This window comes from Parasteatoda tepidariorum, chromosome 9 (assembly GCF_982258835.1).
Source record: "Parasteatoda tepidariorum strain Cologne lab strain chromosome 9, Ptep-v5.0, whole genome shotgun sequence".
Classification (NCBI taxonomy): Eukaryota; Metazoa; Arthropoda; class Arachnida; order Araneae; family Theridiidae; genus Parasteatoda; species Parasteatoda tepidariorum.
The window spans coordinates 60,356,547-60,636,088 of record NC_141763.1 but is presented as its reverse complement, the minus strand read 5'-3'; the positions used below and the strand labels follow the sequence as shown (position 1 = coordinate 60,636,088).

General features: G+C 29.8%; 7 protein-coding genes across 13 annotated transcripts; 4 read left to right on the top strand and 3 right to left on the bottom strand.

Annotated features, from left to right (window-relative positions):
* Nucleotides 1–5,209: 5,209 nt before the first annotated feature.
* LOC107436763 (uncharacterized) lies at nt 5,210–40,816 on the top strand. Of its 2 annotated transcripts, none has more exons than XM_087151954.1 (11): nt 5,210–5,449; nt 24,982–25,085; nt 27,810–27,963; nt 29,743–29,899; nt 30,003–30,203; nt 32,325–32,580; nt 36,574–36,745; nt 37,391–37,541; nt 38,484–38,654; nt 39,113–39,213; nt 40,483–40,816. In XM_087151954.1, exons 2-11 carry the CDS (start codon nt 24,998–25,000, stop codon nt 40,715–40,717), a joined length of 1,686 nt encoding a protein of 561 aa, XP_087008080.1. In that variant the 5' UTR covers nt 5,210–5,449; nt 24,982–24,997; the 3' UTR covers nt 40,718–40,816. The 2 variants fall into 2 exon arrangements, with proteins under 2 accessions (XP_087008080.1, XP_087008079.1); XM_087151953.1 differs by lacking the exon at nt 5,210–5,449 and adding an exon at nt 20,468–20,566.
* A 24,648-nt stretch (nt 40,817–65,464) lies between these two features.
* Nucleotides 65,465–118,354, bottom strand: LOC107436708 (uncharacterized). Its single transcript, XM_043043330.3, has 11 exons — nt 118,120–118,354; nt 111,208–111,331; nt 106,451–106,604; nt 92,412–92,568; nt 86,603–86,803; nt 82,404–82,659; nt 81,345–81,516; nt 73,945–74,101; nt 70,925–71,095; nt 67,565–67,662; nt 65,465–65,767 (listed from the first exon to the last, which is right to left on the bottom strand). The coding sequence occupies exons 2-11, from the start codon at nt 111,293–111,295 to the stop codon at nt 65,533–65,535; spliced, it is 1,689 nt and encodes a 562-aa protein (XP_042899264.2). The 5' UTR covers nt 111,296–111,331; nt 118,120–118,354; the 3' UTR covers nt 65,465–65,532.
* Nucleotides 118,355–131,492: 13,138 nt separating this feature from the next.
* On the top strand, nt 131,493–193,360 carry LOC107436771 (uncharacterized). The gene is made up of 5 exons (XM_043043329.3): nt 131,493–132,721; nt 154,824–155,142; nt 159,969–160,320; nt 184,829–184,977; nt 192,527–193,360. The coding sequence occupies exons 1-5, from the start codon at nt 132,224–132,226 to the stop codon at nt 192,673–192,675; spliced, it is 1,467 nt and encodes a 488-aa protein (XP_042899263.1). The 5' UTR covers nt 131,493–132,223; the 3' UTR covers nt 192,676–193,360.
* Nucleotides 193,361–201,720: 8,360 nt separating this feature from the next.
* LOC122269574 (zinc finger protein 346) lies at nt 201,721–210,758 on the bottom strand. Of its 5 annotated transcripts, none has more exons than XM_087151955.1 (3): nt 210,359–210,625; nt 209,816–209,906; nt 201,721–204,783 (listed from the first exon to the last, which is right to left on the bottom strand). In XM_087151955.1, exon 3 carries the CDS (start codon nt 204,746–204,748, stop codon nt 203,954–203,956), a length of 795 nt encoding a protein of 264 aa, XP_087008081.1. In that variant the 5' UTR covers nt 204,749–204,783; nt 209,816–209,906; nt 210,359–210,625; the 3' UTR covers nt 201,721–203,953. The 5 variants fall into 5 exon arrangements, with proteins under 5 accessions (XP_087008081.1, XP_087008084.1, XP_087008085.1 ...); XM_087151958.1 differs by having other exon boundaries at nt 209,816–209,947; nt 210,303–210,550; XM_087151959.1 differs by lacking the exon at nt 209,816–209,906 and adding an exon at nt 209,164–209,298 and having other exon boundaries at nt 210,359–210,536.
* A 4,482-nt stretch (nt 210,759–215,240) lies between these two features.
* Nucleotides 215,241–223,279, top strand: LOC107436782 (histone H3.3A). Of its 2 annotated transcripts, none has more exons than XM_087151950.1 (3): nt 215,241–215,444; nt 219,524–219,815; nt 222,979–223,279. In XM_087151950.1, the coding sequence occupies exons 2-3, from the start codon at nt 219,534–219,536 to the stop codon at nt 223,105–223,107; spliced, it is 411 nt and encodes a 136-aa protein (XP_087008076.1). In that variant the 5' UTR covers nt 215,241–215,444; nt 219,524–219,533; the 3' UTR covers nt 223,108–223,279. The 2 variants fall into 2 exon arrangements, with proteins under 2 accessions (XP_087008076.1, XP_042899258.1); XM_043043324.3 differs by having other exon boundaries at nt 215,241–215,732.
* A 13,137-nt stretch (nt 223,280–236,416) lies between these two features.
* Nucleotides 236,417–239,178, bottom strand: LOC107436796 (uncharacterized). Its single transcript, XM_087151948.1, has 2 exons — nt 238,957–239,178; nt 236,417–236,893 (listed from the first exon to the last, which is right to left on the bottom strand). Exons 1-2 carry the CDS (start codon nt 239,013–239,015, stop codon nt 236,497–236,499), a joined length of 456 nt encoding a protein of 151 aa, XP_087008074.1. The 5' UTR covers nt 239,016–239,178; the 3' UTR covers nt 236,417–236,496.
* Nucleotides 239,179–239,358: 180 nt separating this feature from the next.
* Top3alpha (topoisomerase 3-alpha) lies at nt 239,359–275,872 on the top strand. Its single transcript, XM_087151947.1, has 29 exons — nt 239,359–239,898; nt 242,359–242,434; nt 243,545–243,653; nt 245,290–245,433; nt 246,746–246,916; nt 247,661–247,761; nt 247,848–247,922; nt 248,787–248,967; nt 250,148–250,254; nt 251,097–251,207; nt 251,632–251,706; nt 254,880–254,930; nt 255,141–255,219; nt 256,154–256,267; nt 259,585–259,654; nt 260,477–260,505; nt 260,593–260,651; nt 261,908–261,971; nt 263,991–264,084; nt 264,692–264,791; nt 266,412–266,485; nt 267,342–267,418; nt 267,815–268,109; nt 268,285–268,398; nt 268,476–268,643; nt 270,675–270,755; nt 271,391–271,539; nt 273,036–273,137; nt 275,743–275,872. Exons 1-29 carry the CDS (start codon nt 239,561–239,563, stop codon nt 275,775–275,777), a joined length of 3,243 nt encoding a protein of 1,080 aa, XP_087008073.1. The 5' UTR covers nt 239,359–239,560; the 3' UTR covers nt 275,778–275,872.
* The last annotated feature ends 3,670 nt before the right edge of the window (nt 275,873–279,542 follow it).

Sequence of the window (279,542 nt, the reverse complement as noted above, 5' to 3'; positions counted from 1 at the left end):
TATTACAATCTATTATCTGTATAATCTTTATTAAATTTAATGTACTTCTTAAAAATTAAAATTTATAAAGAATAGAAATCATGTTAACTTATAACTTATAATTTTAACTTATAACCTATAATTTGGCTTATTAAACCTTAACAAAATTTTAACTAAGCATTGAACTTTTTGTTTATGAAGAAATTTGTCTTTTAATTGATACATAGCTGCCAATTCTGGGAGTTTTTTTTCTCCAGTTTTCTTGGTTTTCTGATTGCTGGTTTTATGTTTTAGAATATTCTCTAAAATTGGGAAAGGTTTTAGTAGAAAACCTATTATAATAGTTTTTTAAAATCATATGCTTGAGTATTTAAATAAGCATCACTGCTAAATAGTCAGCCTGATTTAACATGTTCCAATTGAGGCTTTTCTCTATACTAATGTGTTCAATTTTTTTTATTATTTAGAACTTCTATTTTTAAGTTAAAGAATATAATGTAATGTCATCTCTCTCTCAAAAAGTATTCATTATCTATAACTATTTAAAATTATGAATTCATTTTAAAATAAACATATTAAAAATATTTTTTATTTCTTTTATAGTTCTTTAAATTTATATAAAGTTATAATTTTAAATCGAAGTTTTTTTAGATTTATAGTTATTTATATAATAGTTTTTTTTTAATGAAAAAATCTCTATGTTAAATCTACTGAATTTTTTCCTTTTCATGTTGGCAGCTGTGTTAATAAATTAAATTTTAATGCATATTGAAAAATTTTGGATTTTAATTTTTAAACCCTTGCAAGATGTTTAAATTTTTAAGAACTCTGTAGCATCAACTGTAATTGTAATGAGAAAAGCAGCCTCTTTTTCAAAAGTCTTTTCAATGTTTTTAACAACCCTTGAAAAATATTTTTGTCTTTTAATCTTCTCAATTAAATATTTCATTTTATATTAAATACAAATATTTAGAAAATTGAAATTCCTATGACCTTTCACAAAAAAGGATAACTGTGTATACATACTATCATGAGCTTATGAAAAGATTATTGAAATTTTATAAATCCCTTCTCCTTTTGTGAATCTTTTACCTAAGTTTAAGACCTTGTTCTATTTGAATTGTTTTATTTATTTCCATTTTGTGTTGCATTATATTGCTATTGTGAAAATTTTTGTTTACTAGTTTTTCATATTATAAAATTTCTCATCTATCGGCATTGCTCATCTATCAGTATTGCGGTAGTTTCCTCTTGTGCACACTGGCAACCTAATTGTATATTGTGACGGGACATTTTTAGGATATGCTATTTTGTTATGAAATGGTGTGGAAGATACTTCTTGATTGAAAAACAAATGTATATATTTCCATATTACACAAAAAATTTCTTTAGTAGATTTTATTTGTATGAGTATTTTAAACATAGAATTAATAAAATATATGTACAGTGAATGTAGTCGTAAATGTTTATAAAAGCACACTTATTAATAGATAGGCAATTTTTAAATGTCTTCTACACAAGAGCATTCTGTTACTTTTAATGTATCTAAAATGTATTTTTTTTCCATAAATATCCAAACTTACCTTTTAATTTTTAATGCAATTTTTCTTACAACTTTTTCCTTTTTATTGTGAGCTGTTATTCTAAAGTATTAAAAAGTTAGGGAAGTCTGTTGGAGCAGTTAAATTTATTTTTTTTTCCTTTTTGTAATTGTGTTTTAGGAAACTATGCAATTGGCTTTAGAATTATTACTAAATAATGAGGTGTACTAATAATTAAAATTTGATTATTAGAAGAAAAAAAATTCAATACATAATTGAATGTTTAAAAATATGAGATTGTTTCAACTCTAAAATTGTTTTCAATTAAAAGTATGTGTAAATAGAAAATCAAAGTAAGTACTAAAATTTTTTTCTCGCATTCTATCTAATAGTAATGACAATAATATTAATAAAAAAAACGCACAAATTTTTATCTGTGTAGATTTTATAAAATTGAACAAAATATTTTAGAAGTGTTTGAAGTCTGATGTTTTAAAGTAACTTCTAAATGTAACTAAATTGAAAATTATTCATTTCTGCTCTTGAGAAAATAAATATTTAAAAATGTTATTTTTTATTTATTTATTATTTAAACAGGAATGAAGTGATTTCGTTAATTTCAATACTAATGAAGAACTTTCATTGCTAGCAGTCTTGGAAATAATTAAACAATTTTATAAAAGTAATCATATTTCTATGTTTGAATTTGAAATAATTGGTCATAAATTTTCAACTACAAAATCATCAGTACTTGATAATATTTAGTTTCTGAAAATACCCTACAAAAGTAGGGGGTCCCCTTACACAACAGGTTGACTTATACACCAGGATATATGGTATTATACTATGTAATTACCTTAATGCTCAATAAGGGTTTCTCTTTTTAAAGCATTCTTAAATGAATAATGTTTGTTATAAAAAAATTAACAGAGTGCTCTTGTATGTGCAAGCTTTAAAGTGATGCTTTATCAAATTTCTACTATTAATTTAAGCTAAATATTCTATATTTTGAATATATATTAAAATTTTGTGCCTATTCAGCATTTTGAGCATTAAAAATTTAATTTTATAGTTTGAGGTATTAGTAATGCTTGCTGCTACTTTTTCTTTAAAAGTTAAATACCTATTAGTGCCAATATGAATTTACACTCTTGAAATTAATTGTAAATGAGTTTTAATTATTCAAATTATCAAGATATTTTTTATTTAATAGTTTCATGTTTACTTTTTAAGTTTATCATTATGACATTCAAACCAGTTTTCTCAATATTAATAATAAAAATAACCTTAGCATACATTTTTTTAAAAATATTCATAATAAATTTTGATTACTTTTTAATTTTCAATTAAACTATTCCTTAAATAAAATTTATTATCTTGATTTTTTTTTACAATGTTAACACTATTTTTTTCTTTCTATTTAAAAGGTGTTTATTAAAAAAAAAAAAAGTATCAAAATTGGTTAAAACAAATATTCAATGCATTATATAGTTAGGGTAATACATTGGATTTCTGATAAAAATTAGGTTGGCAATAATTTGGGTATGAATTGGCATATAAATTTTCTGTCTCGTGGTTATCAATAAATTGTTGTAAGGTTTAAAAGGTGCTATTTAGTTTTTTCAATAATTTTCACAATTTAAAATAAACAGGGTTAATTATTTTTATTGGGTGCTTTATTATAAATGTTAGTAGTGGTGCTTTAATAAGTTGATTTATGTGTTCAATTGAAAATTCAAGCTTGCTAAGTCTGTCTGCATTTTGGCATTTATATAATTTATTTAAAAAAAAAGGTAATTATGATGAATTCTTTTGCATTTGCACTGAACTAATTTAATCACCGACATACTAGGGTTACAGAAAAAAAATATTTTTAAGGACTGCACAGACTAGTTTTTATATTAAATGATAATAATTTAGTATAAGAACTATATATATATATATATATATATGTGTATTAGTGTAAGAACAATATTAATCAGACTTTAATGTTAAAAAACTTAAGTATATGTTTAATATTTTGGAAAGAAAAAATATTTAATGTTTAGTGCACTTTTGCATTGTTAATTAATTTAATTTTCTTTGTTGAAAAAATTAATTTTATCTTTATTTTACCACACATAAATTTAACCATTTAATTAATGAATAAATTCTTGAACTACATTTGTTATGAACTTGATTTAGTTTTAAAAAAAAGTTTTCTGAAATTTCGAAAGATTGATATCTTGTGACACCGTGAATAAGTAAATTTTAATGTTACAATTCGGATGTTTCTTCAAAGCTTATTAAAAATAGTTTAAAAGACAACATAAAATTTCTTTTTAAAGTAAGTAGTTTTTTTAAAAAAAAATTATCTGAGGTTAAAAAGCAGCAAGCTGCACGGTGTGGCATTCATATCTCTTTGTTGTGTTCCTTGGCGCATTTGATCCAAAGTTGTTCATCCCTTCTATCTATCATTCCACATATATTTTATATTGTCAGTATGAAGAAAACTGGTTTAAATTGTCTTAATATTTTGTCATATTTTAAATTATAATTTAAATCCCAGCCGAAACTAGTTAAAAGCTTGTTAGGATGCTTTTTGATTAGTAGTTTACTCATGTGGCTAGTCTTTAGTCTTGAACTGTTGATTCCTTTGCTAAGAATTTTTAAAGTTATTTGGTTTTCTTTTCTTACTGTACAAGTTAAAATATTCTCTTACAAAAATATTTTGGCTTATATAAATTTTTTTAGTGTATTCCGTGTCTAAATGTACAAATTAATTGTTTTCAGTAAAAGTAAGTTTTGTAACAACTAAATTAAAAAAGAATTTGTTACATGACAATAAATTTTTATGTCCCGTTTATAAAAATTGATATTTAAATCAAAAGTTATTAAATTTCATAAAACACTGTCTTTGTTCATTTTCTATTGTTATTTGTAAATAAAAATGTCACATATTTCTGTTATTTATCAATTAAACATCACACATTAGACAAGTCGAGATTATCAATGTATAAACAAAATACTAATTGAATATATAGAACATAAAAATCTTACAAGTTGGCCACTTGTGAAACAACAATTTGATGGTATATTTCGACATGTGGTAAACCTATAAAGGGGAACTTAATGACTTATGTAAGATTAGTATTTGACCATTAAAACCAACTAAGTCAGTAAACCGTTGCCAATTGTGGCTCCTCTTCCACAAAATAGTACTCAATAATAGTTCCGACAAATTTTACTCAAACATAAAAATTTCCTCAAATTTTATTTATAGCATTTTTTTTTGTTGTTGCATTTGATTCGGCATTTTGATAGTACTGTTTAGTTTATTCATCAAATTGTGTTGTAATAATTGTTATATGACAAAATTCTAAACTTGTTAATAATGAAAAACATTCTATTTCATAAAATTGTCTCGATTGCAACAGACTGAGAGAAAAGTATTAACTGTGAAAAATACGTGTTTGTTGCGAATTTTAAATTAAAAATTCATAATAAGATCAAACAATGACTTACCATTTTATCGTTCCTCGCGCGGGCATTAGTTCGCAGAAAATTTCAGAAATTTGCTAAGTGGTAAATTTAATGAGGATTCAAAATTATTCTAAGATTCTTCTGATTTAAATGAATAAAGAAAAAAAAAATCATGACTTTTCTGTTTATAAAATATTAACATATCCTCAAAATTCTACTTTTTTTCCGCAGTAACTTTAAAAGGTTTTCCCTGATAACCTATGTATTGATATTTTATTTTCAAATTAATAAATTGGATTTAATTAGATTTTATATCCCATTAAACGAAGTAGTTTATGTCCAAATGATTAGTAACGTTTTTAAGTGCTTTTGAAATTTAAAAATAACTTACATTTACTTCGATAAATTTCTGGCTTAGTTCACTATCGTTTGGAAAAATATTTCTTACGTAACGTATATGTTGAAAGGTATGTATGAATATGTGATAATTTTTTTATTTTTGAAATTTTCTCCCATTGTTTTTTGTAAGAGCTAACACGTGTAGCCGGCGGTTTTTTTAAAAAATTAGAAAAAAATCTTAATTTTATTTGTACACATGTAAATATTATAATATTTTTTCGTTAAAATTTCAAAAAACCATCTGCTAGTTCTCATGTACTCATATTTATGTGTAATGATGATGAAAATTATTTTAAATTAAATATATAAATCTAAAAAACAAATAGAAAGTTTAACTTTTATTTCCACTTTAAATGCAACAATAAAAGTTTCCGCTAAATGGGTGAAAGTTGGCGTATATTTGCCGTTAGAATTACAAATGTAACCAAAGCAATCGGAAAATTAACTAAAACCGCAATTTGAGTAATACCTCGGTCAATTTTCATTCGATTATCGAAGGACGTCATATTATTTCCTGGTCAATGTGTTAAAGCCCATTTATTTATGACTTTAAAAAGAACTAAACTCAGTGGCGCGACAGCCCATAGAGGGCCAAGGCCTGTGCCCATCTCAGTTTTCTTGACCTTGGATTCTGGGGTGCAGGAGCAGATGTTCCGGTCAGCGAACGCGGAACCCCCAGTGTTTAGTTCCCAAGCATGCTTGGTACTCATTTATCGACCCACTGAAGGGATGAAAGGCTGAGTGAACCTTGCCCGGCCCGAGGATCGAACCAGGGACCTGTGGCACGACAGCGCGAAGCGCTACCGCTCAGCCACCGGGCGTCTTTAAAAAGAACTATTATGAAGAAAAAAACGTGTAATAAAAAATACAAACAATGGGGAACTTGCCACTCCAAGAAATTAATTAATTATGCATAACCATGTGATTTAAATGGATACTTGTAATCGACGTCGCGCGTGTATGTCGAACCGGATTGGGATCTGAATCGAAAAATGCCACGATTCACCTACGATGACGTCACTTGCAGGTATCCAATTGTTTTCTGATGAGAATTTTGTAACACCTATTGATCTTTATACAGGATGTTCAATATAATCTCCACCATTAGCAATTTTTTTTTAAGAATCCTGGTCAAGTGTGAAGTAACAACATAAGTATGCATATTGGGGTTCTCAAATTTATATTTTTGCGATGGTGAAACAAAAGAACTTGCAATCTGTCGAATCACTAGTGCGGAATGTGGGAAGGAAAAGCCAGTTTGGTTACCTGATGAAACTTATGGGTACTTCTAATCGCATTTTAATTCTTTTTTTATTTTTTCGGAAATCATACAGCTTTAGATATTTTCAGTCCCATCTTTCTTAGAGGTTACGCATCAGATTACAAATAGCGTTTTTCCTCTCTGAAATATTAATTTGCAATCCCCTATAGTAAAGTTTCCTAAATTGAATCTCGACTAGCGATAATATCAGAGCACCCTGTGACGCATAATGAGGTATTGCTAGATACTTCTAAACTAATTTAATTTTCATAAATTATAGCAAAAAAAAAAAATATCTGGCTACAAGTGGAGTTTTTTAGGAGATGGAATTTTTTTTCAAAAAACTATCAAAATAGAAAAAATCGACATTGATCTGATACTTTTATTTATATCGCGCTATAGCTGCCCAATATTCTATTGGCGACTGTCTAAGATACATCCCTGAGAGTAATCCGGAGACAGATAGGGCATTCACACACCATCCATCCGCAGATCGTAATTTAGACCTGAACCAGAGCCTCCAGAAGTATTGATTTGTTGTGGGATCGTGGAGAACTTTGCGACCACGACAGATTTAGCGTCACCATTTTGTATACGGATAGTCTTCGGTGATTTGGATCTGAAATCATATAATTGTGTGTTGACAATCATTGTGTTATCTAACAGAAGAGCCCCCTGAAGGAGCATCTTCTTTATCAGGAGGTGAGCACATTAAAGCACTGGACTGTGCAAAGAGCAAGGCTAAATTAACAATTCAAATGAAAGTAAATTAAACTTAAAACAAAAATAACTCATTCAATCACCCCCTCATTTCCTAACACTAACACTTACGTGGGCTTAGTGCGAGGTAATGGGACTCATCAACGTTTAGAGACGGGGGGGGGACAAAAATAATTAATTAAAAACTTTAGACCATAACCCACCTGAAAGTAAAAATGCAGTGCATGAAGAGAATTTAGTATTTTCTTTGATGAGTTGGAAACTACATATTTGGTTGTAGTTACATTTGGTGCACTTGGTGGCTACTCTGAAGAAGCTTTCATTCTGCTTTGCTGATATCATAGATAGTTGGGTCATTGAGAATGATAGATTCTTCTATCAAACTAACGCTCTGCGGTTATGCTTCTCAGTATTATCTTTGCAATCATATCCTTTATCTATTTTAACACTATAGCGTTGAAGTCTGTGTTTTCGTAAATGTATCTCAGACAGGCAGGGGAGGTGTAGCTGAGAATAGGCCATATACATTTGATATATAGATACGTTCCTTTTAGTATGTTCGGCTAATTTTTTTATTTTAATTACAAAATTGGTTAAGTGCTTGAAATGCTTTGTTGGCTTTATTAATAACTTCATCAGATTTCTCAATGCTTCACTACTAAAAAGAGCTCGTATATTCCATGTTCTAATATTCAGTGCCTTTTTCTGTCTAGGTGTGATCTGTCCGGCTTTTACTTCCAGAAATTTCAGAACAGCAGTTTTTTTTCGGGGTGGGATTGTTAGCCTCACTCCCAAACCCAACCTGGAGGGTGAGGGTGTTCCTCTTTTCCTGATGTCTTCCCTTTGACCTGTCCGGCTTGGGCATCCCGATCAGCTCTCAGGATCACACGAACTACACCAACACGATAAGGTGGAAACACCTTCGGTGGGGCCATGATCAGATTGACCATGTTTTAATTGACCAAAGCACAGAAGTAACTTATTTGACGTAAGAAGTTACAGTGAATCAAATGCTGATTTCGATCTTTATTTGGTTCTGTCAAGGGTGAGAAGCAAGATATCGAAACGCTTCTACCTGAGGAAAGACCGAAAGGAAATTAAACGTGATACAGATGCCTTGAAAACACCTAAGATAATGAAAATGTATAAGAATAAAATAAAAGACAGATTTACAATGACTGAAAATGCGATCGATAACGTCCACAGTTAAAAAAAATACTCAAACTCACCATAATAAAATCAGCTGAAGAAACTTTGCCTTCAATAATAAAAACGAAATCAAATGACTGGTTTGACGTGGAATGCGAAATAATTAATGAAAGCGAAAATCGAGTATTTAGGCTGATGTTACAAAAGAATTACACTAAAAAACTGAAAAGAAAAGAATGTTGAAACGAACGATAAGAATGTACTGGAAGAACTGGTATAAATAAAAAAAGCACCATAAAAAGCAGAGAGAAGCATGAAAGTTCTACAACGTAGTGAATAAAAATAGAAGAGAGTTTTCCCCCCAGAACTCGCACATGCCGTGACGAAAACGGAGAACTTATTAATGATAATGCTAAAGTACAAAGGAGATGGAGAGAACATTTTAAAAGGGCTCTTAAAGGAAAAGATACTTTAGACGGAAAAGAGGACAATATAATCAGAACCCCACAAGAAAAGGAACTAGAACCATCTTTCTAGGATGTAGTTCAAAGAGCAGAGCCGTTTTTAAGGATGGGCCAAGTGGGCCCTGGCCCAGGGCCCCGAGTTCCAATGGGGCCCCCAAAAGTCTAAAATCTCATTGCATTAATTGTTTTGTTTTTTTAAAATTCTAACTCAATTATTATTTATAACTTAAGAGGGCCCCCAAACCCCACTTTTTCTTCTTTTTTTTAAAGTTTTATTCAGAGCTGAGGCCCTCTGAAGCCCATAATATACATATTTTTTTCTTTCTTACACTGTTGTATTCTTTTCAAAATCTAATCGCAGTGCTTACAAATATAAAATTGTTACTCTTCACTTTTCTAACTAAAAGAGCAATAAAAAGCTCTTTCCACTAATGAAAATATCCCCACTTTCGTAGCTACCACCCACAGAGTTGTCAAATAGCCTTCTCACCTTACACTGTGGGAAAATGTCTTTAGCTTCTTTATATTGCCTCGGGGCTCTTTTTTCCTAACTTTGAAAATATCAGATATCCACAGAAACACCCCTTTGTCTGATTTCTGCTCATAAATTTCTAGGAAGAAAAATTTCTTGGGGTGTAAATAGGGGGGGGGGGGAGTCTTCTTAGAATTCCATTGGGTCACTCTGTCTTGAGATTTCCATAGTGCCTTTAAATTGGGCCTCGTTCAATTCTAAATTTTCTTACATAGAAAATGTATATATATTTTTTTAATTTTTTATAAAAGCATTTTTTTTTAATCATCTTAAATATTTCAACTAGCCTAATAGTTTTATTTGCTTAACTTTTGTAGTTGATTTTATTTTGTTATTTTTCAAATTAATCGTAAGAGAATCCGTGAATTGGAATTTCTACATCAAATTTTCGTTGGATATTAAGAAGACATAAATCTTTCAGGTTGGAGGTAAGCAAATGTTTTTATTGTATCAATTTTGGTTGTGGTTAGGGAAAACATGAAAGGTTTGCGCAGTTTTTTATATATACGTTGTGATTTTTTTGTTTATTTATTTAAATGGCCGGCCAATATTCAATTCCCTCTTTGACTGGCCCGTCTGCCAAAACTCTTGATTTGTTCTGTTCTGGATGAAATTGAGATAACAAATGTAATTTTATTTTAATTTACTTACTGCTAATAGACAGAAACGACATAGGATTTTGTTTAATCGAGCATTGAAATCAAATGATCATCAACTAAACAAATGTTTAAACACGAGAAAAAAACTTTTTAAAACTCCTGTATGACCAAATTTTCCACGTTTCCCCTAAATATGAAATATGTTTAATTTGTAATATTATATTTCGTACACAAAATTAATTTATTTAGTTTCCTTATGATTTTATTGTTTATTGATCATATTCGTTTCTATTTTTAACTGCCTGATTTTTGTTGTTATTATGTGTCTAAAGTTAATAAGGCTTCTCAAATTTTTAATTAATAAGACTTTTAAATTTCCAAATCAAGGTCGAAACAATTTCTTAAAATTGTAAATCAAAACTATATATGAAATTTTGACAGCTTTGTTTTTATTTTAAACGTGTGCATTAAATTTAATAAAATAAAAATGAAAAAAAAATATAAATAAATGCCTGAATAAAATAAAAAGCTTCGTTATCATATCATCTTTTCAACAATTTGAGTATTAATGAATTATTTAAAAATAAGCAAATTTTTAGTTTAAAAGGTAAATTTTTTTTATATTTGTTTAAAAGGTAATTGTGCTCCATCATTCGATGATGAGACTATTTAATATCTGTTCCTAAGGATCAGAATTCTCTTTTATTTTACTTTATTGTGTAATATATTTAATACTTTCATGTGATATGCTGCAGTTTTAAATGCCTAAAAGAAGACTGAAATTGTCAATTCAAAAAAACAATTAATACTTTTGAACATGAATTTAAATAACTCCATACGTTTTGTTTGGCTATCTCATTTTACATTATCACAGTATTTAGAGCAGACAATTACTTGTCGGTGTGGATGATATAAGTAAAAGAAGCACCCACAAAAAAAATAATAATAATAATATTTCAGTTAATGACCTCAATATTATATTTTTAAGCTTCTCGCAAAAATGTGTTTAAAAAATAATTGTCACAAACAAATTAATATTAAGTAAGAACGAAACAAAAATGATATCAAAATATGCTGAATCACTAATGAGATAGGTGGGATGAAAGACATCGAAACCAATTTGATTGAATAGTAAAACTAGAAGGTGTTTCTAAAATCCGAAAATCAATGAGGTTTCAATATTTTTTAGTCACAAAATTTATCAGGGGCTATTCGTTAGCTTTCAATATGAATTATGTTTTTTCTTTGATTAAATATTAAACATTAACAAATATTTGTCTTTTGAAACCTTTCATTCTATAATAAAAATAATTATTCTATAATTGTAATTCTAAAACTAATTGTTAACTGATATAAAGCTTTAGTGTGTTTCATTGATATATTAAATGTCTTCTATCGGCGGAACCCCGACATTACGATTAAGGTAATTAACATTGTAACCTAAAAACAGACTATTTTTAAAATATTTAATTAGAGGAATGTAGATTTTTCATCTTTTTATCATTATCAATCTTAAATAAGGTTTTATATCCGACAGTTAAATTTGCAGTCCTTGTGTTATATCTAGTCTAGTTTTGAATTTTTTTTTGGTGCATATACATAAGCTGAAAATCAATAAGATAAGCCGAATTATGGTTCACTTCTAAATGAACTGAAGATACTTGTTATAAACGTTAAAAATTGTAATTTGGAAAGCATTTTTCCAGAATGTCAAGTATTCAGATGACTTAATTTATTAAATTAAAAAAAAATTATTAAAAAAATATCCGCAAGGCAGGTGTGTATATTTGGGGCTGATGATTATGAAATCTAACACAAAACTGTGAGATCGTGGGTTCTATTCCATCTGATGACAGTCTTTAATTACAATTTATTAATACTGAAAAATGTTTTTCTTATTTTTTTTTAAGTATGCATGCTAAAAACTAATAATTTAACAATTATTTAAAAAACTAGAAGGCTCCGCTCCCTGTTCATTTTGCTCATTAACCCTCGTGGTTGCTTCTGCATTTATTGCAGAATAAGAAGTTAAGAACAGATGGATGAGAACAGTTTATTTCCATTTTTTTTCCAACAAAAATTACGATTGAATTACCATTTATATTTTGAAGATGACTAAATTTCGGCAAATCAATAAAATTGGTACCAATTAATAAAATTAGAAAATTGTCACCCTCCGCAGAGTTATTACTCAATGAAGATGGACTCAAGGAATAGAGCATTCTCCTCTGAATGAGGTGCACCGAGTTCGAATACCAGTGATGGCTGGTCGATATGAATTTCACACCCAACTTTTACCGACCACAGTGCTGACGTGAAATATTCTCTGTTATAGACGGATCATGGGTTAGAGTCCCTTTACCGTCAGGCTAACCGTGGAAGGCACTCGTGTTCTTCCTCTCTATGTACCGTAAATGCGGGTTAGTTCCATCATAACGTCCTCCATGAAGGCAAAAATTTCTTCCAATACTTTATCCTGGAGTTTTCCTGTATGATGGATTGGGTTCAAAATTACAAAGCTACGGAGCTGAACATTAGTAATCGTAAACTCGAAATTGATTGGGCTGTTATAAAATAAACTAATAACTTGGCCACGATAGCTTGGTTGGTAGGGCTATGGACTCCTGCTCGTGAGAATGGAAGTTCGAATTCAGCCGGTCGAATAATACCCATGTATAAAATGGTGACTGGTGCACGTTAAATCTGTCGGGGTCATAAACTCCTCCAAGTTCTTATGACAATTCAATACCTCTGCGAACTGATCCAGGAGTTTCCTTGTCTTCTGGATTGGTTTTAAAATTTCAAGGCTACGTAGTTAAACATTGGCTCAAAATTCGTTGGCTCAAATTCAGTTTTTCAACGATTATAAAAAAAAAACTAATAATCAAACTGTATTTTCTTGTATTCTTTCTAACTCCTAGCATATTTTCTGCGCACCTTCATAATTTGATGTTTCTAAGTCTTACAGATTTTGAGCTGCAAAGCAAACTGTATGTCTTACAGGAAATTGATTTTGATGATGTGATAGAAGATTCGCCTCTCAAAAAGCGCGAAAAGTATTGTTACCTTAAATTTTCGATAAAAATAATGTATATAAGTTTTTATAATTAATTTATATGTTTTTTACTCTTAAAATAAATAAAAAATTATTCAAAATAAATTTTTTTTCTCTAAATTTACTCAGAAAGGGCCCCCCAGATAATGACAGGCCCAGGGCCCCTATGAACATAAAAACGGCTCTGTCAAAGAGCAATAAAGAAACAAAATAACAACAGTTTTGTATGGCATCACTGCCAAGTTCCAGAAAATAAAGGAGCATAAACTCATCAAAGAAATAGGCTATTATAGTTTGTGTATGGAACGCCCGGTGGCTGAGTGGTAGCACTTCACGCTCCCGTGCCGCAGGTCCTGGGTTCAATCCTCGGGCCCGGCAAGGTTGACTCAGCCTTTCATCCCTTCAGTGGGTCTATAAATGAGTACCAAGCATGCTTGGGAACTAAACACTGGGGGTTCCGCGTATGGCTGACTACCTAAGCGGAACAACTGCTCCTGCACCCCAGAGCCCAAGGTCAAGAAAACTGAGATGGGGACTGGCCTTCTTTAGGCTGTCGTGCCACTGAGTTTAGTTCGTGTATGGACAGTGGAAAAAATACTCATTGAACGGGAAGCTGATTCCATCTGTTTAATTACGAGTAAAGAGACAGGCTGGACTCTAAGAATAGAGGAATTACTCTCTTGAACACATCATACAAGATATTGACTATCATCCCGGCAGAACAAATTGTTACTTATACTAGCAGAGTAATTGGGAAATACCAGTATGATTCTCAAAAAGGCAGATCAACGACAGATCAAATACACAGATTTCAAAAAGGCTTTTAAAGGAAAAGATACTTTAGAGGGAACAGAGGATGATATATATAATCAAGATCCCACGAGCCGAGAAACTAGAACCACTTCCCTTCCCTGGATTGAAGTTGAAAGAGCGATAAATAAGATTAATAACAACAGTTCGGCAGGACCGGATGGCTCCTGAACATAAAAGAGCCTAAACTCATCCAAGAAATACACGCTATAATATGGACGGTGGAAAAAATATCCATTTCATAGGAAGATGGTTCCATTTGTCCAATATTGGAGATTTTGCTCACATCAAATTTTCTGGTTAAAGATCTGTTGTTACCTTTGTAGGTTGCGTTAAAAGAGTTGATGGAGATATGAGTAAGAGCTATCAGTTTTGAGAATAGTGAATCAATCTGCTATATTTATTTAGCTCAAAAAATCATACATAGATTCCAATTACATTTTGTTAAAACTTAAGCAGAGCAAAGTTTTGAACGTTCCTTAGGTTTGGTATTTGATTCTGAAAAATTTTATTTGCCTACAAGAAGTTGAAACTAACAATTCAAAATTTATTAACAAAATTGAAAAATTTAAATTTATTTAATTATACTATTTTTAAAAAATTTCTACTGAACTTTTCTCATCTTTTTAATTGTCCCAAGGTGCCCCACTAAGAGTTACACCTTGGGACAAATAACAGGGTAACTAAACATTTTTTTAAATATTTTCTATGACAGATACAAAATCAAAACCTAGTTAAAAATGGTTTCAAATGTTACAAGAATACCAGGTAAAATTTTGACAATAATTGATCAAAAATGAAAATATAAAGTGTCCCAAAGTGAGCCACTCTCCCCTAAGCTTAATCCTTAACTAGAAAATATTCTTGATTGTTGAATAATTTTACTTCTATGCTTTTTAAGAGAAATGTCTTAGTAAAACAAAGCAAAAATAAATTATGTAAAAGTTTTTTTTCCATAAGAATTTGTAAAATCAACGATCCTGCTCATAAGTCAAACATTTTAAAAAGGTAGACATTTCTTTAAGTTGCAGACAATTTTAGTTACAATAACAAGATATTATAATAATAATTTTTATCCAACTTTTATCTGGGGTAGAAAATTCTTCATGGATGATACCACTACAATTCATCTATCAATAAAAGGAATTATTACAATTTATTACAGGTTTCCAGCCAACATTAGTTTCTATAAGTACTTCTTATTATAAAACAGGAACAGGACCTAGAGTAAAACAACGTAATATATACATAATCACATATATTTGATAAACAGATTAAAACTACACCTACTAATCAATAAACGCTATTTAAATTAATTTGATTTAAATTGTTCGATTTTAAATATCAAATAAATTTTTTTTCAAAAAACTAAGCTTGATGAAAAAACTCTTTTAAAGAATTAGAAAATATATACGTAGTTTTCTTTTTAATTAGGGGTGGAAATTTTTTTTATCATTTATGTACTTCAATATCAAGTTTTTTATCTTCGAAGAGATAGCATAGAACAATTTCAAACTATAGCTATATCAGATAATGGACATGAAGAACATATACCAATACTTAATACCAATTAGTGCAAAGCAACTTGTTAAACCTATATATTAAATAGAAAGATCTAATGAACGTTATCTTTTTCAAAAAAAGAAATCCAATTAAAAAAAGCAAAAAATATGTCAGACAAAATTCCAAACACCAACTCAACATATTTCAAAATGATCAACATGCATTGTAATGTTTTTATAATTATTACAGAATTCCATATCTATTAGTGATTGATCATAACTGCATAAAATCTGTGGCAAAATAAATAAAGAATATTAATTTCTAAAAATATGAAAGAAGATAGCCCGATTCTACGAATAAAAGCATGTTTAGATAAAGCAGACAGTGTTGCAATCGTTCGTAAAATCGCTCTACCGATTAAACTCGACAATTGACGAAGTTTTGGAAGCCCTCACATCTCAGGAATACCTTGGCAACAAGAGGAATACAAGCACACTCGTGACACTCATCGAATGTTCCAGAAATGATAAACATTCAGACAATGAATAACGAAATTATAAATTTCACCATTTTAGATAAAGAATAGTTAAAGTTCACTATTTTAGATAAGGAATAGAGATAACAATTATATAAAAGATGACAACGGGTTTAATTGATCACTTTATTTTTTATTAAAAAATATATTATAAGGATTGTTAAAAATTTAATATGGAACAGGATTGCAGAGCGTATTTTGTGACCGTTTCGACAAAAGAATGTGTATCGCATCCGAAAGCGAATAAAATATTTGGATTAATCGATCAGAAATGTGATGAGGCAGATTATGTTATTGAACCACATAAGAATGGTAAGCCTCATTTACATATGATGGTATTATTGACTAAAGCTCAAGCCAAAAATAATTTTAAACGATTTGTGAGTAACGTGGTTTATAAATTTATATCGAAACCTGGTGTTAATGGCATTAACGTTTTAGTAGTAAATACTTCTAAAAGTCTTAAAGAGTACATGAAAAACACTCGAAGGGTTTTACAGCATAACTTTGATGAAACTAAACAGTATTTGCAAGATAATTTTAAAGTAGCTGATACTACTATAGAGAATAATAAATTGGATAATGAGACCTATATTAAATATGCTTATGATAATTATGACACATGGAGAGAAGTGTTTGATAAATGTGATATTCCTCAAATGTGGAAAAGATATCAATATTTGATTAGATTGAATTGTGGTAAGACACTAGCTTCTTATAAAACGAAGCTTGCATTTGAATCTCATTTATGTAAAATGGGGTTAATGAAGATGATTTTGAAGTGCCCAAGGAATACTATTCATTATATAAGGATAGCACAAAAATCGATATTTTTTCAGATAATGATAGTGAATAGTGCAATGGCTAAATATAGCGTTAAAAGACGATATCGATGACGAGTTACTGGATCAAATTATAGACAAGCTACTAGAAGTAATACCAGATATAGAACTAGACGCTATAGTTACAGAAAAGGACAGCCTTAAAGACGAAGAGCCTTAGCCCATGTTCAGAATAATGTTAAATTTACTTCTAAGGTATAAATTTACTTCTAAGGTAAGGTCAAAGTTATGGATTGAATTGGAATGTTGTTGATCCTGATAAAGGAAGAGTTGATAATTATGGGAAGTTTAAGATTGATTTAACTGTTTCAAATTTTATCAGTTTGGTAGGAATTTATTAGATTATCAATGTATTAAAGTGAATTATTTTGCAGTGAAAATTCACGAGTTAGCATTTGTTGGATTTGATAGCCTAACCAGAATTTTTTTAAAAATAAATTAGCAAATAGTGTATATTTATGTATTTTAACTTGTATTTAATTTTAACTTGTATGTTGTATGTTGTTTTCAACTTGTATGTTGTTTTCAACTTGTATTTTAACAGTGATATTTAATTTACTAGTAGTATTAGAATAATAAATGTGTTACTTGTAAGAAAATATTTTTGTTTTGTTTGCAACTGTTGCCTTTTACACTTCTATAAAGCACTATGCCTACATTCCTAAATATCAAAAAAAATTTATTACATTTATTCATTTTCCGAAAGCAAATTTAGTATAAAAGAATATACATCTATTATAGTTTTAAACAGTTACCTTTGAATTTTATTCATTGTGATTTTATTTGCTTTAAATGATTGTTGTTGTTGATGTTGATGTTTGATGTTGAAATGATTGTTGTTGTTTTCAAAGAAGTTTTATCCTTTTCGAATTTAATTATTTGTGTTTTCTTTCAGTATTGTTGTTGTTGTTGTTACTTTACGTCGCACTAGAGCTGCACAATGGGCTATTGGCGACGGTCTGGGAAACATCTCGGAGGATGATCCGAAGACATGCCATCACAATTTTGATCCTCTGCGGAAGGGATGGCACCCCCGCTTCGGTAGCCCGACGACCTGCGCGTGAAGTCGAGCACTTTACGGTAGCACAGTTTAACGAGGACCGATACCGCACACCCTCGGTCCCTACGCAGACTGATCCAAGTGGTCACCCACCCGCACACTGACCGTAGCCAGTGATGCTTGACTTCGGTGATCTGCTGGGAACCGTGTCTTAACGATCAGTCCACTGCGGGACTGCTTTAAATGAATATCAATATAATTCCCTATGTTTAATTTTGCATTCATTTAACTATCATATTAATTGAGTTAAGACAGTTTTCAGCATTAATTTCTTTGTTTGAACATCTTTCTCTCAAGCAGAAACCTTTTTTCAGCGAACATATTTCTTTGTCCTAAAGGTGTCCGTTTTACCAAGGTTTTCCTGAAATAAAAATCTGCCCAAAAGTAAAATATGTCGCCAAAGGCATATCTATGGAAAGAAGCACCTACGGCAAATCTCTTAAAAATTACTCTGTTGAACACATCATACAAGATGTAAGATATTGACAAACATACTAACAGAACGACTTGTTACTTATTCTAGCAGAGTAGTTGAGAAATATCAGTGTGGATTTCAAAAAGGCAGATCAAATACACAGCTTTAGACAAATACTTGAAAAGACCTGAGAATATAACATAGAATATAACATAGGCGCCTTTCATATCTTTATTGACTCTAGAACAGCTTAGAATAGCATCAATAGAGAGAAATTGTATCAGGCAATGTCAGAGTAGGGAATCTCAAAAAATGGGTTAACCTCATAAGAATGACACTTGATAGAGTGTGGACCAGAAGTATCAGATGAGTTCGTGGGTTCGAACGCCGCCGGCCGAGGACTCCCCGTGTGGTAAAGTGACTGATGCACGTTAAATCTGTCGAGTCGCAAAAATCCTCGATGTTCCCATAACAAATCAATACCTCTGGGGGTACTGGATTGGAGATCGATAGTTCTCTGATTCAGGTCAAAATTACGATCTGTGGATGAATGAATGGGTTCGCCCTATAAACGGGTGCGACGTATGATGTGGCAGAAGTCGAATTCTTGGCCATAGATGGCACCACTGAAAAACAAGAAACGCACACTCTGCCTTAAATTTGCTCGGTTTCATCAAGCAGGCTTGCCCGTGTGGCAAGTGGCACCAACCAACCACTTTCGTCTCCCTGTCATGTCATCTCTTTAATATAGCACTAGAAAAGGCAATTAGAGCCTTCGGTAGAGCCAAATGCAGAACACAATATTTGTTTAATCCTTACAACTGCTAGCATTTGCAGACAATATCGATATCGCAGGAAGAACTAGAGCAGCTATAGTAGCAGCTTTCTGTGCAGTCGAGACATCAGCAGAAAACGTAGAATTTTCAGTCAGCGAAAAAAAAACTGAATTCATGGCAATAACAAACATAATCACAAATCTGGAACCACTGAAAATAAATATGAGTTTGAACAAGTAACTGAATTTAAATATTTAGGCACAATAGTTAATAATGACATAAAAATGGAAATCAAAAATAGATTCAATATGGCTAATAAATGTTATCATTGATTGCGAAATCAGTTCAAATCTAAATACATAAGTTGTGAAATAAAAATACAGTTGTACAAGACACAGTTGTACAGTTGTACATAAAAATACAGTAGTAAGACCAATAGTTTTATATGGCAGCGAATTCTGGGCAATTAACAAAGCAGACGAAGAGAAACTGATGACTTTCGAAAGAAAAATGTGAAGAAAATTTTTTGGTGCAGTAAGAGAAAACGGAACCTGGAGAATTCGTTACAACCATAAATTACAATCAAAATACAAAAAACCTAACATTGTTAAAATGGTAAAAGTGTCTCAAATAAGGTGGCTAGGACATGTATTTCGATATACCGATGTGAGAATCCTGCAGGGAAAAAAAAAAGAAAAAACTTTCAAGCACCGGAAGAAAAATGAAAAAGAGGAAGACCTAGAAAAAGATGGTTAGATAGAGTAGAGAAGTGGTTAAACGATTTAGGTGTTAACAGATGAAAAAAATATAGTTTTAATAATTTATATTTGAAGAAAATATAGTTTTAATAATTTTTTTTTCTGTGTTAACATCCGTCAATTCAGGCATCTACAGGACAATTTTGTTGACCTCTCTTTCAGGGGCACCATCTTAGGTGGGCCAACGTGGCTCCCACAGTAAGGACAGATTGTACAGAGAACAGATTGTACAGGAAGAACATCCATGCCTCGCCCGGGATTCGAAGCCAGAACCTTTCTGATGCAAGGACAGTTCCCTGCCCCCTACACAGGCCGATCGGCTTGATTCAGATGGGGTAAACTGATTGAGACGGACTTGTAAAAGTACACATAAGAAGGCATTGATGAGAACAATGCACATAAATAGGCATTGATTTGGAATAATATATTTATCAATTTTGTCTATATATATTTTATAATTATCAAGCAATTAGGACTTAAATGAAGATAAAAGTTTTATAAAAGGGTATAGTTATGTCTTAAAACTTAAGTTACATGAAAAATGAAAGACTCATTATTAAACTTAATTTACGCTAAACGACTAATATGTTTTTCTGAAGATTTCTATTTATTGATAAGAAATCTGTTATCGCTAGATAGTAAGAAGATTTTTCTAATGCTTTATCTTTTCTGTGCGAGTTTAGAATGTGTTACCAATTGCCGACAGGTAAGATACACTTATTTCGTTCTTCTTCTTATAAGAGAAAAGAAATTATTTTTACAAAATTATGTTTTACCCGTGCAACGCGGTGGCATAATCTAGGTTTAGTAATCGCAGACACAATCTGGCTGGCTTTTGTTAACATAGACCAGTTTTAAACGGTGATTGCGTAAACTCGTCTTCAAATAACAAATTCAGAGTTTGAATGCCGTCCTCCTTCCCTTAGGTGCTTTAGTGCAGTGTTTTTCAACCACTGTGCCGCGGCACTTTTGTGTGCCGCCAAATTCTTAAAATGTGCCGCCAAATTTCTAAAATGTGCCGCCAAATATTAGAAATGATATAATAAAAAATATAATGCTTTTTTTTATTATGAGTAAAGTTTAAATTAAAGAAAAGTGTATATATATATGCATACTTTTTATAATTTTTCCACGTTTTAACAGCGTGAACATCTTTGTCGGCGACTGTATTGTCTCTGACAATCTTAAAATAAGATGGAAGTGTTTAAATTGTATATGACACACAATTTTAAAAAATGTTGTATGAGCTAATCATTAAAGTAAGCTATGCAATTAATAAACAAATTAACAAATGATAACTAAAAAAACAAATATATGAAAAACAAATTAACAAAGGATAACTAACAAAAATTAATCTAACAATTAATAATTAGCAAAAAAACTAGTTAACAAGAAATCACAAAAAATAGCAGTTAATAATTATAGAAAACAAGCTAACAATTAATTACTAGCAAAAAAATAAATAACTGTTACTAACTAATAAAAAATTGGTCGAAAGAAATAATTAATCCCTTTTGTTGGTCGAGAGAAATAATTAATCCCCATTGTGCTTTTGTAGTACATAGTATTATATTTCACATTCAAAATTATTATCACAAACTATTTAACACGGTGTAAAATAGGTAATTAAACAAGTTTTAATCTAAATTTTTTCATTGTGTCCCGTCATTCGAAATCGTTATAAGTTTGCCTCAACAAAAAAAAAAGGTTGAGAATCAGTGCTTAGTGTAAAAAAAAAAATAAAAAAAAAAAAAAAAAAAATGGTTCTGGAAATTTTTTAATTATTTTTTTCGTTTGCATATCATGTTTGAATTTTTTTTTTTAAAAGCATAAATTTTTCTTAAATGTTTAAAATAACAAAACGCTTTGCTACGAAAACATTATTGCTTGCAAAGTATATCGAAAAGTTGAGAAGAAATTTGAACTGGGCATCCACGAGACTTAGAAATATTTGATAGTTGGAGAAATTTTTTCTGCCTCTGTTACCACTTTATATTAACCCTTTCATTACTGACAGGATGCAATTTTAATATAAATTGATTTTATTTACTATGTAAAATATAGCGGTGACTAGAAATATTTTATGTGATCCTCCTTTCCGTTAAAGCAATTAAATTGTTTCTTCGACCCATGGAAATCCTGTTAAATCATTTATTCATTTTTATTATTTAAACCATTTTGTCCCGAATTTATATATTGAAATGATACGAAAAGTGGTTTTATAGAAAAAGTGGTTTTATAGAAAAAGTGGTATTATATATTATCGAAATTAATTGGTTTTCCTACTGTTAGGGCATTCCAAAAGTCTTTGATAAATCAAAAAGTACTTGCTTCTTATTCTAGATCTAATCAGAAATAACTAAATCATAATGGTATCTGAGAATCTTTTAATTTATCCAGATAAATGAAAATACTGAAAAGAGTTTCCCACCACAATGAATGTCTTTGAAAAAAGGAACTGTCCTAAATATATGACGCTGGGCGTTAACCGGTTAAAAAGCATTTTCCTATTTCTGAGCATTGACTTTGGAGATTACTTGTTGTAAAACTTTGATCTACAAAAGTGGTTCCCAGTTTTTTAACGGCTGTGACACCCTAAATGATTGAACATCTTTTGGAGGAACACCCAAGCTAATAATTAAAATTAATAGCTGTGAATATACTAACTAAAAAAATAATAATAACGAATCATTTTGATCATATTTAATGTGAAGTCGTAAATTTATTCAATTATCGTTTTACCAATAATAATCTTAAAATGAGTTATCTATCATCTATAATCAACATATCAATTCGAAAATCTGGAGTGGAATTTAGACTAGTTTTGAATTTGTTTTTGGTATTTGCATACGCAGCTTATAGCTTTCAAATGGTTTACCGAGGAACTTAATTCTTCATTCTAGATTTTGATCATGATTTTATATTTCATTCATTTGATTTTTATATGGAATGGAAAAGTTCAATGAGCAATAATAATGCAATTTTTTTATAAATGCATATTCTCTCCATAATTTATTCAATATATTATTATTGGGAGAAATATTTTTTTTAAAAACTTTTCTAATTCTTTTTTAATTATTTCACTTAAATAATTTCATTAACCAAAATGTCCAATAAATGATGGTGTGTTGTTTGGATATTAATAACATGATAGGACTAATAATAAATGACTCTTGGAACCCGTGTGAGCCGTCCAGTACGGAACCCCTCGGTTCCGAGGAGAATCATCTGGGAACCGCTGGTCTACACAATTACACTCTACGTTGACGTGTGTAAATGTCTAAGTTACCTTGCAATAAGTGTGACTTAAGCTAGCTGCAGGAATCTGTTTTAGGAAGTTTGGATATTAAGTAAAGGTAAAAACCGAACACACCATGACATTTCTTTATAATCTTTGTGATTACAATAGTTTAAGCAACAACTTACACTGTTTTGGCCATTTTGTGTTTAAAAAAAAATCAATAAATAAGCTGGTTTCCTTTAAAGTATTTGATGGGTGATGTAATCCATGGGGCATTTACACCATTCATTACTTCCCAGCAAACACATTAGGTCGTTAACTTTGCGGCCCGTTGTCGGTGATATCGGCAACTGTCGGTCATCGGACCGTCTTATATCGGCATTTTATTGGCATGGTATTGGTTGTATCAGATTCGGATCAATGCAAGACTTCTTATAAAGTGTCGATACCGTATTTCAGATAACAATATTTCAACGGAATTAATATAATTGGGCTGATATCAAATAACGATATCTTATTTGTATCCATGCTAACGGAATCGGTGATTTTACTGTTGACCGATATTTAAAAGCTGGTTGTATGATGGGATACATGAAATCAGAGCAAAAATTTAAAACATTTTAGTATTGAAAATAAATATTATTAAATTAAATATATATTTATGCTAAATTGCCTCGTATTTTTCATTTTTTTATAAAACAAAGTTTTTCTATAAAACTCAGGCAAATTAAGCTAATTTTCTAGCACAAAAGTTATTAACTGTTATGCCTAATAATTTATTGTTTTATGTATTTTCATCACAGAATTTTGTTTTTATGTGATGGTTAGTTTATTTCATTGAATTTAGTAGAAAAATTAGTTTATTTTAGTAAAAAAATTAAATTAAAACTGCCAGTTATTATTACAGAACAAGTTTATAATCTTCAATCGTGCACAAAGAGGCTGCGTGAGTTTCTCTTTCTCATAAACAAAAAATAACGAATTTAATTATAGAAAATCCTGGGTATTTATCCGTATCGAATTTTCAATAATTAATAACAAAAGGAAAGCATGGCGCGGAAAATTTTACTTTGGAGTGAAGCTTTATATAATAGTAGAAAATTTTAAGAATATTAACTCTTAAAATTAATTACGGATGCAAGCCGGACAATTTACGAAAACAATATGCTTGAAAATTCAAGAGCGCTTTATTTTGGTGTTAAATTTAAGCGTACTTGCTGTGCCGTGGCTCAGTGGTAAAGAACCTGAATAACGATAGGTCGTCCCGGGTTCGAATGCAGCAGCTAATTGTTAGGTATTCTAGACATTTTCGAATTATTTATTATTTTTATTCATAAACAGCATTATTTTACGTTTAATTCTAATTTATTAACAATATTTAAATGAGAAATAATAGTTGGCAATAATTTAGAGCAATTTTCTTAACTCTTTTTAATTGAATTCTGCTTTAAAATAATGTTAGTTTAAAAATAAATTAATTCATTTTATTTATTATATTTTTTCACTTATTACATATTACCTGATATTACGTGTAATTGATTCAAAAGTTTATGTGAAACCCACTTTGCCCCAGCTATCTTGTAGTGAGGCTTCAAAAATTCTGAAAGATTTAGTTTTTAAGAGTCTACTACTTTAGAAAATACTTTGAAAAAAAAGTTTGATAAATTATTGATAAAAATAATTAAAATTATTAAGCTGCAAAATAAAATTAAAAGTAATAATGAAAGAAATAGAAATAAAATTGTTTCATATTATTGCTATTGCTTTCGAATCATATACTATAATTTTCGATTCCAAAAGTTAAAGTTACGCTTTTTAAAAATTTTACTATGAATGTAGATAACGTATATATTTTTTTACTTATATTTTGAAATTTATAGAAGTATTGCTTTTAAAATGAGTTTATATGGAAATACGTCATCATTGATTACAAAGAAAGCAGCTGTATGTTCTGAGCAACCAATAGCTACAAAGATTGGACTAGGTATGCTGTTTTATTCGTTAACTATCATGTTTTGTCGTAAATGTCAACCAAGTCTGCTAACTTTCTACGCTTTGCGGAAAAATGTCAGTGCGGCTTTGAGGAGAAGTCTGGGGTTGTCTGCTCCTATGGTAACAAGCTGGAGCACATTTCTAATGGGGGTAAAATGGAGGAAAGAAGGTGTCGATTGGTTTACTCATGACAACCTACGCTAAGATTAAGACAAAACTATTCACCCCTCACCCCTATTCGAAGTGACCTTTCCTCGTAACCTTAGTACCCGCCACGAAGCGAGACGGGTGGGTGTCTGTAGGAGTTCTCCTGAAAGCCACACTATACCTAAGTTTATGTTTTTATGAATTATTCTTTGTTGCATAAATTCGATTTAAAGTTATTATCCACATCACTACATGTAAATTATTCAAAAGTTTAAATGAAACCTACTTTGACACAGCTCATTCATGGTGAGGCTTTTAAAACCTTGGCAAAATTACCAAAAATTCTGAAAGCCTTAGATTTTAATTGTCTATCGCTTTATAAAGCATTTTGAAAAAATCGTAATAATTCGCAACCTTGTTCGTGTTTGTAAATTAGTTCAATGCTTAATAGTCTTATTGCACTTTAAAACTAAAGTTATTGAATTAGGAATGTAACTAACTACATTATTCCGATAAATTACTGACTATAATTTAGATTATTATTATGATTTAAATAAAAAAATTTTTACAAAAAAGCCAGAAATTTATAAGGAAGTTAAAATAAAATACATAAAATCAAAACATGTTTTTATCCTTCTACTCAAACCTTGCATAAAATAACTTGTTGATGTCTAATGGTTGATAAATTTGCGTCTGTTTAAAGTATTTTTACTATAACTTGACCCTTAAGAAATTGCAAATAAAGTCTTGTTCTAAATTCCCGTTTTTTCTTTTAACCCGTTTTGTCCCGAATTTACATATTGAAATGATACAAAAAGTGGTTTTATAGAAAAAGTGGTATAATATATTTTCGAAATTAATTGTTTTTCTACTGTTAGGGCATTCAGAAAGTTTTTGATAGATCAAAAAGTACTTGCTCCTTATAATTCTAGAACTAGTCAGAAATAACTAAATCATTGTGGTATCTGAGAATCTTTTAATTCACCCAGATAAATAAAAATGCTGTGAAAAAAATTTCACACCATAATGAACGTTTTTGAAAAAAGGAACTGTCCTAAATATATGACGCTGGGCGTTAACCGGTTAACCTGATTTAAACCATCCCAATATGGTGTGGAGAAAGCACAATAATTATAAAAAACTATTATATTATTTAGTATTGGCTACCACTAAATTTTAAGATTTCGCAATTTTATAATTTCAAATATTAAAATTTTGTTTTAGATGTGAACACATTTAAAATGTTACTCTAAGACAAATTTTAAGACTAAAATAAGTTATCAGTTAAGTATCTATTTAATGAAAGTTCATGGGATAGACTCTCAAACTCATTTGAGATTAGTGTTCTTTTAAAAAAGGTGGCTTTTAAAACAGTAAAAAATGGTTGAACGTGTGTTTCATTATAACAGAGTTGCCACAGGCGACTAAAAATGTAAAAGATGGTAGAAAGTAAATTCCCTTTTTTTATTTATTATCTCTAATTATTCAACCGTAACTACCACTAATGTCTTGCATTTCAAATAATTCATATTTAAAGAAATTTTCAACATTAAACTAAAAAAAAAATTGCTACAAAAAGTTCTTAATTTTATTTTTTTTTATAATAAAATTTTGAATCTTAATAGTCAGTTCCTTTTGCATTTTTAATCGCCCGTGGCAACCCCCATCATAAAAATTTATTTCCAAAGATATTTTTTTCTATAATAATATGTTATTAATAAAAATACTTATATTTGAAGTCAAAACATAGTGTGTACTTAAAGCTAAAGTGATACTGGTACGTAACAAAAGAAAATATTCACTTAGAACATGTATGTACGAGCACTTTTTTTCGCAATGGCAACTTTTACATCATTTCAAAATATGTGGTTGGTCATTCATAAATTAATAGAGTCAATTTTTTTAAAAAATAGGTTTCTCGACCATATATTTGAGCTTTATATAGCTATAGATTCAAATTCTTTATAGAGCTAAGAGAACAGCTAAAACTTACTCAGCTAACAAGGAGAAAAGAATTTTCAGCACCTTCTTGGCGAACAATTTTAAGTTAAACTAGTTGATTATTATTTTTTTTTAAAAGCCCGGCAAAATTTACGACGAATTTCAATAAGAAGATCATTAAAAATTATAAATGAAATGTATTGTATATAGCATCTTTTATAGCTATACAAAAAACTCCTTCGGCTACCTTAAATACATTTAAAGTTATATAGCTATACAACTCAACAGTTGAAAAATGTTCTTAAGCAATCTCTAAATTAAAGTCTCCCATTTTTCTTTTTTAAATTGAAAACCAAATACTGTTTTCCCCCCATAATATTCCCACCATTTTAATAAAGGATTAACATGTGATTTCCCAACATAATCATTAAATCAGTCGATGCATTTTTATAGATGCTGTGACAGTTTTTGCATGCTTACTTCCTTAATATTCTTTGGAATAGGAAATGATTGCCAGAAGTCCAAGTTTAGAACAGAAGTAAATTCAATCCAAAGTGAATCAACTATCGGATTGAATTTCATATTTAATTTTGAAAATCTTCATATATAACTTTATTTGTGTTTTCAGAGATTTTAGAAAAAGGTGGAAACGCATCCGATGCAGCAATCGCAACATTTGTGGCAGTGTCAATACTAGCCCCGTCCACGAGTGGCATTGGAGGCGATATTCAATGTCTTTTCTACCGGAAGTCAGATAACAGTATACAACAGATCAATGGAAGGTAAGAATATAGCATCTTATATAGCTATACGATTAAAAAAAACTTCAACTACCTGAAACATATTTAAAATTATATAGCTATACAATTCGACAGTTGTGTTGTTATAATCATTCAATCTTTTCGGAACGGAACTTATACACAACATCTGTATCAGTCCCACACCTTAGTTTAGTTTCAAAATTTTGCTATTTTAATATTTAGCTTTCATTGAGTAGGATTGGTTTCCCTCCCTGTTGACGGCTTGAAGGCTACCCGGTTTCAGGTCGTTGAGAAACAATTTGTGTTGGGGTTATAGGCAGTCGCTCTTTACGCTGCCCACATTATCATCATCGTGTTATTGTCCATCCATTTCTGGTATGACTCTTTGTTTAGGGAGTACTTACGTTATTATTACTTAAATATTGTTAAATTACCACTATATAAGAAAAGTTCAGCAATCGTCATAAATACACTTGATTTTAGTCGTGTCATTTTAACGTTTAGTTTTATTTACATAGATATATTTTATAACCCAAGAACTCAAGTTTACATACTCCTATATTTGAGGCATTTGGAAATTAATTTTTCCAGTGGCAGTAAACAACAGAAGAAGTTTTAAAATAAATATAATTATTATAAAACTTTTATCCGAATTTAACCCTTTAACGCACATATTTTTCATATTTTTTTATTATTTTGTATTAATTTAGGATAGAATAATGAAAAAATATTTAGCATTTTAATAATTTATGGTTATGAAATACAGCATGAAACACCTATGTGCTTTTCTGAGTTGAAGACAAAATTTTCCACAAACACGGCTCACTTCCAAACAATAATTCTTTAAATTTGGATTCATTTCCAGTGGATCTAAGAGAAACTGTTATTCATAATTGAAATTTCTTAAATTTACAAAATCAGTTGCTGACAATTTTTTGAATATGAATGAAAAAATGTTTTAATTACTTTTCTTTGAATTTCATGTTCTAGTGCAAATATAAATTCTGATAATCAAACAGATTTTTTTAATAACTTTTAAACTGTTTTTTATTATTAAAAAATATCAATATATATTATAACATGAACATATATATTATAATTTGGATAAGAACGTGAATATTCGCCTGTCTGATCTTTAATTACTCTGTTTTATCTGTTTTTAAGTAGTGGTCTTTGAAATCTAATTTATTATAAATATTGAGGAATAATCTTTGTCACCTCTAAGAAAGAATATTTATGAAACTAAGGAAAATCTATACTAATTGGTGGGCATGCGTAAAGGAAGGGGTCTCAAATATATTAAATGATCGAGGTTTGTCTCCCTTTTTTTCACTGTTAAATTTTTGTAAGATCTGTGTTGCCCTGTAAACGTAGGATTTGTATGGTAAGTGTAAACAGCTAATTGAGATATCTTTCAACTTTTCTTTTCCATCCATTCAAAATGACCTTTCCATGAAATCAGAGTCTTGATGGCTCAGTTGTTGAGGCACTGAGCTGGCAAGAACTAGGGTTAGATCCACCAATGGTGGCTTGTAGCCCTTGCAGTTTCAGATCGATTGGTACCAGCTTGTTTGGGGAGTAAAGGCTGTCTGTGTGCAGTGCTAACAAAGCATTGCCAACATCATGCCCTTGATCACAAAGTTGTAGACCCCTTGGTCCATAACGGAATGTTGCGGGAATGCTTTACTTTACTTTTCCACATAAACAGAGGGGAACTTTAATTCACGAAAGATATGAGTTGAGCGGTTATTAAATAAACTTTTGAGATGCGTTAAATAATTTCATGTATTTCTAATTTAGTGGGAAAACTGGACTCCATACAACTTTAGAGAATGTCCAAAATGCTGGAATCCACCATTCGTCGGAAACAAAGTATTCTCAAGAAGGACTTTGGGTATCTATACCTGGAGCAGTAGAGGGAATGTTCAACGTACTGAGACACTTCGGATCCGGAAAGGTTATTTAACAATATATTACGTTTAGTACTTAGTATGATATAACTATTTATTCAATACCTGTGATGTCTAATAATTTATATGCTCATTTCTTTAATTGTAAAGCTTTCCATGGCAGATATTTTACAACCAGTCATCAAGTTAGCCGAAGAAGGAGTAACCATTGCACCCAAAACTGCTGGTGTTTGGAACAAAGCTTCCAGTGCATTCATCGAATCAAAGAACAAAGATGACTTCCTTATTAATGGCAAACCTCCTCAAGCTGGTGACGTAATTACTGCACCAAAATTGGCTAAATGTCTTAAGGTAAACGGAAAAACAAACCGCCTTAACTGAAGCATCTTCTTTTATTAATCCTAAATTTGTTGTTTAATTATTCTATAAGGTGTTTAATCAAGCTTAATATATGAGTTACGTGTATTTATGAGAATAACATTAATGATTAGGAATGGGTTTATCACAATTTGCTCAGATATGGCTTTGTATTGAGAAGAATAAAAAAATCATCAGTAAATTTTAATGCTATTTTTAATAAATAAACATGAAAAAATTTAGAAACAGTAAGGTTATTTAAATTGGAAGAGAAAAGGTGAAAAGAATTTCTTTAACAAAAACAAAGACTGTATTTGTGTAAAATCCCGCCGACCATTATTCGTAAAACCAATGAAAAGCGCCAAGCAACACGATTTTTTTAAACCATTGATAGGAAGCATTATCCATAACAATAACACTTTTTGGTCTTAATTTAGGTAGTACTTTTTGAAACCAATCTTCAAAATGCTTACCGTCCATTTCTTAGTGGTAATCGCCATTTTTTTCTCCCTACAAGCGTATCTACTGCCTCTGGAATAAACCCTTCTTCTTTGATCTTAATATGTGTCACGATTCTTCCTTTTCCTTTCCTTTTTCTATTTTGCCATGTAAAATTAAATTGTTTAAAATGATGCAAAAATTTGCATATCTTACAATTCAAAGTTTTTTTCGATCACTCTTAAATAAAATAATAAAAAATATTGAATATTTACTAAAAGTTTTTTTTAAATTTTTTTTTTTGGAATTATCTTTGGATAAACGTATTTTGTAATTGTGTGCAAAATTTTTTCAATTCGCTTAAAAAGTTCTCGAAATATGCAAAAAGTAAATTAATATTAAGGGGTCTAAACTTTGGAGCGCTCTCCTGAACGAACTATTGGGATAATATTTTCCAGATTGCGGCTACTCTTTATATTTGGGGGGGGGGGTCAAAAATACGAAACCGTCGAAAAAAATAATTTTTTTTTAGAGAGAGTACGTTTTTGCGTCTGATTTCGTAACTTAAAATATCGTCTTCACTTATTAATTAGCATATTTGAGGCCATCCCCTCAAGCCATTAAGATGGAATCCTGGAACGAACGTGAAAATCCGACCAATAGATCAAAAGTTATTCAGGGTGGTCATTTTTTTGGGCACTCTGTGTACACATGTTTGAATTATTGCTTTATCGTTGTGAGTAAAACAATACTTTAAAATCTACATTTATACTTTCAGACGTAATGTTATGTTATCACACAAACAAAAAATTTTATAAACAGTGAATCAAGTTGCCATCTGTGAGTTTTTGAAGAAACTTGTAGATTTCAAATTAACATGTTGAATGCTATGGGGGTCACTGGTGATCGGCACTGAGTGTGTTCGTAGCACCACGGGGGTGACCGACGAAGCCAAGATTATTAGAAAAGCATAATTCGAGTAAATTTTTAATTTTTTGATATTATTATCGTTACTAATATGGTTTGAAGAAATTAATGCAATATAGAATTCACAGAAATAGTTTTATTTATATACACAGAGATGCCAACTTGCTCCGGACAGTGAATAAATATTTTCAGGTGCTAGTTCATTAATTGTGATTCTTAGTTTAATAAATTCAATTGAGTAGATTTTTATCCACCACTATTTCTAAACAATTCGTAGGTTTATATACTTCACCACTTTTTTTTAAGATATGTCATGCTAAACCTTTTAAAAACTAGCAAAATGTGTCTAATATTTAAAAATTTAGTCTGTAGTTATTTACCGTTATGGCCAGACTGGCAAGCCACGTAAAATTAGCGTGGTATTCAACGTGTTAATGGTGAAAAAAATATACCACATGAATTGTACAAATTTACTGATATAAATAATTCTAAAAGGATATGAGAGCTATATTAAGAAAACATATTTATATTTTCTCTCATATTTGCTGTTACATTTTGACATTTTGTTGCTTATAACGTTTCACAATAAAGTCTCATGTATTTTGTTATTTAACTAGAATAAGAATGCCCCTCCTTATCAGAGAATTTTCGTCTTCTTAAAGTTATTTTTAACCAATTTTACTATTGAAACTTCACAATTCATCACGCTTGTTTATTTTGTTATATACATATCATGTATTTTCTGTATAGGAAATAGCATCTAAAGGTGCTGAAGCATTTTATTGTGGACCTATTGCAGAAAGAATTGTTTCAGAAGTTAAGAATTCAGGAGGAAGCCTCACATTAGATGATTTCAAGGAATATCATGCTAATCCTCCATCGAAAGCTCCCTTCCAACCCATCAGTATCGATTTTCAAGGTTTCACTATTTGGGAAATGAAACCAAATACCACAGGAATAGTTGTTTTAGTTGCCTTAAATGTTTTGAAAAAATTTGACTTAAAAAGTAAGTGCTGGAACCGGTGTCTCAATGAGTAATTTTCATGGGAAAAAATACTTTCCTTATTAATTAAGTAAATTTATCATTCTACTTTCTGTAACTTATGATAGGCATTGTTAATGTCTTAATGAGTAATATGCCCAGAAATGAATGCTATTTAAACTTCTCGTATTGGACGAGTCTCCTTGTCCCTTGTCGCTCAGTAGTGGAATTGGGAATCGTAAGTGTCTTTATAAGAAATATGCTTGGAAACAAAATGCATTTTATATTAGATTGAGTCAAAAGTAAATTCATTACTCGACTTTCTGTAGCTGAAACTAGAGAAAGTTTTAGTGCGCAATATGCCCAGAAACAAATTCATTTTAAAATTTTAACATTAGATTGAGTTAAAAGTAAATCCATTACTTTCGTTAACTTACTTGGAGAATTGTGAGTGTATCAATGAGCTACAGATAAGGGACTGTATAAAGATTAGTACAGGTGTCTCAAGCCGTAAAAATTCGTCACAAAGCTTTCATGATACTACTTACTTTCTGATTTATTTTTACGCCTAATCTTAAAAAACACTCCATACGTATATTTTTATTGCAATTGTACTGTTTTCAATATGATTTTTGCCATTTGCAGTTAAATTTTTAAATCCGATTTACATTTAGCTGATTTTCATAAGAAACTGAGGATAAAATTCGAAATATGGCAATCCTTTCATTGTATTCGTGTCGTGATATGCAACCATGATTAATTTAAATCGATTTATGTCTCAGCATCAGGACATCATTTTGGAACAACAAGTGCGCTTGTATAAGTGTGCCATGTTTTGTACTTATGAAAAACAACATTCGTCCTCACCATGCAAACATCATAAGCGAGAGCCTTCAATCTGAAGATAACACCCCTTTAGAATGATCAGCATTGTCACCTGACTTGAAACCGATTGAACAAATGTGGGACCTGCTTCGATCGATGATTTGCAACCCATCAATCGACTCTAACTACTTGTATACTGGAGCTTCGGAGAGCATGGATTAAACTTTGGAGTAATTTGCTCCAAGATCAGCTCGATTATTTGATACTCAGCTTAGACATTAAACGGGTTGGTTGCAGAGTATGGGAAGCATGCATATTATTAACCGTCCTACCAACTATATACTATTAAGCTTTTGTAAAAGACCGTTCACACTGCATGTGTTTTATGCATCTGCAATCCAGGTTGAGGGAAAACTGAATATGATTGGTGAGTTTTTCCTTGGAAAATATATTTCACCAATCAGACAGCGATAGGAGGTGTGGGAAACATATGCAGTGAGAATGGAAATTAAGGGAGATGTCTTTTTCTCCGATTACTCTAGGTAGGGCATAGAGTTAAGAGTATAAGTAGAGATGACATTTCCCACCCTCCTATGAGTAGAAAGTGAAGTAACTGTCGGCCATCTTGGATTATGCAAAGTATTCATTGTAACCTATGGTTGCATTGCTAATAAATGGAAGGTTTTTAAGTGTTTTTTTTTTTATTGCTTTTAGTTACACGAAAAACATCGTTTATTACAATTTAATATTTATAAAAATAACATAACTAAAGATTAAATGTAATCATTTTTATGCCAAAAAATCTAATATTTTATGTACGTAGATTTATTTTTTTGACACTTAAATGAAAAAAAAATAGTTTAAATTAAAACGCTTTTTATTTTCAACTATTATTTTTGTATTTAATGCTTAAAAAAGAAAAATTAAAAAAAAAAGTCTTTTGTTATTTATTTTTTCAAGCATTTATTAATTTTAGAAGAAGAACTTTCCCTTTCATAAATTATATCCCTCAATTGAAGCAGTCATTTTTTGTTGATTGAATCATCATAGAAAATAATTGAACTTTTATTAAGGTATTACTTAATAAAAGTTGTAAAAAAACATTGATACTTAATAAAAAATTTGAATTAAAAGCTTTATATATTATTATATTTATTTTATATATTTCTTTTATTCAATAGAATAATACTGAACTTTAAATTCTTTCTTCTCAGTTCATGAAAATGAATTTCTTATTTTATTCTTAAAAAATACACAGACATAAAAGAAAAATAAATCATTTTATTTATTTTTACATTATATACCATCAATTTCCTTATTTTTTTTAAAGTAAATACTATCAGAAATTATTAGTCAAGAATAATAATTCTTCACTCACAAATATGAATAATAAATGTTGGTTATTCGACAGTAAAATATTGCATTAAATTGCAAATGAAAAGAGTTTAAAAATATACACATTTAAAAGTACACAAAAAACAAAAATTTAAAAAAACGTAACTTTATTGTTAAAAAAATTTTCATGCATTTATTAATTTTAGAAGAAAAACTTTCCCTTCATAAATTATATCCCTCAATTGAAGTATTGTCATTTTTTGAAAAGAATTGAATTTTAATAAGAGTTGTAAAAAACATTTCATACATTTGTTAAAAAATTTAAATTAATACTTTAATTTGTCACGATCTTGTAAATGGGTTTTGCAATAATATTGAAAATGATAAATAGTTTAATAATTATTAGAGTAAATTAATATTTAAATTATTTAACAACAAGAGTTTTTATTCACTAAATTTTTTTTAAATCAATGAATCTGTAAGACCATCAAGCAAATTTATTTGTTTAAATAAAATCATGATTTTTATCAACCTTGCTTTTTATAATGAAATTAGTTTTACCTCTTTTCCATATGTACTTTTCAAAGCTCAAGTAAAATTTAGGCATTTTTTAAAACCTAGATTATGCAACATATAAAATGAAATATACTTTTGTAAAAATCTGCCAATAATAAAGATGGATCAAATGATTTATAATTTGAGTAATTCTAAATTTAACAATGTAATTACTGACATTTGAATAATATTGCTTTTGTCAAAAGTTGTCTATCTGAAAGAGAATTTTGAAACAAATTTTTACAATAATACTTCATTCGTATACTTAGGTATTGACAGACAATTGCTTTTACGAGATGAACAACATGATTATCAAGCGGAGCATTGTCATATTGATGGTTCTTTTAAATCTATAAATAGATATCTCCAGTTCACACTTTGAAGTACTTCAATTTTAGTCTTTTTTAAATTTAAGCTATTTTCTTTACGTTGCCGAAAAACCATTTCACTTTTTTTACAAATAATAAAAACGTCATCGCTAGGATGAACCAATTTACCATTGGATTTGAAAAAGTTTATTGGATTTAAAAGGTTAAATAAAGAAAATCGTTAAAGAAAAATAAAAAAAACCGATAAAAATAACATTCATATCAGCAAGTTCAACGCGCAGAAGACAGCAGCGTTCGAATGTTTTGCATAAACCAATATGGCCGACCGGTTACAGTGATGGCTTCACTGTTACTTTCTCATGTCAACTCTACCTATACTCTTTACTCTATGAGGTAGGGAGCGTGCGCCGTATTCTTATGAACGTTTCTTGTACCATCTTGTCCTCTTTCTTTTGTTTCCTAAATTGGCTTTGTGTAAACGTCATGCCACATTTTTTTTATATCTTTATGTACACAAACTGGCATTATCCTTAATTTATGAATATGAGTGTATTTCTAAAAATTTTTCAATTTTCAGATTTTGTGTTTTAATATGGATGATAAGAGCTACAAAATGCGCAATGAAATAATGTCGTTTTAAATGCACAGTAAATTGCAATGAAATTAAAATTTTCATAGATGCCAACTCCTCTTACTTTCTGGGGCATTTTTTACCCGATCATTTAAAGTGGTAGCAAAATTTATTCTCTAACATTTTGTTATTAATTTAATAAATTCGATTTCAAATTGTTGTGATCTACGCCCCACATTAATAATTAATTCGGATTATCACGTCCTGTTTTTAATTGCTGACAAAATTTTAAAAAAAAATCTGCTTGCATTAATTGTTTATTTCAGTACCACTTAAAATTTTGTTAGAATTTAGAACTTTCATGTTGCTAATTATAAACTGAAGAAAAATTTCTAATTTTAGGTTTAGGGCACAATACAGCAGAATACATACACATTGTTGCAGAGGTTATAAAAATTTCATACACGGAATGCTGGGATTACATTTGTGATCCAGATCATACTACTAGTTCATTTCAAAATCTTCTTTCTGAAACCACTGCTAATAAGTTGTGCAAGAAAATCGACGAGAGAAGGTAAATTTTTAACATTATCATAATAAATTTTGTGGAGAGATTCATAATTTTTTTTGTTATTCTATTAACTTCTTTAAAAAATAAATAAGAAACACTTGTGCGTATCTGCCAACTCTTCCACCGATGCAGTGAAACCAGTTTGGCAACACTAATTCAACAAATGTCAGACTCACAGTGTTACCACGGGCGACTAAAAAAGAAAGAAGTGTCTGTCTCATAAAATTCTAAATCTTATTAAAAGAAATTAAAATTAACAACTTTTTATAGCATTTTTTTCAGAGATGCCAACTTGAACCAACTTTTGGAGAAAAAAAACTGTATAGAACAATCTTTAAAAATGTCTCGCTACATTCTTCCTGATTTTCTGCTCTCTTGCGATATTATGATTTCATGACTATCGTGGGCCATGAATTAATTTTTTGCTTAGGCTTAACCTCGAAGTATGTTAATGTTGTTGACTATTATTCTGAGAGGGAAAATTCCGGGAACTTGTAAAGTTATTTATTTTATTAGGATATTACAATAAGCAAGAGTTTGGTGTAAAAATGTCTATTGGAATAAATGTGGCTTATTACTATATAGCCCAAGCCCTTTATTTATAGAGTAATATTTAAAATTAATTGGATAAATTTGTTTTGTTTCTAGAGCTTCGAAGCCTGAAGTTTCTTTTGAAGGTGGAAGCACAACTTATCTAGCTGTTGTGGACGAGGAAGGAAATGGCTGTTCTTTCATAGCTAGTATTTGTGGAAGGTTCGGATCTGGATTAATTCCTGATGACTGTGGATTTGCTCTGAATGCAAGTAAAAAGACAAACATAGCCACGAAATGAAAAAAAACCTTGTTTTATATTCATGAGGCAGTAGGAGAGAGAGTTACTATGATCGAGTAACACATCGCCAGTAGAGCACATTCCGAATATTTTTTCCTAAATGAAAAATTCTCCCGGCCCTGGACTATTCGAGCAATCCAGTTAATAGATCCAAGATTTTTTATTTGACTAACTTTTTTAAAAATATTTTTAACAATTCTGAGACAGAAATAAAATTAAAATAGTACATATTAACAAGTAATAATATTCGATTTGCAATTTCCAGAAACTTAATCATTCTCACTGTACCGGATGAATCTAAATTGCACCAAGCAAATTCTGAATTTTCCAATGGATATATGGACAGTGGTAGCCCAGTGATTAGAGAACACCGGTAATACCCTCCGAGTGCTTGCGATGTACGCGCTTGTGAAATTTGTGGAATCATAAGTCTTATGATTGGTCCCTGAGCAGTACCATGAGTACAGGGGTCTAAAGAAAATTTCCTTCCCTTCAGATCTATGTGAAAATTGAGAAAATCGCCTAACGAAGGAGACGCCCTCTACAGAGGATCAAGGGCATGTCTTTGGATCGTCCCCAAGGATGTTTCCTTGATCTTAGCCATTGTGCAGATCTAGTGCGACGTAAATAAAGTACATGCAAACACCTATTTCATATAAATTTATAATTCAACGAAAAAGCTACAATAAGAAATGAAATCTGTGCAGTATTTTGTAATATTTTTTATTAAAAATAAAGAAAAAAATTATTAAAAGGTTTTATTTAGTTATAAATCATTTAGAATTAAATAAATGAGGTAAGAGGGATATTCTGCTCCGCAGTCAAGGAACTCGTCCATTGCTTCAAGACTTTTGTAGAAGCAATGGCTTTATTGATAATACCTCACATTTATCTTCTTTTCTGTTTCAGAACCGATTAAAGTGCATGAGTTTGATTCAAAACAGTCCAAATGTATACGGTCCAAGAAAACTTCCCCTTCATACAATTATTCCAGGTATGGTTACAGATTCTCGAACTGGTGAACTTTTAGCTGTATTCGGAGTGATGGGATTATGGATGCAGCCTCAAGGTCATATACAAGTAAGCATTTATTGTAATTTTTATGCTAATTTTTTCTTTAATTTGAATAAAAACACTTTCCTTTAATTTTACGTATAAAAACTGCATCTATATTAGATTGGTGTTATTAGAATAGGTTTTACAAGCTATAAAATACGTCTATTGGTATTTATTTATTTTTTCTCATCTGACATGTGATTCACGAGATCTTTTAATTTAAAACGATTTTTACCACATTTTAATTTTTAAATTACAGCCCCATCTCTGAATCCGAATGCGATTACCTGTAGATTTAATAAATTCGAGTGTTTATTTCCTGGAAAATTCAAAACTGCAACAAAAAATGAGAATTTGAAGTTGCCTTTTGCCACACTTTTAGGGAGGGAAATTAGGAGATAAAGTTCGTTCTTTTGAAATTTTTTTGGCAATATTTCTCAGACATTCTGTTTTTTTAAGCATCCTCCTAACTCTTATTTCAGGTTTTGCTGAATATGATTATTTTTGGAATGGATCCACAAACTGCTTTGAGCCAACCAAGATTCTTTGTTGGTGATTCAAATAGATTTGCTGCTGACTACAAGTAATGTTTTCCACCTCTTTATTAAGATTTATGATGTATTTTTTATGTAACATTCTTATCTACTTGGGACATATTATTTCCTTTGGACCCCAAGAAAAAGGTAAGAATGTAGTAGAAAAAGAATTTAAAACTAAACGACATGGATAAATAGGATTACTTTTTGACACAATTGCCACAAAATGGTAAAGCTGCCAACTCGGAAGCCCGAACTTCCCAGAATATTTAACCCCTTGCCAGTATCGCGCGAATCCAGTTTAGGCAAACTACTACGTGCATTATTTGTGATGCCCGAGCTGAGTTCGTTTCTACTTTAGGATACTTAATTCACTATTTTTTTAATAGATGGCATTAGTGGTCCTAGTTTTTCACAGATTACGACTTCAGTCGAGGGAGGGAAATGTGGATGGGGGAAATATTTAGCTTTAAAATTTTGTTTAATTTGCTCTAATTGAGTAAGATGTGTTTGTATTTCATTACTTTTTTAATGTGTGTGTAAAAATTATAAATACTGTAGTTATTGCATTTAAAATTTTACTTTTGCAATAAAAAAAACCATTTTCTAACTTTTATAATAATATAAAGAACAAAATTAAACTGTCAAAATTTTTTTCCATTTTTCTGAAATATATTGAGGGGTAGCCAAACAAAGAATCTAAGGTAAACTTAATTTATTAACATTTAAAAACGTATATATAGGTATAATATATATTGTCCCATATATAGATATAATATATTTGTTTCAGTAGTTGATATTTAATGGTTGTGGGAGAGTCATATCAACAACGTAAATTTTCATCTACGAAAGAGTACCCCACCTAAAGTTGAGTTCTGGTCTTGTCGGTTGGAGGTCCGTCCTCTTTCTTGTCGCCCACCGACATCATAAAACTCTAAATTGATAAGACAGTTAAAATACTAAGTGGCCTGCAGAAAAAATAGCACTCAATCAGCCAAGAAAGAAACCACGGGAGGTTGTTTGTTTGTATGGCCTCTTCGGTCTACTCTCCGTTTGCGTTAGCCATCCGAAGGCGTTTCACCCTCGAACAACGGTGAGGTGCAGAAAGGGATTTTTCTCAGCTCAGTAAATGTTAATTGGTAGACTTTTTAATGGTTGACACGGGGAATAGACTCTTGGCTTTTGTTCCACCACGAGTATTTGCCGCGCAAAATACTACTTAGAATACTAGTTCCTTACTCTAAGCTAAGGGACTCGTGAGTTTAATCATATGCTAAATAGTCCACTAAATTCTAACATTTTGGTTATTTTTGCAGGCAAAGTTTTAGCCTCATATGTCTTGAAGATGGTATAAATCCTGCCGCTATTTCCACGTTACAGAGCAAAGGCCATCAATGCAAGATTGTTAAAGATATAGACAGGTTAATGTTTGGAAAAGGAAGTGTTATTGCTAGACCTAAACTTTTTAATAAGGATTTGCATGGTGATGCTCAAAATACTTGGTGGTCGGGAGTTGATCCACGATCTGATAGTTTCCCAGCTGGAATCTAGGATATTGTACTCTGTTTCAATTACTTAAAGAAAAATTGTTATGTATTACATTGTATTGATGTTCCTCTTAAACTTTACATAAATTTTATTTTATTATCGTGTTATGGTTTATGTAAAACTTTAAAATGACACAAACGAAACAAATTTATCAATTGAAATTGAAAAGCATTTGCTATTTTGACGCTTTTAAACACACTGTCACTTAAAACAGCTCGCCATTTGCGACTGAATATTTAGTGCTGGCGAGCATGTTTTGTATTTCAAATCAAGCTTTTTGATTGAATTTGCACATTTTTTCAACAGACCCCATCCCTCACCTACGAGAAGTTATTTTAGCATGAAGTTATTTTAATGATATGTGAATGATTTTCGAACCATGTGATTTATTATCTCATTTTAATTTATTATACTCGTATTTTCAATTATTATGTTGCAATTTTTCTATTTTTAAACTTTTTCAATGTTTTGGTCACTATACCTGTTAACTTTTTAACAATTGTTCATATTTTCGATACAAATAGCAAGCAGAAATTTTAGTTAGGCAACAGAAATTTCATGCCTTGACTTAAACTATTGTAACTCTATGAATTGCTTTAGATTTTAAAAGTTACTCTTCTGTGGATTGAGCTATAGACTTAGTTGAGACCCTCTTCCTCAATACTATACATCTATTGCCGATATTTCATGTTTCGTTTATTATCAGAACAATTAATTTTATTCCTTTGACCATAACAAGAAAGCAGTGTGTACTTTTGGGGAGGGTTTAGGGATTACAAGATTATCGTACTCTCGTTACAAGATTATCGTAGTAAAGTTCTTAGCAAATTCACGAAGATATTTGAAGTAGGCGAACTTTCTTCTGGATTTGACTCGAAGTTCGATGGATAAGAAGGGAGACTAAACAAAATAACTTACTAGGGAAGAGTTTTCTTTGAGTAAATAAAATTAAAGTGACTAAACCGCCTTTTTGCTTAAGAAATTACCATTTTCTATATTACAAACATTTCTTTAAGAAAATGCTATGAAAGCAAAGTATTAGAAAACTTCTACCTCATCTACACTAAAATTTTATTTATTATATCAAGACACGTTCATCGATAAAAGTAACTGTTTCGTTCATGGGTTTTGAACATAACATGATTCATGTTTAGTGCAAAAAATAAAATCAGACGTATAGATGGGTGACCGTGTCCAGCTAAGCGCAGATAGTGTTAGGGGTTAAAATTTGTTGTAAGACTTCCAGGTTACTACTTGCGACTGATTTTTACATCTACGCTTAAAAAAACACACCATCCAATATACCTGTTGAAGTGTTGATTTATAGGTTCCTGATGCTTCAATAAAACAAATGAATTAGCAAACTCCGCAAGCTTGCTATGATGCTGCACAAAAAATAACCGACGGTGCTATTTTACACAATTATAGCAAAATAAAGGATAACCCTCAAAATATGACAAACCTTACACTTTATTCATGCTGTGATCACGACCTCTTTGAATTTATAAATTATATAACAATCTTTTGAATGGTAAAATTATGCGTAAATTCAAACACAAATCACAAATAAAACTTCCTGGAATATTAAGCCTGTTCACACATCAACTCGTAAGCATAACATAAGCGGAGGGATAAACTAGAAGTTTTCTAAATTTCTACCAGTTTTAGAAAGCTTGCAATTGCTTACATTCAATCATCCATATTACAACTCTAGGTAGGTAAGGTAGTTTATTTTTGTCTCACTAGAGCTGCACAATGGGCTATAGGTGACAGTCTGGGAAACATCTCTGAGGATAGTCCGAAGACATGCCATCGCAATTTTGATCCTGTGTAGAGAGCAGGGCCTGATTATTGAAAAGACACAGGAAGCAAGTGCTTCCCCAGTAAAATTCTAGGTGGGGGCCCCAAATGACTGAAATTAAGGGCCCAATTTCTTATTTTTTGCAAAAGAAATAAGTTAGGAAGGATCCGACATGATTGCATAAGGTCTCTGTATTCCTTTCTAAGGTTTTAATAGTTTTCACATGGTTCTTGTCTCTTTAAAATGTATTGTTTATGGGCGAAAAATATCAAAAGTTTCTTTTGCTCAAGTTAGGGGGGCCCCAAAATCCTATTACGTTTCCCCTATTTTCAGAGGTTAATCGGGCCCTGGTAGAGAGGATGGCTCCCGTGCTTTGAGTCTGGCGACCTACAGCGTGAAGTTGAGCACTTTACTGTAGAACAGTTTGACGAAGTCCTATTCAGCTCCCCCTCGGCCCCTAACCAGGCTGATCAAAGTGGTCAATCACCCGTTTACTGTCAGCACCATGTGATGCTTGACTTCGGTGTTCTACTGGAAAGTGTTTATTTACGATCAATCCACTGCGAGACGCTTAAAACTCTTGAGAGGCATTTTACACTGGGAGTAAAAAAATCGCAAAAGCGAATTCGATGGTGCGAGCGAGAATATAATAAACGTATTTTACGAAAAGATATATTTTACTAATAGGTTCTTACACACCTTACACATTTGCATTCATCCTTCAGAATGGTTTTCTTAGATACATGGCGTCATTAAATGCGTCTCTGTAACGTCACGCTCAAACAAAATTTGACTCTGCGCTGATGCGTTTCATTGCTCCATTTGCAATTCGCGATCGTGATGCTCGAATACGCTATCTGGGGAGATGACCGGTTCCATGTCTTGACCGGGCACTGGTGGGCTGCACTCATCAATGGCCTCAATTATTACCTCCACTCCTCACAGTATGCTGATTGCGCTTCTAGGCAAGTCTCTCTTCTCATTGACATTTGATTGGCCTAATTTATGAAAATCATGCGCTTTATTGGCGATAACTTCTACCTAGCCGAGAAATATATCAAAATATAATATGCCAAGTTATGCTGGGATTAAATTTGAGATATTGCAGTCAGGATTAGATTTACAACTAGAAAATAATGCATTTCGAATGTAATCGCGATTTAAATCATTTGATATTTTTTTAAGGAATTACTGATTTAAAGCAGCTGTGATTATTCTTAAAAAACACTATCTTAAACAAACATAATTTTCATAACATTTAATGTGAGGATACTTATTAAAAAAAATTATTAATTTTAGTTTAAAATATTTTCATATGATATAATTAATAAAAACATTCTTAAAGGTGTGATTTTTTAAAAGTCTGATTTCCCTGATAATGAACGCTTTTTAAAGGGAGCTATTTTTTCACTACGAAATGATAAAAGGCGTACGCATTGAAATTACTATATAAACCCTTTCGTTATTTATTAAAAAAATGTATTAATTCAAATCAATAGTGGTTATTTTTTTAAAAAGTAAATCAATAATTTAAACAAATTTTGAAAAAATATTGATTGAAAGAAAATATAATTTAAGCATAAAACATTTTTCTTCAATAAAATTAATAAATACATTCTTTAGACGGGCAAATTTTTAAAATCTGATTTTATTGATAATGAGGATTTTTTGCTAAAAAATATCGAAAAGGATATGCATGTAAATTATTATGTTTCAAAATAGAGTAAATGTAAGTAAGAGTGATATGAAACTTTTAAATTGTAACTGTCCATTAAATGGATTTAAAATAATTTTCTGGCTATAGCATATTTAAATTACACCCATTTAGTTTTCTGCTAATTGAAAAGCAGAGCTTTTATATCTTATTATGTATGAAGTTAGCGTGTATCAAAACTTGCTCAATCAAAAGTGACATAATTGTTTTTCAGTTATGTGTTCTTTTCTAAACTAATTTTCTCTTCATTAGGTATTTAGTTGAAAAATTGTATCCCAATTTTTAACAATCATCAGGAAGTTGAACTTGAAAAATACGACTATGATTTTTCGTATCTCAATGATTAGTATGCAATAATATAGTAATAATTTTCTCCATTTTTAGTAAGAAATAATAACTTTATTAGTTGCATTATTTTTAAACAATATTAAGTCTTATTAAAATCTTTTATCACATGCTTTTGATGCTGATTGATTTAAGAAAATTATTAAGATAATAAAGAGATTTAAAGATATTGATTTAAAAAAATACAAAGAATATGATTTAAATAAAAAAAAATCAGATTTAAATCAAATATATACGATTTTGTGATTTAAAAAAATCATGACTTCTCCCCACCGCGGCTTTTGTTCAGTGTTGCAGTTATGAACTTTTTACAAGATGAACGGTAAAAATTCAAACATTTCCTGTACACATTTTTCAAAAAATAATATGCAGAAATTTGGTTAATATTGATTGCTTAAAATTGGTTTAAAGTTCATTAAATGCAACCACTTTAAAGTAAGGTTTTTGCAGTTTAATCGAAATTTAGTATTTCTCCCAGAACTCATACTTTAGAAAACCATTAGCGCAATCCGATATCACCGGTCTTGACCAACACCTCCTAGAAGTATGAAGGCCTCAGCACATATCAATTTAGTAGTCCGATGTGACGAAGTTAACTGCGCAATAGATGAAAAACAAGGAAGATGTCATTACGTTCGGGGTACTAAGCTGCGCAGTGGTTGAAAATAAGACATATGTCATTACGTTTGGACTACTAAAGGATATTTATGGTAACCCGTGCAGAGGCCTACTCTTTTCTAGGAGGTGTTGTCTTGACCCGACCCCCTTCCCTCTCCTTCTCTTTTCAGTTGTATAGGAATGTACTATAATATTTTCCCCTTTCTTAATATTTTAAGTACAGTAGAACTCCAATTATCCGAATCAATTGGGACCGGATCCCATTCGGATAATCAAAAATTCGAATAATTGGATTTTTTAAAAAAAATGCTTATTTTAAATAATTACCGTATGTATAACGGAAATGAGGGAAAAGAACTATTTTTAAGGAAAGAGATCTTTTTATGAATAATGTGTACGTATCTTGCAGTAAATGAAAGTTATTACATGCTAAACATCTCAGTTAAAGTAAGCTGTTTAACTGTCTTCATCCGTTTTCGGGCAGCTAAGTTGCACATCCGTTTGATAGTGAGAAGTTGCATATGGTCACACTCTGGTTGGTGCTCCATCCACTTCAATGCAGTTTCAAGGCCAGCAAATGCTTCACTAGCTGACGGCCCTGTGTTCCTCAATTTCAGCATTAGGGTCATCTTCTTCATCGACACTTTCCTCCATCACACTTTCAATAAGTTCATCATCATTTAAAATTTGAATCCCACAGTCTGATGAATCACACGTCATCCACTCTCCTTTATCTTCAGCACTGACATCTGAACATCCAGAAATTTTCAAAAATATGTTTCTGAATTCCTCAAGAGATACAGCATCCTCATCTTCTGTCTCTTCCCTTTTTTTTCTCTTTAACTTCTTTTTCCCTTTTCTCTTTTTCCTTCTCTTCTTTAGTTGATATGCCTTTTAACTTGTTCCATGCACGTCTTAATGAGACATCTTTAACCAAATTCCAAGCTTCCGCAACCATGTACACGCAATCATTCAAATTTATCTTTTTGTGGTTATCCAACACACCTTCTTCATCCTTTCCCTCTACTAAAATCTTCCTTAAAAGTTGTCTTCGGTAAAGCGCATGACAAGCGCCAATTGGCACAAGCAAGCTGACAAGGGGGTCTAGCGTTCACATTTCCTTGTCAACAAACATTCCACAACTAACATCCTTATTCATAAGGTCTCCCGTGTGCTCTTTTGTCACTGGATTCCCCCTCCTTTGTTATTCCTTTTATTTATCTTTGTCCTATCCTGTAAACTTTCTCTGTATAAATCTTTCCTTGGCTTTATTAACATTTTATTTTATTCATATAAAAAAGGAAAAAAAAGAGAAACTTATCTTTTTACTATATTTCCATAGGAATTCTGAAATCGATTCGAATAATCAGCGATTCGGATAGTTGGAGTTCGGATAATTGGAGTTCTACTGTATTTAACTATCAAAAATATTTTTTTTAATTATCCACAATGCTTTCTTTCAGAATTATGCTTAATTTGGTAATCAATTCCATATAGTTTCCTAACTTAAAGGTTTTTAATCTATTTGAAAACCAAGACAGAAACTAACGTACTTCATTCTTCTACGACTCTCCACATGCTAATTATGAAAGTATGCAAAGCATTGCCGTAGGTAGAGAGTTACGCCATCTGTAGCTCGTTTCGCTCACCAATATCACTTCCATTTTAATATAGTTTTATCAGAGATTTTTAAATGTTTAATGGCAACGATAAAACTGTGTAGCATATGGAATTTTGACTTGTTGAATTTTGTTTTTAGTGAATGAGCAATATTTTAGTAAGAAAAGTGTTGTTAATTTAATTTTAAAATAAAAAGAAAATGATCCAGAATCGGTGCTTATAAAAATGTGCAACATGTAGGAATTACGGTAAATTGGCAAGAATTAGATGATAGCGAATGTGCTTGCTTATAAAACATGTGAGCAGTATTAAAAGCCATAATATTGAAAAGAAGTCTGATGCACAATCAGTAAAATTTATTCAATATGTTTATCAACTTGGCTATTTACTGGCTTATCACATTACTTGGCTAATCCCAAAAAAGTACTTATTTAAGTTCTAGTTTTCAGAACTAATGCCTGATTACGAAAATCATGTCTGATGGCTGTAAAAGTTAGTGAAAGGCTTGTTGAAAATCTATATAGTCTAAAATTTGTGCATCTTGTGACAGTTTAGTTTTTGTCATTAATTAGAAAATGTGTCCTCTATAATTGTGTACGAGAAAATTGCAGTTCTATGACAAGTTAAAGTTTAGACTTAGACAACAACAGATTCATTTGTACCGGCCTTGCTCTTAAAACTGGCATTGCTCTTAAGTACAAAAGATTCTTAAGAATTTAAACTGTGCAACATGTTGAAATCACGGCTCAGAATTTTAACATGAAAATTATTTTTGCATTGTAAAGAATAATAATTACTCTTGGACAAAATAACATTTATTAAAATTTCATATTCCATGATTATAAACTGTGTAAATATTTCACAATTTTTGTTATTAATTACCAATGTTAAACTGTGTTGAATGTGAAAATCACGGAAAAATCAATATGCATTTGAAAAGTAATATTCTACTTGTATGTTCCATATTAATAGACTTGGTTTAGCCGTTGTTGGATCATGTGGAATGAGACAACTTCAGCATATTATTTAGATAACTTGAAGAAAAAATATTTCAATAAAAGGTTTTGTATATTCTGGGTTTGTTTACCTAATAGCATAGGCCTGAATAAATAATGAGAATGTATGGCTAATTTTTCATTGTTGAGTTGATTTAAAATATTGTATTTCTGTATTTTTTTTTTCAGTTATACATAAAGTATTTTTCACAAGCCGAGTAATATATTTAAAAAAAATGCCTCTTTTCATATTTTTGAGTGAAGGAGAAAGTGAGGTTCTTGTTGATTAATTATTTATAGCTGAATCTGATTATAATGAAAGAAAATAGACTTTAGTAATTGATTCAGAAAATATTCTCCCTAATTTATGTTATATATTTATATTCAAGAATAAATTTTAACTAGGGATGTAGCTAATGTTGATTAAGCCAATTATCAAATGGTGGCCAAATAGCAAAAAAAAAAAAAAAATTAAAATGGAAAAAATAAATAGTTTTATATATGAATAAATTGAATCATTATTGAAAAGTAATGAAATTTGAGGTAGACTATTGTAATGTTAAGGAATGAAATATTTTCGTATTCCACGCCCTGGCCTGTCTCAGAAAATAGATTTTCAAATATAGATCAAAAGTTATTTAATTTAATTAAAAGGAACATTAATATTTAATTCAGTACTGTTTAATTTTCATTTAATCAACTTAAAAATATATATTAGGATGTGTAAATGTAAAAATAAGCAGACAATCGAAAAGTAAAAAACTCCCTTGTAAGATGGTATCTAAGAAATAAACAGATGATTAGAAAACTACTTGCCTTCCCCTTCATGATATCTTTTTAGGCTGTGAAAGTTTAAAAATTGATGCAATATCTAAATTGGTATATAATCTGTCATGAGAGTATAATAAATAAATAAAACTATGATGATAGTATGAGCTTTGAAGAACAAACTGTCATATGAAAAACAGCTTGGTATAAAAATAAACAGAGCATAAAAATAAATATGTAAAACATTAAATTATCTAAAGAATCTTTGGGATAAAAATCCTGTAGTTTGTAATCTTTAACCTAACACTCACCATCAGAAAAAGCTTTTAAAAATTGCTGCTCTCTCATAGAAGCAAAAGATTGTATACAAAAGCGACACAGAAAAAATAAAAATCCTCGAACGAAAATTTTAAAACTGAACATCTAAGCTTTCCAATTATCTTAATTTTAAGAAAAAGTGAACAAAAAAGAAATAAAATAAAATAGAAGTGCTCTTAAAATAAATCTGTCCATAAAATAAAAGCTTTTTAAAAGAAAAAGCTAGGTGGATACAAAAACAAGTATTGTTCTTAATTTTTAAAAGGAAAATTTATTGTTGAAAATTTCAATTTAACTTTTTCACGTTGCCATGTTTCTAGAAAAAAGTGACATGGAAAGAATAAAGTTTCCTTGAAATGCTCTTTAAAAATGCTGTGTCATTATAATGATGATTGAAAGAAAAGTCGTTAAAAAAACAAAAGTGAAACAGGTAAAAAAGTTGTTCTTAGTTCTTGAAACAAAACTGTAATTCAAAAATCACTTTTCTATGCTACTGGTTATCTATCTTATCATGCAAGAAAGTAGTGACCACGAAAGAAATATGTCTAGCAGAAATGCTCCATTAAAATGCTTGCACTATAATAAAAACAGCAGGGGAAAAAAAATTCTCACTGAACAAGTGTCAAAAAATTGACTTGCCTGAATACAATTAATATAATTTAAAAAGAGCAGCTGTGCAGAAGCTGGTGGTCCAGTGTAAAGTAACCTAGTTTCAATTCTTCAAATTTCGTACACCCATTAATCTTCTAGAACAGGGGTTTCCAACTAGCGGCCCGCGAATTAAAATACATTCATGGGTGCAAGTCTTCCGTCCCCAGGACGGATTTCCGTCTTTCGAAAATGTCCGCGGACGGAAACAAGACTGACTCGAAGGCGGAAATCGGAATTTTTTTCTTATGTCCTGTTGTTATTTTATCAAAAGACAGATGAATAAATATTTTTTGTACAGTATTTATAAACTTGATGTATTATGGTAAAGCTTTCTTAGATAGTTTGCATATGTCGAGGTGGTATTGTGTATGTTAGGTATTTCAGTCAAAAAATTTTCAGTCTTGGCCTTTTTTCCAACTTGCACCCATGAATACATTATTTGTCATTTTTTGCGGACGATTTTCGTAAAAATCTATATGGGTTTGAAATACTTTTTTCGTTAATAAAAACCTAATATCTTCGTTTCTGTGAAATTTAACACACTAACGATGCAAAGAAATTTATTTCTCAGGTTTTGCATCCAAGAAAATATTTATTCAAATACAAAAATAATCGTGTATGTTGCTCTTTTTTATTTCATTTTTTTGTATTTTGGGAATATAATTTAGCATGTGCATATTAGTAATTTTCTCGAAGGAATTCTCCGATTTAACTTTTTGAAACCACTCATTTTGGACAAAAATATTTACACACATTTGTAAATTTAAAATGTAAATATCTATTCTCTGGTGGTTGCAGCAGACAAACCTGAATTTTCTCATTGAATATTTTGTGTGCTACTAGGTAAGTTTTAATGCCAACTTTTTAAAAGTTTTACATCATAACAATGAGATATCTGTCGCACATTAATTGTTTAATACATAGGTGCATATTAAAGTTATTGTAGTCTGAATTTTTATTATTTATTTAATATTTTTTAAAATATTATTAATAATGAACTAAATATTTTTAAAAATCTACTTCTTATTGTAATTTGTAATTCAGTACTTTTGTTTTGTTCAGCTTGGTAAAAATCTGACAGTAATATTTAATGTTCATTCCAACATAAAAGAGTCCTACATAAAATTATGATAAAGTTACGGCCCGCGATTTAATTTGTGTTTTTAATTGTGGCCCCCGGCCTTATGTAAGTTGGAAACCCCTGTTCTAGAACATAAATTTACTATAACATGCATTTTAGAACTTAAAAATATATAAAAACTATTTCTTATAATGATCAGTTAAATTTATGATTTTAGATTGGTTGCAATTAAATAGATTCAAATTGAAAAAAAGTCTTCAAAAAAATACTTTGCTCCATATTTGACAAAGGAGTTGAATACCGAATAGTTTTAGGATGTACAGATATTCGTAACATCACTAGTTTTGACTTATTACCTAATGAGGAAAAGTTAATGATTTTTAAATAATGTGAGATTGTTATAATTTCATTTTATCAACAAAACATTAATAAGATCTTCAGTCTATTAGTTTCTATTTTCAACGAGCTGAAAAATTGGTTTTTGTTTTTAAAGTACAAGGAAATGCAATTAATTTTTTTATTTACTTATAAATTCAGTACATTTCATTTAAAAATATTTATTTTTGAGTACTTTTAAAATTTTTTCCTTTGGCGTGATTCTTTTTTTTTTTTTTTTTAAATATCTTTTATCGCTAACTCACTATTTTTCTTAACTATCTAAAAAAGTACAGTTCATACAGTTTCATTAGTTTTGCTTTGTAAAATTATATTTAAAAAATGATATTTTGACAGGATAAAAAATTTTTTTATCAAACAAATTATTGTGTTAATGGGTTGGCTAATTTAAATAATAAGTGTTTTATTAAGCCTGTTAACATTTTGATGATTTAAAAAAGAAAAAAAAAATGAAGGGATTTGTTTGGCAGTGCTAGTAAGCTGTATTTGAATTTAAATTTTTTTTTCTGAGATTCCCTCCCTAGGTTTTTAAATTCAAAATTCTTTTCTGCAAAAAAAAAAAAGAAAAAATATTTTAAACTAAAACAATTTTCAACTTATTTTGTTTCTCTAACATGTTTAACAATGCCATGAACTGTATTATTTCAATTTTGGCAATTTATTCGAGAAAAACTAGATATTTGTATGTTGCTCTAAAATTTGATCAGAAATAAAGCAATTGTGTTATTTTAAAACTAAAGTGATGGCTAATATTAGAAAATATAGAATTAATATAAACCTGCAATTTTTTTCATAAAATTACTTTTCAAATTTCTTCAAAATGCTGTTATATAAGGTGATTACTGGTTACTCAATTAATCACCGAAACAATGTATCACTATTGTGGTGGTTGTGGAACTTATTCTGAAGGTTTGGATTAGCTGTAAACCAGGCCCTTGAAATTGTGCAAACGTTCTATTAACTTTGAGGCAATCATAAATTTTTTTAGGAATGGATACTCCACAGTATTGTTAAAGCTGTCCAGGTTGTGCTCCGGAGATGCTGGGATGTTGCAGCTTTAGCAGAGTGGAAAAGTTTTCATTTCATTTTTAAATCTCATGGCCTTGAGATGACCTGTTTGTTCTAAGCTTACAAAACATTGTTGAGATGCTTTGAGAGACATCGAGCTTCAAAAGTTTACCAGCTGACATACCAATGATAAGGAGCAGGATCTTGACGTTGTTCTAGTTTTATCCTCTAAATGGATAGAATTATTTTCAGAGAGATAGTATGTTCTCTGTAGTTCCAGATAGATCTTTGGCTTTGGAGTTTGCCAATGTGTTAGCCAGGGTTGGGTTTTTGGCGTCAAAAACTGGTTTTTGACATGACAAAGGTAAAAACCGTCAAATACCTACAGTTTTCTTTAATTTATGGCATGTAGCAGACAATATATTATTTTCACATAATTGCCTTTATAAATGAATGTTGTAAATGATTGCTATTGATTTTGCAACTATATGCATGTATTCTTATAGAAGGATATACATTCATACAGTAATATACTTATTGAAAATAGTGATACTTACTTTTATCATTATAGCTTGATTTGCAAATGATTCAAAATTTTGCACTTCTTAATTGTTAGAAATAAACAAACAAACAAAAAAGCTTGGAACTATTAATAAATTCAAGAACTAAAAAGAAGAATTTAAAATTTGGCATTTCTTAAATATTAGAAATAAGCTAAAATAAACTTTCAAAACTTGTAACTACTAACAAACTCTTAAGTCAAGAATTACTGCTACTTTGTGAAGTTAAAAGCTGTTATTCAGTTGAAAAAGCACATAAAGCAAAACTTAATTACAAACAAAATTATATGTTCAGTAGTCGGGGTCACTGTGTCGAAGCATACGATAGCAACTGACTAATTTTGCGCAATTTTCATTGCCCAGTCGATTTCTGAGTTTAGTATGGATGAGTCCAAAATTCGAGAAGATTCTTTCAATGGAAGCCTGTCATTGAGGATAATGGTAACAAAAGGTTATTGCAATGTTGCAAGGAAACTCTAAAAGGATTTCTATGTAAAATATTGAAAACAAAAATGGTACGAAAAGTTTATTTAATGAGGCTTTCTTTTTATGTGTAGTGTTTCTCAAAGCAAGATTTTATGAATGAAAGTAATCAATCTTGACATTCTTCAGTAATGTAATATGCCAAATAAAGTGATGCTTGGAAATGTTGAAAATTTTGTTTAGTATCCTACTATTTTACTTCAAATAGTATGTTTTGATATAAACATGTTGGGAAAATGCAAGAATCTGTTCTTAAATATCTTTTTACTTTTAACAACTTTTTTTCTAATTTTATTACCCAAAAATTAATTAATTTTAAATTATAAGCAGTTAAACTCAAATAAAAATACAGTTTTACCAAAACTATGGGTTTTTGACATGACGGTAAAAACCGTCATGTGTCAAAAACTTTCCAACCCTGGTGTTAGCCTTTTTATTCTTTAGTACTCTAACTAGTGAAGGTAACACAATAAATCACTGAAACATTTGATTTGCTAATGCTAAAAATGCTATTAAAAAATCCAATGTCCCAAAAATGGAGCGCCAAATTCTACTTTTTAGGATTTTCTGTTATCGCTGTGATATATATTTTTAGAATTCTTTGCCAAAATTGGAGTAAATAAAAAGATATTGATTGCTAATTAATATTCAAGTGAAGAAAAATGAAAACATTTATTTAAACATGAAAGGAATGAACAATAAGAATCGCTGGATTAAAAGTATCAAATTCTGTTTGATTTTTTAAAAAAACTGAGCAAGAGACATAAAAACACTTTCTAGTAAACATCTTCACATCGTGCAAACATAGACTTCGACTTATCATTTAATCCTGTCTTTTTATAAAGCAACTCATCAGATTATGATAATATTTTTTGCTTTCTTAAACTTGTACAATTCCTTATTGACTTTTATATTAAATAAGGATTGTAAAACTTTTTATTAAGGGTGGTGGTTACAGAACACCCTACATATGAAACTTAAAATTTATTAGAAAAAATTGTCTCGTTATTTTTAACCATCAAGTTCTAAGAAAAATTAGCCTTTGTTCACACTAGTAGTGCACATAGAATCAAATATCAATCATGGGCATTAATTGCCCTGTCATTATTCATTTTTAAATTTTATCCCAATATTTCTGGTATTTCTAAATGTTCCTTGTTGACTAAAGCGATAGTGCAATTTAAAACAGTTATTTTGATTCTCAATATGTAAGCGTTAAATGATTATTTCCTTGAATGCAATGCATTGTTGCCGAGGTAAAATTAAGCTTGAGTACCATATTAAGATTTACGTATCCCAAAACCAAAATATTTTTCAGAAAAATTAATTTTAGTAAAATATTTGTCTGAGCATGAAATTCATGTTTCTGTAAGATAATTGTTAAGAATGAAATTATACTGTTAAGATCTTTATTTTTCTCCAATATTAATATGTTCCCAGATTACTAGTGTTTAATAGATTAGTTCATTATGGATTAACGTTCCCATTAATGTTCGAACTATAGACATACTGAAAGACTACTAAACTCTCAAATTTTTTTTTCTTTATTGAAATTTCTCTTAGGCAAACAAAGCATTTGTATTCACCTTAATTATATATACTACTATATTGTCTTACTGTCACGAGGAAAACTCTCACAGTGAGCCTTCCAAGGAAATGTTAATAAATTAGTTCATTGTGGATCAATGTTCCCATGAATGTTCGAACTGTAGACATACTGAAAGACTACTAAACTCTCAAATTTTTTTTCTTTATTGAAATTTCACTGAGGCAAACAAAGCATTTGTATTCACCTTAATTATCTATACTATATTGTCTTACTGTCACGAGGAAAACTCTCACAGTGAGCCTTTTAAGGAAATGTTCCAATTTTTTTAAAAGAACGTAAGAAAGGTGTTCTCCAAAACAGGGAAAGAGATTCAACCAATTCTATTACGTAATGAGCTTTGCTTTGTGTATTTAGGAGGAAGGGAAAACCTCTTAACATGCTTCTGAAGTGTTCTTTTTTAAAAAAAAAAAAACAATCTGAGCAAAGTGACTTTTATGAAGAAAATATTTATATTTTGACTTTAAGCTCGGTTAACAGTTATTTTAACTACACCACAAAATGAAAATGTGACTAATTGTTCATTATTTTAAGAAGAAAAAAAATTTGTTAGAGAAGCTCTATCCGGGATTTCTGTTATTGGAATATTAGATAGGGAAGCAAAGCAGTTTTGGTTTTTGAATATTCTTTTAGAAATTTTATTACCTGTTTTTAGGGACTCAGACAACTTAATATTAATCTTTTCTCGATAAGCTAGAAATGAAGCAGTTTTTATTTATTTTTTTAAATTTCTAAATAGGGATGAATACGGCAAGTTTTTCTGGTGATGGTAAGTCATTATTTCAATCTGTACTTGCGATGCTTTTAGACACAATGGGCTAGAAAAAAGTGTGCCAATAAAAGAAGGATCAAATTAGTGTTTCATTATAAAGATACCTTTAACATTTTGTTGCAAAATTGTTGGGTTTTCGTTACAATTATTACATATTCTCAGACTTCATCCTACTGCAATAAAAGGGTAATGAAATACATTTGAATCTCGCTGTAGTGAACCGTCTATGGAACCAGGAATAAATCCACTATAAATAATAGTTCCCTATATTCAAAATCGTCGAGAAAATATTCTTCAGCATATTTTAGTAGATTTGTAGGAAAAAGTGATTACACTAGTATATAATTTGTTTTATAAATTTTAACAAACGAAATCTGTAGAGTTCCTCTGCAAGGAATTTTCCTGACAGTGAATTTCTTCCTCTAGCGAAATTTTTAATCAGAACGTTAAAAAAAATTAAAAAACATTCTCCATATAACAAAATGGTTGTTTCCTTATAAAGAATTTTTTGAACTTCTATCTTTTTATTGCACTTTTTTTATGTTTATCTTTTTTTATTTATTTATGTCATTTTTAGTGAAAGTGTCATTTAAAAGTTGGAATTTCGGTACAACCAAGTCGCTCTCCGATGTGCCACTGTGAGACCACTCGCATTATTCATTCCAGCAGAATGACTTTTTTTTTTCAACACTCCTTAATGATATGCATCACTTCATTTAAGTAATGTTCATAAAATTCATCACATTCGTTATATTAATTTAAATACCTCGAAAATAAAATTTGATTTCACTTAAAACGAAATTTCGATATTTTAGTTCTTCACTGTAGCAAACGTATGAAATAACTACAACCGAGTATTCACTATATCGTGGTTCGACTGTAACAGTAAATGAAGGTAGTATTATTTAGGGCTGTTCTGTTTGTACTCATAAAACGGGTAGTGAAACTATTCATATCTGGAAAAAGTTAAGTATGTTAAGTTGGCTTTTATTACTATTTATAATTACAAACTGAATATAAAAACACGAGCAGCTGTGGCTCAGGGGATGGAGTGTTAGTTAGGTGAAATAGGTTCGAATCTCAGTGATGACTGGTTGATACAAATTCTGCTCCCGGCTTGCACCAACGTCTGACGCAAAGGGTGTCTTGGGATATTCATCCACTTTTAGATGCACCTGGATAATTTTAAAAAAAAAAAATTTCCGCACATGCGCTGTATAAAGCAACTATTTCAATTACTCTTATCTGGCGTAGTTTTTTTTATTATTTTTTTTTTAATTTTAAAGCAATCATTTAATTATCAGTTTAAAATTGATTCAAACGCTTTGTTTAATTTTTTTTTAATATTTAAGCTATAGCAAAAGTGGCACTAGACCTAGTATATATTTCGGACATTTACCAAAGGTCTAGTCATACTAGGTCTGGTTAAGTGCCATTGCTCGGTATATCCTACGCTGATGTTTTTAAAGTCAAGTGCCATTGCCCGGTATACCCTACACTGATGTTTTTTTAAGGTCAAGTGCCACTGACCGGTATGCATTTGCCCGGTATACCCTTCACTGATGTTTTTTTTAGGGTCAAGTGCCCCTGCCCGGTATACCCTATACTGATGTTTTTTTAAAGTCAAGTGCCACTACCCAGTATATATTTGCCCGATACTCCAAACACTGATGTTTGTTCTAATCTATCGTCAGTAAGTATTAAAATATTGAATAAATGTAATTATATCCACGAATATAAATATTTCGGACATTCACCAAAGCGACTAATTTGATTGTCAACATTCACCGGTGAAAGTCAACAACAACCGATTTCGGTCATTCACAGTAACGTGCACATCATTTACATAATAACCTCATCAGAACGATTATTTCATAATTTGCCTAAATAGCATCCGGCATTTCAAAAAGTAAAAATAATTGGTTTTGTTGGCGATGACCTCGTAAGGCGATAAAGAATCATGCATAGTACAGGTAAGGAAGATATTAACCTCGAAGGAAAAGTGGATGAATACCCCAAGGAACCGACGCAAAGTATCCGTAGTTGTATACAGATCATGGGTTAGAATTCCCTCTAGCCGTCGAGTTACCCTTGAGAAATTTTTGTGGTTTTATTCTCCATATGCGGGTTAATTCCATCGCAAAAGTTCTCCGTGAAGACTAAGTTGTCCGAATGCTTGCTCTAGGAGTTATTTGTCTTCTGGGTTGGGTTAAAAATTACAAGGCTACGGAGTTGAACATTGATAGTTGTAAAGTCAGAATTGGTTTGGCTGTTCAATGCCGGTTACATAATATAATACTGTTCACAATTTTTTACTTTTCTTTTTAGATAAGAAACAGTTCTGCATGTACGTTATATCTGTTGAAAATGTATTGGTGGTTGTTTGGTATGGAATATTTTGCACCTTTTTAACCCATTTGTGATTAGCGTCCTATTTTTGGGACTTCCTTTTTTCAAATAAGAAAATAGTGGTATCATTCGTCATTTTAGTACTTATTTTGCAAAAACAAGGTAGTTCTATCTGCCGCAATATATCAATGATGTAATAAATATTTATATTCAAATCAAAAACCAATGCAAAGTGCAACGCCAAAAGTGTTAGTTGCCCTAGGGTCAATTCGTCAGATGAAGAAGGCAGATGCCAGCAGATCTAAAAATATTTTTCTTTCGTTTATCGTGGTGGGAAAATTTTATAACTTACTTTATAAAGCAAAATTGGAATTTCTATTAAATAAAATTTTAAGCAACATTGAAGAAAAAAAAATTAGCTCTTTAATTAAATCCAAGTTGTAAATACCTTGCATTTGGTGGCGTGACCTTAGGTCGACCTTAGAGCTTAAATGAAAAACATCTCTATGTTAATAATATTAGTAAATATTTGTTTATAACAAAGTAGATATTTTTTTCTGTTCCCTTCCAATTTAGCTTTAAAAAAAGCACAGTGTTTATTCTAAAGTGGATGTCTCTTTCTGTGACTGATCACTTAAGCTTTAACACTTTCGTTTACGCGATAGCGTGTGGCGAAATTTTTCCCTACAGTTTGTGTTAGTGAAACAGATCAAGTTGTAGCAAGATGCATATTGTCATCCATCTATTTTTGTAGAAAATATGCCAAAATGATGCAGACCTCTTATGACAATAACATGGTGTTCATTAAAATAAACTTATTGTAAAATTTAAAAACTAAGATGGTCGCTAAATAAGAAAATTTTATTTTTATAGGTTATCGCTCTTCAATTGGGTATACTATAGACTACGTCACAGGTCGTGTTATTCCTACTAAATTTAACTAGTAAAAGGCATTTTCTGCGAACCTGATTTCTAGCAACAAATAAACATGAAACGAAGTGTTTTGTTATAAGTCGCTACTCGCCAGGTTGGAATTGTATTAGTCTAAGTTCCTTTAGAAATAATTTATTTTGCTGCTTTATCTAAGTTTATGAATTTAGTAAACATATTTAAAACTCAGTTTATTAATTAAACTAAAAGGTAAATGTTATTCCTAGTAAAATTTTCGAAGTGGAAGTAGTTGTGTCTTTTTCATATTATACCCAATTATATATTATTACCTCCTGCACTCGGCTGGCAATGAACGTGTTAAAAAAAAGCACTGTGTTTATATTTGTAAGGGAAGGTTTTCTCTCTTCCTACTATGTGCGATTTTGGATAAATAAAAACGAAGTAAATTGGAGACATCACAACATTTAATATACACAGTTATTTACAAGTTAATATAAAATATATAAATCCATTATTACTTTTACATCCCAATGTCTGGAACGTCAATATAGTAATTATTATTATTGAGTTGTCTTAGCAACGTTGTTTTTATTTTTCATAAAACTAAATATAAATGCTTGTTATGTTATTGCTCTTGCGCACCACAGCACTCCCCCCCTAGTGAGGTACTCGAACGATGAAGAACCTCACGTGTAACGTGCTGAAATGCGCACTGTACGTCCAGATCTAGTCACTCGGGGTGGAATAACAAGCTTCACTCTTTTGTTTCCGTTGCCTTGCTCTGTAGCAGCTTTAGAAATTGTAGACGATGAAATAGGTCCACAATTCTTTTCAACCAGTAAAGGTGTTTCTGAAGTCTTTTCAGATTCTGTAGAAATGTCCGAAAAATAGGGCTTTATTCTATCTATAGATACATTAACTTCTTTTTGCTTCATTTTAACAGTGAAAATTTTATCGGTTCTCTTTAAAACTTTATATGGTCCATGATATGGTTGTTGCAAACTATGACGAACACAGTCAGTACGGACAAACACGTGTGAGCAAGTTTTTAAATCTTTGAATATAAATGGTTTCTGCTTCGAGTGATGACGAAATGGGACGGGTTTTAATTTTTCCATGGTGCTTTTTAAATTCTGAATGAATTCTGATTGCGCTTCAATGTTTGAATTTTCAAAAAAGTCATATGGTAGTTTTATATTTTCACCATACAAGAGTTCTGCTGGGGTGGCTTGACAGTCATCTCGCAAGGTTGTGCGTAAACCAAGTAGAATAATCGGAAGTGACTTTGTCCAGCTTGGATTTTCATGACACATTATGCTTGCTTTCAAAGTACGATGCCAACGTTCTACACAGCCATTAGCTTGTGGGTGATATGCAGTAGTTCTATTTCTTTTAAAACCAAGTAATTTCGAAAGTTCTTGGAACAATTGAGACTCAAATTGCGCACCCTGATCAGTTGTAATTACGCTTGGAATACCGTAGCGAGCGATCCAATTTTTCAATAAAGCATCAGAAACTGTCTCTGCTCGAATATCAGGTAAAGGAATGGCTTCTGCCCATCGCGTGTAGCGATCAATTATCGTAAGGCAATAACGAAATCCTTCTGATGATGGCAAAGGTCCAATCAGGTCTAGATTAATGTCTTGAAACCGTTGACCAACTATAGGATATTCTTGTAATGGAGAATGATTATGTTTAGAAATTTTGGATTTCTGGCATTTCAAACAACTTTTGGTCCAATCACGAATGTCTTTGTTTATTGCTGGCCAGATAAATTTTGATGTAACTAATCGAGCAGTCGCTTTAATTCCAGGATGTGAGAGATTATGAACACTTTTGAACACTAATTTTCTAAAGTTAATTGGAATAAATGTACTCCAAATGTCTTTGTTGTCGGGGTGATGCTTTCTCCAAGTTTTGTTGGAAAGCGTATACTAGTGGCTTGTGATCAGTAAATAACGTAAATTCTCGACCCTCCAACAAATATCGGAAATGCTTAATAGACGAATATGCAGCTAGCAGTTCACGATCATAGGTGCTATAATTCTTTTGTGTAGGTGTTAGTCGAACAGAAAAGAAACCTAGCGGTTGCCAATCATTATTGACGAGTTGTTGCACCACTCCACCTATCGCTATATTGGAAGCGTCTACCATAAGGGCAAGTTTAGCAGATGGCACTGGATGAGACAAATTTGCTGCAGATTTTAACAATTCTTTGGATTTCGTAAAAGCATTTGAAGCTTCGTCTGACCATTCGATAGTTCGATTATCATTCTTTTTGCTGTTTTTTAAATAATCATATAAGCATGCTTGGTGTTGAGCCGCTTGAGGAATAAATCTTCTGTAGAAATTTATAATTCCCAAAAATCTTCTTAGTTGTTTGACTGTTTTGGGTTTATTGAAATCTTCAATGACTTTGACTTTTTCTTCTGTTGGACGAATTCCTTTTAGAGAAACATTGTGGCCAACAAAATTCACCTCAGGCTTAGCGAAGTTGCATTTACTGAGATTCAATGTTAATCCAAATTGTTGCAATCTCTCAAAAACTATTCTGAGATGTTGTAGATGTTCCTCTTTAGAGCGCGATGCAATTAATATGTCATCCAGATAGACGAAACAGAATTCTAGACCACGTAGAACGGCGTGCATAAATCTCTGGAATGTCTGCGCTGCGTTACGAAGTCCGAAAGTCATCAAAGGAAATTCGAACAGTCCGAATGGTGTACTAATAGCTGTTTTTTCTATATCTGCTGGTTCCATGGGAATTTGATGATAAGCTCGATGAAGATCTAATGTGGAATATACAGTGCAACCTTCTAATTGGTGTGTAAAATCATGCAGATGTGGTATAGGATATCTATCCGGTAATGTAGCTGCATTTAAAGCACGATAGTCTCCGCACGGTCTCCATTCGCCATTTTTTTTCTTGACCAGATGTAATGGACTAGACCAAGGGCTGCTTGATGGTCGACATATGCCACGCTCCAGCATGTAGTCAAATTCTGCTTTGGCGATTTTTAGTTTCTCTGGAGCCAATCTACGCACTCTAGATATTATGGGTGGGCCTTTTGTAACAATAGCATGAGTGACATTATGGTTTAAGTTAACTTTATTCAGTTCTATTTTTTCTGAAGATAAGTTTTTGAATTCTTGCAGCAGAGAATGAATATCTGGATCTAGATTATTACTATCGAGGGGTGTTAAAAATGAAGATGGCCCTTTGATTATTTTAGTTGAGACTGTCAATGATGTTAAAGGATCAAGCAAACGTTTTTGTTTAATATCTACCAAAAGTCCATGTGCCTTAAGAAAATCTGCGCCAATTATTGGCTTTGAGACGTCTGCTATGATGAAATTCCATTTGAAACGTCTTCTCAAGCCTAAATCTAAACTAATAAGTTGCTTGCCGTAAGTTTTGATTGAACTTGAATTTGCAGCATAAAGTTTAAAATCAGATGGGAACAGTTTATTGGGTTTTGGCGGTGGAATTACAGACACGTCAGCCCCAGTGTCAATAAGATAGTGCCTTTTGCTTGACTTGTCAAAAAGAAAGAGGCGGCAATTTGGATGGCCGTAGTCGTTGGCCTCTTCAATCGACTGGCCCGTTAGTTTTCCGAAGTATTTGTTGGTTTTTGAAATTGGCAAGGTTTAACACAGCGATGTGCCTTGCTTCCAAATTTAAAATGGTACCAACATAACTTATAACGAGAAGATTGGGATCTCGAACGGCTACGGTCTCGAGCTGTTACAGATTTATCTTGAGATCTACTCCTTGTAATGAATGTATCAAATTTCTTAGTTAATTCTGCAATACTAATCTCCAATGAATTAAATTTTTCGTCACAAATGTTTTTATGCTCAAAAGTTTTACTGGATACTTTATCAACTGTACATAACTCTGTTGAGCTAAATATACCAATAATTTTGTCTGCCATCTTTGCCATTTTATCCAAAGAATCAGAGCTAATAGATAATATAGCTTGAACCTGTTGTGGTAGCCTCTGTAGCCAAAGTGATTTTAACAATTCCTCAGAAATGGAATTTTCAGCCAAACCTTTCATTTGTCGCAACAAGTCAGATGGACGCTTATCGCCAAGATTAAGTGTAGTCAGCACCTTTTTTAACCTGGCTTCTTCAGAATCTGTCAATCTACTTAACAATGCATTTTTTAAGGCGTCGTATTTTCCATTCATTGGCGGGTTCAACAAAATATCCTCAACGAAATCTAAGACATTTTCGTCTAACGAGGCAACGACAATGTTATATTTAGTTAAATCACGAGTAATATTGCCGTTAGCAAACTGTGCTTCAAGTTGTAAGAACCATAACTTAGGTTTATGTCGCCAAAAAATTGGTGGTTTAACTGCCACTTTGTTTACTTCTAAATTCACATTATCTTGAGTTGATGAATTTAAATTATCGTTTGTGCTTTCCTCCATGTTTAATATAAAGATAATTATAAAATAATGGTAATGCACAAACCTTTCTTTTATCCAAATAAAATCTTCGCACTGTTAAACTAATCACGTCCTGAGGTCACCAGTTGTAAGGGAAGGTTTTCTCTCTTCCTACTATGTGCGATTTTGGATAAATAAAAACGAAGTAAATTGGAGACATCACAACATTTAATATACACAGTTATTTACAAGTTAATATAAAATATATAAATCCATTATTACTTTTACATCCCAATGTCTGGAACGTCAATATAGTAATTATTATTATTGAGTTGTCTTAGCAACGTTGTTTTTATTTTTCATAAAACTAAATATAAATGCTTGTTATGTTATTGCTCTTGCGCACCACATATTTAAGTGGATATTTTTACTGTTTCCTACCACTTAAGCTTAAAAGAGCACCGTGCCATGAATTCAAGTCTTAGTGTTTTAATTTTATTGGGCACCTGGGTCGCGAAGCGACCCCTATCCCATTCAACTAGAATTTTTACACTGTTTTGGTTGACCATTGAGGTAAGCAGGAAGTGGAGTTGCTTTTGTGAATGTTTCAAGCACTTTGCTTGAATAACTAAAAAGGAATCAAAAAATTAAATGAGCAGCTTGCTGTATAGTTGCGTTTGTTTGATTTTGGAGTTGTTCAGAATTGTATCAGCATGAGGAAACGTTATTTTCAGAAAGGTTGATGAAATTATTTGTTTTGATAGTTATGATATGAGGCGTCGGAGGTGAAATGTGCAGCTATTGGTCTGTAGTTTTTATCCTTGATATAATTTTCAAATTTAAAGATTTCATTAAAATTTGCTGTTTTGCATTCTTTGGCTTTATCGAAAAAATCTGCGTTTAGCTTGTATATATGCTGTGATAAAGTGCCATGAATTAGAATTCAATTATAAATATTTATATTATTATTATTATCATATAATGGTAGAAAAAATTATCTTGTTTTTGTAAAATAAAGTCTTAATAATGAAACATTTGTGCTACCACTATTTTTTTCTTTGAAAAATTTACTGCCCGTTTAAGAGGCTGTAGTCGTAGTACTTTATTTCGTCGCACTAGAACTGCACAATGGGCTATTTTATTTTATAACCGTCGTTGAACAGCCGACCCAATTTTGGGTTTTCGACTACTGATGTTCATTTCCGTAGCCTCGAAATTTTGAACCAATCCAGAAGTCAAGGAAACTCCTGGATCAGTACTCCCAAAGGTATGATTTGTTATGGGAACTTGGAGGATTTGTGACTCGACAGATTTAACGTGCAACTGTCACCATTTACAACACGGGGAGCCTTCGGACAGCGGGGATCGAACACACGAGCAGTGGGCCCGTGCCCTACCAACTAGGCTCTCCAGGCCTACACGGTCTGGAAATATTGGAGACTGTCTCGAAAACATTCCTGAGGATGATATGAAGACATCTCAAATTCGATCCTTTGCAAAAGAGTGGTAGCCCGACGACCTGTGCGTGAAGTCAAGTACTTTAGTGATGCCAACTTGCTCCGGACAGTGGATTAATATTTTTGAGTGTTAGTTTTTTAATGTATGATTTTTGGTTTAGTAAATTCGATTTATAAGGTTGCTGTTCATGACTCAGGGCTGCTTCTGAATAATTCAAAGACTTATGAAATACGTCACTTAGCTACAATTAAGCCATTTTGAATCTTTTTCAAAGTTAGCAAAATTAGCCAGAAATCTGAAAATTTTAGTTGGTACTTCTCTACCGTTTTTAAAAATATTTTGACAAATCTCAGACAAACGTTTCTGACAAAAATCAGTTGGCCTCTCTGGTATTTTACAGTAGAACAGTTTATTGAGGACCGATACTGCGTATCATTAATACCTTAGCAGGCTGATCAAAGTGGGTAACTGACCGCTGCGAATGATGCTTGATGATCTACTGTGGCAGTCGTTTTAATGGACGCTAGACGTAAATGGGTTAATAATGAGATAAATACATATTTATCTTTTTGAAAAAAATTACATTTTCTCTAAAAATGATCTCTAAGTACCCATGTGTAAAAAATGATTTATGCGCATAAAGCAACAATATATATATATATATATATATATATATATATATATATATATATATATATATATATATATATATATATATATATATATATATATATATATATATATATATATATATATATATATATATATATATTCATAATATCAAGTTGAATAAAACATTTGTTTGCTAAAACGTTTAAACTAGCTCTCCTGATGAAGAATAAGCGTAATCCTTTGGTTTAAGTAGTGATTATATGTTCTTGAAACTTGTGAAGGAAAAACAATCGTTATTACATGAATAGTATTGAAGTATTTCTATAAAATTTATTTAATTGTAACATTAATTGCAAAAAAAAACTTGAATCACATTTAAAATCCCATTGCGCTGCTATCCACTCGATAATCTGCACCAGACCACCAACTGTGTCGACTTCTGGCATGAGAATCCTTGTCAAAAATTGTGGAACGTGCTATAACATGTCCTTTACCAAATATTTCTCTTTTGTGCTGTGTGTATTGGCGAACAGTGTGTCCTTTCTTCTGCAGAGATGTGATGACCCCTTCGTCAATACCACCTTCAAGACAGACGACGTTAAAGGAAGTTCTGAAAAATGGAACATTTTGTTTAAAGAGTTTATGGATTTAAAATTGCTTTAACTCGTTTGTGCTTAGCGTTTATTTAAAAGAATGGTTCTTTTTACTGAGCAAAAAGTTCATTTTTAAACGAAGCAAAACTAAATTTCTGTTTGAAAGTTTGTCCCTTTGAAAGTTCCCTTTATTAAATTTTTTTATTTTTACAGACATGCAGTCTTATTACAAGGACGCCTTTTGTATAACATAGAGCACAAATTAGAGAAGGTGATCATGAATATGCAGCAAAGGCTACGACTGGTTTCGAACCAGCTATCTCCTCGCTACAGGGTGTTTGGACGATTGGCGAGACTCGATCGACCAGGGAGGTCCCGACTCTTTAAAGTTCTTTTTTAAAAGAAATTTGATGCAAAGGAGCATAGTTTTTTCTTTTCTTTGTTACGTGCAGTCTTCTGGCAAAATATTTTTGGGAACTTTGAGTTTTATTTACTTTTTTTTTTTTTGCAAAAACAACAAATAAGCGCGCAAATTTTACAGAAATTAAAATTTTATGAGTTATTGATATTATATAACATTGAAAAATTAACACACTTGGTAAAAAGTGTTTGATTCAATGAAGTAAAATGTAAATAATACTGGGAATTTTTTTTCTGTTGCATGAGATTTTTTAAACTGATCTTATGATAATTTCGCGTTGCTGACTTCAAATCTGCAATCGGTTTCACACTACACATTTCAGTTTTTATGCAATTGTATACTTGCAACGGATGATATGGTTCAGTCTAATTACGTGATTGTGTACGTCGTATTAACGGTACAGCTTTAAGGGCTGGGAATCACGCTGAATTAATTTTTTTTTGTACCAGATTTAATTGGACACCTGAACCTGTGTGAGTCGAACCTGATTGATTTATAAAATAACTATGAGATGTTTATTTATCAATTTACGGGACTGCAAACTTCAAACAAAAAATTTAGGAAATAAAAGACAAAAGAATTGTAGCCATGTAATCATATTCAGACTGAAACGACTCCTATTATAATTACATTTTTTAAAATAAAAAAAATGGTTGATTATAAGACTCTCTGTTTAAAAGATAGAGGGCGGTGAACATTGTGGGGCAGTTTTTATGCCACCACCCCTGAAAGAGTAAACCCTTGGACGAAGAATTTTTATTAAACATACTTTTCATTATTTTGTTTTAATTTGGGCTAAAATAAGAGAAAAATATTGCATCAAGCATTTTAATAATTCAGGGTTACGAAATACACCGGTGTCCTTTTCTGCATTAAAGGTAAAATCTTTCCAACACGGCTCACTTCCAAACAATAATTTTTCAAATTTGCAGTTATTCAGATCTAAGGGGAACATCATGATTGAAATTAACTTAATTTACGAAATCAAATATTGATACATTTTTGAATGTAAACAAGCAAAAAAATCTTCAAACTGCTTTTTTTAAATTATTATTTCAGTACAAATATAATTCCAATGCTCTAACAAATTTTTTTTTAGAAAATATTAGACTATTTTTAAAAATACCAAAATATTTTTTTGCTTGTAACTAGAGCGTTACGAAAAATACATCTATAGGAACACCGGTGTTACATCTGCGTTAAAGGGTTAAGTGCTACAAAGAAGCGTGAAATTTGGATGCTATGATTTTTTACCACTCGTTTTAGTTTTATGCATTTGACTCGATTATCACTATGTTGTTTTATGAGGCAGAACAAAATTTTCTTAAAGTTACTTTTATGAAGCAAATATTTTGGATTATAGCAAGTTTGATATAAAAAAAATGTTGCTTACTGATAGGTCACATTTGGTCTAGGATCACCGACAAAAAATCTTGGTTGATTCAACGCCACCTGAGGATCCATTCCAAAGATTACCATGTTCAGTAAAACCTATAAACAAAACAATGGACTAAGCTGTTTAGCTTTTACTTTTACTATCAAAAGTTTATACACTATTCTTAACTGCAAACCTGTCAACTATTAGGAGATTCGTAAAGAGTTTTTTTTTCTTCCCAGTGGTAGTAAAATAACTATTGAAGTGATATTACAGGTAAATACTTGATTCATTTTTTTTGCCTTCACTAAAAGCACTTTCCTTTATTTAGCAAAAATTGGGTGCCTGGGCCGCGCAGCGGCCCCTAACCCATACATCGTGAAATTATATACAATGATTTAAAAACATTTTGATATAAGCAACATTATGGTGGCTTTTAAATCTAAAAGCACTCATACTCATATGTGATAGTTATCTTAGCATCTGCCCCGCTAGGGGCTCTAACTAATTAATCTGAATGGAAATAAATAATAAATCGCCGAAGCGCAACTGAAAGGTGAAAGTTGGGGTTCAGTATCTTTTACTGAGAGAAAATTAAAATGAAGTAGTGAGATTGAACAAACAAGTTTAAGAGAGAGAAGAGGTTTTGTGGCAGACTGCCACGCCTCTGTTCGAGGTATTACCCCGAGCTTCTCAGGTGCACAGTAGCCACATAGCCTTAGAGAAAAGGAGAAATACATAATAATTTACAAGTATTTACAGTTATTTACAAAATTTACGGGACAAAACTTCGTCGGATAGGAAAAAGGCGGTTGCCGTGCTATATTTTATGTTGTCTTTGATGAGCTCAAAAACAAAATTTTTAAAGTAATTGCACGTATGACAAGAGAGTACATCTCTGAAGAAACTTGCATATAGTTCAGCTACGTGCTCATCTATTTTGTTGATTTTTAAATCTCGCCTTAGATCTTTCATTCTCATGGATTTGGGGGCTCCAGTGATATATCTGAGGAATTTATTTTGAGTAATCTCCAGTTTCTTTTTTTGAGTAACAGTGGTTGTGCTCCATGCAAGGGCTGCGTAGCTGATGATCGGTTCCAAAAGCACAATAAGATAACTAGCTTGTCTTCGTTATGTATTTTTAAATGTAGTGGTAGTAAGAAGTATATTAAATTAAATTTATTTAAGCAGGAATTAAGCTTGACTGTAAAAATTTCGCTACCACATTAAATGTGAAAATAAAATGTATTTGAAAATCCAAAATAGTCAATTGATTCATTACTCTTAATTATACAGGGTTGTTCTAAAATGATGGGCAAAATTTTAGGAAGTGATAGTATACACCCAAGCAAACATTTTACTTATCAAAGAATGCATGGTCGAAAACAAACCGCTAGAGGGCGTCAAAGTTTATGTTCTTATATGAGGCAAAAACACACAAAGAACGATGAAGTTAAGTTATAAAAGCAAATTTAATGGCATGTGATTACAATAAGTGTTCAAAACAGTGGCCGGCAGCGGCTATGCACGTAATACAACGTCGAAGAGAAGATAGGCAACATTCTGAAACACACCAGGCATATCACGAACTTTCCCTGCAGCTGCCGAAAGCTTGGCGACAAGTAACGCAGTGCAGTAACTCGCAACAGAAATGGAGCTTTCACGTTTGCATCAAACAACTTTCCAAATGCGCCAGCATCTTTGCGTTTAGTTTTCGAGCATGCATTCTTTGATAAAAATTGTTTGCTTGGGTATGTACTGTCACTTCCTAAAATTTTGCCCATCTTTTTAGAATCACCCTGTATACACAATCCAATTTTTTTTGTTATTAACTATATTGTTTAAAATAGTAGAAAAATAACGAGGGAAAAATTCTATTAATCAATAAAGTAGTAATTTTTAAACATGGTTAAAAGCAAAACGTTATTAAATAAAACGCTACGTTATTGATTAGTTAAGGACAAAAAATAATTTTTCATAAAAAATATTTTTTTAGAACAGGAGAAGAAAAATTGTAAAAATATTTGTTTGTCTTTTTAAAATGTAATTGATAGTTAAAATATTGTTAATTGGTGTAAAACGTAGTCAATTAAAACATTGCGCTAACATGTAGTTAATTAAAACGATGGTGCATATATGAATTAGTATGCTTTTAAATAGTCTTATGGTATAGGAATTATACTGCAAGTATTTGGACTAATTTTCAAGATTTTAATTTTTTAAAAAATCAGAAACTACCTATTCATTACGATTTATTTTATTTACCATTTATTTTATTTTTATTAACAATGTGATAACTTTAAAAAAAAAATCAATTAACAATTAAGAAATCAGAATTTTAAATTTAATTATTTTACCTAATTTTTTTTATCTGGATTATTAAATCTTAAGTTATTTTAAGTTGTATTAAACACTGCAAGCATTCAGAGCTTTAAGGGGGAATATCACTGTAAAACTTTCACAAAAACTGGTTTAATTATTCTTACATAATTCAAAGAATGCACTTGGTAAGAAAACTTATTAAAATATTCAAATTGAAGATCTTATATATGAAAATGAAACAGGTTTTTTTTTACAAGCACACAGAACATGTTGACTCTTAAAACTCAGAATATATTCTGCAACTCCTAAAACTCGCAGAATATATTCTGATGCAAAAATTATACAACTTTCCAAATTCTATTATAAATTAATTAAAACTTTTGAGTTACTTGCGAAAAATATTAAGCATTGAATTTATCAAAGTACGAAAGATGCGGTCATTTTAACCACACCTATTTTAATATGCGAGCGGTGCTACCGTGGCGGGAATACCTCCGATTGTTCGCATTACCCTGCTGTTTATTTTTAAAAAGTACAGTTTTCCGGACTTGGAATAAGATATAAATTCTGAACCATTCATTCTAAATATATTTCGGTACTTGAAAATATGTTATTTAAATGGAGAAAAAATAAGATTAAGAGCTTTGATTTGAACTTTAGCCTCCAAATGAGGTAACCCAGGTTCGAATTCCAGTAGTGGCTAATTTTTACGAATTCTGCTTCCTGCTCGCACAGACCACATAGTTGATGTAAAATAAACTCAGTGGCAGACTGATCATCTTTTAGAATCCTCAAACCGTCTGGCTAACTGTGAAGGATTTCGCGTTATCCTTCTCTATGTAACGCAAATGCTGGTTAATTCCATCAAAAGTCTTCCACGAAGGCTAGTTTGTCACGAAGGCTGCCTTAAATATGCTAATTAACTAGTATCGACGATATTTTAAGATACAAAATAGTGCATTTATGCATTAAGTCATTTTTTAAAATTTATATGAATATGTTTGAACATTTAAATATTGAGCATCGCGAACTACAAAAACATAAGATTTTAAGTACCTGAACATGACCTTGAGGTTGCATCCATCTGCCTATTACACCCATTACTGCTACCAATTCCTTGGTGTTAACATCTGTGACTAGAGCAGGAATAATACTATGAAGTGGAAGTTTGTATGGTCCGTGGGCATTATTACTCTCTCCATCCAAGCTCATATATTTTGCTCTATCCTGGAAAATAAGTTTTTATGCTCAAAAATCATTCAGTAAACTTTTTCATTTGATTAAATGCTTATGTTCCACGATTGGAACATGTCTCTTTTTCAAAGTGCTAACTCAAATCTTTCATTCTTAAAACTTGCAGTTTGTAGAACAGAATATTACAATGCACCAAAATTTATTATTTTAAAAAATTAGATATCATGTGATATGTATATAAGAATGCCACTGGTGACGAAAAATGCACAAAGCGGTGGAAACTCAATTCATACACATATATTTTAATTATTTCATAAGCCACTCATTAGTAATTACCACTATTATTTACATTTAAAATTCTTCTTATTTTTAATCAACTTCATTATTAATCTGAAATTAATATTATTAAATAAACTACCAACTCCCTTCTCTTTCTAAAAAATAGTTTTTAGTGGTTATGGAATTAAATTATTCTTCTTATACTAAGAGAATTCAAAGTTTTATATAAATGATAATTTATTGCAGTCATCTTGTAGTGACACTTTTAAAGAATGGGCGTAATTATCTTTATTTTACAACTTTTACTATTTAATTTGTAATCAATTTATTATTACTTTTTCAGAAAGTGGAGCAGTTTGCCATCTCTGTTTCAATAAACTAAAAAAAAAAGTTGCTAATATTAACCCCATTTAGTATATTTATGAAATTCTCGTCGTCCTAGACAAATCTGTATATATCTCCTTCTGAAATCAAACATCTGTTGCATTTTTTTTAAACAAAATGAGTAGCTCACTGAAGGAAATGTCTATTTAATTTGTATGCAAACCCACAGCCACTGTTATCTTTAAGACGCTTTTTACACTAGTGCAAAATTAGAGAGCAACGGATAAACGTATAAGACTGAGGAAATTAATTTAGTCGAGCACTTTATCACAATAGAATTGGGAAACAGGTTTTTGGGAATGGCTTGGTTTGTTTGAGCGAACAATAGAATAATTTTAGAGTATACTTTCAAAAATCTTTTTAATAATTATGTATTTAAAAACTATTTTAAATACAATTAAAACTTTAGTACTTTTTAGTTACACAATTTTTAATTCGGAAGGAACTATTTGTTTACAGGGTTGCCAACTACTACACTTTTTGCAAAATATTTTACTGAATAAGTAGACAATTACAAATTAAAGCATTCAAAATTTTTGGTAATTTTGCCGATATTTTTAAAAGTTTCACCGCGAGGTAGCTGGATTAAAGTGGGTTTTATGTAAACTCTTGAACCAATCACATCTTGTTGTGTGGAAAATAACTTTGAATCAAAATTACTCGATAAACAATCATCCATTTAAGCAAAATTTACTACTACTAGAAAAAAAATTTCCCACAAAGCGTAAGAAGTTGGCAACCTGGTGTTTATCGTCAAGTTTCGTATGCACCTGGAAAAAATTAAAAAGTGGTAATTCTAATATAAAAAAATTATGTTATATTATAATTGTAAATACCATAATATTTTGATAAATTTTAGCTTAATGTAGATCTATACTCTACGTTTTCATTTTGTAATTCTGAAGTGAAAACTATGATTATCAACTTCTTTATAACAATATATTCATACCGGCGCCCCCATTGCCGAGCCGTTTTGCCTATCCGTCAAACAGTCAGTAGCCTGGAAGTAGGTGGTTTGAATACAATTGTGAACCCGGATGTATCTATCTCGAATTTATGCTATGTATTCAACTTGAGAAAGACCTATAAGCCGCTTTGTAATGAGCACACAAGTCAGCATATCTATGTGTAACAATAAATAAATTGATACAACTTTCTAAGTTTTTCCAGGTGCATACGAACTCTGGTTTATTTTAGGCAAACAAATTCAAGGGTTGCTAAGCAGAGGACAAAGCCTCCTTGTAATAATTTACCATTAAATCTCATTGAGTAAAGGCTCAGAGATTTTTCATAGTCAATGTGGTGGTTAGTAGTCCGAAATATTCACTTCACTCATTGTAAATCGGCTAAGGAATGTTGTTTTGTTAGTGTGGCATATTTTCATCATTTTTGTTTTAGAATTTTTTTTAAATACTTAAAGAATTGGCCAAATTAATGTTTTTATTATTTGATTCTTTGTTTAATACATTTGATTTCAAAAGTTCACGCATATACATGAAACCCCTGAAAATCAAGTGGGGATGTTTTTAAATGATGGCAATTATTATTATGTTTTAAGAACTATCCTCTCACTCGTCAATTTAAAGTTATTTTATTACCCCTCAGAAAAAGGAACCTATAGGAGGATCGTAATATAATGGATCAGTCCTAAAGCATTTATGCTAGATTAATTGTGAAAAAATAGATACTTCAATTTCATAGTTTTTTTTTAATTTTGGCGAAACTATTTCCATGTATATGCTCCAAGCAAACATTTCGCCAAAGTGACGAAATGACTATCGTCACTTTATCTAGAGAACGAATTTCATTAAAAGTTAAGAAATATTTCGTCATTCGATCGTCTAGTCTTCATTCTAGTTTTTTCATTCTAATTAATAATCTCCCACATACACCGTGATGAGGCATAGCCACCATCCACAGCCATTCGGTGGCTATGGATGAGGTTCCGAGTTGAGGAAACATTTTCGTCATAGATTTGAGAGTTCGCAGTATGTCACAAATCACATGATTTTATGACGAAAGGATTCTTAAAATTAACGAAATACTGCACAAGGATCGCCGAATCGTCAAAAATAAAAAAAAATTTTCTGAGAGTGTTGCGGAACTATGTTACTGTTACTCTTTATTACATAATTTCTGCTAAAGGAGAAAGTTTGATAATTTTTTTTAGCTTTATCCAAGATAGATAAGGTTCTTGAAAAATCTAATTGTTTTATTACGTGTAACACAAATCCGCAGTCATCAGGTATGATTCCCGTTCCAAAGTTCGATGACACACTGCAGACGAAAGAGCACCCGTTCCCTTCTGCATCAACAGCTGCCACATATGAAGTATCACAGCCCCCAGACAGCGGCACACTTCCTCGTAATACACTTCTGAAATAAACATTCAAAAGAAAATTGAACGGTTTGCCATAAAAACCATGATAAGCTATGTTTTCAAATTGTCCCAGAGTGTGTTTTTAACACATTGCATGCGGGCAAGTATTGCTGTTATAGTTCAAATTTTTTTCTAAAAATAGTATACAAGATTTCATAAAAGTTGGAACAAATTTGTCTCCATATCTACAACTTCAATTATAAAAAAGAAATTTGCGACGAGCGACTGTTGTACTGATTACTTACAAAATGAATCATTTATGTTTGTGGTAATCACAAATGAATTTTCTTCTTCTTTTTTTTGTGAAACAGAGTGAAAATGAAGTAGTTTTGCTACCACTTTTTAAAGTGGTGAGTTAATGTATTTTTGAGGTTATAAGGTTGATTTTGAGGTTTTAAGGTCGAAGTTAATTTCGAAAATAACTTTGAAAAATGAACCTCCCAAGGTTTAAAATCAAGGTGTATGAGATAATTTTGAGATTGATAGAAATCTACCTTAGAAAGAGATTGTTTTGGAAGTGTACGCATCATTTTTTCTTCACTTCAAACAAATAAATGTATTTGAGATGCAAATAATTTCACCCGATTTCATCCAAAAGTATTGCTGAGTTATATATGAGGTTGAAACTGAAGTTAATTGATGAGATTATTTTTGGTACAAAGCATAACCTCATTAAGTGTATTTCTTTACACCTGTCAACCTCAAGAAACCTCAAAAACACTTTTTTGAAGTAAGGGAAAACCCTATTAAATCGAATTTACTAAATCAAGAATCATATTTTAAAAGTCTACAACTCGAAAATGTTTATCCGCTGCTCAGAGCAAGTTGGCATCTCTTTTTTAACTCTTTCTAGAACAATCAATTTCGACTGTAAATTTTAGTCAGGCAAGACAATAGCGACCTTAGATAATACTTAAATTTTCAGTAAAGTGATATGCTCTCTGTTGTTTATAGAATAGTGGTTGCCAAACGTTTGAAAACAGTTATACAACTTAAGTGGTTCGTAATATTTGTTGCAACAATGATTACAACTCTAGTGGTTCATAACATTGTTGTCAAACTGCACCGGAAAGGGTTAACAGGAATGCATTTTTTTTGTAATTGCTTTGCATTGGAATAAGAAATGCAGTGTTTGAAATCCTTTATCGCAACCATGAATTTTCATCAAATCGCAGAATAGATAAGATGCTAGAAACATAAAATTTTTAATAATTATAAGAAATAAAACTGCTGTTCTCGAAAAATACAATATTTTTTTTTAACATTTCGTAACCGTCGTTGAACAGCCAACTCAATTTTTGGGTTTACGACTACTAATGCTCAACTCCGTAGCCTTGTAATTTTGAACCCAATCCAAAAGACAAGGGAACTTCTGTATCAGGTATTGGGAAAAAATTACCTTTGTGGAGGATTTTTTGATGGAACTAACTCTCATTGGCATTACATGAAGCGGAAAACCTCCACACATGACGGACTCTAACACATGATCCGTCTACCACCGAGGATATTTTACGTCAGTACTGTGATCGGTGCAAGTTCAATCGAAATGCAATCTTAATCGAAATTCGCTGTTCCGTTAAGGATTAAAGAATTTCAATGTATTAGCTTATTTTTATATATGACGTTGCGTTAAGAATGAACCTAATCCAGTCCGTAAACGGAGATGAGAACTACTCCGGATTCTACAAAATATTTTTAAAAATGGTAGGAAACCGTAAAACAACTAAACCGAATTTCGGTGAGCTTAGCCAATTTTTTTAAAAAAACTCTACAGGAAAAGCCTGCAGGAAACTGGCAATTTATATAAGCCTTTGAATTGTTTAGAAGTAGTTGTGATTGTGAAAGCCCTATAAATCATATTTACAAAACAAAGAATTATTGGTTTATTAGCAAAAATTAAACATAAATTTTTGCTACCAATAGAAAATATTAATTTGTAATGCGGATCCAGTTGGTATCCCTCGCGTTTCAAAAAGAGCTAGATTGGTCATAGTTTGTCAAAGATTTGTGACATAGATTTTACTATTGCATTACAGAATAGGAGGTGCTCGAAAATGTTTTTCTTAGAATGTGGGAGCACATTAAGTTCATTTTCTCAAGAATAATACAACGTTAAATTAATATTTTGAACTATATTAATTATAAAAAATTTATAAGTATCTACCACTTTTATTTTACACAATATATAAATAAAATTTCTTTAAGCAATTAAAAATTATGAGCGGCTGAATGTCAAAGTTAAATACATAGCAACCAACTATAATCGGTTGCTGAGACTTGAATAAGAATCATTTTGGAGTTATTAACGCCTGAATGCAGGACGGGAAAGAGAAAATACTAGTAGAAGAACTGTTTCAATATTAGATAATATTCGGGAGGAGCTAATCTATTCTCAACAATAACAATTCACTGTTAGGAAATTTATCACGGCGAAGAAGCAATTCAATATAAAAATTGCATCCGTTAAAAACAATTGGTAGTTATGGATTTTTATCATTCCCGGAAAAAAACTAAAAAATGAAATTTATTGTTACCAGTTTTTACTCCGGTGCGTTGCCAAGATGAGACAATCTAGCGTGAACGTGTTAAAAAAAAGTGTTAGGAATTTCAAACTCAGTTTCCGGAGGTCCCTTAAAATTGATATAGTGATGTTCAGCTTATTGCTAAAACAGTGGCAATCAATTAACACGTTTAATGCCACGCTAATTTCACATGGCTTGCTCGTCTGGCCACACTAAATAACTACAAACTAAATTTGCAAATATAGACAGATTTTGCTAGTTTATAAAAGGTTTAGCATGACATATCTGAAAAAAAAAATGGTGAATTATATATGCATACGAAAAATCTACTAAATTGAATTTAATAAACCAAGAATCACAATAATTAAGTAAATTTTGAATAAATTTTCTGAAATTCCATAAAAGAGTGTAAATTTTATAGTTCTATATCATGTCAGCTGTCAGTCAGCTGTTTTTCGCGGCCTATGTGAAAGGTCAGTGTCAGCAAGCGGTGGTAGACGCAGCCTAAATGTAATTTCAGTGTCACCCACCGGTGGTTGACGCGGCCTAAATGTAATTTCAGTGTCAGCCACCGGTGGTTGATACGGCCTAAATGGAAAGTCCAGTGTCAGCCACCCATGGCTGACGCCGCGCTCAACGTGTTAAATGCTATAAATTTTCACCCCTTCCGTAACATAACTTTTTTTAATTCAGTTATAACATGGTTGCCACGTGCGACCTAAAGTGGTAAAAGTGCTAACTAATAAAATTTAAGATTTTATAAAAATAAATTAAATTTTTGCAAATTTTTAAAGCATTTTCGTTTTTAATTTAATATTGAAAATGGATGCTAACTTTTTTTTTTCGTTTCGCCGAGTCAGTTTGACACGGGTGACTAAAAAAATCAAAATTTTATTAAAGTGATTAAAATTAGCAATTTTTTATAGCATATTTTATTCAGTTTACTTTTGAAAGTGAAAACAGAAAATGTTTTTGTTTTAATGTTTTTGTTTTGTTGTTTATTTGAAATGTTGTTGTGGCTTATCCTCCACCTGTATGCCAGACAAGATCCATTAGACTGTTACCCCTCAGAAAATCGAAAACCAGAAGGGAAGAAGCGTATACGTCCTCCCTAAAAAGACCCAAACAGTCCAGGATGTGTTCTGCAGAGGTCTGCTCAACATGTCATCTAGAACAGAATGCAAAGAATCATCCTGCCCTCAAAGAACGAGAGACTCTTTGCGTGTCCTCTTGCCAATCTTAAAATGCCGTTCGTGAGACTCTGTCACAGTTAAGAACAAACGAAGAGCCATGTTGACAGGGAGAGGTCCTCTACTCCTTTCAAATTTCAGATTTGACTTTAGATTAATTCTCTGAGTAGGTCGGGCGGAAAAGGAAGGTGTAGACTGTAGAGTGACTACAACCCTATTTGGCTAAGCGACCCGCTTGCTCATTTGCCATAGATGTCAACGTGGGATGGAATCCGCTGAAAATGAACATCGTGGAGCTTTGAAATAAGTTTAAGAAGGATGAAAATGATAGTTTTTTTTTTATCTCCAACTGTATTCAGTTGTTAAGGTGTTGAGACTATCCGAAAGAATTCAGCGTTCTCCGAAGTCACGTTCGTTGCGAGCAATTTCGAGGCTTTGTTCGATTGCAATAAGTTCACTTTTAAAGACTAAAGAAGAATCAGAGTTACAAAAACAGACAAATTTAAATAAAAACATGAATTAATTTGAAATTAATTTCATCATTAGAATTAGCAACCTCTTAAAGCTAATTTTTATTAGTTTTTCTACTTTGAAGTCGATGCAAAGAATGTTTTAAATGTGAATAATTCAAAATGAAAGTCACAGTGGTTGCTACGATTGAATAATTAAAGGGAAAATAAATTGAGTTTCTACCACTTTTTAAATTTATAGTCGCCTGCGGTATCCCATTATTCTTACAATATTAAGTTAGAATAACGTCTCTGTTGTAATAACCATTCTCCTTTTTTTGTTACTTCTGTTATAATAACTATTCTCACTATAATTCTGCGTTATTCAATTATAGTGGTTGTCGGGGCCACTAACGATTTTCATTGTTATTCGTTTATAAACTTTGATTATTGATCGTATTACTAAATATTATTTTATGGTTAATTGGAACCATACTTTGAAGTATAGAATATCATGATTCATTCGGAATCATTTAATGGGTTAACTTTTTTCGTTATTATTATTATTGTTTTCAATAAAAACTGTTGTTATTGTTTATGAGCTATTTCCTTCAGTTATTTTATTGTTACCAATGGATAATTACTTATTAAGGTAGGTTGGACCCTCCAGTGGTGATCCGGAATGCTTCATGTTAACTTTTTAAAATCATAAAATACATTTTGTGACAGAAATTTGAAGACCAGAGTGATAATTTTAAGGCACCACTGGGCTGCTTTCACTTCTATGAGGCCCGACTGATAGAGAATGAGGCTTTCAAAAGAATGGAAACGACGTTTTAAGTGTTAACTTTTTCAGTTTTAAAAAGCAGTCTTAAGAATATTGGTTCTAAAAAAAAGACTATCTAAAGGTTCTATTCTTATCAAAATTAATATGATTTCGATTTATTTTGACTACCGTTACATTTAAGTATTTGAATTACATATAAATATAAGCTGACTAGCATATATATGTTAAAATATAAATATATATGTTAAAATTTTTTGAAAATAGTGGTAGTCAAAAAGATTTTAAATTAAGTTAATAAATGCAAGGAATATATAGAAATAAAATTTTACGCCAAGAAAAATAAAATTCCTGCTGACTGTAGGATTGCACCACTAGGACTAGTAATTCTGAAGGGAGTGCTGAATTAAAGCATTTCCCATTAGTCTTGAAAAATCTGGGAATCCTGATAGATTTACTTCGACCGAAAACTAGCTATTACTGAAATGGTTTTACAGCCGACTTTCACCCCTGGTACTGTTGCCTCATGGAAAGTATATTTCAATGTGAACTTAATTTTAATTGAAATGGTATATCCCTACCAATATAACAAAGCTTTTTTGAAAAAAGTAAAAGTTGCCATCTGTGATTGTTAATAAGTTTTTCCTTGCTCTATATAGAGTTGACATGGAACTTTAATATTGTTTTTCACTTCTTCAGCAAATATTTCATTTCGTTCCTAAACATGCTAGAAATGAAAAAGTTTTGCAGTCAGTTTCGCATTTTTTCCCCGGGGAACAAACAGACTTGTTACATGCAATTTTGCGATCATACAAAAGTTTAAAAAGTAGTCGCAAATTTAGCTCGTTTTCACTCTAATTTTCACAGATGAAACTCGTTTGTTGTTATTACAAATACAAATGATTCAGAAGGTATGCAATCAGTATAACAGATTTACATGACGTAAAACTTCGTTTAAACTGAAGTTGTAGCTATAGAGGCAAATTTACCTCAAATCTTTAAAAAATATAGACGACCATTTTTTAAAAATTTTATTATCTAAGAGTTGAATTACATTTTTCCGAAAATTACAGCAAAAGCTTCTCGCATGTTATATGTAAAATGAGGAAAAAAAAAATCCCCTTCAGTTAACATGCTTTGCTCTCCATTTTTTCCTTCTCTAAGGCTTATCACTATCTCATTATAGGGCCCTTTCATTAAAGACCATATTGTGTGAGTGACGTGTTACGAAATAAATAAGAAAATGAGAAAGGGTACTTCTAATTACCAAAAATGTACTGCAACATATAAACGGGGGTACGAGAGCAACTGTAGCCTTGACAAAGGACCATTGTAATGCTTCGTAGTCATAGCTATAATAGTTATTGGCCAGCGCATCAGTTATGAGGAATATTAAATCATAAATACACAGTAATCTGTGAAAAATAAGCTTTTGAACATAGTCACTATCATTTATTTTATTCTTAATTATATTGACTGTGTCCTTTGACAACTACACTTCCTAAGATTTTAAATAATAATCCTGATCACACTGATATTCCCAACATTTCAACACACGGAACCACTGTAGCCTTGATAATGGGCCATTGTATTGCTCTGTTGTCATTGTATATTTTTTGTAATTATTAGCCGGCTCATCACTATATGAAATTAAAAACGCTATTTTTTTTTAAATAAACGTTACGTTATGATTGAAATCGTAAATGTATAGTATTCTTCCCAAAATAAACTCAGAGATGCCAACTGCTCCGGACACGCCACAGTAATTAAAAATACGGTAAATTACTACAAAGTAAATTTTGCTAATATTTGACTAATTTTGTTTGCTTTTCAAAATATATAGCATGGCGTAAGTACCACAAAGTGGTGAATTATATAAACCTACGAATTATTTGGAAATAGTGGTGGATATAAATCTACTCAATTGAATTTATTAAATCAAGAATCACAATTGATAAAGTACCACTTTAAAATATATATTTTCTGTCCGGAGCAAGTTGGCATCTCTGTAAACTGTTGAACATACCAACTGTCCTTTATTTTATTCCGAATTATTTCGACTGTTTCTCTGACTACAAAACTTCGTAAGATTTTGAACAATAATCGGGATCACACAGATAATCCCTTCTCGTCAACGTACAGAGCGACTGTAGCCTTGACAATGGGTCATCGTATTGCGCTGTAGTCACAGTATAGTTATTGGCTGGCTTATTATTGTTTGAAATCAAAGGGCTAATTTTTTATAAAGTTGAGTCGAGCTTAAGTATTCTGACAAAATAAACTTTTGAACTTACCCGTTGTAATTTATTTTATTCCTAATTATTTTGACTGTTTCCTGTGACAGCAACTCATCGCAAGATTTTGAACAATAATCTGGATCACATAGATAATCCCAACACGTCAGGTAGGCGTACTTTAAAGATTCAGTTATTAAATGAATATAGTCTGCAGAGTTATGACCTAAAGCTGAAAGGGAAATATTTATAATTGTTCTAAGAAAGCTGCAAAAGTTTCCTGTCAAGTGAGCAAAAATTAATTAATTAAAGAAAATAGGAAAAATGAATATCCTGTATGATTTTTGATCTAATGATGGGAATTTCAGGTACTAGGACTCAATCATAATTCTTCAAAGGCATAACTTTTAGGACGTTAATTAATTTATGCAATATATATTTTAAGTTAAAAATCAAGCACAATAAAGGATTTCGGAAAGTAGTCCTTGTAGACATAGATTGAGTCCTAGTACGTGAAGATCCGATCATTAGATCAAAAGTTATTCATAATTTCTCTTTGATTTTAGAATAAAAATGATAAGACATAATAACTAGGGAACGCATTTTTTGTTACATTTATACGAGTTCTTGATCTTACCTAATTCGGGTGTGGGGATTTTAAATCTGAAATTAGTTTTATTCAGAAAGCTGCATGTTTTTTTTTCTTCAGAATAATATTTTTAGTCTAGTTCTAGTTTTATTAAATTTTTAGTTTACTTTTTTTTTGTCTGATTGTACAATTTTAAAAAGCCAGGCTCGTGCATCACTGTCATAGCCGCAGATAAGGATTCTTCTCGCTAATCTCAAAACATCAAAGAATGTGAATTCTATTTCCCACAGAGATTTGTAAATTGTCTCTATCCATAAAACATAACCCACCGTATCTTATGGATTAAGTTCTAATTCACCATTTATAAAACGTGTATTTTTCTCCGTCATCTTAATTACAAATCGATATAGTTAAACTAAATTGGTGAAACCGCTCATTTGATGCGATTGGCAACGTATGATTACAATTGAATAATGAAGTGATTGTGCACCAGGTTGTATAATGGAATAACTAAATGCAATAAGTCATACCTTTTAGATCGTACGTTTTAAGAACATTTAATGAAACCAAGGCGATTAGTCCCATGGTATTTGGTCTCATTTCCCAGACTCTAAAACCGTGAAAATCTATACTAAGTGCATCAGAAGGCACAGGTATTGGAGGATGTGTCAGATGATCTTTCATGTCTTCAGCTGTCAGTGTACCTCCGTTTCTTTGAACTTCTTTGGCGATTTGTTGGGCGGTGTTTCCACAGTAAAACGATTCAGCTCCTGATTCAGCTATTCCCTATCAACAAAATAAGGTAAATTCAACTTTGGAAGAATAATCTTTAAAAAAAAATTTTCTTCATATTCATGATTTTATTTTTTTGTTTATTGTATTTTAATGCTTCTGATTTTTACTTAAGTAGTAATGCCAACTTGCTGCACTTTGTAAAAAAAAAAAAAAAAAAAAAAAAAAAAAACATTTTCTGGTTGTGACTACGGAACTATCTCTAGAGGGATGAACTCAGACACAAAGAAATTATCCATTTTTTTATAACTGCTAATTTAATTACATAAATATTAAGGAAAAAATTGCAATCTTAGAAGGTACCCTTTATTTATAAAATACGAGGGGGCTTAAGACTCCTCTGCCCCCTCCCAATTCCGTGATACCTGTTTTCTAGTGGTAGCGAAATTTAAGTTATTTTTAGTTTAGTAATTTTCATTTCAAGTTATTTTCCCCCCACTACATATCGAAAACTCAAATTATGATACAAAATGCTACTTTATTGGCAGACATATAAAGTAGGCGTAATTATAAAAATAATATTATATATTCTACAAGTTATACAAGGTGACCTCAATGGCTAGGTACTCCGTTTCATCTCTTTATATTAGTTTCCGCATATTTCCTGTGTTAAAGTTGAAAGCAATAATAAATAGTTATTTTATTTTTACCACGTTTACTTACCTTCTAACTCTTCCGGATTTTCCGGAAGATTTTATTTTCATATTTAAAGTGGTAGTAAATATATACTATTTTTTCTTTTATAAATTTAATTTTCAAATGATTTTGATCATCACTATTCTTACAAAAATTAAGCACATATATTAATATGGTTGTCAATTTAAGTTTTCTCAAATACAACGCATTTGCTTGCTTAAAATTGAAGTTTTAATTCCATTTTAATACCACTGAGAAAAATGATAATGGAAGGGATTAAAAGTTGGCAGGTATGCGTTTATATAAACTTGCCTTCGTGTATGTCTGTCCGTGTGGAATTTTGTAATCGATTTTAAACGTTTTTCAATTTTTTTCTTAATTATTATTCTCCACTACTAAAACGGAGTTTTTAAAAATATTACTTTTTATTTTGAATTTTTTTAAAAATAAATCTACTCTTCCCGAAAATTGCCTGTTATTGAAATGGTACTACTACAAGTTTTTTGCTTTCATTTTCAGACCTGAATACGTTAACCGAATATAAATGACGAGATATTTTTGAAGTAACTAAACTGCTACCTTTTACGTTATTCAACAAAAGTTTTTACCTAGTGGTAGTTAAATAATTATTGAGTAGACAACCACTTAATTCATCATCAATTAAAATACATTAAAATAACTAGCTGGTCCTTTATATGTATATTTAAACTATTTAAATGTAACGATAGTTAAATGTGTATTAAATTAAATTTATATTTATTATTTATTAAAGCAGGAATCGAGCATGAATGCAAAAATTTTTCTACCACATATATTAAATTAAAATCTTAAGCAAACTCGGAAGTTCGTTGTAGTGGAACTAAGCGTCGACCCTTTTCACATTCATCCTGAAATTAGACTAAGTGACTATACATGACAAAAATAAAGTTTAGGGAGCAAAATGGAGTTCTTGCAAGCCCGGAAGAGTAGTAAGATATATATGATAATATCAACTTGTGGCTATTTGAAGTGGTAGTATAAATTATATTTCCCATTTATTTTTGAGAATTATAAACTGAATTAAAATATAGTTTTGAACACCACATTAAATAAAAAAAAAATAAAAAAAAAGATACAATATATATATAAATGCATGAGAATTAGCCGATGGCGTCTTTTCTCCTTCAACGAAAAAATATTAAAATACTTAAGAAAAATTTATGTAAAGATTATTATAATGTTGCGTATGTTTGACGATTTTTTCTTTTTCACTATTTGAAAAAATCGTTGATCTCATGCGCTAGTTCTTACAGAGAGCCCTCGATCGTTGTTGTTAAAAATTTTGTTAAGTATTAGCTGTGTGCTAAGACTTAACAACATTTTCTATCACAGGAAAAAAAAAATTCTGAAACAATGGAATTTCTAAAGTTGGTGCAAACTATGCATTAAACCAAGAAAAATATTTTTCAACGACCATAATAGTTGGCACCTATTAGAAAAGTAATTCAATAGTCATATTTCCATCCTCAAAAGGAAGTAAAGTTGGCAAGTAACGCAAATGTAATGTTCATACGCACCTGGAAAAATTTTAAAATTATTTTAAATTTTGTAAAAGCAGTTAAAAATTTCTTAGTTTTAGATTTTTTTAGAATTAAAAATTCAATTCCCCCATAATCAGATAAAAATTTATTTGTTTAGGATTATTTAAGTATTATGATACTTACAAGCACAGTAAAATATAATTTTTCATCTTAATATTTCTACTACTATTTAATTTTTCCCAAAAGGTTCATACGAACAGTGTATTATTTTAACATTAGAACTAAAATAATTTTGTTCACCACTACACATAAATCATTTAAATAATGGAAAAATCATCATATTCATGATTGGATTTTGTTACACTGTTTTGCCGTTTAGTGTTAGACTTCGTGTATTAGTCGTCCCCACCACAGAGTATCAAAATTGTGATGGCATGTCATCGGATCATCCTCAAATCTGTTTTCCGGGCCGTCGCCAATAGCCCATTGTGCACTCCTACTGATGAGTGATTTATTAATTTGAGCGATTTAACCAATCCTCCACACGAAAGGGCTCGAAACACCATGTAACACTAGATGCCAACTTGCTCAGCTTTGTAAAAAAAAGTATTTTCAAGTGGTAATGAAATTAAGGTTTATTTTTAGTTTAGTAATTTTCAGTCTAGGTAATTTGTTCACCATTACATGTCAAAAATTCAAAGTTAAATACATTTTTATTGCAGTTATCTTGTGGTGACATTTTTAATGAGTGGGCTAATTGTCTTTTATTCTGCTATAAGTTTTACTATTTAATTCTCTATCAATTTATTAAAACTTGCGCAAAAAGCATAGCAGTTACCTTCCATGGGGATGTATCTTTGTGATGTTTTTTTCTAATTTATGCTATCTGCTCTCTAATTTCTTTGAAATGAGCATACAAGCCAGCGTAAGTATGAATAATAATAAATGAATATGTACAAATTAAAATTTCATAAAAACTCAATTTGTATTAAAAACTTTAGATTTACAAAACTGAAACTATAATATCCCTTGTTTTCGTGCTTTTATTTGTGCTGCGTTTTTCACATTGTTTAGTTTCTTCACGTATGGTATAAAGTGCATACTATCTTCGTTTGGATACATGCTAAGATGTGATAATTTAGTTAATTAATGAATGGATCGGTTGCATGCGGAAAACAAATAAAATTGGATACTTTTATACTATATTATGCGGAGCAACAAAGTTGTATTCATCTGGGATAAATATTAAAAATTAAGTTACTAGTCTTTATATATTTTTTAAAAATAAAATTTATAAAACCGATACTCTATGACGATTAATTTAATTTTTGTGCTGTCCTATGACAACACTAGACTATATGGGTAGCCATGCCAGATCTGAAGAATTAGTGAAGGCTAGAACAAATCTAAGTTTAACGTGATTTGGCTCTGTTTATAAGGGCTCATAATTGTTGCATAATTGCTCTATTCATTTACTTAAGGGGAATATCGACTCTTTCCCTTATTGTAGCGTGGTCTTGTTATTTTCTTGCTACTCAAATCTAGGCTCTTTATAATAAACCCGACACTATCGCAAATCTGGTTAGATGGCATAATTTGTGTTTTTATCACACTTAGTTTAACTTTATTCATACATTGTTAACCCTCCCTTTGTTTGAATACTATGGATGTATTTATATATATATACATGTTTAATAGTGTGTAAATCTGTATATTAATAATAGAAAATATTAAGTAAGAAAATTTCATATATACTAGCATGAATGGATCTTTGTGTTTACTTGAAAACAGTCTGCCAGCTTTGGTGCTGTTATTATATCACCGGGTGAAGGTGGTTTGCCATCTATCAACAGATCTTCTGCATTTTTAGAATGGAGAAACATGTCTTGGTTATTCTTCCACATAGTGGCAGCTTTATAGGGCACAGGTGCACCATCTCTTGCTAGTTTAATAACAGGCTCAAGAATTTGTTTCATTGTTAGCTGTAAAAGTTGAAAAGAAACTCATATGTAATGGCAATATTGGTTGTCAGTTTTTTTTAAAAATTTATTATTTCTTTTATAACGCAAGAAACTTTCCTAGTTAGTACCTAATTCAACCTTATTAAAATTGACCTAAATCATGATGACCTTATCACATGATTTGATTATTCACTATGAAAAGGTAAAAGGTCACTTAACGTACTAAAAGCCTTGAACACAATCTCAGACGTTCACTGTGCCTAATTCCTTAAAAGTGAATACTTTCGTACCTTGGTATACAAATTATGCAAAGTATACAGATTATACAAAGTATACAAAACTTGGTCAGTTTGTTAGAATTTTTTTTTACAGTGGTTGTAAAATCATATTTATTAAGTATAAGTTTTACTTTGGTAAATTCGTTTTGAAGTTATTTTGACCACCATTCATCAATACATATATTGAATCCTCCAGAAAGATCGTGCCAATCTCTATCGTTCTCCCAAAGGACCACGCAAAATATTCAAGTGGTAGCAAATCACACTTGTAATTTGAAGTTTTCCTAAATTCGCAGCCGCTTCACTATAAAGCGAAGGAAGTTGACCGCTTTGTAGTATAAATTTTGTTACCCCTTGAATACTTTTGGCGGACCTTTGGGAGCTCTAATATCGAAAATCGACACGATCTTTTCGAAAGACCCAATATAATATTTTTTTGTACCAGTTATATGATGAGACTTTAAATACAGAAGTACCAACTTGCTCTGGACAGCGGTTGGATATTTTCGATTGACAGTCTTTTAATATGAGATTCTTGGTTTAGTAAATTCAATTTACGGGGTTTTTATTCATCACTACTTAGAAATAATTCAAAGGTTTATATCATAAGCCACTTAGCTACAGTTAAGCCATCCCCTCCAACTAATCCTTATTATTTTAAACATAGATGAATGAGTAGCTAACCCTCTGGGTTAGGAACTGTATTTGTCAGCAATACAGTACTGTATTTGTCAGCAGAGTTAACCTCTTCGAGACGGGCGAGTCATATATGCATTTTCAGGGGGTTGATAATCAGGGTAAAAAAAGATGAAACTGGTAACCAAGCTATTTTTATAGCAGTTTATTTGTGGGCGGGGTAATAATAGTTCACATTAAAAATTGTAATGTTACACTTTTAACGCACAAGGATTGGATGTCTTAGCTTTAAAGTGAAAGCAAAAATGCGTCTGTCATATTAGCTATGCCCAAACTTAAGCTACAGCGATTTATTTTTTACTATTCTGATTCCGCACTAATAGATTTATGACTTGCCCGTCCCCCCAAAAAATAAGTAAATATTAATTAAAAATTTGGCAAAATTATCTGAAAACCTGTGAATTTTAGTTCGCTCCCGTTTTTTAAAATATTTCGTCTTATCCGGAGCAGTTAATGTATTGCAATTTTTTTAGATTTAAGTACATTTGAATTCTTTAGCCCTAAATAAAATGTTTAACAGGCCGTTTAGTTTACTTAAAATAAAGATTTATTTGCGTGATAAAGTCTTTCTTAAATAAAGCAAAAATTTAGAAAATATATATACATATATATTTATTTATTTAGTGGTAGATAAGAAAAAGAGAATCACCAATTTTATTATAAAATGAATGTTTGCAAGTTCTTTTCTATAAAAGTTTTACTAAAGTGCGAATCAGTACACGTTAAGTAGTTTAGAACGGCATACTTTGATAACAATGTGAGTAGGCCTTAAGTAATAGGTGTTGACTTAAGTCATTAGTAGCTGACTAAAATATATTTAAAATGAAGCGTTGTTGAATATAACAGAAGAGCTACAAGGCTGCATTTATAAAGTTCTTCTGTCACATGGTATAACAATTTCATAGTTATCCGATCTCCCAATTTTCTTTTTATATTTTGTGTGGTAACAAAAACTTAATTTTAATTATCTAGTTTGAACAAATTTAATTTATATTTTATTTTATTACCGGCGTTGAACATCTCACCCAGTTGAGTTTACGACTATCAATGCTTAACTCCGTAGACTTGTAATTTTGAACACAATCCAGATGACAAGGGAACTCCTTAAGCAAGCATTCGGCCAAACTAGCTTTTGTTGAGGACTTTTTTTAATGGAAATAACCCGCATTTGCGTTATACGGAGAGGAAAAGCACGATAATCTGCCTCTGTTAGCCGATATTTAGGGGATTCTAACCCATGATCTGTCTACCACTGAGGATATTTTACGTCAGCTCTGTGATTGATCAATGTGAGCCCAGACGAGCAGAATTCGTATCGACTAGCCACCACTGGGATTCGAGCTTGTGTCACCTCGTTGTGAGGCGAACGCTGTATCCCCTAAGTCACCGAGGCTCGAAGTTGATTTATAAGAATTGTGACCACCACTACAAAGAAATAAATATATAGAGTCATTAAAAAAATTCGTAAAAAGGGTTCATACTCACCTGGAAAGAATTAAAAAGTGGTATAAATATTAGTGTAAATATTTTGATATTATAATGTTTGTAGATACCAGAGTATTTTATTTTCTACAATTAAATATATATATAGACATAAAGGTGACAAGTAGGAAATTTTATTTTGATAGTGGAAGCTAATTCTATTTAGAAATTCGTAGCTTCTTTATAACAAAATGGATACATACACATACATATACCTTTTCTTTTCGAATTGGAGCATAGGGCTTCTATCATAGCTTTCCATCTCACTCTATTTGTGGCCAGTTATTTTGCCTCTCACCAAGTCTATCCTATAGTTTTCAATTCATTTACAATCGTCCTGCGCCAAGTACTTTTAGGTCTTCCTCTTTTTCTATTGCCCTGAGGGTTCTAATCAAAAACTTGTTTTACTTTAAATTTTTCAAACGAAATCGATACCAGTTACTAATAATTTTTAGGTGCGTATGGGCCCTGGTAAACGACGTCAGGTTCCCATATTTTTATGTACGATTATTAATTTAGGATAGTGTTGTTGCACCATTGCTCAGAGTTTCCGGTTTGGTGGTAATATCTTCCTACTTGAAGGAAAATGTATCTTTTAATGCAGTAAGTTTAATTTAAAGTTCATTTATCCTCACCACTACGTTTCAACGCCAATTATTCAAACGCCAATTATTTAAAATTATCTTGAATAAATCATACGAACTGCGACCTATACAAAAATATTCTCATCAAGATGACCACCGACTCAATTGACAATGTCAATACTGAAGGCCAAGATAATAAAATTATAGCCTACTCTGAGGCTACTACTATCAAAGAATACAGAGTTAACTTTCTAAGACTCATTCCTGGAATAACCTACCTCATCAAGCAAAGACATTTTGCAGGAAAAAGTATCATATGACCAGAGACCCCCTTACAGCCTTCAAATGATCAACCGCAACAAACAAATTCACAAAGACTGTAGGCGTCTAAAACGATCACAGTGAAATAATAAAATAAAATCTTTGGTGGTAGAGAATAAGTCAATATGGAATATTACAAAAGCTTCCCTCTTGGAGCCACCAAAAAATAAACCTCTTCGTTGCGAAAAAGCTTTGTTTCCTCATATATTGAAAAGGCAGAGGTTTTTGCAAACCATATGGGAGAACAATTCAATCTTAATAACAGATACGACCAAGCTAATCACAAATTGGTTAATCAACGTGTAGTTATTTTTTTATCACGAAATCAAACACCAGTTTCAATTGAACCAACCATCATTGAAGAAGTGAAAAACCTCGTTTGAAAACTAAAACCTTTAAAATCTTCTGGATGTGACAGAATTGAAAATACGATGGTTAAATTTCTCCTTAATTAATATATTGGGAATCTTACATTAATCTTCAATAGCTGTCTTAAATTGAATTACTTTCCCAACATCTGGAAGACGGCAAATATTATTCTTATGTGAAAACCTAATAAAGATCCATACTCACCCTCCAGCTACCATTCAATTAGTCTACTGAACGCTAACGGAAACACTCTTGAACGGTTTATTTATAATAAACTAAAGTCATGCTTTACTTTTCTTCCCGCTGAGCAGTTTGGGTTTAACTAGATCTTCCAAGCAATTATTTCAAATTGTGGACTATATAGCCAGAGATCTTCATCTTAAACAATTTTCAACCCTACTAATGCTGGACATTAGCAAGGCATTCTATAGAGTTTGGCATAATGGTATAACCTATAAATTAATGCAATCAAATTTCCCACGTGGGATTGTCAAAATTATTAACAATTATTTCAGAAATAGAAACTTCTACATCAGTGTCAATAAACATAAATCAACGACTAAGATTATTGACTAAGACTACGCGTTGGTTTCATGCAAAGAAATATCCTGGGCCCGATACTCTATACTATATATACTCATGATTTTCCAATTGATCATAGTGATCACGGTATTTTATGCCGATGACACAGGGATTGTAGTCAAATCTGCTGATCCAAACCTAGCTACTCAGAAACTGTTGTCTAAAATCTATGGCACTGAGGACTGGTGTCTCAATTGGAAATTTGAGACAAATGCTTTCAAATCACAACTTTTAATTATACAAAAGAAGAGAAAAATATTTCAAGATCATAACCAACTTCAACTATTTAATGAAATCATACCAACTGTTAGCAAAGCCACTTATCTTGGTCTTGTTCTAAATAAACATCTTACATGGACGGATCACAAGGCAAATACTGCAGTAATTAAATTACAGAATCTACTCAATCAAGGACACCTCAGCTGAAACACAGAATATTATTACATTACCAATAATGGCATACGCATCGGCTGATTGTTGAAATGCCACTGAAAACCAACTGAAAAAGCTTGCTACATTACAAAACATCATGAGGAGTATTACCAAGGCCACGTGGTTTCAAAGGAATACTGACATATATATTGACCTAAAAATCGATTCATTTGATCAAAATTTCAAGAACCTCATCAGAAATTTCTTTGACAAAGCTTTTGACTGCAATACTTCAAACTTAAACAATATATAAATTTAATAATCTTAAAGACGATGCCAGTCTTAGACCTATTGCACACTTCTTTACGATAGTGATGCGGCATCTACCCTTCAGCATCATATCCAAATGAAGACATCTTCGTAGTAGAATATTAAATAAAGACACCTTCACAGAATAGTTGTCTTCATTTGTATATAGTCATCTTTTGCATAGATTTACTATTTGTCTCTCTTCATCAACTGTTAATCTTCATCTATTGGTTTCTGTCTGCAAACTAATTAATTTCATCTCTATCAACTTAAGGCGAAATGCCGTTTATTCGCTACCCATCATCCTATTTGTGTTCCTGTTACCTTATCGATTCTCCTCTAAGCTCAATATTTCAAGATAAATGGGAAAAGGGCGCATCTGAGGCCTCTGACTCCCAGTTCGAACTTAGTGACTAAAATTATCTCGAAATGAGCCTTTCAAGGTGTCAACTGAATTAACTGAAATTCTTCAATATTTAGTTTTCTATATTCGCCCGCTATTTTATTAAATTCAATAATTTGATACATTATATTAACTAAAATTTAAAAATATAGGATTACTTTCAAATAGTTATATTCATATAAAAATAGATGACGAAAGATCTATTACTAATAAATTTTAAAATATTAAGTTACCTTTTTTGAGCCGAACTTTTCAATTATATTACACATCCCTGCAACCGTTCCTGGAACAGATACCCAGTGTCCATGACTGAACCACTCTCTTTTTTGGGGATCTGTGATACCATCACCTCTAATTTTTTCTAAAGTTGCTCCTTTACCGGTCCTGCCACTGCATTACAAATACAAATACAGCTATAGAAAATGGTACACTGCATTACAATGCTCCTGCCACTGCATTATACTATTATAATTATTAAATAAATTACACTTCTATGCATTTAAAAAGATAGTTCGTTTATATGCATTTGAAAGCCTAACTTGTGTGAAACAAACACATACCCTCCTATTATTACAGAATTTCTGTAGTTTCAGTAAAAAAAAATTCCTAATAATAGCAATGGTTATGTATTATTAGATCTACAGGGAAATTCTGTCCATGAAAGAACACACATTATGTAAAAAGAAGTGGCAGAGCATTTTCCCTGAAATGTAAATATCAAATGTGTCGCTTATTTCAGTCGGATACTTTCGTTACTTTTATTATGTTTGCACATTCTCTTTTGCGCCACATATGCTAGAACAGTATAGTTACCAATTGGAACTAATTTCTTCGTTTCTGTGAAATTCAACATACCAACGGTACAAAAAAATGTATTTCTCAGGTTTTGCATCAAGAAAATATTTATTATTATTAGCTTTAAAAATAATTAGTTAACTACTCCCGGAAACTTGTTATAACTGAAATGGTTTTACTACCAGCCATTCCTCTTTTCCGTCTCGCTTTCACCCCTGCCTATAAATAAGACGCCCAGTTCCACTACAACGAACGAACGTAACAAGCTTAAAGTTCACAAACATAATAACTAAGTAAACAATTCATTTTTTTATAGTTCTATGTTGACGATACAAAGCATGTCTATCTACCGTGAAATCTTAGAATTATAAAGCTTTAAATTTTAATTTATAATCATGGCATCAAGGTTGCCACGTTGGAACAAAACAAAAATTGGTAAATAAAATAAATTTATTGTTTTATTTAACCCCTTGGGGACGGTTGATTCAGAAAAGCATTCGTACAAAATCAGAATCAAGTTGTAATTAAATAAAAAACGGTAACTTAAATGTAGTCGTTGCTAATTTGACAGACTTACTTTGCTTTTACACTAATTATTAGTTTAATCATATATATAATCAATGTTAATTCAAAGTATAACTAAATAGTTTTATTTTGAACAAAGTAATGGTGCATTTATTAAATCAAACAATTATAACCCCGCCCACAAATAAACTGCTGAAGAATTACTTTGATTACCAGTTTTATATTTCTACCCTGATTGATACGGTTTTATGCTGTCACGTATTTGTGACAGTCGGCGCGAAAGGGTTAATATGATTGAAATTAGCAAATTTTTATGGTATATTTTTTTCGCTTTACAATCACAAGTGAATTAAAAGTTTGTGTTGCTTTAAATATTAAGGCACTATACTATACTAGGCTCTAATTCAGGGGCTCTATTAAATATGAATAATTGGAAAAGTAAGTCATAGTGGTAAGTTACGATTAATAATAATTTAATTAAAGAGATAATAAATTTTAAAAAATGTATAAAATTTTTACCTCTTTTATATGTTTAGTCATTAGTCGTCTGTGGCATCCCTGTGGATATGTGATTTATTAAAAAACCTACAATGTAGTTAACGCAAGAATGCTCCCGCTTGATTTAAACATTAAAGAACTACCACTCTTGTTGTAATTTTCATATTTTTGCAAAGCAAAATTCCTGACGTGAATGGGTTAACACATTGCAAGCGGATCACGTAAGAATACGTTTATGAAATTTATGCCATCCCATACTAAAGTTCAAAAAATGGCAGCAAAACTATTTCTTTTCCGCTCTGTTTTTTAAAGAAGTTCGTGATAACCACAAACATAAATGATTCAGTATGCATGCCGTCAGCATAACATTCAAATTTTTTAAAATTAAAGTTGTAGCTATAATGACAAGTTTGCGGGAAAATTTTATACTATCTTGCATATCATTTTCTTAAAATTTTAATCTACGGCAGTAGTAATAAATTTTTTGAAAAAGTTGCCCGTATGCAATGTATTAGTATAATACCGTGTATCACTTCGTGAACATATTCGTTTTTTAAAACTAAGTATCATTACTCATGTTGTTAACATAACGTGGCAGTTAAAATATCTCGCTTCTTTCAAAAAAAAAATGAAAAATACCATAATTTTCTTACCGCCGTTTTAATTTTAATGGGAGATTTTGACCCCAGATGAATGATAATGACCAAGCGTTTTAGTAATAAATTATGCATATTAATCACATTAACCGGTATTATTAACCCTTTCACGCCGACTGTCACAAATACGTGCCAGCATAAAGCCGTATCAATCAGGGTAAAAAGATATAACTGGTAATCAAAGTAATTCTTTAGCAGTTTACTTGTGGGCGGAGTTATAATTGTTTGATTTATTTAATTCACCATTACTTTGTTCAAAATAAAACTAGTTATACTTTGATCTAACATTGATTATATATATGCTTAAACTAACAATAATTAAAGTAAAAGCAAAGTAAGTCTGTCAAATTAGCAACGACTACATTTTAATTACCGTTTTTTATTTCATTACATCCTGATTCTGATTTTGTACGAATGCTTTTCTGAATCACCCGTCCCCAAGGGGTTAATAATTTCCAATGAAATTTGGTTAGCGTCATTAATTAGCCGTATTTCTTGAAACTTCAACTTTAACAACGAATTTTTACATGCCTGTGTGTTAAATCTGTTAGGAAGATTAGGTGTGTTAAATCTGCGAATGAAGATTTTATCAAGTTCATGGAACAAAAATCAAGTACACTGCTCAAAAAAATTAGGGGAGCCATGTGCTCCCCTAATTTTTTTGAGCAGTGTATATATATATGTACACTGCTCAAAAAAATTAGGGGAGCACATGGCTCCCCTAATTGTTTTGAGCAGTGTACATACAAGAATCAACTGCTCCGCTTTCAGCAAAAATTTTAATAAATTGGTAGTGAATAAAAAAGTAAAACGTGTAGAATACGTAGTACGAATAACTACACCTTGTCTTTCAGAGTCCCCTCAAGATAATTACAATAAAATCGCCTTTGATATGTTATTTTCAATTTTCAGTGTATCGAGGTGGAAAAATTGCTAAAAATGAAAAATACCAAATTAAAATTAATTTACCTTTCTATTAACACGTTCACGCCGAGAAAAATGAAAATACTGGTGCGGGAAAAGAGAAAATACTGGTAGAAGAACTATTTCAATATATTAGAGAATATTCGGGAGGAGTTAATCTATTCTCAACATTGTTGAGTCAACAATAATCTGTAAGGAAATTCATCAAGGCGAAGAAGCAATTCAATATAAAAATTGCATCCGTTGAAAACAATTGGTAGTTATGGATTTTTATTATTCACGGAAAAAAACTAAAAAATGAAATTTATTGTTACCAGTTTTTACTCCGGTGCGCTGCCAAGATGAGACAATCTAGCGTGACCCACCGGTGGGTCACCCCGGCGTAAACGTGTTAACCACAAGATTTTTTTTTGTTGCAAAGTGGAGTAAGTTGGCATCTCTGTAAGTAGTATTTGAACGCTTCAATTTTTTAGTTTAATTATGAGACATTTTCGTAATATCGAATGATCTGTCTGGTGACCAAAAAAGAATCAATAAATCTAATTTAAATCAAAATAATCCAATTCAGATCAAATAAGTCCGATTTTTTAAAGAATAATTATGAATTATGTCAAATCTGTTCTTTGGTAATTATTAATATTAACCGGTAAATCTGATAAATTCTGGTGGATAATAGTCTTATTTATTAATAATAATCGGCTATTAAACCGATTAATTACGTTGACCGTAGCATATACATATTTTAGAAAACTTATGTTTGCTTAATCTAGATACATATAGTTAAAGTAAAGCACAAAGAATTAAAAAAAAATGTGTTATTATAATGAATTTTAATTGAAATGCCACGTGAGTAATATTTCGAATATTCATCATACGGATATTTAATACTCCGGTTTAGTAGCACTCTATTAAATGGTAGTGCACGATTTCCAGCTAAATTGGAATTGAAGTTATTGAAATTCCAATAGATGTTGGAATTTAATCTTGAACAAAATTCATTTGTGTTTATGGATATAATTTATTTCTAGAAATTGAAATTGCTGTTAAACTTTATTCTCTGCTCATGGATTTCCGTTTACCCCCAATTAGTTTTATTTTTCAATTTTTTGGATTTAATCTTTTTTTTTCTTCACTAGTTTTACTACTTTTCCTATTACTTATCGCAATGATTAATAGTGCTTTGTACACAGGACAGTTGGCAACTTCCTTAGTTTTTTTATGAAGTGATAAAAAATTTGTTAACTAAAACAAGTGTACTGCACATAACATAAGTTAAACATGAAGTACTCTTATTTAGATTTATAAGTGTCACCCATTTATATATCCCTTGTTGAAAAGTATACATACGGCTCTTGCAAATTTATCTCTCATAGTGGTAACAAACTTACCTAAATACTAATATAAAAATTTTTTTATAAGAAAGGTTTAAACGCTTGTTCGTTCGTTGTTTTAGAAATGGGCATTTGAGGCCCTTATCCCATTCATCAAAAGGTTTAAACGCAGGGATGTCAACTGCTCCACTTTCAACAAAAGCATACCTGCCTTCTTCTTCTTTATTTAAATAAACTGGCCCCTATCCCATTCATCATTAAATTACATACAGTGAGGTAAAATACATTGATTTGGCAAACATTGTGGTAGCCATAAAAAAATCAAGCCGTTTGCTTGTGAAATAATAAAACAATGAAAAAATTCAATATGACAAATTGACGTTTTTACATAACATTAGAAATACGGTGTTTAACATTATAATTAAATTCGCTCAACAGTTCAGTCCATCTCGCTACCTGGGGTTTAATGTTCTTTTGCGTATTCAAGTATGTTATTGCTGAACAATCGGTGACTAATGTAAATTGCAAACCCAACAACAAAGGACGAAGTCTAGTCATTGACCATACCGCAGCTATCAGTTCTAAACGACTTGAATGATACTTTTCTTCTTCAGGAGTTGTTCGGCGACTTACGGAATAAACTAACTGAAAAGCACTAGACTTATTTCGTTGCAAGAGCATTCCAGCTAATCCAACAGAGCTTGCATCAGTGTGTAATTCAGTTTCATCGCGTGGATCAAATAGTTTCAACACTGGTCTCGATACTAATTTAGAACGTAAGCAGGGTTCCCGCGGTCCTTGAAAAATTTAAAAAGTGGTAGCAAATTTAGGGTGGAGCTACAATATACTTTTTTATTTTAATAAACTTTTTTATCGTAGAGTGCTGAAATTTTCGTGCATATATATATTTTTTAGAAAACAATTTTTAGTGGTGGCTACACAGAAATAAAAATGTCAAAATTTCTTTTATTTTTATTACCACTTTTTAAAATTCTCAAGGACCGTGGGAACCCTGGTAAGTTTTCAAAAGCATCATTTTGATCATCAGTCCATGTGAACGATGAATTTTTCTTTAGCATCCTTGTGAGGGGTTCAGCAATTGAAGCATATCGTGTTATAAATCGGCGAAAGAAACTTGTTAAGCCAAGAAAACGACGCAATTCATCTTTGGTCTTAGGAGCGGGGTATTCAGCAATGGCAGCAAGTTTTCTTGGACCTGGTCGTATTCCATTTTTATCAATTACAAATCCCAAATACTCAATATCTGACATTCCGAATTCACATTTAGATAGCTTCAGTGTTACCCCAGCTTTTAGCAACTTTTCAAGTACTTGTCGAAGCTTCACTATCATATCATCAAAGCCGATCGAACCGAAGAATATATCGTCAATATAACATGATACACCGTTCCAAAGCAAATCACCCAAAGCTAATGACATCGCTCGCTGAAAAACAGGTGGTCCATTCGATAAGCCAAAAAACAAACGTGTAGGCTCATAATGTCCATCAGGAGTTGTAAAAGCTGCCTTTCGTGAGGATTCTTCATCCATTGCTATCTGATTAAATCCTTGACATGCATCAAGGATGCAGAATAAACTAAAACCAGACAGTCTTTCAAGCAAATCATCGATGCAGGGTAATGGAAATTTGTCCTTAATAGTTTGTGAATTTAAATGTCTGTAATCAATTACCATACGATGATCACCAGTTTTCTTAGATACAATCAAAACAGGGCTACTGTATTCAGAAGAACTGTTACAAATAACACCCTGATCTTTTAATTCTTGAACGATTTCTCTTAAAACTTGTCTCTTGTAGTTAGAAGCTCGGTAGGGTGAACGAGAAACAGGTTTACTACCTGGTGTCTCAATGATACGCATTATAGTATTAGTAATGCATCCTAGTTCATCTTGTTTTAAAGCAAAACACAGCCTAAATTCATTTAACAAATCGCATAAAATTTGCTGCTGTTCCTTATTTATTGATGGTCCAATTTTAACACATTCTCTATCGATAGGATTTCGCACAATTTCTTTTGCTAATAAAACGGCTGGGGTTGAATCCGCATCTTCTTTAACCATTGAATTGTAACTATTTTCAGATACCAAATTTCCTCGCAAGATAACACGATTTTTCTTTAATTGTAATTTTACGCTACTAGGATTCACGACGGGCACTTGGGATTTACCATCGTGGATAGCAAACGTAACATCCTTGCTTAGACCATCTCGATCACTGCAGGAAATAAATCCGTTTTGAGATTTGCATGCACTGAAGACAGTTACCAATTGAACTGTACGCGGTTCAATCGCGCACTTTTCGAGAGTCTTCAACACAACCCTATCAGGCATTTCATTAATCTGGAAATCATGCAAAAAATCCAGCTCTTCCACGTGAACTAACTTGGACCTGCAAACAGTTTGATTATTAGTTGTACTTCGACTTGGCTCTGTTTGTTTGCCCTTGGCGATATTTTCTTCTTTCAAAAACTTATTGTTACTATATTTATTATTATACTGAATATGATTCTTAAAAACATCTTTGAGTTCAATAAATTCATCTACCTTTTCAGCTAATGTATAGGGTGAAATTATATGGGTCCACTGATCCAAGTAACGTTCTCGTATATCTGGCGGCACCCGAGCTTTCATTCGAACTGTGATGATCAGGTCTTTTGAACTCTCAAAACTACTTATTTTAAGTCCTGCAGTCCACCCATTAAAATACGTTTCAAGCTCGTGGTAATATTCTTTCCATGACTTTCCATCAGTATTCTCATGAGAATAAAAAAGCTGTCTAAATTTTTCAGGACTTAGTCTGTATGGACTGAACTGTTGAGCGAATTTAATTATAATGTTAAACACCGAGATGGTACTAAAATGGCTCATGTAGATGCCCTTAGTCGTTCACCAGTCGAAGAAAGAATTTACACACACCGTTATTCTAAAAACTCAAAATCTAAATCGTACACAAGAACTGCTGTTGCCAAAACATGGAATACTAAATATGCAATAAGAATATAATTAATGTTCACGTGCACACTTTTGCACTTATTGTCGACTTAAATTAAAAATAAAACATGATTTGATATGTATGTACAATATTGATTATTGAAAAATGAAAGACATAATTGATGAATATGGATAAATCATACCTTGATACATGATAAAATAACATATTTGGAGAAAATGCAGTAAATATATTTTATCAAAGAAATATTGCTCATTAAATACAATAGAATTTGCAAAAGAATTTAACGTGCATAAGTTGATAAATATAGATGCATAAATTGGCTATATTATCAGAAAATAAATTGGAATGTAATTTAATTTAACTTAAGTAAAAGTCTGCGGTGAAAAGTTCTGTGAATTTAACTTGAGAGTCTTGAAAATAAAAATAGAACTCACTGGGATTGAGATGTTTCCCCGCAAAAGGCGGAGCACTTCTTCATTTTTGAGCAATTCCTGTAATTCTTTGACTAATGACACTAATCGGTGAGCAAGTTTAGGCGTCGAATTTGATGTTACTCGAGGGCTCCTTCTGCTGGGGCGGCTCTCGCACCCAGTAAAGTTAGCTGTGTGGTTTTTGTAACAATTACAGCATTTTGGAGGCGTTGTTCTGTCTTTGTTGCATTCATGAAACCTGTGGTTTTCAGCGAATTTTACACACCTTGCAGGTGCATTGCAGTGGCTTTGCGTATGTCCATAATTTTGGCAGTTGTAACATTGTATAGGTCCTCGACCTCCTCGTTATCGTTCGATTTTGATCGGGATCTGCTGTATGTTGTTGACTTCGAATACTCTATGGTGATTCGCCGTTGATGTTAAGATTATAAGAAAAAGTGGTAGGAGCCGATAGGCCTCTCCCATTCTCTTCTTAAACTGTACTATTTTAAAGGTGTCAATATTATTTTTCTGTAATTCCGTATTTATGGCATCTGTATCAAAGTCCACAGGCAGCCCCCGAACCAAAACCTTAATTAATCTGGCTTGCAGTGTTATTTCAGATTTGTTGGGCGGATCTCGTACTTTGTCGGTATTCTCCTTAGGTTTTGTTGTCGGCAAGATAGTGGCGTCATCTGTTGAGTTATGTTGGCTAAAAGAAGGACAGCTGTTTGGAGAAATGAGTGTAGAAATATCTTCAATTATTTTGACTGCATTTTTCTTTTTCTTCTTCTTTTTTCTTTTCTTTGCTGGTGGTTCTGTATTATTGTTAATATTGATGACCGTGTCAGTTTCTGTATTCGGTGTTGTTTTCAGGTTTTCATCTTTATTTTCCATGGTTATGTCTTCAGTGTTCGGATTAGTTTCAGTCATTATTGATTCGACTTGAATGGATTTTTTATTCATCTCCTTGTTTTCTTCTGCTTGAAAGTTTCTCCTCTTCCATCTGACGTGATAAGCTGCATTTGTCAGTTTTAGGAAATATGAGTATTCATAGTCTCCAGGATAACTTGATCTTATTTGAATGAGCCGTTTGCTAAGTAATTTATCCAAGCGAATCAGCTCCTCTGTATCAAACTGAGTGTAAAACTCTACAAGATCGTCAATATGTTCATGTTCAACTGATGAAAAATATCTTTTTGAAATCCCACAAGTAGCAATGATTTCTTTTAATGACGTGGATTCTTTACAATGCGACGGTGAATTACGACCAGAGAGTGAGACCTTTCCACTACGAGCTGTTTTATGATACGGCATGACTTGAAAAAACAAAATGGTTGGCTCAAAATCGAGACATCAAAATGGTCAGTAGTCAGTATTGTTTCTCCCGACTCAAGAACTTGACGAGAACAAAATCAGTATCACTCACCTCGTAACGTTCAGGATAATCAGCATCAATTCAGCATGACCGGCATCGCAAGGGTGAAGAGGACATCAGTAGAGCATGATCAGCATCAGTTATATGACCGCAAACGCATCGACTGCAATATCTAATCAAAAGCATTGATTGCTTGATATGTAGGAAATCTCGGCGTTAAGCGCGAAGCACTTCTAACCGATTCATCTATACTGTTTTGGCATTTCGACTAGATGTCATATGCAGTTCAAAGTTCTAAAATATGATCAGATAATAAGCCCATGATGAGGTGAGGCATGAGTGGATTCAGTAGTACATCAGTTGGATGGGGAATTCCCCTGGATTAAATTCGTGAGAAGATGCAGCACATCTTGGTCCTTCAGCAAGTCTTTGAGTTCACTGATGAGGCTAACAAGTCTGTGTGCTGTAGAAGTAGGTGTGTCCTTGGTCGTTTTTCTCTTTCGACTGGGGCGGGCCTCACACCCAGTGAAATTTGAGGTGTGGTTTTGCATGCAGTTGCAACATTTAACTGGGGAATCTCGGCTCTTTCTGCACTGAAATGAATAGTGCCCTTCGGCACATTTCATACATCTTGGGATGGAGGAGCGTTGAGTGTGACCGAAATTCTGACATCGAAAACACTGCAGCGGCCGTCGGCAGCCGTGGTATTTCTCTATGCTGATTGGGATCTGCTTGATGCTCTCAATATGGTAGATCATCTCGTGATTGGCTAGCATTGGCATTACGATGAGGTACAGGGAGAGGGGCCTAAAGGCTCCACCCACTTTCTTCCTAAACTGGACAATTTTCAGGATCTCGATGTTCCGCTTTCCTAGTTCAAGGGAAATTTCATCTGTACTAAAATCATCAGGGAGGCCACGGATGAGGACTTTAGCATTTTTAACTGGCTGAGCTTTTTCTACTGGAGTGGAAGGCTCTGTGGCTTTGTTGGTAGTCTCCTCCGTAGTTTCTGATGCAGTGATGTGGTGGATGGGCTCCAGCATGAAAAGAGATTCCGAAGGAGTGCAGCATTTCTGGGTCATGGGTGGGGATGAGTCATCATTTTCCGTAGCTGCGGTAGACTTTTTCTTCTTCTTTTTTCTCTTTTTAGCTGGTGGCCCTTTGTTATTTCTATTCAGGGTCTCAGGCTCAGAGGCTGAAGTCACTTCTTCTATATCCATATTCAGTTCTTTACTGGAAGGAGTTGTGATAATATTTGGAACACTGAGCTCGGGAACGGGCTCAGTCTCTATTTTATTTGTAACACTACTTTCTGGAATGGTCGCAGGGATTTCCGCAGTCTCAGTGATAGTAGTCTCCATTGTAGTTGAGACAGTTGACTTCTCTTGGCTCGACTCAACAGTTTGAATTGCGGACACCGCTGCGTTAAAGAGTTCGTTGTAATATCTACTTGGTGTTGAGGTAGAAATCTATCCGATGGAATCTCGCAGCTTACGAAGTTCCACGATATCAGTAGTTTGTTCTAGAAGAAATTTTGAGTAAAGTGCGTAATTCATAGATCTGGCCGGTAAAAACCTTCTGTCGATCGAAAATGTCTCATCTAAATCTGATGTTGGCATGCGGCCGGAAGGAAAAACCTTTCCGCCGCGGGCAGTTCGGTGATACGGCAATGTTGCGGAGCAGAGAAGAAACACGTCTTGTCTCTAGCAAGGCTTGAGCTGATCTTTCTCCCCTCCAACGTCTAGTCAAAAGCATACCTGCCAACTCTTCCGGAAGATTTTATTTTCATATTTAAAGTGGTAGCAATACTCAGGTTATTCCAGTTAATTTCTTGAATTATAATGATAATTATAAATGAGTTTGACCACCAATACATATAAATAATTACAATAAATATTTAAAAGCATAATAGTCCTTGCTCAAGCGAATTTCAAGGGGATCAAAATATAAATATATTTTTGAGTCAGATTGTTATTCGTTTATTGTTTTACAACCACTCTGAAAATCCATTCTCGGAAAGATGGCAGGTATGCAAAAGTTTCAAATAAATTGGTAACGAATTAATAAATAAAATTTGTAAAATAAGGATAATTACGTTTTTACGTGGTACACTTTTTTCAAAGTATCACCTAGAGATAACTTCCTTATCTTACTTTTTATCTGGGCACTTCAGCCGCTAAGCGGCCCGGATCCCATTTATCGTGAAGTATTATGTTACTGATATGTTGACATACACCAACAAAACTGAATTTTATATCATGCTTTGAATTTTCGATATATAGTGGTAGTAAAATTATTTAAAATGAAAAATATTAAACTTAAAATAACTAAAATTTTGTTACCACCGGAAAATATTTCATTAGAAAGGGGAGCAAATTCTTATGAAATTTTGGAGATATAATGACCCGTATTTTTTTTTAAATTGTTATCACACATTTGCAGTCCTGTGTGCTCATTTAAAAGTTCGGCTTATAAGAGAATAAAGCACAAGCTAGAAAAAGGGCATTCAAAAATACGAGATTTAAGGCATAATTTGCGCCTGCTACCCAACGCTAAAAAGTATTTCGCGAAACTACAAAAACAGCGTTGCCAGAGGGGGCCCGATTTGAATATTTAGAATTCTAAATATTCATTAAAGATTTCATCGTTTGATTCTCTGACGACTTATCAATATTAATTGTTTGGTCGATTTCCATTGTTTATTTTCATTTAATATTACTTAACGTTTATCCTTGCTTTTTTTCTTCTTCAAAAAAGCTGCCATTTAGCATGATTTTTATGACATTAATAAGGACAACTATTACCCTTCGATCTTAGTTTTAAAGACAGGATTGATTCCGTTAAATGACCACCTGATAAGGGAATTAAGAACGATGTCATTGGTTGCGATAGAAACGGCATGTAATTCTTGTCATTCCATGCAAGGTCTTTTCTAGAAACAATGCTTTTCTGACAGGATAATTAAATGTGCCCTGTTAAAATTTCAAGACTTTTTAAAGAATGCATTCTTTTAGAAGATAAATTCCCAAGCTTTTTTGGATCACCACCCACTTTGCATGACAAAAAAAAAAAAAAAAATTCAAAGTCCTAACGATACAAGAAATAAAATAAATGAGATATAAAAAATTTTGTCCCATGTTAAGTCTTTTAATATTTTTTGTTATGATACCCTTTTATAAACATGCATTTAAGTAAATGAGGTAATGATTAACCCTTTCGCGCCGACTGTCACAAATACGTGCCAGCATAAAGCCGAATCAATCAGGTTATAAAGATAAAACTGGTAATCAAAGTAATTCTTCAGCAGTTTATTTGTGGGAAGAGTTATAATTGTTTGATTTATTTAATTCACCATTACTTTGTTCAAAATAAACTATTTAGTTATACTTAGATCTAACAGTGATTATATATATGATTAAACTAACAATAATTAAAGTAAAAGCAAAGTAAGTCTCTCAAATTAGCAACGACTACATTTAAGTTACCGTTTTTTATTTAATTACATCCTGATTCTGATTTTGTACGAATGCTTTCCTGAATCACCCGTCCCCAAGGGGTTAATTTATGTAAACGTCTTATGGTACCAATTTTAATAAAAGCAACTAAAAGTAAAATTTTTAAGTCTTTTCATAAAATTAAATTTTTAAATTATGTTTATATTTTATAACCGTAGTTAAACAGCAGAGCCAATTTAGTTGGTTTACGACTACTAATTTTCAATTCCGTAGCTGGGTAATTTTGAACCTAATCCAGAAGACAAGGGAACTCCTGGATCAAGTATTTGGAGAAATTTGCCTTCATAGAGGACTTTTTCATAAAACTAACCCGCATTTACTCTACATGGGGAGGAAAAGCAAGAATAGTTATTTAAATATTATTTTTCTTTAATATCATATAATGTGAAATAAGTTATCTTGTTTATGAAAGTGGTCAATTCTCCCTGCAATCGATCTGGATTTTTTTAGTACAATTAATGCTGATTAACTCATATTTCGAAATCAAATCAGAGAGTTATTTTTTATGTGCTAATAAAAGAAAATCCGAAATTAGATATATTATGATAGTATTCATTTGATAGTATTCATAGCAGTGTTGGCTCAGGGTATACAGCACTACCCTTCCAATAAGGTGGGCCGGGTTCAAATCCCAGCGATGGCTGGTGAACACGAAGTCTACCCCCCGGCTCGCACCGGTCACAGTGATGACCACAGTTCTAGTCTGATTTTAAATCTGGGCACCTCAGAAATTCCTCAACACTTTTTTCATAAATTTGCAACTGCAAAATTTTACATTTCCGCAGTTGTTTTTCAGAATGGGTTAACGAAAGCATCTTGTCCATCAATCTTTAGAAAAATGTTAATTTTCTTAACTGGAAATGAATTAATTCCGAAGGAAGGGGATAGAATACCGAGAATAAATATATGGAAAATAAGTTAATTTTCTCGATTGGAAATAAAATAATTCCGAAGGATTCAAAGAAGTTAAAATACCGAGAATAAATATATGGAAAATAAGTTAATTTTCTTGACTGGAAATAAATTAATTCAGAAGGATTCAAAGAAGTTAGAATACCGAGAATAAATATATGGAAAATAAGTTAATTTTCTTGACTGGAAATAAAATAATTCCGATGGATTCAAAGAAGTTAAAATACCGTGAATAAATATATGGAAAATAAGTTAATTTTCTTGACTGGAAATGAATTAATTCCGAAGGATTCAAGGAAGTTAGAATACCGAGAATAAATATATGGAAAATAAAAACAGTTGTTGAGTTAATTACCTCCCATTTATTGAACGTATTGTTTTGTCAGCAGCTTTGTAAAATAAACAGTGACAGTCGCCTCCGATACCACATGAATACGGTTGAAGAAAAGAAACAGCTGCCATTGTTGCTACAGCTGCATCTGCTGCATTTCCTCCTTGCTTCAGAATATCTGGAAAATATTCAGTGTTTCAATTAAACCTTGACATATCTTACACTAAATAATAAAATTTAATTCCAATGATACCGCGCTCTATTTAAATTGAATACCTGCAGAGTTAAGTAAGACTATTTAACCCTTGGACGCTGAATTTTTATTAAACATATTTTTCATACTTTTTACATTTTGTATTAATTTAGGTAAAAATAAGTGGAAAATTTTATTTTTAGCATTTGAATAATTTACGGTTATGAAATACAGTCAGTGTCTTTTTCTAATAGGTGTTAATTCCGAAAAATAATTTTTCAAATTCAGACTTATTTGCAGTTATTTAGTTCAAAGAGAAATAGTTATTGATTTTTGAAATTTCTTTAATTTTCAAAACTAATTTGGGTTACATTTTTGAATACAAATAAAAAAAAATTTAAGCTACTTTTTTGGATTTTATATGTTAATGTAATTATAATTCCGATGGATTTTTCCGACTTATATCTTTAGTAACTACTAAGTTGTTTTTTTATAATTAAAATATACCAAAATATTATTTTCGCTTGTAATTAAAGAGTGAGAAATATATATATCTATATATGAAAGGGACGTAGGCGTTCCATCTGCGACTAAGAGTTATGTTTATTAATATTGTTTATTTTTTAAGAAACGTAAAGAAAGTTACAGTTGATCCAAAATTATAATGATCAAAAATTTGGTGAATCGTAGATTTGTTTTAAACATATGAATTGATATTTTGAACTCTTAATACATTTTGAATTAATTTAGCAGTCGGTGTCTTTCTTTGAAGATAGTTTTTCGTTACTTTTGTTAAGAAGATAAAAAAAAAATATCACAATTATTTTGTTACTAGTTTCGATTTTCGGCGAAACGAAGCACGAGTTTAAAGCGCCTGATTTGGATCTGTAATCCTAGTTACAGTTCTTTTAGATTTTAGAAATATTAATGTCAGCTCCATTTGTACCACTAGGCAAAATATTTGAAGACTACGGCATTCCGTATCTAATCCTAATTCTGAAACCAAAAAATATATAATGTGAGAATATATATTCTTTGCTGAAACTATGATCCTGAAAGAGTTTGCGAACCTTTTCCAATCAATCATCATGGACATCTAGTGGTGTCGTAGCGATTGACATTGTGGAAGTTAAAATGCAAATGGAGTAGAAAAAAGTTGTTTTGCCACGAAGTTATGACTTTCTTTTGTATCATGGAGAGAGATACATCACTTCAGATGTAGGCTGCTGTACGTCGTAATATGATGACTGGCAACATATAAAATTGGAAGAAACCATTTAACATTGCTTAGCTGCACTGTTGGACCTTGTAAAAGAAGTTAGAGTTTAGCTATACGCTGATGAGGATAATCCGTTTTTAGATCGCGATGTATGTCTTTCTGGTGCAAGAAGCATCTGGCTTTAGTCAATTTTGCAGCTGCTATATCACCGGGATGGCGAAGGGTATGTTAGTATTGGTCTTATTATGGAGAGATAAAGAAGCATGTTCCAACCTTAAATTTTATCTAAACTGGATATTTTGACATTTAAATGGTGCAGAAAATACTTTACTTTTAATTTTGGTGTCGTGATTATCTCACGAAAATTTGGAGTTCAAGATGAACTCTAAATTGGTTGCTTTGTTTAGAGAAGGGATGACATCATCATTAAATAGTATTAGCTAATTGCATTTGTGCATTTTTTCTTGTTTTCCGGATGACGAGCAATTGTGATTGCTGAGCATTTACATGAAATTTCCATTTTAAACACCAGTCTTTAAATTTTAATTAAAATTTAAAAGGGCATTAGGAGGGTCTGGGGCTATTACTCTCTGGGCACCGATATTTGGGTGATACTTTGCTTTGAGCACCTGCAAAGCTCAGTGTTAAACCCACTGGAGAGGTGAGGCAGGGAGTTATTGTATGTACCATTTACTCCTTCATTTTTATTTCTTTTCATGATTTGTAATCCCATTTTATGATTTTTGTTTTAAATTATATACCACCACACCCCATTTGTGCTTCAGCGATTTTATCTAATTTTTCACTCAGACGAATGAGCTAAAGCCCCTCGCGGGGCTGGTACTCAGGTAATCTCACCGAGGCATAGGTATGCAGGGGTTTTAGCAATAGTAGCTATTTTATTTACCATCGAAATTCTTGAACATATTTACAAACAAAGAATATTGTACTTTATATAATTGAATTTTTATACCATGAAAGCATATAGTAGTCACTGGAAAAAATTTCTTAGAAAAACTGGATAAGCAATGAAGACTGTTGTAAATATATTTTAAAATTAAAAGAAACTGGCAAGTCAAAGAAGATATAGTTTATTTTTTTAAAATGTTTTATAATTTTGTCGTTTTTTTAATTTTGGTTAAGGGATTAAAAAAGAAATAACTTTTATTTTAGGCTAATTAGAATGATGTATAACTTAAATTGCTTCAATTTGGCTATAAAACTACAAAATGGAGTATTATTCCATAACCATTCAATTATTGATTTTTCAAACTAAATTTTAAGCGGTTTTTTATCATCTCAAATGGCATGAAAAACTAGATTAAAATTTTAAGAAATCTGAAAAATCGAATAATGTAAATATTTTATATCTTACAATTCAAGAATTTATCATCATTATATTAATTTTAAAAAAATGTCTTTTATCTAAATTCCTCATTATATTACAGATTCGTCTTTGAAGAATCGGAGGCTTATAGCTTCCCGTGATTGAATTCTTTAATTTAAAGAATCATTCGAAGGATATGAAGAGAAATCCGACAGATTAAAATATCATAAGAATAAAATTTTGAACCGTTATATCGGTTAAACTATAAAACCCAGATTTTAAAAATTTTTGGAAGGTAAGAAATCCGAATTTAATGGGGGGGGGGGAATATACCAGAAAAAGTGCGTTTTTTGGTCAAAATATGCACATTCTGCCAAGGTTACATTAACTGCTATGCATATGTTAGGAGATTTCTATGAGATATTCCCAAAACACTTTACAGAATGAAAATTCGATCTACCAAACAAAAATTATAGGGTTATTATTATTTATTACTTTTTGCTGACTGTACTAGTCATTGAAACTTTTATCAGTAGTGGCTGATAGTAACGGACAATTTTAAGGAGTAACTTTAAGCAAATTATTCATCGACTTTTAGAAAGAACTTTATATTGGAACGTAATAAAGAAAAGTTCAATATTTGACGTGAATTGGTCAGACTTTTTTTAAAATGCATAAAATGCCAACTTATACGAATTTTTTTCTCTTTATTACTACAGTAAAATTCACTATTTAATCCTTTTCCTTTTTTCCTTGCACTGTAGTCAGTCTACCAACACTAATTTAACACATGTTACAACCACTAGAAATTTGAAACAAATTTTTTTTTAAATGTTTAGGAGCCACTATTTTTAGAACATACTGTGCACCTGAGAAGCTCGGGGGTAATACCTCCAGGGGAGGCGAGGCAGTCTGCCGCAAAAACCTCTTCTCTCTCTTAAATTTGTTTGTTTAATCTCGCTACTTCATTTTAATTTTCACTTAGTAAATGTTACTGAACCCCAACTTTCACCATTCATTTGCGCTTCGGCGATTTATTATTTATTCCCACTCAGATGAATTAGTTAGAGCCCCTGGCGGGGCTGATGCTAAGATAACCACCACATATGAGTATGAGAGTTTTTAGAACAACAAAATGCTAGAGTATATCACTTTACTCAGGGATGCTAACTGCCGCGCAATTGTTTCATTAAATTGGTAGCGAATTAAATTGTATGACTTGTAAAATAAAGATTATTACGCCTACTCTTTTAAAAGTGTTAGTTACTATAAGGTTGCAACTTATATAATACTTTGAATTATTGATATGTAGTAGTTGTAAAATTACTTAAGACGAAAAATACTTAACTAAAAATAACGCAAATTTCGTTACCACAAGAAAATGTTTTTTTTTTTTTTTTTTTTTTTTTTTTTTTTTTTTTTTTGTAAAGCGTAAGAAGTTGGCATCTCTGTTTACTTAGAATGTACTGTCTAAAAGTCGTGTTTGTTCATGTCTTGCCTGACTGAAACTTGCCACCGAAATTTTCTGTTCCGGAAAGTGTTAATGTGTAATTTTCAGTTTAATACATCAGATATAAAATATTTATTACCACTACGATATATAGATAAATAATTCAGGGTTGCCAACTTTCTGCGCTGTTTAAGAAAGTTTTTTCTAGTGGTAGCTAGGTTTACGTTTTAATACTTTGTTCTTGGATTTGTAAATTTGTTTTTAAAACTATTTTCCACACCGCTGTATGCAAATGATTCATAAATTTATACAAAACGCTACTTTGTACAAGTTTCCTCGTAGTATGGTTTTAAAAATGTTGGCAAAATTACTTAAATCTCTGACAGCCTCAGTCTATTTAATAGTTTACCACGCGATAAAATATATAGCAAAAAGCATATTAGTTGGCAGTCCGGATAATTTTAACAAGCGTATAAAAACCAAAAGAAAACGTTATGTTCTAAAGAAATTTTATACGATTTTATTTATAACGGTCAAATGTATTGTTACTTAGATTAGTAAAGAACTTCAGCAAAAAAGGTGTAAGGTATACCAATTCCTATATTCGTTGCAAGAGGTTGGTCTGAACAAACTGCAGCATTTCTAGTGACAAGAGATGACTGTTGAGCCCAAACATCCATTTCGACTAGATCATCAAAATTTCTTAAAGTTAAGTTCTAAAATAAAAATCTTAAATTAATACAGAATTTTCAAAATTTATAAAAATCTATATTAATGCATCGATCTTAATTGAACTTCAAAATTATACAAATTATAGACTGAATAATCTGGCCTGGCAAGGATTATATAAGTACAAAATGTTGATAAGAGCATTAAGCATACTGTTGGAAGTAAATTACTTTTCTTTCTGGTAGAAGATTTTATAATATGAAGTATTTCGTAGGGGTTCAACAATTAGTAAAAGTACATTGATTCATAGCTAATAGATTTATGCGATTACATTCACCTTTAGTTATAATAATTGATTTATATACCTTGATTAATTACATAATTCGATTAATAATAATAAAATAAATTAGTTTTCAGCATTTAACGACTTTTTTCTCAGTGACACATTTACATTAACGACAGTGACGAAAGATGTGGAGAAACGAAGACAGGCGTCGCTGGTTTAATAATTTTGTAATTACCACCACACATCGTTTATCAAAAACAATATACCTGTATTTTATTTTATAACACAGCCTTTCCAATTCTGAATTTACGACTATCAATATTCTACTCCGTAACCTTGTAATTTCGAACCTAACTCAGAAGACAAGGGAACTCCTGAATCAAGCACCGAGACAAACTAGATTTCATGCAACGCTTTTTGATGGGGCAAATCCGCATTTGCGTTGTACGGAGAGGAAAATCACGTAAGCCTCCCATGGTTAGCCTGAGAGCGAGGGGATTTTAATCCATGATCTGCCTACCACTGAAAATATTTTACGTCAGCACTATGGTCGGTGCGAACCAGGAAAAGAATTCGTATCAACATGCCGCCGCTGGGATCCAAACCTGGATCGCATCAATAAGAGGCGAAAGCTCTATCCCCTGAGCCACCGCAGCTCCGACATATCTGTATAAAATTTTTATTAAAGCTTTAAAAGATAAAATAAGATCTTAAGAAAAGAAATTTCTTCCAGTATTTTTTTAAGCTCCACTGGTAACCAATTAATACTTATTTTTGATCTCTAAACTAATGTACTTTATTACAAAAATTCATTACTCGTAATTAAAAGCAATTAACGCTTACATCAAATCAATTTTCATACTCACGAAATTTTCATTTCTCAATTTTCAAAATTACATAATGTAAAGAAATTAAAAATGGTTGTCCAAAACTCAAACACTGGTTCTAAGATTTGATATCTTGTCTTCTGTATTGGGTTCAAAATTACAAGTATGCGGAGTTGTACATAATTTGCCTTAAATCTAATTATATGTATAGACTGTTATAAAATAAAATAAAACGTTTTATTCTATCGTAAAGTGGAAACAAAATAACTTAAAGGCAAACTTTTTATTCAGGCACCTAAAAAACTAATTTAGTGTATATAATATCCTTCAAAAACCGATTAATATACTTCTCCCCGATGTCCAGGGAGAAAAAAAATTTCCGTGTCCCGTTTTTGATCGACTATCTTTTTCCTGTTTTTAGTTCGAATCTTTAGTGCGTGCAGAGAGGAAGACGGTGCATGACCAATTCCGAGCAAAAAAACTATGATTATATACCAAAAATGGAAACAGGTGAAAATAATTATTGTATTGATCGGTTATCGTCTGAGCACGTTCTAGAAAATTTAATATTTAAGCATGTATCGGAAACCTTTTTGTGCATTGTAATATTGTAAATATACCAATAAGATTCAAAAGGTGTGGAATGATAATACATAGCATTTTGCAAAACTTTCAGCTTTTCAATTTGCGTAAGATAAAGTTTAGCATTAATAATAAACTTCATATCTTTCTGATGGAAACAAACATAAACGTTCATCATAATTCATTGTAAAGCAGGATAATGCTAAAAATGCAAAGTTCTAATGTTCAGGAAAAAATTAGCATTAAAATCATGCTATGACAGCTTTTGTATTTTTGTAAGGAGCATTTGCATTTTATGGAATACAAGCTAGCATTAATTCTAACTTTTGTACCGCTTTTAATAATATTCTCGGCTACAGTGTAAGTCGGTAACTGTAGGAATATAGTAGACACAAAATTGTAAGTACTGCAGGCTCCTCGCTTTTTCGGATAAACTGAATAGTTGAGATAATGACTATATTCAAAGCTAGTTGAGGAAATACTTGTGAAATAATAATTAGATCAAGCGGTTCCAAACTTTTTTTGGGGCAGGGAACCCTATTTGATTGAGCGTCTTTTGGCGGAACTCCGCATTTATAAGTAAAATTCATTAGCGCAGCTGTAAACATACAAACAAACAAAAAACTACTAATTATTTTGATACTATTAAACGCTAATAATGAAATTTTTTCACTCATCGTTCTATTAACACGTTCACACTGGGAAAAGTGAAAAAACTGGTACGGGAAAAGAGAAAATACTAGTTAGAAGAACTATTTCAATATTAGAGAATATTCGGGAGGCATCCGTTAAAAACAATTGGTAGTTATGGACTTTTATTATTCCCGAAAAAGAAACTAAAATTTATTGTTACCAGTTAACCCGTATCAGTTATTGTTACGGTGCGCTGCCAAGATGAGACAATCTAGCGTGACACACCGGTGGGTCACCCCGGCGTGAACGTGTTAATGATAGTCTAAAAATTAAGGTTTTATGCAAATAGTTGAATTCGTCGGTTTCGAGCGGCGTCTAGTCTAGTTCTGAATTTATTTTTGATGTAATGCATAGGCTGAAAATGAATAAAGTATGTTGAATCATAATTTTCAAAAAAGTTAGTTTTCAACAATAAACAATGAGAACGGTAAGTTATTAGAGGAATATTATTTTTTGATTCTCAAATTGGATTATTTTATTTGGAATCGAAAAGTTCACTGAGAAATACTAATGCATACCCTCCAACTTATGAGGATTTTGAAAATAATTCTTTCTAGTGGTAGCGAACCAAAGTAGAAATTTTTAAAGCAAATGGATCTCTCATAAAACTTTTATCAGAACTTAAGAATCTAGCCATATGGCCTGCACTTTTATAAGTAATAGTGGACAAGTAACGCTAAAATTAATTTTTTTTAAATATTAAGACATTAATTTTGCTACCGTCTGAAAAGAAGATTTCTGAAACTACGGAAATTCCGTAGCAGTTGGAGGGTATGCTAATGCAATCTTTCATAAATGCATATTCTTTTCATAATTTGTTTGACCCTTTAACGGGCCCTTTATTTCTAGTAAAGGTAAATTAAAGTATTTTTGGAATTGAAATTGTTTTAAGAACAGTAATTGATATTTAAAAAAAACTCATTTAGTTTATAAAAATGCCATTTTTTTTGGTTATAAATATACTTAACATGACCTATTAGGAACTTACTGACTTTTATTTTTCTTTATTTACTAAATAAATTCCTTAAATGATACAAACTTCAAAGAGAATTATGTATTTTATAACTTTTATACGTTTTTTAAAAGTGACAAATGGTTACCAATTTTATTCAAACTCACTTCAAGAAAGCTGAAATTATTGAAAAATGGAAACCTAAATTAAAAGTGGTAAAACGTGGTGGTAAGTAAACTTACCACGGCCTTCAAAAGGGTTAAGATATCGATATTGTAAAATATATATTTTAAAAAGAATTAGGCAATTTCTTTATTGTCATTTTACTTAGAAAATATCACAAAAACAATCAAAATATCAAATAAATTATAGATTATTGTTTGAATTTAAATATAATTACAGGTTTCAAAATTCATTACTGGTTAAAAAAAATTACTTAGAACCTCTGCAACCCTTCTGCGGAACCCTAAGGTTCCGTGGAACACCGTTTGCGAACCACTGCACTAGATAGTCAAAGGATTAATTTATTGATTTAAACTACAATTATTTAATTTTATTTTAAAAACAATAGCTATGTTACAGAACAGTTGACTATGTTAATTCTAAAACTCTAAAATAATTAGTTTCTGAACTATAGCTAGCTTAAAAATAAATAAATATGTTGCGCAGTATTAGTATATACATTATAATTCTAGGCAATTTTATACATTCGAATATTTATTTTTCCCCGTTCATGTTCGTTTTCATTTTACAAAGAAAAAAAGAACGTAGCACCAAACTATTATAGTCCCATACACAGTTTTATAAGTGCTTAGTAAACTATTTAATTCGATTTCACACTTAATTTGGAATTTTCTCAGACAAACATTATTACAGTGAAGAAAATCCTTTGTTAAATATCGATCTTTTCGTTGGAAATTTTCCCCATCTGTGGTCGATCCCTCCAATCATCGACAAGAGGGGGAGGAATGCACCCCCGGCCATGTCGGCGCCCCTTTTGATTAATATCTTCCCTTTCAACGTTACATATTATGATGTCTTTGAGACATAATAAGTCGTTCGATTTGTCTTTGGCGCTTATAAAGAATTTTTCCTTTCCTTGCTTGAGAATCGCTGTGTGACACAGTCAATGTCAGCAAAAATTATTATAAAATCAAAAGCCTCAAAACATTAATTAGTGATTAAACAATATAGGTGACTTAGTTTTGAAGATAATCGTGATGAGATATTATAAAGATGAAAAATAATAAAATAAATAAGTTTTTCAAGTGTTCTGAGGAGGCAAAAACAATTACATTTATGTCACTAGTCTCGCATTTCTTAGGTTATGCTAACACTTTAATTTGTTATAGAGGAATATTAGCAGGGCTGACTGTTACCCGGAAAACAGAACATTCTCGTAGATTAACAGTTTAATCTCTAATTCATTTTCGGGTGCAGTAAAATATTTGTAACTACCAAGGCTTACGAGTATTGACAAATATTTTAAACTGGGCGCCTGAGGCTGTTTTACGTGATCCTTTCCCATCCATCTTAGGTTATAGTAACACTGAGATGGTATGTTCCAGTGGCTGGAATGCAAACTGGAGTAAAAATAAAAATAAAAATGTATTTTGGACAAAGCTGTATTGCAGCTAAAGTGAGCAGCTGTTGGCTGATGTCTTTTTTTCAAACGTAAAGACGTATATTCAGTGCTTCAGGCTGGATGTAGAAATGGATGAATTTAAATAAACAATTTTGTAATGTTGATTACTACACATCATTGAAAAAGAATCTCACAATGTACTTTTCTTCTTGATTCTCATATTAAATGTGATCTACTGTAGTACAATCTGTTAAGCTTTTCGATACTCGGGGAGAAATTTGTATCTTATTACCAATGTTGAACAGAAGATTCATTGAGCGCTTGTGCTGGCCTTAATATTACGATTCAATCTACGTAACCTAGCAATTTTGAATCCCCAAAAGATAAAGTAACTCCTAGATTAAGCAACAAACGAAACCAAACTTATTTTTACGAAAAACTTTAACTAGGAACATAACTCGTATTTGCGTCCTGCGAGAAAAAACAATGTCCAAAAACTTCCTATGGCTAACCGAACGGTAAAGAAGTTAGCGGGGTCCGTATAATGAAAATCTAGCTGGGTAGGCCGGGTACTCGGTACATCTCTATTTTTAGCACGTGAAGATCCGATTATTAGATCAAAAATTAATCACTGTGCACATTTGTAATAGGGTAAAGCATTTTAACCATACTTGCATAAGGAAAACTTTTTCACGTTTTTACGAAAGATTTTTCTTGAATGTCTTTGGTAGTAAATTTGTTCATACTTTAAATTTTTTTCATTAATTGGTGTAATTTTTTTGTTTTTGGTAGAATTTTTAAGACGTCTTTGCCTCTCGTTGTTTATTCTTTAGAATCGTTAATAAGTTTTTGTGTTTAGTTGTTTTCGTTAAAGAATTGTTAATAAGTTTTTCACTCGAATATTGTTAATTTTCATTGTTTCTAGATTAAGTTGAAAACGTGTAAAAATTAATCGAAATTTGTTAACTCTTTTTAACCCGTGACAAAGTAATGACTAAAGTAACACTAATACAATGCATTAAGAAAATTTAAAAACAGAATCATAAGCAAATTTAATGCATGGCAAAGTTATGTCTTAGATAAAGTTTCTTTAACACTATCGAAATGTATTAACAGCATTTAAAATTTGCTCTTTTTTTATAGAATAATAAATTGACTCTAACATACAAAAAAGTTATGTCTAAGATAAAGTTTTATTAACACTAATAAATTGATTAACAACATTTAAAATTTGCACTTTGTAATCGAATCGTACGCTTTCTCTAATATATAATAAATATGTCTAAGATAAAGTTTCTTTAACACTAATAAAATAGAAAAATTTACCCTTTGTAATACAATCGTACGTTTACTCTAATACATAACAAAGTTATGTCTAAGATAAAGTTTCATTAACACTAATAAAATATATTAACAGCATTTAAAATTTGCTCTTTGTAATAATATAATAAGTTGACTCTAACACATGAAAACGTTATGTCTAAGATATAGTTTCATTAACACTAATAAAATAGATTAATTTTTATTGTTTCTAGATTCTGTTGAAAACGTATAAAAATTAGTCGATTATGGTTAACTCTTTTTGACCTATGACAAAAAAGTAATGTCTAAGCTAACACTAAAAAATATATTAACAAAATTTAAAAACAGAATCATAAGCAAATTTAATGCATAACAAAGTTATGTCTAAAAGTTTAATACATATGAAAAAATTATGTTTAAGATAAAGTTTTATTAACACTAATAAAATTGATTAATAACATTTAAAATTTGTTTTTAGAAATAGAATCGTACGTTTACTCTAATACATAAGAAAGTTATGTCTAAAATAAAGTTTTATTAGCACAAATAAAATGTATTAATAACATTCAAAATTTGCTCATTGTAATAGACACATAAGCAATACTTACTCAAAACAGAAAATTTTCACAAATTTCTTAATTAATATCCAATATTTTTAATTTCATTCTCGTTCTCAAATATCCCATAAAACTTCAGAAGAATGTGTATTCTCAGTGTTTCAATTCTTGGATGTTTCAGTACCAACTGAAATAAATGCTACGTGCAAGCGGTTTTTAAATACCAGAGCAGAAATTTCACAACTTCAATAATCTTCGACAACGAATATTAACCCAAAAAACTGTGAAGTTATTTTATCTGTTCTTTAGTGTAATATTACGCAGTCTAGTGTTTATTCAGATAGATATTTAAATGAGTATAAATGTGCGTTCGTCAACTTTTCTTTAAGGTGTATAAATAGTCCACCATGATACCAGTTCAAATGATCTTTATCAAAAGGAAGCTCACCATTCCTATGTCTTTAGGTCATATCTGCTGAATTTTCATTGTCTAATATTTAGTTTGTATAGGGTAAACTAACCAGTGAAGGAACACTTAAGCTTCGCTTGCCTTTTAAAAAATCATATTAATTTCAAAATTCGTAATTTCAGTTAAATGACAGTGTCAACATATTTGTTACTAATTGCAAACTATGCAAAAAAATTGTAGAGAACTTACATAATATTGTTTTAAAGTTTTGGAGGTTCAAATAGCAAGTAGTAAGAAGACCCAGTGAAGGAACAGCTCTTACCAGTGAAGGAACACAAAATTGCCCAGTGAAGGAACACTTAATTTTGGTTATTTTTTAATGCTCTTTATGAATTTTTTAGCTATACAAATACAGTCGGACATCTATTTAACGAACTTCCATTCTACGAATTTCCCTATTTTACGAATTTTTTCTAGGAACCAAGAGCATTTTGGAAATTTTTTGTAAAATAACTTCCATATAGCGAAGGGAATTTTCTATTTAACGAACTTTTCATTGAGATCCATTTTCCCTATTTTCCAAAATATTTCTTAAAATTTTAAACTTGCTAAAGCAATTTATGGGGGAAATGACCTTGAATTAATTTTCGAAGCCACTGCTTTATGAAATGTATTACTGTTTTGTCTAAAAATTATCTTAGAGAAAGCAGTAAATTCCCTTTCCCTTTTTGTTTGCACTTCAAACGAAAAACTCACTTCAAATTAACGGATTTCATCCGTAGCAATTTAGCTTAACGCAAGTGGTAATGTATGTTTAAAATTACTTTTATAATAAATGCAACTATATTTTTATACATAAATTTAGACTTTTTTTAGTTGAAAATGCATGTAGCATAATAGTGTAACACTGGATAATGTTTTGTTCTATTCTTGCTTTCCCAGCAGATTTCTTTTATGGTTAAGATTTATATGATAAATAGTAGATACTAGTTTACAAGATAAAAGTGTATCAATTGCTATTTTAATTATGTCTAGTGTTTAAGAATTTAAAACCTGTTTTGTGTTGTTTAATTATTTTAAGAGGTGATTTTCTATTTAATGAATTTTCCATATAACGAGCTTATTATTGGTATTAAGTGATTTTGTTAAATAGAGGTCCGACTAAAAACAAGACTATTTGTGAAATTATAAGATACAAGTACTTGTAAAATGCTAACTTTTTTCTGTAATCATGAACTAGAAATTAAAGTGATGTTAAATACAAAATAAATAAAAAAAATCATTCTTTCTTATAATTTGACAGTCAAATCTAAATCATTGTGTCATCCGATGCTGTTTATTATCATTATTATTTTACTACCTGTTTGTTTACTCTTTTTCCTCTTATTTCTTGAAGCTTTTTTTCTTTTTTAAGTATTTTTTCTTTCTTTTTTTTTCCATGTTCTCTTGTTTTAATGTTTTTTAGATCTTTCAGCCTCTTGAAATTTTTGCCATTTCTCTGAAGTTAGTGCAAAAGGTAATTTATTCACTTTTCTTCTTATTTGACCTTTCTTTTTATCATCAATATTTGGCCAATGTAAATGGCTCTTCCAAACTTCTTCTGATTTCTAGAATGCCTTTCTCGAAAATAGACGGGGGAAAGGTGCCTTGAAGTTTGAGGCAAATCCATCTCTTGCTGACTTATATCTAGAGGATCTTTAGAAGTACTGATTTTACTTACAGAATCATTTCTTTTTTCAACTAAGAGAATCAGCATGAGGACTCATTTCAAATTCGATATCTAATATGCATTCATTATCAATACTAGCTTCAGTTCCGAAGTTTGACTTAACCAAGTGGTCTTCTTTTAATACGTGCTTCTTCCATATTGAAAAAAGTACAGGCTCTTGGACATTTTCGATATTAGACTCTTCCGTCAATGCTGTGTTAAAAATTTACAACATATCTTGAGGGATTTCCCTCAAAAGCTTCTGAAGAAATTGAGTATCGTTTCTGTTTATCTTTGTTTTTTGTTGAGGAACTTGCTTCTAAATTCTAACATTGTAAAGTAGTTTCTATAAATTATATAATCACATTGCTATCCTATAATGATAGCTTATTAGGAGTTCTTGGTGCAAAAGCCAGCGAAAAAAATCTATTAAAATTTTTATGATTATATTTAATTAGTTTTCGATTTGTAAACATAGTTTATAAAGTTGCCTAACATTTGATGTAACTACACACCCCGTTAATAAATATAAATTATAATTTTATCATAAATTAAGCTATTAAATTAACATTTTGAACTGAAATTATTTCAGGAATTATTCATACAATTTTTAACAAAATTTCGGTTGTCCTCTATATAGCAGAATTACTTATCCTAGAGTCATGTAAAATCATATATCACACATTACTGTTCATTCACTGGAAGTATTCCCAGTGTAGGAATATGCCTGTTTCTCCACTGGTTAGAAGCTGTTTTTTGTCTTTTAAACAGAATTTTGATGTATAATATGACTAAAAGTACAAGAAAATTACAAAATTTCTTTTATTTTCATTAACTGAGAAATGAACCCAGTAAAGAAACACTTGTTCCTTCACTGGTTCTTCATCGTTTAGTGATCCAGTGAAGGAACATGCCTGTTCCTTCACTGGTTGGAAGTTGTTTTTTGTCTTTTAAACAGAATTTTGATGTATAATATGACTAAAAGTACAAGAAAATTAAAAAATTTCTTTTATTTTCATTAACTGGGAGAAAAACCCAGTAAAGGAACACTTGTTCCTTCACTGGTTTTTCATCGTTTGGTGATCCAGTGAATAAACACCCCCTTATCTCAGTACTTGATTATGCTATGGTGCTTTAAAAAAAATAAAACGTAACTTCAATAACTATATTTTGAATTCTCTTTTTCACAGTGAGAAAAATAAGACTACTACATGCAATTAATTCCACTTCAAACATATAAGTACAAACACTCACCTTATAATTTTTTCAACGAAACAAGGTGTTGCAGAGATAATAACAAATTCAAAAATTTTTTCAGGGAAATCTATTTGACCAGGTAATCCAAAATATTGCTAGATGACTTCCTATTGTTTGGCAGTAAGCTATTGTTACCAATCAATCTAAAGAAAAACTTTCAAATTCTTATTTTTAATCAATATATATGAAATGTTCCTTCACTGGGTAGTGTTCCTTCACTGGTTAGTTTACCCTACTATACATATATATATATATATATATATATATATATATAGAATAAAAAAATATAAAAGAATTAATTGTAAATAAATTTACTTAGAAAAATATTTCTTTGTTAATTTATATAATTTTTACCATGTGCAAATCCATTTCTGGAAAATCCGTGGCTGAAACTATGTGCAAAGCAGGCAAATCATGTTTCTTTCTCTTTTTCTCTTTTATTTCTTTCTTAAATAAATGCTAATTTTCTAAAATCATTAATTGTCAACCTCTTTAAATTATCCAATATAGTATTACCTTGCGCACATCCATTTTCGGGCTCATCCTTGGTAACTAACAAATCAAACGCACCTCAGTACTGCAGTAAAAACGCACTTTAATACAAAACCCCTCTATTTACGCTTTTACCCTAGTTTGCCCTTTTGGTTTCATATTTTGCAATCTGGCAATTTTGTTACGAAAATATTTTAAATCATTCTTGAAAAATTGCCCATTCATGTAAGTTCATTTGAATTCGCTACTCGCTTTATAGATTTCATTTCATGTTTTATTCTGTTTTTTCTTTATATTTTATTTCCTGCTTTTACGTGATATTTTTGCTTATAGTGTTCTATTTTATTTGTTGTAATTATTTGTTTTATTGTTGTTATTTTTTTCCTTTTTTCCCGGTTTCTTGTTATTTTTATTATTATTTTTCTTTCTCCCCCTTTTTTCATTGTTCTGTAATTTTTTCCGTGTTTTCTCTACATTTTGAACTTTACAGTTTTTATGCAATTTAATAATGTATTCCTAATCAGAATGTTTTTAAAATACTTACTTGCACTTAAAATACTAATACTTTAAAATACTCGAGTACTTAGTGGCTCCCACTTTTCTGCTGCTTAGGGAATGATAGGAAGAAGGCAATAACACATTTCAGTATAAAATCCGTTAAAATCGTTTTTTTTAATTGGTCTTAAGTGTCATTTTCAAAGAAGAAAAAAGGTGTGTATGTGTGTATATAAATCTATACTTACTTTATAAACCTGTACATTTACACTACATTGATTTTCTTCATTGTATAAGCATTTTATTGTGCACCAAATTTATTCATTTTCCTTTCAAGGAAATAAAGAATTATTCTTATACGTTTTTGCTATTAATTCACCTAAATATCACAAATGCAAGGGTTTCATTTAATTTTTTTTAAAGAAAAACACCAACCATTAAACTGCTCCTATAAAAAAACTCTTGATATACATGAAAAAATTTTAATCATATTTTTATTATTTTAATTATTTAAGAATCGTTATGCATATATAGTTTTGCAAACATTAAAAAAAAACATTAATTTACTTAAATTTACATAGACAAGAGGCAGAAAAGAATATTTTTTTAAAAAATTTATTTCAATACAGAAAAAAAATACTCCTTTTCCTCAAAGCTTAAGTATATGAAGGAAAAATTTTTGACGTTTAGAACTAGACGTTTAGAACTGATTTTCGTACAACCAAATACCATCCATTATACATCTTTTCAAAAATAATTGCACTGGTCTCCTAAAGATTTCTAACACTTATTCCAGATAGAATTTAGAAAAAATAAACAATAAAAAAAGCAAGTTTTCCAGTCTTTTTCGAAAAATACTTTTTATGGTTTTTAACGTTAATATTATGGTTTTTAACGTTTATTTGTTAAAAGTAATTTTTTGAATTAAAAAAACTGATTTAAAAAAAATTATTTTAATTTTCAAAAATGCCTAATTTGTTTGAATCTTACCTAAATTATAGCACATCGGTAAAATTTTTAAATAACTATAACTTTTAAAATATGACATGAAAAATATTTATTTTTTAAATTTTTTTTAAAGAATTTTGAGAATAAAAAATTAATTTGCTTAATCTAGAAACTTCACTCATATGACTTTATAAACTTTACTTATGTAGTCAGAATGTAGATAGTTAGTGAGTTTTTTATAGTTTTGTACTGTGTTCTGTTATAGTATGTTGTTATCCTTTTCATGCTATTTATCAATCCTCTAAATTTGCTGGTCGAATATTTTGGAACATCCAGCATTGGCCAATTTCAGTGACCGAGCATTAATGGGTCAAATAACACAACCAAAATTTTTCGATTATTAAAACTATGAAATTGTACCATTGCTTATAGCATTTTGTCTACAAATAAAATTGCTTATACACTGCTAGAAATTTCTCGGAAAAAATGGTTAAATAACAATTTATTTAACTGTTATTTTACCATGTATAAACAAAACAGACAAATAATCATACATAAGATGGTAATTAGAGAAAAACCGTTTATTAACTGCTTTAACCTAATACGGTTAATTAACCAGAATTTTATTACACCAACTAAGCCCACCTAATAAAGCTATTAATGAAGTTCCTTGCAATTGCACGCATATTATAGCCTAGACGGGCTAATCTGTCAGTCTCCTGACCGAAAAATTTCGAGTCCCAGCACTGACGTCACAAAATTCCCTTCAACATATGAAAACTTTCCAGTGTGTCCAGTACTCTCCAATGTAACTCCTCCTTCTTTCGAGGCGGCCCTGCTCCAATGCCCATTACCTAACCAAAAGCCCAGCTCCTTTGTCCAATTAAATATCTTTTTTTACGGGTTTGAAACCATACTCGTTGTAAATAGTTAAAAAGCTGTATTGTTTTGTATTCCTGGTTTTATAACCATACTAGTTGTAAACTATTAAAACCGTAAAGGTAAGAAACGTTCTTAACCGTAAAGTTTACGGCTAATCGGATGGACAGGCTGCTGCCTGTTATTTTAACATAATTTTAGAATGAAAATTCTAATTGTGTATACTTTTACTTAAGCTTTAAAAATTTCAAAAGTCCATTTCAACGAAAAACAGTCCATTTTCTGATTTTATTAAAATAAACTTGTCATTAATAATCTAAATGCTTACAATATTATGCTGTTGAACTTATAAAGGAATAAAGTGGATAAAAGATAATTCTAGAACAATTTTTCAAATTTAATATACCAAAAACCGATTAAGCTAAAGAGTTTAACTTAATTACTGCGGTTACTATTAATGCGTGTTGGGTTAGAGGTTGTCTTGAAAACACTTATTTAATTAAATATAATGAGTCTTTAACAGTTTTTCGGATATTTTATTAACAGTTACTAGTGCTTAAAACCGAAGAGTAATTTGTCTTGACTGTATCAAACAAATGGCGTGACAAAAATATTAAAAGACAATCAATTTGATGTCTCAGTAATGAAGTTAATAGAAAAGAAAAATTCAAAATAATTTGTACAGTTAATTATTGGAACTATTTATCTTCAATTTTTTTAATTTGTTTTCTCACGATAAATTTCATACGCCAGTGAGTTATATAAACTAAACGTTTAAAGGATAACGTTTGGAGCATTTTGTTTTTAATTATTTAAGGTTAATATCAGTGTTGTTTGTTTCATTTAACATCAGTTTCATTAATTGCACGCACGAAAATAAATTGCATTGAGGAACGAATATTTCGTTGGATTTATACAAGTAATTGGTTCAACCTATTTCAGGTGTGGGGACTGCAAATTTGAAATTAGTTTTGTTCGGAAAACTACAGATTTTTTTTTCTTCAAAAGGTTGTTTTTTGTTAGTTTATTTTTTTGACTGAATGTACGAGGTTTTTTTTTTTTTTTTTTTTTTTTGCTTTTTTAACTGTCGTTGAACAGCCGACCCAATTTTTTATGGGTTTGTAATTTTGAATCTAATCTAGAAGACAAGGGAACTCGTGGATCGAGTATTGGGAGAAATTTGCCTTCGTGGAGGACTTCTTGATGGCACTAACCCACATTTGCGTTACATGGAGAGGAAGACCACGAGAACGTTCACGGTTAGCCTAACCTATGATCCGTCAACCACTGAGTATATTCCGCGTCAGCACTGTGGTCGGTGCAAGCCGGATGCGGAATTCGTATCGACTGGGATTCGAACCTGGTTCGTCTCATTGGAAGGCGAGCGCTCTATGCCCTGAGCCATCGCTGCTCTAATGTACGAGTTTATAATGAACATATAAGTTTGTATACATACATATACAGTTGCCTGCTCATTTGAAAATAACACTTAAGACAAATATATGACCTTAAGAACAAGTAAATAAGAGGAATCGTATAGAAGGGAGAGACAGTACCAAATTAATAAATTAATTTCTCTAATGTAAGCTTTTGAAAAGTGTTTCTATAAACCTAAATAATTTACATAATAAAAAAAAAATTTGAAAAAAAAAAGTTCTTTAGTTTCTTGGGAAAGTTAAGGTAAGCTATATTAACATGAAAGTTCGCAATCAGAAGCATACTTTTCAGAGACTAATTTAGGACTGTTTGGCCCCATTAAGAAGAAGAAGCTGGCAGTAAAACCATTTGACTACCAAGGCTTATAAGGTATAACACAATATACAGGGTGGTCCTAAAATATGTGTCAAAAATGTAAAGGTAGGTAGAGGGTACATATATAGTTATATTTCGGATAGGAATGAGTGTGCGGTAATGGCACATTAAAGCACTAGCTTGTAAAGCAGTATGAATCAGAGGAAACTGAAAAGACAAGTAAAGACAAAAGAAAATAAAAATTTATCAACAGTTTACAAGAGGTGCTCAAAAGAGCAGTCACCAACATCGATACAAGATTCACAGCGACGGCGCATGGAACGGCGTACATTAGAAAAGAAGTTAGGCATGTCGAGCACATGTAAAGCAGTAACAGACAAGCGGGCAACAAGATCTTCTTGATGGGACTCTCGTACACCAGGCTTTTAATATGACCCCAAAAGAAAAAAACCAAGCAGGTTAAATCAGGAGAACACGGTGGCCAGGGAACTGGTCCACCCCGTCCTATCCGATGCTGGCCGTAGACAGCGTCCAGGTGATTTCTAACGCTCCCTGTACATCCTCTGAGCAGCTAATTCGTTTCCTTGTGCAACTCCCGTACATGAAATGCACGTCGGCAAGCTCCACATTCCTGAAACGATGCATGCTGTTTGAGATCCGTGTGGGGAATCCAGCTAGCAAGAGCTTTTATACGCCGCAGTCATCAGCGCTCCCTACCGGCTCAATACTGCACACACAATCCTATACGAAATATGCTTATTTATGTCCCCTCTACCTACCTTTACATTTTTGACGCATATATTTGAGCACCACCCTGTATACACGAAACAGTTTTCTTAGGTAAAAAATAACTATTAACTAATCTTGGTAATCACGGATATTTTTTCCTTGCAAAAACAAGTTAAAAATTTTTCTCTTTTCAGCAACAATCATTAATTCAGTGGTTTGAAATTCTAGAAACGTGTTTTCTTAATCTAATAATGTATTTCGTTAATATATAAATTTTTAGAAGTTTCTATAAACCTAAACAATGTAAGGTTAACTTTAATTGCAATAAAATGGCATGATTGTGGTTAATGTAATCATAACTATCATGCTCAATCCGAGATCGAAAACATAGCTTTTTTGGGACAAATATAGACCGAGAATATCTAGTATAATCTTTATTTCAGTGAACTTAAGATCTGAAAACGTGTTTTTCTCACACTGATAATGTAAAGTCAGAAAAAATTATAAATATTAAAAAAAATTGAAATTATTTTAAATTTTTTAATTATTTTGGTATATGTTTTTCAATTGATTGCGCAGTGTTAAACAACACCAATTTGTTCATTATCTTCGTTTACCCTTTATAAGTAATACAAATAATTTAATAAATAATTAATTATTAGCTTTCAATGATTTAAACCTATTATAAATACATAACATAAAACAAATTTAGAGTAAAGCGAATTTTCAGCATTCAACAGGCGCTAGTCAAAGGAATTTATTGTACGAAATGCGTAGATCGTATGAATAAATTCTATTTATTCATATGATTATTCATACGATAACTTAGGATAACCACTTCCGTGATTATCCTAAGTTATATCGAGCTCATATATTTTGGAGTTAATTATTATCCCGAGAAAATTTCGGGCTTAACAGAAATCGTCATCATTATTTGTTTTTATCTCGTCGTTAAAGGAAATCGTTTGCTTTGATATGCAGATATTGAGGATTTTTTTTATTTCGCGTTCCAATGGTCAAAATTCAATTTACATGGCTGAACAGTAGCATAACCATTTTGGAATAGAAAATTTATGTTTTGGAGCGAGTAAATTTGATTTTTAGAGCAGATCTGAGAGAATAGTTTTAATAATCGGAGCAATAAAGTGCTTGTAAAATTACATTTGCGAGCATACAAAATTGCATTTTATATTATATTTAACAGAACTCGGGAGAAAATTAAATAGATATTAAATAGAAAGGTTGAAACAGAAACACAAAGAATTACCTAAATAAATATGTAACTGAAAAAATTTAATCAAATGAGTGTCTTGCAAAAATGAAATCTACAAAAAAGGCTTAAATAGTATTTAAACATGCATTTAAACGTGTATTTTAAATAATATATTTGAAAAAGAAAAGAAAAACTGTCAGTGCTAGCCGATTTCCTCCTAAATACACGCTTTCTTTTTTGTTTGTTATGTATCGTTTTTCGGTGATTCTTACTTGGTTTCTCAAATACTGATATTTTTAATATGAAGTAATTTATGATACGCTAATTTTGAGTTTCACTTTTTGAAGCACACGATTTGCAGCAATTACAGCGTAAATCCACCTCGTTTGATGATAAATTTTTTTTGGGCAGTTACTTACAGTTTTTTGGAGATTTTCACGTGGTTTTTTAGGTTCCGATATTTTTAATACGATATCATTACAACACATTAATTTTGAATTTCAATTTTTGCTTCTTGACGCACTCGAATTGTAGCAATTTCTTCGTAAATCCACGTATTTTGATGATAATTTTTTTTTCGGTAGTTACTTAGTTTTTTGGACATTTTTACATGGTTTTTCAGGTTCCGATAGTTTTAATACGATGTCATTACTAATTTTGAATTTCAATTTTTACTTTTTGACCCACTCGAATTGCAGCCATTTCTTCATAAATCCACGTCGTTTGATGATGATTATTTTTTCCGCCAGTTATGTACCATTTTTCGGAGATTTCATGTTTTTTTGAAAACCCGATATTTTTAATACGATGTCATTAGGACACGCGAATTTCGAATTTTAGTTTTCACATTTTGACGTTTTCGAATTGCAGAAATTTCAATCGTAAATCCACCTCGTTTGACGATTATTATTTTTTTCGGTAGTTACTTGCAGTTTTTTTTTTTTTTTTTTTTTGTGTGGACATTTTAACATGGTTTTTCAAATCGCCAAATTTTTAATATGATATTGTTAAGACACGCGAATTTTTTTTAGTTTTTTATATCATATTTTAAGATATTCAATTCGTGATGATCCCTTCATAAATCCCTGAGTTCTTCCTTATTTTTTTCAAGTCTTTTCCATGTGGTTTTTCAAATTCTGACATTTTAAATTAATAATATGTAATTACAACACGAGAATTTCGAGTTAGAGAAACGAGTAACGATTTCTTCGAAAAACACTTTTGGGGTGCTTTGATTTTAATATGATTCCACATTGTTTTACGATAGGCCTATTTAACTTCTTTTTTCTAATTTCGATATTTCAAATATAATGTTATCACGTCTTGTATTGCTAATTTTAAGTACTTTTTGATGCTCTCTATTTGCGACGATTCTATAGTAAGCCCAAAGCGTTTATAGATAGTTATTCCGGCCTTTTCTACACAATTTTTTTTCCCTTCAAATTATGGTACATTTAATAAGGCTGGTTCTTTTGCACAAATTTTGTGTCAAGTTGTGCCATTGCACTTTTTGCTTATTTGGAACAACTTGACATAATTTTGGGAAAACCAGCATTTTGGAGCAAGCTGGGGCAGGCATTTTGTTTTTGAGTAGTTTGGTCAATTATATATTCTGTGGTTTGGTTTCCAACAATAATGGTAATTTAATTTTCATGGTTTGATTTTAGACAAAAATTACTTTGCAACTGATTTTATATTATAAATTTGTGTAAAAACATAAAATTTTCTAGACAGCTCCAAATCTTAGATTTTAGTTCTATTTTACGTCACTAATTTTTCTGTCATATTTTTTTATATTTCATTCTTTCATGTGATAAATGCAAACTACAAACAGAGAAAAGAACAATTCTAGATTGATAGTTTTTATAATTTATCATTTTAATTAAAAGGAATAATGGAGAATGTAATCCACATAAATATGTGTTTTATTTACTATTGAAATAAATATAAAAGCCCGAAAAACGGTAAGAAATTAAAGATTTAAAATAAATCCTAATTTACTTTACAAAATGTACTTTAATCTTCATTAACACGAGTCATTATTAAAGAATTAATTTTTAAGCATCTTATAGAACTAAATAAAACAAATAACCAAACGATTACGAAGAATTTCAAAAAATCGATTAAAATTAATAAATTAAAACGATAATCTTACCAATCTAATTAGAAGTTAAGCTTTTCACTGTAACGTGGCGCTAATACCGTTCAGACGAGAATGTTGCCATTTATTTGAAAGGAAAGACGCGTCGTAACTTAATTTTAATCGTTAGAGTAGAAACACTCTATATTTATCGTTTCTTTGTGGCTATAATTATTATCCTTTTTGCAAATGTAATCATGATAAGTCAAATGTTTGTCATTAAGCCGATGTTGTAAACGGATATTTCAATCAAAATATTCAATGAGAATGCGGTAGAACAACATTAGTTTCAAATATTATAATTTTAATGTTATTATTGAGCTTCTTTATTGATGTTATTTTGAACTTGCGTTACAAAATTTTGGCAAAAGATTTAGTTTTGATATAAGTTAAAAGATTAAGCTTTGATTTGAAGATTTGAGTTATCGTTTTAAAATTTTTAAATTGTAAACAAGTTATAGTATAATATATATTTTTTGAGTAATTTTTATGTAAAACTGCATCCTGTCAAAATATGCAATTACTATAATGGATTCAAAATAGCTACTTAAAACTAAATGTTAACAATTGTTTTAAATAGTTATTTTTATTGATTTTTCATACAATCACTTTTGCGAAAAAAATTTATGAGTTTTTAAGAAACCTAATATAAAATGAAATTTAAAAAAAAAATATTTCAATTGTTTTAAATATTTAACCATAATTAACACTCTGCAAATTAATTTTTTGCATAATATATAAATACATTTGTAGTTAATACGTATATAACATTTAAATTAAAAAAAAAAGATATTGTGTCCCTAAAGTAAGTATGTATGCCCTCAATATATATATATATATATATATATATATATATATATATATATATATATATATATATATATATATATATATATATATATATATATATATATATATATATATATAACGAAAAATTTCTTGAAATAACTTCCTTACTTTGAGTATTTAATTCAAATTTGCATAAAAGTCTTAAAGGCAATTATGATTGTGATTCTCTTCTATAATTAATGACATTAACCTTTTCAGCTTTCTGTTATAATTAAACGATGTGATCAATCTTTATGATTAAAGAACAAGATATTTAATATCATGAAATGCAATTAGTGGTTAACTGCATCCATTAAAAAGAGCCTGACCAAGTCCTATTCCAAATTAAAGTGGTCGAGAAATTTGCATTAGGGCACTTTTTATTACATTCTTTCTTTAATGACAATTGTTATAACATTCCATCAACGTTTTGCCCCTTCCGAAAATAGTCACCCACCCTAGCAACCCTTCCAAGAAAGATATGTTTGAATGAATATAAAAACAAAATCGTAATCATTCTTAGGTGGCGCCCCTCCCTCTACACTCGGCTAAACTCCCGCTTATGGAGTGGTGCAGTCCATATCGATCGCCGTAGGGGGGCGCGATTTCGAACACTGCTGCGGTCCGCACCAGAGAGCTGCCTAGAGGAACGTGATGAACGTTCCATGGAATTTGTGCCACAGCCCCAGCGTGAAGCAGAAAAGTTTATTGATTAGCATATCGCCTGCGGGAAAAGTACAGGCTGACCGGTGCGTGCTGGTTGGTAAAGTGCCAGAGATAGAATTTCCCTGTCTCTAGTCGGAGTTTTAACTTCGACAAGACTAATGGAACTGAAGATATGTCACGACACTTTTGGGACTCATAATAATGAACAGTTTCCTGTAAAGGGATGCTTCCTTTAATTTAATTCCTTTAAGTCTCAAAAACAAATTCCACAGAGAAGCCATTGGTATATAAATTGAATGGTCAACATGAGGTATCTTTGACGACATTGTGCTTAGTTTTAAACTCAACTCCGGCAATCACATAGAAGAAATTAAATGTGATAACCTTATCAACATTTGACGTATAAATCATTCTTCACTTGTGATATTATGAAATCTGGAAATTCTGTTTCATACCTAGCGTTGTAAAGATCCTTTTGTTAAGCTTGGAATAAGCAAGATTCGTATTTTGCACACATGAGCAGCAGACTGAGTGCAACGCTCAGTAAATACATTGCAATTGATGGGACTAGAATAGCATGTCTTTTATGGACAATAAAATTTTCATATGGACGATAATTTTTATGTGCCGTCTTGAAATATGACTGCCGAGGTGAGCTTTACGAAGCGAGCAGCGGCCGAGCTCAGCCGCCGCTTCAACGGGCTCACCGTTCGCAGCAGGGGGTCCTCGTCCGCAACTCCCAATAATCCGTCCGCTTCGTCCACCCCTCCCAGCGTCCAGCAGCAGCAGACAACAAATAATACACCCTCCAAGAGTGGTCAGTTGACCAGTTGGATGTTGGAAGGTGTGAAAAGGCAACACCAGAGGAATCAGAACAAACAATGCGAGCGAATTGCAGAACTATTGGCTAATAGGCCTGGCAATTTGGAAGAACTTTGGAAAGATTCGGCTTTTTTGTCCAAATTTTTCTTCTACCTACCATCTATTGACAGAACAGTCCTGGCACAAGTGTGTTGTAAATGGAAAGAGGTACTTTATCAGCCTATGTTCTGGAATGGCATTTTGCCTGTTCTGCATTGTCGAGAACTTAGGGCAACCTCTGGAGATCTTTCTTCTACGTCAGAACTGCGAAAAAGAGTGAGTTTTCTTTTGTTTTCCATATCTTACAACAGACCTGCCAACTTTTTCAGTATTTAGTTAAAAATTTTCCTGTTTATTTAAAATGATTGCAGAAAACATTATTTAATATTTAATTTCGAAAGATTCCATTCGCCATAATATATAAATAATTGAAAGATATACCTAAAATGTTAGAAAAGCAAGCAATATTGTCTTTCGGTGATGGTGAAATTTTAAAAACCTTTATTTACTTAATTGTTATTGAACTACAACTTACACTTAATTATTATTGAACTACCACTTAAAATAATGTGGATGGCTAGAACTTCCGATTTGGCTACTCTGTCTAATCTAAATTAAACTAATTTCTGTATTATATCTTTTACTTGGACATTTCAGGTAGCTTCTGTAACCCTTTTTAGCAAAGTTTGTTTTTGGATTAATGAAACTCATTGAAGAAATTATTTAGACCCAACACACTACATATAAATAATTTAAAAATATTGAACTAAAAATCCTGGTAATCAATTCAATATTGGTTGAATTTAAAAGAATCCTAGTTGGGTAATTTTTTTTTATCTGTATTATTGAGGAATTCTGCTTTTGAGAGATTATTAATTTTTTCATCTAGTTATTTCTGTGAGTAGATTCCGAGTTAGCAGCTCTGAAATAAAAATATGTTTTTAGCTATAATGATGAACATCACGAAAGTCATCTTCTTTGGGAACTGATAAGAAATACTTTACATACACATAGCTTCCAAGTAATTCATTTGGCTGTTTCAAGGAAATGTATGAACAATCTAGAATCCGTCCCGATGTTTTACTTAAATCTAAAATAACTTCTACTATTTAATAAACGTATTGAGGTGCTATTTAACTTATACGCTTTATTCTGCATTTTTTTACTGTTAGTTCTAACTTTTTTACCGCTGTTATTTACAAGCATGGTAGAAATGTTATCTGGAAGGAGCTTAATTTTTGTTTCTTAACATGTTCACGCCGGGTGTTGCGCCTGAAAGCGGGACAGACAAGAGAAAATACTGGTAGAAGAACTATTTCAATATTAGATAATATTCGGGAGGAGTTAATCTATTCTCAACAATAACAATTCACTGTAAGGAAATTTATCACGGCGAAGAAGCAATTCAATATAAAAATTGCATCCGTTCAAAACAATTGGTAGTTATGGATTTTTATTATTCCCGGAAAAAAACTGAAAAATGAAATTTATTTGTTACCAGTTTTTACTCCGGTGCGCCGCTCGATGAGACAATCTAGCGTGACCCAACGGTGGTTCACCCCGGCGTGAACGTGTTAAAGATTGTTTTCAATTATTTTATAATTTTTTACTTTTAGAATTGGTTTAACCGGTTTCTCACTGTCTGAAAATCTTTTTTTAAAGTGGTAGAAAATATGAGCTAAATCTAGATAGCCACGAAAAATTTTTGATTTAGAGGAATGAAATCTAAATTTAAATCAAATAAAAGCTAATTTAAAATTTTTTCAGTAGTCTTGTAAATCTTCAGCTACAACCAAGTTTCACCCTTTTAGGGACAAAAATATTGATAAAAAATGTAGTTAAGAGAATTCTAGTTATCGTAGATATATCAAAATTAAAGCAATTAACGGATCAAAATTGAAGCTTTAAGTGAATAATTTTCAAAATAAAAAGTGAATAATTAAAAACCGTGTTGTTTAAAAGTCAAAAACTAAAAGTTTAGTAGTTTATATTATTGTCAAAAATAAGTGGGATTTTTATTCCATCGCCCCTTAAAGGGTTAATGTAAACATTGGATGCATGGTGAGCACCTTACTCAGGGAAAAGAACTTTTTAGTGGAAATAGTGAAAATTATTTCACCTCGCTTCTATTTCAAATAATGTCAAAAATGTTTGAAATATTGCAAAAAACTAAGGAACGAAAAAAAAAAATATTTCAAAAAATTTACTGCTGAAACTCAGTCACAACTACAGTTGCAAAAAAAGCAAAATTTTGTTGTGATTTAAAAATTATTACATTTAACGGAAAATTCTGTCCTCGAAAGTACAAGCTGCATTTTACGGTAATGCAAAAGGTTCTGTTATAAAAGAAAATGTTAGGCTCTTTACCTTTTAACTCAACGGTAATGTTCTAGCTTAAAGAGACATAGCATATATGAAGTTAAAGAGCATGTGCATACATATTCTAACTAAAAATTCTAACTTAGAATAAGTAATAATTATAACTTAAAATATGTTAGCATGTGCATACATATGTAACATATTCTAAAATATACGATATAACTAAGCGGTACATCTATAATACACATTTAAGTGTAAATGCCTTATTACTTTTGTACATAAAAGCACCTTTTGCATGCTTGTATAATGGAGCTCGTTCTTTCGCATGCAGAACTTTCCGGTAGATTTTATAGCTTTATGAAAAAAGTAGTAGAGCATTTATGCATAGACAATATAAATTAGATTCCGATAGACCTGATACCTTCATGAAAAAAGTAGTAGGGCATTTATACTTAGCCCTTTGACCACGAATTTTATAAAAATGATTTTTCTGTCCCGTTTATTATTCAAAAGGACAAAATAGGTCACAAATAAGGCAAATTTAGTATTTGAGATTTTTCTGACAAGTGGTTATCAATTTAGAGGCTGGGACATATATGTCCCGGCCGTACTTAATGGTGGGATACATATGTCCATTAGTAATTTTTAAACATTTGTTGGGACAAATGAGCCCCGTTAGTAGTCAAAGGGTTAGTATAATTTGATATTTTTCTGGTAGACCTAATATACCATTATGAAAAAAGAAGTAGGGCATTTATGCTTAGACCGATTTGATTTTTCGTAATGTTAGCCGCCACTTGACTTTCAAAATAATTTTAGACCAAAATATAGATAGTACTTAAATAATCAATACAGATGCTCATGTTGCAATTTTGAGAAAACGAATGCTTAGTTCCTCCAAACAACCATTAAAAATGAAATAATTAAGGTACCAGTCTTTTTAATTGAAAATAATTTATGAAATATATGGATCAAAATATTAAGAATAAAAACAAGCTGCAATACGCAGCGCTTTATTAAATTTAGCATTGCTAATTAAAAGTGAATGTTAATTAAAATTACTAGGGGGCTAAGCCTCCTGTTCGCTGGTAATAATTGTTGTTTACAAGCAAACAGCTTTTTTGCTATAGTTAAAATTATTCACTTAACTTATATGTACTAAAAGGCTTTTCCCTTCACTTCCTACACCCAAATATTACTATCTATTAGTATGATAAATATTTAGATCCATTGGAGAACAAAAGTAAATTTTTCTAAATAAACATTTTTTAAAAATAACATTTATCGGGGTGATACATTAAATACTATTTTTACTTGCATCTCATTGTGCATGAAGCTGATCGTTAAGTTCTAAATCATTTAATAGATCTCTTTAACTGTCATTTATAGCAGTATATTAATATTATTTGCACAAAAATAATAATTGTAAAGCGGTTAATAAGATTAGGCCACCTTTCTAAATAACTTAATCTTCAAATGTAGGGCAGAATTATATTATAATAAAAACAACAATTCTCTTAGTTTCAAACTCTTGAATTAAAATCGTAATAGTAGCAGTACAGGAAAAAAACTTTAAATTAGAGATACAAAAATATTTATAGAAAAGCGATACCTTTATGACTTTTACAAATTTTATTTACCACTTTTAACCCTTTCAGGACAGGCGAGTCATGAGTGTGTTCGTAAGGCAGAGATGCCAACTCGGGACACGCCAAAATAATAATTAATAAAAAAACAGTAAATAACTAAAGTAAACGTTTCAAATATTTGACTATTTTTGCTTGCTTTTTAAAAGGTATATCATGACATAAGAACTACAAGAAGGTGAATTATATGAACCTATGAATTATTTAGAAATAGTGGTGGATAAAAATCTACTAAGATTAATTTATTAAACCAAGAATCACAATTGATAAACTACCACTTTAAAATATATATTTGCTGTGCGGAGCAAGTTGGCATCTCTGTTAATTATCACAAAATCATTTTATTCAAAATTAATATTTATGGAATAAAAGACTGGTAGTAAAAACATTCGATTTGTGTCGTTTTTCTCTCTGAAGTATTCGTGAGCACCGCTACGTATCGATTGTTACAAACATAGAAATTTATCATTAATAACATTCATCTGAGATCCTGACAAAGTTTTCAGTCATTTTCCTGCAGAGTATTTTGAGAACTTTTACTGGTAAATTAGTTAAAATAGTAACAAGAGTGTTATGCCATTTTTCTTTTATTTTTGGATGAAACAGGATATTTAAATTATCACGTTATGTTAACAAAAAAATATAATAGTAATTAATTATAAAATTGTTTGCTGTGTTATTTTCATATTGAAGTGAAAAATACAAGTTAATTATTTTGCTAGTTTTAATTTTAATTAAAACTTTTGCCTATAATTCAAAGTAAACTGGCTACCGTTTTTCAATTTATTAAAGTACCTGCATTAATGATATAAATTTATGTTATTGTGTGATATAAATTTAATTCAACCATAAATTTATATAAAAATCTCAATTATGAAATTTAGGTTGGTTTTTCAATTGCACGGCAGTTTTAATGTAATGTAATTTCAATTAAAATGTTTTACGACTTCTGATTTTTTTTAAATTAGAATTGTTTTGGGAAGAACTGACACAATTGTCAAACTGCGACCATTTAATATCCGTCACGAACGTTTTTTTTTTCTTTCTATTACCTGGCTTAAAGCTTTTTTGGAAAGCAGAATATGCTTCGAATAATTGCAAAATTAAATTAGCCGATTAATGCTAAGTGATGAAAATTGTCATTACACAAGAAACACTTACCAAAAATGCCAACTTGCTCCGGACAGGAAATCTATATTTTAAAGTGGTAGTTTATCAATTGTGATTCTTAGTTTAATAAATTCAATTTAGTAGATTTTTATCCACCACTATTTCTAAATAACTAATAAGCTTATATAATTCACCACTTTAGGTTAATCGCGTCATCTCATGCAATACCCATTAAAAAGCAAGCAAATATAGTCAAATATTTGCAAAATTTACTTCGCAGCTATTTACCGTTTTTTTTTATTATTTTGGCGTGTTCGGAGCAGTCGGCATCTCTGACTTACGTAAAAAAAGTGGTACCACATGTTTTTTTTTTTTTCCCCATTGGATATGTCTTTCTGTTATATATACCTTTAAAAATGCATAGTCTAGATTTAAACTGCAAATATTATTACATTTAATATGTTATGATAGATAAAATTAGCTGGTTTTAGCTATTAATTTTATTTTTATTATAATTAGCTATTATTTTATATTTTATTTTATTCTATTCTATTCTCCTTATCTATTATTTTTTATTCTATTTCTTATGTGCAATTGTAACAGGCAAGGCTGCTTGTACTAAAAAAAATACAGTAGGGAACCGATTATCCGGAACGATCGGGACCATCGCTATTCCGGATAACTGATTTTTCCGGTTTTCTGAATCGCTGCAACAAGCCGTTTTTTTTTATTGTTAAACCCAAGTAAGTAAAAAAAAATTTTTGGAAATAATCTTAAAAAGAAGAAAAATCGATGGAGTAATACACTAATGATTATTTCCAAAATGATGGTAAGGTAAACATCTTTAAAAAAAGAAAGAAAAATCCTAAAATCTTATAAGGGAAAAAAAAGTTTTTTTGAAAATGGCGGGAAAATTTATCGAATTTCGCTCCGGTTTTTTGGTTTTCCGGTTTGCTGATTTCCGGATAACGGGTTCTGTACTGTAGTAGTAAAATCATTTTATTACTAGCTTGTTTTTACAAGAAATAGTGCCCCCCCTGGTTTTCCAAGATTTATTAATGTTAGTATCTTCCAACTACGGATACAGTCTTGTTTATACATTCTAACTTTTAATACGTGTTCTGATAAAACTTGTACTGCTGATTAAAAAGTAGTTGAAAAATTTCTCGAAACTTAAGTGATAATTTTTCTCTTAAACATTAACGAATAATAAAAGAAACAAAAATCACTTTCTATATTTAAGCAAACATACAAGTCTACATTGTAAGTGGATGCTGCACGTATAAAACATCAGTATCATTATTAAATCATAATTTGAAATGCGTTTGAGATATGCTTAAACAAAATTTACAGTCTAATATTTAAATTTTATACTTAGAATTTATAACAATCAGAAAAACTATTCATTGTTTCAAAAGCTGTTTAAATAGTAAATATTTTTAATGATTTTTGTCAAGCGATGCTTTTTAAAACAATCAGTGATTCTGACGGCTAAGATAACACATTACTTTTTCTCAAAAAAAGGAATGAAAAAAAAGCACACTTCAAAATTCATCACGCGATTTTTATATTACATTTAATGGAATATTTAAGTTGATTTCAACATATCGTGCGCAAAAGAAATTCTAATGATTTTTACTAAAACACATTTTTCTTTAATTAAAAAACCCCTTTTTTTGCAAGAAATTATTTGTTTAAGTATATGTGTATATATATATATATAAGCTCAAAAAGAAGATAAAACAAAGAAAAATTATAGACATATGAAAAAAAAGGGGGGGGGGAATAATAAGTAAAAAAATAACAAACAATTAAAAAAAAAGAAAGAAGAAAAAAAAAAGGTTGAAATTTTATTTAACACGTTCACGCCGGGAAAAGAGAAAATACTGGTAGAAGAACTATTTCAATATTAGATAATATTCGGGAGGAGTTAATCTATTTTCAACAATAACAATTCACTGTAAGGAAATTTATCACGGCGAAGAAGCAATTCAATATAAAAATTGCATCCGTTAAAAACAATTGGTAGTTATGGATTTTTATCATTCCCGGAAGAAAACTAAAAAATGAAATTTATTGTTACCTGTTTTTACTCCGGTGCGCTGCCAAGATGAGAAAATCAAGCGTGACCCACCGGTGGGTCACCCCGGCGTGAACGTGTTAAAAAAACCGGGAAAAAAAGATATAATCTTTTCATCAGCCCACACGATTATATCCGCAAAAGTTTAATCCTTTTTTTTTAAAACTGTTGTTTGTTATTTTTTTACTTATTATTTTCTCCCCCCCCTTTTTTTTTTCTTCATATGTCTATAATTTTTCTTCGTTTTATCTTCTTTTTGAGCTTATCTAATGAGTTCTGTTTACTTGTAGCTTATGCGCAATAAATGAAACTTATTGTTTTTCTTAACTTTCTTCGTGTTTTCTTGTATTTATTTATATATATATATATATATATATATATATATATATATATATATATATATATATATATATATATATATATATATATATATATATATATATTATATATATATATATATATATATATATATATATATATATATATTATATATATATATATATATATATATATATATATATATTATATATATATATATATATATATATATATATATATATATATATATATATATATTATATATATATATATATATATATATATATATATATATATATATATATATATATATATATATATATATATAGCACTGCTGTTAGCATTTTAAAATGACTTTGCAATAGCATTGACTGTTTTGTAAAGTTAAAAAATTTAATTGAACTTCAAAATTTCATGTTTCTGGCATGTCACAAACAATATTTCCAATAATAACTAGCTTCAAAACTTCCTATAAATTTTTCAATATTTAATTTTTTTTATCTCAACCGGTGTAAGCATTTCTAGAATATACGCATAGGGTATTATTTACAAAAACTTCGTTTAAAATAATTTTTTCTGTCAGTAATTTGTTTGTCCCAAGAAAATCTGTCATTTTCCTGGCTACTTTTATTTAGTGGTTTATAACCAAAATAGATAGAGCCAGCAATCAATATCTTATGTTAATAGATTGATTAGATACTTAGATACCCTCCTATATGAACATGTCTTGTTGTATGAATACAGAACCAATTTTCTGGTTCAAAATCTATTTCAAAACTTTTTCAATGTGAGTAGGTTTTTGTGTTGTCATTTTCCTGACTTCTTGAAATCATTAATAACGTAAACTACATAGATTTATCTGAGTTATTTTAAGAAATCCTATTGTTTTCTACAGAATATAAACGTCTTAGGCCAAAATATTAAATTAAAGTTATGTGCTATAAAATGGCGAATTTGTCATTATCCTGGCTGTCATTTTCCTGGCTTGTGAATGCCAGGACATTGAAGTGTTACCAGAAATTCTTCTTAACTGCTAATACTGTAAAGGAGGAAAGCAAATATTAACCTAATACCAAGTTTATGTATGATTGTAATATGCTTGGATGTAATCTAAGTTATTTATTTATTTAGTGATTGACTATTATACACAATTTTATTCTGTACGTATCAGCAACAAAAATATTTTTGATTCTTTCTACAGTGGATAAAAATAATTAATTTAAGCAATTTATGGTCCATCTAACATAAAGGCTTAAGTTGAGTTACTTACTATTAACTTAAAATGACTGTTTTTTAAACTTCTAAGCTAATGTGTCATTTTCCTGGCATTCAAGATTTGGTGAATTTCTATTTTTTATTTTTTTCTCGAGCAAATGTCAATAAACTACCCTGCTGCCTGCAAGATATTAATAAGTGTAACTAAAGAAGTATACAAAAAAAGGCTTTAATTCTGAAGGCTTTAAATGTGAAGAAATGTTTTGGTCCGAATTGTCATGTTTAAAAAGAATCACCCATATATATATATATATATATATATATATATATATATATATATATATATATATATATATATATATATATATATATATATATATATATATATTACCAGAGAAATGTATTTGTCCTTTACTTAAAAGGCAATACCACTATTGTTTCCAACTGTCTGTTTCACAATGAACCAATTTTTATTGAGTTTTTTATTTATTTAAAAAAAAGTCTTATAATTGTCAAAATAATAGATTCTATGTTATCCGCATAACCCTGTTAATGGAAATCGATTCCATAGTGAATAACCTATATGCACGAAATATCAAAGCTATATGCATGCCTGCCAATATTTAATCCTTTCGAGGGGGATTTTTCCAAGTGGTAGTAAAATTGAATTTTAACTTAAGGCAATAACATACGTGTTATTTTGAAGAAGCTTTAATAGAAAACGAAGACGACGACTGACACCAAACCTCTTAACCAGTTAACGCCCAGCATCATATATTTAGGACAGTTCCTTTTTTCAAAGACATTCATTGTGGTGGGAAACTTTTTTGAGAATTTTCATTTTTTTTTTTTTTTTAACAAACAAATATAACTTTATTGAGAACAAAAACACATAAATACAAAGAATATATATTCGTCGTCAAGAGGAAAATCCTGTCCAGGCGACAAAGAAAAGTAATACAATAAATTTAAAATAGAAATTTAAAAAAAAAAAAAAAAAAAAAAAAAAAAAAAAAATACAATCATAAATTATTTTGCTCATCAAAAGACGTCATATATTGTTGAACACTGTAATAATAGAAAACAAAAAAAATGCATGAAACTATATATATAAAAAAATAAATAAATAAATAAAAAAATAACAAAGGTAACATAAGAAATTCGTTTGGATTGGCACAAGACTGGTATAAAAAATCAAATGCTTCCTTTAAAGTGAAAAATAGAGATCTAAATCGTCAATGTTCATCACAAATTGAAATAAAGCACGCTTAAAAGAAGAATATATTTTGATGTTTTGCAACTGAAATGGTAATTTATTATATAATTTAGGTGCTAAGTAAAAAAACTGTTTTCGTGAAATTTCTTTTGTAAAGAAGGGAATCTCATACATTTCAGTTGGTCTCCTTTCAGACACATTAGTTTTTAATTTGCATATTAATTTATTGTTGTGTAAATAGAGTAAAATACGAAAAAATACATTATGGCGAAATGGTAATAGGTTAATTCTTGTATATATATTGGTAGTAGTTACACTTGAATTATTTATATTTAGAGAATTAATAATCTTGAAGCATTTATTCTGAACTGAGATTAAGGGAAGTAAATTAGTTTTATATTCACCGCCATATATTATCGCACCATAATTAATTAAAGAATAAAACCTGGAGTAATAGAGTGCTTTCACAAAATTAAAATGAATTTTATTCTTAAGGTGATAAAATTTAACTAAAACGAAACGCAATTTTTTAACTAAATTGTTAATATGTGTTTTCCATTTTAAATTAGAATCGATATATAGTCCTAAATATTTGATATTGTTTACAGATTGTAGAATATAGCATTGACAATTTTCATTAGTACTTTTGCAGGAGAGAGAGTGAAATTTTAAATTTAAGTTAAATTCTGATTTTCTTAAACTGAAATAAATATATTTAGTTTTATTTAGATTTAAATTTAAGTCATTTATTGTAAACCATTTTGAAATTATGCGCAAATCAGATTGAATTTGAAAAATTAGTTGATTTAAATCAGTGCAAGAATACAAAATTACGGAATCATCAGCATACGTTATTATCTTACCAAAAAGTTTGAGTTGACAAAAGTCATTGATGAATATAATAAACAATAAGGGTCCTAGAATAGATCCTTGAGGAACACCACGGTTTGAAAAAATATAATTACTAAAATTACTTCGGATTTTAACTCTATGTTCTCTGTTTGAAAGATATGAAACAAACCAATTTAACATAATTCCTCTGAAACCAGCAAATTCTAATTTTTTAATTAAAAGATTGTGATTGACATTATCGAAAGCTTTTGATATATCAAGAAATATAGCTACTGTTGTCTTATTTTCGGCAATACTATTATGAATAAATTTTGAAAATTCCAAAAGAGCTTTTTCTGTACTTTTGCCTTTAATAAATCCATGTTGATTAACAGAGAAAAAATTTGTATGTTTTAAATAATTGTACATTTTATCAGCTAGAGCTTTTTCAATGATTTTGGAAAAAACAGGTAATATTGAAATTGGTCTATAGTTTGATAGGCAGTTTTTATCGCCGGTTTTAAAAATAGGAGTTATGGTTGCTCTTTTTAAAGAAGTTGGAAATATGGATGACTTGATTGAGGTATTGATGAAATTAGTTATAAAATTTATATTATTGAGAGCAAATAGTTTAATTAATTTTACATTAATACCGTCATAGTCAAAGGAGTTTTTATTAGAAAGAGAATTTATTAAGTGAAGTACTTCACAATCATTCAATTCTAGGAAAACAAACGAGGTTAAACTTGGTGACATATATATTTGCAAACTGTTTAAATTTGGGTTTGAGGTATTGTAGGCATTTGCAAATGATTTATTGAATTGATCAGAAGATTCATAGTCGTTTAAAATATCAGGTAAAGTAAGTGATTTTCTCTGATTACCAATAATACCATTTACAAGATCCCATTTTTGTTTATTTGAATCACAATTTAAAAATTTGAATTTGAAATATTCTGATTTTGCTGTTTTAATTAAGTTCTTAAGCTCAGAAACTATAGTGTTATATGCTGTTTTGTAAATAATATCCCATGGATATTTTCTAGTTTTTTTGAATAGTTTTTCCTTTCTTCGAATTAAAATCAAGATATTATTAGTCATCCAGTTATTTTTGGCTTTTTTGTTTGATTTATGCTTATATTTAAAATTATTTTTTAAATTATTGAGTTTGAAAACAAAACTTCGATATTGTTGATCAAGAGAATCTTGAGGATTGTAATTAAATTTGTAATTTGACAGATAATTATTGAGCTTATTATAGTTGATTGAAATTTTATTTTCAGCTTCCTTAATTTTATTTACCTCATCGTAATGAACACTGCAAAAGGTTGGATAGTGATCGCTTATGTCATTTATGAATATTCCGGATTTGATTGAAAATTTATTTGTTTTTACGAAGACATGATCAATGCAAGTTGATGAGGAATTTACTCTAGTTGGTTTGTCTATGTAATTTTGAAATCCAAATTGGCATAATAAATTAATATATTCATGAGTAATAAAATCATCACTTAGAATATCAATATTTATATCACCCATCAGTATTATATTAGGATATTTAAGCTTAGAGATTATTACTTTAAGTTCAGTATTAAAAAAATCAACAGTAAAATCATGAGATCTATATAAAGATAGAAATAATAAATCTAAAGATTTGCAATAAAGTAATATAGATTCTGCGGAAACAAAATGTATAGCTAACTCTGAAATATCAAGACATTTTTTAATAAAAACACAAACACCTCCAGAGCGATTATTATTTCTGCAATTAAAGAATGAATTATAACCATCTATTGAGTAAAAATTAGTTTCATTTTGGTAAATCCAAATTTCCGACATAATTATGACACTTATATTTTCAATCATGCTAGAAATATGTGAAATAAAATTATCAAAGTTGGCTCTTAAACTTCTAATATTTATATGTAAAATATTAATGTTTAACTTACAGGTTGAGGTAATAAAAAACTTTAAATCGTCCAAATTTTCAATTTTTAGGCAGTCCGGCACAGATAAAAATGTTTCTTCAGTTGGATGGAGTATTAAGGTCTTGAGATGATTTCACACGTATTATTTTGGACGATTCATCTTTTCTCAGGAATATTTTACCATCACGAACCCAACAAAACTTGAATCCCTTTTCAGATTTAGCCTTACGTGAAAGATAAAATAGATGCTTCAGTTCGGGAGTCAAATGTTCATTGAAGTAAACAGGCATTTCAGTGAATCTGGAGTTGACTTCGCAGGTTGAAAGTTTACGATTTCTCAGTTTCTTTAAGAGCTCATCACGTACAGATTTGGATTTAACTTGAACGATGATGGGTTTAGGTTTATCTTTATTAACCCCTTGGGGACGGGTGATTCAGAAAAGCATTCGTACAAAATCAGAATCAAGTTGCAATTAAATAAAAAACGGTAACTTAAATGTAGTCGTTACTAATTTGACAGACTTACTTTGCTTTTATTTTAATTATTGTTAGTTTAATCATATATATAATCAATGTTAATTCAAAGTATAACTAAATAGTTTTATTTTGAACAAAGTAATGGTGAATTAAATAAATCAAAAAATTATAACTCCGCCTACAAATAAACTGCTAAAGAAATACTTTGATTACCAGTTTTATCTTCTTAATCTGATTGATACGGTTTTTTGCTGTCACGTATTTGTGACAGTCGGCGCGAAAGGGTTAAAGCTGGGGACTCTGTGAGCGGTGATCAGATTTTCGGATATATTAGTATTCGCAACATTATCAATCTGGGATATTACTTGTTGTATGTCTTCATTTTCACATTCGGGTAAGTTACTTATTTCAAAGTTGGATCTTCGGGAATATTGCTTGAGTTCAATAACTGCTTCTTTTAGTTCATTCAGTTCCTTCTTTATTTCTGTGCTTTCTCTAGTTAGCTGATCATTTTTTGCTTGTAAAGTTTTGTTTACGTTCTGTAGCTCTGTGATAGAATTTTTCAACTCTTGAATTACTTCACTGTTGAATTCAATTGAACGGGTTAAGTCATTGAATTTGTTAGTTATTAACTCTTTTAGGTCTTTATTTTGCTGTAAGATATCCTCGAGAATGTCTGGGCTAGTTGCACTTTTTATTTTCGTTGGATTTTCCTGTGATTTTGAACATTGTGCGCAGGTCCACTTTTGTTTTTTATCAACAGTAAGTCTTCTAAAAGCTCTTTCAGCGAAACCACCACATTGAAAATGAAAAACAGAATTGCATTCACCTTTGCATGTTAATCCATCTGAGTCTTCCAGAATTGGTTCGGCACATGCTTTACACAAAATTTTTGACGAAGACATTGTTTGAAGCAATATTTATGTATAGAAAGCTTGCTTACTAAAACATTAAATTGATATTTTCAAATTTTTATAATTATAAGTGAAATTAGACTTAAAACAATGGGTAAAATCAAAATATTCAAGGAGCGAGAAAATTTATCTGGGTGAATTAAAAGATTCTCAGATACCACAATGATTTAGTTATTTCTGACTAGATCTAGGATTAAAAGGGGCAAGTACTTTTTGAATGCCCTAACAGTAGAAAAACCAATTACTTTCGCTAATATATTATACCACATTTTCCATAAAACCACTTCTTGTATCATTTCAATATATAAAGTCGGGACAAAACGGGTTAATCTGTAATCTGCCCTAGGGCAACTGATGCTATTGGCTTAGATAAGAGATAGTGGCGTACAAGATAAGCCTTTAAATTATTTAGAAGTAGTGGTAAGTAAAAACCCTACAAATCAAATTTACTAAACAAAGAATCATTCATAAAAGATTACCACTCGAAAATATTTATTTGTTGCTCGGAGCAAGTTGGCTTCTCTGCAAGAATTCTTAATCTAAATCACAAATAGCGTCGTAATTAAGAAATAGAACAATTTAACTAGCTCTGTGTGACCATTATTTTAATTAGCATTAAATTATGTTATGAATGTTATTTAAATTGAAAAAACCTAACTTCAAAGTGATTAACTTAAAAAATTTTAAACCAAATGCTGTTCGAAACAAGAGCTTCTGTAACTATTTTAGATATTATTTTCAACAAAAAAAAAAGTGTTTACAATGTGTTGAAATTTTTTGTATCTTCTCATTTAAATTTTGACCCTGCAACACATCTTTTAGTTTTTAAAATCTTATCGATAAACAGTTATTTATATTAATTCGATCGATAAACGGTTATTAGCCACCTCCGGCAACCAGCTGGTCCGCCTTTTTAAAGAAGTAGATTTTCAAATTTTTCGAGATTTAAAATCGTAGTTAAAAATCAAGACAATATGCAAATAATATAATTATTTCGTATTGTTCCAGTGAGAGTGGATTTTTGTCTCTGGCATGTTTATATGGTACAGAGGTGAATTTGTTATTCCTAGTCCTAGTGTTTAGATTTTACTGGGCACCTGGGCCGCGAAGCGGCCCCTATCCCATTCATCTGGAATTTTTGAACAGTTTTGGTTGAGCAATGAGGTAAGCAGGCAATGGAGTTGCTTTTATGAATAATTTGTTATTAAAATGTTTAGTACGACACATACTTGCATAAAAAAAACTGCTTATTATCTTAGCACGTTCTCGCCGGGGTGACCCACCGATGGGTCACGCTGGATTTTCTTATCTTGGCAGCGCACCGGAGTAAAAACTGGTAACAATAAATTTCATTTTTTAGTTTTTTTCCGGGAATAAAAAAAAATCCATAACTACCGATTGTTTATAACGGTTGTAATTTTTATAGTAAATTTCCTTACAGTGAATTGTCATTGTTGAGAATAGATTAACTCCTCCCAAATATTATCTAGTATTGAAATAGTTCTTCTACCAGTATTTTCTCTTTTCCGTCCCGCTTTTAGGCCTGGACGCGTTAATAACTCCAAAATGATTCTTATACAAGTCTCAGCAACCGTTTAAATTAATTGGTTGCTATGCATTTAAACGTCAAAATAAAAATATCCTACCGTTGTCCGCTCTAAGAAATTTTATTTATATATTTAAAAGTGTCTTAAAATAAAAGTGGTAGATACTTATAAATTTTTTATAATTAATATAGTTCAAAATATTAATTTAACGTTGTTATTATTCTTGAGAAAATGAACTAATATTGAAATAGTACTTCTACCAGTATTTGAACTTTTCCCGGCGTGAACGTTTTAATGACACGTTTAATGGCTAATAAGTCAAATTACCATCTTTGCCAAAATCAAGCTGTGCACTTATTTGCTATAATTAACTATGCGAGTCAATGAATTTCATTTGTAAGGGTTTTTTGCCAAAACGAAATGAACTGTAGTGTGTCTACCACTACAAAATTACAGTAAAGAAGGTACCCTTCCATAGATGAAAGTTGACATTGTCTGTAGTTACCATCACCACATTCTGACGTGATGTGAACGCGCTTACCTTGGCAGAAAAGCCAACTTGATTGAACACATCGATGAACACGCCAACCATCGATGGATGGATGAACACGCCACCTACTCGTGCTGTTGCTACCTTGTCTCGATCACGGACAACGTCGGCCTGTATACACTCGTCTGCTAATGGCAGCACATGAGTGACGGTGAACTTATTACACTTACAATTAGTACTAAAAAGTACGGTGATCTTAATACAGCTCTCCCGGCTTCTCAGAAGACGGCAATGGTTCAACTTTTGGTATCCATTCATCGAATTCTACCACAGCTATAATTCTGGTGGGGAGTACAGTAGTGGGTCTAGACTACGAAATTCCAATTCACCAGTATATAAAACATGTTAATTGTAAGCTCGATTCTACGATGGGGTACCTATTCATAGATAACGGTTGACATGGTCGAATTCTACTCTCCCCAAAGAACTTTAGCTGTTTTAAACTTCTTTAATTTATAATAATGCATGTTTTTAAAGCAAAAGAATAATTTAAAAGAATACATGTATGTAATTTCTGAAACAGTAAACAATGCATTTTAAAGCAAAAAAATAAACTTTAACAAATAATTTATATATAATGGCGTTATTCAAGAACTAAAAGACAGCGAAACGAAGTTAATGATAATTTACGTTTAAAATTTAAAATCAGCCTTTGTTTTTATTTGACACATTTAATTGGCAACTAAAATGAGCTGATAGCGTTGTCAGACAGCTTTATTTAACTTTTTTTTAACCTATACGAAATATTTTTACTTTTAAAAAACTTAATTTTCTTAATATTTAGACCCAGGAAGGAGTTGAGACTTGAGTGATTTGTCTTAAATGTGCGTACGTTAGGTTCTATCCTACCTTACATCTTCTACTTATCAGTTATACAAGGCCCATGTGTTGGCGACAGTTTCTTTGAGGTGACCCTCACATAAACATTCACAAATGAATGCAAATTTTAAAATCGCGATGACTTGTGAAATATATACTTTCGAAATTTTCCACATTAATCTTAATTTTTACATTGGTGTCAGTTAATTGAAAAATAATTTTCACGATAATGTCATACTCGATGCACCTATGTGTATTATCTATAGCCTGTGACCTGCGTGAATCAGAATAAAATGAACAACATTCACAATAATATCATATTCAATAAATATCGCTTTGAATAATTTTCACGATAATGTCACACTCGATGCACCTATGTGTATTATCTATAGCCTGTGACCTGCGTGAATCAGAATAAAATGAACAACATTCACAATAATATCATATTTAATAAATATCGCTTTGAATAATTTTCACGATAATGTCATATTCGATGCACCTATGTGTATTATCTATAGCGTGTGACCTGCGTGAATCAGAATAAAATGAACAACATTCACAATAATATCATATTCAATAAATATCGCTTTGAATAATTTTCACGATAATGTCATACTCGATGCACCTATGTGTATTATCTATAGCCTGTGACCTGCGTAAATCAGAATAAAATGAACAACATTCACAATAATATCATATTCAATAATTATCGGTTTGAATAATTTTCACGATAATGTCATATTCGATGCACCTATGTGTATTATCTATAGCGTGTGACCTGCGTGAATCAGAATAAAATGAACAACATTCACAATAATATCATATTCAATAAATATCGGTTTGAATAATTTTCACGATAATGTTATACTCGATGCACCTATGTGTATTATCTATAGCCTGTGACCTGCGTGAATCAGAATAAAATGAACAACATTCACAATAATATATTCAATAAATATCGGTTTGAATAATTTTCACGATAATGTCATACTCGATGCACCTATGTGTATTATCTATAGCCTGTGACCTGCGTGAATCAGAATAAAATGAACAACATTCACAATAATATATTCAATAAATATCGGTTTGAATAATTTTCACGATAATGTCATACTCGATGCACCTATGTGTATTATCTATAGCCTGTGACCTGCGTAAATCAGAATCTGACTTTGTTTTACAGGGCCGGCTTAAACGTACGCGTGGCCGTAGGCCATTCAAATTTTTATGGCCTTTCGATAAAAATGTTTTTCTCGTATATTTTTTATTTATTCAAATATAAAAGTATTTATATATCTTTTCATTTAAGCAAGCATATTTAAAATAAAAATAAATAATAATAAATCAAATTTTACTTTATTTTGTTAAATTAGAACTAAAAAATAATCATAACATTTTGAAAAAATTGTAATATATATTTAAAATTGATTTTTTTTAAAAAAAAAAATCATTGTTTTTCTTAATTTTTTAAATTCATTTAAAAAAATCCATTTTTAGGGGGCCCCTACTCATTGAGGGCCCCAGGCCATTGCCTAATGGGTAATCCGGCACTGTTGTTTTAATTGTTAGCAAACTTGATTTCATCGTACCAATAACCGATAAATACTGTTTTTTTATAAAGTAAATTTTTTAGTTTTTATTTGAAGGATAATAATATGAAGTTGAGAATTTAATCTTCGCGATCAAAAAAAATTTCAACATTTAAATATTGCTATTAATAGTTGGTATTCAAATTAGAATCACGGCCGGGATTGCCTGGTTGGCAGGGCGCTAACTCTCGTTTGTGGAACGGGAGTTCGAATCCAGCCGGCCGAAGACTCCCTGTGTAGTAAATGGTGACTGGTGCGCGTTACATTTGTTGGGTCACAAAGTCCCCCATTTTCCCATAACAAATCAATACCTCCGGAGGTACTGAACTGGAGATTGATCGTTCTCAGGTTCAGGTCAAAATTACGATCTGTGGATGAATGAATGCATTTTTGAATGGGTCCGCCCTGTAAACGGGTGTGACGTATGGGTGTGGCCGAAGTTGGATGTTTGGCCATAGATGGCGCCACTGTAAAACAAGAACAGTCAAACCACCTCGGCCTTAATGGCCGATGACAACAGCAACACCATTAGAATTTAAATAAGTTTACCATTATTCCAGTAATAAAACTTTGATATTGCTACTTTTTTTAAGGAACAGACATTTTTAAAGTACGCTAGGCACATATTAGTTAAAAGGGTAAAGGAAAATTATTAAATCCAACTCTTATCTGAAGTTGTTTCTAGTAATTTTCTTGATGGAAAGTAATGTAACAAAGTTCATAAAAAAACGTCCTTTTTCCATGGTTTTTAAATCTAAATTATGTGTTAATGAACACCTAAACACCATATATAACATTAAATAGGGTATTTATTTAAGTTAACACTTTAAAAATGAACACCATTAATTATAAACTGTATCTCATACTTGAAAAGAAATAAAATAAAAATTCTCGTTGCCGTAATATTGCTGAAATGAGGAAAATGAACGAAAACTCAAGAAACTAAATGTTACAAGGAGACGTTTTTTGAAATCCTGTTTATCTTGAAAATATGCACGAGACGTAGCATTTTCTCGTATATTTAATAGTTATTGCCGGCATTTTGTAAATTGCTGTTTCTTTCTTGGGGTTTCGGGATCTTTGGAAACATTTCGGAAAGTTTTCCCATTAAATGAAGGAAGCAAAGATTTCTTGCGCATAGATGATAAAATATTTATTACTATATTCTTTTTGGAAAAAAAAATAGACATTAACTTTTAGTAAAGTATGAAATTATTGCCTTTCAGAAGTACGTGTCATGCCAGTTACGATTTCGAGTCGTTACAGTTTACGATACTATTACGATTTGAAATTTCAATGAATGTGCTTTTCATAAACAGCCAAATATATTGTAGTTTATTTTACTATCCAGAATTGTACATTTTTATACATCAAATGTTTAGTTTTGTAATGAATACATTTTCACTAAGTATATGGTAAATAATAAATAATATCTCAGCTTGAGAAATAGCAGAACTTACTATTAATTTTTGCTCTTGGCATAAAAGTTGCAAAATAACTTATCTATAATATCTCTGGAACAAAGGTTCTCTTTTCTCACCATTTCGGACTTCTTAACATACATTTTTCACATAGTGGTAGTATGCTTAACACTAGAAAGACTAAAACTTAGTATGTACCTATATTACCCAAAATGACTGAATTGTAAAAGAGTAAATAATGTGAAAGGAAATTTGTTTAAAATTAATTTTTAATATTTTTTACATTATTTACAGTTATATAACAAGTTATTAGCAAATAGTAACAATAAAAAAATTATATGTTGTACACAATTCTAAGAAATCGTGTCATTATATACATCATTGTTTTTCTAATTGAAATTAAAAGCAGTCAAAATGACTTCCTTACACCATCTAGTGTTAAGGTCTATGACTAATGGTATACTTAACAAGGCATAGATAATTTTTTTTTTAATTTAAGACGTTCACGCCGGGGTGACCCACCGGTGGGTCACTCTAGATTGTCTCATCTTGGCAGCGCACCGGAGTAAAAACTGGTAACAAATAAATTTCATTTTTCAGTTTTTTTTCCGGGAATAATAAAAATCCATAACTACCAATTGTTTTTAACGGATGCAATTTTTATATTGAATTGCTTCTTCGCCGTGATAAATTTCCTTACAGTTAATTGTTATTGTTGAGAATAAATTAACTCCTACCGAATATTATCTAATATTGAAATAGTTCTTCTACCAGTACTTTCTCTTTTCCCGTACCAGTATTTTCACTTCTCCCGGCGTGAACGTGTTAAACTACTTAGTCAACGATTGCTTAACTAATGTATCCTTTCAGTACTTTCTTGTCGAACGAAAGGCTCATATTCATGACTTAATTCACAAGGCCAATGGCTATCGAGTTAGGCTTGCCCTATAGTCATTAGATACAACAAACATCTAATATTTAACTAGCGGCATCTAATATTTAACTGTTCGTTGCCTCTCACCAACCTCGTTGATCGCATCGCAGTAATTGTTGTTTCTTGGCATAAAACAGTTTTTTTTCTACGAAAACTGAAATAATTCACTTAATATATGTACTAAAAAGAATTATGTTTACGAACGTTTGTGCCTCCACTTCTAATGTCCGAATATTTCCATTATGATTCTATTAAGATCTATTAGTGAACATAAGTAGTTCTTCTAAGTAATCATTTTTAAAATAACACTTAAATCTAAACTTATATTGTTATAACAACTTTAGTGAGTTCACAACAGTAATTTAATATTTTTGCTTACCAAACGGACTGATACATGTATTCTACACAATTTTTGCATGAAAGAAATGCAGCAATCTGATCGTGAGTTCACAACAGTAATTTAATATTTTTGCTTACCAAAAGGACTGATACATGTATTCTACACAATTTTTGCATGAAAGAAATGCAGCAATCTGATCGTGAGTTCACAACAGTAATTTAATATTTTTGCTTACCAAACGGACTGATACATGTATTCTACGCAATTTTTGCATGAAAGAAATGCAGCAATGAGCAATCTGATCGTTAAGTTGTAAATCATTTACGAATCTCTTTAACTGTAATTTAAAACAGTATACTAATATTTGTATACTAATATAATACTGTAATTTGCGTGCATTAATATTCTTCAGCGTAACTAATCTATCAGATTTTTCTTACGTAAATTTATGCATAAAACAAATCTCGAGTTCAAAACACGAAATACTGTGTACAGTTCAACACTATGAAACAAAACTGATTTAGATTCTTATTAAAACACTTTTCAAAGAATGAAAGAATGCTTGTAAAATTTGTTGCACCATGTTAAAAATAATTTATAATTAAAAAATAATTTTATGAAAAACTATTAAAGTTGCAGTAAAGTAACAGTACGTCATTTTTTTTTAATTGAAGTGATTGCGTTTGAATAGTAACAAATTTAAAGAAAATACATTTAATAAATTTTAATCTATCATTTAACTGATTTGCCAAGTTGTATAAAAACCAGCTAAACTTAACTAAATTGTTGAATAATAGGATTTTTGTGAAGTTTAAAAAGCATAACATTGAATTTTGAAGGGAATACTTCTGAAGTTTTGAAACATTATTGAGTAGTGGGCACATGGCCTCTGTCACTGCACCTATGCGGTCGAAACAGTGAAGAAAAGAAGCTAAAATCCAAAAATTTGAACTGAAAAAAGTTTAACATTTCTTGTTTGTTTTTTTTTTTGCACTTTTGTTTATGGTATTTTATGCCACTTTTTGGAAATTATTCGACGGCAATTCGCCCATTGCAAACCCGTGGTAAATATCAATAGATTGAAAATTGCAACGAAGTTATTAAAATTAATGTTCTTATTTCAGGTGTATTCCAGTTTAGAAAAGAGAGGATTCACATCATTGTGTTTGTTTGGAGCTGGTGACGATGACGTCTATGACGTGGTCAGTAATTTTCCTAACACATATGTCCGGCAGATCCGGTCGCTACTTTTACGCTGTTGCAATGTGACCGATAAAGGTCACGAAGTCCTATTGGAGTTCTTCCACGGAGTTGTCCATCTTGAAATGTCCGGTTGTAATGAGGTGACAGATGCCGGACTGTGGGCAAGTCTCCACCCTCGTATTACTCACCTCACCTTAGCTGATTGCATCAACGTCGCGGACGAGTCAGTGGCTGCCATAGGTAATATTTTTTTCCTACTTTTTTTGTTCTCAAAAGAGCAGGTTTCCCAATACCTGTGGACTTGAAAGTTTTAACACTTTCAATATTACATCCCGCACATTCACCCGCGCAATTTTAATACAATATAGCGGGGAATATATTGAAAGTTCAATAGAACTTCCATTATATTCATCCGCGATTTTACCCTTTCGATATTGGAGCCCGAACATTCACCTGCGATTTTACACTTTCAATATAGCAACCCACGCAAGTCTTGCGCTGCGCAGTTATTACAGAATGTCTTCGAATCTTTATAGAGCTTGTAGAACAGGGGTTTCCATCCAACTTATATGAGGCCGGTGGCCGCAATTAAAAACACCAGTCAAATGGCGGGCCGCAACTCTATCAAAATTTTATAATAGACTCTTTTATATTTGAAGGAACATTAAGTATTACTGTCAGGTTTTTATCAAGTTGTACAAAACAAAAGTATTGAATTACAAATTAAAATGAGAAGTAGATTTTGAGAAGTATTTAATTTAATTGCAGATAAAAAAATTCTGGCTGCAATAACTTAAAGTGCACCTATGTATTAAACAACTAATGTGCAACAGACATCAAATTGTCAAGATATAAAACTTAAAAGTATTTAAAACCCATATAGATTTTTTACGAAAATTGTCCACGAAAAATGACAACTAATATATTTCAGTTCGCGGGCCGCCAGTTGGTAACCACCGTTGTAAAACTTGCATACGTGAGTGTGCAGGGTCTCTCTTTTCGAGAGATCTTGCACTTCAACATAGCATTTCGTACGCACACGCATGTAAGTTCTGCGCAGCGCAGTTATTACTAAGACTATCGGTTTTCTACAGAGCTTGTGTAAAGCCCAAGTACGGGAACGTAAGAGATACCAATTGAAAGTTCAAATCTTCTTGTAATAATGAATTTATTATTTATAGTAGTAAATGGTTAGTGAATGTTCAAAGTCACTATTCGAAAATAAACTCTTAACCCAATTCAAAATAAGTCACTTCGACATCGGACAATCATGTCCTTTCTTCACCAGAAATTGTTTTACTGTTTCCATAGCAGCAGACAACCTCAAACTTCCAGTGGGAAGAATTTGTCGTGATAACTGTATAGCATGACCTGTTCAACAGGAGAAAATTTACAAACACTCTTTCATGTGTTTTAATTCTTAACCCAGTCAGGTCTAGACGTGAAAAGTTGTCTATATATCAAAAACATATAGATAAAAAAGTTACAGTACACATTTGTTTAAAGCTTTTTATTTATTTCAATTACCTATCACTTTAGAAATATAAATTGTGAATGCACTTCTGATTTAAATATAATAATTCATATTATTCTTGACAGCTACCACATAGTCTGCTGATCTCAAAGAACTTATACAACGATAAATAATTCACGACGGATGGGATAGGGGCCTCTCCGTTGCGCAGCTCATGAAAAAAGATCAGATCAGTTCATATTATTAACATGTGACGGTAGACAAAACTATATATTTCATTATAAATCCCAGCTATGAAATAGTTGTCCTGCTACTTTTTTAAACAAAAAAAACAGAACCAGTTTTTTGAAAGGACGCTGGACTCAATTGGGTTAAAAACATCGAAACTGCTGCTTACTGCTCCCTCGCAATATAACTGTCAAATAAAGGTTTGCTCTGAGAAAAATCATTATACTTTTTTTAATATCTATTTGAGACAAATTTTACTCATTTTTAAAGAGCTTTTGGGGCATACCTAACTTTTACTGCTTTCTGAGGATCATTTTCCCAAGTGTTTAATGAGTATATGTATCCCAGTGTATGAGTGAATAGTATCCCAAGCGTAAGTAAGGATGATTTTTCCACGTGTATATTGAGTATATGCATCCCCCTCTAACAGTGTAGAGTGAGTGTATAGTATCCCAGGCGTAAGTAAAGATGATTTTTCCAAGTGTATATTGAGTATATGCTTCCCTTTATAAGAGTGTAGAGTATCCCAGGCGTAAGTAAGTAAGGATGATTTTTCCAAGTGTATATTGAGTATAAACATCCCCCTATAAGAGTGTAGAGTGAGTGTGTAGTATCCAAGGCATAAGTAAGGATGATTTTTCCAATTGTATATTGAGTATATGCATACCCCTATAAGAGTGTAGAGTGAGTGTATAGTATCTCAAGTATAAGTAAAGATGATTTTTCCAAGTGTATAGTGAATATATTCATCCCTCTATAAGAGTGCAGAGTGAGTTTTTGTATCCCAGTGTATGAGTATATAATATCCCAAATATAAGTGAGCATGGTTTTTCAAACTGTATATTGTCAATATGTATCCCAAGTGTAAGTGAGGATGATTTTCCAAAGTATATAGGGAATATATGTTTCTCAGAGTATGAGTGTGTAGTATCCCAACTGTAAGTGAGGATGATATTCCCATGTATAAATAACAATTGTAGTTAGAAGTTTTGTTGTTGTTGTTTTTTTTCTTCAATTTTACGAAGGCTTAAATGCATACTGTCTGATTGTTACACATCTTATTATATGTTTATTTTATTCATTATTTATTATGGTGACAAAAACATTTTAAACTGTACTTATAAATCCAGGAAGTAAATATAAGTATAAATTTTGCCACTACTTTAAATAATAAAACAAAATATTACAAAAACTTTGTAAATGTTGGTCTTTTTGATGGTGGAATTTAAGACCGAAAATACTTAAAGCAGTAAAACAGTCAGTTTTTTAGAATCGATATTTTAATAGTACGGAAAGGATTCTATGTTGATTCACTAAAATTGGTGAAAAATATTTTTAAAGAGAAAACTGTATTCTGCAAATACATCATATTTAAAGGAACTATGTTTTTTTTTCTTTAAATATTTTTGTGGCATATCATTGTCTAATGATAGAGCCTTCAACTATTTGAAGATTAACCCTCAGGCGATCCTTTTTCAAAATGCTGTTGAAATTGTTAACAACTTTTTAACAACTTTTATTACAAGGGTAGCTCTATTGAAAAGTGGTAACGTGAAATAACATCAGAAATATAGTAGTGCCCCCATTTAAAATCATTATGGAATGTAGGAAGATTACACGTAAATTTAATATAATTGATTAACTAATTCAGATGACAGAATTAAAAGTTAATGTAAAGTTGTGCGTGAGATGGTGCGCCCAGAATTGAGCATAAACCTTAGTATGATTTTCAATGGCGAAAGAGGATTGCAGCTTTCCTTAACTTAAATTGGGTGCAACCAAAGAATATAGAAAGGAGCTTTCCTAATATGTAACTAACGTGGGGAACTGCTCAGTACAGGATGCTATAACAGAAATACAACTTAGAAGGGCGCAGTATACTCCGATTTTGCAGAGCATTGTAAGTACTAAGATTCAGCACACATGCACAGTAAGCAAAGGGACAGTTAGAAGCCATAGTTTGTCTAAAGTAAGAACACCCCTAGCCCTTCGTCTGGATCCGAGTCGGTGACTATGGTAACGAGGTATAACTATTTCAAGTAGTGGTGTGGGTTCATTGTTTAGAACAGGTTTTGGGTGGGGTGGCCCCAGAGAGAAAGGGAATCTTTTTCTTTTGTCTACTGTGTCAGCCATAGAGTGTAGAGAAGCTACCCACCCTGAAATGCGCTATTCTTGTTTCCATAGCAGCAGACGGTCTCAGACTTTGTGGAGGGAGGAGTTCTTACCGTAGACAAACTATACGTCATCTAACCAGTTGTGTTGTGAACGCTGCTTCCTGCCAACCACTATTTTATTCTTTCTCTCTATCTCAATATTTCACAACATGGATGATATCTTATATATCTTATTAAATAGTAAAATACTGATGCACGATATGCAACACATCAATCATCAGTGAAAAGAGAATAATTCCTTCCCTCCCCTAAATCAGCAGTGATTGAGCCCGTTTCGAAAAGAAACTCTGCTGCTGTGCTCCTAAATGTTGCTTTTTCCTTTGCACATAGGAACCGTACCAACCCTTGAGGGACAAATTTACATTGTGTCTATGAAAGCTAGCCATCCTCTTCTATGTATATTCTTTAGTGCTACACAAATTTTATGCTACACAGAGTACATACTTTCAACTCTACGTTTATCTTTAATCACTTCATCAATAGTAGCAAATGGACTTATTAGAAGTCATGATGTTTGCTGGTCATGGTATTCAATTCTCTGGGTAGAAACGATATTAATGCATACCCTTCACCAAAACGTTTACATCCATTTGTCCTAAGCCGCGATCGAAATGAACAGTCACCATTCAGGTTAAAAATGCCTGCATCACACAGTGTTGATCACGATCACCTTCTGGCACAAAAAAAATCGTACTGTAGAACATTGTTTTTTTAAGCATTCATGTTTGTTTACAGCCTCCACTTTACTTCCATGAATTTTTATCCTCAATCTTAAATGCTATTTATCACCATACCTTCCTTTATACCACGGCTGCTAGAAGTCACACGCGGCTGTTGTTGCAACTTTTCTTTCGGGCAGTCCTTAGATACCGTTTACAATGCACGCGAAGAACCTGATTGGTAAAATATATTTACCGCTTTCTCGTTCGCTTCTCCGAATCCGCGTGTACAATTTTATTTTTCCGCGTGCAATGAAGATAACTGTTAATACTTTCAAACTTTAGTTTCGAAATTGGAGGGTGGAATTTTTTATGTCTAAAAATGTATTAATTTTGTAACAATTATGATTGCGAGAACTGAAAAATTAGCTAATAGTTTTTGAAGAGAAGTTTATCTAGAAATACTGGGTGTATGTTTGAGGGTATACATAAATATTGTTATGATTTGTAATATTAGCATTGATTTTACAGCTCAATTGCTGCCCAGCTTAAGGGAGCTCAATCTACAGGCATACCACGTGACAGATGCTGCTCTTGCTTTCTTCGGTCCGCAACAAGGGGGTACTTTGCAGGTTCTCCGGCTCCGATCGTGCTGGGAGCTGACCAACCATGGCCTTCTCAATCTTGTGCATGTCTTGCCCAACCTAACAATTTTATCCCTTTCCGGATGCTCCAAAGTAACGGACGACGGAGTCGAACTTTTGGCGGAGAATCTAAGACAACTCAGGATTCTGGACCTGTCTTGGTGTCCTAGGATTACGGATGCTGCTCTTGAATACATTGCTTGTGACCTCAGTCTTCTGGAGGAACTTATACTGGACAGGTAGGGAAATAATTCTATAAGTGATCAAGTTGTTGATAAGTTGTCAAGTTATTCTCATACCTATATAATATGGATCAGAAAAAAAATTCAGCTAGATCTATTAGATTTATTAGATCTTTTTTTATGTGTTTTAATTGTTTATTTGCCATGGCGGTTTATATGAATTTAACACTTGGGTCACCGGTGACCGGCACTGAGTTTGTTCGTAGCTCCACGGGGGTCACCGGTGACCGGCGAAGCCAATATTATTAGAAACACATAATTCGAGTAGATTTTTAGTTATTTTAATTTTCTTATATTATTATCGTTACTAGAATGGTTTGAAGAAATTAATGCAATACATACAGAGAAAATCATTTTGGTCAGGCTGGCAAGTCATGTAAAATTGGTGTGGCATTCAACGTGTTAAATGAATTTTTTTAATCAAGCTAAACAATGTGAAAAGAGCACAAATAGTGCCATAAAAACATACATATTGTATCAATTTTTACTCATTCTGATCTATTTCGATTTAGAGCGAATTGGCATAGTGGACATTAAGGAAGGTTATGTTAATGAACCTTCTTTGATATCAAAATACTTAATGCTAGAAAAAAGCAAATAGAGAAGGTAATTGTAAAACCGATCATTGTAAAACCAAAATTTTAGCATATCTGTTTATATAGTATTATTTGTGCTCTTTTCATGTAGTTTAGCTTTATAAATGTATAGTAGAACAAAGTTAACCCTTTCTTTTCAACTTCAACTAATTCTTTATTTAAAGAGCTCAAATATTAAAGGCATAACTTTTACAACCACGAGAAAATCTTTTGTAAAAACATTAAAATACGGCATTGATGGGAATATTATCAGTCATATGTTTTTATATTTATAAGCAATTACGTTAAGGGAAGACTTTTATTTACCATGGAAATAAACGCTGAAATTGAAAAAGAATGGAGTATAAGCATGGTTCAATCTCAAACTAAATTTCGATAATAAAAATGTATATTTCTGAGTTTATTCGGATATCTGTTATTATAAAAGGAAGAGTTTGTATATTTGTTGTTGTTTGTATATAGTGTCCCTCTGGGAGGCCCTCTGTACAAACATTTTTATATATTCATTCGGTTGAATTACATATAAAAATTTATATAAATGACATGAAACATTAAATTCTTAATTTATTTTATAACTGGTGATGAACAGCCGACCTATTTCTTAGATTACGACTTTCAATGTTTAACTTTCCGTAGCCTTGTAACCCAACCCGGAAAGCAAGGGAACTCCTGGATCAAGCATTGGGAGCCTAGGACTTTTTGATGGAACTAACCCGCATTTTTATTATATGGAAAGGGAAACCATGCACCCCCCACGGTTAGCCCGACTCTAAAGGAATTCTTACCCTTAATCCGTCTACCTCTCAGGGTATTCTAAGCCAACACTGTGGTTCACGCGAGTCAAAAGTAGAAGTTGTATCAACCAGCCTCAGCTGGGATTCGAACTTGGGACACCTCATTAAGAGGAGCCATCCCATGAACCACCGCGGTTCTTATTAGCAAAATTATATGTTTTAGATGCATATCTGTTAACTTTGAACGATATTTTGATTTAATTATATTTATAATAGAAACTCAACTCAAACCGTTGAGCTCGTCGTATGAAAACGCCCACGCACATCTTTATACTGTTCTAGCAATATTGCTTTCTGGCGCTGTTGTATTCTGCATCGCATGAATAGAATTTTTAGAGATTTTGAATCTTATTGTTCTTATACTTTTCTTTTAGATTAACTAAGTGAATGTGAATTATAATAAAGTTGATAGTTATTCACTTTTGAAAAAAGAATTGACATACATCCATTTACAATGCAATGAAAAGCACTTTTTTTCCACAGTGAAACCTTCAAATATCATTTCTTCAGCGTCATTACATGTTCTTTCTTTCTTAAAAAGGAAAAATATCAATAAATTCAAAAATTATAAAAATACATTTTCTTCTTTTTAAATCGCTTCCACATTTTTGAAGTCAAACTAATCGTTTTTCATTGATACGACTGATTCCACATTCAAAAACCTATCTTTAGAAGACAGAGTTCTATTCGCATACCTTCTTTCCATCCAGTTTCCATAGCAACTGAATTCGGAAGCAATTCATTCATGTGAGAATACCTGGTGGATTTTCCTTCATAGCCCCCCTTATTGCCTCTTCAGACCCCCTCTGCCTCCACTTTCACTTCAAAGTGCTTTATTCCCCTTCCCTAAGAATAGGGAAAAAGAGAGGATAAAATGGCTTGGAAAACATAGTTAGAGAGAGAGATAGAGACATGCTCCAAAGTACATCCATAAAGGCTCCTAAAATGGACTTGGAATTTCGCACTTAAGTTGAGGGCTTGTCAGATATTTTTTCATCCTTTTACACGCTTTTCAAAAGTTGCTCGAAAGCTTTTGTTGTGAGGCAAAAGAGAGAGAGAGAGAGACAAAATTTATTATGCTCTGAAAAAAAATCACTTTAGAGATTCAGAAATTAAATTCATATACATTTAATAAAGACGTTCAGAGTGTATAATAAATTCCTCACAATGTAAGGAATTTGGTTGTTAATGTTTTGTAACTTAAAAAAAAAATAATGGGAAAAAAGAGAGGATAAAATGTTTAGGAAAACATAGTTAGAGAAATATAAAGGCATACAAAGTTCTATTAAGGAGAGGATAAAATTTCTGAAAACAGAGGATAAAATATGGCTTGCAGAACAAGTAGGAGCATGCTCCCATTTAAATTTAGGTAATAAGCTAAATGAATTTCCTTTTATAAATGAATCCCAATAATATTTTAGCATGACATGGCCAAATAAATGGCCATGACCGTATACTTGGCCATATAACTGGTTCAAAAGGTTCAGAGGATATGAGAATTTTACAATTGGTATATTCACGCACTGTTGTGATGGAGAATTCCAATCTTCTGCTATGTCTGAACTTTTTGAAATGATTAATACCTCATATAATGAGAGAGCATTTATATGACGGTCTGAGTTCAATAGTTCAGTCGTTTTTTGACTTACCCGAGTTTCACCGCTGAACGATTATTTGTATCATACGTTCGTAAAATCACTATAATAGGTTTGAACTCATGAACTGAACTAATTCTTAGTTTACACGATGCGTCATTTGAGTCTGTACAATTACTTTTAAGAACTATTTAGGTTTTTATTTCTCTTTCTGTTCTACCATACTTAAAAAAAAATCATGCTTTCGCACAAGTTCAACATTATTTTGTTTGTATAAAATCACATTTACTTTAATAAGAACTGATGTTTGAAAAACTCTTAGAAATTTTCTTCATTTTTATTTATTTTTAAAAATGAAATATTTATTTAGGATACTAGTCTTAAAATTACGAATATTGTAGAAATAAAAAAAATTAGAGTAAGTTTCAAAAGATAAATACATTTCTAAGATGTGAAAAAATGCACTATAGATGTAATAAACGAAGAAAAAAAACTATAGGCTTTATACACTATTCTACAACTGTACTTTCTTTGAATTTCAAGAATATTTCATGAAAATTTAATGAGTTCGGCGACTTAAAGGTCACTTACGGTCTTTTACCATTTTGACTCTTTTGCCATTTTTATGTCTGGTTTTTATAAACATTTCAAGATAATGAAATTGAGTTTTCTCTTCCGTTTTCGTATTACAAAGAACTTCGTTCAATTGTTTATGAAATTTTAAAATTTTGCTTCGAAAGTAAGAATTTTTCTTTTTGGTTTTGTTAGCTACAAAAGTTGCCTAGGGAAACGATTGAATTTTCAATTGCAGTAAAAATAAAATTAAGTCGACTCCCATAAAATTGTATAGCCTTGTTATAACGCCTACACTCAACTTTAGTTTAATTCTTCCGAGTTTCTCTGAATTCGAAGGTTTTGATTCTCACAAGAGCCGAGTACACTGCGCCAAAGAGGACGACATTTTATATTCAGGTGAAGACAGATGAAGCATTTGTTCTAAGTCTTCTAATATTAAAAAAAAAAATAGAAGAGGAAAGACGCACAATGGTATGTGTAACTCGCGTTTGCCAGGTATTGGTCCATCAGATAGTCTGCAAGATAAGTTTTTATTTAAATTATATTACAGCCGCTTAGCATGTAAACTTGCCAGTTCTTTAATACAAAAACATAAGAACTGGTTACAGAATTATTTATTTCTCAGTTTTATCTTGGAGATATCAACTCTTGTAAATTTGTAAATATTTGTTTAGTCATTTCTTGTATATATTCTATTACTTATTTCTTTAATTTTTGTACCACGTGATTTTAATTTTCTAATTGCCTTATATGCTTATCATTTAGTGTATTATCTACTATATTCAATCTTGACAATGGAGATATTCTCCAATATCTTCTTATCAATTTAATACTATATACTTACTTTTTGACTAACCAACTCATGACTACCCAGTATCGATAAATCGGCTGTAGGAATTACCACACATTCCCAGCATGACAATTTTTGAATATGATATGATTTGATAATTTTTGATATGATATGATTTTGATATGACTTGATAATTTTTGATATGCAGTGGGAATAAAAATTACTTAAATTGAAAAATACTAGACTGAAAATAACTTAAACTTCGTTACTACTGAAAGATACTTATTTACAAAGTATTGCAAGTTAGCCTTTCTTCCTAAGCCATGATGACTGATACTGGGAATGGTTGTTATCTCGGCATTTGGTCATATATTGGTTAGATATAAGATATGGTAAAGTAATATATAGAGAAGAAAAATAGTGGAGAATATCTTCATTATCAAGAGTGAACAAATTGCACACAATGATAAGCATTGAATACAGATAAAAGGCATTCAGTGATTTTAAAATCACATCGTAAGGATTAAATATTAAAGTAATAAAATATAGATACAAGTAATAAAAATATATAAAAGAATTGACATGGTGAATAACAAATTAAATATTTACAGGAAAATAGTATATATAAGATAAAGATAGGGTAAAAATAAATTAAAGGGTACCTTGGTTAGTATAACCCGGCAGCCCGATAGCACCGCTCGTGCCGGGTTGCTCACTATTCTGAATTTAAACAGACCTGTGGCTCGCCTGGATCGGACCCTGCTAGAGTGTTGTTCCTTCAGCAGGTTTGCCACAGTTCTGGTGTTTAAGCTATGTGTCTGCTTGTGATAAAAAACAAAAAACAAGTGATAAATAAAGATCCCTATTTATAAAACTTAGATATGAGACAGTCTGAAGTAAGAAAGGCCTTTAATGGGCTGTAACTAGCGCTGTCTTTGATAATCTCTATATTAACAAGTTCACGACGGGGTGACCCACCGGTGGGTCACGCTAGATTGTCTCATCTTGGCAGAACACCGGAGTAAAAACTGGTAACAATAAATTTCATTTTTTAGTTTTTTTCCGGGAATAATAAAAATCCATAACTACCAATTGTCTTGAACGGATGCAATTTTTATATTGAATTGCTTCTTCACTGTGATAAATTTCCTTACAGTGAATTGTTATTGTTGAGAATAGATTAACTCCTCCCGAATATTATCTAATATTGAAATAGTTGTCTATCCCGCTTTCAGGCGCAACACCCGGCGTGAACATGTTAAGAAACAAAAATTAAGCTCCTTCCAGATAACATTTCTACCATGCTCGTAAATAACAGCGGTAAAAAAGTTAGAACTAACAGTAAAAAAATGCATAATAAAGCGTATAAGTTAAATAGCACCACAATACGTTTATTAAATAGTAGAAGTTATTTTAGATTTAAGTAAAACATCGGGACGGATTCTAGATTGCTCATACATTTCCTTGAAACAGCCAAATGAATTACTTAAAAGCTATGGGTATGTAAAGTATTTCTTATCAGTTCCCGGTGGGTCACGCTAGATCGTCTCATCTTGGCAGCGCACCGGAGTAAAAACTGGAAACAAATAAATTTCATTTTTTAGTTTTTTTCCGGGAATAATAAAAATCCATAACTACCAATTGTCTTGAACGGATGCAATTTTTATATTGAATTGCTTCTTCACCGTGATAAATTTCCTTACAGTGAATTGTTATTGTTGAGAATAGATTAACTCCTCCCGAATATTATCTAATATTGAAATAGTTGTCTATCCCGCTTTCAGGCGCAACACCCGGCGTGAACATGTTAAGAAACAAAAATTAAGCTCCTTCCAGATAACATTTCTACCATGCTCGTAAATAACAGCGGTAAAAAAGTTAGAACTAACAGTAAAAAAATGCATAATAAAGCGTATAAGTTAAATAGCACCACAATACGTTTATTAAATAGTAGAAGTTATTTTAGATTTAAGTAAAACATCGGGACGGATTCTAGATTGCTCATACATTTCCTTAAAACAGCCAAATGAATTACTTAAAAGCTATGGGTATGTAAAGTATTTCTTATCAGTTCCCGGTGGGTCACGCTAGATCGTCTCATCTTGGCAGCGCACCGGAGTAAAAACTGGAAACAAATAAATTTCATTTTTTAGTTTTTTTCCGGGAATAATAAAAATCCATAACTACCAATTGTCTTGAACGGATGCAATTTTTATATTGAATTGCTTCTTCACCGTGATAAATTTCCTTACAGTGAATTGTTATTGTTGAGAATAGATTAACTCCTCCCGAATATTATCTAATATTGAAATAGTTGTCTATCCCGCTTTCAGGCGCAACACCCGGCGTGAACATGTTAAGAAACAAAAATTAAGCTCCTTCCAGATAACATTTCTACCATGCTCGTAAATAACAGCGGTAAAAAAGTTAGAACTAACAGTAAAAAAATGCATAATAAAGCGTATAAGTTAAATAGCACCACAATACGTTTATTAAATAGTAGAAGTTATTTTAGATTTAAGTAAAACATCGGGACGGATTCTAGATTGCTCATACATTTCCTTGAAACAGCCAAATGAATTACTTAAAAGCTATGGGTATGTAAAGTATTTCTTATCAGTTCCCGGTGGGTCACGCTAGATCGTCTCATCTTGGCAGCGCACCGGAGTAAAAACTGGAAACAAATAAATTTCATTTTTTAGTTTTTTTCCGGGAATAATAAAAATCCATAACTACCAATTGTCTTGAACGGATGCAATTTTTATATTGAATTGCTTCTTCACCGTGATAAATTTCCTTACAGTGAATTGTTATTGTTGAGAATAGATTAACTCCTCCCGAATATTATCTAATATTGAAATAGTTGTCTATCCCGCTTTCAGGCGCAACACCCGGCGTGAACATGTTAAGAAACAAAAATTAAGCTCCTTCCAGATAACATTTCTACCATGCTCGTAAATAACAGCGGTAAAAAAGTTAGAACTAACAGTAAAAAAATGCATAATAAAGCGTATAAGTTAAATAGCACCACAATACGTTTATTAAATAGTAGAAGTTATTTTAGATTTAAGTAAAACATCGGGACGGATTCTAGATTGCTCATACATTTCCTTGAAACAGCCAAATGAATTACTTAAAAGCTATGGGTATGTAAAGTATTTCTTATCAGTTCCCGGTGGGTCACGCTAGATCGTCTCATCTTGGCAGCGCACCGGAGTAAAAACTGGAAACAAATAAATTTCATTTTTTAGTTTTTTTCCGGGAATAATAAAAATCCATAACTACCAATTGTCTTGAACGGATGCAATTTTTATATTGAATTGCTTCTTCACCGTGATAAATTTCCTTACAGTGAATTGTTATTGTTGAGAATAGATTAACTCCTCCCGAATATTATCTAATATTGAAATAGTTGTCTATCCCGCTTTCAGGCGCAACACCCGGCGTGAACATGTTAAGAAACAAAAATTAAGCTCCTTCCAGATAACATTTCTACCATGCTCGTAAATAACAGCGGTAAAAAAGTTAGAACTAACAGTAAAAAAATGCATAATAAAGCGTATAAGTTAAATAGCACCACAATACGTTTATTAAATAGTAGAAGTTATTTTAGATTTAAGTAAAACATCGGGACGGATTCTAGATTGCTCATACATTTCCTTGAAACAGCCAAATGAATTACTTAAAAGCTATGGGTATGTAAAGTATTTCTTATCAGTTCCCGGTGGGTCACGCTAGATCGTCTCATCTTGGCAGCGCACCGGAGTAAAAACTGGAAACAAATAAATTTCATTTTTTAGTTTTTTTCCGGGAATAATAAAAATCCATAACTACCAATTGTCTTGAACGGATGCAATTTTTATATTGAATTGCTTCTTCACCGTGATAAATTTCCTTACAGTGAATTGTTATTGTTGAGAATAGATTAACTCCTCCCGAATATTATCTAATATTGAAATAGTTGTCTATCCCGCTTTCAGGCGCAACACCCGGCGTGAACATGTTAAGAAACAAAAATTAAGCTCCTTCCAGATAACATTTCTACCATGCTCGTAAATAACAGCGGTAAAAAAGTTAGAACTAACAGTAAAAAAATGCATAATAAAGCGTATAAGTTAAATAGCACCACAATACGTTTATTAAATAGTAGAAGTTATTTTAGATTTAAGTAAAACATCGGGACGGATTCTAGATTGCTCATACATTTCCTTGAAACAGCCAAATGAATTACTTAAAAGCTATGGGTATGTAAAGTATTTCTTATCAGTTCCCGGTGGGTCACGCTAGATCGTCTCATCTTGGCAGCGCACCGGAGTAAAAACTGGAAACAAATAAATTTCATTTTTTAGTTTTTTTCCGGGAATAATAAAAATCCATAACTACCAATTGTCTTGAACGGATGCAATTTTTATATTGAATTGCTTCTTCACCGTGATAAATTTCCTTACAGTGAATTGTTATTGTTGAGAATAGATTAACTCCTCCCGAATATTATCTAATATTGAAATAGTTGTCTATCCCGCTTTCAGGCGCAACACCCGGCGTGAACATGTTAAGAAACAAAAATTAAGCTCCTTCCAGATAACATTTCTACCATGCTCGTAAATAACAGCGGTAAAAAAGTTAGAACTAACAGTAAAAAAATGCATAATAAAGCGTATAAGTTAAATAGCACCACAATACGTTTATTAAATAGTAGAAGTTATTTTAGATTTAAGTAAAACATCGGGACGGATTCTAGATTGCTCATACATTTCCTTGAAACAGCCAAATGAATTACTTAAAAGCTATGGGTATGTAAAGTATTTCTTATCAGTTCCCGGTGGGTCACGCTAGATCGTCTCATCTTGGCAGCGCACCGGAGTAAAAACTGGAAACAAATAAATTTCATTTTTTAGTTTTTTTCCAGGAATAATAAAAATCCATAACTACCAATTGTCTTGAACGGATGCAATTTTTATATTGAATTGCTTCTTCGCCACGATAAATTTCCTAACAGTGAATTGTTATTGTTGAGAATAGATTAACTCCTCCCTAATATTGAAATAGTTCTTTTACCCGTATTTTCTCTTTTCCCGTACCAGTATTTTCACTTTTCCCGGCGTGAACGTGTTAAATAGGTGATTAAAGTTTGAGGCTGTGCAGTCTTTGGCTTCGCTATGACATTTGGTATCGAGCTTTGCCATGAAATAATTAATATCATTAATTTTGAGGTTTTGCTTCAGATAATTATTACTATAGTTCATGGGGCCCCATGAATCGTGCGAATTAATTTACCTTCAAAATTTGATAGTTTTCTCTTAAGATGATTACTAGGTCTTGTGAGCACGGGGCAGGCATATGTTAAGATAGGGTCTAATTGCCTGTAGATAGACTGTCCTCTTATTGGCAAGATCTAATTTTGAGTCTTTGTTAAGGATAGCATAGAGAGCAACGAAAGCGCCTCTAGCTCTTTCAATGATATCGTCAATATGCTTACTCCAGCTTAGATTATATGATACGATAATACCTAGGTTTTTAACTTGTCTAATTAGTGGGATATTAATATTAAAGACACAGATATTAGAAATTTTATGATTTTTGATTTTACTATTAATTAACATGAACTGAGTGTAACTTGACTTGGTTCGCCATTTGCAGCACCATATTGTAGAAAACTGCAGTTTTCTACAATAATTTAATTTATTCTGTAAAACCTCTATTGCTCGGTTAGTGTTCATAGATTTTGTAATGATGGCAGTGTCATCCACGTAGAATGCCACAAGTTCATTATTATCTTTTTTGTTAATTGGGAAGTCTGCCGTGTACAGTATATCAGTACTAAAATTGACATTTGCGGTACTCCTGCTCTGATAATTTTGTAGTCCAGAAAAGGATTCGTTTAATTTAATTCTGAAATATCTATCGTTAAGGTAGGAAATAAGGATAATTAAAATATTATTGGAGAAATTAATACCATGAAGTTTGACAATTAAACCCTTAATGCCATACTCGATCAAACGCTTTCGCGACGTCGAGTAGGATAAGGGCCATTGTCTCATTTTTGTATTTTCCATTACTAATAAATTCCATTAGATTTATAACTTGTTTCGTGTTTGATAGATTAGCATGAAAACAGTACTGTTGGTCTGGAAGATTATGCAGGTAGGTATTTAGTCGGTTTTTAATAATGTTCTTAAAGACTTTAGAAATGGATGGTAAGGCTTGTGATTGTTTGGGTTTGAAATAGTAAAATGTCTGATTTTTTCCAGATATTTGGAAAAAAAATGCGATTTTTAGACAAGCATTAAATATATACGTTAGTATTGGGATGATACTGGGTGGGGCGTTTTTAATCATTTCATTGGCAATATCGTCATGACCTTTCTGTTCTTAAGTTTTTTGATAATATCAATAATTTAATCATCATTAGTAGGTTGGATATCGTTGTTAGCTGAATTGTTCCAAATGATATTAAAATAGGTGCTATAGACATAATTATTGTTAACATTGCAGGAAGGTTTCTCATTCATTGAGTAATTGGGTATACATGGTCTTTGTAAATACAATTGGGTATACACAGTGTTTGTAAATACGATTAGGTATACATGGTCTTTGTAAATACGATAGCCTTATCGTTCTCTGCGGAGACTAGATTCCCACTGTCTTTCAGATGGAGATTTGTAGGGGGAGTTTTCTTTAGTGCCTTAGCCATCCTCCACAAAGAGTTATCCTCTTTATTCAAGGAAGCAACTTTTTCTTTCCATAGAGTATTTCTGTAATTTTGACAATCAGTTTTTATTATTCTGTTCAATCTATTAATATCTGATTTATATGCTTGATTGAATGTACATATTTATTAATTTGTTCTTATGTCTGATTTTATCCTTAATTGAGCTTGGTAAATTGAAATTACTGAGATTCTCTGTTCTCTCAGTAATTGCATCTTTAATCGCGAGCTTTAGAATAATATTAAGATCGTGTATAGAATTATCAATATCATCATTAGAGGCGATAGGGGACAGTTGCTGAAGTTTTATGGTTAGGATATTATGATATAATAACCAGTCAGTGATTCTTCTTATAAATAATCTCTTCTTTGCAGTATATATTGGTATTGATCAGCACTGGGAGGTGGTCTCTGCTTAAATTATTTATTACATTAAGAGCAAATGCTGGTGGCATGTTTGTGAGCATTATGTCCAGTATATCGATCTATACTTGTGGTGGTAATGAGTCGGTTCAGTAGGTGCATATAAAGTAATGACAAGATTTTTCACAATAGTGTGCAGTCCCAGTTCTTGTTTATTATCCCAGTTGCATCCCCAGATTTTATTTTTGGCTTTCATATATCCAAGTACAATAGTATTTATGTGTTTTGGTCGAAGTAAGTCAGAAAGTGGTCTTCTTTTAGATCGTTATTCGTTGGATTATAAATTGTAGTGATTTTGATATTAATTGATCTTTTTTTAATTGAATGATAATCGAGGTTTCGTCGATATTGTCCGTCGTTTTAACAGAATAAAGAGATGATTTGATAGTTCTAGATACATGCATGGCCGCTCCACCGACTTTGTGAGAAGTACGGTCGCATCTATAGGAATTGTACAGAGGGATGTTTAACCTTTGATTTGGTTTTGCATGGGTCTCTGTAATTGCTAGAACATCAGGGTAAAGTCTAATAACTCAGCCATTTTGGTAGTTAGATTGTTCGCATTCCAAAGTATTATACTTAGAGGTGCAAAATTATTATTCCTTGTCATGATTGGTGCCTTGGTCTTTCTCTGTATTAAGAGATTTTGAAATTTGTTGCTCACTAACCTTAGCTATTAGATTTTGAAGGTTGTTTGATGCTTCTGTAGCCTATAATAGAAGATTTTCCATGGTAAGATCTTCATTAGTTCGGTTATTTTTAACTACGCTAGCATAGCTTTTTGAGTTTTCATTTGTTCTTGGGATCAGGTTCCTTTTACAGTCGAATAACTTTCCTTTGTAATTTTGATCTTATCGACAACTTTTAAATATTTTTCGCAGCCAGAGAAGTTGGCGGGGTGGGTTCCATTGCAGTTGCAATTTTTCATTAGATGGTTGCCAGCGCATTTAACGCATCTAGCTGGGTGTTATATATATATATATATATATATATATATATATATATATATATATATATATATATATATATATATATATATATATATATATATATATATATATATATATATATATATATATATATATATATATATATATATATATATATATATATATATATATATATATATAAACCAAGTGTAAAAAACTTCCAGCTTAATTGAAACATTAATGAATTACCACTCTTCTTGTAATAGCAATTTTGATATTGTAATATTAAATGTGACCAATAGCCGCTTATTTCACCTCCGACGCCTCATACCACAACTATCAGCACAAATAATAGTCTTCAATTCCAGCATCTATAGTCTACATCAATAATCCAAAGCATCAATAGTCCACAGCATCAAACACTTTACCAATACTGAAATCCTGACCTATGTTACTTCACGTTGACAATCAAACTACGGCCATCCACAGATTACAGCAAGTTGCTCTTATTATTTTCATTTTCTTTCAGTTATACAAGCAAGGTGCTTGTCACCCAGTAACAGCCACCCCATAGACTGCTGAACTCAAACTGTCTTTTATTTTAACTTTTTATTCTATTTCATGATGTATGGGATATGGGCCTTCTGTGCCGCCCAATTTTTTATAAATAAAGAAGAAGAAAAGAAGAATATTAAATGTGTTTTGTTATAGTTTAAAAACTAAAATTGTTGTAATTGTATGGCAGGTATATAATCCGAAACTTTAGCACTATTTTGTTCAGCAGCGTATTTCCAGAGGTAGAAAGCTTATTTAATTTATTCGTATTTTTAATAAAAGAGTTTTAAGATTATTCTGATCACAATGAAATATAAATAATTTAGAAAAAAATGTAACTAAGAGACCATATCAATTTGCGGTTCAGTTCTATGTCTCATCAATAACAAATTTAAAACGTTTTATCTCTACACAGGAAATTACCACAAAAACGAAAATACTATTACTTCAGAATTAAGTAATTTAAATACTTGAAGATTTAATTTTTAAATTATATTATAGCTTTTAACTTTTTTATAAAGTGGCAGAAATTTAATGTTTTTTTTTTTAATTTTTGGTTTAATTTTTTGAAATAGTCTTTTTAATCTTTTATGAAAAAAAATTTTTCTCATTATCTTGTATTAATTTAGGTCAAAGCTAGTGAAAAATATTACATTTTAGTAATTTATGGCTGTGAAATACAGCAAGAAACACCGGTGTCTTTTTTTGCGTTAAAGGTAAAATCTTCTAAACACGGCTCACTTCCAAACAATAATTTTTCAAATTTGCATTTATTAACACTTATTCATCATAAGAATTTCGCTAATTTACAAATTTAATCATTGATAAATTTTTGAATATGAATGGAAAAAAAAATTGAACTACTTTTTTTCAGATTTTATATTTAATTACAAATTTAAATAGGCAGTTGTGAAATAGTGAAAGAGTTTAAAAGATTTATTGCATAGAAGGTATGCGATTAGAATTTAACACTATCCAAAGTTTGCGTGAGCGTTTTATTTATTCCGTTGCTAATAAACAATGCGATGAAAGATAACACGATAACTGTGATATAGCCTTTGCGCAATTTTCACTCTCATTTTTCTTCGAATTTATCGAATAAATGTAAGCAATGAATATCATCTGTATATGAATAATTTTTTACAATCAAATTTATTTGTGCATTTTTTTTTCATTTTATACTTAAATTTTTTCAAATATTAAAATTTTTCTACGTCTTCTTCCATTCGTAATTATGAAGTTAGGTATAAAATTAACCGTCGCTACTCGCCGTCTGGATATTACAAATGGCGATCTACCAGTCGCCACCCGATCACCACTTTTTTCCATTAAAAATGCACATCCTGTCCATTTTATTATTATTTTTTTAATAAATAGTAAATACGTAAAATATCCTCAGTGGTAGACAGATCAGGAGGTAGATTCTCCTTGCCGTGGTTAACCGTGGGAGGTTTTTGTGGTTTGACAGTTCATGTAACGAAAATACAGTTTAGTTTCATCAAAAAGTCTTACACGAAGGCTAGATTGTCCCTATGTTTGATCTAGTCTTCCCATTCTTCTGGATCGGATTCAAAATTACAAGGCTAAGGAATTAAACTTTGATAGATGCTTCATTTACATTAGAGCTGCAGAATGTTTTTTTTTTTCAATTTTATTTTATAACCGTCGTTGTACAGCCGATCCAATTTTTGGGCTGCCTTGTAATTTGGACTGCATAGCCTTTTAATTTTGAACCTAATCCAGAAGAAAAGGTAACTCCTGGATCAAGTTTGAGAGAAATTTGCCTTCGTGGGGGACTTTTTGGTGGAACGAACCAACATTTGCGCTACATGGAGAGGAAAACCTCCCACGGTTAGCCTGACGGCAAGGGAACTCTTACCCATGATCCGTCTACCACTGATGATATTTCATTTCAGCACTGTGATCGGTGCAAACCTAATGCGGAATTCGTATCGACCAGCCATTACCGGGTATCGAACCCGGTTCACTACATTGGAAGGCGAACGCTCTATTTCCTGAGCCATCGCAGCTCAGAATGGACTATTGGTGACGATCTGGTAAACATCAGTGAGGCTGATCCGAAGACATGCCATTACAATTTTGATCCTCTGCAGAGGGGATGGCTCCTCCGCATTGGTAGCCCGATGACTTGCACGCGAAGTCGTGCACTTTACGGTAGAACAGTTTATAGAGGACCGATACTGCATGTCCTCGTTCCCAATGAAGGCTGATCAAGGTGTTCACCCACTTACTGATCATGTGATGCTTCACTTCTGTGTTCTACTGGGCACCGTGGTTTGACGGTCAGTGTGGACTTTGATAGTCGTAAACTTAGAATTGGGTCGGTTGTTGAAAGCCGGTTGTAAGATAAAATAAATAATTATAAATATTTTATTAATATTCTGAAAATTACTTATTTCTCTCTTGTTTCTTGAAATATTTCTTCCTTCTTTAAATAAATCATGTAATGTTTACCATGCTTAAAACTATAAATGGCAACATTTCTTTTAATTGTTTGAAATTTTCAATTTTTGGAAAAATGTCATCATGTTTTAAAAATGGCTACCTTACCTTTCCATAGCGAAATTTTATAATTTTGCTCTAGGTTGTGAAGATTTGTTATCAGTATAAAAATTCATAAATGAACATGATGTGGTGTCCGATAACGAAAAAAAAATTAGCATTAATTGCGAGGTTAATCAAGATTAAATGCATTATTGTTTTCTAATACTTTTTAATTTCATATGAAGAAATAATAAATAAATTACGAACTGTTTAAACAGACCAGAATCAGGATAATTTAACTATTACCTTTTTACCTTTGCAGAAAAAAAAAATTTTTTAAATTCAAGTGGTTCTGATATTATAATAATAATACCAATAAAAAGTTTCAAGTACTTTTTTACAAAGTTAAGAAATTTTCTTTACAGACAAAAAATAAATGTTTACACTTAATAACAAATAGTCTACAAAACATCGAATTTGATGTAAATTCGAGCCGACCATACTCGGTTTATTGATTTTGGTTGTCATGGAAACCTGTAATCGATTGCAGCACATCTTTTCCTAAAGTATTCCTAACGCCTAAATGGAACCCTTTTTTTCCCGGTTCATTCATAACTTTATAACTGAATATTATCATATTAACTGGTTTAACGCATAAAACTCGCCATGCAGTAATTATTCGCATTTCTAAAAGCGTTTGCTAATTAAATGTCTTAATTTAATCTCTTTGCATTAATTTTTACCTGAAACTGCGTGGCTGATATTTAATTTCGATGCAATAACTTGCTGTATACATTTCACCGTCGATTTAGAGTTTAACTTTTTAAGAACAATTGTCTATAAATTATATTAATTTTCTCACCCATTCCGCAGTTTATGTATTTAGAGATTGGTCAATATTAATGTGCATCGATCATTTCACAATTATATTACGGAGAGATTCCATCTAATTCCCAATTTACTAACCTTTTTGTTAATTAAAAAAAAAATATTATGATGTTTTTAACTTACTGATTCCCTGATTTTACGTGTTTTATTTGTTTTTATGTTCTATGTATGGTTGTGCTGTCTTTTTCCTTTCTTTCTTTACTCATAGTTAACTACTAATTTCTCATATAACTAAACATCTAATTTTAAATTGCGCATATCGATTCAATAAATATTGCAAAATGTACGGAGGTGGCGTTATTGGCCAGGTTGTCTTTGGCATTTATTCCTAGTTTCCGCAATATATCAAAACTTGCTCCCCTTTGTAAAAAATCTTTTCTAGTGGTAATTAATTTAAGTTATTTCTACTTTAATATTTTTGATATAAATTTTTCCAAGACAACAAATCGAAAATCATCGTATGAAATCTTACATATCATATGAAATCAGAGATACCAACTTGCTCCGGACAGCAAATATGTATTTTAAAGAGGTAGCTTATCAATTGTGATTCTTGGTTTAATAAATTCAATTTAGTAGATTCTTATCTACCACTATTTCTAAATAATTCGTAGGCTTATATAATTCACCCCTTTTTTTTAAATTTCTTGTAATGCTATATTTTTTTAAAAAAAAGCAAAAATGATCAAATATTTGGAAAATTTACTTTGGCGTGTCCGGAATTTCTGTGATATGAAAGGCAACTTTCTAGCAAAAATTTTACTTTAGTGGTAGCTAAGTTTACGTCTTAATGTGTTATTTTTTAGTCATTTAAACTTATTTTCCACATCGCTACATATAAATAATTTAAAAGTTCATATGCAACGCAACTATGTTTAAAAGCCTCACGTCGTAAAGCTTTCAAAATGCTGACAAAATTACCAAATGTTCTTAAAACTCCCAAGGCCTGCCAACTATAGTGCTTTTTGCAAAATATTTTATAGAGTGGTTGTCATTTTAAAACCAAAGCTTTCAGAATTTTTGGTAATTTTGCCAACATTTTGAAAGCATCACCACGAAAGAGTTGAGAAGTAGTGGCGTTGCATATAAACTTCTAAATCATATACAGGGTTTTTCATAATTCCCTTCGCCTGTAAACGCCATTTTTCTTTACTACAACTGGCTTCAGTGGTACATGTTACTGCCATCTACTGGCAACTGCTTAAATTAAAACTTAAATACTTTCGAATAATTTAATTTGTTCTTTTTTGCCACATTCGTCATCGTTTTTTTTTCTATAACGCTTCGAAACCCCGGAGGGAATTATGAATAACCCTGTATATGTAGTGTTGTGGAAAATAAGTTTAAATGAATAAAAAAAAATACATTGAAACATAAACATAGCTACCATTCGAATAAAGTTTTACACAAAGCGTAGAAAGTTGGCAGGACTGGTTTTGGTTTTTAAATGCCTACCACTATATGAAATATTATGCAAAAAGCGTAGAAAGTAGGCAGGACTGGCTTTGGAAAAAAAAACAACATTAAATCGAGGCATTCGACGAATCAATCAATGACATTCGACGAAAAATGAGAATATAAGCAATGCAATAACCGTAAAATAAATTTTAAGTTATTTAACAAACAGTGGTTCTTACAGTTAAATGCGTTTGCTTTAGCACAACTTCCAGAGTACAAATTCACCTTCAAACTCAAAATCCGTGACAATATCAAAATAACAAATTCGCTACTTTCTTATTGGCTGCATAATTGTTAATTGTAATAAAAATGCAAAATGCTAGCCATTGATTTAATTTTTTTTCCTGTCTTTAAATAAAAAAAAATAAATGGAAAAAATCGTCATAACTTCATTATTTTTCATAATTACAAAAAAATCATAAAGAATAAAATTTAAAAAAAAATTGCATAATTTAATGAAACGTAAAAGCCCTAACGGCATTTTAAACATGAAAAAAGGTAAATATGCTTTTAACTATCTCTGCCTCCATTTTCCACTAATTCACAGCATATTACACTTCAAAATGTCGCACGTAATTACATTTTGGCGAACGTAACTAATCCTAAATGAACAGTTAATGAAATTAAATGCTCATAATTTAGTCACATCTTCGCCACGGAACCTTTCACCATGGAAAGCCTGTTTCCTTTATTTTATTACTTCATAAAAGTTTTGTGACTAAGCTATTAAACGACATGTCAGCTGCGTTAATTAGAGTTCCGAGCTTAAATAACACCACCGCTACATATGTGCAGCGCCTAGAATATTTAAGGTTGTTGATGCATGGGAGAAAGCTGAGTTAACGGAATGAAAATTATGACAGGTCGTTCGTAAATGGATGATTTTTATATCATTATGTCATTTCCAAATGCATGATTTTATATAAGGATTTCTATGTAAACGGTTTTAAATATATATTTTTTCTGTTGTTCAACTTATTGACATTATGGGAAATCGTGCGTAAATCGATGAAAAGGTGACAATATATTGTTATATGACTGCATATTTTAATATTTAAAATGTGTTGGTTTATTTACGGTTGTTCGTTTATTAAGAGAAACTGATTTGATTATAGTATTTGAAATAAAATTCATAAGTTCAATGAGATTACGACCGTTCCTAATTCAGACTGCTCTCAAAGCTTTTCGCTGCCATTTTATTTTAACACGTTCACGCCGGGAAAAGTGAAAATACTGGTACGGGAAAAGAGAAAATACTGGTAGAAGAACTATTTCAATATTAGATAATATTCGGGAGGAGTTAATCTATTCTCAACAATAACAATTCACTGTAAGGAAATTTATCACGGCGAAGAAGCGATTCAATATAAAAATTGCATCCGTTAAAAGCAATTGGTAGTTATGGATTTTTATTATTCCCGGAAAAAAAATAAAAAATGAAATTTATTGTTACCAGTTTTTACTCCGATGCGCTGCCAAGATGAGAAAATCTAGCATGACTCACCGGTGGGTCACCCCGGCGTGAACGTGTTAAAGTTGCAGATTGCTCGAATTATTGCATTTGTAATATTTTTAAATAAAGAGATAAAGTAATAGTAATAAGTGATAATTAACAGAGCCACGGAAAGAGAGAGGGATCCTTTATAAAGATTCTCTTCAATAGTGGAGCAAGCACTCCTTCAGCTAAATTTTGCAACCAATTATAGGGCACCAAAAATAAGATAAGATGATTATACAACACAATCATTTTATACCGACTTTCAAAAGCCGATCCAAATCTGAAATTAAGACTATCAATATTCGACACCGTAACCCAATTCAGAAGACAAGGAATTCTTGGATCAGGAATCGGGAGAAATTTTTCTTTGTGGAGGACTTTTTAATGAAACTAGCCCGCATTTGCTTTGCATGGAGGGAAAAAACCACAAAAACCTCCCATGGTTAGCCGGACGGCAAGGGGACTCCAACTCAGACTCATGATTTGTCTATCACGGAGAATATTGCTGTCCTGAATTAGACTTCGAGGCTCAGTTCCTCAAAATAAACTAAAGTGGATTTTTCCTTTAATAAATTACATTAATTTTAAATATGCCCTTTAAACCAGTAAGAATTGCATTTTACACATAGCTGTCAAATATCCCAGTTTTCCGGGAAGGTTTTATTTATATTTAAAATGGTAATAAAATTCAATATTTTTTTTCCAATCCCCATCCGTGCATTGTGAGATTTGTCATTAGGGTATCAGAAGGGCAGATGTGTTGGCCAATCCTTCAAGGGGAGCGAACGCTTCTCCAACATTAAAAAGAAAAGAACGTGCATGCATCTGCCCGAGATTCTAACCCGGGACCTCTCTGACATGACCCCAGCTCCCTGACCACTATAGAGCCTAGGGCTGAACGTCTATATGCATCAAGACTGATAAAAGCAAACAATGGTACGAACGACCAGTTTAGCTTGTTTTCAGGAAGAATCATATATCCATGACTACTACCAAGATTGTTTAACTATTATATAGCGTATATGGGACTACTTGACTACTTCTTACCGGATAAAAAGTAAATAGCAATGAGTAGTTTATAGTTGAAAATAAATTAACTTCTTCAGAAAGCAGCTACAAATAAAATGATTTTACAACAGTTTTCTCTCTTTTCTGTCTTGTTTTCAGGCCTGATACAGGCCGGTCGGCTAGTTATGATAGATTATTTTTAATTTAACAAATATTGACTGAAAATGATTTTTACCACCAATAAATATAAATGACCACCATAATTTACCACCAAGCCGTGTTGGGTATGGGGATACTTAAGAGAAGACATAAACCTCAGACCGATGGCAGCTCATTTTTGTAGTGACGTAATCTTAACTAAAATACAAAATATTTAATTTCCTTTTATTCCAATTGCATTCCAATTACCAGAAAGAACCACCTTAAAGACCACAATACAAGACGAATGGGAAAAAAGCCGCTAACGGCCCCAGGAGCCCAGATATATTTCGATGATGATGATGGGTCAGGGGATAGAGCGTTCACCTATCCCAATGACCCGGATTCAAATCCAAGCGGTAATTGGTTGATACGAATTCTGCTGCCGGTTCGCACCAAACACAGTGCTGAAGTAAAATATCCTCAGTGGTAGATGGATCATGGGTAGGTTGGAATCCCCTTGCCATCAGGGTAGCCGTGAGAGGCTTTTGTGGTTTTCTTCTTCATGTAATGCAAATGCGGGTTACTTCCATCAAGAAAACCTTCACGAAAACTAGCTTATTCCAATTCTTGATCCAGGAGTTTCCTAGTCTTCTTGGTTAAATTCAAAATTACATTTCTACGGAATTGAAATTGATAATTGCAAACTCAGAATTGGATCAGCTGTTAAACGCTGGTTATTAAATATAAAAAATACTTTACCAACATGAAAGGTTATATTTTATTGCCTATATTTTAACCCCTTGGGGACGGGTGATTCAGAAAAGCATTCGTACAAAATCAGAATCAGGATGTAATTAAATAAAAAAAGGTAACTTAAATGTAGTCGTTACTAATTTGACAGACTTACTTTGCTTTTACTTTAATTATTGTTAGTTTAATCATATATAATCAATGTTAGTTCAAAGTACATATAACTAAATAGTTTTATTTTGAACAAAGTAATGGTGAATTAAATAAATCAAACAATTATAACTCCGCCCACAAATAAACTGCTAAAGAATTACTTTGATTACCAGTTTTATCTTTTCGCCCCAGTTGATACGGTTTTATGTTGGCACGTATTAGTGACAGTCGGCGGGAAAGGGTTAAATGACTCACAAAAAGGAACATGTTGATGTCACTGTTATTAATTTTATTGTTGTTCTGCTCGCTACATTCGCCAGAGAATGCGAGTATCGGCAACAGTATGGGAAAATCTGATCATAAGAGGAAAAGTTTGTCAGAGAGTATCGTTTTTTTTTTTCTTCTTCTTCTAAAAGTTTTTTTCATGCTATTAATTTAGTAGATTCTGACAGCACAACTAGATTATAAGTTCAACTTGACGCATAATTCATGTACTTTAAAAATATCGTTTTGCTGAAATTTCATGATATTGAATATCAAATTAAAAATTACTCAAGAATTTCAAGTTCCTTCTTTTTATATCTAAATGAAAATAGTGATAGTATTTTTTATACCAATAGGGTACTTTATTACCTATTACTTTAGTTTTAAAAAAGCATTACTCTTGACTTCAGATTCTTAAATAAATATTTTTATTATTAATATAAATTAAAATAGTCATAAATATATCCTAATAATAAAACACTTGTGTTTTCCTTTTTTATACGTCCTTTTTAAAAGGCTTGAATGGGTTCAAACAAATTAATTTAATTATTCATTTATATGTTATTGTCTTTCTACTCTAAATAATAAAGGGAGTAACTCAATTTGTCATGCTAGTACTGCCACCTCTTTGACATTCCATTTAACTGTCAACAAAATTATATAGTATATAAATTATCTACCATTTTTATTTATGGGAATTTCTTTCACTGTGATAATGAACTGTGTTTTTTACGTAATGTGGCTTTTCTTTCTAGAATTTATACAATAAATTTAGAAAAGCATGGATCAAAGACTTTTAGCTACTCGTCTTTTTTATATAATACTTGATGTTTCAACCTTTTGAGTCATGTCATTTAACCTTTATGACTCCAACCGGCAGTAATACTGCCAAGTCAACTGTTAAAAATTTACCACGTATCGTAAAAAGATTTTTAAAAAAAACTTATAGAATGACTTAACTTAAAGTAAGATACATGTGACTACCACTGTTTTTCCCACTGTTACAAAACCTGTAACTGTTTGTGAAACTTTTTATGAGCACCAACCTTTTACCTGCAGGATTTTGCCCTTACGGAAAAAGTGTCTTGTGGAAAAACGTGGCAGCAAGTTTGCATTTGAATTAAATGGAAATTTTCTTCATTCAAGCAACTAATTTTGTCAAAAAATGCAACAACTGCTTGATATACATTACAAGATATATAATTTTACTTAATTAATACATTTTGGCTGATTGGAATATTCTATTCTTACAACTGCAAGTTTTAAAAATTAAAGATTTGAGTTACCAACGTTTTGAAAAAGAGACATGTTCCAGAAATGAGACGTTGGCATTTAAGCGATTAGTGTTAAGAAGAGTTTATACTCAAAGAAAAAATTAAAAGTTTAGAAAAAATCTTCTATTACCAGTTTTTTATCTTTTAGAGTAGTTTGAAAATCAGTTCATAATATTCTATGGGTAATCAAAATTTACCTTTTGTACTCCGATGTCACCTCTAAGGCGCCATTAACAGTCACCACTCTAATGTTAAAATTTTTTATACCTTCATAATTAGTAACTACATTAATTTAGAAGTTTAAAAAAATTATATAAAATATTGTACTGTGTCTTTTAACCCTTTTGAAGGCCGTGGTAAGTATACTTACCACCACGTTTTACCACTTTTAATTAAGGTTTCCATTTTTCAATAGCTTCAGCTTTCTTGAAGTGAGTTTGAATAAAATTGGTAACCATTTGACACTTTTAAAAAACGTATAATAGTTATAAAATACATAATTCCTTTTAAAGTTTGTATCATATAAGGAATTTATTTTATAAATAAAGATAAATAAAAGTCAGTAAGTTCCTAATAGGTCATGTTAAATATATTTACCACCAAAAAAAATGGCATTTTTATAAACTAAATGAGTTTTTTTATATCAGTTACTGTTCTTAAAACAATTTCAATTCCAAAACTACTTTAATTTACCTTTACTAGAAATAAAGGGCCCATTAAAGGGTTAAATGATTTAATGCTTATACATTAGTTCTTAAAGCATTTTAAGGGTTAAAAACTACGGAATTTCTGTATTTTTAGCTGACAATGTCTTCAGAAATCTAAGAAATTGTAGTAAAATTTCTATTAGTACATTCGATAACTCATCTCTTCGCTTTCAAATCATTTTAAAAAAATGATTCCTATTCTCAGAATATTAAATTGAAAAGGAAAGCAGTGAGTTTTCAATTAGCCGTATAGAAATTTAACTACCATGTTTCTAAATTTTTTGAGGTTTTAGGTTAGATTACCGTAATAAGTACTGAAGATTTTTCGTACTGATTTCCAAGGTTTTAATTCATATTTTATTACTAACTAGAAATTATTTCAAAAGGATTGTTGATACCTTTGGTTTCTGGAAAAAAAAATTAGAAAAAAAAGGTTAAGAATAGTAACTTAATTGTTTTATTCTTTGCCTTTTTTTTTGTTTTGGAGGAAAAAAAAGACATGCAAGTACTACAACATAATCAGGGAAGTTGGCTACACTAACAAGCATAAAAAGTGGTAACTATTTTATGATGACATATTCAAGAAAATGAAATTTTAGTAAATGGGTTAACTTTGAAAATACAGACATTTGAACTTACAACTACATATGCAATCTGAAGTATTAATCCGTGTCGATAGTTTTGAATCACGTATGTTATTTAACTTAAAAAGAAGAAAACACTTAAGTATTTTTACTACAACTAGTTACGTCTCTGAACGTAGCTTGCAACACTGCATAATGCTTTAGCTGTATCATTAAATACAATGCTGGTATTTCGTACATTGACAGCTACATATATGTATAGCCAAAATCAATTAGTAACATCATTTCTTTTTCTCTATTTAAATTAGGTGTGTGCATGTGACCGACATAGGAGTTGGTTATCTTTCAACAATGGTTAATCTCCGCATACTTTACCTACGGTGGTGTACGCAAATTAGAGACTTTGGACTTCAACATCTATGCACAATGAGAAGTTTGCAAATACTTTCACTTGCAGGTAATATTCCTTATAGTACTTGAAAAGAATATTTCTTAATAAATTTGATTCTTTTTTTTACAAATTATGATGATTCTAGTTAAAATCTCTATTGGTAAAGACAATCATTGAATTTAAAGCCTTCATAAATATATTAACAATTACACAAAAAACTTTACCTAAGCCTTTATTGTATACATTTACATTTATATGCATTTAGTATATACATTTACATACATTTTAGACCACGAGGATTTGAATTGCATAAAAATTGTTACTTAAGGGAAAACTGACGCTGTATTATATAGGCCTACACCAAACTCAGGAAAATAAAGGGTTTAGAAGAATTTTTCCTTGCTGCTTTTGGCGAGTAATCCCCCCAAGTCATATTCATCATTAAAACAGTGGATATGATTTTGTAGTGTTAGAATTGGTGGGATACAACTTTGTTCGTTAATTTGTTTGAGCTTTTTTCACAATTGATCTGGTTTGTTTCTTTCAATTGATTGGTTTAATTTTTATTCGACATCAACGTTCGGTTACATGGAACCCATCAAAGTAGACGACTTTTAGTAGACTAAGTAGACGACTTTAGTAGATGAAAGTGAAATTAAGATTTAGTGTGGCAAAACTGTCAGCATAATTGAAAAGATCACGCTTGAAGCAATGTCACTTTTACCAATGTAAAGTTCGGATTGATCAAAATAAGAAAATGAATAAATAATTTTTTTCCGGTTTCAACACCAGCAATTTTGAAGTCACTCATGAGGATTTCAATATTTATTAGCATGCTTCTTTAACTATAGAGGTATTGAAAAAGGGAAAAAAACGCTTCTTACTCTCATTTTGGTTGATGCGAATTTTGCCTGAATAAAAGGACCCCACTTCTAAAAGCTTCAACTATAATCTTTCAAATTGTGACAACAGTTTTGCCATGTAAAATATTTACTGCTAAAAAAAATATTGTTTCTATTGAGTTAATATTAAAGTGTTTACATATTTGTATCCAACCCCTTTATATGCAATCAGAAAATGAATATTTCTCTCATAAGACTTGAAGCAAGTAATTATCCATTAAATTATTTAGAAATTTAATACCCAATTCTTCTTTTGAGACTTGTGGCTTGTTTGAAATTGCAATAAGACCTTCAACTATCAATTCAGTTTCAAAAAGACGCTTTCAGAAACATAATACGCATCTTTAACAATTCTGTGTGCAACATTTAATCAGTTTTTATCAAAGAGTGCATCAAAGCTTGAAATATTTTATCAAAATATTTTTCTGAAATATTTAAGAGGTATTACAGTTCAAAAATATTCGATATGGCAAAGAACAGACTTTCATTTATTGTGATAAGTATTCACAGCTGGTAATTCGTGACTGAGATCTTTAGAAAATCTCTTATAATTCCTTAACCATCCTCTTACTATTTTCAAGGAGACAGGAAAAGAAAAAAAAAACTGTCTGCTGTCCCAGTTTCGAAATAAATCAGACACGACTTTTCATAATATTTGCACTCCGATGAGTGGCCCACAAGACATATTTATTGAATTTTAATGAAAAGATGATACCATACAGCTTCCAAAAACTGACTTTCCATAATGTTCCTATAATTTATTTTATACGAGATAGATCAGTGGTTTCCAACTGGCGGCCGCGAAGCTTTTTTTGTGGCCCGCGAACTAAAATATATTAGTTGTCATTTTCTTGCGGACAATTTTCGTAAGCAATCTGTATGGATTTAAAATACTTTTCTCGTTAATAAAAACCTAATTTCTTCGTTTCTGTGAAATTTATCATACCAACGGTGCAAAAAAAAATTATTTCTCAGGTTTTGCATCCAAGAAAATATTTATTCAAATACAAAAATAATCGTGTTTATTGCTCTCTTTTATTTCATTTTATAGTATTTTGTGAATATAATTTAGCATGTGTGTATCAGAAATTTTCCGATTTAACTTTTTGAAACCACTCATTTTGGGCGAAAATATTTACACACACATTTGTAAATTTGTGTACAAAGTACAAACATTCTTTCTTTCAGAACACTATTTATTTTTATTTCTATAAACGCAATGTAGCTTACGCTTGATATTTTTAAACAATAACAATAACACTCTAATGTACTTATGTGTACAGTCACGGAAAAATTATCCAGAAAATAGCAACTGAAGGATCGTCTATTTCTTAATATAGATACTTCTCAGACACACAACAAATACAGCGTTTTGCTGTTTCTAGGAAAGGACACAAAAGCCGTATTTGTTGTGTGCCTGAGTATAATCTGTATTAAAAAAATAAATGATTCTTTATTTGTTACTTTCCGGATACTTTTTTCCGTGATTGTACATATCCGTGACACTTGCGACAGGTTGTGGAAGTCCGCAACAAATTAGGTAAATACTCGAAATATTAAGGTTTAAGTTATTTTGTGCCTGTAATTTTTAGTTTTGTGTCCTTGTCATCGCTTTCTGTTTAGAATAAAAATGAAATGTTATTAAATATTAAATGTTTTAAGTTTAATGTTAGCATAAATTATAGTGTATATTTCACCGTGTTACCACCTTTCAAACTCAAGGCATTCTTGGTAAGTAATAAAACAAATAAGTTTACTTACTACATCTATTCGACATTTCTATTAATCAGCGAATAGGGCATGAAAAAAATTGTTAACAGTGTTCAATAAAACAATTGAAGAAATAGATAATATTCAATTTTTTTACCATTTATAGTAATAAAAATTAAGAATTCTTAATTTACCGTAAATATTATGGCTTATCTGAGGGACAACCTAAAACAGCAACTTTTTTCTACGCTTGTCAAAACTATCACATTAATAAGCATTGGATTTTGACGTCTCTTAAAGCCAATTTTAACAACCTACCTTAGTTTAATTTTAAATTTAACTAAAAAAAAAGATAGTTTACCAACTCTATAGAAAATTAAGATAAAACTACCGAAAATCACTTACAGTTTGAAAAGAAACAGAACGAATATTAATAAGTAGAACGGGAATTGATGTATCATTAGAAGCGAACATTCAGTCCGAAAAAGAACGGTTGCGAAATATATTGCAAATAATATTAGCTTGCATGAGATATTTAATTATACAAAATCTTCCAGTGGCGATGTTGAAAAACTAGCACTTCAAGACGGTACAAATGTAGGAAACCTATTATCTTTACTTAGACTTGTAGCTCAGTTTGATCCGCTACTAGCAAAGTGTCTTAAACATGCCACAGAAACTCCAAAAACTATCTCATATTTGTCACCACAGATTCAAAATGAATTCATTCATCTTCTGGGATCTACAGTTCGAAATCAACTAATAAACGACATCAAAAGAAAAAAATATTATGGACTTTTGTTAAATTCAATTCCCGATATCTCTTATCGAGAACAAATGTCCCAAGTCGTTAGGTATGTAGATATTGATTTTATCAATAAAAAAGTTTCCATCAAAGAATCTTTTTTGGATTTTATTGAAATACATGCTAAAGATGCAGCCTCGATCGAAAATACAATTTTGGAGAAATTAAATTCCGATGCAATTTCATTAACAAACTGCAGATCACAATGCTACCATAATGCTGCCGTGATGGCGTTCAACAAAAAATAATGGAAAAAAATCATAAAGCATTATTTGAAAATTGTGATAACCATTCATTGAATTTAGTATGAGTTACTGCAGCCAACCAAGATAAAATAGTTGTGACATGTTTTGGAATAATTGAAAACATATATCTCTTTTTCTCACTTTCAACGTTACGATGGGAATTATTAAAAATAATTGAAACAAAAACTGTCAAACATGAATCTGAAACACGATGGACCGCCAGAATGCAAGCGGTTATCGTTATCGTCGATGGGGTAGAATATAGTAGAACTATTAGAAAAATTAGCAGAGGACACTACCACTACAAGTAGCACCAAAAATGAAACTACAATTCTGTTGCAAAATATACTAACTTTTAGTTTCATAACTTTAGTTCATTTCTGGTATGAAATCTTAAGGAGGATTGATCGTGTGCAGCTCAGATTACGAGATCCTAGAATGAATTTTAGAGAAGCGTTCCATGATCTTGAATCATTAGCGACTGAACTAGCCGAAATTCGAGACAAGCTCTGTGAAGAGGCAATAGAAAAGGCGAAGTCTCTTTGTGAAAAATGAGATATTGATACAATAATACGTGTAAGAAGACGCCGCAAAATGACCGGAGAATTGGCCAGAGATGTTGATCTTTCCGCAGAAAGTGAAATTTCTAGCGTTATGAAAAACGTTCTTGATCGTCTCCAACAAGAAATATGCACACGATTAAGTGACCTTAATTTCAAATTTGGATTTCTACTAGACGTTGAAAATTTATTAAACAAGGATAATGTTGATAACCTTGAAAAAAAAGTGTAAAAATTTGGGTGAATTTTATGATACAGATTTCAATGGAATAGAGCTCGTTATCGAAATATGTGACTGCAAAATGTTACTCCGCAGTAGAAAAAAATTGAACCTAAAACTCCATTAGAATTTCTTACTTTTATAATCTCGTATGGAGAAGATGTTTTTCCAAACCTGAGAGTGGCACTTCAAATTCTCCCGACTATCTCAGTATCAACTGCTAGCTGCGAACGATCATTCAGCTATTTAAAATTAATTTTGACATATCTACGATCAACGATGGGACAAGATTGCCTAAGTGAACTAGCATTTTTAAGTGTGGAAAGAGAAAAATTTGAAATGATCAACTTTGATGATATTATTGATAAATTTGCTTAAAATTTATACATAGTAATTAGTTTTATTAATGTATTATAATCATATTATTAAATATATGTATCTCCTTAGAGATAATAAATATTTACTTTTTTATTGTTTTAAAACTGCGTGTTTTTAAAATATTTCTTTATAAATATGTAAAATAAATAATAGGTATCTTTTGAACAAATTCTAGATGATCATATACGTTTCAAAATCTAGTCTTGTTTCCTCAACAAATTTAAAACCTAGCTTATAGCTTGAGCCTATGACTTCATTTATTTTTCTTTATTTATTTATAAATTTGCGAGTACATTTTACATATAATATTATATGGTTTTCGATTGGGGAGAGGGGGCGCTGAAAAGGTATTGTGCCCCGGGCGCGAGTTAAGCTCGCTACGCCACTGCTTATCATACTGCCATCCTCCCGTTGGTTTCAAAATTGTGAAGCCTTAAAAAGTCATTTACTTTGGTGAGATAAAACGATCGATTGGTCAAATTGATCTCCAAAGGCAGTTTTAGGTAAGACCGAAATTCGGTTGTTTTAGTGTTAACATTAATGACACACTAAGCCAGGGGTGTCAAACTCGCGGTTCATCGCCGCCGCAAAAATGTTCGAGCCGCATGCGGCCCGAGATGAACATTTTTGCGGCCCTGTCAAAATGTCCGACGCAAAGTAAAAATAAAATAGAAATGTTAATTAGAATAGAAACTAGCATATAAAATTATAATATACTTTATTTATAAACTATACGGATCATTTTAAATTGTACGAGTGAAAATGTAAAATTCAAATTATCTTGCGGCACTTGCCATTCCAGGGAAACTGCATCGTATCAAAAATACGCAGAAAAAATTTCTAATCTTAGAACAGAATTTGAAACAAGTTTTAAAGATTTTAATTCTTTGGAAGACAAATTTTGTTTGTTTTCTTCGATTTTCTCAATAAATATAGACTCAGTACCCAGTAATATGCAAATGGAAGTGATTGAGATTCAGTGCGACTCAAATTTGAAGGCAAAATTCATTAAAGTGGGTGTGCCTGAATTTTACAAATATTTACCTGCTAAGTTTGAAAATATACTCGAAAATTCGCATATGAAATTTTTTCCATGTTTGTAAGTACTTATCAGTGCGAGCAATTATTTTCTGTTATGAATGAAAATAAATCTCCGGTCCTAAACCGTATTAATAACGCTCACGCTAGGTCAATTTTTAAAGTAGTCTCGGCCAATAAAATTTCTCCGGAAATAGGAAAGATAGTAGCAGAGAAGAGATGTCAAATATCAAACAATTATTTTACTTTATATGTGTTTATTACAATGTACTATTGAAAATAAAAATATTTGTTTCTAGGAACACTGATGTTTTTTTTCTTCTTTTTTTTTGCGGCCCACCTAAAGTTAAGCATTGTTTATTTGGCCCAAGTTAGCTTTTGAGTTTGACACCCCTGCACTAAGCTAACAACTGGTAGTTCCGAATCGCTTTACTTCATTCATGACTTTCATAAATAAGTACACTTTTTTATATCACGAACTACTACTTTTTTTATATCTTAAACTTTTGTATCACAAACTACTACAGAACAGTACCGAATGTTGTCTATTTGCTTGTTGATATCTTTATGGATCTATATTCTACCCGGATGTTACAATTTTTCAAAGGGAATCTCAAGAACTTCAAAACGAAGTTCTTGAAACGAAGTGACACGAAGAATAAAGAAATACTGAAAGTATTAATTGCATGACTTTATTCTGACACAACTTATCACTAAAAGTTTGATTACTTGAGCTGATCTAGGTCTTTACGACTTTCATGGCTTTATAAGATAATGCGATATAAATTGGAGTAATGTTCTCCTTCTGAAGAGTACACTTTACTAATTAAGTCTTTCGCTTTTATTTGGATAATTAAAGAAATTGATTTCCTCTGAAATAATATTTGTTTTACAAATTGTGAAGTGTAAATTTAAAGGTAAAAATTCGTAATAAGACTTCCAAATTATATTTACACCTAAGCTCAAAAAAACGCGCCATCTTTTATAATCATTGTACTTGTAGTGTTTCATTATAACTTGCGCTGCATAACATTCAATACGTAAATTAAATCCTTTTAACTGAAGACATAAAAATTTAAAGATAACACTCAAATCACAACTTTGTAAAATTTAAAATATGCGGAAAATTTTCATAAATGGTAAAAATACTCTTAAATTTCAATATAAATTTCAATAATAAAACTTTTTAGAATATCAAGCCGGATCACTCATTGCCTCGTTAACTTAACGTAAGCGTAGGAATACACCTGGAATTTTCACTATATTGTTCCGGTTTCAGAATCTTTTTACGGTTTACACTCAGTTCCAAATCCATCATCAAATTTTTGCTATCACTTTTTACTTACACAGGTATGCCAACAACTCCACTTTATACAAAAATTTTATGAAGTGTTAGATACTTAAAAACTGAAATTGCAGAACTTTGCTTGATTTTGCCGACATTTTGAAAAGCTTACGAAGAGATGACTGGAATAAAGTGGTGTTATATAGGAGGGATTTCAGAATTATTCGTAAGTCCATTGGTATCACGTCATTTAAAAAAGAATCCTTTTCTTTTTTAAATGACGTAAGCAAAATAACTTCTTTGAATTTAGTAAACCAAGAATGACACATTAAAACACAAATTTGTTATAACTAGAAAGAAAAAAAAAATCTTTCAGAGCGGAACTAATTGGTTTCTCTGGTTATTTTTGGTCTAGCAATAACATCAATAAAGAATAATTTATTCTAAAATTTAGCAATTTTTATTTTTGCAGGTTGTCCTTTGTTAACATCAAGTGGATTGTCCTCATTGGTCCAGTTGCGAGAACTGAGGGAGTTGGAACTCACTAACTGCGCTGGAGCTTCGGAAGAATTATTCGAATACCTGAGACAACATCTGCCCCTGTGTCTCGTCATCGAATAATGATACCAAATTTTCCTACACACTAAGTAAATGAAACCAAATCTCATTAAGCAATACAGAGACTTGATCACATAGGCTCGCAGCAAATTGCGAAGATCTCTGAAGTCGAAATTCCAGCACATCAAAAAAAAAAAAACCTAAAGAAAACCCTTTCTAAATCACCAATTCGCAGATGCAATTTGGTTGGTTTTTATTTTATTGAGTGGATCTTGTAGTTTTGTGGCAACACACCTATTTTGGTTAACGATAAATTTAGAACGATATTCTCCCAGGAAAGTAAAGAATCCTTTTTTCAAGACGTATCACTTACCCTGATGTATAGTTGTCATTAAATGATAGCTGGAAATGACCAGGAGAAAATCAATCTAAAGTTTTATACAGGTCATTAACTTTTGTTCTTTCGTGACCTCAGAGGCGATTGGATTTTCGCCAAAAGGGGAAAATTATCACGTGGGCAAATGATAGAGGAAAAAGTTTTCCCTAACATCAGTACCAAAGTACATGTAAAAATCATCTTTCGATTTTGAACTTCTTGAAAACATGGAGTCGTATCGTAAACATATTCCATTTCAGCAAAATATATTCACCGAGGCTTATTCCAACACTTATAATTATTTCATCAAGTGTAAAGTATAAGCCTTATGTTTTTAAATTGTTTGAGCTAAATAAAGGCAAGAACATAAAACTTTCTTGTTGTTTATTTCTACTTTCAAAATTACTAGGGGTCCCGCCTCTTTCTCGCTGCTCCCGCAAACCCCCGAAACTGATTTCGTTGTTCATGCGTGCTCATTTGACACTTGTTAAGTTTACTTTAACATCGCATGCATGCTGATACTCTTTTTTAAATGACGTTCTAAAAATTTACTTCATATACATCTTTTGAAACTTTTGATATACAATATTCATACAAACATTTAATTCAATTTATGTACTTCTTCCGTCTTAAATTAGTTGCTGCGTTTAGGTCAAAAATTTTGTTTAAAACTAGTTGCTATGTTTTTAAGTAGTCATAAATAAATACCGATGTAGTTTATGAGATCAACACCATTAAACTTACATTACTAATGAATTATCCTTTCATTAGCTAGAAAATAGTTTTTTTTGTGATTACTGGTGGAAAATGTGGTGTGTTTTAAGAGAGTGCGAACTCGGGATTTTTTAAAACTAATTTTGGTATTGATTTAAGGAGGGAATGATTGGTAAATAAATGTTGTATAGTACCCTGAAATCTTTGAAAAATGCTCAAACAAAATCATAAACTCATCAGTATCAATAATCAGTACAAAAGTATTCGAATGTAGCAACTAATTTGGGACAGAGGGAGTATTACAATACGATTTTATGTATACAAGTATATAAATTTCAGCTTTTGAAAACAAATTCACAATTCTTACATAAAATTTATAAGACCTTAATTCTATCATAAACTCACAAATGAAATGAAAACCAAGGAAAAAGATAAGAAATTGGAAACAAAGCATAGCTGGACGATTTTTGTTGATAAGAGCATCTCTCACCCACGATTATTCTAAAGTTAAATATAAAATACAGCTCTAAATTATTAAATTGTTGTTGAGTCTACTTTAATTGATAAGGATAATTAAAACAAAATATAGAATTGTTTGTCTAGGACATTTTTGTCGCTCTGTAAGAGAAGATTTTGAGTTTCCTATCCACATTTTAAGAATTCCATAATATTTTCATATGCATAATTCAAATATCGTTTAAAAAAAGCCCTCAAAAGTATAGATTTTGCTGTGCAAATTGATGAAATTAATTTTTAAAATGTCCCTAGCAGTGCTAACCGTTTAAATTTTAGTTTAATTTTTAGAACATGTCTCTTTCTTCAAATATATGAAGACTGGTGACTCAATTCTTTAATTTTTCAAAACATTCTCACTCACCAAAATATTTTGATACATATTAAAATATACATTTGGTCCTGAAAGTATGTGAAAGTTTTATTTGCGAAAAGACATTGGTTTTTAAATGAATATCCAATTAATTTAATCACATAAATATAAACACTTTTTTCGTGAAAAAAAGAAGTAATACTGTAAGTGAAAGTTAAAAAAAAAATTCTAAAAAATATTTATTCAAAATAAAAATTGTATGGCACCACATTACTAAATGACTCTTGTATGAAATGGTTCTCGTTTCTCGGAGAAATTTTAAACTGAAGTATCAATGAACTATCCCTAAAACGTTAAATTTTTTAATCACATTTTAAGTAAGAAATTTGAAATTCAATGGTTATTTCTTGAAAAAAGTTTCGGGGTGGAATTGTATAAAAACAATTTCTAAAATATCCCTAAAAGCACTAAAATTTTAGTCGTGATGAATTCATGTATACGCGACCATTAAATATAGGGTATGATGCACCATCTTACTGAATGACCCTTGCAAAAAAAACTTTCACTTTCTTTTTCTTTTTTTAAAAGAAAAAAATTCTGCGTTAATTCAGCAATTTAATTTCACGAATATGCCCAACAATTTTAGTTACATTTTCAGGAGAAAATTTGCAATTCGATTGCCATTTCAAAAAAAAATTAAATCCTAAATATAGAGTTTACTATACAGTTTTACTGAATGACTCTTGTAGAAAATAAGTTTATGCTTAGAAACAATATAAATTTCTCAATGAAAATTTCAATAAATAATTCTTCCAAAAACGTCTTAGTTTTAGTCACATTTTCATGAAAAACTAAAAATTCGACAAGTGTTTCAAGAAAAATTAAATCCTAAATTCGAGATGCATGGCACCAGCACCACTTAACTGGATTGCACTTGAAGAAAATATTACGTTTAAAAAAAAATGAAATTAAAAAAAAGGTTCTAAACTACCCTTAAATTACAATTTTAGCTACAATTTCAAGGACAACTTGAAATTCGATTTCTATTTCTAGAAAAAACTAAATCTTAAATTTAGGGTGTATGATACTTCACTGTTTGACATGTGTAGAAAACGTTCACGTAAAAAAATATCGACAGATTTCGCAGTGAATATAAGCTTAAAGAATTTCCCTTAAAATCCTACAATTTTAGTCTCTTTTACGTGTAATTAAATTGCTTTCTTGTAAAAAAAAAATTGAATCCTACATTTGAAATTCGACTGTCATTTCTAGAAAAAATAAATCCTAAATTTAAGGAGTACGACACCACTTTACCGGAGAACTCTTATAGAAAATATTTAGGTGTAAAAATTACAGGTTTCGCTGCGCCATTTTGTAAAATTAATTTTTAAACTGTATCTTAAACACTATAATTACTGTAAAATTTTTGTGAACAAACCTGAAATTCGACTGTTATTTCTAAAACAATTAAATTCTAATTACAGAATGTATGCCACCATTTTGCTTAATGGAATTCTCCCTGTGATTTGCCAAAATAATTTAAATGGTAGCAAATTTGTAACGTGAAATGTTGCATAAAACTTACATAAACAATATTTCTTAAACTCAAATATCTAACATCAACAAGATGAAAAAAAAAGTGCTTGCTAAATCAGAGAAATTTTTATTTACTTTGGTGAACAGCTTACAAACACTTGAATTTATTTGAACATGGTAGAAAAAATACCTACATAAAAATTTTTTTTAAAGAAAACAGTATGGTTAAGCTGAGTAATTTTGTGAAATTAATTTTTGAACTACCCTTTACAGCGTTATAATTTTAGTCACAACACAATCTGCGTACTTAATAAATAGTAATACTTTTTTTTTTTAAATTTAATTTTTTTTATAATTTAGGTGATAGCCAAACTAACGCTTTACCATTTTTATTATAATTTAAGTGGTGGTCAAACTGGCGCTTTACCATTTTTTTTTAAATAATTAAAGTGATAGCCAAACTCGCACTTTCGTCCTGGCTTCATAATTTTATTTTTAAAAAGTATAGATTCCCATCACATATAAACAATTTGAAACTAAAAATTCAAAATTAGCAATTTATCTGGTAGATTTTTATTTTATTTGTTTTACATAGCTCCCCGTCATGTGGGTCACCTTTTGCATGTACGAAAGTTCAGACACAAAATATATTTATTTCACACCTTTAATATTCAATCACCCGCAAAAAGCAACATGTTCAATCACTTATCTTTCTTCATAAATTAATAATGAAACATAATTTAGCGTAAAACTAAAAGTAATGCAGAAACATAACGTAAATCCTATATTTTTTAAAAATTAAAAGATGTTTTTCATAAAATTGCGTTTTATAAATCTACATTTTAAAATTTGATTATAATCGATAGAATGATTGAAGTATGGAATTCGTGTGTAATATTTTTATGAGTGGAAAATGATGTTAGCGAAAATAAAAATAATAAAGGAATTCAAAACTTTTTGCGTTGCACTACCTTCTAAGCCTGCGTTATTGATTTTTTTTTATTTTTAAAGTGATGTGGTTAAAAATAGTGATTAGATAATATAATTTTATTTTATTGAACAAAAAAGAAAGGGACTGAAAAACATAAATCACAGATAAAATGTCCTTTCTTACAAAAAAAAATTCAATGTCAGAAGTGGGGTTCGAACCCACGCTCTCTTTCGAGAACCAGAGCTTAAATCTGGCGCCTTAGACCGCTCGGCCATCCTGACTTACTTTCAATTCGTTATAACATATTAAAATTTGTAAATACACTTTTCGTGTTATAACCATATAAATCGAGTTCTTGTTTTTAATTTTATCTCTTAAAAAGATTTAATTTAATCATGGGTTTCATTGGCTAACTTACTTGAAAACAAAGAAAACACAATATTCGGCTTTCAAGAGCAATTTAGATAAATTTTCGAACCGATGAACTGGAGACAAATTGAAAAATATATTAAGTTTTCATTTTTCTTTTCCTTTCATTGTTTTGACTTAATTTTATACTTCACGTTTTTTGGTAAATTGGTTACGATTTATCAATTCACATTTTTTTAAAAATTAGTATTTTTAGAAAATCTATGAATAATTTATTTAATTCTTACAAAAAAGACGTAATTTGTTTTAAACCAACAAAATTACCATTTTTTATTTATTTAATAGTTCATTGTATTCTAAAACGTAGAATTTGCTAGTATAACTCATTTTTAAGATTAATTAATAATTTTTATTAATATATTTAAAAATGTTTCATACTTATTTCTTCATTAATAACTTTTAATATAATAAAAATTAATTCCTTATTATTAATATTTTTTTATTTCTTTTTATCAATATTTTAAATCATTAAAGATTATTTCCTTTTTCAATAAGAATTATAACTTTTTATTAATAGTTTTTTTTTAATTTATAATAAATATTATTTCTTCCAGTAAATGGAATTTCAGACAGAATGAAATTTCCTTATTTTTTATTCCAGCATTTAGTCTTTTCATGTTTTTCAAACTATTATCTTAATGTTATTTTAAGCTATTTGGTTTCTGGTTTTTGTTTGAAGTTCCAAGCAGAATTAAAAAACTGTGAATTAAATTTTCATTTTCTTTAAACTAAAAACATATTTAGTTAACTTTAATTATTCAAACAAATTACCTTTTTTAATGCTAACTATTTAATGACATAATCTACTAATTTGTTTAAATGATGTATTTTAAATAAAAGAAGACAGAAAGAATTAATTTTTAGTGCTAAAACAAAATCAATAAGGCAGAAAATGCTATAACATGGTGTTTCTCTATTGTGTAAATAGCTTTATTAAATACAAAATTTAAACAAGATTTTATTAAATAACATGATCAAATTTTTTTTTCACTTTAATTTCTGATAAACATTTGACTTTTAAAAGCTAAATTAATAAATCATTGAAAATATTTGGAATTTTAAAGATAGTCTGATGATTTTATTCACAGAAAAATACAGCTAACAAATAGATTAATTTTTAGAAATTTTTGAAAGAATGCTTTCTCTGGAAAAAATCTGTTGAATTTTAAACAAATTTAGGAGTGTATGCAAAAATAATTCATGCTTGCAGAAATAGATTTTTAAAAATATTATTGATCTTTAAATCCTGAAAACAATATGGAAATAACCGTTAAGAGCTAATAAAAACTGTATGAATTAGTTAACAAAGTTCATTGAGAAGAATTTTATTTACCTGAAAGAAATTATGTAATAAGAATATTCTTCCTCTCAAGTTTAATTCAATTTTTTCTTTTTAATTTTCAGTAGAAGAAATATTTAATAAAAGTAAGAAAAAAATCGAATTGGAGTTTAGAAGCAATTTTGGACTACTTCCAAAATTAAACTTGTAGTTTAAAATTTTGTGTGCTATCAGTATCTTGACAACCATTTTGCATAAAAGTTCTTTTTTTAAAAAAAAAATTCCTCTAAAGATAGTAATATTTCACAATCCATTATGTTTTTTTTTTTTTTAACCAAATTATTAAAAATAAATTGTGAAAAATTGCTACATGAGTAGTATTTTAAAGCGTTTTTTTAAACATATTCATTACATGTCAATACAACTACAAAATGTTTAATAAGTTATCAAAAGATTTCTTCCTTATTAAAATTTTAAAAAAGAAATAAAAGATAAAAAAGTAAAGTTATGAAATGAAATATAGAAAATTATTAAATTGAGGAAAAGTAAACAAATCTGATTATAAAGCAAAACACGGTCCCTCTTTTTATAGGTATAAATTATTGTAACAAATGTAATTAAATAAATTAAGCTACGAAACAAGTTTACAAATTTGTGTGTGGTATTTAGAAACATTTCTAAATGTATAATTATAAAAAAGTCTATGTGTGCAGGCAAAAGAAAAATTTATTTTCAAAAAAATATAAGGAAGGAAATACACACTTTCAAGATTTTTAAATACAAAATTTATTTATTTATCACAATTGCATAATAAAAATGAATACCTGATGCAAAACATATAATGTAAGTTAGTACAATTTGTAAAGTATCTAAAATTCATAAATTGCTCTTTGGTTTGTATTATTATAACTTTTAACATTTCAACAAAATATTTATTGAAAAATATTAATTAAAAAAGAAAAGATCACAATTCCATTGTGATCATGCTTTCTTCAGAATCATATTATAATCTTATAAGAAGTGCACCAAGTAGTAACAATTCTATAACAAAATACTTTAATAATTACGGAATAATCCTCATTTCAGAGAAATGAAACCAAAATTTTGTTTTAAAATTTCAACAATTTCTAATTTCATAAATATTTTAAGTTAAATAAATGATTTTTGTTTTTTAAGTATTAAAATCAGGTAAAGATTTAAACATACATTTTAATAGTCTAAGAAAAAACTAGGCAGTACAAAATGTCAATATAAAATATATTTTGTACTAACCATAAAAATGTTATACAGAATATATTTTGATTTTTGCACTTATTATTAAAATATATATGCTAAAAATATTTTATTATTCATATTCCATTTTCCCAACCCTTCAAATAAAAAAAATAATAAAAAATCATGTAATTAATCTTTCATTCAACAACAAACATTTTATTTGGTAATCATAGTTTTTTTTAAAAAAAGAAAAATTTTTTTTTTTTTTTTTTTTTACATGACAAATATAAACCAAAAAGTTTAGGTCAGTATAAATAATTAAGGATGAAATACCAAGAAAGAAAATATTATGGAAAGATGGCAATAAACGTATATAGTATTTCTATTTAAAATATATATATATATATATGTATATATTTCAAATTTGTATCACAGGAGTTTTAGCAAATCAAGATGTCACTATATTTTAAACCAAGTGTGAATTCCGTATCATTCTGTGAAGCAAGCAAAATTTTATCAATGTGTTGAAAAAGAAAAGTACTATAGTAAAGATATTAGAATGTGGGCATTTTTTTGCACAATTAATAAAAAATATGAAAATTAAATAAATTTAAATGCAATTGACATACTAACATGCCTAAACAAAGGAAAAAAAACTGAAATGCATTTCATTATAGAGGCAACAATTATAGTTTTTCCGCCTAGAATAAAACTGAACTTCTTAAACATGATCCTGATGCAAAAAAAAAAAAAAAAAACTTTCATGCCATTAGTTCTGAAATCTGTTTTATAAAAACCGAACTATAGATAGAAAACTTTATATAAAATGAATTTTAACACGTCAATTTGATTAAAATTGGAAATTTTTACAAATAATTGTAATAGATGTTACAATTATTTAACTGGAATCTCAATAACTGATTACTAATACTGACAATTTAAAGACAAGTTATTTTCCATGTATGATACAAGAATTTCCCAGGTTTATGCAAATAATTACAACTTCACCTGATTTTTGGAGTTAATATAGAATTCCCTGACAATTTCAGGTTTTCCCTGACCCGCGGGAGCCCTGTCTAAACCACTAAGTAAAAAGACACAATAAAACCCTGCATTCGATAATCCAGCTCACTAGTGACAGACCACATGTTTACCCTAACAGGTGCAAACAAAAAAACAAAACAAATGTAAACAAAATATAGGAATTTAAAGCCGATAACATTCGTTGAGTGGTGCAATAGGCGTTGTTGTTACATTAGATTGATAGATAACTGTGTAAAAATTATGAAATTATGTTAAATGATAAAGACCAATTAAACTTTTAATAGTTAATCAAACTTTAATTTTAAAAGATCTCAACATAATGATATTATAAAATTATCAATTAATTTAAAACAATATTATTAGCAGAAAATAAAAGGAGAATGAGACTTAGTATTTAAGATAATTAGTATGTATAAAATTTGTAGCTAATGCTCATAAAAGAAGCAGTAGAAAATTGAATAAACAGATGAATTTGGGATAAAGAGCACAAAACGAAAAACAAGAACATGCTGAAGAGATCAGAATTTTGAGAATATTTTAAAAATTTAAACTATAATATTTCACAATGTATTGATATTAATTAAGTAGAAAAGTTTGTCCAACTTCAGATTAAATCTGAAATGATATGTATTTTTATTGCAATGCAAATACAGTACAGAACCCGTTATCCGGAAATCAGAAAACCGGAACGAAATTTGATAAATTTTCCGGCCATTTTTTAAAAAAAAAATTTTTTTTTTCCTCATGACATTTTAGGATTTTTCTTCTTTTTTGAAAGATGTTTACTTTACCATCATTTGGGAAATAATCATTAGTGTATTACTTCGTCGTTTTTCCTTCTCTTTAAGATTATTTCCAACTATTTTTGTTTTTTTTTAGTTGGGTTTAACAATAAAAAAACGGCTTTTTGTATCGATTCAGAAAACCGGAAAAATCAGTTATCCGGAATAGCGATGGTCCCAATCCGGATAATCGGTTCCCTACTGTATTTAGCACTGTACAGGATGACTACTTTATACTGTAACATTCCAAAATAATATGAATTAATTTTAAACGTTTGGTAAAACTATTGCGCTCCCACTATTCCAGTGAGTGGTACTTTATATAAGTGCAGACGATTTTAGTTTAAAGCAAAATATTTAGAATGATTATTAGTTTTTCTTATTAGTTCAAAATATTAGTTTTTCTGCATATTACGTTTAGTTCAAAATATTAGTTTTTCTGCAGATAGAATCTTTAAGCAAATAGAATCTATTGTATTTAATAGAACATTTATATATCAAACTATAAATCGAATATTATATACTAATAGCTATAAAGATTGACCCAGGTCTGGTTATCCTTGCACAGTTCATACAAAAGAGCACATTAAAGAATTCGTGAAATGATACAAAGAAATCCAATACGGTCTGCTAATAAAACAGCTGCAGGAGAAAACATGAGTTTGAAAACTATGCAAGTTATATTAAATGAAGATCTGGGTTTTTGCGCTTATCGCAGAAGAAAAGTTAAAGGTTTTACAACTGCACAAAAATTAAAAAAGTAGCAAAGATGGAAGAAATCGCAGAATCGACACGGGAGCAAAAGCGTTGACAGAATAATCTTTTCGAATGATAAAATATTTCGCACAGAACAAAGTTATGATGCTAGAAATAATGTTGTATATTCAACAACCTTCGATGATATACCTGAAAGCGTTCGAACTGTACAACGCTTTCAGAACAAGAATTCTATAATGGTTTGGGCTGCAGTATCAAATAACAGAAAATTTCCTTTGAAATGCACCAGCAAAAGAGTAAAAATCTATGCTAAATATTACAAAGAGAAAGCATTGGCAACAGATTTATTGCCACATGATGACAGATTGCATCCCAAAAAGGATTGGATATTTCAGCAAGATTCTGCACCATGGCACCGAGCCAAAACAACACAGGTCATGTCAATTGCCCGGAGTTTATCAAGCAAGAAAATTGGCCCTTCTTCACCGGATCTAAATCCTTTAGACTACGATGTTTGGGGTATTCTAGAGTCTAAAGTTAATGCTACAAGCAGTACATAATTTTGGACTTTCTCAGAGCTTTTTATTGCATGAATGGGACAAATAACCTCTTAAATTGATTCGTATGGTCATCGGACAATGGCGTAAAAGATTAGCTTTAGTAATCGATAAAGATGGTGGTTGATTCGAATAAATTTCTTTCAAGTAAACCTACAGTTACGGTGTTTCTCATATTTGTAACAGTATTTTGGAGCCACCCTGTAGTATTACAGATTTAGTATCTATTAAGACAATGTGTATCTTCTTTAAGCATTTCATTTATGAAATACAAATTTCATAGAATACATTTTTTCAAATTTTCGCAAATCTCTCAATGTATAGACAGGGTGCGTAGGCAGATTTTTCAACAAAAAATAAGCACCTTTTAAGTACTTTTTAAGAACGTAAACATATTTTTAATCACTTTCCAAAAAAAAAAATTTTTTTTTTTAATTAGGACCCGTGCAGTTATAAAAATTAATTTTTCTTTCTATTGTTTAAAGTTCTCAATTTATAAACATAAAATCAATAAAATTCAAAAACATTTTCAAAAACTTTACATAATCAGGACAAAATAACTAGTTTCTGATAAATATTGCAGAGAAAATTGTGAAAAATCAAGCATTTTTTGTGATTTAGAACAACAATCAACAAGGCAAAGAAAAAATTTATTCTAAAAGACAAAAAATTAAGCACTTTTCACAAACCGAAAATAAAAAAAGCACCTTTAGGATCTCTTAAAAAATGTAAATCAAAAATAAGCACTTTTTAAAAATGCTATGCACCCTGATATGAAGGTAAATTGGAATTAAAGACTGAATTAGAAATGCAAGTAGTTTCATAGCAAAAAAAAAAATATTTAAAATACAACAATATTGCATAACAACTTCAATAGATAGATTTCATAGATGAACAATACAATTTATAAACTAACAGTAAAAAGAAGAAAAAATTTAAAAAATAACAGCCTCATTTGCTTTAATTATTTTAAGACTTTTCATCAATTCATCAGGATTTATTTGTTCGAGATTTGAATACAAATCAAATGACTCTTCCTCATTTTTTGTTCCGCTTAAATTTCCACAATCAGATTTAACAGCACTAAGTGCAGGGTTTGCATCATAAAATAATTTTGCCTTTATGTGCCTAAGTCCATTCACATGAGAATGAATTTGTGAAGAACTATTCAACATAGTATTACAACATTCACACTTATATTGATCTCCAAATCTTTCAATATATGAAGGTAAATCAGAACTAAAGACTGGGTTAGATATATTTTGATTATATGTAACAGAGGACATTTTAGTATTATTATGATCGTTTGCTGGTGGACCCACATTTTCAATTTCCATCTTTGTTTCCCTGCTAGAAATCAAATTATTATCATAAAAAGACGTAGCTTTCTTTATATGTTTAGCTCCTGCCACATGGCTCATGATTTGTGAATCACTGTTCAGTGGTATGTCACAGCACACACATTTATACCCAAATCTATGTTTTTCAACATATTGAGGTAGGTTGGATTCCAGATTTAAACTAAAAGTAGAAAACTTTTGTTGAGTGGAATTTACATTTGCTTCAGCTTGTTGCAGCACTGGTTTCACTGCTTTTAAACGTGATTGATGATTAGCTCCATAAATGTGACTCTGTACTTGACCTACACTATTCAGATGTGAAGCACACAAATTGCACTGGTAAAATGTGCCTTTTTTCTCAATATATGGATCAGGACTTTGATATTCCATGCCAAGTATGAAGCAGATAGAAATGTATTTCAAGACTAAAATAAAAATGTGGTTATTTTAAAAACTTGCATATTTCTGTCAATAAAATAAAAAAGTAATTTAATAATTGAAATTATGAAATAACTTTGGCACAGATGGGATACTGGGATCCCTTTTATATATATATATATATATATATATATATATATATATATATATATATATATATATATATATATATATATATATATATATATATATATATATATATATATATATATATAGACAAGTAAAAATATAATTTGGTATCTTTTAATGATAAAAAACTATCTGATAGTTATGAAAAAAAATGTTTCAGAGTGTCGGAATTACACTTGTTCTAAAATATAAAATACAAAAAAAGCAGTTTGAAATATTTGTTTTCATTCATATTTAAAAACGTATCATCAAACATATAATAATTGATTTAGCAAATTAAAAAAAACATTATTTCATACTGAATTACTGTTTCACTCAGATCTAAATAATTGCAAATTAAAAAAATTATTGTTTGGAAGTGAACCATGTTTGGTAAATTTTAACTTCAACGCAACAAGGGTGTCCAATGCGGAAATTTATAACAAAAAAAATTATTAAAATGCTAAATATAATATTTTTCACCTATTTTGACCGGTATAATACAAAATAATGAAAAAGTAAGAAAAATAAGTTAAATTAAAATTCCGTATTAAATCAATATATAATCATAAATTCAAATTTTATAATTCAAGTAAAATTATAAACTCTGACACCTACATTTTCATATGACACAGGAAAAAGATAGTTTCCCAAAACTAAATTATTTTTTCACTGTATGGCTTGTGCAGCATAATTTAAATACAGAACAAACATTTTCATATTTCTGAACCCTTTTTAAGTTTCTTCACCTGTTGTATAATATAGTAGTTAAATTTCATTTTTCAACAAAAAATATATTATAAGCTAAAAGCTTTTAAACATGCTTTCAACCTGTTCTTGAATGCCTAGAACATTTTTAATAGATCAGTAGTTTGCTCTAATGCACCATGAAAAAAAAATTTTTAAAAGAAAAATACACTTTAAGCATATTTTTCTTAAACTTGTTAAATCCTTATAAAATGGGTGTCACGGATAATAGATGGTTTAATTTTTCACAAAGGGGTTTAATTTTTCAAAGGGGCTGCACGGACCAACAGTTACAACAGTTCTCTAAGCTTCACGCATTCAGAAGAGAAAAAAAAAAGGAAGACATTTTCTGTCCGCTAAAAAAAAACGAGCATTCTTTTTTATTTCTTGACTTGTTTTTAACTTAGTTGAATTGAAATTGATGATCATCAAAGAACATTTTCTCTATTTGTTAAAAGTATGAGTAAGGATTTTTAATGATTTCAAATTTTTAAGGCCTTTACTGACTATCTTCCGCATCACTGATGCCTATACCTTAAAAAATATACTATAATATATTTCAAAATCATTTTATAATTTTTTAAATTAAAAAAAAAACCCATAGATTATTATGCATAAAATGTATTTAAAAACACAATCAAACACTACAAACTTTTAGTTTTCAATCAGAAAACAAAAATTAAAATATACTGAAACACTTGTTTGTAAGCATGTTACAATAAAATATCATCGAGGTGAAACACTTAAGTATAGATATTAAAGTTTGTTTTTACAAAGCAATTTTTTTCAAATAATGATGGCAGGCATAGTATTATCAAAATAAATTTATACTTTTTAAAATGAAAAAATAAATAAATAAACCATCTATTATAATGCATAAAATGTATTTAAAAAGACAATTAAAATGCTACAAACTTTCAGCTTTCAATCAGTAAACAAAAATTAAAATACTTAAACACTTGTTTTCAAACATGTTATCAAATAATGTTGAATAAAATCAAAAGTTAAAAAAATATTGTGAATTTCAATTAAAAGGAGAGAAAAATGCATGCAATAATTATTTAATAAGCTTCGTTCCAAAGTGTATAAAACTGTTTATCTAATGGAATAGATAAATAGGAGAAGAAGTATAGTATAGAACTGTCTATTACACATGGTTTGGCAGGTGAGCATTTAGAATCGCTCTTCAGAAATCAGAATCAGTATATCATAATTTAAACTTAAATTTAAAAAACTTTTATTTTCTATTTTAATATTGGTAATGTAAGGAATTGACAAAAAAAAAAATTAGAGTCTACATTAAATTGAAATAAATTTTAAAAAAAGAAAAAATTACAAAAAAAAAATCTATTATTGATCTTTTTTAAACATAAGCTTAGATTTTGTAATAGAAAATAGGTTTTCTACATGTCATAGCAAATGAAAGGTGCTCAAAAGTACTTTCAACTAATAAATTTAGCTCCCACAAAAGCTAGAGGAATAGCCAGTTTATAACTACAGTACAAAGCCGAATATCTGAATGTCCGATTACTGGAAGGGTCTATTTTTCACACACTTTTTAAAAATCAAAATAAACAAAACCCTTTTCTTTTTTCTTTAAAAAAAAATTAATTCTTGCAATTTTGTATAAAGGGATAAAAATCTTAACATTTTCCATCAAATTTCATTTCATTTCAAATTTTTCATGATTTCTATTAGACTTCAAAATTTTTTATTTTAATCTGATTTCTGTTGTAATCTAATAAAAAAAATAGTTATTTGGAAAATAAAATTGAGATTTGCTATCTCAGAGGTATTTCATAACAGTCGGAAAAAAAACAAAAAAAAAACACATTTTTCTCTCTCTTTCGCTTAAAAAGATTACTACCACCAAGAATCACCTACTCAGTTTTAGAATGCGCAAAACTCTTGCATTATGAAAATATTGTGGATTTGAGATGTAAAGTAAGCAATAAAGTGATTCTTTAAAAGTGTGTTTCAAAAAACATGTACAGTAATAGTATATATCAAAAATAAAATGGAAACATTAAAACTATGTGGAAATTCCAAATAGTTAAAAATGTGATCGACAAAATGATCTTAGTACTGGACTATACAATGTCATCTGGACCATTCGAATACGTGCAAGACTTTAAAAACCTTGTGAAAATCTGTGTCAGTAACAAAATTGTGATAATAGAACTATATGGTTTTATGGGTGAATTGCCAATAATCCAGTGCATAAAAAAGTGACTCTTCAAATGGGTGATTTGAAATTTCCCAAGTATGACAAGTAGCATTAAAATTTTTTTTAAAAACTATGAAAATGATTGACAGTAACTCACAAAAATGGAATCATAAATCTTTGTGTGGTTGCGGGTGAATTACCAATAATTGAATACGTAAAAAAGTGATTCTTTGAACGTGGGATTAGATGTTCGTTGAACGAAATAATACCATAAGGCTTTAAAAACCATCCAAAAAACGATTAAAAAAACAACAACATGGATTAGGGCTGGAATCGTGGATAGTTGAGAAATTATTCACTGAAATGTGTTATTCGTGGCCTTTAATAATCAGAGGTATGTGTGTGTGTTTTTTAGAGGTACCTACTTTGTGAAAATTTAGATATAATTTGTGAAAATCAAAAATTATGTTAAAAACTTAATAAAAAAATATTGAAACGTACGAAAATATATTAAAAAATTGTCACTTTAAATAAAAATCATTTATGACAGGTAAAATTTTGTACATTTTTTCCCATATGAAAGATAATTTTGCTATTGTAAAATCGTGGGCTGAAAATTGCATCCAATTTTAAAATTCCACAAAAATCATTGTCCATAGTTAAACTTTAACTTGAATTTAATAAAAAACATGCATTTAACAGTACTAGCACTAAAAGTTGTCTTTATTATGAGAACATTTTCGACTAGGTCATACAGAAAAAAGCTTCAGAGAAAAAAAATGTTTCATAAAAATAAAGGTCTGTCAGAATAAATTTACAATAGTTTAAGATAATGTTTGAATGCTTATAATAATGTTCGAATTTTGACTTTCTGTAAAGTTTACAAAGGAAGACCCTCGTTGTTTCATTTTAAAAAACTCGGCTAAAAAAAAGCTCGCTTTGATATGGCGTGAGTGGTTAGGTTTACCATATTGCAGTATCTGACCATACATGTGCTACCTTTTCGTAAAAGACATCTGGCAAAAAAGCCCCACTTTTCCCTAGATTGCAACGAGAACAGGGTTTGCATGAGAACTTGCTTTATAAGTATTTTGTGAAACTACCATTCTTCCTAAAGTTGAATTTGTGAAGGTACTGCTAAACGGCAGTAAATATACCCTGGACAAATCCCTGATAATGACGCATAAAAATATTGAAATTCTAAAAATCATGTGGATATCAGCAACAATAGCTGCTAAAATAACAATTGGCAAATGACGTAGATTTATACGTTGAGTGAAATTGGAGTTAATTATCTTCTATTAGTTATTTTTATTGAACAAGGATATTTTGATGTTTTTTTTACCTTGAAGACCTAGTATCCAGAAAAATCCATTTTCCCGACTAGCTGAAGTCTGATGGTTCCGGATATGAGACTTTACACTGTATATTTTCTTGTCCGCATTTATAAAAATCAATTATTTATGCAAACATTTCATTTCTTGTAAGAAAAGTAAAAAAAAGAACAATAATGGTACAAATAAATTCAAAATAATAAGAAATTTATGTTTTAAGCCATTTTAAGGGGGGGGGGGAAGATGAGCAAAAAAAAAAACAACATTTTTCTGCGCCTTTCCAAAAATTATTAAAATTTTGCATTTCACACAAAATTTGTGAGCAATCACATATCCAAATATAATGTATATACATACCCTCCAACTGCTACGGAATTTCCGTAGTTTCAGAAATCTTCTTTTCAGATGGTAGCAAAATTAACGTCTTAATATTTAAAAAAAATTAATTTTAGCGTAACTTGTCCACTATTACTTATAAAAGTGCAGGCCATATGGCTAGATTCTTAAGTTCTGATAAAAGTTTTATGAGAGATCCTTTTGCTTTAAAAATTTATACTTTGGTTCGCTACCACTAGAAAGAATTATTTTCAAAATCTTCATAAGTTGGAGGGTATGTATATACACAAAGCACTGAAATGTAACTTAAGTTAAATAAATAGCTACCACAAAAATTTATCTCTGGTTTAAAAAAGATAGGGTTTTCTTCTTTACAAGAGCTTCTTCAATGCAAACTTATTTAAAGTAGCAGTCTTAACTATAAAGTAATATAAATCAATCAACAAATATTTTTTAGCACTAAATAAACAAAAAGAATTACATTTTGGAAGAAACAAATAAGTGTTAAATCTAAAACTGTGAAAATCAGTGATTTTTGAATTAAACATTCTTTAAAATAAAAAACGAAAAATATTGCTTCCAATAAATAATACTTAAATATTATTTAAGTTTATAGATTATTAAGTGTTACAATTTCTAAGCTTTCTCTTGCATAGAAAACATATTTAACAATTAAATTTTAATTACAGTTTTGATATTTTATAAAAATTCAATTCAAAAGTTCATTTTTGTGAATTACAGTTTTAAATTTCGACAATTTAGCTCAGGTCTAATTAACGAATTAACTTTATCCCTTAGTATAAAAGATTTCGACTGTCTTTGGTATAAATAAACATATATAAATAGACAAATTGGAAATAGAAAATATACTCTTTCTAAGCGTCCTATAAAGTTGAATTTGATCTATTCAATTTCAATAAACAAGTTCAAATTCCGTATTTCTTGGCATATTTAGTCACTGAAGTAATGGATGATTGACTGATTGAAAATCTATGGGAAACAATAACAAACATTTTAAAACCGAAAAAAATTGGAAAACTTCTGGTGTATTCCTCCGCTTATGCGAGGCGATGAGTGAAGTAAACAGACGTAATATTCTAAGAAGTTGTTGTTGCTGTTGTTAATTTACGTCGCACTAGAGCTGCACAATGGGCTATTGGCGACGGTCTGGGAAACATCCCGGAGGATGATCCGAAGACATGCCATCACAATTTTGATCCTCTGCAGAGGGGATGGCGCCTCCGCTTCGGTAGCCCGACGACCTGCACGCGAAGTCGAGCACTTTACGGTAGCACAGTTTAACGAGGACCAATACCGCACACCTTCGGTCCCTACGCAGACTGATCCAAGTGGTCACCCACCCGCACACTGACCGCAGCCAGTGATGCTTGACTTCGGTGATCTGCTGGGAACCGTGTCTTAACGATCAGTCCATTGCGAGACTAATAAGAAATTTCATTATTGTGATTAGTGTTTAAATGTACGCGTAATTTTACCATTCCATTCAATTTATAAATTGTAACAGGTCGTGAGCCGAAAACTAATTTAAGAAAAGTACTATAATAACATAAATTAAGTGTAAGCTTTGCCATGTCTTAAATTTCTCCCTTATTTGGCTATATTAGTGCACAATATATCTTTTCGCTATTTTTTTGATAGAATCAAAGCATGTTTTTGAGGGTTTTATGTGGCTGGTGACCTTTTTCAAACTCAGGCGTAAAAATCAATCGAAAGTAGTAACTCGGAAATCCTACAGCTAATTTTAACCACTGGCGCCATCTGGAGCTCAAACCTCGCAGACTTCGAACGAGCTAGGAAGAGAAAAATGACGTCATTTTGACGTCACGTTTCTACTCCTAGGGAAAACCTGAAACCTCGCGCTTTCGAACGGATTTTGCTAACGGGCTGCGATCTTCATTTTATGATTTTTTATAATCATTTACCTAGATATTTTATGAATATATTTCAGACATAATTTTTTCTCTCACAAATTTATTATTTCATATAATAAATGGATTAAATAATTAGTTTCGGTTTCTAGCAGAACTTATAATAAAATCTATAATAATCTTGCACGACTTTAAATAAAACGTGAAAATTTTTTCTGTTCCAAATTTTTGTGTATTCTTAGCCATAATATGTTTAATATAATTATTGCCATGTTTTTATTAACTTTTATTTTAATTACCTCGTAATATTTTCAAAATATCTGCAGAAAAAAATGGAATTTTTTTCCTTAAAAAATTGGTGAGTTATGACTGAGATTAGTGCCAAATAAATAAAAGAGATTACTGTAACTAAATCGTATAAAATTTAAATAAGAATTACTATAAATTGTATGCTTATTTTTAATCCGCTATGCAATTTTCTATCAGAGATTTGAAAGAACTGAAGCTTTTAGAATATGATCGGTTTTGTAATTTTTATAAAGTAGTTGATTAGTTTAGATGCATAATTAAGAAGCATAATTTCATTTATTTTCACTTGTCTTTTGAGTTGTGTAGAATATAAGTGGGTAATAAAAAGCATGGAATATGAAGAGCGGAAATTTTTTCGATATAATCGTTTTTGAATTATTATTAAGTTGCAGTTAAATTTAGATGCATAATTAAGAAACATTTTTATTATTTTTTTTATTTTTCTGTTCATACTTTAAATGCGAAAATTTCATCTTTTATTTTCTAAGACAAAAAGATATTTTTACTCTTATATCTATCTATAATGCCAAAATATATTCGACAATTTATTTTTTGAAAAATTATCTATTATTTTTAGGAATAAAATTTGTTAAGATTAAAATTAAAAAAATTCTAAAATCACCTTTTTTAAATTTTTTTTTGTTAGAAATAGCATTAAAAAAGCAATTGAATAAGAAAATCGTTTTAGAGTTATTTCTTAATCTTCTGTTTGACATTTGATCTTTTTAAAATAATTACTCCTTTAATAAAATGGTAAGTAATAAGTTTTAGGGTGGAAAAAAAACTTAAGCATTATTCTCTTTTCTGTTTTGAGATTCTCCATTAAGTATCAGCTAAGTTATTCTAAAGATATTCACTTATATTTATTTGTTATTATTAAACTAGCGTTATTATGTTTTTATTCAAGTAATACTTTAAATTATCTTAATGTATGCGATTAATTCTACTTCAAAAAGCTTTTTTCGAATTTTTGCGGCGTGTAAAAAGAGAGAATTTTTTTTGAATTGCTTTAGCATAATTTATTTATATACAGAATGGTAAATCATAAGAAAAAAATATCCTGCGTCAATCAGAAAAACAATTGAGAAAATTTTGTTCTTAAAAATGTGTGCAATAAAAACTAGTTGATATTTGCATCGAGCTAAACTACTAACACTAATTTGTGATAAAATAAAATCACGAATAATCCTTATGGCTAGACCATTTTCCATTGCTGTACAATGGAAATGTATAACTAAAAGTTCTAACTCCCAAAAGTTCTTACAAAGTTCTCATGACTTGGCACCCTTGTCTTCTAAGTTGGATTCCATATAAGAGCATAATAAAAAGACTGGAATATAAAGAAAGAAAACTTTTTTAATAAAATTGTTTTTGAATTAATTGTTTTAAAGTTGCTGGTAAATTTAGATGCATAATTAGGAAACCTTTTTTTATTATTTTTTTCCTTAATTTTCCTGTTCTCAATATTCCAAGAAAAAATTATTTATATTTCTAGTCTTATAATTATGACATCGAAATATACGGAAAAATTTGTTTTTTAAAAATTATATAATATTTTATGAAAAAAAATTGTTAAAATAAACATTAAACAATTTCTAAAAAAAATCACGTTGTTTTAAATATTTTGTTTAAAAATTGTACTAAAAAAATTCTAGACTAAAGAAAACTTTTTAGTTATTTCTTAAGCTGTTGTTTGACATTTGAATTTTTGAAAATACTTATTGTTAGTATTACAAATTTTAGGGAGAGAAAAAATCAAGCATAATTGTTTTCTCTGTTTTGAGATTTTTTTAAAATATTAGTTAAGTATTAATAATTTGCTAAGTATTACTAATTTTCAAATATTAACTAATATATTCTGTTTTACCTGTATTCATTGGTAATTATTATACTAATCTTTTTTTGGTATTATTCGAATAATATTTTAAGTTATCCTCATTGATGCAATTAATTCTAATTCAAAAAGTCTCTTACAAATTTATGTGGCACTTAAAACAAATATTTTTCCGAATTACTTTTTCATAATTTATTTACATTCACAATGGTAAATGATAAGGCGAAAAAAATAAAATCCAGCCTCAAATATAAAAACAATTGAGAATATTTTGAAATTGAAAATATGTTTAATTGAAAGTATTAAAAATACTTGTAACGAGTTAAACTTTAAAAACGAATTTGTGATATAAAAAAAATCACGAACTGCAATTATGGTTAAAACGACAATAGTGAAATTGTGTAACTAATAACTCTAGCATGAAATTATTAAATAAAGTACAACTACTTGGCATCCTTGTCTTCTGAGTTGGGTTTAATGTAAGAGGGTAATGTAAGGCAAAAAATTCATTGCAGAGAATTTTTTTCCAAATCTTGTTCAAAATAACACAACGATTGAAAATACCATTTCCAAAAAAGAGATAAATTATTAAATTTGAAAAATAAATATTGCATTGTTTGAGTTGCGAATTGTAATTTATTATAAAAAATATTATAAAAAAAAAGAAAATAATGTTTTTCTTGAAAAAATAACTTACAATTATTAAAATGTATAAGTTTGCAATTGCGAAAAGAAAAAAAAAAAAAAAAAAAAGAGGAATCATAAAAAAGAAAGTGAAAAATTGAAAAAGCTGTTTCTTTTAAAATTGTAAAGCAAATTTTTTTTAAGATTATTTAAACTAACAATTATTTAAAAAATGCTAGTTTAAAGTTTATTTCATGCATTCTACCGATTTATTAAAGTTTATTTATTGCGCGTTATTTTGATACTTATTGTAGCTTTAAAACTAAAAGATTTTAGTGTTATAAAGTATAAAGCTACACATTTTATCAATTGCAAATAATAATAAAAAAAAAAAAAATTATAAATAATAGAAGGTAATAAAGTAATCATAAATATAATAAAAATTTTATAAATAATAAAATAAGTAAAAATAGAAAATTGCAAAATTTTGTGAAATTAAATATTAATTATTAGTTCTTTAAATCTAAAAGCACTCGATAATATACATATAATTTCTAAAGTTTCATAATCTAGTGATAAAATTTCTAATTGACTCAATTACATTTATTTAAAACAACATTCAAAGTATGATTTTTAGAAAAGGTAATAAATAAAGATGTATTGGATTTGTATTATTGATTTGTATTATTTGACGTATTATTTTTTATTTTAAGAATATTTCTTTTTTTTGGCAAACTGTTAGTAAATATAGTTATAGGTAAATCGATTCTCTAATAATAAATACAATAATGCAAACAAGTTTAAAACGAATACTACATATTAAATTCTTGAAGAAAGATCAAAGATTAAAATATGTAGATATTTATTTTAGACTATGTATGTAACTGTCAAAATGAAAGAAGAATACATTCTCTTTCTGAAAGAACACTGTAAACTCTGGGATAGAGGTCACGACCCCTAAGCGAAGGGAGAGCGATTAAAGGATAAACAAAAGTCATTGGTCACTTTCTTATAACTATCGATACAAAACGTCACTTCCTAGGGGGAGGGTCCGAACCTTTCTTCGAGGGCTGGGATTCCCTTCACCGCTCTCTTCGGGAGTTGCGAGGTTTGGATTTTGTTTTACTATCGGACGGTGGTATAGAATAGACTCCGGGGGATAGTGACGTCACCGTCCGTGTTCGAAGTCTGCGAGGTTTGGGGTCCAGGGCTTCGTTTTGCGGTCAACCATCCATAGCCTTTTCCCTTTAACCAATCAACTATTTGAATGCAGTCGTCTTAACATGCTGTGTTTCACTTAGTATGAATGTCTCTTATATTTGTACAGTTTGTGAAAATTTAATGAAAATCTGGAGAAATTACTTTGAATCTGGCAATGAAAACACAATCTCGTTTTTTTTTTATTCGCTACGTGATCCGTGAACAATTCAGCAGTAGTTTCTCTTCTCTTTAGAAATCGTAAATCGACTTTTTTTTTGTGTTTTCTTGGGGAATAACGTAAGCGTCATAGAGTGTGTGTTTTCAAACAGTGAAGTTGTGCTCTCTGAACTCTTCATCTGGATTTTGGCATATTGAAGCTTATTATTAAGTAAAACTGTTAAAATATTTTATCTTTTTGCTAAGTATATCTTTTTAAACAGTTAGCAACAAATAATAACTTATTTTATGGAAAATATATATAATTTAAAATTAGGCCTAAGAGTATTGAGCAATTGTTTGGCGCTTCTTTTTTTCTTTAAGCCTAATGGGCGAAACATAAGTATCTTGACATACTTTTTCTTTTTTTTCTTGTAATGCAGTTGTCAGAAATAGTGTATAAATGAAAGCTAAATAACTAATTCAAGCTAAAGCTTTAAGTATTGAGTTATTTTATTTGAATAATATGCTGTTTTATACTAATGTATATGAGCTTGTTTTTCTTCCGCAATTGTATATTTTGGGGAGAAGGGAAGTTCTTTACAAATTTACTTTGTCGTCTTTATTGTACACATGTATTAAATTTTTTTTTTGTAATATAGGAAACCAGTTTATAGAACATTTGCTTTTTTTCGGTGGCTTATTTGCTTTGTATTTAAATGTACATATTTTGGTGGGTTTCAATGGCCGTATGCAACTTATAACAGCTAAGCGCTGATATTATGTAGTTTAAATACGAGTTTGGACTTCCAAAGTTTCATTGTTATATTTCTTTTATGAACTACAAATTTTAAGTTTGAAAAATATTGTTATTATTTTAATTTAGATTCTAAAGTTTTGCTTTATATATTTGTTAGCTTTACTCCCTGATTAAAAAAAAACAGAGCCCCGAGTTTTTAATATTCTTAGTGCATAGCTATGTTTATTCATGATTGAACATAACAGTATTCAAAATTATGCTGTATTCTGCATGATTTAACAGGCATCAACATGCCTAGATTTGAATTTAGTTAATAAATTTCATGTTTGGCTTAATATGTACTGATATGCAGGGATGAAAGGAATAGTGATTTGGACTAATAGCAGCATTTTTTTTTTTGCGGAAATTTTGTCATTATTGAAAAATAATAAAAACTTAGCAGTATTGGTATGGACTAAAGGGGAAAAAAAACTTCTATCTAACTATATTAAAAATAGAAATGTTTAAGATAGATATTAAGATAATTAGTAATTTAAAAAAAACTAATAAAATAAACTATAAGTTATTAAAAAACGAGCTAAAGACAAGGTGTTAGATTATTCTTTATTAAATCTATTAAAATTTACCCTCAATTTAAAATTTGTCTATTTTTTTTCCACATGATATTACTTTACTGAATATTTCACCAGATCTTCAGAAAAACTAATATTCGTTACATCGCTACTTAGTTACATTGTATCTTTTTCAAAAACTATATTTGAATTGAATCATTTTTATTTATTGGTTTAAATAAAGTTCATTGTTGAATTTGGTTATGTATAATTGTTATAATAAAAAGTAATTGAAAAAACTATTTTTGGCAAAGCTATTTTTAGACATACTCAATTCCAAATCATTTAATTGGGAATTTTTTTTTTGGCTCATCAATTTGGGTTTAATGATTTTTTGCATGCTTGTTGAACTTACCATATTAAGTAGTATTTGTCATCATATGCTTCAAGCAAAATTACACTAAAATTTTTGGCTTTCACAATTGTCTATTTTCATTGTAAAGTGATAAGAGAGTTGTAAAAATCAGCTGACAGTAGGCTCTACTGCTAATGATGAGATTGCTAATCTTGGGGCAGCATGCATTCAACTTAACACTGACTTTCTTCTACCTTGCATGAATCGTAACATTGTCTGCTTCATATTATCTTTTTCTCCCTTTGCAAATTTTTTTTGTTGCATATGTCCATAATTTTTCATATTACATTAAATGTCAAAGTTATCTGCAAAATTGGAGAATCACCACCAATGTATCCATGCACAGTGTGCGTGCGTCTAATATTATCCAACCATGACTATTATTTAAATTAATAATGTGCTGTCATCAATAATATGATATTTTATTATAGGTTTTACCTGAACTTAGTTAATACATTTTCTCCATTTACTTTGCTTCTTTGTACATAGCTTATTTAATTTCCCTTTTTAATACCTTAACGAAGCATAATTAAAAACCAAATAAATGTTTTCAGATAACACAAGTGATACTAAATTTGTAATGTATGCAGCCACATTCATTTTAATCATTGGGTTTACCTGATAATAAGGAATAGAAAATCATTACCTTTTAAATAATATGCAGTAAATTAATTTGTTTAATGAGAGCTCTGTCAGTGCTTCCATAGCTAATAGAAAAAAATATGGGCAAGAATTTCTCATCCTTTCTCAGAAACAGGATGAGATTTCAAAAAGTTAAGTAAGATTTTTAAAAATTAAAAAAGCACAGACTTGAAAGAAAAAAAATAATTTCTTTAATTATAATACATTTTTAACATCAAATTTTTAAGCGTTGAGTATTTTTACTGCATCATCATAGAAGATTTTGCCTTCACAAGGTATTTGTCCATCTTACATTAGTTCATAAAAAAAATTTGAAAGTCTTGCATGAAGATAGCTTATCTACGGTAAACACGTGGTTGCAGATAAATGTGTTTTGGAAGGGTTCCGTGGTTCAGAGGGGTAGTGTTCTGTTCGAAAAGCTTCAGGACAATGCTGGTAAATAGGTAAGCTAGGTAACTGGGCAGATGTTGAAAATAGTGAAAGGGATTTTATTCTAAATGGCGTAATGCGAAACTTCTTCCAAAATTCGAGAAATTTGCGAATTTTGAAATTCATCTATTTGATTGAAATTAATTTAAATTTTGAAATAAACCTGCGCGAATTTCTCATGGTAATTATTTTTTGATGCAAGAAAAAAAGGTGCTGTAGTGAAAAAACTGGCTCTAAGCTGGGAACACATCGCTGATCTTATCTTCAAAATATAAACAGAATTGTTAGTAGGTTAATTTTTGAGTAGCTAGTTGACGTAAAGCAATGGCAACCAATGAAAAAATTTAAGATTTTTAAAACTTCACATGAACAATCTAATTAGATCATTTAAATGAATTTTAGGCTTAATCAGAGGCTAAAATTGTCATCTTCATTTGCTGTCATAATGCAGAAAAAATACACCTACTCAGTAAAACCCTCTCTAAAAAAACCCAGTAAAATTTACTGGATCTTTTCTAAAATTGATTTCTTTTTTATCCTCTGTTATATTAAAGAGCTATTCTGTTGAAGTATATGTAGTCAAACCTAAAAAAATGAGCCTATGGTGAAAAAACTGTGTTTGGAGGAGTTATCTTGCTGGCTAGATTTGACTGTATGACCATTGATTAGACAGTGCATTTGATTCCCTTTCTATGCAAAAAAAAAATTATATCCTCAAATATTTTTAAGATTAAAATGTAAATAAAAAGCAATCTTGTGTTAAAATAAGTTTAAAATGTGTGTATGTGAGTACATATGACATTTTGCATTGTGATGTCAAAAGAAACTTTTCAGACTTTTACACTAATTTATTTGTATTAATATTGAAATAAGGTAATTATCCCTGCCCTCTTTTGAAAAAAGAAAAAACCCAAATACAACATGGAAAACCGAGAAAAACTCAGTAGAACCCAGAAAAGCCCACTTCGGTTGGGTTTTTCTTTGAAAACCTGGTTTTTTTTTTGCAACTCTGGGCTTGAGGTATATAAGACACAAATTCTTCATTTTATAATTTTAGATTAAGAAAGAGATGGAATTTTAATAGGTCAATACTAATAAACAAAAAAACAATGTACTACTAGACTAATAAACAATGCTATAGGGTGTGTAGTTTATTATATGTATGCATTTTTTCAACCATGCTAAATTATTATAAATTTATATCTCAATTTCATTAAATATTTTAGCTTTTGAGATATGGCACGTACTAAGCAAACTGCACGTAAATCAACTGGAGGAAAAGCTCCCAGAAAGCAGCTGGCTACCAAAGCTGCCAGAAAGAGTGCCCCATCAACTGGTGGAGTGAAAAAGCCTCATCGTTACAGGCCCGGTACTGTTGCTCTTCGTGAAATCAGGCGTTATCAGAAATCTACTGAGTTGCTTATCAGAAAGCTTCCATTTCAGCGATTGGTAAGAGAGATTGCCCAAGATTTCAAAACAGATTTGCGTTTCCAGAGTGCTGCCATTGGTGCATTACAGGTACATAGTTATTTTAGTATTTTTAAGTTATAAGACTAGTGTCAACCTTTTTATGTAAGTTGTATCACTTATAAAAATTAACACTTAAAACAGGCATTTAACATCTGTGAATTTTTTACTTAAAGTGGGTCCTTTTTTAATATAAAGAAATTTATGAAGATAATGGAACACTTTTCTTTTTTATGTGTACTAACTCTTTTTGCCAATTAGATAGTTTTAATTATCAATTTGCTAATAGTACCAAATAAAGTATCACTAACTTATGTGTAACAATTTGTTAAAGTGCAAATTTGGAGGTCTCCACAGGGCAACTGAATAAAAGTGACTGTAAAAAAAAAACTATCATTCTGCTATCAAGGAAGACAGTTTTGCTTTTTGCCACAGGATGGCTGGGCTTCAAATGCCGATATAATGCTTGAGAAAGAAAATAGCTGAAAATTAAAAAACAAATATGTTTAAAAAGTTTGAAGTCTTAACTGGTCTAGCATCTAGATCTTAGTTAGTTGAATTTATTCAAAGAGAAAAATATGCAAAGGTTAAGGTTATCAGATTGAATACAAATAATACTAACAATATGAGCAAAAAATGTGAGCTAACAATGTACATGGATAACACGAATTTGTACCAAACATTTAATAAATATAATGATGTTAAAAGCCACCTATAGATGATGTCATTAGGCGAAGTTCGCAAGAAAGTTTAAGGAAAGAAAATACAAAAATTAATAATTAAATTTGGGTTAAGAAAACGTCTTTGATAGGATTAAGTATTAAAAGTATAGTTAAAACAAAGTGAAAAATATTGATAAGATGTAGATGTAAAGCAGAACATATTGTGATGGTCAGTTGCTATGAATATTCTTTAAATACTTGCATCAATTAAAAGTGGTTATGTATTGTAATCAAAATTTTCATTCCTCTGCTATTCTTATAAAAACTTTTTTTTTCAATGTTAGGTTTAAATTTTGAGAGCATAAATTTTTTATTTTTAATTCCTGCTCCATTCATTTATTTAAAAAATAATAATAAAGAAAAGCAGGATATGTTGAAAATTCTGATGAATAAGCTTTAAAGCGCTACAGTGCAAATTTACATTTCTTACAAGGAAAAGGGTTCTGTGAAGGTCATTTTTATAACAAAATTAAGCTTTAGAGATCCTGGTGAATAGCTACCACTGCTGACCTTAGGGAAAAATATGCTAAGTTTGTAATTAACTTTAATTTAGCAGAACTTTCTAGCTGATGTAGATTTGTGGCTCATAGGTTAAGCAGAGTTCTCCCTTCAAAATAAAAGGAAAGGACAGGCTGTTTCCCCACAGAAAAGAGCACTTTGAGTTTTAGAAGAGTACTCACTTACCACTATTAAAATTTAGCAATAGTAACTGGATTTAATCTTCACTTTTTAAATTTACCATGTGTATATAAAGAAATGGTAAAATTTAAAGAATGTTGTTTTTATTTTATCCGCCGTTGAACAGCCGACCAAATTCTGGGTTTACGACTACTGGTGTTCAACTCCACAGCCTTCTAATTTTGAACCAAAAGATGTGAATGTCTCTGAGGCTGAATATCATGCGAATTTTAACTAAACTATACAAAAATAAAACTCATTGCAGTAAAGTTGCTCCCGGCCTTTTAAGGAATGTTATTGTAAAATTCAAAAAATTAGTAGGGTGACCTGGGGTAATTCCTGATCAAAAAATGCAAACTTTTGTGATTACAGTTAAATATATTTTATAGTTGTTCCACTTAAATAAATATGAACTGTTAATTAAGAAAAGACAATTAGCTATTTATTAGCTATTTTTTTATACTATTTATAAGAAGAAATGACAATGATCAGGAATTACCCCAGTGATCAATAATTACCCCATCTGTAGGGGGCAACATTTGATATAGTTTCCTGTAATCAATAACAATGTTTACAGTAGATGTGAAACAATTAAACAAAAGCTTACACTATTTTTATATCAAAGAAAAATAAAAATAACTCAAAATATTTATTATTAGGAGAAGGAGGGGATCTTTGCAGAAATGTGCACAATTTGAAACCCATCTTTAAAATGGAAAATGCAGAAAGCATTTTAAAAGATACTTATTTTGTTAGATTAAACAAAAAACTATTATTAAGTAAATGTAGATATACTTTAGCAAAGTGTACAAGCATTCTTGTCCATGTCTCAAATTTAAAAAAAAAAGTAATTTTTTTAAAATAAAACTTAGGTGATCATTATTTACCCCAGAAACAGAGTGATCGTGAATTACCCCGGGTCACCCTAACTTAAATTCACTAAAATTCATTATTATTATACCCCCCCCCCCCCAATTTAAAAGTGTGAATGTCTCTGAGGCCGAATATCATTCGAATTTTTATTAAATAACTATACAGAAAAAAAAAATCTTTGCAGTAAAGTTGATACTTTCTGAAAGAAAAGATCTTATCCTTTAGAAATAAGGCACCTTCCCTGAAAGAACTCAAAAACCGATGGTGTCAATTTTTATAAAATGATTGGCTATTATTTAGAAAAATCAAAACAGGTATTTTGTAAGTCCCATGAACATAAGCCAGTTTAATGACACATCCCATACCTATTCTTATTCATATTCACACATTTTTAAAATAATACATTGTGAATAATCTTCTCGCTATTTGAAAATCACATCATGGAAATGAAGAACACTATCTGGAAGGAATTCCCGAAACTGAAGTTCTTTGCCTCTAATGCATTGCCCGGATTAACGGCTTCTGTGGGAAAACTTTTTTCAGGGTGAATTTGGTATGTTACAAATTAAAGAGCAGTCTTTCTATGAAATTATTAAATTTTAATTTGAGTGCCCCGCTAAACTGTCAGATAAAATAGTTCAAATCACAATATTAAGTTCTGCAAGTGCAGAATAACCATTTAAAGAAATTCTTAAACCTCTCTCAACTTGTATGAAGCATTTTATATCATTTATGATTAAATGGTGGAAAATAGTTTTTTATTAAATCTTTTAATTGTAATTAAGTGTAATCAAAATGTTGTCAACTAATCAAAAATTGTCATGTAATATTAATTTGAATTAATTGTAAATAAGTATTAAGTTTTTTATTAAGGAAAATAGTTCCTTCACTCTTCAGTTACTATGGTGTATTAAATTTGCATTTTATGAATACCATTGCAGGAAGCCAGTGAAGCATACCTCGTTGGTTTGTTTGAAGATACCAATTTGTGCGCTATTCATGCCAAACGTGTAACCATTATGCCGAAGGACATCCAGCTTGCTCGTCGTATCCGCGGTGAGCGAGCTTAATAAGCATTTCTTTGTGGACATTTTATCATCTCCATCAGAAACATTATTGTGTGTCACGTCTTTATCTATATTTTTTTTTTCATTGTAAATTTTGTGTTGTGCATTTGGTGGGTTTATGATACTTATGTAATGCTGTATTACCTTAAAAACAAATAAAAGTATCAAAATTAAAGTGTAATGACTAATTTTTATTTTGTCCTATTTCATTGCATATTTTATTTTGAAAATAATGGCTGGTTATATTTTCTGAATTAGACTTATTAAGTTTTTGTTTCTTGGCCATTTAAACTGTCATTTAATAGAGAAATCATTTCAGAGATTACCTGATTAGTGCTTATGACTGCAAAAAGATACAATGTATTTATATTCTCACATTGAATTTGCTTTCAGTAAATACAAAAAATATTTTTATTTGTGTTTGTAGGCTTAGTATTTAACAGAAGTAGACTTATTTGCAGACCATAAGTATTATCTTACAAAGTCTTATATTATGCTTAATGAAAATAAATTTTCTAGTAAATAAAAGAACATGTTAAAACTGAGAAAAACAGCTGTTTAAACAAACATAAATTTTTTAAAAAAGGTTTATTTTTTTAAAGCATTTTTTAATAACTTCACAAAGACTATGCTGAGAACATTTTATATTTCCAATATTAACTTATGGTTTATATTGAAAAAACAATGTGTCAATATAATTATCTATTGGTAATTTAAAGTTTCCTAAAAGGACTCTCGTTAGCTGATTAAATTCTATTTTCAACCGGTCTCTATCAGACTGAACTCTTACCATCGGGCAAACCATTAGCTTATTTTTCTATGTTTAATGTGGTTACGCCTTAGTAAACTTCACACAGAAAGCTTTTCAAGACTACAAATTTGTCTTTGGTTGCTTGATCCAGGAGTTTCCTTTAGGAATACAAGTTATTGGGTACGCATAAGTGGACAGCAAGACTGCTATATGAATCACACACATTGGTACTGAGAAAAATTTTTGACAAAGAAAAAGGTTTATGAGATTGTACTGAGGTAGATCCTGTTGAATGTTTAATCACATGACTAAATATCACATTCTAATAGTTAAGATTTTTGGTCTAAGTATTTTAAATGTTATTATAAATTATAGTGAATTAAGTCGCTACTAGCAGATTTCTCTATAGCAAAGCCTCATTAATCATGCTGCGCTCGACCAGTCATTTCAAAAACTTAAAAGATATATTGGTGTTTATATGTGTGTAATAAATTTCCTTAGAACTATATCTTGTAATATAATGTTTGGTAATAAATTATAAGATTTTTATATCTTGCATAATTGTTATATCCGATTGGGTAGTATCTACAGAGACACCAACTTGCTTGCTTTGTAAAAAAAGAAATATATATATTTTCTAATGATGACAAAATTTAAGTTATTTTTAATTTAGTATTTTTCATTTTATTTTCGCCACTGCTTATCAAAAATTCAATTAAGAAATGCAACTTATTTGCAATTTATGTTGTGACCTTTTAAAGAGCGGACGTAATAATTCTTATACTACAGGAGTTACTATTTAATTTGCTACCCATTTATTAAAAGTTTAGCAGTTGGTATCCCTGCTAAAATTTTTGCTGGTGCTTTGAACCAGCAGGGTTAAAGATTCGATTTTATCCCGGTACATTACAAGGTGGCCAGTCTTTTATAAAATTATCGCAAATTTTAGTTTTTTGTTAATTGCTTATCTTTTTTTTGTTGAATTTTTAGAATCCTAATAAATTAAAATGTTTCATGCTGTTAAGAGTGGATTTTTTTAAAATTAGTTATTCCACATACAAAAGTTAAAGTAAGGCATAAGCTAACACAATTTACTACTCCACTTAAAAAATTTATCTCTTAAATTAATTTTATTTGTTTTCTTTTATCTGATTTTCATCAGTTCTGTTTTATATTCTATAAATATTTGAACTGTGCGTTTTATGTAATAGTTATGCTTATAAATTTTTTTTTTTAAATAAAAGTAAGTTTGCTTTTCTTTTTACAAGAAGTTAAGAGCTAAGACACACTATTTTCAAAGATTTTTAAAAATAATAAATTTTCTTTCTTTTTACGAGAAGTTAAGAACTAAGAAACCAAACTATTTCTGCTTTACGGAAATTGTCTTTGCTTGTTTGAATTTAGAATTTATCCATATTGGCGCCCCTCAATTTTAAAACCCCTGATTTGTAGGAGGTACCTTTGCTACTTTCTCTAGATTAAGGGAGCACACAGTAAAAGCTTGTAAAAAAGCATTTTTTAATAAATTTTTCAACGGTTCAGATAAAACTTAATACAATCTTATTGCACGTATTTTAATCTTTATTTCATCGTGTTGCAAATACAGAAATTTAAAATAGTTATTATATAATACAATGTTTAAGTTATTTTTTAAATTGTCCGCAACTTGTAGCTATAAGTTGGAGAGGAAAAATCATCCAAGATAAATTTCGTTTTGATTTTCCACACAACAGATAGTTTTTGTTGCACTAGGGATTTTTCTTTTAAAAAATATAAATTTTTTTCATTAAGGGTGGTGCTATGACGAAAAATGATCTAAAATAAGTTTTATTTTCGTGGATTTCTCAAAACCAGTCTCCCCAATTTAAAAAAAACCTTAAGTGCAACAAAAATAATATATTTTTGTGAAAATTGTCAAAATTTAAAGTAAATTTGTTAAAGTTAGAGATTCAGAAAGTAAAACAGTTCCGATTTGAAATACCATGTGATCAATGATCCATAAAAATATATAAAATTTTGCAACTAACTATAATGCATCAATACCAGGTCCATAACATGCTTTCTCTCCTTCATTTTCAGCCGTCTCCCGTTTTCTTGTCAACCTGCTGTCATGTTACACCTCGTGTACGTTTTTAAAGTGGCATTTGAGAAACAATGCATTCATCTTCATTTTTAACCTTTATTCTTTAGCTGCCTTTATTTCTAATTTTTTCGAAACTCACGGCGCTTCCTTAAAAATTATTGCAGCCAAGTGTGGTGCAATTTCAACTATCTGCATTAAAAGCGTTATTAATTCTTTTAAGAGAAAGCAAATTCATTAAGAGGACGCCCTATCAGGGGAGAAACTTTTCGCCCCAAATTCTCTTTCACCTACATAACTAATTTTAAGTATGGAAGAAGTGAGATGCGACAAACCTAGAGTAAGCCATGAAGTTTCAAATAATAAAAAGAAATTCTTAAAATATCCAAATGAAAATAAATTGAATGAAGGGGAGACGATAACTTAGGATTACTATATGGAGAAGTTCTCTTCAATAATTAGTTGTCATGTTGATATTTTAATTTTTTTTCTTTCTTTCAGTAAATCAGACTATGCGAATTAAATTAGTGGTGCAGATGACAGAGAATTGCTCAAGTTCACATATTCATACAAATCACTGCAACGCGATCAACATACTAGGTTATAACTTTAAAATTTTTGCGAAAATTTATTAATATTTTGGTACTATAATCTTAAAGACAATAAAAAAAACGTATTTTATTTATGTTGGAAAATTTTACTGTGTTGTTTCCTTTTAAATAAATTCCGGAATAGTTCTATTTTTGGGTCAATCTCTGCTCTTCATCACAGCAGGGAAAAATTCTTAGCAGGGAGTACTTTATTTTTATGGGGAAAGAAAAAAAACGTTTTTAGTAACTTAATTTTTCATCTTTTTTGTATTACTAAAAGTGGAAAGAAGAACATCGTGCAGCTTTGTTTTATTTTGATTTTTTGTGCTGAGCTGTGAAGAATTAAATACTAATTTTTTAGTACCAGCTAAAGACTGGTACAAAGTATCAGTTGCAAATATCTGATACTTCAAGTATCAGATACATATGAATCTGATTTTAAATCTTAAATAAAAGTGGAGGTGAGTTATTATTAAGTATAATTTTTGTTGCTCTTATCAGAGCTAAAAATTTACATAGAATTTTAATTAGTTAAATTGCAGACTTAAAAAAAATGAAAATTGATTTAAATCAAATACAGAATTACAATTATTAAAAACAAAATAATAATAATAACTTGCATTTTATATAGAAATATGAAAACCTGTATTTGAAATTGAAATCAATTAGCTTTAATTTTTTTTGAAAATTATTATTATAATTAAAATAGTAACTGTCTTGCCATCACGTCATGATGACGTAATGTTCAAGTTTATCAAACGTAGGAAATGATTTTAGTTGAAAGAATAACTTACAAACATTAATCAAAAGCGTTAAAACTTGAACTATTACCGTCCCTAGTAAGCCCGAATCTTTTAATTTATTTTTTACTAGCCGCCTAAGGCGGCCAGCTCTCCGCCACGCTGAAGGTTTTCACAAATAAAGTTTTTTAAAAAGGAGCAGGAAATCTGAAGATTAGTGGACAATTAAAGTGTTCCTGTCCTGCAATTTTGTCTTCATATCCAGTTCTGCTGCAGATGTGTTATAGCTCTTGAGGATGTTTGAAATTATATAGCTACAACGCTTAAGAAAAAAAAAAAACTAAAATGCTAAATACATGAAAAGAACACGAAAACGAATAAATTTTTTATGGTATCAATTTCTATTTCTATATAATTTTTTATGGTATCAAATTCTATTTCTATATCTGTTACGTCAAGCACTCAGGTATTATAATTTGATCTAGTTGCGCTTTCTACGTCATTTTGTTAACATCGTTTGGTTTGTTATTTAACATCGTTTGGTTTGTTATTTCTAAGTTAACTTTCAAAAAATTGGCTGGCATCAAGCATTTTTATTCTTTAAGTTGCTTATTTTTTCTTTTGGAATTCGTTCCTTTTTAGCAAAATGTTTTTCAACCTAATCGAATTCTTTGCCGACTGTTCTCTGTATATATAAAGAAAATAAAGTAAATATTTTTAAAGTGTTGTGAAAAGAATTTTTCGTTGTACAAAGTACTACAATATCGCTACAAAAATTATCGTCTTCGCTTAAGAAAAAAAAAAAAAAATAGAGCGTGGAAAGAAGAAGAAAAACTTATTATAACAATTATGAACAGCGACAAATATATCAAAGCGAAGCGTTCTATTTACGTATCGAATATGTTGCCACATTTTAATACAAAAGTTAAACTTTTCTCCACTTTAATAAATGTAAACTAATGCGAACTTTACAATTAAATTATTAATTCCTTCGTATATCATTGGTTTAAGTTGTCGAAAATTAATATTTCAATTGTAAGGTTCGCATTAGCATACATTTATAAGAGTGGGGAAAAGTATATGCATTTTTTAATAGTTTTTTGAATATGGCTCTTTGAAGACGGAAAAGCATAGACTTACAAAATGACTGATAACTAAATAACTAATCCAAATTTTTAAAAAAGAAAAAAAATACTTCTTCATTATGTCAAAACACAATTATGTGCCGAGTTTCGTGCCTGGGCGAGGCTTCTGGGGCGATATATTGTGATTACAGACACACACACACACACAGCCGCTTTTATTATTATGTATAGATGTATAGATGTCTCTTGAAAAGGCATTTATAATAAAAAATGTACCGGAAGAATTTAAAGTCGAAATATTATTTAACCTGTTAGGTGAACGAGCGGCACACTCTGTAGTTTATTCAAACGCAGAAGAAATAAAGGATTATCATAAAGTTAAAGCTTTAATTTTAAAAGAATTTCAACTTACACCAGAAGCTTGCCTAGAAAACTTTCTTAGTACCAAAAGATGAAAAAACGAAAACCATATGCAATTTACTAGTAGACTCAGAGCCAATTGGAATTTTTATTGCGAACTTAGAAATGTACAAGATTTTGAAACGCTAAATGAATTAATAGTTAGCGATAGATTACTAAGTGCGTTAGATAACGCAGCGTAAAGTTACGTTCGAATAAAACAATTAGCCATAATTTTAACAAATTTAAATAAATTTTGACTACCCCAAAAAACTGAATTCATATAAAAACTTCCTTGGAATGCAGAAAAATAGATTTCGGTTGCCTTTTTAAGTTTTCCTGGTGATAAACTATTCAAATTATTGATGTGTGTTATGATAATTAATCACTATTTGTAGGAAGGAAAACAAAATACACACTTTATACAATAAAATATATTTATTTAAAAATATATATATAAGGCAATTTTGTTTATTCTTAGTTTTTTTAAATACAATTTATAAAAAGTAAGATTCTCAAGGGCCCTCTGAGTGCCTAGGGGCACTCCGGCAATGCCCGGGTGTGTGCCCATGCGTAAAGACGGTACTGATCGAAGCTAAGGGCAAAATAATTTTACAAACCGCGTTTAGAGAACAAGTCGAGGCGAAATTAGCAATATTGCCAGTCCAGTGGCGTACGCAAGGGAGGGGTTTAAACACCCCCCTTGAGCTCAGACAAAATGGCAAAAATAAAAATTTTTGTAGAAATTATGCGAGCTATTATTTTTTAAGACTATATTTTTATTTGCCTTATACCTACTTTTTTTCATTTTTTTTTCCACGGTATTTCTCAGAATACTGTAAAAACATTTACTATAATAGGGTTGTACTTCTGAAACCAAAATCACGTGATATATATATATATATGCTGTTCTTGAATCTTTAGGATGTCAAAACGCAAGAATTTAACAATTTTTAATTACTTTGAGAAAAAAATTACGACCTGAAATTAGTGAGGTGACAGCATCTAGTACCAATGTAAGTTTTTCTGTTGTACAGAAATGTGATACTTCCGTTGAAGAAAACGTTTCTAGCATAACAAAATCTTATGAATGTGAAAGTGGCCCTCGAAGTGTTACTTCCCACCCATATGACATTGGACTTTTTTCAGAAGATATTACATTATGTTCTTAAACTTAAAAAATCAAATCAAAATTTAACTGAACAATGTTGTTTAAATAAGAAGTCAAAATTGTCTAGCTGTCTAAATTGGGGAAATAATAGTGCTTTATTACAGATTTTGAATTTCTTTTAGTAGTTTCAGAAAATTATGAACACCCCCCTTGAAAAAATTCTGCGTACGCCACTGTGCCGGTTTATTATAAAAACCCTGACGATTGTCTATTTTATACTTCAAATTTCAAATATTTTGTTTGCTTTAACAGATAAATTAAACTTCCCTTGTTTAATTACATCGGATGCTTATAACTCTTTGATTTATCAAAATGATGATTCAGCCAAAATCGAAAAAGCTTTAGTTTCAGAATGCGACTCATCAGTAGACGTGTGGGAAGAAATGAATAAAAGTTCATGAAGGTCAGGGGATTCATTTTCTCAATCGGAAGAAAGTGAAACAGGGTGCGGTATTTATTTAATATCGGTTAATAATAAATTATGCAGTTTAGTGATGAATATTCGGAGGCTAATAAATTTCGAGAAATGCAGAAAGATTGCTTGTTGATTGAAATAGTTTCTTAAATCATGATTTGTCTTGTATGTTATGTTAGTCAGAGTTATTTATGGAGTGAGAATACTTAAGGCTTATTTTGGAGGTGTGAAATAAGAGATTAGAATTATAGATAAGATTATAGATAATAACATCATAGATAAGAGACAATTTAATAAAGGAAAGAGATTGGGAAAAGAAAAAATAGTCTGATAATACCTATCAACTCAAATCGTAAAAAAAAAAAAATAAAAAAGCGTGGGGAATTATGTATGCTGTATACAGTGCGCAAAAAAATAAACGGACCATCCTTAATAACTTTTGATCTAATAATAGGTTCTTCTCGTATTAGGAGCCAATTTTAAGGGGTGACCTCAAATATGCTAATTAATTAGAATAGAAGATATTTTAAATTAGGAAATCAGATACAAAAACGTACTTTCTCCGAATAAACATACCATTTTCCAGAGGGATACGGATTTCTGACCTCCAAAATATACGGGGTAGCCGCAATCTGGGAAATATGGTCCCAATAGTTTGGTGAGGTCCAAAGTTTGCACCTCTTAAGGTTAGTTTTACTTTTTGCGTATTTCGCCATATCTTGAAAACCTTTCAAACGAATTGAAAATTTTTTGCATATAATTCTAAAATTGATTTATCCAAAGATAGTTCCATGCGAAAAATAATTTTTAGTAAATATTTACTATTTTATTTTATAATAATAGAACAAAAATTGAATTATAAGGTATGCAATTTTTTACACTCTTCTGACCGAACTATTAAGGCTATGTTTTGGGGGGGTCAGAAATCTGAATCCGTCGAAAAGAAAATATGTTTATTCAGAGAGAGTATGTTTTTGTGTCGGATTTCATAACTTAAAATATCGTCTGCACTTATTAATTTGCATAATTGAAATAAACCTTTCAAACAATTCCGTTTGAGTGAGTCCTAGAATGTAAAGATCCGAAATCAATAGATCAAAAGTTATTCAGAGTGATCCGTTTTTTCATTTGCGTACTGTACATTGACAGTTCAACAAACTGATAAGCTTTAAATATAAATCATGATTAAACAGAATAAAATAATATTAAAGACTAGAAATTTAATTTATTTTAAACTTTTGAAAGTCGGAAAAATATCATGCCTCTACATACCCCCCACCCCACACACACGCAAAAAAAGAAACTTTTATGGATAAAAAGAAGATGACAAAAGAGTTAAGTGTTCTATTTTTACATAAAAAATATTTGACTTATTTTTTGTAAAAAAAAAACTGGCTGAAATTTCAGTTATATATATATATATATATATATTTCAGTTATATATCAGTTACATATCCAAAACACTATTTTCTTTTCTAAATTCACTTCCCAACTGTGATATTTCAGTCAATATTGCTAACTGCAGACTATTTCTTTCAATAGTTTTTAACCTGTTAAGTATTGAGAGCTGAGTTTGATGTAATGGGAAAAATGCATCTGATGTGTTAGTGTTTCTAGAAGGAAAATAAGAATCTTGCTAATTTTATGAATGTACCATATTCATCACACCCGCCATCGTGACCACAGGGAATGATTTAGGTCCTTAAAAGCTGATTGAAACGATTTTGCTCTAGGATAGGATGGGTTTATTCACAGTACGGTCCGTCTTCACTGCGTAATAACCCTCGGAGAGAACCATCGATTTGTCAAAACTTAGTAATCCTCGAAATGCAACACATGTGGCTCCAATCGTCATTTTTTAGGAAAAAATAGACATAAACCATTCAGTCCCCTTGGTCTTCGCATGTTTTTCACTGAATTTTTATTTAAAATGTAGAGCGTGAAAATAGGCCTGGATTAGTTTCTTCAGGAATAGTTCTCATTTTCAATATATGATATGAGATTGTAGAGGAATAAAAATGTCTTAGATTTCAACTTATGATTCCACAGCTCTGTTTTCATCAGTTATCTTTCAAATGAATAGGTATATGTATTATATTTCTTCTACCTCACACTAGTTTCTTAAACAAAAAAATTAAAATAATTTTCTTTGTAGATGATTCAGGTCAACAGTATGAAAAAGAAATTCGGGTGGAATTCTACATAAATTTAACTCTAGATTTTTTTTAAAATTAAGTATCAATTGATTTTAAATAGTAATTCGCCGTCATTAATTTTATTCAGGAAAAATTATGATACATTAATAAGTCGGAAAAAAAATGTTCACTGCACTAAAAATAAGAAAGATGTTACTTTGAATAATTTTTGTTCTTATGATTGTATTCTCACGAGCTTTGTGCCAATCTAATACTTTAAAGGGGTAACCTCAAATATGCTTACTAATTAATTATTGCTGTTGTTGTTCATTTACGTCGCACTAGAGCTGCGCAATGGGCTATTGGCGACGGTCTGGGAAACATCCCTGAGGATGATCCGAAGACATGCCATCACAATTTTGATCCTCTGCAGAGGGAATGGCTTCCCTGCTTTGGTAGCCCGACGACCTGTGCGAGAAGTCGAGCACTTTACGGTAGAACAGTTTAATGGGGACCAATACCGCACACCCTCGGTCCCTACGCAGATTGATCCAAGTGGTCACCCACCCGCACACTGACCGCAGCCAGTGATGCTTGACTTCGGTGATCTGCTGGGAACTGTGTCTTAACGATCAGTCCACTACGGGACAATTAATTATTGCAGACGATATTTCAAGTTACGAAATCAGACGTAAAAACGTACTTTCCTTGAATCAGCATAACTTATACCCCCAACGGATTTGGCTTTTTAACTAACAAAATATTGAGCGTAGCAACAGTCTAGTTCAGATAGTTTAGTCAATAGAGCCGTTGAAAGTTTGGGTATCTTTATGTTCTTTTCGTCCAGTAGTGGACTGACCTTAAAGACCGGTTCCCAGTAAAACATCGAAGCCAAGTATCACTGGCTGCGATCAGTAAACGGATGGGTGACCACTTTGATCAGCCTGCGTAAGGACCGAGGGTGCACGGTATTGGTCCTTGTTATACTGCTCTACTGTAAAGTGGTCGACTTCGCTCGCACTTCGTCGAACTGCCAAAGCGGAGGAGGAGAAGATCAAAACTGTGATGGACCATACTCATGGATGTTTGTTGTTAACCAGACGGTCGCCGATAGCCCAATGTGAAGAAATTTTATATATATATATATATATATATATATATATATATATATATATATATATATATATGCTTCATTTTAAAGAATTTAATTTTATATGACGAAACACAAAATTTGAACAAAATCGATCAAATAGTTTCTGATTTGTCCAATTTCAAAGAAGTAATTTATTTAAAATTTGATTTCTGAAGAACTATTCGACCGATTATATTCAAAAGTTGTATGTTAGCATTTAAAATTACATCTACTTATAAGATCCAACTATTTGTATGTCTTACAATTCAATAATTTTTCGACCCTTGTTAAATAAAATAATAAAAACTTAAGAATTATTTTTCACAAGGAATTCTTTGGACAAATGAAATTTATAATTATGCAAAAAAAAATTTCAATTCGCTTCGAAATTTTTCCAGATATGGCTAAATACACAGAAAGTGAAATTAATATTAAGGGGCCTAAACTCTTGACAGTTCTCGTGTAGAAACTATTGAGAACATATATGCCAGATTTCGACTATCCCCATATTTTGATGGTTGAAAATTATAATCCATTGAAAAAAAATGTATGTTCAATCAGAGAAAACCTGTTTCTGTAACTCAATTAATATTTAAAGTTCGCACTAATTAATTAGTATATTTGTGATCACCCTTTGGAGCTGATAAAATTCCCACCACGTTTTAGAAAATCTGATCCTCAGAGCAAAAGTTATTGAAAGTGATATCTTTTTTATTTTAGGCACTTTTCATGTATAAAATTTTGACCTTCAAAAGCAGTATTATAATAGAAAGAAGAAAAAAAAACATTAAGTACAAACTTTAAGAACCAATTCAATAGAGTCAAAACAACTATAGACATCTTATTTATTAGAGACAGAACTGCATAGAAACTTTTCCACAAAATAATTGAGGAAAGGAAAATATCAAAGCTAAATTTTGTGAGAAAAAATCCTTATAAATAAGTTGCTATTAATTATTATTCCCTGATCTTATCCTCTAAAAAACAGAATTTTTGTGAAGAAAAAGAAAATAACATAATTTAATAAACATAAATTATGAAGTGTCAGGAATGCAAACCCTTTTGTGAAAACTAAAATTATCTTAAAACTATTTTTGCAAAAATAATTGTTTTAAAATTCTTTTTTTTTTTCTTCGGCGGGAGCAAAAATTAAATCTAATGTGTAAATAAATCTAAGTAGTGACAAGAAAACAAAGTAAATTATTAATAGTTATAATTATAGTTATAATTATAATTATATAATATATAATGATAAATTATAATAGTTATAATTATAATTTATCAAAGTAATTATTGGAATATAGTTATCAGATTTTGCAATTATAATTTTCTTTCAATCAACTATTTTTTTATTTTGAAATTTTTTTTTTCATATTTGCTTTTACAAAATTGTAATCAATTCAAATAAAGCTCAATGAACACATTACCATAAATAAAATATTACTAATGAAATTACCACATTACCATAAATAAAATAACACAAATGATTTTTCTGTCACGTTGCTTTTTCTTTCCTAAACTCTATAATTTTATACAATAAAATATAATTAGTAAACAAAATAACAGAAAAAATCTTTTGAGTTGTTCTCTATAACAAATTACTGATTTAGTTCATAAAATTATAATAATTTCGTTTCCTAATATTTTGTTTATGGCAATAGGATCTGTCTGTTACGACCTTTGGAACTTCTGAATAAGGTTATATTAAAGCTAAAAAATTCTTCAAATAATCAATAATTGATCCTTTTGTTCTCAATATGTAACATAAAACAGGATATTATGTGCTCTCTGAGTTTATTTTTGCCTGAAAGGTTTTCAAAATCTAGAGATACTTGAAATATAAAATGAAATTTTTTTTATTTATTCAATGGAATTATATTAGGATATTTCTGTATAACTAAATTTTAAAGTGAAGAACACTTTGTACTGGATTAGCTGGGGAGCACAGTATACAGGATAATGTAATAAAACTGTGTAAAAAGGTAGTATAAGTAAGAATAAAATATAAAGTTGATCATCTAGGTTTCATGGGTACAGTTATATTGACAGCTATTTTTTCTCCATCAAAACATGATTCTTATAGCAAAAAACTAAAATTTTGTAGGGATAATATTTTTAACATGGAAAAACGAGGCACCAGGTATAAATGAAAAGGAGTATTTTATAAATTTTTAATCAATCAGCAATTCAGCTCCACTGAGCGTCCTCTAACAGGAAGAAAGAAACATAACAATTTACATGCATATTCTCTTCAACATTGTCAGTATTAATGCTATAAGTATTGCCCAAAATAAATGCAAGTTTTTTACAGTGAGGATTTGAGCCGCAATGGCTCGGTGGTTAAGGCACAGAACTGAAGTTTGATCCCTACCCGGCTACATATTGATGGAAACCAGGTTATCTAATATGAAACGGCATGTTGAGCGCAATATTGACAACTGCGCTACAATCATGCGGTTGGGTGTGAAATTATGGAGTCTCAACCTTTATGACTCTCCCTGCTCACAGCAGGCTGTTGTAAGGAAACTTTACTTTCATTAAAGTGAGGAGTAATATTTAGGAAATAAATAGGCAACTGCAAATGAAAATTTCAAAATTATGTAATCATAATTTGATACCTAGACAATTTTTATGACATTATTCTTGTATGATTGTTATGACATATACTTCACTTATAATTCCGGGACACAAAATTTGTGTTTTGTTAAAAAAATCTGCTCATTGTATGCTAGTAAGGAGATCTTATGTTGGCAAAAAAGTTCATAATTACCCTTTAGCTCTATAGGTAAAATACATAAAAAAACCAATATCCAATTGATTTATATCTAATTTATTACTTAAACTATTTACAAATAAAATATACATCATACATAAATATTTCAAAATAAAACAATTTATTGAACATTCATTGTTTGTTTAAGTTCTTTTTTCATTTTACGTACTTGCAGCAATTTATCTTGCAATTCAGTGTAATCAGCATGCTTTTGCTTATGCTGCTCAATTTCAATTTGCAATTGAGCTTCTTGGAGAGCTAGGGGCACATTTGACTCTGCATATCTCAAGAAGTCATCTAAATCATTTTCTTCCCTTAAAATGCAGAAATGAATCATAAACGCAGCTAAACTTACGACTATAACCAGTCCTTGGATTCTTGGGGTATCATCATAATCTTCCCCAGCTGAGGTATACCTTGCTTTCCATTGGCCAGCTTTACTTGTTGAAAATTTGATTGGTTCATCCTTTTTTTCAGCTGGTGGTTCAGAACTTTGCTTCAAAAACCTTTGATGACACCTAGAAACATTTAAATAAAATACTAAGTAACCTAATAAATCTATAACCTTCAATATCATCACTACAAAACTATATTAAAAACTAATTTTATTTTTCGGCTTACTTTCACTTTCTTTTTCTTTAAAAATCGTGTCTAGAAGTATATAGATTTAATTAGCAAGAAAGTTAAGAATATTAACCTGAAAATCAAAAATTAAAGAACAAATATCTCTTCATCCCCCCCCCAAAAAAAATATGAAATATTTATTTTAATGTTTATAACTTCATTGTAACCATGTTCATTTTATAAAAAACATACACATATTAAATAAATTAATTTAAAGAGCTTAACTTAAAAATAGCCTATTTACTTTAACTATAACATGCCTTTACCATAACAATTTGTTTACAATCTTCCTGTGCCAAGTATTTTTAGCTCTTGTTTGTGTTTGTTTACATGTCTTGAAGTTGAAACAGAATAATCTATCATTATTTAACTTAAATATTAATTTAAGATTCAACTAAATATAAGTAGTTAAATCACATAAAAACATAATTTATAAAGTAAATAATAAAATTAATTAAAGTTATCATGTTTTCTTTTACCCTGACATTTTTAGCAAATCAACCAACTAATGCAATGTATTAAGATGAATTGAAATAATTTTTTATAAAATTTGAATGACCAATTTCTATTTTTTCTTGACATTACATTTAAAGTTGCATATTAATAATTTTAATTAAATGAGAGATTTATAAATCTTTTTTTATTTGATATTAAATAAATAACCGAACGCTCTTGGTATGAAAAGAATAGTCATTTTTCAATAAATTGGTATTAATCAACATTATAAAATAATGCACAAAACGGAAGGCATATACTGACAATGAAAATTTTTTTTAAAAACTATTCAAAATTTTTTATTTATTAATATTTTTTGCGTTTTCAGTTGGCTTTACTATATCAGATTGAGCAAAACACACATTTAGAAGTTCATTTCATAAAAATATTGGCTAATTAGTATCATTTGACATGATGCTATAGCTTGAGGCAGATTTATGAAAGTTAAAAATTTTCACAGTTGAGAAATTTTTTTCCAGTACTTATTCTTTTTACAAGGTATAAAAAACCAATTACCATACCAAGATACCAATGTTAGTTAACTTGATGTCTATTAAAACAGCACCTAATACCACAATACAAGTGGTACTAATAATCCATCATTGATGTCAATAATCATATAGCAATTTTTGGTATATTTTGGTTAACCAAGTGCAAGGAAATTTCGCTTTTTAAATTTTTTTATTTTATTTCATTTAATTTATTTTATGAACATTAATATTGTTCATTGTTAATAAAAAAATTGTAAAAAAAAAAAAAAAAAAAGTTGGAAGAGCTCTACATTTCTTGATGACTTTTTCACTTGTACCCAACTAATAGAAGAGTACCATATTTTCTTTACAGTCACCAGAATCTAAGAATCACCTTTTCTCTATTAAATTTACTTTTTAGTACATAGCTATTTCAACCGCTGTTATCTTCTTACTAGTTAGTTTCATAATAGCAATAAATTTTTTAATATAGAAAGAAAGAGAATATTCAAGTTAAATTAGGATTCATTTTAGGAGAAACAATTTTCATCAATATCACTAAGAATAATAATTTCTACATAATAATAGTGTCTAACGAAATAAGAGGGAACCTATGTCAAAAAAAAGAAGTTTTTTTATTTTTTAAATTGCTTCATTCGCTTTAAAAGAGAAGATTTAATTCTTTGATGGCAAAATTAATAAAAAACTGTATGTATAATATAATAGCTATATTTAAATCTTCTATTTTTCTACTATTCCCATGCCGATTTCTCATTAATAAGAAAATCTCTTTTTTAAAGATTTTCCGTAAGAAAATAAGAGAGGCATCCGAATGAAAACTTTACTACATAAACAATATATGAAGAAATATTTAATAATAAGGTTTCAAAATTTTTATCTAGTAATGAGATACATCAAAAAATTAAAAAAAAGTATTAAGATAATATGAAATTTCGCATTTATTTTAAAGATATAAATAGAAAGATTTATACATTCTTCCCATAAGAATCGGATTTCTTCTCAATAAAGGCGCAAGATTTCTGAAATACATATTTTGATCCTATGCTTTAAATATAATAAAGTGAGTTAAATTTATTACTGCTACAGTAATAAAGTTTCTTAGCATTTAAAGTAAATTTTTCCTATAAATATCTTTAAATTGTATTATATAAACAATTATATAAACAAGTATGCTTATATACAATGCCAGATATGACAGTAACGAGCTGTGACGGTTAAGAAATATTTCTTAAAAATTATCATTAAAGTTCTAAATATCAACTAATAAAATGTTTTTTTATTAATATGATTCAAATAATTCCATATAAATTCAAAAATTTGATCTACAGTGTATTATCAAAAATTAAAATCGACAAGTATTTGAAAATGGAAATGGCAACTTTTCTGTAGCGCGCTTTTATTTGTTTGTATACAAATAAGGTCTTAGTTTCTAATTTTTCTTTCTTAATAAACATTAATTAAAATATGCTATTATGAAGTTTCTTTATTAACTTTTTTTATTCATAAAAGCAACATGCTATTCCGAATTTACATTTTCTTTTGTATTAATGTGCGTTTCGGATCAAGTAAGAATTCATGTTAAGAAAATTTTTGAACTTCTCTTACATACAAATAAAAAAAGTTGAGTGTTGGAGAAGTCAATTTAACTATGAAAAAGTTTTCTCTCAAATCAAATATTCTACAAAATCTAATAAAATGGTACGAGTGCTAAATGTAGCTGAAAAAAATGATGCTGCTAAAAGTATTGCAGAAATTATGTCAAGAGGCAGTGCTAGACGTCGAGATGGACGATCTGTTTATAATAAAATATATGAATTTGACTATAATCTATTTAATCAACGTTGTCGAATGGTTATGACATCTGTATCAGGTCATCTTTTGAATTTAGAATTTACTGGATCTTACAAAGCATGGTAATACTAACTACGATTTAAATATGAAATGAATCTTTGTTGTGATTACTAAGCATGTATTGTATTAATAAATGTATTTTTATTTTATCAAATATATGCATAAATTTTTTTTTTAAGTGAAGGAAGTTTAACGTATATTTTTTTAAGTCTTTTAATGTTAATACGGTGAAAATTTATTATCAGGGCGCTCTTCTTATTTTTGGCAATTTTGAGAGGTCTTTTAGCTTCTTGTGTTCCACTTCTTGAAAGTTGTCAAGACTTGGCAATCATTCTACTGCAGTTCACGATATGGAAATTGTCCCATCAATTGTGTATATAAATAAGTTTTTTTTTTTTTTTTTTAAATATTTACTACATGTTTAAGGGCCTTTAATTGTTTTTTTTTGTGGTTTTCTTTATAGTTGGGTATAGTATTTTATTACATTGTTTAAATTTCATTAGTTTTTTTGTGTTCTAAATAGAAAAAAAATTTCCTTTTTTGCATAAAATTATCAATGTAGATTTTTAATGTGTGATTAAACATCTTACTATATGAAAATTTTGCTTCCTCGTAAATCTATAAAACAATTAATGAGTAAGTAAAATATTGTATATCCCAGTGCTTAAGTCATCCACCCTATTTTTGATTTGGAAACTGCAAATTTCTAGTATGTAATGAGTATTAGTAGACTGCTTAAACAAGCTAGCATAAAAATTTCTGAAATGAAAAAAAAAAGAAAAAAAAGTGAAGTTAAGGGTGCTAACTTACAGCCCCCGGGCAAAACGTGTCCTGCCGATTATTTATGTGTCGAACATGAAAACTTGTGAACACAATGAAAAGAAAAAAAGGAAATTTTTTTTGAGAAATAAACAATTTACAAATTTTCAATTTCATATTTGAGTCATCGCTTTTCGATGTGCTCAATTTTTTCATATTCTTTTGTAAATATGTTATTCGATCGCTTTTTATATGGGAATTAATTTAGAATTCAGCATGATTTTATAAAAACTAATATTTTTTATATGATATTACAATAAGCGAATTTCAAATTTGAGTTATGACTCATTATATTTGTTCTGATTTCGTTATATTTTTGTATGATATTACAATAAGCGAATTTCAAATTTGAGTTTTGACTCGTTATATTTTTTCTGATGTCATCGGAAATACGATCATTTTTAGATCTTTTTTTTGGCAGTTATAACTGTATTTTATTCTATAAATTTTTGATAAAAAGGGAAAATTTTTTAAAAAGAAAGTATCTGTTTTTTAATTTTTGAATAAATTCTAATAGTTAGTGCTGAGAAGACTAATGCTTATAACAAAATTATCTTATTTGCCGTCCACATGTCTAAATTCTCATATGACCATTCGATATTCAACCTACTATGCAAGTGACCGTTCACTCAACAGTGTTGTACCACTCTATAAAATTAAGTTTTCAAAATTTTCCACTTTGAAAATATTTCACATTGTTCTCTCTGGATATGATTTTTAGTTTTCAAATAAAGGCACTATGAGTTACCGCTTAAAAAAAAAGGTGAATTTACAAATAGTGTGAGACAACCAGTTAAGCTGAAGAAAAAACCCTTACAAAATCAGGAAATATCCAAGCTGCTCATATAGTCACGTCATGTGTTAAATGATACTTGATGTGTGGCAAAAATGTGGGATCAAATTTTATTGTAAAATCTTTTAAAAAATGTAGAATTTTTAATTCTTTGGACTGGATTTAAGATGATTTTTTCTGACATTCAACAGAGGAGGATAAAATAGAATCCATTGCAAAGTGGTATCCATATGATTACACTACTGATCTTATTGATTCCAACACAGATGATGTCCAGGAATCTTTAAATTTATAGCTTTAAATACCATAAAAAGTTTTTATTCTGTTATAATATTTTTTTAAAAAATACTATTGAATAAATTGTCATAACTTTCTTTTTTTTTCTCTCTGAACATAATTTAAAGTATCGTTTCTAAAAAAAACTGTATGTGTAAAGAAAATATGATGAGAGATAATGTTTATTTAATTGTATATAGCATATTAAAAATAGTTTTTGAAAGAGGTAAATTAATAAAGAGTTACACATATCTATCTTGTTGTTCATAATACATCGATATTTCACAAGGTCACGATTTGAGGTGACGCCCTGATTTTCATAATATTTTGGGGGGTTGGAAATCGACTTATACAATGGTATAAGTGCAGGATATGCAATGTATTTTTTTCCTTAGATAACACTGATTCAATCTGAAATATTTTGTAATTTGAAGAACTTTAAATATGTGATTAATGTGTTTTTAAAAATTATTTTTTTAAGAAATTAAAGCATTTTATAGCACTCCAGGGAGAGATCTATATTTTCTTATGTAGTACTGATTATTTTTCAGTTCTTAGCTTTTGTAATGATTTTAAGTGTTACCGGTTTAATGCTGCACTAATGCAAGTTATGATTTTTATTTTTCTGTTACAGGCAGGCATGTGATCCTATAACTTTATTTGAAGCTCCTGTTCAGAGAATGTGCTTGCCAGATTATGAACCAATTAAGGTTTGTATTTTCTATATGCCAATATAAAGTATAAATAATTTGTAAAAGTTGTAATCTATTTGATTTTTATAGTTTATTAAAAGCTCTAACTCAGGGATTAGAGCGCTCGCCTACCAATAAGGTGACGCAGGCTCAAATCCCATCGATGGTTGGTTGATACGAATTCCGTACCTGACTCGCATCAACCTTTGTGCTGACGTAAAAATATCCTCAGTAGTAGATGGATCATGGGTTAGAGTTTCCTCGTTTCCTTCTTCGTGGTTTCCTTCTCCATGTATGAATTAGTTCCATCAAAAATTCCTCCACAAAGGCAATTTTCTTCCAATACTTCTACAAATTGTGGCTTTACAATCTTTTTCAGAAAATGTCAATAGTGAAATAAGTTTAGCTTTTGGGTCTGAAATGAATTTAGTTTTTGTGTAAATTAATCATAACTTAGTCATTCCTTAGGGTAACAATGGCAACTTACGTGCCATATTGGTCAAAAGCATAGGCGAGGGTTGGAGGAAAAAAAAGTTATGAATTTAGTTTTTAAAGTATATGTATTCTATTTTGGAATAAAGAACATTTAATGCTTGTAAACTTTGCTTTCTTTAATAAAATTAAATTATTGTTTTTTTTTCCAACTTTCTTTATAGAAAAATTAATTTTAGTATCTTTTTCTTGTATATAAATTACATACATCTTTAAGTTTTAAATAATTTCATTTTTTAATTACCATTTGTTTCAAACATAATTTAGCTAAAGAAAATTTTTGTTAAAAAAATTGAATTGTTGAAATCTTTTGGCATCCTAAATTAATTTCTCTGCATTTAAGAATTTCAAAATTATAATTTAAGTGTTTTAACATATTTTATTAAAATTTTTTTGATTCTAAATACATAACTTTTTACTACCAGTTTATAGTTGACTGCCCATTGACCCTTCAACGGCTGCATTTCATCCTCATACTGCAGTTTGTATGCCACTACTTAAATGATTAACTTTCATCAAAATATTTATTTTGTGAATGTAGGAATATAATTTTTTATTTAATTCTATTTCAAACTATTGCTGTTTAACTCTTTTTTTTGTTACTGAAACTGAAATTTTTCATTAATTTTATTTTAGCGTACTTTAGAAGCGGAAGTACGAGGTTGCCAGTACTTAGTTATTTGGACTGATGGTGATAGAGAAGGAGAAAATATTGGATTTGAAATTATTGAAGTCTGTACTAAAGGTATAAATACATAATATTATGAGATTTTGACTATATTTTGTATACAATTTTTTTTATAGATTTTGATATTGTTGGATATAAAAAGAATAAATTTTTTATATTAAAAAAGTAAAGTAATTCATCAAAAGCCAGATGTGGGCCAAGGTCAACGTTAAGGCTTCAAAACTTTTAGACCAAAAGCATAAGGGTAACAAGGTGGTCAACACTAAAAATCAGCATTACTTCCCAGCCAAGCTGGTACCGTTAATTTGAGGCTCAATACGCTTCTACCTCATCCCGGGCACTAAGCCTTGGATTTCTTTTTAATGGCAGCACACTTCATCGCTCACAACTTTTTAATCATTATACATATTTTTATTAGTAATATTTTATTTGTATTATTTTATTGGAATAATTTTTTTGTAACTCAGCTTTAATTTTTTTTATTGTTTCAGTAAAAGATCTATATTACACAATTCTATAAACCACAATTCTGCATAAACCACATTAACTTTGCAAGTGTAAACAATGAAACTTGCAGTTAAGAAATTTCTGTAACTAGGCCAAAACTATTAACTTTTTATGTTATTTGTTTTATTTACTGAGAGGCTTAAATCTAAGTTATTAAAAACTAAACTAAGTTTATTAAAAATCTAGGCTAACTAGAATTGATAAACTTGTTTGTTATTAACTCTAATCCTCTAGGAATTTTCAAATTTTTTTTTTGGAAATACGGAATATTTAAGTGCTTGTTTTTCTGTTTGAAAGTATTTGTACCTAAAAATTTTTTAAAAGCATTGATTTGTTTCTGACTAATATTGCCATTCTTAGTGGGTAAGTTTGAAGATATGTAAAATTATCTATATAACAAAAAAGTATATTAAACGAAAAACCTCACACTTCAAGATTTGCATTCTAAAAATCTCCTACTATATAATCTTTTATTTTTTTGAAAATTTATACCAAGAACAAACTTAATAGATAATTTATAAACTTCAGTGTAGTGATTCTCAAAGGAGAAAATTTTTGAAAATTTTGAGATAAGGAAACCTTAAATATTAGCTATTAATTTTGTTACTAAGTTGCAAAAAATATTTATTTTCTATTCCTTACAGTAATGTCCTGTTTTTTTAGGTATTTTTTTCATCTCATAATGCATAATTTTTAACGTAATTTTTTGCAGGAAAAAATTACTTTTAAGAATACCAGTTCAAAATGTATCTTATCTTTATGAATTCATCATCAGTAGCATGACAGCCGAGGGTGGGCCAAGGCTTTCCCTTGAAGAAATTTTCAATTATTCTCCAGATCTTAACCTTTAGGATTCCAAAATTTCTTTACTCTGTCTATCTATCATAGTTTAGGTCATTCTCTTTTTAGTTGTCTTTGCAGTTTTGCCAAAAAGAGTCTTTCTACAAGTTTTAAAACATGCATAGCATAATTTAGTTTATTAATCTTGGTAAATTTTATAATTTAAAACTTTTATAATTTAAAACTTTTATAATTTTCTGTATTGCACTGCTGTTTGCAACAAGAATTTTCTTTTACTATTCCACCTAGAATAGCTCTTAAAATATTTCGCTCAAATGTATTCAAATGTGTTCATCAGATTTTGCATTAATTTAATACATATATTCATACTTTTTTTAATTTATAGTGCAACCCAACATTCAAGTATTCAGAGCAAGATTCTCTGAGATCACCCATCAAGCAATTACCCGAGCTTGTTCAAATCTTGCTCCACCTGATAAGAGAATGAGTGATGCAGTAAATGTCCGCATAGAACTTGATCTTAGAATAGGTAAAGTAATGTAAAATTGCTTAAGCATTACCCTACACTATTGTCATATATTTTTTAAAAAATATATTTAAGCAAAGTATGTAAGGTTTCACTATGTTCAAAATTAAGGAAATCACTTTAAGTCTATGAGAGTAAAATTTCATTTTTAACCATAGTAAATTTTAGCTAAGATGAAATAAATTATTGCTGAATAAAATTTCCATTTTAGACAATATTCTATCTTATATAAACACACATTTTTAAATATTTAAACATTCTTATAAAACTTGAAAAGAAAAGATAATTATATTTTTTCTAATTACTAAAGTAAATGTTTCATTACAATTTGTACAATAAGAAACATATTTTCTTGTCTTTGGTTTGAAGCTTGAATTATATTTTAAAGCAAGGTAATTTATTAATCAGTGTTTGCTTTTGTTTTTCTATATGCATATAAATGTAATGAATGTAATTTTTTATGTTTTATAAAACTATGTATTTTAAGTGACGAAATACAAAGTTTGAATAAAATTGGACAAATAGTTTTTGGGAAATAAAAATTTAAAAATGCATCTTTTTGATATTTTATTCCTCAATAACTATTTAATTGATTTTAATTTTCATATTTTGTTATTTATAATTTGATAGTTAAAATGATGTAAAGTAATTGAATACTTTACAATGCAAATTTTTAGAACACTATTAAATAGTAAGGAATAATTTTAAAAACATAATTTTTTCCATGGAATTACCTCTGGATGAACTAGTCTTATAACTGAGTGCTAAAATATCCTGATCCGTTTAAACGGTTTGTGAGCTGTAGCTAAATATCCCAAAAAATAAAATCCAAATTTAAAGGGTCTTATTATTGCCCTTCTGATTAAATTATGAGGACCATGGTATCCAGATTTTAACTGCCCCTTTCCATATTTTAAGATAAAAATTCAAAATTATACAGAAAATAAAGTATGTTTTCAGAGAGGAAGTACAGACATAGGAGCAGTTTAACCCTTCAAACCATAAAGAGATTTTTTTTTTCCAGCTCAATGTACCTAAAATGTGTTCAGTTTATTATTAAGTTTGTGAAAAAAAGTTCTGCAAACAACTTTAAAACAAATCTAAATGGTTATTAAAAGAATTAATGAATGTATAATTCATGTTTAACATAAATGAACTTTTATTTTATTAAATTCATTATAATTAATGTCACCAAATATCGCAGATTTCCATATTTTTAGTCACAATATACCAAAAAAAAAAAAAAAAAAATGCATTTTAAATATATATTTTTATGTAAAAAATTATAAAATCAATTTTTTTTTTTTACATGTAGGTGCTGCATTTACTCGATTTCAAACTCTCAGATTACAAAAGGTTTTTCGCGAAATATTAAGTAATCAACTCATAAGTTATGGAAGTTGCCAATTTCCTACATTAGGTTTTGTTGTTGAAAGATACAAACAGGTTCAAGCTTTTATTCCTGAAGCTTTTTGGAAACTTAAAGGTACATTTCTGTTTATGTCTGTCATTTGATTATTTTAGATGTGTGCTGAAATTAATTGTTTGAAATTATTCTACACACTTCAAGTATATATATATCTAATATTTTTTAATTTAAACAGAATATTTTCAATACCATATTTATTTATTTAAACAAATTTATGAACTATTTCAAAATATTATGAAGCTTATCTATATTTACAAGGATAATATATATACAAGGATATGTTTAAGAAAAACTATAATAAAAACCGCTTTTATTTTTTTCCTGTGTTGTTCAAATTACTTTTAATTATTATTATTATTTTTTTTTTTAATTTCAATTCCTTTTTTTTAAAAGTTTTTTAGTAACATATGATAAAGGTGACATTATCACTAAATTTAAATCAGTTTTGTTTGTATGTTGTAAAGTATTTTATTATTATTACTGTTTTTTTTGTCAAAGCTTCCTTAACTTTATTTGTGATGCATAAAAAAGAGTTTAATATTAATACATATATATATATATATATATATATATATATATATATATATATATATATATATATATATATATATATATATATATATATATATATATATATATATATATATTAAATATTAATAACTTGTAACAAAGATGAGATATTAACTAAATTTTATTTAGTTTTATTTGTGTATTGCTCATATCATTTTATCATTATTATTTTTTTAAACTTTATTTCAAAGTTTATTTAAAACAATTTTTATTTAAAATTTATTTTATTAGTGACACATAAGAAAGAGGATGTAGTGACAGAATTTAGTTGGAAGCGTGGTCGTTTGTTTGATCATACAGCTTGTTTAGTTTTATACCAAGTTTGTTTAGAGGTAATATGATGGGAATCATTAATTAAAATTGTCTAACTGCATTCAAATTTCATGTTTAAATTTTTTTTTGTCTCTATTTATTAAAGGAACCATCAGCTAAAGTTATTGATATAAAAAGTCGTAATAAAAGCAAATGGAGACCACAACCTTTAGATACAGTGGTAAGTAAGATAAGCTTCATTGAAAGTTTTTAAACTATGCTTGTTTTTTTAGATACTGACTTCTTGCAATAGCTATTAAAAATTTATTTTATTTAGAATAATGGTGTGAAAAGATATCTTTCTTACATACCAAGAAAAAATGAAGAAATAAATAATCTAACTTCAGAATATGTGTTTTCTTAATTAAGCTATTAATAAAACTTGAAGGCGAAGAAAGGGGGGCTAAAAATTTGAGGAATCGGGATATAAGAATAGCATAGTTATTAAACAAAATTATTAAAAATCACTTAAAATTCCAGAAAAGAAGCACCTGTTAAAGGAAGCCTTGTTAGTGTTCTAGAAAATAATCTGTTATATCTGGTCACATTAAAAGGAAAAAAAACCCAACTTGCTTACAATCATGTTACAAAATTGGGGTTCGGTTATGATTTAGTCAAGTTCTAGTGGGTCATGTTGTAGTTTTTCCCCTCTTTATTTGAAAATAGAGAAATTAACTTTCATTTTAAAAATTTTTTTGGAATTGAAATCTACTTCATGGATTGTATTTTACATTTGTTTTTATCACTTGTCTTATATAGTATAATTTAACTCTAAAACAGTTACTTATAAAGTGTAAGTTAGAAACCAATTAAAAAGAGTGTCTAAGTCTTAGGCACAAAAAGCCCATGTGATAGTCAAGCTCTGTATAAAGTAGCAAAACACTGTCTTTAAAGAGTCACAAGGAGATACTGTCAGCGACTTTAGGCATGTTTTTTTAATTAATTCAATATTTTTCAACCTATTTTAAATGGCTTATTGTGTATCCTCTTCATTCTTCTTGGACATAATTTTTTTTTTTGAAATTTTAATTTGCCTTTTTTTTAGGAATTTGAAAAATTAGCATCAAGAAAACTCCGCATCAATGCTAAAGAAGCTATGACTGCTGCCGAAAAATTATATACTAAAGGTTACATAAGTTATCCTAGAACAGAAACTACTATTTTTCCTAAAGAGTTGAATCTAACATCTTTAGTTGAAATGCAGAGTGAAGATCCTAATTGGGGAGGTATTTTTTTCTTTAATTTTTCTCGAAGTCTTTTTGCTCATATATATTTTGTCTTAAATGCAACTATTTAGGTTATTTCTTAAAAATACTCTCTCTCTTTATTTATTTATATATATAAATATATATATATATATATATAGTGAAATCTTGATTATTTGGAATGCACGGGAATCGGAAAACTCTGGATATGCAAAAATTTTGGATACTTGATCACCAAAAATCTCGATTTTAAAAATTACCTTATTTTCTAGAAGTAAAGACCTTCATGAAAGGGAGAAAAAAAAATATCGCAAACAAATTTAATAAAAATAATGATATAGGTGAAAAAACTATAATAGTTGTTTATAAAAATAACTAAAGATAAATAAAAAAATTATTAACGACAAATAAAAAAAAACTGAGGATCATCACAACTTTCTGAACTAAATGCTTGTTTATAATTTAATGAAATTAAAGAATTGGATCTGTATTTTACTGTGTATTTTTGAATGTTCCAAAATGGGGGAGGGGGATAGGTATATTTCCAGTTACTTGAGCTTTCTGGTTAGCTGAATATTGGCTAACTAGGCATTTACTGTATATTTATGTAAATTGTAAAAATGGGCAAAGTTATATTTAGTGTATATGTTTTTGTATTGTGCAAATATTCATTTGATGTGTTTATTCTGAATGCTAACTTTAAATCTTTCCTGCAAGCTAAACAGATCAAAGACAAGATTTTGTTAAAAATTTTCACAATATAATAAAATACTAAAATGATATACACAAAAATACTACTATAATATAATATTACAATGACAACCAATGTGAGCATTTGTGCCTTTAAAAACTTGTGCCACTTTTGAAGCATTTATTAGTAATTAAAATTATGAAAACATTGATGTAATACAAAAATATTTACCTAGGTTAGCTTTGTATACCATGTATATGTTAGCATTGTATTTATATATTACTTATCCATTTCCAATATACACACTGAAAAGCAAAATAGCTTCAGAATTGGATTTTAAAGAAGAAGGAAAAAAAGTGGAATTTTTTAAATCTTTGTTAATATTTTTAGTTTATCCTATTTTTTCATAGCAAAAACAAATAATTCATAAATATTTTTTGTTTAAAGTTAAATATTTATAATTTAAATAAGCATATTTTAGAAGTTTTTAATTATTAAATTACTTTTCAGCTTTTGCTAATCGTGTTTTGGAATGGGGACCTAATCCCCGGCAGGGAAAGAAAACTGATAATGCCCATCCTCCAATTCATCCTACTAAGTACATCAATACACTACAAGTAAGATGCATTTTGTATTATATTCACTAAGCTTCTTTTTAAAATTGTTTTCAGTTTCTTATGATGTATAGCTTTATAAACTAATAATGCTTTGAGTTTATTTAGTTTTTTCTGCTAGATTAGTTTATAACATTTACTGCCCTTACATGATTTCTCTCAAAATTTTAAATTTAGTCGCCAAAAACCTAAAATGGTTGTTCTATAAGGATTGTTTTCTTTCTTTTTTACTTTTTCTTGTGTTCATTGGAGTGTTCTTTCTTTCTTTTTTTTTTTTTAAGTGCATATCATAAAGTTTAGACAATTAATACTTTCTTCAATCTTTGCTTGTCTCAACAACTTTTATGATGTTACATTTGTTTTTTTATCACTTTCATATTATGAATAATTAATCAAAGTGAATCTACGTTTTTTATACTCACACACTGAAAACAAAGAACATGAGACACATCCTTTATATAATAATCTCGTTCTTCTGCCCTATGCTTATCAGTTTTTGTCTGACAAAAAAAGAATTATGTTCTCCTTTTTAGACCACTAGAGAAAGGTAATTCTTAAAATTTTTATTCTATTTCATTATTAAAGTATCTAGAACAAATAGTATAACAAAATGTTCCACTTTCATGTAAAGTAAGCATTTTCTTTATTTATATTTAACGATCACAATTTAAAAAAAAAAAAAATTCAGTTTTATTTAGTTATTTTTATTATGAGAATTTTTATATTTTTTTTTAAATTTCTTCTTGTATTATAGTTTTTTTTTGTGGGGGGATTATATTTTAAGCAAATGTATGTTATAAATTTATATAAATTATATTGTTTATTACAAAACTCATGCATTGTAGGGTAATGAAAAGTCGGTTTATGAATTGGTTGTTCGCCATTTTCTTGCTTGTGTTTCTAAAGATGCAGAAGGTCGAGAAACTACAATTGAAATTGATGTTAATGCAGAAAAAGTAAACTGCATTTGTTTTCTTTATTTACTCTAACTGTCATTTTTTATTTAATTTTTATTACTGTTTTCAATTACAATTTAAAAAATTCAACTATATTCTCTTCTTTATTCCTGTATCGCATGCCTCTAAATAATATTATTCAAATCGAAACTTAGAAGTATTAATTGTTTTTATTCTTTAAAACATCTTGTTTTTAGGTTTCCCAGTATTTTATGCTTTTTTTTAAATGTTATTTCATATATATTTTTGATTTAAAAGGATTTATTATCAGTAATCACCATGGTCGACTTTCTTTAACCATGTAACTACAACATTAATATGTTTTTATGTAATTACATCAATTAACCTGCTATAATCTAAATAATTATAATTTAGTTTCATTAAATTTATCAAAAGTAATAAATGTTTGTTTCATTATTTGTAGTTTGCTGTAAATGGTTTGATGATCATAGCAAAAAATTACCTAGATGTTTATCCATATGAAAAATGGAATGCTAAGGTAATTTTTAACTTAACAACTTGCAATAATTCTTATGTAGTATTATAAATTATTTGATTATTCGTTTTAAATGTGTGCTTTTTCTATTAAATATGTGCTTTTTATATTGTTAAAAGCATGTAGTATTAAATTTTATTTGGCAATCTTTTAAACACATATTATTGGTATAATTGTACTTTCCTCTACTGTTAAGAGAAATACAGAGTTAGAAAATTTTTCATTAAGAAAATATTATTGCTTTCAAGTTTTGTTTTATGTTAAGAGATTTTTAAATTCTTTTTTTTAATGCTAAAAGAGAAAGAAAAATTTGATTGCAAAAGCTATTTGATATATTTTTAAAATACATTTTTGGTTCTGAAATATTTTTATTCCATTTTATAGTTGCCAACTGTTAGAATTTTTATTTATTTATTTTATTCGATATTCTTGAATTAGTTTAAGCTCAAACTCTCATATAGTAACTAAGGTCCTGATTTTTTTTTCAATCAAAAATGAGTAAAATTTCCTAAAAAAGAAAATTCTGCAACTGATTCTTTTTTAGAATCCAGGAAAATGAACTCTAATTTTTGAGCAGTTAAAGGATAATACTGGATAATACTGGATGTGCGCAAGGTAATATTATACTGGATAATACTGGATCCAGTATAATATTACCTTGCGCACATCCATTTCGGGCCCATCCTTGGTAACTAACAAATCAAAACTCAAAATAACAAATCACTTCAGCAGTGCAGTAAGAACGACACTTTAAAACCCTCTTGTTACACTCTATTTGCGCTTTTGTTTTCATATTTTGTAATCTGGCAATCTTTCTGCGAAAACATTTTTAAATCATTCTTGAAAAATATCTGTCCAAGTAAGTTGTTATGATTTTGCTACTCGCTTTATAGTCCCCCCTTTTTAATGTTTTTACTTTTTATTTTATTTTATGATCTGTTTCTACATGTTATTTTTACTTTTTATGATCTATTTTTATGTAGTTATTTTATAAAAAAAGTTTTTGAGTGCTCCTCACACTATTGTATTAATATATTTTGCTTTGGCTTTATTGATACAATATCAGAAAGCACTCTGTTTTGCGGATATAATCGTGTGGGCTGAAGAAAAGATTATATCTTTTTTTCCGGTTTTTTAATTAACATTTCATTTTTTTTCCCCTTCTTCTTTTTAATAAAATGTTGTTTGTTACTTTTTTTACTTATTATTTCCCACCCCCTTTTTTTCATATGTCTATAATTTTTCTTTGTTTTATTCTTCATTTTGAACTTATCTAATGAGTGCTGTTTACTTGCAGCTTAAGCGCAATAAATGAAACTTATTGTTTTTCTTAACTTTCTTAGTGTTTTCTTGTATTTATTTATTTATTTATATATATATATATATATATATATATATATATATATATATATATATATATATATATATATATATATATATATTAGTTCAAAATGAAGATAAAACAAAGAAAAATTATAAACATATGAAAAAAAAGGGGGGGGGGGAATAATAAGTAAAATTGATTTGTTAGTCCTTGGTAACTAACAAATCAATGCACAGAATAACAAATCACTTCAGCAGTGCAGTAAGAGCGGCACTTTAAAACCCTCTAGTTACACTCAATTTGCGCTTTTGTTTTCATATTTTGCAATCTTGCAATCTTTCTGCGAAAACATTTTAAAATCATTCTTGAAAAATTTCCCGTCCGTGTAAGTAGATCTGATTTCGCTACTCGCTTTATAGTCCATTTTTTATACTGTTTTTTTATTTTATTTTATTTTTTGTTTTTACATGTTATTTTTACTTATTTTTACTTTTTGTGTTCTTTTTTATTTGTTGTAATTTTTGTAAAAAAATCTTCTGAGTGCTCCTCACTCTATTGTATTAATATATTTTGCTTTGACTTTATTGATACAATATCGTAAAGCAGTCTGTTTTGCGGATATAATCGTGTGGGCTGATGAAAAGATTATATCTTTTTTTTTTCCAGTTTTTTTAAATAAAATTTCATCCTTTTTTTTTTAAACTGTTTGTTATTTTTTTTACTTATTATTTTCCTCCTTTTTTCATATGTCTGTAATTTTTCTTTGTTTTATCTTCATTTTGAACTTATCTAATGAGTTCTGTTTACTTGCAGCTTAAGGGCAATAAATGAAACTTATTGTTTTTCTTAACTTTCTTTGTGTTTTCTCGTATATATATATATATATATATATATATATATATATATATATATATATATATATATATATATATATATATATATATATATATATATATTATAAATTATACTTTGTAATGTATGTGATCAGAATTAGTTGACTTAACATAAAATGTGGAGGGTGGTGATTTTAGTGTGATTTTGATGCTCTCTCTCTATTATATACCAATATGACAATTAAGTTGTGTTACTTGCTCTGGCCTATTACTAGCCTGCTTTAATTACTAGCTCTGGCTCGACTACATTATCTTTATACATTTATGGAGGCTTTGAGTGCTCCTTAAGGAAAAGTTCCATAATCTATGAAAGGGAAAAAAGAATTGGAAACACTGTCCTATAAATAAAATATTCTATTATTGTTAAAAAAAATATTATTGTAAATGATATTACATTCCTACATGGACAAAAGTGACTTCAGAAAAATTATTTAAACTTGGGTACTGATTATTGAAAAGCGTAGATGCCAATTGACAGCTGAGAACATAATTTTTTTTAACGTAATTTTTTCTATTAAGTTGAAATAGTTTTAACAAGGAAAATGTTTGTTAATGAAATTTTCGATGTTACTATATTTTTTAATTGTGATGTTTCTGAAATTACTGCTCTTTCCTCAAACAAAAAAGATAGACAAAGTGTCACTTTGAAAATTGCTTTTCTTTCATTCCTTCTATTTTAGATTTATACAACATATTGTGTGTTAAGCTAAAATTTCTCTTTAATTTTTATTTTTTATTATCTTATTATTTCTCTTTAATTTTTTTTTATTCTAAGTATCTTTAATTTTTTCTTCCTTATATTATATGTTTAACCAAGCTTTATCAATGGATAGATATTTTTATTTTTAATTTTTTATTTAAAGAAAAAAGGAATTACTGCAAACATAGGTACTTATGAAAATAAAATTACTCTATTTGCCCAAAAGAAATGAAATTTTTGTATTTTTTTCTTCTGTCAGATAATTGGTGAATATGCATTGAATGAAGTATTCCGACCATCATCAATCGAGGTATGAAACTTGTTTTTTATTATTTTTTTCCAGAATTCTCTCATATTGATAATTTCAAAAAAAATTTTATGTTTCAAATGTATATATTTGTATATGTTTGAAATGTAACTGCGTCGTTTAATCTCTTGCTTCAAGTACTATAGATTCTGTTGAAATTTATGTAGCTACTAATGAATTATGTTAATATGCACCATATCATTTCATTGATAGATGAATGAAGGTGAAACATCCGCACCTGATTTGTTAACAGAAGCAGATCTAATTGGATTGATGGAGAAACATGGTATAGGTAAGTACAATGCCTTTAATAATTTGATTTATTTAATTATTTATTTAGCACTGATTTATTTATTTAGCACTCAATCAAAATTGAGTGCTAAAAAACTTTAAAAGAAAAAATAAATAAATGAATGTGATAATAATGTTTTATTTTTATAATTTCAATAAACATAAACAATTTGAGTAATAATTTTTTAGAAAGAAAAAAAATCTGTCTAAGATTTTGCATATCTAACGAAATTGTTGTTACAAAAAAATAATTCAAAATTTACATAAAGTATATTTAATGTTGGTATAATTGGCTTATAGATATTGATATCTGTATATTTAAATATTGGTTGTTTTGCTGTCTGAACTGCAACTTACTCTGACGTATGGGTATTGTGGTATTTCAATTTGTTTAATTTACACTCTATTATGTTAATTAAAGTTTAAAGTACTCTGATAATGTAGGCCAGAAAATAATTAGCATTTAAAATATAATGCTGAATAATTTTGCAATGGATCTGGAACAAAAATTAAAATATTGCAATATATCTTGAAGAATTATTAAAGTAAAAGAAATAAATTATAAATGGTTATAAAAATTATGGTGCTAAGAATAATGACAGTAGCTCTAAACCAAATTTAATTTTTTTTAAATTATTTTTTGTTGTTTTTGTAAGTTTGACATTTTTGTTGTTTTTAGGGTGTATAAAATTTTAATGTGATCTATAATATTCTATTCTATATATTCTATAGTATTCTTAATGTTAACATTTTTCTATGTTTACAAAAAATAAAAGTTTTTATTTTTATTTTTTTAAATAGAAATCAGGTGGAGTCTGTCTTAATTATTTTTTGCACCTCCATTTCTTCTTCTTATTATTATGATAATTACAGATTTTTGTTATTAGAAATATTAGTAATCTTTAAAATTCAATTCATTATGCTTTCATTTAAAGGCACTGATGCTACCCATGCAGAACATATAGAGAGAATCAAATCCAGATTGTATGTAGGTGTCAATGAAAATGGACGATTCATACCAGGAGAACTTGGAATGGGCCTTGTTGAAGGTGACAGAATATTTCTTTCAAATTTTCTAGACTTCTGATTTGTTTTTACAAAATATAAATAAATTCAGTTGTATAGCTCCTGAAAAACGAAAACTTAAAAATAAAACTTTTTTGAAATTTTATAACTTAACTATTTGACCTATTTTGTTTAAATTTTGTATTTTATTTTTTTTAAATTACATATTTTATATATTAATTGTCTGTTTTGTAGTAATTACATTATTATGTTGACATTAAAAAATGAATTTTTATTTATTGTTCAAATGAAATATTAATGTGATGACTTATGAATATCTTCTTGAACATTGAATGAACCGCCCCGGTTGGCCCTGGCTTTCTTTTCCCTTCTTCAGCAATGTTTGCTTTTGGCATTTATTTTTCAGTTTTTAACCTTGAGCATTTAGAATGCTAAGGTCTTTTTCAATGCAATTAATCCTTTTCTGCAGGGTTCTGTTGTACCGTTACCCCTTTGGCTGTGATCTCAAAATTTAAATTTAGTAACGGTTACCCAGGTTATTTAGTAGACAAATATCTAATGAATTGCAGAAAACTTTTAACATTTAAAACTCATTTTTATTGCACCTCTAAATCTTCAAAAAACATAGTTTCACACATTTCCAAATGCTAACATGGGAATAAATATTTATACATTAATTAAAACAAAAATGCAACCTTATAACACTCAAGCATAACCTTCAATTACTACAGTTCAAAAAAGGCATTTATAAAATAAAAACTGCATTTAACATTACTAAAAACACAGACTTGGTTTATGATATCTATAAATCACACTTAAATACTGATTGTTCTCCTACACAAAAAAACACAACATAACAGTTCAGAATTTACGGCAAATGATTCCTCTAAAATGTTAACGAAATAAAATTTAAAGTTTTATAAGTACCCTAAAGAATTTACTGTTTGCTCTCTGGAACCGCCCACCGGAATGGTAGATGAACTCATGGACAAACTCCTCGGCTAGGATCTCGAAATTTCTCCAGCTATTCTAACTTCAATCGGCTTAGGCATGTAGAAGGGGAACACCGGACATCCAGCATAGATTCCTTCGGACTTGGCCCATCGTCTCGAGGATATCGGCTAATCCCGGTAGTCCTTCCCGCTAGAGACTTCAGTTTAGCTTTCCCTAAGGTTACGATCCACCATCTCCGAGGTACTGTTTCGGACCACTCTTTCAGCGGACAAACTCCGTATCCCCAGGATACTGCTCTGGTTAACTGCTTACTGCTGATTACTACTGCCCATTACTACTGCGCTTAGTCACATTCATCGCTTCTCTTTTATCCTCCCTTCAACAAGGCGAAAGAATCTAGACTGACCTGTTTACCACGTCCAGAGTCATCCCGCATCCGGCGGACGTCAGAACCAAGAAAAAGATCCCTGTAAAAACCGTCATAAATCCACCAATACCCCATAGAAATTATCCTACTATCCTCAATAAATATTAATAAATTTAGTTACCCAGATTTCACCCCAAAAATCCCATTTTAAACGACTAATTCAAAATTTCTAAAGAAAATATCATTATGATTGAATTTAAACTTTACCGTAGTGGTGCCATCTGCAGAAAAATAATCTATCTTTAAAAGTATTGAAAAAAAACCTATAATAAATTTCAATTTATTACACTGTCTCAAGATCTAGTGCCCACAGGCTTTGCCAGTACGAATTTCTTTCCACAATCCTCTTTTTACTTTCTGGCTTCATGACCAGTCCATTTAAGATAATTTGATAAATTTTACTACATCAGTTTGTCTGTAGTACTGTTTCTCAACCACTGGTCCACAAATGAATATTTGTATTAGAATTTGTATAAAATTTATTTATATTTAAATAGATTTATGCTCAAAATATTTTTTATTGTTGAAAGTATGTGAATGGTCAGAAACGAAATACATATGCAAAAAATTGTATATGTAATTGTATGAAACAATTTTGTGCAGTTATTTCTAATCGTGTGTAATTCTATGCAAAATTGTATTTCACAATTTTTATATAATAAAATAGGCCAATAGTCCAAATTACTAACCTTTACTGGTTTGCAATAAGACACTGGAATATTTTACTGGTCTGAGTAAATCAGATGGACAAACACTGGTGTCTAGATCTTGTAGAGTTAGATCTTCTTTTCCTTCATTCATACTTATAATTATATACAATATAGAAAAATGTTGACCACTTGATTTTGCATTGCCCAAGATTCCGAACACTCCGTGGAAATCATTTTCAAAATTTAGATTAAGTCCAATGCTTTTCAAGCTCGATCTGCAGGGGTATAATTAAATCCATCATTAAACAAACATTGGAGGATATTCTAGAGGAAGTCTAATAATAATTCAGAATCCACAACCTCTAATTTGGGTGTCTCAACCGTATCATGTTTTACTATTTTATTAATTATTTTTATAAATTTACTAATTTTAGACTTTGAGCTTACCTACTGGATGGTTGCTCCTGGGCTTACAACCTTTTTCTGTTTTTAAATTTTTAATTATTATTATTATTATTTTTTTTATTTTATTTATTTATTTATTTTTTTAAATTCGTCTTGGCCCGGTTATAGGTCACAATTTTAACTACTTAGTCCTTTGTATTAGTGTGTGATGTTATTATGTTTCTTTTTAACTTTGGGACCATTTTTATCGTTCCTTCTTGAGATTTTAAATTTTTTGTATTGTATTCTTTTGATTTTTTTTAATTGCGTAAGGGACTGTATTGGATTTTTATCTATTTATTTATTTATTTTTTATAATGGCTCAGTTTTGGCAGATGTCATTGATGTTATACCTTTTTTTGTGTTGTTACTTGTAATGTTGTATTTTTTCTGTCGGGCTGTTGCCACTGACATCTGTGATTTTAAATTTCTGTGATTTTATATAATTTCTGATGTTTTATGTGTGTATAATATATGTTTTATGAATCTACACTCGTATTCCCTTAAATAGAGCAGGTCGAGTTATAAATAAACAATATACAATATAGAAATTAGTTTTCGTTACATTTTTATTAATATACGTTTTATTTATATCAATTACTGAATATGATTTTAGTTTTTGCTTTTTAATTCCAAAAAGTATATTAAAGTTAGAGAGAATCAAGTATAAAGCTTTTTATTTGAATAATGCTTGGCTGCTTACTGCATCATTTATTTGTTGTAAATTTTACTAAAAACATAACTAAAAGTTGAATGTATTTATTTATACGTTGATCTGTTTATGTATTGATTTGTTTATGTATTGAGATGAATGTATATGTTTTATGTGTCTGTAAACGTAATTAAGAGATTGACCTCTGTCTAGGTTATGATTTAATGGGTCTTCATATGTCAAAACCTCATCTGAGAGCAGAGCTAGAAGCAGACTTAAAAAGGTGATTTAGTTAAAAATTAAGATGTATTTTTTTTTGCTAAAAAAATTTGCTGTTGCAGCTAGTCTCTTTTAAAATGTTTCTGATTTGGAAAAAAGAAAACTATCATAAAAATGAAGGCACAAATGTGTAAAGTATTTTGAAAGAATATTTAAAAAATACCATGTTAGAAATAGTACATATTTTTGTTATTTCCCCTTTTTCTTTAGAATTTAATTACTTTTGTGTGTGTATTTTTTTTTTCGTTGTATATTGTAGAAAAATAATTTTAAAATTTTAAAAATAAGAGTCTTAATATAACTATGAACATTTAAAGTTTGACATCGCTCATGCAACTGATAATATAACATTGAAGTTTGTCCAGCAAATGATAACATTCAACTGTACTTAGTCATGCGAATGATAATATTGCATCCTCTATTATATATTTTATGATGATAATTAGTGGCTGAAAGCTCTTTGCTGATTTATCAAAATATACTTGTTTTCATTTTATGATTTTTGTACTTGTTATTTTATGACAATTTAAGTTTGTTTCTTTATTCTGTTAGAAGTTTGTATATTTTGAAGCGTTGCTATTTTAGTATATTTTAAGAATAGTTTGGAAATTTAATTCAAGTGTAATTGTTCTTTTTTTCTTATTTACATAAGTTTTTTTTTAACTTTTAATGTTGGCAATATTTGTAAGGACTGGAGACATTTTGGTATATATCATAACTGTCCTATTTATGACATTTTTACCATTTATGATTTTTATTTTGTTTGTTTGTTGTTTTATTGTTAAAAGTATTAAACTTTTTTTTTTTTAATTTTTTTTTCCTGCAGGATAGTTGAGGGTACTAAAGTCCCAGCTGGTAATATATTTTTTTGAAACTCATTAAACTCGCTTCATATTTTTAAATTTATTTTACCTTTTTCTTATGTTAAATTTTTTTTCACAGTTGTACTACGAGAACAAGTAGCAAAGTATAAACAGTATTTTATCGAAGTTGTTCAGCAGGTAATACTGAAATTGCTTTTAACAATTTGCAGTACATTGCCATTTATATTTTTCAAAGATTTACAATATGATTTATTTCTTTTATAATGTCATGTCATATAATTATGCCTTTTAACTTTTGAGCATTATTCACATGTCTCAAAATACTTAAAAAAACAAAATTGATAATTAAAAGGCTGGATTTTTTTCCTGTCATTATGTGCCTTAAGTTATAAAATTAAAATATAACATTAAATCTTCTATTTTGTATTAAAACTGTGTTTTAAAATTTATCCCACTGTTTTAAAGCTTACTCAATTCATCACCATAATTTTATAGGAGAAGAGGTAAAAAAATAACACTTATTAGAATATTTGAGCTAGATATTTATTTTTTTCCATTTTTGTAAAGGTTCGGTTTCAGGGTTGAGTTAATAATTTAATTTTTATTTTAAATACTATTTTAGTTTTTATGTACATTAAAAGTGTAGGTTGTATTAAATTACTTTTAGTCGATTTCAGTAAAATCTATATTTACATATTGTTTTGTATTGTTTTTTTGGCTGAGATAGTATTGAAAATAATTTCTCAGCCAAAAATTAATTTATTAAAAAAAAAATTTTCTTTTTGTGTATTTTTGTAACTACGTGTGTAGTTTGATTTTTGTATTGTGAACGTTTACCTCCCAATGAGGTGTCTCAGGTTCGAATCCCAACAGTGGCTGGTTGTTAGGAATTCTGCACCCGACTCACACCGACCACAGTGTTGACATATAATATCCTCAGTGGTAGGCAGATCATGGGATAGAATCCTCTTGCCGTTGGGCTAACCATGGAGGGGTTTTGTGGTTTTGCTCTTCATGTCATGCAAATGCGGGTTAGTTCCATCAAAAAATCCTCCATGAAGGTTAGTTTGCCCCACTGCTTGATACAAAGGCTCCCTTGTCTTCTGGATTGGGTTCACAATTACAAGGCTATGGAGTTGAGCATTGATGGTCGTAAACTCATAACTGGATCGGCTGTTCAACGCCAGTTATAAAATAAAATGTATATTATAAAATCTAACTATCAAAGTAATGTTATAAAATAATAACTTTGTAATGTGACTTAAGCAATTAAAAAAGTAAAATAAATTGTTCTACTCACCTGATTAGAAAGATATCTAACTTTTAAAATCATTTATAATGTATTACTAACATTAAGGCACTAGATTCTCTAAAATAGTGCTCTTGCATTGACTCTTGCTATTTATTCTATATTATTCTTTGTTGCTCTTTAGGCTGTTAAACTTGATTCAGCTTTATCAACTTACTTCAATGTTGCACCTGACAATACAGTTGTTGGTAATGTTTTTTAATTTTATTTTATAATTTTTCATAAATTGTATAGTGATTTTCCTACTATTTGTTGTAAATTTTTTTCAAATAGTAATATAAAAAAATTTCTTTATTAGTTTTGATGCTGTTTTAGATATATTTTTCTGAGAATAGTATTAAGGCATTCAAAAGCATAATTTGAAAAAGGAGAATTAAAGTTTATCATCTAGATCGTTTACAAGTTATCAGATTTCTGAGAATGATTCTCACTTATTTACTCTTTCCATATTTATTGACATAACTTGTTAGTTACTAGTGAAAGTATGTGAGCAAAAATGCGTATTTTATTATGCTGGTCTATAAGAGACAAATAGTCATGAATGATGTAAAATTAAAGTTAATAATTTTAACTTGTGTTAACTGTTATAAGTGAGTAGTAAAAATTTATAACAGGTTTAATCAAAACAAAATAGTTTTTATTTGTGTGTTTCTTTAGATTTCACAGTAGTCAGTCATATTAGTGTTGAAAACTTTGAATGATTTATTCTCTCCCTCACTTTTTAAAATTATTTATTATTATATATCTTGCATTAATTTATTTGGCATTTAAAAAAGAATTTTTGAAATTTATTACTTTTTTTAATAAATAAATGCTTGTCTTTTTAAATTATTTATTACAATAAAAGTTTTTGATTATTTCAAGTATAATGTAGTTGATATAAAATTACATTTTCTACAAACAAAACAAAGTTTTTATTTGTGTGTTTCTTTAGATTTCACAGTAGTCAGTCATATTAGTGTTGAAAACTTTGAATGATTTATTCTCTCCCTCACTTTTTAAAATTATTTATTATTATATATCTTGCATTAATTTATTTGGCATTTAAAAAAGAATTTTTGAAATTTATTACTTTTTTTAATAAATAAATGCTTGTCTTTTTAAATTATTTATTACAATAAAAGTTTTTGATTATTTCAAGTATAATGTAGTTGATATAAAATTACATTTTCTACAAACAAAACAAAGTTTTTATTTGTGTGTTTCTTTAGATTTCACAGTAGTCAGTCATATTAGTGTTGAAAACTTCGAATGATTTATTCTCTCCCTCACTTTTTAAAATTATTTATTATTATATATCTTGCATTAATTTATTAGGCATTTAAAAAAGAATTTTTGAAATTTATTACTTTTTTTAAAAAATAAATGCTTGTCTTTTTAAATTATTTATTACAATAAAAGTTTTTGATTATTTCAAGTATAATGTAGTTGATATAAAATTACATTTTCTAATTTTAAAATTTTATTTTAAGCTAGAGCTTAAAAAATAAATTGTAAATGTTTCAGAATTCTGTAAATTAGTTTATTAAACTGTTTTTAACTTGTAAATGGAATTTAATATGTAACCCTTATCTATAATTTATCTTCTTACGTATTGTTTTTTTTTCTATAGACCGCCTTTGTTGCTATGTATCGAATCAGAAAGTTTCTATAGTACTAGAAAAATAACAAGCTTTTAATTTCATGTTGACTATTTTTTGTACTTCTTCAGTAGCGTACTTAATCCATTACTTTATAAAAAAAATAGACATAAAATAACTACAATGTTGACTTTTTTTCTGTTTAATAAAGTTCTAATAAGCATAAATTCACTAATCACGCAAAGGTTGTTTAAGTTTTACAACATTTATCAAATTAATGAAATCAAAAGTTTTTTTTATTTATTTTTAAATTATTGGAGCTTAAATAATTATTTTTTAATAAATGACTTAACAAAATGTCATTATTAGTACTTTTAAAATTTGAAAAATAATATCCAAATGATTCCATGCATTCAACGATAGTGTGTAAAATCGTTTTGCAATATTCTTAAATATTTAACTCTTATTATAGCAATAATAGGCATTTAAATGCTCCTTGTTATGTATAACTTTTAATTTTATTCTTTTTTTGTGCCTTATTTTTAATTATCATTCAAAGAATGTCTTATGGGGTAAATGGTGTTATCATTTTTTAATGTTGTTCTTTAAAACAATCTGAATTTTTAGAGGATGCTGCCGCACCACAACTTATGCCCGTTATGAAATGCCCAAAGTGTCAAACTGGTGATATTGTTTTACGGACAAAAAGAGACAATAGAGGGTAATTGATTTTTCTTCTTCTGCCTGTCTGTTATTTTAAGTGATACAGTATGCATTTCAATTAAAATAAGTTTCATTTGCTACAAACAAAAGAAAGAAAAAATATATAGATGCAAAAATTGCTACAATTTGTTATTCAGATTTTTTTTCTCTTTAACAACTATTAGAAATGCTTATACCTATTGCTTCAAAAACTGTTATAAAAAAAACCAAACGGTTCAAAATATTATTAAAATTCAGGAAATTAACTAAATATATAGCTTAATTATTTTTCAATATCTGAAGAATCAAATCAATCAATACAAAAAAAAAATTATTGACGAATGACAGAAACAAACTTTTAATCTTAAATGGTACAGAGAACGTTAACCCACATCTTCCTAATACTTTAACTACTATGCCATTAGATAAACAGAAGCATCATTTCAAAACATTTAAATAGGACATTACCTAAATAAATTGCAGAAATCCCCTGTTTTAGCACTTTAACAGATTGCACTAGTTAATATGCAGATTAGCAAGGTAGTATGCATATTAATGGATTTTGAGCTTTAGCAGTAACATATAAATTTAAAAAAAGTATTAATGCAATGAATTTTTTTTTAAAGGTTCTTTCTATCTTGTATGTCCTACCCTGATTGCAATGCAGTTATGTGGCTACCTGATAGTTTAGAACAGATTTCAGTTCTGGATGCTGAATGTCCTGATGTGAGTAATATTACCTTATATTTTCTTTAATTTGAAATAACTAGCTATATATTTATTTTTTGACTTTTAATTTTTTTTACTCGGTAGGTATTTATTATTTGATGAATTTCTAAAACCAGTGCTTAGAGTTCTAGTTTACACTGATATTACAAGGGGCGATTATTTTTATTAATTGCAAAATCTGATAGCAGAAACCCTGCAACATGGTTGCAGGTGTTGCTAATGATCACAATATCTGAATATTATTTTTCATCTCAAAAATTTTTTTATCACTAAAAAATTTATGAAAGGAAAACCAAAAAAATCAATCTTAGTTCTTAAATTTACTCACTTACTATCGGTTTCAGTTCCTTTATTAAATTTGTTTGCCTGTTTGTTGATAAAATTTGTTCCTTTATAAAATCCGTAGATAACTATATGAGTTTAAGAAAACTAATGATTTTAAAAAAATTCTAAATAATTTTCTTTAATTAATTTAAATGATTCATCTATATGAATCATTATTATACTTTTTGAAACTATTTTATATAAAAAATACTAACTAACATAAGTTCCTTGCAGCATTATTTTTTCATAATAATTTTTATATGCCTTTATATAAATACATTTTGCTATTATTAAATTATAATTGATATTTACAATGATAGTCTCTGACCACTCAGCACAGAAGTAAAGCTTCACGCTCTTGTGCCACAGGGCCTAAGTTCTATTCTCGGACAAGGTTGACTCTTTCATCTCTTTAGTTGGCATTAAAATGAGCACCAAGCATGTTCGGGAATTTTACATTTTTCTGACCACCATACTAGAACAGCAGCTCCTGCACCCCAGAGCCCAAGGTTAAGGAAACTGGAATGAGCGCAGTAGTCCATGGCCCTTCATGGGGGGGGGGCTACCTTGTCCCTCGAGTTTTAGTTTCTATATTAGTGTTGCGGACAAATTGGATTAATGAAGATTGTGATGTTGATCAATGCAGTAAATTTTGCTATTATGATCAGGGGTCTGTCCAGGCCAAATTTACTACCGTTTAGCGGTACCTTCACAAATTCAACTTTAGGAATTTCACAAAATACTTTTTCTTAAAATTTTATCTTTGTATCCCATAAAAAACGATAAATCCATATTTTTGTGTTCATTTTTTAGTATAATTTTTAATTTTCAAAAATTATGTCTAAATTTTCACTAAATAGATACCTGTCAGAAAACTTAGACAGATCCCTGATGATACAAACTATGAGTTGACTCATATTTCCTGCAGTTTTTTTCTAACATTATATCTTTTTTAAATCTAATTAACTGAAATTGATAACTTTTTCCATATGCAAAACCTTCCCCACTTCATTATACCAGCCTGTGCTATGTCATTGCTACAAACTTCAGTTTATGCCGCCTTTTTTATAATGTTACATTTAAAATGCAAACTGTGTTTACTAATATGTGTATCTTTGAAATTCTATTTTTAGTTCATTCTAATGATGTGAACAATTTAGTTTGTGAAAGAATTCTAGTGTTTTTCAGTACAACATTAATTTTTACTTTTTCCTTTTAACATATTAAGTTACAAACTGTTTATTTATTTATTTACTTTTGAAATTTTCTAATTTACCACATGACAATTTTTAGTGTCTTCCCAGGAGGGTGAAAAAAGTAAAAATGAAATTCAAGGCTGGTTCCATGAGACCTTTTTACCCTGATGAGTAAGTTTACTTAAAAATTATATTCTGATGTGTTTTTATGATTTTTATTAAATTGTCTTTTTTTTTTTTTGTATGTTTATTAAAGATTTAGAGTAAAATCATTTAAACTTTTTACATTGATTTTTAAGCTATTTGGGGCGAACTGTTTTATCTTTTTAAGTTTTTTATATCGTGAAAAACTGTTTAAAATAAACCAGACAAGTTTTTAAGTAATTTTTACCTAATTTTTTATAATTAACTTAATTTGGAGGGTTATAGCAGCTGTATAAGTTACAATGACTTTCTTTTCTTATAAATGCTTGTTGCCCGAGATAATAATAAACTTATGTAATATATTAATGTGATATTATCTGAATTGCTTAAATTTTAATAAGGTCTGGTTCTTAATATAATTTGTATATTACAAAAATGGTTCTCTTTCTCTGATACCTAATTTTTACATTAATCCCTGAAAATATGCTCCACAAAATTCTTCTTTCAAATATGGCAAGAGTTTTTTTTTCTCAGTCAGTGCTCACGTTTCAGCAGTATATGAGAATAGACCTAAATTCATGTTTTATAAATGAGTAATTTGATTTTTCTACTAAGAAAAATAAATTTTTAATAGTTTTACTTTCCCAATTGTTATTCAACAGCTAGTTTTATTTTTGTAAATATCTTTAGCCTTTTCCTGATCTTTATAAAAATTTAATTGAATTTAATGAAATTAATAGGGGGAACTTTTTGTTAGCATTACTTCAAAAATTATAGCACAATTGATCCTTAATGATGGGTTCTTAAAAATCCATTAAGTATCTATTCCTTATTTTTAAATATTTGTATCGTTTAAATATTGATGAATTTTATTTTATATTAGGTTTGATAGCTGTTTAGCTGGCTGTGATTCAGATCTAATGATGACTATGGGTGCTCATCCTATAACAGTTACCAGAAGTAATATTTCCATTGATTCTTTCTTTCAACCTGTTATCATTTTGTATTAGATTCTATTTGTAAGGCCTGTCATTCTAGTTGAGTTACATTATTTTTCTTAATAATTGTGTTGGGAAATAGAATTGTGTCTTTCCTCATTTTTCACCCCTGTTCCAAAAAATCACTCAATCTCAAAAGTCATATCTAGTTCCTCTAACTTTCAATAATATTTAGACAACGGAATAAGGCATTCCATATTCAATAATAAAAATAACAAGGATAACAAAACTTTTATTCTACTATAAATACTTTATTAGTTAATTAGGTGCTTTTTTTCTTAAAATTAGTTCTATTTATGTACTTTTAATAAAACTTGTCTAAAAGAATGCAATCTAAAATATTTATAAATTTTTATAGATTCTAATACCTCCTCCACGAATGTGTCTAGAAATCTCAGTTCTGATAGTGGATATGAATCTGCAAATCGAATATCGAATAACAACCGAAGCAATTCTAATTCTTCTGGTTTATCTAGAACATTGCAAAGTTCTATAAATTCCTCAAGAGCAGCTCCTAGCTCTACTAATTCCTCAAGAGCAGCACCAAGCTCTACTAATTCCTCAAGAGCAGTGCCAAGCTCTGCTAATTCCTCAAGAGCAGTACCAAGTTCTTCATTTTTGTCTAGTCATCAATCATCTCGGCAACCATTTCAGTAAGAAAATCTATTCATTATTTTTCGCATGGTTACTTGATAAAATAGTTCTTTTCATTTCATATACACTTATAAACTTAGTAGTAAGTGGTACTTTTTTTATTTATTATTTATTGTCCTAATGTATCAGAGTACGTAAGGAAATTGATAACCAGATTTCTTTTTGTCTTTTCAGCCCTGTCCCCTCAAATAACAATACTTCTAATTTACCTAGTCAGGATGTTGTCTGTAATTGTGGCACAGACGCCATCATTTATAGGGTGAAGAAAGATGGTCCCAATAAGGGTAGGTGTAGTCATTGCAATGAAATTATAACTACTTTTTTTTAAAGTTTAATCCGACACATTTTCTCTCCCTTTCAGGTAGAGAGTTTTATACATGCCCTAAGCCTCAAGATTCAAAGTGTGGCTTTTTTCTTTGGAAAGATGATGCTAATTCTCCTATCAATCAGACTGCATCATCGTCAATTCATCAGAATAATTATTCACCTGCAACTGTAAACAATGTACCTTTAAGGGTATCAAATAATCCCTGGTAAGAAAAAAACTATTTTATTTTTTTGTCAATATAAGGATTTGTATATTAATAGTTCTCTTTCTTTTAATAAAAACTGATAGTTCAACGAAATTTGTTTCTTCATTTGATCTGTCCAATTTTTCACTCTAGAAAAATAGTTGCAAGATATTCATGGTTATTCTCCTGACTTTATTATTTTTTTTTTTAAAAAAGAAGAAAAATAAACTTAATAGTAATTGCAGAAATTATGCAAAATACTTTATATAATTAATCTCTATAGATAAAACTAAATTTTTTTTAAAAAATTTATAAATAGCTGAACCATTTAACTCATTATATGAGTAGTACATAATAATTAAATATAAAAGCTAATTATGAAAAGAAAGTATTTAATAAATACATAATATTTAAAAAAGTATAAATATAATATTCATATGAAGTATTATATAATTATAGTTATTTGATCAGAAATTTAAGTTGCGAGTTGCATTATTTATTTTTAACATATAAGAGAACCACAGTTTATTAATCAATTATAGTAGACTTTTTAAAATCTGCAGAGCTTGCTTACTTTAAAATTTTTTTATAATTGTTACAAGAAGCCTTCTTTTAGTTTTTATGATTTTATGTGCATAAACCATTTTTAAGAATTTTTTCCTATTTTTAGAAAAATGGCAAATTTTGCATATTTTTCTATTTTAATAATTGTATGCTAAATTTTAACATTCTATCTCTAAATGCGTATGTATTTTTGGTTAATCTCAAAGATTTTATTTTGTTTTCTAGTAGTATATATTAGTTTCATTACTAAGTTATTTAGACCTATTAAAGGAAGTACATTTATTTTTGTATTTGATTTTGATACATGGTAACTTTTCCCTTTAAGAAAATGATGTTCGCAATGACCCATGTTCACGTGTGAAATCTTCTGGATATTTTTAAAAATCTTCTTGATTATTTTTTCTTGAAGATTGGCTAGTATGAGCTTGGGACCAGCTGCTTTGCACTGTTTAGATCTTTTATTTGTTTCTGTTATCACAGTGCACTGACCACTATTGAGAACTTCAGATGTATATTGCACTATTGTTTAGAAATCAAGAGTTTCATGTTCAATCATAACCTTTCAAAATTTCTTTTCAAAGGATTCAACATATTCATCAAACTTATAAAATATTCATTCCGTATAATCATTCTCTCTTTTTTAAGTGTTGTAAGAGGTGGTCAAAAGAACAAGGTGTTCTAATATCATGGCATCATTCTTGCGAAGCAAAATTTTGAAATCTAGAAAGAGCACTGAATGATTGACTAAAGTTTATGAGCAGTGTTAAAAGATGTCATTTGAAAAAATGCAAATGTATTTTAAGCCTTCAAAGTATTATATTAAAAAAATACTTGCTCTATATAAAAAATACATATTAGTTACAAATATATTTAAAGTGTAATATGTTTTTGCCAAAATAAATCCAGTATTTGTGAAATGTAAGTAAATATTTGCACTAATTTAATGTAGTCACAATATAGGGGTATATTGTTTATTTTAAATTGGACTAAAGGGGTCATTAAATCAAGCATCGAGTATATAAAGGTTAACATATTAAAAGAAAAACTGATGAATATTAAATTTCATTGATAATAATTTATAGTTAATTATAAATTTTTTTATCTTTTATCTAGTTTTCTTTGAATATATTACTATTTGTAAGAAAATTAAGCAGATAGGAAAATAAAGCAGATGGAAAATTAAGCAGAAACTTCTTGACTTTTATAAACTAAAAATAAAATAATGTCTAAAAATGTATTGCATTGCTGAATGTTATTAAACTACAAAATTTAATTGTTGAACATTATATTAGTTTCTAAAATTTAACTTAAACCTCTTATTTTGTTTGTTTACATTCAAAATCAGTGCAAATTGTACGGAGAGGTGCAAATTATATTTTAAAATTGCAGTTTTTAGAGAGTATTGTATTTTATTTTGTGTATAGAATTTGGTCATGTGACTATTATCATGTTTAATATCGTGAGGAACATTTCGTTTTTGTTTTATAGGCAACCATCTACATCTTTCTCAAATGAAAACTCAACATCAGGAGGTGTGCAACAATGCAGGTGTCAATTGGAAGCTAAGTTGTAAGTGACTATGATGCTTTTTAGTATTGATAATGCTTAATCAAAAATCATAAAATATAATTGAAAATTATAAAGAATAATCAAAATGCTCAGTTGGTAATTTTTTTTACAATAATATTTTTTAAAAAAATCTTAAAGAGTTAACAAACCTTTCCGAAGGTTAGGGTAACTTAGTCAGCCACATGGGCATGTTGTACTACATTACGAAAATGTATTCAGGAACAATATTGGAGGATAAATGTTATTCAATGTAGCAATATTCTTAAGCATTTAAAACTGAAAATTCATTTTTAAAGATTAATAATTTGTAAATTTCTTCAAATGTATAAAAATAAAAAACATAATTTTTTATTTTAAAATTATTTTTTAAATCTTATTATTGGCAAATTTTTGGCAGCAATGATATTCAAAAAATTGATTAAATGAAAATCAATCCAACTGATTTTGTATCATGAAATATGACATAATTGTTTTAAATAATTTATAGCTAATTAAAGCTATGAAAAGAAGCATCAAACAAAAGTTGTGCAGTGAAAAGTCTGAACAGAATTCATGTAAAATAAGAATTATGTCATCTTTATATATATATTTCTTTATTTTACTTCAAACATATTATTATTTAATGCATTTTTCAGATTGACAGTGAGAAAAGAGGGAGCCAATCAAGGCCGGCAATTTTACGCTTGTCCTAAACCACGTGGATCAGGTGAATGTGGATTCTTTCAATGGATGGATGAGAATGACACAAATACTAATGGTCGTTTTTCTAATGCTAATTCAGGAGGTAAAAAAATTTTAATTTTTAATTATTGAATTAAAATTATTTTTTGAATCTGGCCATGCATAAAAATTCTTCTTAGTGTTCATTCTATAATTGCATTTTTAATATGTTTTTTTAAATAAAAAATGAATTTTATTTATTCTCTGCTATATGATAACAGTTTTATTCTTAATGAAAACAAAATTTATAAAGAAATGTCTGAACTGAATTCAGAAAACATTAATTGTTTATGTATGAAATTTACTGAATTCTAATTAAATTTGTAAGAAAGTATATTTTAAAAAAATATTACATTGTTCTTATTTTAATTTTCTATATTTTATTGAAGTTCATTTTTTTATTAATTTACTTTTATATACCTGCAAATCAGTATACAAATGCTTTTCAAATTATTACTATAAAAGTTATTTCTACCAAATTTTTGGCAAAAGGGAAATGAAACTAACCAAAGGTAAACTTCAGTTAAAGATCTAACAATTATAATATATATAATTTCACATGGATTTTCAGACCATATTTTCTTTAATTTGTTGGGTGAATTCCCTGATTTGAGTTTTTGAGCTCATTTCAAGATGTTTTGACATGCTTTTCAAAAACAGATTAAAAGTTTTAATGTTTAAAAGAAGAATAGAGACATTCCATCCTTCTCTTTTAGTTATGATCAAATTATTTTCTGTTGAATTAAAATGTTATTATTCATAATTGTTATTATCTATAATGTTATTATTTGTTAAAATTAAATGTAAACAAGCTTTTCATTTTAATACAAAATATTTTCCAACACTATAGTTTTTTTACACTTTTTATTGTATTTTTTTCATCAAAATAAAAATTCATATGAAATATACATTTAGAAATTGAGAATTTGATTGGAGCATTTTAAACAGAATGATCAAACCAAACTCTGTAGGAATGTTCCCTAGGTTTCTAGAAATATTGAATTGTATTTTTTTATTCTTTAAAATTTTAACTTTTTTATTGAAATTTGCTTTTTTGAAAGAATTATTTAAAACATTAAAAAAGAATTATTATTAAATGATGACAAGACACGCAATCTATAAATAGGATCAATCAAAAAGTCGACTGTCAAACAATTGTTTACTTTTCAAAAGTTGAAGAAATTCAGAATGAGCTCCATGTCGTGGAACATAAATTATTTACACTTTACAGCTGTGTTATAACTTTTTTCAGATTGCAGTTTTTTATGAACTTCTACTATATCCGTATGTTAACATCTGCATTTCAATTTTATATATATTTTAAATAACTTTCAATTTTTTTGTTAGTAATTGCTTTGCTTTTTTTAATGAATTAAGTGCTTGATTAAAATGTATATTTTATATTTCATATTTATTTTCAGAATATTTTGCCTTTTCATTGTATATTTTAATATATTTAAAATTTTATGAATGAAGCAATAAAGTGCATAATCATGTAAAATTTACCTTATTGTGATATATTTCATAAAAATCTATTTTAATTATGCATTTTGCTTTAAGCATTTGATAGGTCAAGGGCTGGTCCCTCAAATAAAAGACCTGCAAGTTCTGCCTCTGGTGGGCCATCTAAACAGAGAAAATGTGGTATATGTTCTCAGCCTGGTAAGTTTGACAAATATTAATTTCTTTAAGTTATTCATTTGAATTAACTTTTTAAATAGTTACACATCTGTTACTGTGTATATGTTGCATAATGCTCCTTCAGTCAAGGCTGGATTCAGGTTTTACAGGCCCCAGAGCAAATTTTATTGTGGCCCCTTTCCTCAAAGCACAAAAAGACTTATTTTGTTTGAATACCATTTATTCAAAATTGTAATTTATATATAAACATAAAGGAATTCTTTTTTTAAAAAAACTAAAGAAAAAAAAACATTTTTTGTAGGGAAATTTGGCCAGACCCTTAAACAATCATCCTTATTTCCCGGTCTTTGAGTATGGCTTTGCCTTCAACATACTTCTGACTGATTTTTCAATTTAGGTGTTCTTATTTTGAACTGTATATTTTTTAACAGATTCGATTTAATTTTAATGTTCAGATTTTGAAATAGAATATAAAAATGTTTTTATAATATGTTATGTCTTTTTTCTATCTAGTACCTTATTTTCTTATTTATTTTGAATTTCATTTTTAAATTAACGAAATGTAATGGTAATAGAAGAATTTTTTTGTGAAAAGTACTGTATAAAATAACAATAAACGTTAAGCTATAGAGCTTTAATTTTTTTTAAACCTGTATATCAAAAATATTATTAATGTAAAAATAAAATATAAATAAAACTTATAAGAACTAATTATTACAAAAATAAAATAAATTGCCAAAAATGTATACTTCTGATTTTCTGATAGTTTTTTTTTTGTACTTCTGATTTTCTTCAACATTTTTATTTTACATTCTGATTTTTGTTAGCATTTTCATTTTACTTCCTGATTTTGTTACCACATTTATTGTAATTAAAACCAAGCTTTTTCATTATCTTTTTTGTAACTAAGCAAATTCTGCTGCTGAAAATGTACAAATTTAGCTGTATTTGTGTTTTCTTACTAAAATTATGCTATTCTTTAAAATAAAAATAAATTTGACAATACTATTGCTGGAAAAATATTTCATAACTTAAATATAAAAATAGTTATATTTATTTTATCTACATTTTTATTGTGAAAAAAATACAAAAATGTCAAAATTTAGCTGAGAAGTATCCTATATGTTACATATAATCCTAAAAACACCTGTGGAGGGACCCAAATATTAATTCGTAGTATTTCCTAACAGATTGGATTTTGTTCAAGATTATCTTGATTTATTTTAAAATAACGAAAATAATAGCAACCTGTCACAGATTGTCGATTCGGATGACTAGATTACTGTCCACTGGTTTATCTACAAATATATTTTACAAACTTATTAAAATAAAAAATGCCTTAAAGTGATATTTTGATCAAACTTTACTGAAATATCTCCAATACTATAAAACATCTCTTCTTGATTGATGCTATAAACAAATCACCAATTATGTATCTCAATTAAAATGTTGTAAAATGTATGATATCGATTGTTTCTTGTTAAAAATTATTTTCATCACCAAATCAAGGTTTATTTACTACTTTATCTTGTTATTTATCTATTCATTTTAATTAAATCAGGTTTTTGAACATTGGTAATTTATAAAATTGTATTTTTATTGAAAATTATTTGACAACGCTTTTACTACTGTAATTATTTGATATTGTTTGAAAATTGTTTTCTTAGGAATACGAATTTTGAATATTAGACCAAATTAGTTTTTTTCAAAAAAATTTAAAGTAAAAACTTCTTTTTAAATATTATTATTACAGAAGCTAATTTTCATGAACTGTAATCTGTTGCAAATTCGCTCAAGTGAATCTATTTATTTATTATGCACACATATTTTTTAAATTTAATTTTTATAAAATAAAATTTTCAGGGTTTGCTTTAAACCTATTGCAATTTTAACCTTTGAATTTTTGCTATTTTGCAATAAAATTTTGTCTAGTTCTAAGCAACAGAGATTTTTTTGATGAAATAACTTTATGAATGTCTAAACATGCTTTATATATATACTTCAAGCATTACAATATTTTTTATCTTATACATTACATTTCTATGTGACATTTTTGCTTCCTAAAATTTTTAGAGTAATTCCTAAAATATTTTTATCTATTCCTAACATTCTTTTTTGAATTTCACTTTCAGATTAACACACTCACTGTATATATGTACTAATTTTTTAAGTAAAAATTAGAATCAGAATTTACCTTTGTTTTAATGGGAAAATGTGGTAAAATATTTTTTATCCATGTAGATATTATTATTAGTTTCTATTTTAATTAACTTTGTATCGTTAATGATCTAAGAATATGAGTTTATCTAAAAGGTAAATATTATTAATTTTACGAATTTGATTTTTGATAATTGGAGATGACATGCTCAAACGTACTCAGGGTATCAACCGAAGAAGTTAATTAACTTAAAAGACACTTCATTTACATTTAGTTAGGGATCCTTGAAAATTTCTTTCTGTTAAGCATTTTTTCTTTTTTTGAAAAAAAATTTGTTCATCAGAAATGCACTAGTGTCAAATCAAACTGAATTGAGTTTTAACAGTTAAAAAATGATTACAAAAATGTTGTATTATTTTAAATCTTTGTAAAATTTTAAATTGTTTAATTTAATTTTATTCATTACAGGTCATACTAGGAAAAAATGTCCACAGAATAGATGACAAGCTTGTAAAGCACAAGCGCAATTTGTATTATTATTTTTTGTATATAATGTACAGCAAATTTATAAATTAATAAATGTATTTTGTAGATTTGAGTTAAGTGGATGAGCTCTTTATTTTAAATATAATATAACTATTTGGTACTCAAATTTTGTGCTCATGTAAAAGCTTAATTCACGAGTAAAGCATATTATGGAGATTTCTAGGATGCCATATGTAAGCAATTTTGGAAATTTTGGAAGAAAATTTATTTTATTGTTTCATCAGTTAGTTGAAATAAAAAACAGGCAATTTTTCATCTATTCTTTAGAATCATGATCTTTTTTTTTTTTTTTATATCTTTCCTCTTAATAAAATAAAGAATTATTTTAATGAAAATGTTGTTGACCACGAAATATGTTCCCTCCTCTACAATGCAAGCTTTTTACCCTTGTTTTATTAATTTCTAGCTACGAACTTGTAGGATCATCGGAAAGAAACTTACTTAGTGGAAGCAATATTTATATTTTTAATTTATGTAATCTTGATTTTTAAATTTACAAAAAACCATTTTACCTATCATCAGAAATAAGTAATTCAAACCCATGTGTACATAATATTTACACATGTGTTTGAATTATTGGTGTGTGAATAAAGTATACATTATCATCATTGTTGGTTCCACAGCCTAGGGTGGGCCTTGGGATTTTCTAGAACATTTCTCCATGCCGTTCTCATTGTTTCCCTAGCTTACGTTAAACACCCTGATTGTCTTAAAATCCAAGTTGATGTCAGGTCTTGCCAGTTCAATACCCTGATTGTTTTATATTTAAGTTAATGGAGTCCAGTCATCAAAGAGTGCCCTCTAGCTCTACTGCCAATTGGATAGCGTTTGCATATGTTATGTATTTTGCCTGTTGTATCTGAATAACAAATGTACCCAGTAAATCTCCTTCTGTTTAACTTTACAAATTTTATTACATGACTGTTCTTTTAAAATTAATAAATTTCTGTATTTATTCATAAATAATGCCACGAAAACAGGCATACTATAGCCAGAGCCAGATTAGAGGTCATAAGCACTTTAAAGATTTTGAAGCATCTTAAATGTTATTAAGAATATCAACATAAATAAAAGAAAAATATTTTTCAGAAATTAAAGATTAAGTTTCAAAAACAAATAAATTTATATAACTTCTAAATTTAATGCTTTTTGCAGAAGATCTATTGCAAATCAACATTGTTTAGTTAACTTTTTAAAAGGTTTTCAACGCTAATTTGTGATCTTAGAACCAAAGTAAAATAATTTCAACAATTCTGGTGCTTTATTTTTTAAAAAAATTTCCTGACTAACTAGCTACTTTTTTTTCTTCATTTTAATTCTTTGAAATATAAGCTAATTTTTTATCCAAACTTTCTGTAATGTGTTCCTTTATGTCTTCTTATATGCTTTTTAAATTTTTACTAAAATTAAGTAAAAATAGAATATTTTTACTGTGGGTCTCAATGATAACTAACAGAATTTATAACCATTTTATTGGCAAATAAGATGTTTCACCAATAAATATTTTGATCACTTTTCAAGTAACCGAGGTACATTCTATTAGCAAAGCAAATTATGATTGCTTCCGTACAACGGAAAACTAAGATTATCGTCATTTAAACTAAGGAGAGTTTTCGTTAAACAAAACCTCAAAATTTTGACCCTTTTCCAACAAAAACAGGTCCAGAACTAGAAAAAATAAAATGATGTAAAATAAAAAATTTTAAAAACTATTCTTTAAGTGGACTAAAGAGAGAAAAAAAATTCTTTTGTCACACCTAAAACGAAAAATGTAGGCGCATCACTTTCTAGAGAAAGAGCGAAATTTAAGTTGGTGATAGGATTTTTCCCACACTGTCTTTAAAAAGTGATGCGTCCAACGTGTTTTTTTAGGAGTGTCAAAACCGAATTATTTCTTATTTTTTGCTCACTTGAAAAACCTAGTGTTTAAAGTTTTATTTTTACATTATTATTTTATTTATTAAAATCAATCCAAAACATTCTATACATTTAATATGTTCAATAAACAGTTAAATTAAAGTTTTGAATTAATAATAAATTAATTTTATAACTGAACAATTGTTGTTTCTTCACTTTGATTTCATTTCTGTGAAAATTAACAACTGAAAATGAAGTGATAGAGTGATTACTTTTTAAGGCGCAATATGCTTTTATGTTGGATTGCATTAAACTCTAATTTTATTGTAAATTGACAAATAGTCAGAGAAGCAGCTTAACAAAAAAATTTGTTTATTTATGTATATTTTGTTTATATAATCTATTGGCCTGTTAGTCTGACCACAGCGTGGTGAGGGTTTAAACGCTAATATTTTAAAAAGATTGTAATGAATGACGGACTACATGCTAATGACAGGAAATTTAAATGTAATCAATTACAAAAGTTGTCTTTCCTCACTCTAGGTTTAGGTTTGTTGGTACAACATGCATTTGCAGGCTTGTGTGTTCAATTAAGGCTTATAAACCTTTGTCAAGTAGAAGAACAGGTCAATACAGAGAAAGACATCATTAAGAATACATCCAGGGTTATGGCGGGATATCGAACCCGCCACCTCCTCACTCTAATAAGAGATTTTAAATCAATTCAATTTAAAAATTGATGCCAATCAATTTTGCTGATACAGACCAATTTTTAAATTAATTAAAAGTTAAATAACCTAATAAAGTTTACTTACCTACTTGATAAATATTAAAATGATGTGGCAAACTAATTATCTTATAGTTTTCGAATTGTGTTTTGCTGACTCTGGATTCTTTCTCAGATTCGGGTTTTTCCTTTTTTTATTCATTATCCTATTTTGTATTATGTATCTTAGAATGGTTCAAAATAACTACACCTACGTAAATTTTTTATTGTAAACTTTTAAAAAAGTATAATAACTAATCAAATAAAGCATAAAATCCATGGATTGATAAGAATGGAGGTCAGATGATGGCTAACTAGATTTTTCATTGTGATTTATTAAGGGTAAAGTGGTTTGTGATAAAAAAATAGAAGATGAGAAATTCAGCAGAAGTTAGAGTATTTTATAACTGAAACGAAAAATGCACTGTTCAAGTTTGGCAAGATATGAGTATTTTTCTTAGGCGTGCATAAATAGAACACTTGAAAGCCCTCCTGAACAATTTGATTGATAATCATTTTGGTAATTTTGTGAAAAGAAGTATCACAAAAATTGGTTAACTAAATATTTCAGCAGGTTATTTGGCATTGAGATTTGCAACACTAATATCATTTTTATGCCTTTTTAATGTTATCATATGAGGATTTACGGAAAATTTTCGTTACAAAAATTGAAAAAAATCAGAAAAATGGAAAAGGATTCATAAGTGACATATTTTAATAAAAATTGAGATTTCTATTGGATTCTATTTCTATGGATATGACTGCAATTTTTCTTTTTCTTTTTTAACTTATACATCATACATTGATTTTGTTACGCCTTTCAACTTTACTGATCTTACATGATATGGCACCAAAAAAATAATTTTGAGGTAGAAGTTGTCTAAACACATGTGATAACTTTCAAAGAGCAATCTGAGAAAATTTATCTTTTGGTAGGAATACGTTTGAAGCAATGCGATGATTTTAAACTTGCCGAGAAGAATTATCCGGGTTTTAGAACAGAAAAATAACTTAAATGTTTTAAAAGTTATTAAACTTTTTTAAAAATCACCTATCTGGCAACATTTACCCACCTAGATGAAAATTATCGAAACCACTG

Excerpts from the sequence above, each read along its gene's own strand:
- LOC107436771 (XM_043043329.3), top strand. The coding sequence starts at position 132,224 with ATGACTGCCGAGGTGAGCTTTACGAAGCGAGCAGCGGCCGAGCTCAGC. Across the intron at positions 132,722-154,823 it reads CGTCAGAACTGCGAAAAAGA|GTGTATTCCAGTTTAGAAAA; the intron begins GTGAGTTTTCTT and ends TTCTTATTTCAG. Across the intron at positions 160,321-184,828 it reads GAGGAACTTATACTGGACAG|GTGTGTGCATGTGACCGACA; the intron begins GTAGGGAAATAA and ends TATTTAAATTAG.
- Top3alpha (XM_087151947.1), top strand. The coding sequence starts at position 239,561 with ATGTTAAGAAAATTTTTGAACTTCTCTTACATACAAATAAAAAAAGTT. Across the intron at positions 251,707-254,879 it reads ATGAAAAATGGAATGCTAAG|ATAATTGGTGAATATGCATT; the intron begins GTAATTTTTAAC and ends TTCTTCTGTCAG. Across the intron at positions 260,506-260,592 it reads GGGTACTAAAGTCCCAGCTG|TTGTACTACGAGAACAAGTA; the intron begins GTAATATATTTT and ends TTTTTTTCACAG.
- LOC122269574 (XM_087151956.1), bottom strand. The coding sequence starts at position 204,748 with ATGGAATATCAAAGTCCTGATCCATATATTGAGAAAAAAGGCACATTT.
- LOC107436782 (XM_087151950.1), top strand. The coding sequence starts at position 219,534 with ATGGCACGTACTAAGCAAACTGCACGTAAATCAACTGGAGGAAAAGCT. Across the intron at positions 219,816-222,978 it reads CTGCCATTGGTGCATTACAG|GAAGCCAGTGAAGCATACCT; the intron begins GTACATAGTTAT and ends ATACCATTGCAG.
- LOC107436708 (XM_043043330.3), bottom strand. The coding sequence starts at position 111,295 with ATGGATGTTTGGGCTCAACAGTCATCTCTTGTCACTAGAAATGCTGCA. Across the intron at positions 92,569-106,450 it reads ATACGTTCAATAAATGGGAG|TGGCAGGACCGGTAAAGGAG; the intron begins GTAATTAACTCA and ends TTTGTAATGCAG. Across the intron at positions 82,660-86,602 it reads AGCTGGCAGACTGTTTTCAA|GGAATAGCTGAATCAGGAGC; the intron begins GTAAACACAAAG and ends TTTTGTTGATAG.
- LOC107436763 (XM_087151954.1), top strand. The coding sequence starts at position 24,998 with ATGAGTTTATATGGAAATACGTCATCATTGATTACAAAGAAAGCAGCT. Across the intron at positions 25,086-27,809 it reads AGCTACAAAGATTGGACTAG|AGATTTTAGAAAAAGGTGGA; the intron begins GTATGCTGTTTT and ends TTGTGTTTTCAG. Across the intron at positions 36,746-37,390 it reads AAGAAAATCGACGAGAGAAG|AGCTTCGAAGCCTGAAGTTT; the intron begins GTAAATTTTTAA and ends TTTTGTTTCTAG.
- LOC107436796 (XM_087151948.1), bottom strand. The coding sequence starts at position 239,015 with ATGTATTTCAGAAATCTTGCGCCTTTATTGAGAAGAAATCCGATTCTT. Across the intron at positions 236,894-238,956 it reads CCGATTCTTATGGGAAGAAT|GTGTCATCAAAGGTTTTTGA; the intron begins GTATAAATCTTT and ends AAATGTTTCTAG.